The sequence below is a fragment of the Hemitrygon akajei genome, chromosome 3 (genome assembly GCF_048418815.1).
Source record: "Hemitrygon akajei chromosome 3, sHemAka1.3, whole genome shotgun sequence".
Lineage (NCBI taxonomy): Eukaryota > Metazoa > Chordata > Chondrichthyes > Myliobatiformes > Dasyatidae > Hemitrygon > Hemitrygon akajei.
In genome coordinates, this window is record NC_133126.1 from 150,562,347 (window position 1) to 150,808,329 (window position 245,983).

At 40.5% G+C, this 245,983-nt stretch overlaps 2 protein-coding genes across 6 annotated transcripts; both read right to left on the reverse strand.

Annotated features, from left to right (window-relative positions):
• Positions 1–7,459: 7,459 nt before the first annotated feature.
• LOC140725502 (transient receptor potential cation channel subfamily V member 6-like) lies at positions 7,460–53,489 on the reverse strand. 3 transcript variants are annotated; one of them, XM_073041035.1, is made up of 18 exons: positions 53,262–53,489; positions 51,525–51,658; positions 50,851–50,938; positions 49,980–50,018; positions 49,277–49,371; positions 42,055–42,177; positions 41,293–41,433; positions 40,325–40,423; positions 36,585–36,757; positions 36,017–36,163; positions 30,968–31,174; positions 29,206–29,292; positions 29,023–29,099; positions 25,283–25,448; positions 23,120–23,204; positions 22,216–22,484; positions 10,132–10,241; positions 7,460–10,042 (listed from the first exon to the last, which is right to left on the reverse strand). In XM_073041035.1, the coding sequence occupies exons 3-18, from the start codon at positions 50,880–50,882 to the stop codon at positions 9,901–9,903; spliced, it is 1,992 nt and encodes a 663-aa protein (XP_072897136.1). In that variant the 5' UTR covers positions 50,883–50,938; positions 51,525–51,658; positions 53,262–53,489; the 3' UTR covers positions 7,460–9,900. The 3 variants fall into 3 exon arrangements, with proteins under 3 accessions (XP_072897136.1, XP_072897137.1, XP_072897138.1); XM_073041036.1 differs by lacking the exon at positions 53,262–53,489 and having other exon boundaries at positions 23,120–23,186; positions 51,525–51,781; XM_073041037.1 differs by lacking the exons at positions 49,980–50,018; positions 53,262–53,489 and having other exon boundaries at positions 51,525–51,781.
• Positions 53,490–54,388: 899 nt separating this feature from the next.
• golim4a (golgi integral membrane protein 4a) lies at positions 54,389–155,117 on the reverse strand. 3 transcript variants are annotated; one of them, XM_073041039.1, is made up of 14 exons: positions 154,501–155,117; positions 137,670–137,744; positions 121,394–121,443; positions 119,228–119,278; positions 114,849–114,999; positions 109,232–109,314; positions 107,461–107,544; positions 101,741–101,899; positions 96,308–96,649; positions 89,675–89,871; positions 87,317–87,393; positions 83,507–83,604; positions 70,843–70,911; positions 54,389–60,190 (listed from the first exon to the last, which is right to left on the reverse strand). In XM_073041039.1, the coding sequence occupies exons 1-14, from the start codon at positions 154,685–154,687 to the stop codon at positions 60,026–60,028; spliced, it is 1,788 nt and encodes a 595-aa protein (XP_072897140.1). In that variant the 5' UTR covers positions 154,688–155,117; the 3' UTR covers positions 54,389–60,025. The 3 variants fall into 3 exon arrangements, with proteins under 3 accessions (XP_072897140.1, XP_072897139.1, XP_072897141.1); XM_073041038.1 differs by having other exon boundaries at positions 119,228–119,281; XM_073041040.1 differs by lacking the exons at positions 54,389–60,190; positions 70,843–70,911 and adding an exon at positions 81,787–83,393 and having other exon boundaries at positions 119,228–119,281.
• Positions 155,118–245,983: the final 90,866 nt, after the last annotated feature.

Consider the following 245,983-nt stretch of genomic DNA (forward strand, 5'->3'; position numbering starts at 1 on the left):
TGTTCCCCTAGCTATTGAATCCCCTATCACCACAGCTCTCCTCTTCACACCCCTACCCCTCTGAGTCACAGAGCCAGACTCAGTGCCAGAGTCTAGAGAAATAAAGCTCTACTGAGCTAGTACTCAGAAGTGCTTTTATAATAAACTGACAACAACAAAATGGATTAGATCCTGATGACGTTGTCTTATTTTACAGATGGGATGTTCATTTATTAATCAACACTTCACTTCAATAGAAATTTAGCCAGAATAAACAAATTAAACAGAAGATGAAATTGGTTTTCATTGAGGCACAAAATGGGTAAAAAAAAACCCTTGGCAACTTGTTTCATACCCTGTTCAATTCTCCTTATTAAAATCAATGGGCAGAAATTGAACTGGCCACAAATTCATTACCATTTAGTTTACTGTATCTCCAGATGTTTCCCCTGTAATACATTGTTCATGAACTTCAAAATAAGAACTTCAACGTCCCCATTGTAATCTTCACCTTTTTCTTCAGTAAAATATATTTAATTATATTTTTTTTAGAATCAGACTTCTGTGAGATAGCATATTAAAATTCTAAGGTGGAAGTTATTGCAATTGCCTTCAGAATGTTCCCAAGTGAACTGATGAGTCCTGGAGCCAAAATCTACCAGTTATTATAAAACACTTACGGTTAAAGACTTGAGAATCCAATGAACATTCTTCAAAATCACTTGTTATGCATTTTAAATCAATAAAATCTCCATGTAATAGGTCCACCACCTGAAGATCTGTTTTTCAAAGATGGAGGAAGACCAGCGAATAAGGAAAGGCAGAATGAAGATGCATCGAAACGAAAAGCATTTGAAAATTGGGAGAACTGCCTGGTGAGACTTAGCAATAAACAATCTTATTTGCATATTGAAGGAATCTGATAAATGGTTTGATAAGTCCCACATTCAAAGGCCAACTGATGGCAAAGGTATCCTAATGGTGGAGATTCCACTCAGAGTATTTCTTATCCGTGACTGATTTCTGAGTTGGTCGCCCACATGCAGCCAGTGGCCTGGACTGCCTCTGCACCACTGCAAGCGGATCAGAATTTAATGGGGGCCTCTTGGGTCCAAAACACATTGGCCAAGAATATCACAGCAACCAAAGCAAGGACCTAGGCAACCTGCTTCTATTTCTGCTGAAGTCACCTGGAACATATTATCTGAAAGCAAAACACAAAGAAAGACCTTGGCTTTGTAATTGCACAGGGGTAAATGGAAGGGTATTTAAGAGAATGTTTTTTTAAGCTTCAGTTAATTATTCAATCACAATGCTGCTCTTTTCTTCCATCTTGTTTTGTACATTCTTCATTGATTGGAGATTGATGATCTGTGGGTGGAGGTGAATTGATGGGAATGAGTGTAGAATGTTGAAGGGCTGGTTGGTTGCAGTCCTGCTGTGTACTGGGTCATTGTGAATGGAGGAGGAAAGGGTAGTTCTTTTGGAGTTTAATCCCAGAGTTGTACACCCAGGTGAACTTTTCATTAATATCATAATCACAGACAACAATGTGAACATTGACCTGATTACCCTCCTTTTTGTTGGATTAATTTGGGTGAAGAGGAGAAGAAATTAGAAACCTAAGAGATTTTGAGGACTTTGTCTTGTTCCTCCTTCAGGCCCAAGCCTCAATGTTGTGTGGAGCATAGCAAACCAGAACTATTCAGTTCACATTGGTCAGTGCCCATTCCTTTCCTCCTAATCCATGAAGTCTGGATCCTACACCAGGCCTTTTGTAGGTAAGCCTGATGAGGCAAATCTCCAATATAAACTCTGATGACTGGACTGTCAGTAGACTCTATACAAAATTCAGTGGTGCAGTAAACCAAAAGATTGTGTGGCACATGGATAAGGCATTGGTCTAGTGATCTCAAGGTTGCTAGTTTGAGTCTTAGCTGAGGCAGCGTGTTGTGTCCTTGAGCAAGACACTTAACCACACATTGCTCTGCGACAGCACCGGTGCCAAGTTGTATGGGTCCTAATACCTTTCCCTTGGACAATATCAGTGGCGTGGAGAGGGGAGACTTGCAGCATGGGCAACTGCAGGTCTTGCAAACAACCTTGCCCAGGACTCAGTCATCATCGAAAATCGATGGACAGCCGAAGAAGAAACCAAAAAATTTAGGACTCTGAACCTGTTATTTAGCTCTGACCTTTGCTATTTAACAGCACATACTGGATATCTCAGACCAGTCTTCATTAAAAAAAGGTAAATTCCAGTAGTCCTTTTGCATATAGAAAAACTACAGCTGAATTTAAAGCCTTAAATGTTTAAACCTGATTGGTTGCATGTTATAGATGAAAATGTGGAAGTTGATGGGTCAGAGTGGTTTAAAATACAAAGACAATTTCAACTTTAATAATCTGATATGCAGGAAGAGTCACATAATCTTCCACATAAAATTCAGGCAAGTCTGAGTTATTATCTGTTTAAAAGAAAATCATAGGCTAAGCAGTTGAAATGAATATCTTATTGCTGAATCAATGGCCTCCTGGAGGTCTTAACAGACGTTATAATAAAAGTAGTCAAAATCACTTTACAACAGTGCAATTGGATTGTATAATTGGATGTTTCTTGCTCCAAAGAGCAAAACAAATTGAAATAAAATTGTACTGCTGCAATTGTTTTAAGACAATTCACAAAATTACTTGAAGGAAAACCATTATATTTTACGTCTCTTTATCATCATTATATTTAATTCTCATCATATAGGAAGTAAACTTGTCCTATCAAGGTCTTGGTGATCCTTATCAGCTGGAAAATTTTTATAAGATTCTTCGCAGGTTGATTCGAGTGGAAAAGCTTCAACTGGTGGACAATTTTCTGACAGACCTTAGCTCTGTCAGGCTGCCAAGGTAAAGGGTTAATAACTAATATTCCACCCCGTAGATGCAGATTTTATTTTCATTAGTTCCGGCATTTATATAGAGCCATTTTAAAGTACTTGCTACATGTTTTACATATTCCTCAATCATGTAGGGTTGTCCTTTAATTTATCCACATTTTTGTTTCCTCTCTTTACTCTCCTGCTGCCCAGGCCAAGATAATCAGGTTCAAGCTCCTAGAGGTTCAATTCATGATGAGAAAGCAAAATCTTCCTTCGCAAACTCCACTCCTACTGTATCTTCTGGTCATAATGGTTGCCCAGATAGCTTGTGGAGTATGATCAACATGGCGATAACTAAATTGTTAATTTATCTTTTTATAATTTGTGCTTCTGACCTGTCCTTTTCTTCAGGTGAGGAGCATTTATGCTTATTCTAGGTTTTGGCCTGGATGAATTGGTACATGTCTCCCATTTCATTAATTTTGATGCCTCTGATTTAATCATATTAACTCTTTATTACTGCTGCCAAATGTGCAATTGTGCCTCACTTTTGAGAAAGGATATACAGATAGCCTATTCACTGTGGTACCTTTCAGTTGTTTAGTCTACACTCAGGACCACATTCTTCACAAATATTTTGTTTCCTTTCTGAATTGTTGTACTTTGTTCCTTAAGATTCTGACTGGGAAACCAGCCATTTTAGTTTTAGTAGAAAGAGCAAAATGAATTCTGACCTTAGATCTTAAAATTTAATTCTCTTTCCCCAGGTACCTGATTTCTGTTTCTCATTATTGAGAATTTTATGTAATTACTGCTTTGATTTTGTGATTTTACATAAAATCGGCTGTCTTGCAGATTCTAACATAATTTTTTTTGCAGATGTAAAGAACTGAACCTGAACAAAAATTATTTAACATCTTTTAAACAACTGCCGAAAATTCCCCAAATTCAGCACCTGTCATTATCTGAAAATAATATAAAGACTTTAAAAGGACTTCATGAACTTGGGCCATCTCCGATAGAATCACTTACATTAAGAAGGAATCCTTGCGAATTTCAGGATAAGTATCGATCCAGGTACGTGCATATTAATTTGCTGGGAAAATCTTTAATTATATGGGGAAAAGGGGTCATTTGAGGAGGCCAAGTTTAAGAGTATTGTGTGCACTTCTGGTCACTCCACCAACAAGAAGGATATTAATAAACTTGAAAGAGTGCAGAGAAAATTTACAGAGATGTTGAGGACCTGAGATATAGGAAAAAGTTGAATAGTTTAGGACTTTACTCCCCTAAGCACAGGACAATACAGGGAGATCTTACAGAGACAAACAAAAATAGAGGTGCATAGATAGCTTAAACATAAGCAGGTCTTTTCCCCTCAGGTTGGGTGTGACTAGAATTAGGAATCACAGGTCTAGGGTGAAAGATGAAATGAGGGAGACCATCTTCACCCAGAGGGCAGTATGATGTGAAACAAACTGCCAATAGAAGTGGTAGATACAGGCACAATTGTAAAATTTTAAGGGAAGTACGAATAGATACCTGGATTGGAGAGGTTTGGACGGATATGGCATGGGTGCAGGTAGATGGGACTAGGCAGAAGATCAGGTCAACCTGACCCAAATGGCCTCTTTCTTTGGTGGAGTACTCTATTTAACTGTTTAATGATTACGACTATAATTACTTCATAATTGATGGTAGAGTGACCATTAATGAGAATTGTTGAGAATTCTTACTTCTTAAAATCGACTTATCTGCGTAAAGCAAATTAAAATACCCTTTGACTGAAATTTTATTGACATAATACAATTTTTAAGAGCACAGAAAAGTCACTTGAATGTTAACTGCAAATTTATAGAGCTTCCAAAGACAATAAAATGTGTAGCTCTGAGATCTAGAAGCTGACAAGGTGGTCAGATCTCTGGAAGTACTATGATTTCATCCCAGGAGTTTGCAGTATTTTGAGCAAGCAGAAATGTATGGGAACAGCAGGAAGGAGTTCAAGAGTCCAAAGGACTTTGGAGAAGGTCTGGTAACGTTGGGGATAATTCTAGATTCTCAGATCTCAGGGAGGTCAGTGAATATTACATACTCACTGTTAGATATTACTGAAAATTGCTTTTTTAGTGTGAATGTGCATCAATCACAGCCAAGCTGCAGGCTGTGCACTATATAACAGAGGAAATAAATAATTTGCTAAGTATACAATTGTCATTGGCTACAACATAACGGAAGCCAAACATAAGAAAGCAATCAAAGCACTGTTTTGACATCATCACCGGGTGTATGTGCGTGTATTCAGTCATCCGTTCATTTTCAAAAGGGGTGCATTCCTGAAAAATGTCTCAGTAAGTAAATTTTCATTAATTGAAAAGACTGGACAGAGTGTGTGATGGGCATTCCTATGCATGGAGAATAGTGTGGTATCTGTTACAACAAAAAGTCAGATATATTGTGAAACTGACATAGTAAAAAAAACCATTGTGAATATTGATAAATCATAAAATACCTTACTGCAAGGGGCAGAACAAGTGAGAAAGTGGTTACAAAAACATAGGCTACAAAATCAACAATGATGATTAACCTTTATAAAATATCGGCTCTGTACAAATAGAATCTTGTGTCTATTCTGGATACATATAGAAATTTGTTGAATTTAGTAATCTAGAGTTGAAGGTGGATGGGAACCAAAGCACTAGAACAGATAGTGGTGTGATTGTGCAGCAAGACACAATCCTACATATGAGGACAGGGATCAAAAGGTTGAGCATGGTGGGATTAATGTTCTGAGCTGTGTATAGTTCAATGCAAGGAGTGTTATTGGAGAGGTGGATGAGCTTGGGGCATGGCATCGGAATTATGACATCGTAGCCATCAGTGAGACTTGGTTGCAGCAGAGGCAGGACTGGCAGCCTAATGTTCTGGGGTTCCATTGTTTTAGACATGATAGAGTGGGAGGGGTAGCATTATCAGTCAGGGAAAATGTCACATCAGTACTCTGTCAAGACAGACTGGAGACTTCATTTAGTGAGGCTTCATGGATAAAACTGAGGAATAAGAAAGGCATGACCACATTAATGGGATTATAGATCACCCAAAATGAATGTAGAGGAGCAAATTTGCAGAGAGATTGCTGACTGTAGCAAGAAACTTAAGTTGGTTATAGAAGGTGATTTTAAATTTACACATACTGATTTGGACTCCCATACTGTAAAAGGGCTAAGTAGGAAAGAGTTTGTCAAATGTTCAGAAAAGTTTTCTTAATCAGTACATAAAAGTCCCAACTACAGAGTGCAATACCATATCTCCTAATAGGGAATGAGAGAGGGCAGGTGACTGAAGTTTGTGTAGGGGAACACTTTGCATCAAGTGATTATAATGCCATTAGTTTCAAGGTAATTATGAAATCGCCATGTCCTAACAAGGTGTTTCATTGCACCCTGCGGGAGGTTAATGCAGAAATTGCAGGGAACCTAGCAGAGATATTTAAGACGTCCTTAGCCATGGTTGAGGTGCTGGAAAATTGGAAGATAGCTAATGTTGTTCTGTTGTTTAAGAAAGGCTCTAAGAATAAGCCCAATGAACCTGACCTCAATAGTGGGAAGGTTAGTGGAAGGTGTTCTCAGGGACCAGATTGTGTTTTTTTCATGGCGTTAGCAGGAAAGTTGATTCACCGCCTTGCTTTAAATTCGACCTTTGAAAGCAAGGCAGTGAATGCTGTCTACATGGACTTCAGCAAGGCCTTTGACGGGGTCCCGCATGGAAGATTGGTCAAGAATGTTCATTTGCTTAGCATTAGGTAGTAAATTGGATTAAAAGCTGGCTTCACAGAAGAAGCCAGAGAGTGGTTGTAGATGGTTGCCTCTCTGACTGGAGGTCTGTGACTAGTGGAGTGCCACAGGGATCAGTGCTGGGTCCATTTTTGTTTGTCATCTATATCAATGATCTGGATGATAATGTGGTAAATTGGATCAGCAAATTTGCAGATGACACTAAGATTGGGGTTGTATTCAACAGCAAGGAAGATTATCAAAGCTTGCAGCAGGATCTAGACCAGCTGGAAAAATAGACTGAAAAATGGAAGTTAGAATTCAATGCAAACAAGTGTGAGATAACATTCAAACTTGGGTCACAAACCATTTTCTGCTTTATACTCTTTCTATAAGTGTTTCACATTGAATCCTACAAGATTGGAAGTTGGGAACATGCTGGCCATTAGCGTTGGATAGCTGGCCTATGAGTAGCTGGTCGAAACCCTTAAGTATTACACTGAACCAATAACAAACTGGTTATTTTTAATTGTGTGGTTCTTTATTTTTAGAGTTTTCTCTTCATTGCCAAAACTGAAAACTTTAGATGGTATTCCTAAATTGCCAGCTGATGATGGTCCTACAGAAACTCCTGTGAACTCCAAAATGTGCATAATTTTGTGACTTCAAAAATATCAATCATTTAATTTTCTAATTGTAAGGCATTGTGACATTTTTAATACTAACACTGAGAAATAAGAGTTTTGAGTATTTTTGTATCACTTTATTATGTATTTTAACAAGCTACTTTTAACTTACATAAATATGCTATATCTACAAAATTACTAATGCATTATACAAGTGTTATTTGTGCATAACTTGTCTACAAAATAAATAATATTTATGTATAATGAAATTAAATTTGCAATACTTTATTCAAAAGTGCTTTGAAGGAAATACTTGACACAAGATTGTTAAGCAATATTGGTTGAGCAAAATCTTCTCAATCATCTTAGTTCATTCTCGTCTCCAATAAAGTCCTAAGGTCTCTTCATTTTTTAGTGCTCAACACCATCAAGATTGGGGCATAATGTATAAATACTATTTGATTACATGCTTCCAAACTACAGTAATTTTAAAGACTACTTTGTTACATACCTTTCAATGCAAGAAACCTAACATGTGACTCCTATTTTACTGGCATTCAGATTACAGAAATATGGCTTCAACAGAATTCACAAATCACTACGCAAAAATCTGAGATAAGGAATAAAATTCACTCTCACAGAATTTATGTGAAAAATGTAAATAAATAAACCATTTTATTTTCAACTTTCTTTCTTAATGCTTGTATAGATAATCCAGCTTCACATACAGAAAATTGGAAGGGGCCCCTTATAATGAGGGGATCTCATGTACTATGATACTGCTTGAGTCTATGCAGCCAGTCACTATCATGGATTAAAAGCAGAAGAGGTGGTAAATCTACATAGTCATATGTCGAGCATGAGAGTATTCATTTTGATATTTAAAATATGAATCAGTAAAACAAAAGTCATGCCGACAAATGTGAGAGCATTAGAAGTAAAAGTGGGAGTAGGCTATACACACCTTGGAGCTTCTTCTCTTATAACAGGCTCATAGCTGATCTCAGTGTTGGCCTCAGCTTTATTTTCCTGTACACTCATTGTGCCACTAATCCAAAAAAATTATCCTACTGAGTCTAAAGATTCAGCAATTGGAGTAGAGAGTTCCAAAGATTTACAACCCACAGAGATGAGAAATTCCTTCTCATCTTAGTCTGGTCATTGATCCTTCATCTTGAGAAAATGCCGAATACTCCGGGCACATCCACTGGTGGAAACATCTTCAAGGCCTCTGCCTGGTCAAATATCTTGTTTCAACTACATCAGTGCTTAGAGTCAAACACCATGAACCCATCTTGCTCCATTTTTCCTGATAAAACAACTCCATCATCACGAGAATCAATCAAGAATAACTGATCAGACATTTTCACGAAAGCACAGAACCTTGTGAATAAGTTTATAGGATAGGATTGAAACTTCAATTTAAGCACTGTAAATATTAACAAATCATATACTGTACATATATATTCTCAGAAACATTTACCGATCATTAGTTTGTGATCTCCTCTACATGAAATAGTGAAATACAACAAATTATCACAATAGCACAATGAGTATAGAAATTGCACAGATGATGTGTTATAATTAATCAACACAAATGTGTTTTTCTGAATTTTTTTGATCCTTCCTACCACATAAAAAGAATGATCCTTTATCACATAAAAAGAATGATCCTACAGCTTACTGATGACAAGACTCTGAAATTGCTCAAAAACAAATATAGCATAAGGTTAAAAGAATTTACAACTTGTTCTATTTATGCTGTTCATTTTTTAATCAATTATGTTTGGAAATTTAGTTAAATAAACAACTATACCAAACATTAAACTGCAAAATTACTGGTACATTTTCCTTGTTGGGTGTAAGCAATGAAATAAAGGATTTGTAATCGTTTCTCAAAAAGAAATTGATTAATTGTGTGTAAGGGTTACCATTAGGGTTAGCGTATTGCATGGATAACTGGTGGCATTATTAGTAACTAGTAAACTGGTCAAAGGTAGTGACAATTATAGAATCTAAAGGAATCCCTTTTGGCCCATTGTAGTGAAATTTATCATCTATTTCTCTAACCTCAATCCTGCTACTTTCCTGCACAGGTTCCTAATGACACAAGCAAAATAAGTTGATCGCAAAGAACAGTAAATTGCTACTTTAAGTCTTGACATCTGATCACATAGAAACATTGAAACTAAAAGTTCAAAGATAAAGAGTTGGAAGAAGATTGATAATCCCAATAATCCAAGCTTTATACATTAAACTTTAAGCAAAAATAAACTACTACAGGTACTCAGCAGATCAAGCTGCATCAGCGGAGGCAAAGTAACGGCTGATGTTTTGGGTTGAGGCCCTTCACCATGAGTGACACAGGGTCTTGATTTGGAATATTGACCATACCTTTTCTCCACAAATGCCCTGTGGTCTGCTGAGTTCCTCCAGTTTATATTTTGCTCCAGATTCAAGCATCTGCAGTCTTGTGTCACTGCTAAATTTAAAAATGGTCCAATGGAGATATAAGTAATGATGCAATATTTTCAGAAAAATAACCAGTATTGATTTTTTAAACTCTATATTCATTAAAAATAATTAACATAGATTTAGCAATTGTAAAGAAGGAACATAGTTCAAGAGATGCAACTACTTCAGCATTAAAGCTTCTTACAGTCTAGTAGATTCAGCAGAATCTTTCAGTCTGATGATTCTGCTAAGGTTTTTTCTTACTCTGTCCCATTTCATGTTTTTTGATATTTGGACATTCGCGCTGGACTGTTCTTCTGACTCCGGAAGTATCTCTTCAACCCTGCATTAGAAATGTTCAGATGTAAAACTTACTTGTAAAACTAATTTTGAATTGGAAAAAAAATTGTAGAAATATAATTTTCTATATACCCAATATACCACTTGTTATCATCAAAGCCTAGCAAAGCTCCTGGAACTCCGGAGCGAACCTTTAGAAATCCTGGCACTCGCTGCTCTAGAAGAAGTATGACAGCTGCAAACTAATAATGATAAACAATTAATGCATAAATCAGGAATTGGTCTTGATATATACAAAATCTAAGAAGCTGTATCAATAGCTAAGAAAATGAAGCAATCTACAAAGGATGCGAGATTGAGACACTTAAAATAATATGACTAAGGTAATGCAATGCGGATTTACAAAGGGAAAAAGTGTTTGGCTAATCTACTGGATTCCTTTGAGCTCTAACCAGAAGAGTAGACAAGAAGGAACCACTGCATGGATTCCATACTGCATTTGATTCTCAAAAGGCTTATGAAAAGATGCCACACAAGAGGATGGTGAAAAAGTTTGGAACCCATTGGCTTGAGGGAAATATATTAATGTTTGCAAGTTAGTTAATGAAAAGAAAATAAATGTGTCCTTCTCAGTGTTGGAACGTTGAGACTTAAGAGGGCTGTCACAGAGATAGGTTACTTGATGAGATAGAGATAGAGGAGAATTTTTCCTCGAGCTAAGGAATCTAGAAATAGGAATCACAAGCTCAAAGGCAAACCACTGAGAATTGAAATGTGGACAAAGTTCTTCACTCAATAGTGGATTGGAGAGGTTCAGTCATCGATGGCATTCAAAACAGATATCCATAAGTTTATTGATTTTCAAGGAATCATCTGATATGGGGGTAATACAGGAAAATAGTTGGGCTCAACAAGATCTTGTTGAACAGCCGTTCATGTTCAAAGGGGCCATTTGGCCCTATGATTTATACCTGTTCCTTACTTTTATGCTTTTTTGTACTGTGTGATATTCTCTGCTGACATGCACACAAACACATAGAATTATTGGAAACGAGTAAAAATCGGTTGTTCATTTTTCTATACTAGGCATGGGAAAAATAAAATATTCTGATTAATTTTGTATTTTGCTCTTTCTTTTTTGCATGGGATGTGGATGTTTCTGGCAATATATTGTTTATATCTGCTGGTATTTATTATCCATGCCTAAATGCAGATAAGGATCAACAATAGAACATAGAACAGTGCAGCACAGAAACACACACAAAATGCTGGTGGAACGCAGCTGGCCAGGCAGCATCTATAGGAAGAAGCACAGTCGACCTTTTGGGCCAAGACCATTCGTCAGGAAACCCTTTTGTTCACAATGTTATGTCAAACTAATTAAATTAATAATGAAATGGCCAACTAAAGTAATCCCCTCTGCTCTCCAATGTCCATATCCTTTTATTTTCCTCACATTCTTGAGCCTATCTAGACATCTCTAAAAGTCCCCAATATCTGTCTGTCCCACACCCCAGGCAGCACATTCCAGGCACCCACTACTCTCTATGTAAAAAAAACTTGCCCCTCACATCCCCTTTGAAATTACCCCCCCCCCCCCACCTTTAATACATCTCCTCTGGTACTAGATATTTCAATACTGGGAAAAAGATACTGGCTGTCTACTCTATCTATGTCCCTCATAATTTTATAAATCTCGATCAGATCTCTCCTCAGCCTCTGGCACTCCACGGTAAACAACCTAAGTTTGTCCAACATCTCATTATAGCACATGGCCTCTAATCAAGGAAGCATCCTAGTAAACCTCTTCTGCACCCTCTTCAAAGCCTCAACATCCTGCTTATAATGGGGCAACCAGAAATGTATGCAATACTCCAAATGCAGTCTAACTAGAGTGTAATAAAACTGCAACATAACTTCCCGACTGCTGAAACCAATGCCTTGTCTAACAAAGGAAAACATACCATAGGACGACTTAACTGCTCCATCAACCTTTGCATCACTTTCAGGGAGCTATGAACTTGGACCCTCTGCTCATCTACAATGTTAAGAACTTTGCTGTTAACAATGTACTGTCTCTTTGCATTTGATCTACCAAAGTCAATCTGCCATTTCTTCATCCATCTATATCCCATTGTAATCTTTACCAGCCTTCTATGTTATCCACAACACCGCCAATCTTCATATCATCTACAACCTTATTAACCTACCCATCTACATTTTCATCCAGGTCATTTATATACATCACAAACAGCAGAGGTCTCAGCATGGATCCCTGCAGAACACCACTAATGACAGACCCCCAGCTAGAATAAGAAGATCCTGTCTTCTATGGCAAGCCAGTCCTGAATCCAAATAGCAAATTCACCATGGTGTCTATGCATCTTAATCATCTGGTTGAGCCACCCATGAGGGATTTTAGCCTTCACATCCACAGCTCTACCTTCATCAATTACCCTCGACACCTCATCAAAAAACTCAATCATGTTAGTAAGACAGACTTCACCACCACTGACATGAGACACAATGGCCTGCAGTTTCCAGCATTATCCGTGGTTCCCTTTTTGGATAATGGAATAACATTTGCTACTCACCAGTCCTCTGGGACCCTGCCTGTATCTAGAGAGGACACGAAGATATTGGTCATGGCCTCAGAAATCTCTTCTCTTGCCTCTTTCAATAACTTGGGCCATATCCCATTAGGCCCTGGGGATTTATCTACCTTAATGCTTTTTAAGAGACTCAATACTACCCCCTCCTTTACTTTGAAATGACTTAGCATATTAATACTCTCAGCACTGATCTTCCTATTATCGATAAACACAGTGCTTCTCCTTGATAAACACTGATGTAAAGTACTTATTAAAAACGTCACCCACATCCACCATATCGAAGCAAATATTCCTCCCTTTATCCTTGAATGAACCTACCCGCTCCGTAGTTAACCATTTGGTCTCTATATAATTCCTTGGTATTCTCTTTAGTACCACTTGCCAAAGGTTTTTCATGGACCCTCTTGGCTTTCTTAATTCCCTTCTTGAGTTCTTTTCTGGCTTCTTTATAATCTTCAAGCGTTCTGCTTGATTCAGGGTTCCTAAGCTTTATATACTTTTCCTTTTCTTTCAAAAACTAAATTCATTACCTCTCTCGACATCCATCATCAAGGTCCCTACCATTCAAGCCAAGCTTTCTTCTCAGTGCTGCCATCAGGAAGGAGGTTCGGGACACTCAGGACCTTCTCCACAGGGTTCAGGAACAGGTGCTACCTCTCAACCATCAGGTTGCTGAACCAGAGTAGATAACTTCACTCACCCAAACACAGAACTGATTTCACAACCTATGAACTCACTTTCAATGCTTCTACAAATACTTCTGTCAATATTATTTATTACTTATTTAACTATTATAATTATGTTTTTAATTTTGTATTTGCACAATTTGCTGTCACATTGGTTGTTAGTCTGTCCTCGTTTGTGTTCATTGTGAATGCCTGCAAGAAAATGAATGTCAATGTAATATATGGTGACATATAGGTTTCTTATTGGCACTTCAGTGGACAAGCCCTCCAACATGTTCCCTTTGAGTGCTGCTGTGATATTGTCCCTGATTAGTAGTGCAGCTCTCCCACACCCCTTTTACTTCCCTCTCTATCTTTTTAAAATATCAAAATCCTAGAATATTAAGCACCCAATTCTGGCCCACTCTCAACCAAGTCTCTGAAATGGCTACAACTCTCAGTTTCATGTACCGATCCACGCTCTAATTCATCACCTTTACTCATAATACTCCTAGCATTAAAATACACACAAACTATCCAAACTACAAAGTAAAAAATAAATTTATTATCAAAGTATATACAGTGTCTATAAAAAGTATTCACCCCCTTTGGAAGTTTTCATATTTTTTGTTTTACAACATTGAATCACAATGAATTCAATTTGACTTTTAATTGATACAGATCAACAGAAAAAGACTCTTGTCAAAGTGAAATCAGATCTCTACAAAATGATCTAAATTAAGTACATATATAAACCACAAAATAATTGTTGCATAAGTATTCACCCCCTTAAATATGACACACCAAATCATCACTGGTACAGACAATTGGTTGTAGAAGACAGACAGTTAGTTAAATGGAGCTCAGTTTTTGGAGACCTGTGTGCAGTCATGGTGTTTCAATTGATTGTAGTAAAAACACACCAGTATCTGGAAAGTCCAACTGCTGGTGAGTCAGTATCCCGCCAAAAACTACACCATGAAGACAAAAGAACCCTCCAAGCAACTCTGCAAAAAGGTTATTGAAAAGCATAAGCCAGGAGGTGGATATAAGAAAGTTTCTAAGTCACTGAATATCGCTTGGAGTACAGTTAAGTCAATAATCAAGAATATGGCACAGCTGTAAATCTGCCTAGAGCAGGCCGTCCTCAAAAACTGAGTGACCATCCAAGAAGGAGATGAGTGAGGGAGGCCACCAAGAAACCTATGACAACTCTGGAGGAGTTATAAGCTTCAGTAGCTGAGATGGGAGGGACTGCACATACAATTGTTGCTCAGGTGTTTCGCCAGTCATAGCTTTATGGGAAAGTGGCAAAGTGAAAGCCACTGTTGAAAAAAACTTACATGAAATCTCAGCTAGAGTTTGCCAGAATGCATGTGGGAGAATCGGAAGTCAGCTAGAAGAAGGTTCTACAGTCTGATGAAATCAAAATTGAGCTTCCTGCCATCAGACTAAACGTTATACTTGATGCAAGCCAAAAACCGCACATCATCAAAAACACACCATCCTTATTGTGAAGCATGGTGGTGGCTGCATCATGCTGCAGGAATGCTTCATTGCAGTAGGTAGAGGGTAAAATGAATGCAGCAAAATACAGGGAAATCCTGGAGGAAAACCTGATGCCGTCTGTAAGAGAACTGTGACTTGGGAGAAGATTTGTTTTCTAGCAAGACAATTACCCCAAGCATAAAGCCAAAGCTACACAGAAATGGCTTAAAAACAACAGTTAATGTCCTGGAGTGGCCAAGTCAAAGTACAGACCACAATCCAAATGAGAATTAGTAGCTAGACCTGAAAAGGGCTGTTCCCTCACAATCCCCATGCAATCTGTCAGAGCTTGAGCAATTTTGTAAAGAAGAATGGGGAAAAATTGCAGTTCCCAGATGTGCAAAGCTGATAGAGACCTATCCATACAGACTCAAGGCTGTAACTGCTACCAAAAGTGCATCTACCAAATACTGATTTGAAGGGGGTGAGTAATTGTCCAATTAATTACTTTGTGTTTAATAATTACAATAAATTTAGACCAATTTTTAGAAATCTGTATTCACTTTGACATGAAAGAGTCTTCTCTGTTGATCAGTGTCAAAAAAGTCAAATTAAATCCACTGTGGTTCAATATCATAAAACAGAAAACATGAAGACTTCCACCATATCACCATATACAATCTTGAGTTTAGTTTACCTGTGGGCATATGCAGTAGTTACAAGAAATACAATGGAATCACCTAATAGGACAGACAAACAGCCAGTGGTCAAAAGACAACAAACTGTACAAATATAAAAGAAAAACAAAATGATAATAATATATAAATAATAAATATTGAGAATATGAGATGAAGAGTCCTTTAAAGTAAGTCCATAGGTCGTGTGTACAGTTTAGTGATGGGGTGAGTGAGATACAGTAAGTTAGCCCCTTTGGTTCAAGAGCATAATGGCTCTTCCCATCCATCCCACTGTATCAATTACTTTGCATATGCCTGTATTTACTGGCCCTGACATCTATCTTTCTTTCATCTTTCCACTTTCCAACCTGGTGTTCTGTTTCCATCCCCTTGCCAAACCAGTTTAAACCTTCCCAAGTAGTACTAGTGAATTTCCCAGCTAGAATATTGGTTTCCCTCCAGTTCTGCTGCAACCTGACCCTCTTACATAGCTCACCCCTCCCCCAGATGAGTTTCCAATGATCCAAGAATCTGAAAGGCTGCCCACTCCCCCAGTTCCTCGCCACTCATTGCAGAAGAGCAGAAGATGTAGGAGCAGAGTCAGGGCAGCAGCCCATTGAGTCTACTCTGTGATCCATCATGACTGATTCATCATCAGTCTCAACCACATTCTACTGCCTTCTCCCCATCACCTTTGACATCCAGACTAGTTAAGAGCCTATCAATCTCCACTTTAAGTATACTCAATAACTTGACCTGCATAGCCGCCTAAGGCAACGAATTCCACAGATTCACCAACCTCTGGCTAAAGAAACTACTTCTCAGTGCTGTTCTAAATGGACGTGCCAATATTCAGGTCCTGGACTCACTCACTAGAGGAAACATACTCTCCACATCATCCCTATCTCGGCCTTTTAAAATTTGATAGGTTTCAATGAGACCTCCTGTTACTCTTCTAAACTTCAACAAGTACAGGGCCAGAGCCATTGAACACTCCTCATGCTAACCCTCTCAGTCCAAGAATCGTTCTTATGAATTTCTTCTGGAACTTCTCCAGTGCTAGCACATCTTTTATTAGATGGGGGTCCAAAACTGCTCACAATATTCCAAGTGTAGTCTGACCAATGCCTTATAAAGCCTCAGCATTAAATCTTTACTCCAATATTCTAGTCTTCTCAAAATGAATGCCAACATTGCATTTGCCTCACTGACACAAACTGCAGGTTAACCTTTAGAGAATCTTGCACGAGGAACTCTAAGTCCCTTTGCACCTCTAATATTTGAATTTTCTCCCTGTTTAGAAAATCATCTATACCTTTATTCCTTGACCATACACTTCCTGACACTATATTTCATCCACAACTTCTTTATCATACTCCCAATCTGTCTACAAAACTCTTCTGCAGACTCCCTGCTTCCTCAACACTACCTGCCCCTCCACCTATCTTTATATTGTCTGCAAACTTGGCCACAAAAGCCATCCAAGTTCTGTCATGAAAAAAAGTGGTCCAAATACAGACCCTGTAGAACATCACTGGTTACTGGCAGCTAACCGGAATAGACCCACTTTATTCCCACTCTTTGCCTCCAGTCAGTCAGTCAATGTTCTATCCATGCTAGTATCCTTCCTGAAATACCATGGGTTCTTAACTTGTTAAGCAACCTCATGTGTGGCACCTTGTCAAAGGCCTTCTGAAAATCCAAGTACACAACATCCCACTGACTCTCCTTTGTCTATTGTCTATTCTGCCTGTTATTCCCTCAAAGAATTCTAACAGATTTGTCAGGCAAGGTTTCCCCTTAAGGAAACCATACAAACATTGGCCTATTTTATCATGTGCCTCCAAGTACCTTGAAACCTCACCCTTAATAATGGACTCCAAAATCTTCCGAACCACCGATTTCAGATATCTAGCCCATAATTTCCTATCTTCTGTCTCCTTCCCTTCTTAAAGAGTGAGATGAACCTCTGGAACCATTTCAGAATCTAGTGAATTATCAATACTCCACAATTACAACTACCTCCACAATCTCTTCAGCTACTTATTTTCAAAACCCTGGACCTGGTGTGTAGTTCACCTGGTCCAGTTGACTTATGTAGCTACCTTTCAGCTTCCCAAGTCCCCTCACTTATGTAACAACAATTACACTCACTTCTGCCCCCTGACAGTCTTGAATTTCTGATACATTGCTAATGTCTTTCACAGTGAAGACTGATCCAAAATACTTATTACGTTTGTATTTCATCCACCATTTCATTGTTCCCCATTAAAACCTCTCCAGCTTCATTTTCCCCAGGTCCAATATCCACTCTCGCCTCTCTTTTACTCTTTATATATTTGAAAAAAAACTCTTGATATCCTTTTTAATATTATTGGCTAGCTTACCTTCATATTTCATCTTTTCTTTCCCTATGGCTTTTTTAGTTGCCTTCTGTTGGTTTTAAAAGCTTCCCATTCCTCTAACTTCCCTCTCAGTTTTACTGTATTATATGGCCTCTTTCTTCCTTTTATGCTGCCTTTGACTTCCCTTGTCAGCCATGGTTGCTGCACCTTCCCTTTAGATACATCTTCATCTTCAGGATGTATCTATCCTGCACCTTCCAATTGCCCCTAGAAGCTCCAGCCATTGCTGTTCTGTCATCATCCCTGATGGTGTCCTCTTCCAATCAAATTTAGCCAGCTCCTCCCTCATGCCTCTGTAATTCCCTTTAATACTGTAATACTGATACATCTGACTTTAACTTCTCCCTCTCAAACTGGAGGGTAAATTCTGTCATATTATGATTACTGCCTCCAAAGGGCTCCTTTAGCTTAGGCTTACTAATCAAATCTAGTTCATTACATAACACCCAATCCAGAATTGCCTTTCCCCTAGTGAACTTAATCACAAGCTACTCTATAAAGCCATCATGTAGGCATTCTACAATTTCACTTTCTTGGGATCCATCATCAACCTGATTTTCCCGATCTACCTGCATACAGTATTCTGCAATGACTATCGTAACATTGCCCTTAATACATACGTTTACTATCCCATTGTAATTTATATCACAAATCCTTGCTAATGCAAGGAGGCCTGTATATAATTCCCAACAGCGAATTTTTCCCCTTACAGTTTCGTAACTCTGTCTGCAAGGATTCTATACCTTCTGATCTGGTGTTGCCTCTTTCTAAATTATTTGATTTCATTTTTACCAATAGAGCCAACACACCCCCTCTGCCTACCTGCCTGTCTTTTCAATATAAAGTGTTCCTTGAAAGTTAAGTTCCCAGCTATGATCTTCTTTTAGCCACAACTCAGTGATGCCTAGAACATCATACCTGCCAATCACTAACTGCGCTCCAAAATCATCTACCTTATTCTGTATACTGTGTGCATTCAAATACAACACCTTCAGTCATGTATTCATCACCCTTTTTGACTTTGTCGCATTGTTACATTTCTCTCATCCCACTGACTGCAATTCTTCCCTATCATCTGCCAGTCCTTCCCCAGAGTCTCACTAAAACACTGAATCAACTTGTGTATCAACTGTACCATCCTCACCCTACCACTGCGGTTCCCAACCCCCTACCAAATTTGTTTAAATCCTCCTCAACATCTCAAGCAAATCTGCCTGCAAGGATATTGGTCCCCCTTAGGTTCAAGTGTAATCTGTCCTTTTTATATAGGTCATATCTTCCCCAGAAGAGCTCCCAATGATCCAGAAATCTGAAGCCCATCTTCAGCCTCTTCCCTAACTCCCTACACTCACTGTGCAGGACCTCTCCTCTCTTTCTACCCATGTCATTGGTGCCAATGTGCATCATGACCTCTGGTTGCTAATCCTTCCTCTTGAGAATCTTCTGCAGCCACCCTGAGACATTCTGGACCCTATCACCTGGGAGGCAAAACATCATCTTGGCATCTCTTCCATGGCTACAGAATCTCCTGTCTGGCCCCCTAACTGTCGAGTCTCCTATCCCTATCACTCTGTCTGACTTACCCTTCCCAGCCGAGCCTGAGAGCTGGCCACAGTGCCACTGGCCTGGCTGCTGCTGCTGTGCCCTGATAGGTCACCCCTCAGCAGCATCCAACGCTGTATACTTGTTGCTGAAGGAAATGGCCATGGGGAACCCTGCACTGACTTTTTTCTCCCTTTCCTTCTCCTGATGGTCGCTCATCTACTGTTTGAATCCCGCACTCTGAGTGGGGCCACCTTGGTAAAAGTCTCATCTGCGAGGTTTTCAGTCTCCTGGGTGATCCTGAGTACATCCAGCTCAGCTCAGTTCCTTGATCTTCTCAGTTAGGAGCTGCAGTTGGATGCACTTCCCACAGATGTGTCATCAGGGAGACTGTCAGGTACCTTGAAATCCCACATCTCACAGCAGGAGCCTCACTACCTCCATGTACAGAGCTGGATCCTCACTTCCAAACCCAGTCAGTTTGAATTGGCAACAACATCTTCACAATCTCCATCAGCACAGGTGCACCGCAAGACTGTGCTTAACCTCTGCTCTAATCACTTTATACTTATGACTTATAAATACAGCTCCAATGCCATATCTAAAGTTTACTGATGAAACCACTGCTGTTGCCCGATCAAAGGTGGTGATGAATCAGCATATAGGAGGGAGGCTGAAAGTCTGGCTGAGTGGTGCCACAATAACCATCTCTCATTCAATATCAGCTGATTTTTGACTATAGCAGGAGGAACATGAGTCAGTCCTCACCAGGGGATCAAAGGTGGGGAGGATCAGCAACTTTAAATTCCTTAGCGTTATCATTTCAGAGGACCTGACTTGGGTTCAGCATGTAACTGTCACTGCAAAGAAGGCACAGCAGCACCTCTGCTTTCTTAGATACAACCAGTATCTTAGAAGTTTGCAAAGATTCAGCTTGTCACCTAAAAGTTTCTATAGATGCGCAGTGGAGAATATACTGACTGGTTGTATCATGGCCTTGTATGGAAACACCAATACCCTTGAAGGGAAAATCCTACATTAAGTTGTGATACAGTCCAGTGTATTACAGGTAAAGCCTACCATTGAGTACACCTGCAAGGAGCTCTGTTGCACGAAAGCTGCATCCATGAGCAAAGAACCCCACCACCCAGGATGTGCTCTCTCCTCACTGCTGCCATCAGGAAGGAGGTACAGGAGCCTCAGGTCCCACACCACCAGGTTCAGGAACGGTTATTATCCCCTCAGTCATCAGACTCTTGAACCAGAGTGGGGTAACTTCACTCAGCCACACTAACCCCAACACTGTACTGAATCTATGGGCCTACTCTCAAAGACTTCACCACTCCTGTTCTCACTATTTGCTGCTTATTTATTTATTTATTTATTATTATTATTTTGGAGTTTTTACTCTCTTACTATTTGCACAGTTTGTTATCTTTTTCACATTGGTTGTTTGTCCATCTTTGTTATGTGTGGTTTTTTTTTCCATTGATTTTGTTGTGTTTCTTGGCATTTACTGTGAATGAAAATGAATTTCAGGGTAGTATATGATGACATATATGTATTTTGGTAATAAATTTACTTTTAATTTTCAGCATTCCACCTCTCTAATCATGTTGCTTACACTGAACTAAAGACCAAGGACTTGTTCATACCTGTGCCTTCTCTCAGAAACCTTTGTGGTTTGCACTCATTAGCCTCTTCCTGCTGAGCTCGTTATCCCTTTGGTTCTAACTTCCAAAAGCCAAGCTCTACAATCACAATAAATGATTCCCAACAACTCAGAAGCAGCTTTAGCCTCCGCCTGTTCTTGCCAAGGCCTGTAGAGCCAAAGCCTTCCACTCCAACAACAGCCATTCCTACAATGGCCACTCTGCTTACACCTCACTGCTTTTTATTGGCTCAAATAAAGCTCACTCCCAATGAGTCTTCTTGTTTTCCAATAGCTCCCTCTCTGCAACGATCTTGTCTCTCACTCACTACTTCAAAGTTGTGCATAGGGATTTGTGTATGAGATAAGGGTAGCAGGTTTCTTCCCATGAAAAACATTGTTAACCAAATAGGTTTTTACAATAGATTTATTTCAGTTACTATTATTGAGATAATTGTTTTTTTTTAATTTCAGATTTATTTAAATTACTTGAACATAAATTCCCCTCGTCACTCTTCAAACTGGATCAACAAATTATTTTCTCTGAAACATTCCAGGAAACAGGAGTGTTTAAAATTATGAAAAGTATAGATAGGGTAGACACCTAGGGTGAAATGTTTAATACTAGAGGGCATAGATTTAAGGGGAAAGTTTTTAAGGGAGATTTGCAAGGAAAGTTCGCTTTTTTTTTAAACACATGGAGAGTGGTAGAAGGTTTGGACATACCGCCGGGGGAGGTGGTAGAAGCACGTACACTAGCAACATCTAAGTGGTACTCAGACAGAACCATATACAGACAGGGAATAAAGGGGTATGGACCATGTTTTGGCAGATGCAATTAGTTTAATTTGATATAATGGTCAACACAAATATGTTGGGCCAAAGAGACTGTTCCTGTGCTGCATTTTTCTATGTGTTGTCATTATATTGAAACTTATGTCAATGGTCCCGAACTGTGATTGCTAGCTCAGTAATATTTACATTATCTTGATATCAAATACCGTACTTCCTACCTCATCCAAATGGTAGAAGTTAATCTTAAAGATAGTTTATTTCAAAATTCAGGTGGCATTAGATCTTAGTATGGACGACTTAACTGCTGACTGATGAATTAACTTCTTGGCGATTGTTTTATGTTATTTGTTATATCCCAGAAAATACAGAAACATAGTTTACCTGCACTTTCCATAGTAAATCTGTTTCTGGAACTACTCTCCAGTATGTATCATCCATCATGGCGATCAACAAATTCAACAGCAGGAGATATACAAAGAGCATATACATGACATAGGCAATGTAGATATTGGTTGGTGTTGGTTTATCATAAGAAAGAGGAATGTCCAACAATCCCATCATGAGTTCAAACGTGGTACGTAATGTCATTGAAAAATTTCTAAAGTAAGGATAATTCGTCAAATCCAAAGTATGAAAGAGAATGTAAAAAGCTGTAAGAAAGAATAAAAACATGCATGAATTTGAGAAAATGCCGACATTTCAATGAAAACATAAATAATCTGCACGTTCTGTCATCTTATTTGATTTAAAAGAAAACAATTTAACATGTTAATGTAAAAGAAGGTGTAGAGAGGATGAGCACAAATTATAAGCAAATTTTTATCATGTCCATGTTACACATTGCATTTAAAACAGAGCTGAGTTCAGCAGAACTTGTTAATAATACTTTACAGGTAGATCAGAAAATATAGGCTTCAGTCCCTTAAGTACTACTAATAATAATTAACATTAAATCACATATATTTTATGTGAATAAATTGAGTTTAGACATAAAAATAATACAATAAATCATAAAACAGAATAGATAAAGAATACAAAGCTGTGAAATGCAGTAGATATACTACGAGGCATTAATTTCACCTGTCACTTTGGACTTAATGACTATACACGAGTACACCCATCAATTCCTGTAACCAGAATTATTTCTTAAAGAACAGAAGATTAATACGGAAATAATCTCACATCTGTTGTACTCTAAGGTGTTTTTTTTCCACTCTTTTCAGGGTACCATATTTTTTACAACTATTTCAAGCTTGCTATTTGTTTATTCAGATGAACTACATACCAAAGGTAAATCCCATGATGCAGATAAATACCAGACAGCACCAATGCATAAAATCTCCAAATATCAGCTGTGAGGAAATGAAAACCTATAAATGCAATGCTCGGGTATAAGTATACAACTAATATTCCACATTGAATATACTCAACAACTAAACAGCTACAGTCCTCTATGGTAGATAATTCTAAACTATTCTAGCTCTTAATATGAACGTAATTTCCCTTAGTTGCAAATGACCAATCCCTTGTTCTAAGTTCTAAACCCAGGCCTCATCCTCCCCTCCCTCCACTTCCTTACTCTGACTCCTCATCTTCTATTCCCAGTCCCGATGAAGGGTCTCAGCCTGAAATGTTGACTGTACTCTTTTCCATAGATACTCCCTGGCCTGCTGAGCTCCTCTAGCATTTTGTGTGTGGTTCTTATTTCATATACACAATTAACAATGAAAGAATTTCAATGAGACCACTTCCCATTCTCTTAAACTCTAGGGAATATATATCTACTCTATTTTAATCTCTCCTCATCATAGAATAACCTCCTTTTCCTCATAAGTGCACATTGCATTCCCTTTAAAGAAGGCTCATCCTTAGTCAAGATTAAAACTGTGTTTCTGCATACCTTGTAATAAAGGCTAACAGACTAATTACTTTCCTAATTGTTGTATTTCAAAATGTTAGCTTTCAATTCATTATGAAATTCCATACATTCTGACCACTCCTCCCAAAAGGCTATGGTACCAAAATCATTTTAATTAAACATACCTCATTACATAGACTAGATCTAAAACTACCAGTTCACTACTTGTTTTGGCAGTTTACTAATCTGGAAAATTATCATCTACTGACTGAAATACTTAATTACCTTAAGGTCTTTTTGAAATGAAGTAGTTAATAAGTGAAAGTTCTTCTGTGTTTAGCACTCACTGGTCAAAATGCTGTTCGGGATATCAAAAAGGAGGTCAGACTGGACCAGAATTTAAAGTGTCAATAAAGAATGGTTTGTACCTTTCCCAGATCTATCCCGACCACTTAATTTCCATTTGGGCTGAGCTTCAGGTTGTTACCAAATGGAATTGGAACAATCCCCTCTGCAGGGCACTTGAGACCTGTGTTTGTAGAGTTTAACTCCTTACCCAGTCAAATTAAGTACTGTATATTATTCACAGGATGAGCTAGTTATTATCAGTAAGAATAATAATGCAAAGTCAAGTCAGTAAAGAAAAGAGAAATAAAAGGATTGGAGAATGATAACTTAAAATCTTCTCATCAGCTTTCCAAAGGGGTAGCACATAAGTGCAACTGGTAGAGCCACTGCCTCACAGGATCCTGAAACATGGTCCAATCCCACCCTTGGGTGCTGCTGTCTGGAGTTTGCACATTCTTACTGTTCCAGTTTTCTCCCATAACCCGAAGACGCCCAGGTTGATAGGTTAATTGGCCAATGTAAATGCCCCTTCTGTACAGGTGAGTGGTAGATTGTGGGAGCAGTTGGCCATTAGTTTATCATTGTCAAGCGTACTGTGATACATTGGAAAACTTGGTTTTGCAAGCTGTCCAGATAGATAATAATCTCCACCGCCATCCACTACCTTGGAAACATTTGACCAACCAACATATTAAACTCATATCCCCGGCAGAATCTTAGTTATATCGGAAATTCTATAAAAAGAGAAAATCGTGCACGAGTTGGTACGGTAATTAGGATTTATGATACTTTTTAAAGAAAGGTACTCTAGATAGAAATAGACACAACTGAATAGTTTGCAAAAAGTCTAATCTGTCTACTGGTTATTATGGTACTTAGTGCATACAATTACTGAGTCAGAGAGAAGTACAGTTTTTAGGAACGAGTGAGAGACTGTTGCAATAATAAGCTCTTCATGTTCATACAAGCGTTCGCTCTCACCTAAAGTTGTGTAATTGGCAGATACTTAATGGTGAGAATCACTAATACTACACTGAAGGAATAACAGAATATGGGTTTAATATACATAAATAGCACTGAGATAAAAGATCAGCCATTTACTTATTGAATAGCAGAGCACTTATGAGGGGCTAAATGTCTTCTCATGCTTCTCTTTCTAATATTCTTTTATCTCTGCTATTCTGACAGTACATTCTAACAAATATATTCTCAATCCTGTCAAATATCAAATCAGTTTCTTACCTTTTGAATCAAAATAGAAAATTTCCCAAATGTCTTAAACCCCCTGGCAAAATAGATGGTATTGCACCACCCAATAATCAGGGCAAAGGAGATTGGAACTGCCTCTCCATCATCAGCACAGAGTCTCATGATAACTGCTGTAAAAATCAAAAGTGAGTAACAGATCCTGAAACAAAAAGAAAATAAATAAAGATCTGTTAAATATTAATTGTGTCCAGATAGTTTAATTACTAGTCATGCCACATAAATTGAATAAATATATGGAATCAGACAATACAGCAGAGCACATCAAAAAAATCTTATAACTTCAAGATTAAACTAATACTTGTATCCATTCTTCACTCATCATTTGTATTAGTGAGCTGATCAAAGGATTTATTCCTATGCAACCTTGAAAGAGTACTACATGGTTGAAGATGTCTGCATTGCTATTCTTCTCAGTTCAGCAACACTGCTTGCAGATAGGGTGGTGGGTGTAGAAGGTGATGGAGAGGCAGGGTTGGGTGGGGAGAGAATAAAGGATAAAATGCAATCATGGAACTTGTGGTGTCCTTGTCCAACACTGGACCACAAATATCTAGTTCTCACGGGAGTATTCAATATTGACAGCCCCTACAGATTTCCGCTGCAGTACTCTCTAACTAATCTATCAATAAACCTCCAATTTATTTTTGATAAGTGACTTGAAATGATCTAGAAGTAGTTACTATCGCGCTTCACTCCATGGTACATAATTTTTTTGATTTAGTTGCTTTCAAGTAAATAGCAATTTTGATTTAAGTTCCAAACGTGCATTTTGTCATATTTTAAACAGCTCCTGCCTGCCTGCCTCACTTATACTCCCTGGCTAGGTAAAGGGCCTCTGGTTTATTCTCAATAATAATGCCAAGTGTCTCAGATATCACCTGCATAATTTTGCAATCTGTTGACACCAGTATTTTTCCTGTCAGAATTTCAAGTCTACTGCCAAATTAAGCAGCAACCCTAAGTGAAAAGGAAAAATAATGGAAACTGACTGGTAGAGGCCCTGTAACTCTTGTCAAGCATATTTGGTCCTCCTTACACCATACTAACAAAAGTTAAAATTCTAAACTTCCCTTTTCTGGAAAATTACATGTACTCAGTACACTGAACATGCTAACTAGTTGTATCAAGATTTATTTAAGCCAATGCAATGAATTTTAGGTGCTTTGTTCACTAAAATTATCGCTTACCACATTTAACACAACTAATTAGACAGTAACCTATTCTTCAGTAGACGTGACAGAACCACTGGTTCAACAGACACTGACCTGCCAAGTTTGGTATCAGGATCCTGAAGGCTTTGTCTCCAATTAACATATTTGAACATAGCACATTACACCATAGTACAGGCCTTTCAGCCTACAATGCTGTGTTGACCTTTTAACTTACCTGAAGATCCCACCTTCCCTCCTACATTGCCCTCTTTTTTCTATCATCCACATATCTATCTAAGCATTTCTTATATGTCCTTAATATATCGGCCTCTTTCACCATCCCTGACAGAGCATTCCATGAAATCCCAACCATCTGTGATAAAAAAAAACCTTAATTCTGACACCCCCACTATACATTCCACCAATCGCCTTAAAATTATGCCCCCCACCCCACATATTAGCTAGTTCCACCCTGGGAAAACCTCTCTGGCTGTCCACTCAATCTATACCTCATCATCTTGTACATCTCTATCAAGTCACCTCTCATCCTTCTTCACTCTGAAGAGAAAAGTCCTAGCTCCTCATTAGACATACTCTCTATTCCAGACAAAATCCTGTCAAACCTCCTCTGCACTCCTCTGCACCCTCTCTAAAGCCTCCACATGCTTCCTTATAATGAGATTGGAACTGAACAATATATTCCTAGTGTGGTCTAATCAAGATTTTATAGAGCTGCAACATTACCTCATGGCTCTTGAACTCCATTCCTTGACTAATTATGGTCAGCACACCATATACAACAACCCGAGCAACTTCCATGGCAACTTTGTGGGATCCATGATGTTCAAATCCAACCTTCCAAAATAAATTACTTAACATTTTTCCAGGTTGAACTCCATCTGCCACTTCTCAGCTGAGCTCTGCATCCTGTCAATGTCTTGTTTTGACCTACAACAAGCTTTTCTACAATAGCCACAACTCCACCAACCTATGCGTCATTTGTATACTTACTAACCCACCAACGTCATTTATAAAATCACAAGCAGCATTAGTTTCAGAAGAGATCCCAGCAGAACACTACAGGTCATAACCTCCAGGCAGAATATGCCCCAACTACAACCACCCTCTGCCTTCTATGGGCTGAAACCAAGTTTTGCTGGATCTGATGTCTCCTGACTTCTTGCATAATCCTACCATGGGGAACCTTATCAAACCCCTTACTAAAATCCATATAAACTACATCCACTGCTTTACCTTCATCAATGTGCATTGTCACATCCTCAAGGAATTCAATTAGGCTTGTGAGGCATGACCTGTCCCTCGGGGCTGTGTCCTAAGCCCCCTCCTTTACCCTCTGTATACTCATGACTGTGTCACCACCCACAACTCCAATCTGCTACTTAAATTTGCTGACGATACTACATTGATTGGCCTTATCTGAGATAATAACGAGGCAGCCTACAGAGAAGAAGTCATCTCTTTGACACAGTGATGTCAAGAAAACAACCTCTCCCTCAATGTCACATAAACTAAAGGAGCTAGTCGTGGACTATAGGGGGAATGGAAACAGGCTAACCCCTATTGACATCAATGGATCTGGGCTTGAGAGAGTGAACAGCTTTAAGTTCCTCGGTATCCACATCTCCAAGAATCTCACGTGGTCTGTACATACTGGCTGTGTGATAAAAAAATGCATAACAGCTCCTCTTTCACCTCAGAATGTTGAAGAAGTTTGGCATGAGTCCCCAAATCCTAGAGGATTTTCTGTAGAGGCATAATGGAGAGCATCCTGACTGGCTGTATCACTGCCTGGCATGGGAATTGTACAGACAGTCCAGCACATCTGTAGATGTGAACTTCCCACTATTCAGGACAGTTGCAAAGACAGATGTTAAAAAAGGGCCTGAAGGATCACTGGGGACCCGAGTCACCCCAACCACAAACTCTTCCAGCTGCTACCATCCAGGAAACAGTAACACAGCATCAAAGCCAAGACCAACAGGCTCTGGGACAGCTTCTTCCACCAGGCCATCAGACTGATTAATTAATGCTGATACAACTGCATTTCTATGCTATATTGCCTGTCCTGTTGTACATACTATTTATTACAAATTACTATAAATTGCACATTGCACATTCAGACGGAGACATAATGTAAAGATTTTACTCATCCTGTATCTGAAGGATGTAAGAAATAAAGTCAATTCAATTCAATTCAATAAATTCAAAGTCATGCTGATTATTCCTAATCAGGCTATGGTTCTCCACATAAATACCATCTCTAAGAATCCTTTCCAATAGTTTGCTCCAAACTGATATAAACTCACTGGTTAATAATTCCCAGATATACCGCTATTACATTTCCTAACAAAGGAATAACATTTTCCACTCTCGAGTCATCTGGTACTACTCCTGTGGCAAGACAGCAGCTAATATTTGGTTTAGTCAAGCAGGGCCATGCAATTGAAAACTTAAATATTCCTAATTATTCATCATTGACATGATTTACCAATACAACTGCATAAACAAGAATAGGGACTAAAAGAATGGGTATGTTCTTACATTAGTAATGGAAAAGGTCCTCCAATTGATGTATGTCCAAAGTAACTTTTTGGTCCTATCTTGTATAAATGTGTCATCTGAAAGAGAGTTGATAGTAATAGCATAAGTATGTTCTTTGTATCTGCTGGAGCAGGTTCCAATTTTGGTTTTACAGTAGAGTTGTACAATGGCTTTTCAACTTACCTCACTGATGAGTATTATCACAGCTCCAATGACAGTTACTAGTTCACCCAGAAGTCTCAAGTAATCTTCCTTTGTTTGATAGGATTCCTAAAATTTTAACTTCTTTAGTAAATGATTTTGGTTATGAAAATATTTTCCAATAATATACAAACATAAAAGAACGACTCTTGAACATGAATTAGAACCTATGTAACAAATTTTGCAACAACAGATAAGCACTGTAAGAAATTGTGGCAATGCCTGTCTAAAATTAGGTGTATAAGATTATGAGAAGCATTGATTGTGTGGATAGTCAGAGGCTTTTTCCCAGGGCTGAAATGGCTAGCATGAGAGGGCATGGTCTTAAGTTGCTTGGAATTAGGTACAGAGGAGATGTCAGGGGTGCATCACTTACACAGAGAATGGTGGGTGTGTGAAATGGGCTGCCAGTGATGGTGGTGGAGGCAGATACAATAGGGTCTTTTAAGAGACTCCTGGACAGGTACATGGAGCTTAGAAAAATAGAGGGCAATGGGTAACCCAAGGTAATTTGTAAGGTAAGGACATGTTCGGCACAGCTTTGTAGGCTGAAGGCCCCGTATTGTGCTGTAGGCTTTCTATGTTTCTAAAATACTAACCCCACCATACCAAATACCAATACTTGCTAACTACACATAATTGATAAATTGACAAGAATATTTAGGCAATTTTATTTATAGTTTTGACCTGTTCAAATAGACATGTTTACATGCAAAATGCTTTTTATCTCTCTTTGTTTCATATGCATCCAATCAAGAGATCCTCGTGGTATGTTTAATGTTTTCAGTCTCTTAAAATTGTTTCTTGCAATTTCCATTATTCCTATTTTCATATTATCAGTAAAGAAAGTTTCAGTCTCTTTACTACTTAAACCATATAGTACCTGCACTGTTTTGTTTATATTTAAAAAATGGAAAAGATTTAAGAAGTTTAACCAATTGAAAAGAACTGCAGCTCAAATTGTGGACAAGGTGAAATGTAGGCTGTTAATGTCTAGTCTCAGTAGCATGCATTGGTTGTTGAACTCAAATCCTGGATTAACTTGATTGTGAAACCCAATTTGGACATTTAATTGGACAAATAGAGACAACTAAAATAATCATAATATTAGATATATCTCCAGTCAATAAAACATAAAATTAGTTGATAGGTCTGTTCATCACATCATTCTTAGTAAGATTACCTCTCACACAGACACTTATATTTTCACAATCATGTTTTTCCCTTTTTCTTATTGAAGAAAATCAACTGGTTTGACTTTAGAGCTGATCTATTTTCAGGTATGAGCAGCAATCATTTATTAGATTTGAAATGCTTTAGCACCATGATTGAGACCATTTTAAGAAGCAAGTACACATATCATTATTGTAATAAATGAGTATTTCTTATGATTAATGCTCCCCATCCCCATTCTGTTCTTTCACCTAGCTCTTTTTATCCACAACTCTACATGTAATCAAGTAGGCCTGGATTTAAATTTAAAGAGTTGTAACCCTCTTGGTCCTTCCATGCAAATTGTATTAACCAGACATAAAGTTATCCATTTCACACAGCATGCTTTATTCTTATTTTCAACTACATGTGTAGCTCAATAATAGATGTTTCAATAACACAACACCTGCAAAAATTCATTATATGATAATCAACATTTTCTCTGAACTGCACAGAAGAAGTATTTACCAATTCACACAGTTTTAAAATACTTTTACCACTAACATTTGGTTTTGGATATAATTATACTTACTGATAAAGTCTTTTGTATTTTAACAACATATTCACCAAACTGGCCAGGTGGAACTGGTTTCAATGGTCGGTATAGACTTGAGATAGTGAATACTGTGATATAAAGACTATAAGAAACCATCCACATTAGGAAATACTTGTATGCAAACAAAATCCATTTCTGCTGTATTAATTCTTTTACTGGTTTAGCATCAATGAATTTATGAACCTACAAAAACAAAAGATACCTGATCATTTCTAGAAGAAATTTAAATATCAAAATCTCAGAGGTTTCAAGGGCTTATAATGGCACACAAAGAAAAGATTTATATGTAATAAAAACAACTCTGGATAAAACTTGCATCTCTGCTACTCACTGATGGTTAAATCTGGTTTGCACACAAATTACAAACATATTCCATGCCTGATAGCACAGCTTTGTGGAAAAATGGAAGTTTGATCCATTAATTTTATTGCCACGTGTTCCTATTGAAAATAATCCATGCCCTTTCTCACATTATTGTAGCAGCTGAGCTCTTCAAACAAGTAACTGGAAATTCCGGTAATGCACAAGACTAAGATGATGAATACTCTTGATGTTCTTGGTATTTCATTAAACTAAATTTGAAGCCAACACAGACATTACTGGAATCATGGGTAGTGAAGAAGATTGTCAAAAGACACAGATGGATAAGTGGCAAATTGAGTTTAATCCAGGTGAGTATGAGGTGTTCCATTTTGGATGTCAAACATAAGGGGAATGGGCTCAACAAATGGCAAGGCCCTTAACAGCACTGATGTAAAGAAAGATCTTGGGGTCCAAGTCCATAGTTCCCTGAAAGTGGTAACTCAAAATGTTAGGGTGGTAAAGAAAAAGGAAATGCTTGTCTTAATCAGTTGTGGCATTGTAAATAAGAATCAAGAAATAATATTGCAACTATATAAAACTATGGTTTAGCTGCATTTGAAGCACTATGTTCATTTCTGATAGCCCCATTATAGGAAGGCTGTGGAGGATTCGGAGAGAGTGCAGAGGAAGTTCACAGGAACCTACGTGGATTAGAGCATCAGCTATAAAAGAGAGGGTGGAAAATGAGTGGCTGAAAGGGGATCTGATAAAAGTTCAAAAACTTATGAGACATATACATAAGGTAGAGAGTCAGAGTCACCTTCCTAGGGTAGAAACATCAAATACTAGAAGACCAAGAGGAATTGTTACAGTTTACAGGAGTTGTGTAGGGCAAGTTTTTTAACATAGAGTGGTAAGTGCCTGAAATGTGCTGTCAGGGGTAGCGGTGGATGCGGACGTGATAGGCCACATGAGAATCATTTGGACAGACACATGAGAGAAAGGTAGGGTATAGATCCTGTGCAGGCAGTTGGGCTGGCATCATGGTTGAAGAAGACTTTGTGGACCACAGGGTCTGTTCCTTGTTCTGTTCTATGTACAAACCCCATTGCCAGAAAAGTTGGGATATTTTCCAAAATGCAATAAAAACAAAAATCTGTGATATGTTAATTCACGTGAACCTTTATTTAACTGACAAAAGTACAAAGAAAAGATTTTCAATAGCTTTACTGGCCAACTTAATTGTATTTTATAAATATACACAAATTTAGAATTTGATGGCTGCAACACACACAACAAAAGTTGGGACAGAGGCATGTTTACCATTATGTTACATCACCTTTCCTTTTAATAACACTTTTTAATTGTTTTGGAACTGAGGATACTAATTGTAGTAGATTTGTAATTGGGAAATTTTGTCCATTCTTGCTTGATATAAGACCTCAGCTGCTCAACAGTCCGTGGTTTCCGTTGTCTGATTCTCCTCTTCATGATGCACCATACATTTTCAATAGGAGATAGATCTGGACTGGCAGCAGGCCAGTCAAGCACACGCACTCTGTGTCTACAAAGCCACACTGTCGTAGCCCGTGCAGAATGTGGTCTGGCATTGTCCTGCTGAAATAAGCACGGACGTCCCGGGAAGAGACGTTGCCCTGATGGCAACATATGTCTCTCTAAAATCCTAATATACACCTCAGAGTCAATGGTACCTTCACATACATGCAACTCACCCATGCTGTGGGCACTGATGCACCCCCATACCATCACAGATGCTGGCTTTTGCACCTTTCGCTGATAACAATCAGGATGGTCGTTTTCATCTTTGGTACGGAGAATTTGACGCCCGTTTTTTCCAAAAAACTAGCTGAAATGTGGACTCATCTGACCACAGCACAGGGTTCCACAGACTTTCGGTCCATCTGAGATGAGCTTGGGCCCAGAGAACTCATCGGCGTTTCTGCATAGAGTTGATGTATAGTTTCCTCCTTGCGTAATACAGTTTCAAAATGCATTTCTGGATGCAGCGACAGACTGTGTTAAGTGACAATGGTTTTCCAAAGTACCCCTGAGCCCAGGTGGCCATAATTGTCACAGTAGCGTGATGGTTTCTTAGGCAGTGCCACCTGAGGGCTCGAAGATCACGCACATTCAACAGTGGTTTCCGACCTTGCCCTTTACGCACTGAGATGTCTCTGAATTCTCTGAATCTTTTCACAATATTATGTACTGCAGATGTTGAAAGACCTAAATTCTCTGCAATCTTGCATTGAGAAATGTTCCTTTTGAACTGACTAACTGGGTGAGTTTGGAAATTAAATCGGTACCAGGTTATGCTCTGGGTTCTATTTTAGGGACTTCTCTCCCTTTTGCTCTTTCTAAATTGCCGAAACGAATTGACAACCCGATAGTTAAACATACTTTACGTATATGGTTTCAATTTCGGAAATTTTTCGGGTTGACTCAATTCATTTTAAATATTCCTATTGTATCTAATTGCTTTTTCCACCCTTCAATTATAGATCAAGCTTTTTCGGCTTGGAAAACTAAGGGATTACTAAGATTTTCTGATTTATTTTTGGACAATTGTTTTATATCTTTTGAGCAATTATCTAATAAATATAATTTGCCTAGATTTCATTTTTTTAGATATTTACAGATTAGGTATTTTTTAAGTACGGTACTTCCTACGTTTCCAAATTTTGTGTCTTCAGATATTTTGGAGAGTTTGTTTGAATTAAACCCTTTTCAAAAAGGGCTTATATCAAAACTTTATAATATAATTATGAAGCTACGTTCAGAGCCCCTTTATAAGACAAAAAATGATTGGGAAAGAGAGCTTAATCTTATTATTCCTATTGAGAATTGGGATAGAGTTCTTCAATTAGTTAATACATCATCTATATGTGCCAAACATTCATTAATACAATTTAAGGTCGTACATAGGGCCCATATGTCCAAGGATAAATTAGCTTATTTTTATTCTTATATAAATCCTATTTGTGATAGATGTCAATTTGAAACCGCGTCTTTAACTCATATGTTTTGGTCATGTCCGCTTTTGAAAAAATATTGGAAATATATTTTTGATATTATCTCTGCGGTTTTGAACATCGATTTACAACCCCATCCTATTACCGCAATTTTTGGTTTACCAATGATGGACTCACTTCATTTATCTTCTTCCGCCTGTCGAATGATTGCATTTCTCACTCTGATGGCCAGAAGATCTATTTTGTTGAATTGGAAGGAAATTAATCCTCCCACTGTATTTCATTGGTTTTCTCAAACTATGTTATGTTTAAATTTAGAAAAAATTAGAAGTGGTGTATTCGATACTTCTATTAAATTTGAAAAGACATGGAGACCATTTATTCAATATTTTCATATGATGTAATATAACCCTGTTCCAAGCTTATTTGATTTTCCAGCTTTAATCTTATTTATGTTGAGAGGATCGGAGTTGACGACACTGATGATTATGTATTCTTGTGAGATATTATAAACAGCCCTTTTTTTTCTTTTTCTAGTTTTTCTTTCTTTTTTTTCTTTTTTGCTTCTTTTTTCTTCTTTATTAGATATTAGATTAGTAGGTTAGTTAATATTGCAAACATTTTTTTCTTTTTTCTGTTTTTTTATATCATATATTATGAAATACCTAGATTTACCTTGTTCATACATATACTGTATGGTTCATGTTTTGGGAAAACTCATTTATACTGTAATCATTGCTTATGTATTCTTTCATGTGCAATGAGAATTTGTATGTTTGTAATCCCTTTATTAATATATCAATTGTATTTTGTTCATACTATTAATATTAATAAAAAGATTGAAAGAGAGAACTGACTAACAATTCTCTCACGAATTTTGGCACCAAGGGGTGAGCCTCGACCCATCCTTGCATGCAAAGACTGAGCCTTTGATGGATGCTACTTTTATACCCAGTCAAGCCTGCTTAATGTGGAGTCTTTCAACCCAGTGTTACTTGAATATTCTGTGCACTTTTCAATCTTATTTTAACTCTGTCCCAACTTTTGTTGAGTGTGTTGCAGCCATCAAATTCTAAATTTGTGTATATTTACAAAATACAATTAAGTTGGTCAGTAAAACTATTGAAAATCTTTTCTTTGTACTTTTGTCAGTTAAATAAAGGTTCATGTGAATTAACATATCACAGATTTTTGTTTTTATTGCATTTTGGAAAATATCCCAACTTTTCTGGAAATGGGGTTTGTAGTAAGTTTAACATTTAAATGAGTATTCTAGGTGTATAAAAGCAATTAAGCAGTGCTAACATGTGCAGAATATGAGTCATATTTCACAGCTGCTATTACAAGTGTCCAGACTAACTTTCTCAGAGTAGTTATTGCAAAGAAAATGGTTGATAATCACCACCTAACTGTGTTAAATGCTCCTCAGCCAACTTTCTAGACATTAAGTTTCCAAAGCTGAGAACCAACCCAAAAACTCCTGAAAAAATTTACATTATGTTTTGTGAAACCCATTTAAAATTCTATTCTTTGGATTAGAAGCAAAAATATTTTAAAAAACTGAGGAATGCTAAATTGGCTAGGCTGTTGAAATAGAGAATCAATACCATTAAGGGCTATATAGTACACATTAAGATTGTAACTGCTTGTTAAGAAAATATTATACATTGCCAGGGGATAATTTTCTATACAATTAGATATTTTAGCAATGACATGGCCTAATAGTTACCTCACTACTCCTGCTGTTCGTAATAATGTGCAGAACTGATTTTTGATCTCCCCATGTATCAATGTTGGTGAGGTCATAAGTACAATACGAAATTGTTCCCATGGTCCAGTACATCTTCTTCTGTTTTTGAACTAAATAGTTGAACATCTACGAATTACAGTTCAATCAATGTATTAAAACACATAATCATTAAAGAGAGATTTGATTTAAACATCCTTTAACAAATGTGCCTTAGAAATATTCAAAACTATTAATCGTGCTTATGAGCAGTGACTGAATATGAATGCATGTTACATTTGCTGTTAAAGAGTTGTAAGTGAGAAGTAAATACAACAGTAACAATAAAATTGCAGGCTGTTATTCTGAATATTATTAGGAGATGGCACCAAATAGCGCAGTAATATGCACGTTATACACCGAAAGGGACACCTTTCATTTTTACAGTAGAGTCAGGTTAATTTTTAATTGGCAGATACTGTATATCACAGAAAATAAAATTCAGAACATAATCATATAAGAGGATGATTTTGTTCACAAACAATGATGGTATATCAATGCAATTATTTACCTCTAAATGCCCCTCAGCTACTGCAAGCTTCAATGGAGTGTAACCATCATTGTTCGTTATCTCCTCAAGATTTGGCTGTTGTTTCTCAGTCATAAGAGATGTAATGAGATCATACATTGAATAAGACTGGCTTTTCTCCTCTTGTAGAACCAACATATGAAGTACTGTATTGCCTGTTCAAAAGAATTTCAGACCTAATCAAATAGAAACAACATGCTTGAAGAACAAACATGATGATTGTTTTTTTCCCCTTACATTTACTTGTATCTTTTGACAATAATTTCAAATCTGTGAAGTTTGGTTCTTGAAACCCCTCCTTCTAACTTCACGGATGGGACCAATCTCTGTCCAGCCTATCAGTACCCGAAAGAAGGTGTACAACACCATCAAACCTTCTCTCAACTAGAGAGAGCCAAATCACAAGTCCAAGAAAGGAAAATCCAAAATTTGAAAATAAATAATATTAAGCACTGTAAATGAACAGAGAATATTTCACCTCAATCACTAGGTCCACATTGTTTATCCTTATGCTAAAGTGTATTCATTTGTATTCAATTTTGTCACATGCCTGTCAACACCTGCCGACATCTTTTGAAATCCATTCTCCTTATCCTTTACCACATTTCCAAGGCTTATATCAATTACACATTTAGAATTTTAAGTTACCCCATTCATGTCTATGTTTCCTGGGGCATCGAGTGTCTGCTGTCACCCAGTCTGGTCCTGTTTCTAGTGTTATTCTGCATTCTATCCATAACATTACTTCTTATCCATGCTACCAATAACCTTTTTAGTCCATGGGCATCAAGCTTGCCTACCATTTACTTATGGTATCCTATAAATACCTTCAAGCATTCAGATGTCAATCCACTGCATTACCTTTATCAAACTGAAGAGGAGAATACAAATAAATAGAGATCACATTGTATACGCAAATTGATGGAATGGCTTTGAGGACAGATGGGGTGGTAATTCACAATTCATTTTTTATCCATTTAATACTTTCTCTTGTAGAGTGGAAAACAAATATCAGTCGCATTAGCTACAGAATCCTCAATGCATGGTTAGAAGCTAAAATAAAGCACCTTCTTGGGAGTGTTTGGAATGATATTGACTACAAACATTGGGGCGCACAGTAAACATCAGAAGGAACGCACCAATACACAAGCCACCCGCTTGATGGGACAAGCAAGAGAGACTCACTTGTCCTATCATGCACTTCTGTCACATCTGGGGAAAGAGTCTGTGCTTCCCACACTGGCTTCATCAATCTCTGAACCAAAAGAACTGCAAATAAATTATCCTAGAACCCAAGAAACTGTCAAAAAGGAAACACAGTCCTTTGCTTTAGAAGAGTGCAGCATTGAGTTCGTCCTTCTTTCAGTAAGCCCAGTTCGCTTCTGCAAATATCAGATTCAGGTTTATTATCACTGGCATGTGACGTGAAATTTGTTAAATTAGCAGCAGCAGTTCAATGCAATACATACTATAGAAGAAAAAAAATAATGATAATAATAATAAGTAAATCTTATTCAGTATACTTTACACAGTATACAGATATTGAATAGATTAAAAATTGTGCAAAAAACAGAAACACCATTTTTTTTTACAAAGTGAGGTAGTGCCCAAGGGATCAATGTCCATTTAGGAATTGGATGGCAGAGGGGAAGAAGCTGTTCCTGAATCGCTGAGTGTGTGTCTTCAGGCTTCTGTACCTCCTACCTGATGGTAACAGTGAGAAAAGAAACCGAAAGAGCTGCAGAAGGTTATAAATCTAGTCAGCTCCATCTTGGATACCAGCTTACTAAGTACCCAGGACATCTTCAAGGAGCGGTGTCTCAGAAAGGCAGCGTCCATTATTAAGGTCCTCCAGCACCCAGGGCATGCCTTTTTCTCACTGTTACCATCAGGTAGGAGGTACGGAAGCCTGAAGGCACACACTCAGTGATTCAGGAACAGCTTCTTCCCCTCTGCCATCCGATTCCTAAATGGACATTGAATCTTTGGACACTACCTCACTTTTTTAATACATACAGTATTTCTGTTTTTGCATGCTTTTTTAATTTATTCAATATATGTATACTGTAATTGATTTACTTGTTTATTTATTTATTTTTATTTTTTTTTCTCTCTCTACTAGATTATGTATTGCATTGAACTGCTACTGCTAAGTTAACAAATTTCACATCACATGCTGGTGATAATAAACCTGATTCTGATTCGGAGAAGCTGGATTCTGATTCTGGGTGCTGGAGGTCCATAGGAATGGACACTGCCTTTCTGAGACACCACTCCTTGAAGATGTCCTGGGTACTTTGTAGGTTAGTGCCCAAGAGGGTGCTGACTAAATTTATAACTCTCTGCAGCTTCTTTCAGTCCTGAGCAGTAGCCCCTCCCCCCATACCAGACAGTGATGTAGCCTGTCAGAATGCTCTCCACGGTACATCTATATTTAACTAAAGTGCTGAAACACTGTAAATGTACAAACTGGTATACATACCCCTCCTTCAGAAAGCTTTTCTTGTACATTATAAGCAGACAATTTTCTACCAAAGGACATGCAAGCAAATGTTAGAACTAAGATGTCCAGCATCCATTATGTTTTGTACTGGATAACAAAGATGGCCAAAATTAAGGATTATGCAATAAGATTATAAAATGCATATAAATTATAAATTCTAACCTCTTCTGAAAGATTGTGCTGTTGAACCGTGCGCAAAATAATATTGCTCTAAAAAGTGACAGAAACTGGATGCAATAAAATGTTCATCTCCAACCATCAACAAAATTTCCTGACAGATCTCGGCTAAATTCACTGAAACTAAATCAGAGTCGAATAATCATACAGGGCAACTAGTCTGAGTTAATCCGAGATTCCTCATGGAAATAAATCACATGCTTTCAGCATTAAGTAGTTTCTAAACCCAGCAGTGTTGTAAATTCCACTTTTATGTAACTGCTTTACTTTCTTCATCAGCACATGTGCTACTGCATTTATAATCCAGTTCATTTCAGGTATAATGTGATTGCTGTGGTAGATGTCAATCCTATTTCTGGATTTGCACATTCAAAACTTTCAGAAAGGTAAGGAAATCTGCACTGTTTTAAAGCATTTCTATCTGGACATTCAAACAAGTGTTCTATGAGTACAAAAAAGAATGATTTTTTTAAAATAAAATTTATCATTTTAATTCTATTATACAGAAGTTATAAAGTCACCAGAGTTGATCTTTTTACCAAAAAGCAAAAATTGTAAAACTTTGATAATCCACTATCTATTTGGAAATCCTAATGATTCGACACTTGGATCTCCAGGTGATGTTTGCCACCCTCCCCTTTCATTCACTGAGGCGCCACTTCCCATGCTTTCCTTAAACTCATCTGGTTTTGATTTCCCTTTGAATTTTATCTGCTTCTGTTTTCCACACTCCCTTTAAACTCAGTGGAAAATATATTATTCTACTGTTTAACATTTGAAGAAAATGATGCATTAATAAATAACATCCAATCGTTGTGAAAACCTGCCAGTTTGGCATCAAAGATATGGGCACACCAGGTTAACTAAACTTTGATGCAACTCTTTTAAAGCAAGTTAAACAGCTCAAGTCTTTTCTTAACTTCAGTCATAAATCACACCTGGTTCCAGATACTTTGAGAGGAAAGATTCTGTGAGAGGAATGATAATTGCACATGAATTTGAAAAGAATTACTTTGTGGTAAATGAACAATGGAGTATTTACCTTTGGAATCCTGTGCATCCAGTGGAGCATTGTGCTGAATAAGAGTTCTAACAATCTCCTCGTTACCAATGCATGCAGCAAATGACAACACAAATTCACCTGTCAGTAGCAAAAATATGGTAGCAACTCTTACTATCAATTTTAAAAATAGGCAGCAAAATCAATTCTAGTGCTGAGCCTTTTTAATCTAGTCGACATATCAGATACAAAATTGCTATATTTTACTAAAGATATACAATTTCAATCAACGTTTCTGTACAATGAGTGAGACATTTAATACAGATAAGTCGCATATGGCAATTGGAAAATCAGTTATGAATATTGAGTTAATAAATAACATGCAACTCTGCTATCTCATATCACTATATATATTTATTCTGCAATGCACACTTGTCAAGCATCTGTTAATCAACCATGCACTGGATTCTATTTTAATGTATCAAAAATAAAAATCAAGATTGTGTTCATAAAATTCACAAAATTGGAGCTTTCTAGAGCACTTTAAAACACTTAGGAACTTTTAACCCACTTTCGGTTCATCTAGATGTAATTCTACACATGGTGCAAAGCCAAACAATGAATTCAAATCTTGATCATTCTCAATTATCAATCTAATTAATAAGTTACACAGTGACTTTTATGAAAAAGCAACTGAGATCGTTCTCTGTCAGATTCACAGGGAAAAGTGAAGATGTAAGAGTAAACAGAGGAAGTCAAGGAGTTGACCACCCTGGAATTCTAAGAGGGAAAGGAAGGGGAAGATATATCTGCTAGAGAATCTTTTGGTCCGAGAATGCACCAATGACTTATGCAAGGTTCAGAACAGATTTAGTAGCAATAACTTAATGAGGATATATTAAAACACCCATTTTATAACTGGTGCAAAGACCCTTCATTTTACAGTGTTCCAGAATAATACCTCAATAATCCATGTCACTTGAATTCTCAGTATAAAAGCTAAACCTCACCATAGTAGCATTGACAATCGTCTCCCTGGACAAAGCAGGAACCAGTTGCACGTGAATTGAACAAATCAGCACCTCGATTCAGCAATTCCTTAACCATGTCTAAATCTTGTTTCAAAACAGCAACATGCATAGGTGTTTCCCCTGGATGTTGACAAAATGATATAAGAAGCAATTAATGCATATAAGCAGATTAAGAAAGGTCACTGCATCAATTAAGCTTCACACAGTGTAAAAAAAATCTGATCTTTAGGTTTAACAACAATATCCTCCCCTCCATTTTGTGTAGAATTTCAAACTAGTTCTTATGATTTGGAAATGTGGCTCAGTCCTATTTGGAGGGCTGGTCAAGAGCTAGCATTGCTAACTTTGGAATGATACATTGGAAGCTATCGTAACTCAAACTAAGAGAGCATCACCAAATTCGGTGTTCAAATAGTATACTTAGAGCTGAGAATTTAATACTCTGGATTCTGACTACCAGACTACAATTTCCTGGTAGTTCCACTTTGTTATTAAACTTTAAATGATTGATAATGTCATGTTACAATTATTGCTCAGTCATTCAAATCTTCACATTCAAACAAATACGGGATAATTGAGGAGACAAGGATAAATTCCAGAAAGAAATATTATCAAGACTGGCATTGGTTATCGACTCATGTGTAAACACACTACCCTGAAATCATGATCACTGGCAGAAGATTGAAAAATATGGTTTCTTTTATATCTGATGTTGCCTTGGTTGAAGTATTTCCTATTTACCTTTGTACATTTCAGATGTCATTGGTTCATTAATCAGTGATGGTATCCGATCCAGAATGAATCTTGCTATTTCGTTATTGCCACTGAACAGTGCTGAATGTAGGATTGTTTCTTCCAAGTCCCCTTTGAAGAATATTGTTGAATATTAGTTTCAAGGCAAATAGATAGAACATCAAATCAATTAAAGCCATCGATGCTTAGAGACCCCTTCAGAATCTCAGATGGTGACAAGAGGGCATAGAGGAGTGAGATATGCCAACTAGTGGAATGATGCCGCAGCAACAACTTGGCACTCCATATCAGTAAGACAAAAGAGCTGATTGTGGAATTCAGGAAGGGTAAGATGAAGGAGCACATACCAATCCTCATAGAGGGATCAGAAGTGGAGAGAGTGAGCAGCTTCAAGTTCCTGGGTGTCAAGATCTCTGAGGATCAAACCTGGTCCCAACATATTGATGTAGTCATAAAGAAAACAAGACATCCGCTATACTTTATTAGGAGTTTAAAGAGATTTGGCATGTCAACAAATACACTCAAAAACTTCTATAGTTGTACCATGGAGAGCATTCTGACAGGCTGCATCACTGTCTGGTATGGGGGGGGGGGGGGGGGGGCTACTGCACAGGACTGAAAGAAGCTGCAGAAGATTGTAAATCTAGTCAGCTCCATCTTGGGTACTAGCTTACAAAGTACCCAGGAAATCTTAAGGGAGCGGTGTCTCAGAAAGGCAGCGTCCATTATTAAGGACTCCCCTCACCCAGGGCATGCCCTTTTCTCACTGTTACCATCAGGTAGGAGGTACAGAAGCCTGAAGGCACACACACAGTGATTCAGGAACAGCTTCTTCCCCTCTGCCATCTGATTCCTAAATAGACATTAAAGCTTTGGACACTACCTCACTTTTTAAAATAAACAGTATGTATGTTTTTGCACATTTTATTATATCTATTCAATATACATAATTGAGTTACTTGTTTATTTATTATTATGTTGTATTTTTTTCTCTCTCTGCTAGATTATGTATTGCGTTGAACTGCTGCTGCTAAGTTAACAAATTTCATGTCATATGCCAGTGATAATAAACCTGATTCTGATTCTGACAGTTTCCCTCTTTTATAATCTAATATATTTCATTTGTTTGTTAAGTCCAGTCTATATCAAACATGGCAAAAAAGTACTTCATTTTAAAGGTTCAGACACTTCCGTCAATGATGTGGGAAAGCTGACTGTGCTCTGACAAATGTCTGCAAAAAGAGATGTTGCCAAATCTCCCTCCCTGATGAAAATTTCAGATTCTTTGTTCCATTGACATTGACTACAAAACATTTTCTAATATTAAAGCTATATTAAGTCTGAAAGGACATATGTTATGTACAGTACACTTGAATTTATGGAAACCAGTAATTAAATCATAGAAACATAGAAAGCCTACAGCACAATACAGGCTCTTTAGCCCACAATGCTGTGCCGAACATGTACTTACTTTAGAAATTACCTAGGGTTACCCATAGCCCTCTATTTCCCTAAGCGCCATGTACCTATCCAGATGTCTCTTAAAAAACCCTATGTATCTCCCTCCACCACTATCGCTGGCAGCCTATTCCATGCCCTCACCACCTTCTGCGTAAAAAAACTTGCCCCTGACATCTCCTCTGTACCTACCTCCAAGCAATTTAAAACTATGCCCTCTCGTGTTAGCCATTTCAGCCCTGGGAAAAAGCCTCTGACTATCCACACGATCAATGCCTCTCATCATCTTATACACCTCTATCAGGTCACCTCTCATCCTCCTGCAATCCAAGGAGAAAAGGCCGAGTTCACTCAACCTATTCTCATAAGGCATGCTTACCAATCCAGGCAACATCCTTGTAAATCTCCTCTGCACTTTTTCTATGTTTTCCACATCCTTCCTGTAGTGAGGTGACCAAAACTGAGCACAGTACTGCAAGTGCAGTCTCACCAGGGTCCGATATAGCTGTAACATTATCTCTTGGCTCTTAAACTCAGTCCCACCATTGATGAAGGCCAATGCACCATATGCCTTCGTAACCACAGAGTCAACCTGCGCAGCTGCTTTGAGTGTCTTATGGACTCGGACCCCAAGATCCCTCTGATCCTCCACACTGCCAAGAGTCTTTCCGTTAATATTATATTCTGCCATCATATTTCACCTACCAAAATGTACCACCTCACACTTATCTGGGTTGAACGCCATCTGCCACTTCTCAGCCCAGTTTTGCATCCTCTCAATGTCCCGTTGTAACCTCTGACAACCTTCCACACTATCCACAGCACCCCCCAACCTTTGTGTCATCAGCAAATTATTTCTAACCCATCCCTCCACTTCCTCATCCAGGTAATTTATAAAAATCTCGAAGAGTAAGGGTCCCAGAACAGATCCCTGAGGCACACCACTGGTCACTGACCTCCATGCAGAATATGACCCATCTACAACCACTCTTTGCCTTCTGTGGGTAAGCCAATTCTGGATCCACAAAGCAATGTCCCCTTGGATCCTATGCCTCCTTACTTTCTCAATAAACCTTGCATGGTGTACCTTATCAAATGCCTTGCTGAAATCCATATACACTACATCTACTGCTCTACCTTCATCAACATGTTTAGTCACATCCTCAAAAAATTCAATCAGGCTCATAAGGCACGACCAACCTTTGAGAAACCCGTGCTGACTATTCCTAATCATATTATGCCTCTCCAAATGTTCATAAATCCTGCCTCTCAGAATCTTCTTCATCAACTTACCAACCACTGAAGTAAGACATCCTGTCTATAATTTCCTGAGCTATCTCTACTCCCTTCCTTGAATAAGGGAACAATATCTGTAACCCTCCAATCCTCCGGAACCTCTACAGTCCCCATTGATGATGCAAAGATCATTGCCAGAAGCTCAGCAATCTCCTCCCTCGCCTCCCACAGTAGCCTGAGGTACACCTCATCCGGTCCCAGCGACTTATCCAACTTGAAGCTTTCCAAAAGCTCCAGCACATCCTCTTTAGTAATGCTTATATGCTCATGCTTTTCAGTCCACTGTAAGTCATCCCTACAATCACCAAGGTCCTTTTCTGTAGTGAATACCGAAGCAAAGTATTCATTAAATACCTCTGCTATCTCCTCTGGTTCCAATCACACTTTTCCACTGTCACACTTGATTGGTCCGATTCTCTCAAATCTTATCCTCTTGATCTTCACATACTTGTAGAATGCATTGGGGTTTTCCTTAATCCTGCCCGCTAAGGCCTTCTCATGGCCCCTTCTGGCTCTCCTAATTTCAGTCTTAAGCTCCTTCCTGCTAGCCTTGCAATCTTCTAGATCTCTATCATTACCTACTTTTTCAAACCTTGCATAAGCTTTTCATTCCTTTTTGACTAAATTTTCAACAGCATTTGTGCACCACGGTTCCTATACCCTACAATCCTTTCTCTGAATCATTGGAACATACCTACTCAGAACCCCACACAAATATCCCCTGAACATTTGCCACATTTCTACCATACATTTCCCTGACAACATCTGTTCCCAATTTATGTTTCCAAGTTCCTGCCTGATAGCTTCATATTTCCCCTAACTCCAATTAACTACTTCCCTAACTTGACTGTTCCTATCTCACTGCAATGCTATGGTAAAGGAGATAGAATTGTGATCACAATCTCCAAAATGCTCTCCCACTGAGAGATCTGACACCTGACCAGGTTCATTTCCCAATACCAGATCAAGTATAGCCCTTCCTCTTGTAGGCTTATCTACATATTGTGTCAGGAAACCTTCCTGAACACACCTAACAAACTCCACCCTATCTAAACCCTTTGCTCTAGGGAGGTGTCAATCAATGTTTGGGAAATTAAAATCTCCCACCATGTCAACCCTATTATTATTACACCTTCCCAGAATCTGTCTCCCTATCTGCTCCTCAATGTCCCTGTTACTATTGGGTGGTCTATAAAAAACACCCAGCAGAGTTATTGACCCCTTCCTGTTTCTAACTTCCACCCACAGAGAATCAGTAGATAATCCCTCCATGACTTCCTCCTTTTCTGTAGCCGTCACACTATCACTGATCAGCAGTGCCATGCACTCACCTCTTCTGCCTCCCTCCCTGTCCCTCCTGAAACATCGAAAGCCTGGCACTCTAAGTAACCATTCCTGTCCCTGAACTATCCAAGTCTCTGTAATGACCACAACATCATAGCTCCAAGTACTGATCCACGCTCTAAGCTTATCCGCTTTGTTCATGATACTCCTTGCATTAAAATAGACACATCTCAAACCATCAGTCTAAGCGCATCCCTTCTCTATCACCTGCCTATCCTCCCTCTCACACTGTCTCCAAGCTTTCTCTATTTGAGAGCCAACTGTCCCTTCCTCTGTCTCTTCAGTTCGGTTCCCACTCCCCAGCAATTCTAGTTTAAACTCTCCCCAGTAGCCTTAGCAAACCTCCCCGCCAGGATATTGGTCCCACTGGGATTCAAGTGCAACCTGTCCATTTTGTATAGGTCACGCCTGCTCCAAAAGAGTCCCAATGATCCAGAAATCCGAATCCCTGCCCCCTGCTCCAATCCCTCAACCACGCATTTATCCTCCACCTCATTCTATTCCTATACTCACTGTCACATGGCACAGGCAGTAATCTCAAGATTACTACCTTTTGAGTTCCTGCTTCCTAACTCCCTGTAGTCTGTTTTCAGGACCTCCTCCCTTTTCCTACCCATGTCATTGATCAGAAACATTCTGGACCCTGGCACCTGGGAGACAAACTACCATCCGTGTTTCTTTCCTGCGCCCATAGAGTCACCTGTCTGACCCCCCCTAACTATAGAGTCCCCTATCACTGCTGCCATCCTCTTCCTTTCCCTATCTTTCTGAGCCACAGGGCCAAACTCTATGCCAGAGGCACAGCCACTGTTGCTTCCCCCAGGTAGGTCGTTCCCCCCAACAGTACTCAAGCAGGAGTATTTATTGTCAAGGGGTACTCTCTGGTATCTGACTCCTGCCCTTCCCTCTCATGACTGTTACCCACTTATCTGTCTCCCGATGCCCCGGTGTGACTACTTGCCTGTAGCTCCTCTCTCTCACTTTCCCTGACCAGACGAAGGTCACTGAACTGCATCTCCAGTTCCCTAACCCAGTCCCTAAGGAGCTGCAGCTCAATGCACCTGGCGCAGATGTGGCCGTCCAGGAGGCTGGGAGTCTCCCAGACATCCCATATCTGACACCCAGTACAGAACACCAGTCTCACAGACATACCTCCTGTTTCTACTCTTCACAAGTAACCTACCTCACTTCGACCCATTATCGCTGAAGCCCTGTTGAGCCAAAGCCCTCCTACTCTGTTACCCGCTCTATAAAACTCTCTTCTTTTTAAATCCTTCCTGCCAGTCTAACTCACTGACATCCACACACTTGCGCAGTTGTGCCTCGATCAAACCACTGAAGAAAAAACTGTCTCCTTTTAAACTCTTCCTGCCAGTCTCACTCACTGACCTCCACGTGCTTGTGCCATTGTGCTTAGATTGTTGCACAGTTCTGCCAAGTTATTACAGTTGCTTTCAAGAACTTATTCTCAAAATCTGGACATCCCTGGCAGGGTTAGTATTCATTACTTCTCTTTTCATACCCTTGAAAAGAAGGAGAGATACTTCCTTCATGAACTGTAAAATATCTACCTCTGTGACTTTTTTCACTCTCTGTGGAAGCAATCTGAATGCAAACACCAGGAGAAGATTGTCTGGATGAATTTTTTGGAGCTTAGAGAGTTCATATTTTACTGTCGGTGGACTTCCATCATTTCCCCTTTAAATATTGCAACCTCGGAGATTATCACTTTCACATATTAAAGATGTATCATTGGGACAATGTTGTCATCTTTCTCTTGTTCGGGGTACTAAAGATAGAATTCAAATTAAGGCATTTCTACGAGGAAGCAAAGTTGATTACAGTCCACTGGGCCTATTAAATATAAAATATAAAATATAAATATAAAAGAGTCTGCACTAGAAGCAAGTAAATGTAAGGGAGAACGAGGAGATTGAACTGCTAAACTTATGAGCTAATGTGATATGATTGACTTTCCTTTTGCTTCTTTATCCAATGAAACTAATCTCCATTTTTTCATTTTTCAATCTTTTTTATTGATTTCCAAATAAAGAATATACAAATCGGAAGAGGTTTAACAAGTAGATAATATAAAAGACATATAAACAGCAACAGTAAAAACAAAAAGTATATAATATCAAAATCAAATAAGTAAAATATTATGCTGTTATATATGCAATGGTCAAAAAAAACTACAACTCCTCATAACAATCATAAAAAAAAGATTGGAAATGTTATTGATAAGGAAAAAAAACCCACTAACTAGACTGAAACAAAAAACAAAAAAAAAAGAAAGAGAAAAAAAAGAAAGAAAAAGAAAAGAAAAAAAAAGATTGGGCAGTCCAATTGAGGATAAAATTAGAGAAAACAGAGAGAGAGAGAGAGAAAACAAACACATCCTTCCAGTCATCTCCGAACCTTTCTGGATAAGGATTTTCCCCAAAGAGAATAAAGAAAAATAAATAAATAAAAATAAATTAAATCATGTGAAAATATTGAATAAAAGGTTGTCAGATTTGTTCAAAATTAAAGATGCTTCAAATGTCCGGCTTCTAATTTTCTCCAAGCTTAAACATGACATAATGGAGGAGAGCCAATAGAAAACAGTAGGTGGGTTAGATTCTTTCCAATGTAGCAAACTAGCTCTCCTGGCCAGTAAAGTTGAAAGAGCTATCACATGTTGGGCGGAAGCAGACACTTTGCTTGCTTCCTCTGGAATAATCCCAAAAATTGCTGTAAGTGGATTAGGTTGAACATCCATATCTATAACTTTAGATAATATTCCAAACACATCCCTCCAAAAATTATTTAAACTTACACATGACCAAAACATATGAGTTAGAGTAGCCATTTCTGCGTTACATCTGTCACAAATAGGGCTTATATTATGAAACTAATCTCAATTGAAACAAAGCTGAAGTATCAGAACTGAGGGATCTTGGGGTGCAGAAATAAACAGTTATTCAAGACCATGTAACCTGCATATTTATTTGAGAGTTCTGAGGCAATACTGGGATGCTAGTGATAGATATCGAGATTAATAAATGGTCGGAGAAAAATTAATGTTAAAAGCAAAGTGAAACACAACTACAAATCTTTACGGCATAAATACCTCGAACGTAAGGGTCAAAATCTTGACTCATCAGTAAGGCTTTCATGCTGCTGGTGTCATTTGAATGAGCTGCCTTGAAAAACTCACTCCCAGGTCTGTAAAAATCACAGTGTTTCATTTACTGTATTCAAAAGTTAAAGCTATTTTAACATTTTTAAACTCTTTAAACTTTTGTGGCTTTGTGGCAATAATAATGCAAGAACGTCCACACCATTCCCCTTCCCAAGCTACATTGCTTTAGAGTTGGACAATCAGGTTGTGATCATGTCTAAAACTCAATCTATCTCCTGATCAAAATTTCAGAGATTTTAGGTAGGGTTTATGATTTCTATGCCATTGGATTTAAATTGCACTGAATATCACAAATTAATGATTTTGTCGGTAGGCAAACACCAACTGCTGTCCACATTCCCTCATATTATAAAAGGCAGTAGTGCTCATGAATACTGAGCACATACAATCTATTTTCTTTATTAAAGGCCGATCAAAATGAAGGGTGCAAATTTACAGAGAGTTTATACATCTCCCTTTCTAAGATGACAGTGGGGCTGCACCTCCCACCATTTTTGTTTCTGCTTTTCAATGTCTGTTAAGTCCAGAACCAAAAAATGATCTGGAAAGTTCAAAGGCTGTTATGTTCCTTAGCATATTAAATAGTTCAGATCATTAAAAGCAGTGAGAGGTAATGGATAATGAATCTTACTGTATCCTTCCTTGGCACCTTCTTGAGGGTGTACATCTTCTGAAAATGAGTCGCATAAACAAATTCCCAATTTTAAACCAGCTTAACAAGAACATTTCTTTTTGGATCAGACATTATTTTACTCCTCACCCTATTTTCTGCTCCAATTAAATCAACTGAGCTGCAAAACAGCATCAGACTTGAAACCACACTACCATTGCTGCAGCAAGGTTAAAATCAAGGCTCAGATTAATGTGATAGTTACTTAGACTTGCTCTACACTGTTTAATATATGCTTCAATCTTGTTTTACACTTTTCCCATTTACTCATATTGTGCAATGGAGATGGTCAAATATCTGCTTCCATTCAATACGTGGACTAAAATCTGGACGTATTACAGCTACTCCGAAGTATTAAGTATCTAACAAAGAATGTTAGTGCCCATAAAAGTGGCGATTTAGTAGTGTTGCTGTGAGTGTATTCTGATTCTCTGTTTGATTTAAGCATTAAAAGGTAAATTGTTCACAATTCTCTCATCACAATAAATTGCTGGAAATTTTTGGTTTATGGGGATCCACATTCCTGGCAATACATATTCTTTGCTAGGAAACAAGCTTGAAAATTACACCATTGAGTAAATATTGGATACTTGGATGAGATCTGGCAAAAAGAAATTTTAAGCTATAGATCTTATCCAAAAGAAATAAAACACCTGGGTCTAAAACACAGTAAAACATTTTCAGATCCCACATTACTACTCAATTCCTCACTTCTTCCCTCAGTGCTAATCAGTCTAATCAGTGCTGATTTTGCAGGCTGAAAAAAATCCTTTAAAAATATTATGTAATGAATTGTCTCTATAATTAATTTAATTCTTATTTACTAAGTTACCTGGTTTCATTCATATCCATTATGCAATGCATGTGGACTGAGTCAAATGGTTTAAGCGATTGGAATTCCAATGAAATCCTTTAAAAAACTGAAAATACAGATATACCGGTAAGTATGTTTGAAGGCTAAAAAAATTGTTAAAAATTTGATGGTACTCGTACTGCATTTGATGCCAACATATGATCTAGCATTAGGGTAACATTAGCAGTAAGTTCATTTTTAAAGCTTTAACTTTGTAATAGATTATCTATACCGCATAAACATAGAAATCTTGCTCGATACTTTTGTATTTTGAAATCCATTCTCTGCACTTTAATCCATTAGGCTATGCACAACAGTGCTTTGTCTCTTAAATCATTCCACTGAATGAAACGAGCCCAGTTGTTAGGTTAGTGGAACAAAAGAATTCACTACTCGGCAGCTAATACTAGCCTAATATTGAGAAAAACGAATCTTGCATTTTCTCTGAGAAGTCAAAAAATAATTGCAAGGAAAAAAACAAATTGCAAGCTCTTACATTCATCCTTTTCTTCAAACAATATTTGGCCTGTATTTTTCATCCCTCCTTTTATGGAAATACCATCCAATTCAAAATATATCACAAAGAACAGAAAAATCTTTTGGCCATTAGTTACTATTTGTTTAATTGGTACGTAAGAATGAAAAACTCTTACCTTGCTCTCCCATTTATTATTTCTGTAAAAGCTCCTACAGCACTGGGCAGCAGCGAGTCAGGCCTGTTCTGGATGGCAGATTATATGCAACAAATTGTTTTGGCAACATACCGGCCATTTCTTTACCATGGTTCCTGTGTTATGGGAAATGTGCAGATTGTTTCAGTAATTAACATGAAATTGTTCTACCATGAGAAATCCCTGACATTTAAATTGAATCCATAAAATATTAATCAGCAGATCAAAACAGAACAGTTTACCTTTTAGTTTAAACTTTATGCTTGGTGATCCCCTATTTTTGCATTATCCAATTAAGAACAGTAGTGCTTAACTGATATTTTACAGCTAGTAAATGCTTAGCTAGTAGAAAATTGACTAAACTTTGGGTCATATTTTAATCTTTGCAGCTATATTTAGCAATAGGTTAGGACGCAGCTGAAATCTGTGTTTTGTGTCTTTGTTGAGCAACAAGACTTGCAGTTTTTTTAAAGAATTCTGCATATCTAAATGTTAAAATGAAAAATGTGCATATCATCAGCATAAGCTGTAAAGTTAACACAAACTGAAATCAAAGAGAAAACATTTTACCATAGAGGACTGAATTTGAGCAGATAGTTTCCAATATCAGATGGAGCTGGGTTTGTTGTGGGTTTTTCATTCTGTTGTAATGGATGACTGAGGTCAAACTCTACTACCCCCAACAATTTACGTGTATATATATCCAATCATTCTCGTGCTAGCATCCACAACAAAAGAAATAGAACTCACTCTTCAAATGTATAAATAGGATCAAAAACTGAAGTAGACTGCATCCATATTCAATTTATCCTCAATGAAGTATTGCAAATCGTGCTTCCTGTCTGCAGGAGAAACTAGATCAAGGAAATGCAACAGGAGAATCTTGCAATCTATTGTGCCAGTGAAATAAATCTCAGAATCAGACTGGCTGTGTTAATTGTTCACTCTGGAGTTTCAAAGAGTGAGAGGGGACTGCATTGAATTCTGTAAGGTCTCTTCATGGAGTAGTAATAGAGAGGACATTTCCTTTTGTGTGTAAACAGAGTAAAATACTTGTTTTAAATGGAAGACTGAAAATGCGGAGTCATCCATCTAAAACAGGTATTTCAGTTTACTTACACACAAGTAATGTAAACACGAGGAAATCTGCAGATGCTGGAAATTCAAGCAACACACACAAAATGCTGGTGGAACACAGCAGGCCAGGCAGCATCTACAAGGAGAAGCACTGTCGACATTTCGGGCCGTGAGACTCCCTTTCATAAGGGATAATAGTTGCTGAGTTATTGAATGCAAGGGAGGTCAGGAACTGGTGAGAGTTGAAGTTACAATTAGATCCCCCATGATCTCTTCAAATATCAACACGGCCTGAAAGAAGTGGATGAGCTATTCCTGCACCTAAGGTGACAGTTTTGCGCTGTCAATAGAAATTGACTATTTACCTTTTAAACTCAATAGGAGAGCTGATCTTTGCATCTGTTTCCAGTAATAAGGACTGTCTTCCAACTTACCAGGTGAAAAATAGACTTTACTGGACAGAGTTAGCACCCACAGTTAAATTACATAGGGATATTAAAAATAGAAATGGGGTAGACCATTCCACCCTTGTGTCTACTGTATATGGCATTTAATGAAATCATGGCTGATCTTTTACCTCTGTGACACTTCTCTGAACTAACCTCAAATCCCATAAATTCCTACCTATCTAAAAATCTTCACCTTGAATATACTCAGCACTGAGTTTCCACAACTTGCTTGAACACCGATTTCCATACATTAATTGCCTTCAAGTGATGAAACTTCTTCACATCTCAGTATTAAATAGCCAAATCCTCACTGTCACAATGATCCGAAAAGTGGTAACATTAGTTCTGCATATACCCTATCAAGTGTTGTAAAAATGTCACATGCAACTCATCAAATCAAACTAATCATTGATGATTGAAGAAAAAATTGCCTTTTATAGGATTCCATAACAATTTTGTCACACAGATTATATTTGTCAAAATTTATACAAGAAAATGGACTGCACAAGGGTAAATGAATCAAAGATTTATGCTTCAATTACAAAATATGCAGATAATACAGAGCATAGCTCACTCATCCAGTTTAATGATGACAAGAAAATTCACATCATCTATTAATTTTTAGAAATCTTAGGATTTTACCATATACACTTCCATTTTTGTTGATCAGCATAAGTATTTACATAATATACTGTACATTTTACACTGATATAAAATTCAGGAAGCAGGTGCTCTTCCATGTACCTGGCTACAAGAAAATTGCTATCAATAAAAATACAAATCCTAGCAAAAATCTATATGAAAAGTTCTTGGCATAAATGCCTCTAGCTGCACTCTAACCCCAACCCCCAATTTCCCGAAGTACAAAATATAAAAAGCGATAAATGAACAAACGTCTATGCCTCCATTTGGTTAGAAATGTTTGCATATATTTTATAACAGCAATACAACTTTGGTATTATACTAAAATGGCAAATTATTACGTAGCACATGAGTATCGGGCTAGATCTATTGTTATTAATAAAAATTGGGCTGTTAATATTGAAATTAAGAGCCAACCTACTAAAGCAAAAAATATAAAGGAAAATAATGATAAATATCATCAACAATAGAACAATAACTGTCCTATTGTGCACTTAATTCATATTTTAAATGAATGGTGTTTCATTTGGTTATTCCAACTTACCATAAATTATCAAATGTATCTTACTATCAAAAAGCTTGCCATTGGTGGCTGGAAGTTAATGACTCAAAAATGTAAGAAACATCATGCAATTTAATACGCAATGGAATAACCCACACACATTTCAAAAGGGTAGGTCATGTTTAAGAAAATCATTTTATTATTTGGAGATGATTAAATAGTAATATACATATTTGAGATTCCAAAAGGGCCTTTGTTAAGGCATCACACAATAGATTCATCAGTAAGTCAAAAGATGTGGAATTGAGGGATATGTTACTGAAATGATGTCACAGAACAGAAGCAGAGGTTAAAGATGATTATTAGAGCCTGCCAAGTATTCACAGCATTCCTTGCTTTAATAAAATGCAATACAACCCAGGGAAGTGGGCAGCATGGTAGCTTCGGAGTGCAGCTGCTCTGGGTTCAATTCCAGCCACTGCCTGTAAGGAGTTTCTGCATGGGTTTCCTCCGGGTGCTCTGGTTTCTTCCCACAGTCCAAAGATGTACTGGTTGTTAGGTTAATTAACCATTATAAATTGTCCCATGGTTAGGTGAGGACTTAATTGGGGTTTGCTGGGCAGTGCAGCTTGAATGGCTAGAAATGCCTATTCTGCACTGTATATCAATAAAAAAAAGTAGGTTTCTAAAGAGAGAAGACTAATGACCTTTCCAATTATGAAAGACTTTGAAAGTAGAGGCAGAGAAGATGGACCAGATCTTTCTTCCACATTTGATGAGTTGATGTAAAAAGCGCAACACATATCGATTTGTACATGTTGTATAGCAGAGACTGTTTACTTGCGAATAGAGGGGTTAACAGCCTGGCTGAATTTGTTTGTGATAGAACGGACAAGAGTATAAAGAAGAGCATTGGGCCAAGGGATGTATAGAGAGTGGGATGGAGTGGTTGAGGAATCAGGCTGCAGTCACTTATGTTTGGGCTGGGTTCAGAGATTAGTCAAACAGGCAACCGGGTGTCAGTGGTCAATCAAGAAGGCATGGAGGGCAGAAATGTTTTCAGTGAAAACAGGGGCGGTCTTACCTGAAAGAACCTTTGTTTCCTCTTCAGTCAATTAAATAAAATTGGACCATCTTTAGAAAGCTGAATTCAATCTTCCAGCTAAGGCCTTCTTCAGGAAGGTCTCATATGTGCAAACCAATATTTAGTGATATCAAAACATTTCAGGTGACTAAGCCTATTATGTGTCCTCCATGCAGGTACGCACTGTACATATATATGTAGGAACAGCCTCTGATTTAAAGACATTCCCTAATGCTGCACTTTGTATGAAGAGCTTGTGAAAACAATATGCTGTAAAGAGCACATAACTAGTGTGCTACAAGATAGCATCTGGGCTGATAGTTCCACGATGGGGTGAGCAGAGTCAGAGGTCAAGGATAAAAGTTCGCCACTGAATAAAATAAATAATATTATTTTTATGAATAATTTTAAAAATTCTAAGGGTAGAAAGACCCTAATGGGAGTTATCTACAGGCCCCCAAACAGCAGTCTGGATGTAGGGTGTAAGTTGAATGAAGAGTTAAAATTGGCATGTCGCAAAGGTAATGATACAGTTGTCATGGGGGATTTCAACATGCAGGTAGACTGGGAGAATCAGAATGGTACTGGACCCCAAGAAAGGGAGTTTGTGGAGTGCCTCCGAGATGGATTCTTAGAACAGCTTGTACTGGAGCCTATCAGGGAGAAGGCAATTCTAGATTTAGTGTTGTGCAATGAACCGGATTTGATCAGGGACCTCGAGGTAAAGGAACCATTAGGAGGTAGTGACCATAATATGATATGTTTTAACCTACAATTTGAGAAGGAGAAGGGAAAATCGGATGTGTCAGTATTACAGTTGAATAAAGGGAACTATGGAGCTATGAGGGAGGAGCTGGCCAAAGTTCAATGGAACAATACCCTAGCAGGGAAAACAGTGGAACAAAAATCGCAGGTATTTCTGGGAATAATGCAGAAGGTGCAGGATCGGTTCATTCCAAAGAGGAAGAAAGATCCTAAGGGGAGTAAGGGGCGGCCGTGGCTGACGTGGGAAGTAAAGGGCAGTATAAAAATAAAAGAGAAGAAGTATAACATAGCAAAGATGAGTGGGAAACTGGAGGACTGGGAAGCTTTTAAAGAGCAACAGAAGATAACAAAAAAGGCAATATGCCAAGAAAAAATGAGGTACGAAAGTAAACTAGCCAAGAATATAAAGGAGGATAGTAAAAGCTTCTTCAGGTATGTGAATAGCAAAAAAAATAGTTAAGACCAAAATTGGGCCATTGAAGACAGAAACAGGTGAATTTATTATGGGGAACAAGGAAATGGCAGATGAGTTGAACAGGTACTTTGGATCGATCTTCACTAGGGAAGGCACAATCTCCCAGATGTAATAGTGGCAAAGGAAGTAGGGTAAAGGACGAACTGAAGGAAAGTTATATTAGGCAAGAAATGGTGTTGGATAGACTGTTGAGTCTGAAGGCTGATAAGTCCCCGGGACCTGATGGTCTGCATCCCAGGGTACTTAAAGAGGTGGCTCTAGAAATCATGGATGCATTGGTAATCATTTTCCAATGTTCTATAGATTCAGGAACAGTTCCTGCTAATTAGAGGGTGGCTAATGTTGTCCCACTTTTCAAGAAAGGAGGGAGAGAGAAAACAGGGAATTATAGATCGGTTAGCCTGATGTCAGTGGTGGGAAAGATGCTGGAGTCAATTATAAAAGAGGAAATTACGACACATTTGGATAGCAGTAGAAGGATCAGTCCGAGTCAGCATGGATTTATGAAGGTAAAATCATGCTTGACTAATCTTTTGGAGTTTTTTGAGGATGTAACTATGAAAATGGACAAGGGAGAGCCAGTGGATGTAGTGTACCTGGACTTCCAGAAAGCTTTTGATAAAATCCCACATAGGAGATTAGTGGACAAAATTAGGGCACATGGTATTGAGGGCAGAGTACTGACATGGATTGAAAATTGGCTGGCTGACAGGAAACAAAGAGTAGTGATTAACGGGTCCCTTTCGGAATGGCAGGCTGTGACCAGTGGGGTACCGCAAGGTTCGGTGCTGGGACCGCAGCTGTTTACAATATACATTAATGATTTAGATGAAGAGATTAAAAGTAACATTAGCAAATTTGCTGATGACACAAAGCTGGGTGGCAGTGTGAAATGTCAGGAGGATGTTATGAGAATGCAGGGTGACTTGGACAGGTTGGGTGAGTGGGCAAATGTATGGTAGATGCAGTTTAATGTGGATAAATGTGAGGTTAACAACTTTGGTGGCAAGAACAAAGGCAGATTACTATATAAATGGAGTCAAGTTAGGAAAAGGGGAAGTACAATGAGATCTAGGTGTTCTTGTACATCAGTCAATGAAAGCAAGCATGCAGGTACAGCAGGCAGTGAAGAAAGCTAATGGCATGCTGGCTTTTATAACAAGAGGAATCGAGTATAGGAGTAAAGAGGTCCTTCTGCAGCTGTACAGGGCCCTGGTGAGACCCCACCTGGAGTATTGTGTGCAGTTTTGGTCTCCAAATTTGAGGAAGGACATTCTTGCTATTGAGGGAGTGCAGCGTAGGTTCACAAGGTTAATTCCCGGAATGGCGGGACTGTCATATGTTGAAAGATTGGAGCGACTGGGCTTGTATACACTGGAATTTCGAAGGATGAGAGGGGATCTGATTGAAACATATAAGATTATTAAGGGATTGGACACGCCGGAGGCAGGAAGCATGTTCCCGCTGATGGGTGAGTCCAGAACTAGAGGCCACAGTTTAAGAATAAGGGGTAGGCCATTTAGAACAGAGATGCGGAAAAACTTTTTCACCCAGAGAGCGGTGGATATGTGGAATGCTCTGCTCCAGAAGGCGGTGGAGGCCAAGTCTCTGGATGCATTCAAGAGAGAGTTAGATAGAGCTCTTATAGATAGCGGGGTCAAGGGATATGGGGAGAGGGTAGGAACGGGGTACTGATTGTGTATGATCAGCCATGATCACAGTGAATGGCGGTGCTAGCTAGAAGGGCTGAATGGCCTACTCCTGCACCTACTGTCTATTGTCTGTCTAATATGGATATTAGAAGGAATCTTTACTATGGAAAGTAGTTAGAATGTGGAATTTGCAAGGAGAAAAATTATTTGAGGTGGCTGTCATTGATGCATTTCAGGGAAGAGGCTTATATGAAATGTAACACAGGCACCGGCCTGCTTGTTCATTTGGCCATTTTCTATGTTGTAAATATCATGGAACTGTGACTTTGTTCTTACAACACTCACATTGAAAATATCCATTGCTTTGTTTCAATGACACAAACAAGTATTTGTTGATTCAATACAAATATGAGTGCTTCTCAAAGCTTATTGAAAACCATAAGGAAAAGCAAACCCTCTGCATTTATTGACATTTCTGCCATCTAGGTATTGAGAAGCATAACTTTGCAGCTTAATTTTAAAAGCTTCAAATTGCAACTTGGCATAATTCATGGTTTAGTTTTAAATAATCCTATTCTCCTATCTTACAAACTCCCTTACTACCATATTTGTAATATTAAAGCTTATTGATTGATTGTCAAGTTAGTGTCATTAATTTTCAAAATACTTCTATAAATGCTACATACTTCCTTTTAGAAAATATGTGAAAGATATACAGGGTAATTCATTGAATATAAGTCGTAATGAAGACTGTTGACTGTTTACTCCCCTCTCTAGACACTGTGGAACTTGCTGAATTCCTGTAGTATTTACTGTGTGTTCTTGAAGTCTTTGTGCATGAGTTTCTTAATACTTAATACAGGTGTCCCCTGCTTTATGAATGTTCACTTTACTCCACTTTGCTTTTACAAAAGACCTACATTATTAACCTGTTTTCGCATTACAAAGAGGATTTTCGCTTTTACAAAAAATTTTCCCATATAAATTAATGGTTCTTCGCTTTATGCCATTTCGGCTTAAGAAAGGTTTCATAGGAACGCTCTACCTTTGTAAAGGGGAGGACACCTGTAAATATTTATTGATTGGAAAGTCACTTTCCGACAGAATAATATGGACAAACTAAGATTATGATTCATACAAGGAATGGACCTGTATTTTTGTACTGTGGCTTATAAAGAGTTAAATAGTCAATGTTAACTTTAACCAACCATTCTAAATACAGTGACATACATTTTATTTTCTGTGAAAGGGTAAAATGTTTTATCATGTATCTACTTCCCATTTAATATCTTTCTTGTTTATTAACTGACTATTGGATTAGGCATCAGAAGAATAAAATAATATCACCAATTTTATACTATTGCACATAATCATCACCTACCCACTATGCCTTTTCATCTCCAATGTATAACAATTAACAAATACCATAAGGTTGCTAAACATCATATCTGGTGAAAATAAGATGGGTTAACCAGAAGTTTTCAATTGTTGCTTAAGTATAATTGGCTTTGCTTCAAAATAATTATCTCATGTAGAGCACACACAATAAAAAACCTCACATATGATCCACATTTCAATACTTGAAAAAGCTTACCATGAACTTGTTATGGACCATCCATTCAAATTGAAGCTTTTATAAATTATATATAATCTGAATGCCATGTCTTTATTACATTAAAAGGCTTTAATACATCACCTTTAAATATCTCCAAATTTAAATTAACCTGAAAGAACACCATATTAAATATATTTATGTGAAAATATATATAAAGGACTGGCTTGTTTGACTTAAATTGGGTAATGAAATAAAAACAATAGAAAATCAATTGTAACGAAGTCACATTTCTGCCCGCTGATTTGTCTTTGCCGCAAGTGCTTCTCCGTCCTCCTCTTCTTCCTCTTCTTCTTCATAATTTTCATCCTCTCTCTCCTCTCCATGGTTGGTATCTTCAACAATTGACTCTTCTTCCTGTTCATTTGCCTCCCCTTCCTTCTCATCTGCCTGTATTAGAGCCAAAACAAGTAGTATATGGTATAATGCAACTTGAAAAATGCTTACTATAGATGTCTGTGACAATCTTTTTACATGAGTGGAGATATTAATAAGTATGCATCTTAAAACCAACAATAATCCCACTGTTAGAATTTTGGATTCATAGTTTCTTAATTTTACAGGAAATTGATATTACAAGAAAGATTCTAGTACGGATAAAGTAGTGGGTGATTGGCAGGAGGCAAAGAGTGGGAATAAAGGGAGCCTTTTCTGCTTGGCTGCCGGTAACTAGTGGTGTTCCAAAGAGGTCTGTGTTGAGAATGATTCTTGTTACATTATATGTCAATGATTTGGATGATGGAATTGATGGCTTTGTTGCAAAGTTTGAAGGTGAGTGGAGAGGAAGGTAGTCTTGAGGAAATAGAGAGGCTACGGAAGGACTTAGACAGATTAGAAGGGAGGGCAAAGAAATGGCAGATGGAATACAGTGATGGGAACTGTATAGTCACGCACTTTGGTAGAAGAATTGAAAGGATTAACTATTTTCTAAATGGAGAGAAAACACGAAAAGAAAGGGACTTGAGAGTCTTTGTGCAGGATTCCCTAAAGGTTAATTTGCAGATTGAGTCTGTGGTGACGAATGCAAATGCAATGACAGCATACACTTCAAGAGGACCAGAATATAAAACCAAGGATGTAATGTTGAGGCTTTATAAAGCATTGGTGAGGCTTCACTTGAGGTTTTGTGAGCAGTTTTGGGAGCCGTATCTTAGAAAGGATGTGCTGAAACTGAAGAGGGTACATAGGAGGTTCACAAAAATGATTCGAGGATTGAATGGCTTGTCATATCAAGACCTTTCACCTTATCGCATGGTGAAAGGCCTCGATACTGTGGATGTGGAGAGGATGGTGGGAGAGTCTAAGATCAAAGGACCCAGCCTCAGAATAGAGAGGCATCCTTTTAGAACGGAGATTAGGGGAAATTTCTTCAGCCAAAGAGTGGTGAATCTGTGCAATTCATCGCCAAAGGCTCCTGTGGAGGCCAAGTCATAGGGTGATAGATTCTTGATTGGTCAGGGCAAGAAGGGATATGGGGAGAAAGCAGGAGATTGGGGCTGGGAGGGAAAATGGGTCAGCCATAATGAAATGGCAGAGCAGATTTGATGGGCCAAATGACCTAATTCTGCTCCTATATCTTGTGGACTCACAACCTGAATTTGTTCATAAGGTAGGGCAATATTCAAAGCTACTTAATTTATACTTTGACAATATTTGTCCCAATGTTTAAGTGTCCCAGATCCTTCTCCAAATAATCAAAATATTTCCTTCCTTGGTGTCCAGTAAATTTAGTTTAATATTTTTTGAAAAGTTTTCAGGTATTTCCTAACAACTGAGGATTAGTGTTTAAACCCTAAGCTGCTGTTATTGTATAACATTGCTTAGTTTCTACAAAAATCACACACTCAGAAATCAGATTGCAACAAATGAAAAATTACTGCTCATGGAATGAAATGCAATAACAATACAGTACTTTTAGAACACTTTGCAGCACTTCCAGATGTGAATATAGCTTGCAAAACTGTAGCATCAATTTATACTCGAAAGAACAGGTGAATCAGTTTACCTCATCCCAAGATGATCATTGAACACTCTCAGGAGAATATGGTCTTGCTATGGCAATGCCTCATGGGACGTAATTTAACTATGCTGCAGTCCCACCAATGATCTTGACATGCTCCTCAGCCTGAGCTCTCTCCACAAATTATCTGGTCAACTCAAGAACAATGGGTTATGAGGGACGATGCCTGAGTCCCTCCTAATTCACTCAAATCCCTCCCTCTCCATCCAATCATCCTAAACCTGCATCAGAGGTCCGGATCGCCACTCTACTGCACCGATCAATTACTTGATCACTGATTTCCTTATGTGGCTCCAGTTACTTCCCTAGCACCTCACAGAATATAAATGAAGGTTAAAAGAAAATTAAAAGCAAGAAATAAAATCAGAGATTGCTGCAAACACACAGCAGGTCAAATTCTGACAAAGGCTATGCAACTTGAAGTATTAACTCTTTTCCATTTCCACCTATGCCGCTTGATCCGGTGATTGTTTCCAGAACTTTCTGTCTTTTACGCAAGTGAAGAGCTGAATGGTCTCTTTCTGTAATGTAACCAACCATTCTATTCATATAACCAACCATTCTATTAATCTATTTTAAATCTAACAGATTTTGTTAATGCCTGCTCTGAACGAGAAGCAGGGTGGACGCAGAGGGTTAATTTCAATGTTTCCCTTGCCACAGGATGATATTCTAGCTGTGTAGATCATCTTCAGGTCACCAACTGCGATTTCATCGGGGGAACTAATGGAATACTGCTGCTTCATGACAGTGGGCCATGGCTTCAACTGATCAGATTTTGTAAAGGATGACTTGGTGTTTTGAGTCTATTTACTCTGTCAATTTTTTCAGGCCGACATCTCCTTTTGCATGTATTAGCAGTGAGCATGGTTTCTCTCCCAATATTAATTCCATTTATACCAATGACTCTGAAAGGTCAGGAGAGGGCTGTATCCAGCAGCTGAAATAATACTACAGTAAAAAGTCAAACCATTTTTAGAGTCTGAGTGTGACATAAACAATTTGGCAAGCTGAGAGATTCATATGCTGTCAGGAGTGTGGAAAGAAGCTAACTGAAATAAAAATCAAACATGATTCGGAGGAGCAAAATTTTATGACACCCAAGCTGAAAGGTTTTCATTGATGAATAGTCTGAAGTAACGAAGCCAGGAAAAATTACTTCATAATTGAAAAAAACAACCAACATTTGGGGCAGGATACATGCATAATGTTTAGCTTCTGTCAGCTGACAATTTATTTTGCAAAAGAGATTACACAGTAATAAATTATTCTCAAAGTCAACCCTCTCTGATGTCACTTTTATCTAAAAAGTATGGGCATTAATGATGCAGTTTTTAAAAGTACAATTGAACACTTTAAAAATGGATGTTGAACAGAACATTCATCAGGGAAAAAACCCACATGAAACCAACATGATGGGAATGAATGCATTCGATGTAGAATTTAAAATGGCAACATCTGGGGTGTTCACTTTCAGATATATGACTGAAACATGGATAGATGAAAAGGTTGTATGTATGATACATAAACAGGTTTGAAGACAAACAGATTTAAGATAGAGACAGATGAATTAAAACCACAAGAAAGACTGGGAAACTAACAATGACAATGGAAGATGCTCAGAGTTTCAATGGAATAAAGACAACAGCAATAATGTAGATTACACTTTATCTCCAACAGAGAATCCTGGTCATATTTAAAAGGCTACCACAACATGCACGACATCTGCTGTACTAAAACTAAGAGTTACAATAAATGTCAAACCTATTCCACAGAATTACTGATTAGGCCATGATCATGGCATCAATAAATTCAGTTGTGCACTAAAGAGACAAGCGGCTAATCTCAAATGAAAAGTTTCGAACTGTCACCCATAGGAAATTCCATAAAAGCAAGTCACATTGATTTTTTTTAAGTTGACATTGATTTTATAATAAAAACACAGGCAGTGCTTAATGTAAATTCATACAAGGATTTATAATAACAAAGATGGGTGCTGCAACAAAAACAGTTGTGTTTTTTTAGAATAAGAAACTAAAAGAAATGGAGAAATAAAACCTTTCTACATCATATAGCATAAAGTATCCCTTTTCTACCCTAAGAAATAGCTGTATCTTATTTCCAATATTAATTGTGCATTTCACCAGAACATTCATCCTTTATCATCTCAGTTCCTCATAATTGAATGAGGACAGGCCAGCTGAGTCCCCAATCCCTGCCACTCCAGGTCATTTTGCTTTACAGTCTGTTACCAAGTCTGGTTCCCAATGGAATGCAGTGGAAGAAAACTGTTCAGTTATATCGTCAGAATATTCCCAACAGGTATTTTTTCACATTCTTTGTTGTACTCAATTTATTCAACATTTAAACCTCGTCTTCTACCTTCCAAAAAAAAAATTCCCAACCTTCCGCTCAGGGAATCACTTATAATCCTAAAACCAGAATGTCCAATTATGCTCTGGAGAGACAAATGACAACATTTCAGGCCAGTGACCTTTTATCAGAACAAGGAAATTAACTACATTTTAGATTGAAGGGGGAGGCTTCAATCATACCAGTGCCCAAGAAAAACGTAGTAATCTGTCTCAAAGATTATTGCCCAGTAGCACTTACAACCATTGTGATGAAGTGCTTTGAGACGTTGGTCATGAAGCATATCAACTCCTGCAGTAGATACCAGTTTATTGGTTCTCCATTCAGTTCTGCAACATTTGGACAGTGAAGATGCATACATCAGGATGCTCTTCATTGACTACAGCTCAACATTCAACACTTTCATCCCCTCAAAACTAATCAGTGAGCTAGTTTCAAGACCTAGGTCCAGTACCTCCTTGAGCAACTGGATCCTTGATTTCCTCACTTGCAGACCCTGGTCAGTTTGGATTGGCAACAACATCTTCTCCATAATTACCATCAGCACAGATATAGTACAAGGCATATGCATAACCCCCTGCTCTACTTGATTTATACTTCTTACTGTGAGGCTAAGTACAGCTCCAATAGCATTTTTAAGTTTGCCGATGACACCACTGTTGTTGGCCAAATCAAAAATGCAGACGAATTAGCATGTTGAAGGGAGACTGAAAATCTGGCTGAATGGTGCCACAAAAAGATGCTCTCACTCACTGTCAGCAAAACCAAAGAGCTGATTATCGGCCAGTTCATGAGCCAGATCTCATGAACTGTTAAAATTGTAATTGTAATGTAATGTAATGGATGTAATGTTAAAATTGTACAAGGCACTGGTGAGGCCAAATTTGGAGTATTGTGTACAGTTCTGGTCACTGAATTATAGGAAAGATGTCAACAAAATAGAGAGAGTACAGAGGAGATTTACTAGAATGCTACCTGGGTTTCAGCACCTAAGTTACAGAGAAAGGTTGAATAAGTTAGGTCTTTATTCTTTGGAGGGGGGACTTGATAGAGGTGTTTAAAATTATGAGGGGGATAGATCGAGTTGACGTGGATAAGCTTTTTCCATTGAGAGTAGGGGAGATTCAAACAAGAGGACATGAGTTGAGAGTTAAGGGGCAAAAATTTAGGGGTAACATGAGGGGAAACTTCTTTACTCAGAGGGTGATAGCTGTGTGGAATGAGCTTCCAGTAGAAGTGGTAGAGGCAGGTTCGGTATTGTCACTTAAAAAAAAAAATTGGATAGGTATATGGACAGGAAAGGAATGGAGGGTTATGGGCTGAGTGCAGGTAGGTGGGACTAGGTGAGAGTAAGCGTTCAGCACGGACTAGAAGGGCCAAGATGGCCTGTTTCCGTGCTGTAATTGTTATATGGTTATATCTCATAAGGGAGTCAGAGGTGGGGAGGATCAGTAACTTGGAATTCCATGGTGTTATCATATCAGAGAATCTATCCTGGGACCAGCGCGCAAGCACCATTTCAAAGAAGGCACAGCAGATCCTCTACTTTCATATAAGATTGTGTAGATTCACTATGCTATTTAAAACTGTGACACACTTCTACAGATGCACAGTGGATAGTATCCTAACTGATTTCATCACAGCCTGGTGTGGAAACATCTACGCCGAAGAGCAGAAAAAAGCCTACAAAAAGTGGGGATACAGCCCAGAACAACACAGGAAAAGCCCTTCACACCACTGAGCACATCTGTAAGGAGCCCTTTCACCAGAAAGTAGCATCCATCATCAAGAACCCCCGCTGTGTTCTCTCTCACTGCTGCCATCGGGAAGGAGGTACAGGAACCTTAGGTCGCACGCCACAGGTTCAGGAACAGTTAGTAGCCTTCAATGATCAGGCTCCTGAACCAGTGTGGATAACTGCACTCACCTCAGCACTGACTTGATTATGGGCTCACTTTCAATGACTCTACAACTGATGTTTTCAGTATTATTTATTGATTTATTACTTATTATTTGCTCTTTTGTATTTAACACAGTTTGTCTACCTTTGTGCATTGGTTGCTTGTTAGTCTTTTTGCTTATGTGTAGATTTTCATTGATTCTACTGTATTTCTTTGTTTTCCTGTGAATGCCTACCAGAATAAGAATCTCAGTGTAGTATACAGTGACATATATGTAGTTTGATCATAAATTTACTTTGAACTTTGAGGTTTTGACTGTTTGAGAGACAAAAAAGGAGTGTTTATGGTTAAGCAGAACTTAGGCAATGTAATCATAATAATCTTAAATTATCTGACATAATATATTTCACAAGGTATAATTTTATCAATGCACTTCACCCACCATTGTACTTCACAATCTGTATTAGGTAAAATGCAATTAAACTGAAATCATAGAACCATAGAACCATAGAACACTACAGCACAGTACAGGCCCTTCAGCCCTCCATGTTGTACTGACCCATATAATCCTTAAGAAAAAATACTAAACCCACACTACCCCATAACCCTCCATTTTTCTTTCATCCATGTGCCTGTCCAAGAGGCTCTTAAATACCCCTAATGTTTCAGCCTCCACCACCATCCCTGGCAAGTCATTCCAGGCACTCACAACCCTCTGTGTAAAAAACTTACCCCTGATGTCTCCCCTAAACTTCCCTCCCTTAATTTTGTACATATGCCCTCTGGTGTTTGCTACTGGTGCCCTGGGAAACAGGTACTAACTATCCACCCTATCTATGCCTCTCATAATCTTGTAGACCTCTATCAAGTCCCCTCTCATTCTTCTACGCTCCAAAGAGAAAAGTCCTAGCTCTGCTAACCTTGCTTCATATGACTTGTTCTCCAATCCAGGCAACATCCTGGTAAATCTCCTCTGCACCCTCTCCATAGCTTCCACATCCTTCCTATAATGAGGTGACCAGAATTGAACACAATACTCTAAGTGCAGTCTCACCAGAGATTTGTAGAGTTGCAACATGATCTCTCTACACTTGAACTCAATCCCGCTGTTAATGAAGCCTAGCATCCCATAGGCCTTCTTAACTACCCTATCAACCTGTGCAGCGACCTTGAGGGATGTAGGGATTTGAACCCCAAGGTCCCCTTGTTCATCCACACTCTTAAGTAACTGACCATTAATCCTGTACTCAGTCTTCTGGTTTGTCCTTCCAAACTGCATCACCTCACACTTGTCCGGATTGAAATCCATCTGCCATTTTTCTGCCCAACTCTGCAGCCTGTCTATATCCTCTTGTAACCTTCAACAACCTACAGCTCCATCTACAACTCCTCCAATCTTCGTGTCATCCGCAAACTTACTCACCCATCCTTCCACCCATCCAGGTCATTTATAAAAATCACAAAGAGCAGGGGTCCCAGGACAGATCCCTGCAGCACTCCACTAGTCACCAACCTCCAGGCAGAATACTTTACTTCCACAACTACCCTCTGCTTTCTTCCCTTAAGCCAATTTTTTATCCAAACAGCCAAGGTTCCACTTATCCCATGCCTCATGACTTTCTGGATGAGTCTCTCATGAGGGACCTTGTCAAATGCTTTGCTAAAGTCCATGTAGACCATATCCACTGACCTACCCTCATCAATTTCTTTTGTTACCTCTTTTAAAAACTCAATCAGGCTTATGAGGCTCAATCTTCCCTTCACAAAGCCATGTTGACTATCCTTGAGTAGACTGTACTTCTCCAAATGCTCATAGATCCTATCCTTAAGAATCCTTTCCAGTAGTTTGCAGACCACCGACATAAGACTCACCAGTCTATAGTTCCCAGGTTTCTCCCTATTACCTTTTTTAAACAAGGGAACTACATTTGCCATTCTCCAGTCCTCCGGTACTTCCCCTGCAGCCAAAGAGGATTCAAAGATCATGGCTAATGCTCCTGCGATCTCTTCTCTCAATTCCCACAACAACCTAGGGTGTATCATATCCGGCCCTGGAGATTTATCAATCTTAATGTTTTTAAGAAGATCTAGCACTCCTTCTTCCCTAATCTCCACATTGTCCAGCACACAGGCCCGCTCTACTTCAACCTCATCCTGATCAAGATCCTTTCCACTTGTGAATACTGAAGCAAAGTATTCATTTAGGACCTCCCCAACCTCCTCCGCCTCCAGGCACATGTTGCCCTCTTTATTCTTTAGCGGTCCCACCTTCGTTCTCATCGTCATCCTATTCTTCACATACGCGTAGAACGCCTTGGGGTTCTCCTTAATCCTACATTCCAAGGCCTTCTCATGCCCCCTTTGAGCTCTCCTAAGTCCTTTCTTTAACTCCTTCCTGGCTACCCTATATTTCTCATAAGCCCTATTTCCTGCTTCTTATATCTAACATATGCTTCCTTCTTCCTCTTGATGAGTTGCCTCACATGTTTCATCAGCCACGGTTCCCTTTTCCTACCATTTTTTCCTTGCCTCAGTAGGACAAACCTATCCTGAACCCAGCTCAAGTGATCCCTAAACTTCTCCCACATTACTTCTGTGCTTTCCCCTTTGAACATCTGTTTCCAATTTACTCTCACTAGTTTCTGCCTCATCCCTTCAAAGTTAGCCCTTTCCTAGTTAAACACTTTACCATTTTGTCTGATTTTATCCCTTTCCATAGCTATGCTGAAGCTAAGGGAGTTGTGGTCACTCTCACCAAAATGCTCCCCCACCAAGAGGTCTGTCACCTGTCCAGGTTCATTACCCAGAACTAGATCCAGTATAGCCACTCCTCTCATCGGCCGGTCCACATACTATGTCAGGAATCCTTCTTGAACACACCTGACAAATTCAGCCCCATCTATCCCCCTTGCACTCAGGAGGTGCCAGTCAATATGAGGGAAGTTGAAATCACCCATAACTACTACCCTGTATTTCCTGCTCCATTCTAAAATCTGCCTGCGTATCTGCTCCTCGGTGTCCCGAGGGCTATTTGAGGGCCTATAGACTACTCCCAGCACAGTGATTGATCCCTTCCTATTTCTGACTTCCACCCAGACTGACTCTGTGGACACTCCCTCTGCAGCGTCCTCCCTTTCTATAGCCATGATACTATCCCTGACCAGCAATGCCACTCCCCCCCCCCTGCCTTTTCTACCTCCCATCCTATTCCTTTTAAAACACCTGAACCCCAGGACCTGCATCATCCAATCCTGCCCTTCCTCCAACCAAGTTTCAGTAACGGCCACAACATCGTAGTTCCATGTACTAATCCATGCTCTAAGTTCATTCTCCTTGTTCCTAATACTCCTAGCATTGAAATAGACACATTTCAACCCCTTTAACTGGCTACAATTCTGTCCCCTGCCTGTCCTTCCTCATCAACTACGAACACTTAGCATCATGCCCTTGTGCTTCTACCTTAATCCCTGCACTCACATTCTGATTCCCACCCCCCCTGCCAAACTAGTTTAAACCCTCCCCAACAGCTCTATCAAACCTGCCCGCCAGAATGTTGGTCCCCCTGGGATTCAAGTGCAACCCATCCTTTTTGTACAGGTCACACCCGCCCCAAAAAAGGTCCCAATGATCCAGAAATCTGAATCCCTGCCCCCTGCTCCAATCCCTCAGCCACACATTTATCCTTCACCTCATTCTATTCCTATTCTCACTGTCGCGTGGCACAGGCAGTAATCCCGAGACTACTACCTTCGTGGTCCTGCTTTTCAACTTCCTTCCTAACTCCCTGTAGTCTTTTTTCAGGACCTCTTCCCTTTTCCTACCTATGTCATTGGTACCAATATGTACCACGACCTCTGGCTGTTCTCCCTCCCACCGCAGGATATTACAATATTATATTACTGTGTGCATACATCTACTGATGCTTCTGGACACATCATCAGTGATGAAACTTCTATGGCTATGAAGGTAATGATAAGACTCTTATAAAGATAATCGCAGGTACGTATAAAGTGAAATAAAAGGAAAAAATGGGGGAAGCATCTTGTTGGACAGCATTTATGGCCAGAGGTGGTAGCACAGATGCTTCATGTAGATAATCTTTAACCAAAGGCAGGGGTATTACGTAAATGTCGTGTAACATCAACAACTTCACCAGCATGTCTCGATCAACCAATATACACTAAGACTCCGACAATCTGCTATCCGACTGGAAATCCTGCAGGTAGCACTCCTGGTTTAGCAGGTAATGTTTACCATGTTCTTCTTCCACAGCCAAAGATTCGGGTTCGTGTAATTTTAATCCACTGAGCTGAGCCCTGACTCTGGCCCTCCCATACAACTTCCTGTCCATTCATTGCGGTCCCCAGTGCTCACGCTCCTGGTTCACTGATTCACACTGTGTAACATCTTAAAAGTGAATGAAGGGTGTTGAGATTTTAATAAAGTAATTTACAATAATCCAGAACATGTGTCAATCTGGCAACTTCAAAGTCTGGAACATGCAGGATTATGGGAGTTTTACTGTATTTTAAATTAGCTCATTCCCTTGCAAAAATGTAGCCCATTAAAAGGGGTGCACAACAAAAAGTGATATTAACTGATATTCTCAGCCTAACTTTACAAGGGAGTAGCTTTTTTTCAAGCTTTTTGAAGAAAAATTAGCTGTCAAACAAAAAAAGAGGCTGACTTTCAATAAATAGTTAAAGCAATATTACCATGCCAACCAATGCTACCATGCATTTGCCTACCTCTTCCTCTCCCTCATCCTGGTACTGTTCATCCTGATTATCCTCCTGCTGATCAGGATTTCGATCAATCTGTAAACATCAAAATGTAGTGTTTATTCTGGCTGTTCCAAAAATAAATTGACAAAAACCAAAATGTTTCTGTTAAAATCAAAATCCTACAAAAAATTAGCTCACACAACCTACTGCAATTTTGTCATTTACATTTCAAGGTAGATTCTTCCTTCCCTTTTAACCACACATATCCACTCTCTGAATAATATTTAGCTTGCAGAGTGCAAGTTTAGTCTGTGACTTGCAGCATATTCGTGCAAGCTGGCAATGAAGTCTGTAAATAAAAGTAACTTTGATTTAAAACAGATAGATCGCCTGACATCAAAAGGTGTTATCTCCATCTTGAAAATCTCTTCGTAATTTACTGGTTTTAAAGACCGTCATTGTGTGGTGATGACGAATCTGGATGAAACATGTCACAGAAGGAAATGAAGCACAATAAAGATTAAAGCCCCAGTCATTCTATGCTGATCTCATTAACTTCTGAATCGCTTTCATAAATCCAGCATTTCGAGATGACAGAGAATAGGTTGTAAATCCACTCACTCAACTAGGTCATTAGAAAGTGGAAGTAGGAATATGGAAGTTTATTGGGGAAGATCATCAGCTCCAGTGGGAGTGCCGGTTGCCTGAGCCCTTGTCTTCACAATTTTGCAAGTGCAGTCAAGAGCACGGCCCTCTGAAAGAAGACATCTTCCATTTCCAGAATCAGAATAGGAATTAGGTCTGATGTAACATGAACATTGTTGATTTGCAGCCATAGTACAGTGCAGAGACATAACATTACTCTAAATTACAAAATATATAAATAGTGCAAAGAAAAGGAATGTGACGACAGAGTGAAGAAGCTATTCTTGAATCACTGAGTGTGGGTCTTCGTACCTTGTCCTTGATGATAATAAAGTGAAGAGGACATGTCCTTAAAATCTGACAGCACCTGATGAACCTGAGATCTCTGTCTCAGAGGATAATGCCAGAACATCCTTCAAGAGGGTGAACCTTCACGAATCATCAGGCCGCAACAGTGTACTGACCCACTGACTTCAACCTCTCACTGCTGCGGTCCAACGTTCCCACCTGCTTTAAGAGGGCATTAAGAATACCGATACTCAAGAAGAGCAAGGTGAGCTGCTTCAACAACTATCACATAGCAGCACTCAGATCTACTGTAATGAAGTGGTGGTAATGGCTACAATTAACTCGTGCCCTAGCAAGCACCTGGACCCACGGCACTGGAGCACCTAGACAACAGTAAAAACGTACATCTGGCTGCTGTTTATCGAATAGAGCTGAGTGTTCAATACTATCAACCCCTCAACAGGACGTATGGCTAGACACTGCTCAGACGTTACCTATACATTCACAGCTGACATAATTGTAGCTGTTAAAATTTCTAATGGCAACAAGGAGACATACAAGAGTGAGACAGACTGCCTGCTGAGTGGCGCTGCAATAACAACCTTGCACTCAGTGTCAGGAAGACCAAGGAACTGACTGAAGTCACATAAATCACATCTACCACTGTGCTTTCACCATCTTGATCACCTCATCAAAAAAAAACAATTAAAGTTTGTAAGACAAGATCTCCCATGCACAAAGCCATGCTGACTATTCCCAATCCAGATATATGTACTATATTTCAATCTCTCAGAATCCTCTCCGGTAACTTACCTACTACAGCCTAGAGTTCCCAGGTTTTCTATCACTGCCATCCTTAAATAAACATTCACTACCCTCCAGTCTATCACAGCTCAACAATGTTAACAATGATGCAAAGATATCAGCCGAGGTTCCTGCAGTTTTGTTATTTCCACTATTATATATTCCCTTGTACCCAACAATATGGGACCAATATTTGCCTTCGGATACAAAGTATCACAAAGCAAGATACATACGTCAGGCTACTAGTGCTTATTGAATACAATGCAATCATACCCTCGGTTTTAATCAACAAGCTCCAAAATCTGGGCCTCGGTACCCCCTCTACAACCAGAACCTTGACTTCCTCACCAGGAAACCACTGCCAGTGTGGATCAGAAATAACATCTCCCCACTACAATCAACACTGGCGTACCACAAGGATGTGTGCTTAGCCTTCTGCTCTGCTCTCTCTACGCTCCGGACTGTGCGGCTAGGCACAGCTCAAACGCCATCTATAAATTTCCCGATGACACTACTATTGCTGGCAGAAATTCAGGTGGTGATCAGGGAGGCACACAAGAACGAGATAGATCGGCTAGTTGAGTGGTGTCACAACAACAACCTTGCACTCAACATCAGTAATACCATGAAACTGATTGTGGTCTTTGTGAGGGGATTGTGGGATATTGAGGGAACACACAGCAGTCATCCTCAAGAGATCAGTAGTGGAAAGGATGAGCAGCTTCAAATTCCTGAGTGTCGACATCTCTGAAGATCTATCTTGGGTCCAACATATCAATGCAATTACAAAAAGGCATGATAGCGGCTCTATTTTATTATAGTTTGAGGAGAAATGGTGTAAGACAATAAGATCATAAGATACAGGATCAGAATTAGGCCTTTTGGCCCATTGAGTCTGCTCCACCATTTCATCAAGGCTGATCTAATTTTTCCTCTCAGCTTGAATCTCCTGCCTTCTCCTTGTATCCCTACTTGCCCTGACCAATCAAGAATCAGCCTCTGCCTTAAACATACATAAAGTATGTCACCAAAGAGTCTAGCAAATTTTGATCAGTGTACAATGGAAAGTGCATCACCGACTGGTATGGAGGGGCCACTGCACAGGATCAGGAAAAGATGCAGAAAGTTGTAAACTCAGCCAGCTCCATCATCGGCACGAGCACCCCCAGTATCCAGGACACCTTCTAAAGGCAACACCTCAAAAAGGCGGCATCCATCGTTAAGAACACTCATCACCCAGGACATAACTACTATCAAGGAGAAGGTACAGAAGTATTTTGACCCTCCGCCTTCAGATTTCTGAATGAACTATGAACCCATCTACCTCACAATGTTTTTTGCTCTCTTTTTGCACTACTGTACTTACTTTATATATATATAGATATATATCTTATTGTAATTCATAGTCTTTTTAATTAGGTCATGCAATATACTGCTGCTGCAAAGCAACAAATATCATGACATATGCCATTGATATTAAACCTGATTCTGATACTCCTTTTCTAGACCAATGTCATGCATGACCTGCATGTGACCATGATGATCCAACACCTCCCCGCCCCCCCCCCCCCCCCCGCCAAGCTTCGTTACACTGGACTTATCTTATGCATTTAGAACACTTATTACTGGACAGAGTATAAATATCTCACAGCAACTGTCAGAAACAGACAATATTCCTCACTTCCTGCAACAGATGGTTCAGATGAACACTGCCCACTTCTGAACTGTCAAACATTTCATCAGTTCAGATATTAGTCCCATTGTTCTTTTTCAAATTACAGCATCGACAATGATCTGCATCTTGGCTTAACAATTTTTCCTGGGAAGGGTATATCACAGAGGACTATTTAAAGAACATTTTACATTCAACAAGAACCCTCTATTCTCCATTTATTTTTGCAAGATCAGAACATGTGTTTAGAGCTTATATCTTTATCTTCTTGCTGCTTCAGGCTGTGGTTCCCTCCTGCTTTAAAAAGACCACATCATCCTGCTACCCAAGAAAAACAAGACAACATGCCTTTATAACTAGCGCCCAGTTGCTTGAATATCCACCATCCTTAAGTGCTTCAACAGGCTGGTAATGGTAACATCATCTCCTTCTTTTGAAAGAAGCATGACCCACTAACAGGTCTGACTACAGTGGATGCTCTCTCCCTTGTCCTACACTCATCTCTGGAGCATCTGGACAATAAAGGTACCTACATCAGACTAATGTTCATTACCTACAGTTTTTCCTTCAATACTATTATTCCAATCAAACTCACCATCAAACTCCAGACCCTGGGAGTCAATGGCTCTCTGCAACCGGTTTGGATCAGATGGCACTGAGCTGCATTGTCCGTCGATGTCTTGGCTGAGACTTACTTGATTTTAGGTTCATGGGGATGGTTTGGGGGGCTGCATGGGGAGTTATGGATAAGCTTACAGTTTAGGGGCAGGGACAAGGGAAATGAAGGCAAGAGTCTGTGTTCAGAGACCAGTTGGGAATGCTCTGCAGCGGAAGGTCAGCGATCCGGAGGTCGGGTCGGGTTGAAAGGCACAGAGGACACCAGTGATTGCCAAGTTGGTGAATCCACCAATCGGATGTCTGTACAGGTGGGAGACATCACCCCACCTCCCTATATTGTGCAAGTCTGGAATTCAAAGCCTGAAGCCCTCCATGGTTAAAGATCAATAATCCCGGATGCTGGGTAGGTCAAGGCCTGAATGTCAAGCCCATAAGTCCCGTAGTCTATTCCAAGAGGTTGGCAAAGTTCAGAGAGCAAATCTGAAGGTCAAAGTCCAGAGCTTGGCAAGTCTGAAGGTAAAAACCTGAAAGATCAAAGGCTAAAGTTGGTGAATCCAGTGGTAGAGGCCTGAAGGTCGAGTCTCTGAGTCCAGGCCAGAGACTGTAGGGTGAGGGCCCAATGTCTACAAGTCTGAGAGTCCTCTGGAGGCTAGAGGTGGCCCGGGGGCCTCTGGTTGGAGGCCTGACTGTGTGGGTGGAAAAGGGGCTTGTTTTGCTGAAGTTGTCTGGTATTTTTCTGTTGTTGCTGCTGCTGCTTGTGTAGTTCTGTGTTGTGACTTGTGTTGCTGTTGTGCTGAAAATTGTAGGCATGATTTGTTGTTGCCGGAGTGTGTGACAACACTTGAGGGCTGCCCCTGGCACATCCTTGTGTGTGCTGGTCGTTAACACAAATGACACATTTTACTGCATGTTTCGATGTACACGTGATTACTAAATCTGAAACCTCGACCTTCTGACCAACAGACTGCAATCAGTAAGGATAGGCAGCAACAGCTCCACCATGATTATTCTGAACACTGATGTTCATCAGGGTTATGCCCTCAGCCCCCTACTCTACTCTCTGTACACTCATGACTGTGTGGCCACATTCTGCTTTAACTCCATCTACAACTTTGCAGATGATACCTCCACATGATGGGTCGGAATAGAGGAAGACAGACAGGGGGGGGGGGGGGGGGGGGAGGTGTTGCAATGCAAATGTTCCTGATTGGTACTTCACTCTCTGGTATGGAGGGGCCACAGCACAGACTCAGAAAAAGCTGCAGAAAGTTGAAAACTCAGCCTGCTCCATCATGGGCACTAGCGTTCCCCAGTATCTGGCACCTTCAAAAGGTGAAACCTCAAAGAAATGCAGCATCTATCATTAAGGACTCCCATTACCCAGGACGTGCCCTCTTCTCATTGCTACAGGGGTACAGGAGCCTGAAGGCACACACTCAAAGTTTCATGAACAGCTTCTTCCCCTCTGCCATCAGATTTCTGAATGGACAATGAATTCACAAAGAAGTCCTGAAGAAGTGTCTCAGCCTGAAATGTCGACTGTTTACTGTTTTCCATAGATCCTGCCCGCCTTGCTGAGTTCCTCCAGCATTTTTCTCTGTTGCTGTTGAAAGAGTGGATTTGTCAGCGACGCAGCGTCGCAGCGTCGCATATGCTGATCATGAAACAAGCAAAGATCTATCACGACAAACTGAAAATTGAAGGTAATTGTGAATATTCAGCAGGCTGGTTGCAGAAATTTAAGAGAAGGTACGGCATTAAATGTTTACAGATTCGTAGTGATAAAGCATCTACTGATCACAAAGCAGCAGAAAAATTCATTGATGAATTTGCCAAGATCATCGCTGATGAAAATCTAACATGCTGAATGGTTGCATCAGTAATATATATGATGAACAAGTGTAAGACAAAGATTACTTACCAGTATCACGCACAGACAGAGTTGGGAATGATGCTGATGCCAAACAGCCATGGACTGTCCAACTGGGTGGCCAAGGTGGAGATAGCTTATCTTTCTGATGGTTCTATGTACACATTATTGTTTCATGCACAAAATTATTAAAACTATAATATGAAACTACCTTCAGGGTATAAGCTGTATATGTAATGTAAATGGATTTCCAGCTTAGACTTGGGTTCCATCACCAAGGTATTGCATTATATAGATGCAAATATTCCAAAAAACCTTACATCTGAAATACTTCCGGCCCCAACCATTTCAAATAAGTAGTGCTCAAGTGTATTATGTACTGCTGCTGCAGATCAACAAATTTCATGACATATGCCAGTGAGATTAAACCTGATCCTGATTGCACCAACATTGTTGAGGTTGAGGTGGTTCAGAGCTTCAAGTTCCGAGGTGTGGACATCACCAGTAGCTTGTCCTCGCCTCTACTTCCTCAAGAGGCTAAAGAAAGTTGGCAAGTTCCTGTCAACTTTCACCAATTTTTACTGATCCATCATTAAAATCATTTTGTCTGGATGCGTAACAGCTTGGTATGGCTACTGCTCTGCATGCAACCACAAGAAACTGCAGAGATTGATGGACATGGCTCCACACGTCACAGGAATTAATCTTCCCTCTGTGGACCCTTTCTACACTCCTCCCTAACTCAGTAAAGCAGCCAGCATAATCAAACACCCCACCACCCTGGTCACCACTTCTTCTCCCTCTCCTATCAGGCAGAAGGTACAAAAGCCTAAAAGCACCACCAGGTTCGAGGACAGCTTCTGTCCCACTGCTTTCAGACTATCGAACAGACCTCTTATATGATAAAATGAATTCTTGGCCTCACAATCTATCTCGTTATGATCATGCACTTCATCATTTACCTGCACTGTACTTTTTCCAGTAGCTGTTACATTTTATTCTGCATTCTTATTGTTTGACCCTATTCCAGCTCAATACACTGTGTAATGATTTGATCTGAATAAACAGTATGCAAGCCAAGCTTCTCATGATATCTTGGTACATTTGACAATAATAAACCAATATGGATACTAAAGTAGTTTCAGTTGATTTTCTTAAATTAATAAATTTTAACACACTGTATCTAATTGTTTTCTTTTTCATCTTCCTTTGAACGTCTGTTGCTTTCATAGACATTTCATAGGCATCAAAAAATCTTGGAATGACCATGGCAGATAGCCACGTTGGAGTTGAAACTTTCCAGCTGTCCAGGATTCCAAAGTTTAATGAACTAAGCACACTTGGATCCACACAGGTTACTCAGGATAGTAAGCTCTTGCCACAGCTTAGTCCTGGGTTTCTGAATTTGGCTCAGTTCAGATATTTAGCAGATGGCACCAAGTATCAAAACAAGAATGGCCCCTCTACTCCAGGCACCCAATCCATTTTGGGCCACCGCTATAACAAAACCAAACCCTGTAACTTGGCTGCAATGGAAGTAAGCCTTCCTGAACGATATCAAACATGCACCAATTTTAAGATCAGTGGCAAAGCAAGATGAAGCAGTGAAACTCAAGCAAGCACCTGGGAGAACTTTGAAGCTCTGCACCTACAGAACGGACAGATCCAGTGGAAAACCTTTTGATGCTTGCAATTAGACCATTGTGTCAGGAAACGTAGAGAAGTCTTGACACAAAACCAGAGCAGTGGAGATGATCTGGCAGTAAACAATATTTTACTAATAAACTGCACAATAATATGCCATGAGGGACTACCAAACAAGATAGAACAGATACTTAACATGACAAGGCAACAAGGACTGTGGGTGAGAGCTGGGTTTAAATAGGCTGCAGGTGATGAGTTGGAAACGAGTGACAGGTGACTCCTGTTCACTGGGTGGAGACAGAGAGGTGCCTACCTGTGCAGACCAAGCACATTGGGCATGATGTTCACCACAGTGACAGCATCTCTGTGGAGGCTGACGTGATTTCTGTGGAGACTGTAGGCTGTGGATTGTTATCTGCTAGTAAACATTGAGATTTTCAGGAGGGGTCTCCAGTTCCAGTACTGCCTCAATTGTGGTGATATGGGGGGGGGGGGGGTGGCAGAAACAGTGTAAGATCTCTCTTGACCTCCCCCCTATGGTGAGCTGTGGAGCATGCATTGCCCCAGTACAAGTCGGGTGGCAGATTCTTCTGTGTCCTTGCAGCAATCTTGGACTCCAACAATCAATGCTTGGATAAGCATTGCTTCTTTGAATTTGCTCAGAGGAATGCCTTTGCACTTGCATTCCTGCACCACCTGGGTCAATCTTGCGACTAATTCATCTACGTTCTCATAGGGGGTCTGCCAGATGTGAGAACCGTATGTGTGTCGTAAAGACGCTGTCCTGCGTCCCCCAATACGTTGTCCAAAGCCTGGAAAGCTGGCTCTGTTGATCACGTTGTGTCCCAGCAGTTGAATAAATGGACGCTTCATCAAGAGCTGAGGAGAGTCACAGCCTTCTACCGTCGACATCAGCTAACCAGGAAGGCAGAGAGAGAAAGGTTGCCCTTCCCAACCCGTGGTAGTCCATGAGGGTGCACTGGCATGTTAACTGTTACCAAGTAGGAAATATATTTCCTCATTTTACCTCACGTATTCCCTTCCTCTGCGGTTCCCATTTACAGGGGGAGAGATGAACTCTATCAGATTGATTGCGAGAATGTGGCAAGTGCACGAGATGCTGATAGATCGCACAGTGAATGGACTGGGCCTCCGACACGCAGGAGGAACTCTCTTTTGGACACCAGCTTTCCAGTGTGGATCCTTTTCATCTTGGCGGGCCCACTTCGTAGCTCCCGCACTGTAAGTTGCCCAGCAAGTACAATGGCTAAGGTGACTCGGTAAAAACATTTAACCCCGCTACTCCATTGTTGTTATTGCTCCGCGCACATGTAACAGACCCCACCTAAGCAGTTGCCATAATCAACGACACCATCCTCCCCCACCCCCCACCCTCACCCCCAACCCCACCTGGACATTCGCTCTTCTCCCCTCTCCCATTGGGTAGAAGATACAAAAGCCTGAAGGTACATACCACCTGGCTCCAGGACAGCTTCTATCCCACTGTTATCAGACTCTTGAATCGACTTCTTATACGACAAGATGGGCTCCTGACCTCACAATCTACCTTGGTATGATCTTGCACTTTATTGTTAACCTGCACTGCAATTGAAATATAAGTAAAATATAAAGGGAGGGGCCATCAAAGGGAACTGCCAAAATCTATGAGATAAAGATATCCAAAGTTTAAGGCTCAAAAGGAATTTATCTGATTACCAGTTTTTGCCAAGGCTGAAGAGAGGTGGGACTATGATGTATTAGATGGAGGGTAAACATGTGGTTTGTAAATTCTGCACATAATCTTTTCACCCATGCCGCTGAACCATGCTCTCTTCAAAACCGCTCCGACAGAACTGCAGAGTGGCGTTGCAGCAGAACTAATAAGGAGGTTGAAACAAACGGATGCAACTCGATAAATGGGCATCACTGTTCCATTCCATTCCCTGACACTGGTGCAAATACGCATGCAATTTTGTCCATAGCATCTTGGTGACTGCTGCCAGTTCTACTGAGCTATTGCCCAGCTGTACCTTTTTTGTTCACGTTTTAAAAATTTAGATTGATCTTTAAGCCCCACAACTAACAGTGCCCTTCATCCCACCCAGCTTAATCTGGTCAGCATATCATTCTATCTCCACCCTAATCGTGCACTTTTCGAGCTTTCTCCTAAATGTGTCTCCATATGTATTCTCTGCATTTACTCCTCTTTCCAAGTTACTGGAAATTGCAGTGAAAACAACTGATGACATTTGCCACCCCTGTCCAGAGGTTACGGAGGAAAATATAGCAATGATTAATGAATTGTAGAGTCACAGAACAGAAACAGGCCCTTTGGCCCATCTAGTCCATGCTGCACTATTAATCTGCTGTGTCCCATCAACCTGCACCCGGGCCATAGGCTTCCATACCCCTCACATCCAAGTACCTATCCAAATTTCTCTTAAATGTTGAAATCGAATCCATATCTACTACTTATGCTGGCAGCTTATTCCACACTGAGTGAAGAAGCTCTCCCATCATGTTCCCCTCAAACATTTCACCAACATATGCAAAAGCACAAGTAGTTGAACTAAGTTAAAAACTTGTTTCATTTATTAGAACAATCCTGAAATTAATTGATATAGCAAGTGCTCGTGGACTTCGTCCTTTTTCAAAGATAATTAAACAGCAGTTCACCTGCGCATCTTCAATCTGTAATATATCAACGTAAGTAAGTATTGAGGTTCCAACACTCATTAACCTCATGTAAGGCCTCAGTTAGATGGGAGTGACTGGCACAGGGACAGTGGACCTGGTTGCAAAGCATCAAGAGATCACAGCGACATTGCCTGATTACAGAGCTTCCAGTCATCTATTAAAATCAATACAAAGTAAGTAACACATAATGGGAATGAACTAAGAATAAAGATAGACAAAGATGGACAAAGACACAGTTAGAATGAAAGATTTACATTTTCAGTGCTCTTCCCAGCTTCAGTTAGTCTCAAAGCTTTAAGTACATATGAAATGTAATAGTTACTGGTCTAACAATGGAGCAGTCAGTTTGTGAATAGGAAGCTCGCACAAAAGCAGTTTGAGAATAACTAAATATTTTGTTAATATGACCATGATTGAGGGGTAAATATTGGAGAGTACGCCAGGAAAAACACACTTGCTTTTCTTTGAAATTGTGCCAAAGAGCATTTTAAAAGGCAGATAGTGCTTTGGTTTAATGTCTCATCCAAAAGGTGGCACTCCTAACCAAGTAGCACTTCCTCCGTACTGCACCAAAGCGTCACCGCAGACTTCTCTGCTTGAATGTGTGGAGACAGACTTAGACATGTAGGCTCAGTAGCTGAGTCTTACCCACAGACACGCAAGACAAAGCCCATCAGGACGAAAGAGAAAAATAAACAGTAGACACAGTAAACAAGCATGAAAGACAAACTAAATGTGCAATTAGCTTTATTTTAATTGATGACGGAACAAGCAGCAGAAGCGTGAAGCTTGCGGTAATGGCTAAGATCGCTGCTAAAGGCAAGCTTTGAAGGCTAAGCACCAGCTTGGAGAACACAAGGTAACATAAATATTTGTGCTTTATCTCAATGGAAAATACAATGTTGCAGCTTAGGATATTAAAAAATCATTAACGCAAAATTGATGGCATAGTATTTTAACATACAATCAGAAACAGGAGAGGAGCCTACATTAAAACGATAAAAGAATGATACTACCCATTAATCATGAAGGATCAATTGTTAGAATTAAAGCCTTCTTAATCAATAATCAACAACTCTTGTCTGCAAACTCATTGCAGTCCTCCATGTTACTTTAAGCTGTATCAATGACCCATCCCCTCAAAAATCCAGTTCAACACTGGCCTGAGCTCCAAACCTCACATCCAAACAACCTCAAAACACTTAGATCTACATTCCCTCTGCCCCAACTTCACCTGCAGAAGCACATCGTAGGAACAACCTCTCTTCTAGGGACTGTGTACATTTCTCCCTGTCTTAGTAAAGCAGCCAGTATAATCAAAACTCAACCCACCCCAGACATTCTGTCTTCTGCCCTTCTCAACTGGGCAGCAGATACAAAAGCCTGTAAGCACATGCCACCAGGCTCAGGGCAGCTTTTATGCCCACTGTTGTCAGACTCTTGAATGGACTTCTTGTACAATAAGATGGACTCCTGACCTCACAATCTATCTCGCTATGATCTTGCTCTTTATCATTTATCTTCACTGTACCTTTTTAGCAGCTTTTACACTTTATTCTGCATTGTTATTGATTTACCTTATTCCAGCTCAATATACTGTGTACTGATTTGATCAAGGCAGGCTTTTCACTGTATCTTTGTTCATGTGACAATAATAAACCAGTGACTGGCACTCAAATTATTGCTAACTCCATTTTTAGTTTCTCCAACATGTTTTTTTGCCGGTGCTAGTCCCTAACTCCAGTAGTATGACCAAGGCTGCCTTAGTCTCACGTACTGGAGCACTCTCACTAAATTGTTCCATCTTGTCACCTTCACTCCATGAATTGCTTCTTCTCCCAATCATTTCACTACATAGCATCCATTTCTCCTCTGTGAATGTCATTGGATGACTAAAGGAGCTATGCAAAAGAAAGCTCCTACTAGTAACATGGGTGCACAGGAGTAGAAACGCCCACTTGACTATTCAGCAGTGAGCTGGCATAAGTATCTTGTACTCCTCCTAGAGTTTAGTTTAGATCTTGAAAACTGAGTGCAAGGAACAAATGCAAAAACATTGCTCACTTAGCCCATGCCACAGAGGGTGAATGACTACAATGGCCCATTTTTGGCAGCACGAAGAATAACTTCTACTTGATGCAGAAACTTAAAAAATTCAGATTATGTACAATCACAGTAAATATCTATAGTCTTCTGACAATGATCATATACAGCAGTAAACCAACATTACAGCAGATCTGTCACTTTACAATTCAAGCCATTTGCAGTTGCTGCACTCAGCTACTGCTTATTAATTAGACTCTTGTAACGGCCATGTACAGTATATCATGCTGTCACCTGTGAAGCAGAAATGCAAACCATTAAACCTGCTGGTGAATAAATTGAATATATGGAATTGAATAATCACACTTCTTGAAACAAATCATAAATCACTTTGTAGAGGTCTTCACCTGCTGATTGAGAGCTTTGCGTTCTGCTTGACGTTGGTCATTTACAATTTCTGGGTCCCGATCTTCAGTTTCCTCATGTGGATTGTTCTCATCATCAGCTAACATGCAAACGATGCAAAACTTTGTTACTTAATTCATTGAATTCACAACAGTGACAATCTAAACTATCTTTTAGTAGTTTTGCAATCAACGCTGTTTATGAGCTCAGTTTGGAAATATGCCCAAGTCTTAATTTACCAGCTATGATGCCAAATTTCAGTCACACACTCGAACAATGCATAACTTGAAGGCATACCAAAAATATTAAAAGACAATTTTAATTTTCTACTTTATCTGTGTGCTTGTATACATAGATAACAACTTTATACGGACACAAAATTTGGATGGGCGGCAATTAACTACACTTCCACATGAAAATCCCATGTATTGAGTACAAAAACTTTCATGAAGTGAGTTGTTGCAAAGACACATGATAACCAAATAGGTAGATAAGCCTGCTGGAGAGGAGCAGCCAGAACATCATTTGGATAACTTGTAACTATTGTTGCCATTTTGGAGTTCAACTCTCAGCAGCTGATACAGGAGATATCTGCCCACACTCTTCCACCATTGCCAGTGCTACTTAATGAGAACAACTACTCAAGGGTAGCTGCTGATTGATTTCCAGGTAGGCCCATTGTTTCTGCCCCACTGAACTCTTGTCCTCATACCTCAACTCCATTTTAAGCCCTTGGTTCAGTCCTTTCCCATCTATATCTGCGACACTTCACGTGCTCTTGACCTCCTCAACAACTTTCAATTCCACAACCCTCCATGGATGTCCAGTCCCTACGCGCTTCTATCCCTCATTAAGAAGGACTTAGAGCTCTCCGCTTCTTTCTTGACAACAGATCCAACTGTTTCCCTCCTCCATCTGATAGAACTGGTCTTCGCCCTCAACAATTTCTCTTTTAGCTCCTCCCACTTTATCCAAACCCAATGTGTCACCATAGACACCTGCATGGGCTCAGCTCTGCCTGCCTTTTCATTGGATATGTGAAACAGTCCATGTTTCAAGTCCTCTCCAGTAATACTCCCTAACTTTTTCTGCACTAAACTAACAGCTGCATTGGTGCAACTTCTTGCACCCATGCTGAGCTTGTCAATTTCATCAAATTTGACACTAACTTCCACCCTGCCCTTAAATTCATTTGGTTCATTCCGACACCACCCTCCCCTTTCTCAATCCCTCTGTCTCCATCACTGGAGACAAACTGTCGACTGATTATCTTTTATAAACTCACTGATTCCCACAGCTATCTTGACTATACCCCTTCCCTCCCGGTCTCCTGTAAAATCTCATTCCCTTCTCTCAATTCCTTCGTCTCTGCCGCATCTGTTCCCAGGATGCAGCTTTTCTTCCCAGGCCATCAGAGATGTCCTCCTTCTTCAAAGAATGAGGTTTTGCTTCCTCCACTATTGATGCTGCCTTCACCCACATCTACTCTATATCCCGACATCCATGCTCATCACATCTTCCCATTGCCTCATAGAGTTCCTCTTGTCCTCATCTACTACTCCATGAGTTTTTGCATCCAAAACATCATTTTCTGCAAATTCTGTCATCTTCAACAGCACCCTACCATAAAGCCCATTTTACACACCCCCCCCTTCCCACTCTCCTTCCACAGGGATCACTCCCTCAGTGATTCCCTTGTCCATCTGTCCCTCTCCACTAATCTACCTCCTGGCACTTACCCCTGCAAGCGGCAGAAGTGCTACACCTGTCCATTCGCCACCTCCATTCAAGGCCCGAAACAGTCCTTCATATGCCAATCTGTTGGGGCCATTTACTGCATTTGGTGCTCTTAGTGCAGCCTCCTTACATTGGTGAGATCTGATGTAGACTGGGGAGAACCGCTTTGTCGAGCACTCCAGCTCCATCCACAGAAAGCGTTATTTCCTGGTGACCAATCATCTCAATTCCTATCTCCAGTCCCATTCTGACATGTCGGCCAATGGCCTCCTCTTCTGCCCAGATGAGCCCACTCTCAGGGTAGAGGAGCGACAGCTCGTATTCCGTCCAGATAACCTCCAACCTGATGGCATGAATATCAATTTCTCCAACTACCGTTTGTTTTTTCCCTCACCTTTCCCTCTTCCTCATTACCCCACTCTGAACTCTTATCTCTTATTCTCACCTACCTATCACTTCCCTCTGGTGCCCCTCCTCCTCCCCATTCTCCCATAATCCACTCTCCTCTCCTATCAGATTCCTCCTTCTCCAGCCCTTTGCCTTTTCCAATGCTTCCAGCATCTTACTTCATCCCCACCTCCCCAACCCACATGGCTTCACCTATCACCTTCTCGTTTGTCCTCCTACCCCTCCCACCACCTTCTTTTTCTGCCTTCTTCCCTTCCTTTCCAGTCCTAATGAAGGGTCTCAACCTGAAATGTCAACTGTTTATTCATTTCCATTAATGCTGCCTGACCTGCGATTTCTGCTGCTTGCTGTTAAGCTTGTGAAGGGTTTGCTACTTTCTGTGAAGCATCTGTTCTGAACAACAGGGACAGTTCTAAAGGGGTTTCTGCTAACATCAAGCAAGCTCCTACATATACTCAAGGTTGCCCTGAGACACGAGTGCACCAGTAGAACTGCCCCTTGGTGCTCAGCCCTGACTGGGAGAATAAGCTGATGGCACAGAGAGTTTGGCAAGCTGCTGGATGTGAGGAAGTCCCTAACTTGTGTGTGCCCACACTGGTGCCTCCATCCACACTTGAGAAAACCACAGTGTGAGGTATTTCAACGATGACATCTTCAATGAAATCAGCGTTCAAAGAAAACTTTTTCAAAGAACCACATCATCCCTCTGGGAGGCTCTTCCATCTCTACTGATACCCACCTTTACCATGCAACATTGGAGATGCCAGTCCAGGACCCCAAACACTCCATCAATTTACCTGTACTTTTTCAAGGTTAGTCCACTGCACACAGAGTTCACAGTGTGGCCTGTTCTACATTGTTGATGTGGAATGTAAATCAAGTGACTGCATTACAGGTCACCACCATTCAGTCCACATTCAGGACACCGAGCTCCTAGTTGCTTGTTACTTTATCTTTCATCTCTTTCCCAGTCTGACCTCTCCACCCCAGATACGCCTTTTTGTCAATTTAAAGATTTATCTAAACTATCGTGGCCTGCACTTCCAAGACTATTTCACCACTACATATCTAAATTGTTCCACTCTCCGCCAGAGGAGGATTCTGACTGGTACACAAGAACCAGAAGAGGAACTGATTTCCAAATAAAAAAAATTAAAACTTAAGTAACTCAGGTAAAGTTCAAGAGACCATGGCAATTATGTAGATTGGCATGGTAGTTTAGTGGCTAGTGTAATGTAATCAAAGTTAAATTTCTGCCCTGTCAGTAAGTAACTTATACACTCTCCCTGTGACCGTGTGCGTTTCTTTCCACACTCCAAAGCATGCTGGTTGGTAAGACCTGGGCGTGCTATACTGGTGCCAGCAGCATGGTGGTACTTGTCGCCTGCCCCAGCACACCCCCAGACTGTTCATGCAAGTGACACATTTCACTGTATGATTCGATGTTCTGATGCACATTTGGCAAATAAAGCTGATCTATTCTTCAATTAAAGTTTTAAGCACTGTTTTCTACTTCAGCTCTGGACATGCACTTTTGAGACATTCTTTAGCCACTTAAGTTCACACCTGCAAATGAAATGTTTTTCCGTTCTTATCAGTTACGCACAGTCAAATCTGCACTTTATCCAAGTCTTAACATATAGGGCTATTATTAGATTCAACCTCACCCTCTTCCTCTTCTTGCACATCCTGCTCATCTTCGGCTTCAGTAGCAGCATTATCGTCACGGAAATCCGACTGCCGCCTGTTACATCAAACATTCACAGTTAGTAATGAATGACAACAATCAAGGACAAGGTCTAAGATGTCACAGGCAGGAAAACAGATGAGATTCTGAAGATGAATTTTAACAATGTAGTAACAAGCCAAGGTGAAATTCTCTGGATTACTATCTATACCAGGTATCTGTGAATACTGTAATCACAGATAAAGACTGATTGAAAAGATGGTGCAGGGTGGAGGACTCTAGATAGATGGGATTCTCTGACTGGTTCTAGGGTAGGTGGATCAGGACAGGTGAGATACCTGCGGCTGATCCTGGAAATCCTTTCTGCAATCCTCACTAAAGCAGGATTTATCCTCTAGCTTGACAGCCATAGTGGTGGCGTAATGCGATGGTGGTGTACGTTTATGCAGGTGATGATAGTTCAGAGAGACTCACGGATGCCAAATGTTGATTTAGCATATCTGCAATGAAAATATCGCATTTATCAGGTTGGTTGAACCACACAACACGTTGAGAGATTTCATCAGTGTGAAGACAGGAACCTGTCTCCACAAGGTATGTGTGGTGGTCACTTAAAACAAAGTTATCAAGAACAGATGCATCTACTACTGTAGATTGACAGGGTTATCAAATATGTTCACTCACTATCTTCAAACAAGAGAAAATCTGCAGATGCTGGAAATGAAAGTGATGCACACAACGCTGTGAGTCAGCAGGCCAGGCAGCATCTATGGAAAAGAGTAAACAGTCGATGCTAGGGCCGAGACCCATCATCAGGACGGGAAAGAAGAGATGAGAAGTCAGAGTAAGAATGTGCGGGAAGGAGAGGAAAAAGTGCAAGGTGGTAGGTGATAGGTGAAATCGGGAGAGGGGGCGGGATGAAGTAAAGAGCTGGGAAGTCGATTGGTGAAAGAGATACAGGGCTGGAGAAGCAGGTATCTGACAGGAGAGAACAGAAGGCCATGGAAGACAGGGAAGTGAGAGGAGCACCAGAGGGAGGTGATGGGTATGTAAGGAGATAAAGGTGAGAGAGGGAAATGGGAAAGGGGAATGGTGAAGGAATAATAATAACAATGAGCAATAACAATCAACTTTTTAAGGAAAAAGGATGAGCCCTATTGCTTATTTACATGTATTTATTGTTTAACAAATAATAAAGTATGACAGAGAGATTGAAATAACATGCATTTTACAAAATATGCTCAAAAATTAAATAATCTCTTAAAAAGACAATTGAAAAAATAACATCATTGCTAAATAGCATTGTTTGTGTAAACATTTTCTACTTCACCAGGCCTGCAAGGATTTCAAACTGTATCATCCAATATGACGTGTCATGAGAACTGTTTAAGAGGCACCAAACCGGCATGAGATACTTCCTGTGAAAACATCTCACTGCTCTTGAGTTGGAAAAAATCACGGGCTGTTTCATTTGGCAGTAGAGATAATCATTATGCATCTTTTTATTATGGGTGAAGTTTAATGACTAAAGGGGTGGCACTGCATGCGACGCGCCAACAAAATTTTAGCATGTGCCATCTTGGCCGTGCGTACCATAGGTCCATCACCCCGGTCTGGAATATTACTGCGTAACATTTTCAAGCTTGTAAATGGCAGGCACAACAATAAGATTTAATGAGTCTTCTTTATTATTTCAACTTCCATTATGTGTCATTTGAGCTCTAAAATTAATGGGTTGGAAGCCTCACAGCACTTGATTTGTAGGAAAGAGGAACGCATCAGTCTCCTAGGGTTGGCCTGGAGGTATTCAAGTAAAACTGAAGCTTAACCAGCATCTGTTTTGAACTACCGTCGCCCGAAATGGATAGGTGGGAACTGATCTGCTTTGCTGCAAATTTTTTGGATGGCTATTATAGCCTAAGTAGTAGTTGCCAGCAAACAATCCAGTCTTTTTAAAGTAAAAGTTAAATATATTTCATTGAGGAGCTAAGAGAATCAAAAGGAGTACTCTGTTAGATTGACCATATTCTACACATCTTTTTCTGTTACCATGGCACCTCTTGTCCCACAGAATCTGCTCTCATTTGTTGGCAGCAAGTAGCCGAAAATCTGGCTTCATGAAATGGGAGCCTTCCTCTAAAGGAGACACACATCCTGTACTGAACGAGTACTTCCAGCCTGCTCATCACTAGGGATGAGTGAGAACTTTTAGTCAGATCTACATTACAGAGCTAAGAGCTGCAGTCATTAAAACTAAATGGGAGATATGTCCCTTTACTTTTAAGTACACGTACACAAGGGAAAATTAAAGCAAGGGCAGTGCCAATTGATATTTCACCTTAAGTGTTCTTGGCGCAACAATTCTTCCTTGTGTTCTGCTTCTTGCTGGAGCCGTTGCTGCCGATCCATGTACTCCTGCAGTCTCTGCTGGTGCAACGCATCCTGCCTCTCCTTCAGTCTACGTGCTTCTTCTTCCCGCAGCTCTCCAAGACGCTGCTGTTCCAACTGTTCCTCATACAGGGATCTGTATTTCTTCTATTCCAAACAAAACCCAAAGCAATTTAACGTGAAGATAGAGGCAATCAAATTAATATTTTTAAATTGTGCACGAATTTTATTCAAAACATATTGGCATTAAAAAGATAAGCATTATCCTCAAAACACTTTTAACAAACTATGTATGATACAGTAAAGTATATAGAAAAGGGATGTAAAAGGGACAATGGTCATACGGGATTTCAATGTGCAAGTAGATTTGCAAAGTTGGGTTGGCAGTGGATCCCAAGAGACAGAATTTGTAGAATGACTACAGCTTGGCTATTTAGAGTAGCTTGTGGTTGAGCTCACCTGAGAAAGGACAATTATGGATTGGGTGCTTTGTAATGAACTAAATTTGATTAGGGAGCATAAGATAAAGGAACACTTAAGAGTAAGTGATTATATTATGATAGAATTCACCCTGCAGTTGGAGAGGGAGAGGCTAAAGTCAGATGTATCAGTGCTACAGTGGACTACAGGGAACGAAAGCTGCATGAGAGAGGATCTAGGGGATACTAGCAGGGACCATGGTAGGACAGCAATGGCTGGAGTTTCTGGCAGCAATTCGGGATGCACAAGATAGATATATCCCCAAAGAAGAAGTATTCTAAAGGATAGATGAAGCAACAGTGGCTGACAAGGGGAGTCAAAGACAGTATTGAAGCAAAAGAGAAAGTACATAATGTAACAAAATTAGTGGAAAGATAGAGGTTTGGGAAGCACTGAAAAACCAACACAAGGTAACTAATAAAACCATAAGGAGAGAAAAGGTTAAATATGAAGGTAAGCTAGATAATAATATCAAAGAGCTACCAGAAGTTTTCTCATATATATGAGTGAAAGAGAGGTAAGAGTGGATACTGGACCACTGGAAAATGAAGCTGAGGAGGTAATTATGGTGGACAAAGGAACAGTGAATGAACTTAATAGGTCGTAATCAGCATGGTTTTCTCAATGGAAAATCTTGCCTGACAAATCTTTTTGAATTCTTTGAAGAAGTAACAAGCAGGATAGACAAAGAAGAATCAGTTGATGTTATGTACTTGGATTTTCAGAGGCCTTTGCCAAGGTGCCACACATGAGGCTGCTCAACAAGTACGACTGCATGGTATTACAGGAAAGATTTGTGCAAGGATAAAGCAGTGGCTGACTGGCAGGAGGCAAAGAGTGGGAATAAAGGGAGCCTTTTCTGGCTGGCTGCCGATGACTACCTGATTGGACCAATTCTTTTTGCATTATATGTCAATGACTTGGATGATGGAATTGATGGCTTTGTTGCAAAGTTTCCAGACAAAATGAAGAAGGGTAGGTAGTTTTGAGGAGGTAGAGAGGCTACAGAAGGACTTATATCGATTAGGGGAATGGGCAAAGAAATGGTAGATGGAATACAGGGTCAGGAAGTGCACAATCATGCACTTTGGTGGAAGAAATAAAAAGGTTTACTATGTTCTAAATGGAGAGAAAATACAAAACAACTGAGTTGCAAAGGGACTTGGGAGTCCTTGTGCAGGATTCTCTAAAGGTTAATTTGTAGTTTGAGTCTGTCGTGATGAAGGCAAATGCAATGTTAGCATTAATTTCAAGAGGTCTAGAATATAAAAGCAAGGATAAAGCACTGGTGAGGCCTCATTTGGAGTATTGTGAGATAGTTTTGGGCCCCCTATCTTAGAAAGGATGTGCTGAAACTGGAGAGGGTTCAAAGGAAGTTCATGAAAATGATTCCAGAATTGAATGACTTGTTATATGAAGTGTGTTTGATAGCTCTGGGCCTGTATTTCCTAGAATTCAGAAGAATGAGGGGTGGCCTCATTGAAACCTACTGAATGATGAAAGGCCTTGATAGAGTGGATGTGGAGAGGCTAGGTCTTATGGTGGGAGAGTGTAGGGCCAGAGGACACAGCCTCAGAATAGAGAGGCATCTTTTTAAAAGTGAGATGAGAAGGTATTTCTTTAGCCAGAGCGAGTGAATCTATGGAACTCTTTGCCACAAGCAGCTGTGGAGGCCAAGCCTTCATGTATATTTAAAGTAGAGGTTAATGGATTCCTGATTGGTCAGGGCATGAAGCGATACAGGGAGAAGGCTGGAGATTGGGCTGAGATGAAAACTGGATCAGCTTGATGAAATGGCTGAGCAGACTCGATAGGCCAAATAGCATACTGCTGCTCTATATCTTTAGATCTTATGATCTAAAGTATTTTGTGTTAGACTTTACCGTGGATGGTACTAGCAATATGCCAGAAATTTGATGGTATCAGTAAGCAGAAAAGAGTGTTGCTGCTATTACTAAGGAGAAGGTTCTTGGGAAACTGAAAGGTCTGAAGATAGATAAGTCACCTGGGCCAGATGGTCTACACCCCAGGGTTCTGAAAGAGATAACTGAAGAGATTGTGGAAGCATTAGTGGTAATTTTTCAAGAATCACTAGCTCTTGAATATTTCCAAAGGTCAGGAAAATTACAAATGTCACACCCACTCTTTAAAAATGGAGGGAGGCAGATAGGCCAGTTAGCCTGACTTCAGTGGTTGGGAAGATGCTGGAATTTAATATTAAGGGTGAGAATTCAGTTTATTTGGAGGAACATGGTAAAATATGCCAAGGTTAGCATGGTTTCCTTAAGGGCAATCTTGCTTGGAAAATCGTTGGAATTTTTTGACGAAGTAACAGGTAGGAAGGACAAAGGAGAATCAGTGAATGTCGTTTACTTGGATTTAAGTAGACCTATGATAAGGTGTTGCATATGAAGCTGCTTAACAAGATAAGAGCCCATGGCATTACAGGAAAGGTACTAGCATGGCTGACTGGTCTTTTCTGGTTGGATGCTGGTGACTAGTGGTTTTCAATATGAGTTGGTGTTGGGAACACTTCTTTTCACGTTATATGTCAACGTTTTAAATGACAGAATTGATGGCTTTGTGGCCAAGTTTGCAGATGATACGAAGAAAAATGGAGGGGCACTTAGTGTTAAGGAAGCAGGGAAACAGCAGAAGGACTTACACAGATTAGAAGAATGGGCAAAGAATTGGCAAACACGAGGAAATCTGCAGATGCTGGAAATTCAAACAACAACACACACAAAATGCTGGTGGAACACAGCAGGCCAGGCAGCATCTATAGGGAGAAGCGCTGTCGACGTTTCGGGCCGAGACCCTTTGTCAAGAATTGGCAGATGGAATAGACTGTTGAGAAATCTATGGTCATGCTCTATGATAGAAGGAATAAAGACATAGGCTATTTTCTAGACAGGGAGGAAATTCAAAACTCTGAGTTGCAAAGGGACTTGGATGATTCCCTGACGGTTACCTTGTCGGTTGGCTCAGAGGTAAGGAAGCCAAATGCAACAATAGCATTCATTTTGAGAAGACTAGAACATAAAGCCAAGGATGTAATGCTGAGACTTGATAAGACATTGGTCAGACTGCAATTGGAGTATTATGAGCAGATCTGAGCCCCTTATCTAAGAAAAGATGTGCTGGCATTGGAGAAGATACATAGCACGTTCAGAAGAATGATTCCAGGAACAAAAGGGTTAACATATGAGGAGTGTTTGATGGTACTGGGCTGTACCTGCTGGAGTTTAGAAGAATAAGGGGAGATCTCACTGAAACCTATCAATATTGAAAATCTAAGATACAGTAGATGTAGAAAGGATGCTTCCTATAGTGGGGCAGTCTAGGACCAGAGGGCACAGCTTCAGAGTTGAGGGACATCCTTTTAGAACAGAGATGAGCAGGAATTCATTTAGCTAGAGGGTGGTGAATCTGTGGAATTCATTGCCACAGATGGCTGTGAAGACCAAATCATTGAGTATATTTAAAGCAGAGGTTTATAAGTTCTCTATTATTCAGAGCATTTAAGGTTATGGGGATATGGCAAGAGAATAGCATTGAGATAGATAATAAATCAGCAATGAGTCAGCAGAGCAGACCAGATAGACCGAATGGCCTAATTCTGCTCCTATGTCTTAGGGCCTTATGGTCTTTGTCTTAAGGGATCCATATTTATTTGTGAACATCTTTATCTTTTAGCATGGTTGTAGATATTCTCAGATTCATGCTAATACAGTCTTCTGAATTAACTTCTCCCTCTATCAGATATTTTGCTCATTCTTAAGTGTTTTCCTATCTTATTCCCCATAAACTTAATAAGGAAATTATTAAGTTCCTCACAATAAGGAAAATGTAAGCCACAACTTTTGATCTATTAGTATTCCTGGCCTCCTTATTTAACCACTGATTGATCACTATTTATGTACAATTTCTGAATTATTTATTGAAATGCTTGCCATTGCTTATCTTCTGGCAAATATTTTAATTTAATTTCCCAACTTTTTGTAGCCAGTGCACTTTCCATATTAAAAAACTGAATTATGTTCAAGATTCTAGTTGCTTGATGAACTTTCTCTTTTATTTTAAATATACAACTTATTTTGTTATCACTTTTACCTGGGACTCCCGAAAGATGTAATTAAACCTGTCTTATCAGACAAGAAGAGATTTAAAACAGCTTGTTCTTTAGTTGATTTCATAATGTATTGTTCCAGGAAACTGTCCTAAATACATTTCATAGGCTCATCCACAATCTTGCATTTACATTGGCTGTTCGACCTGAAACATTAACTCTTTTCCACTCTTCACAGGTAATGCTGGCCTGCTAATTAGAGCTCTTTTAAAAAAATATTTTCAACATCCACAGAGATTTTTATTTTCTTATTACATATATGATCAAGAGTTAGGCATAAGCGCAAATGATGATTATGCTCACGTAGGGGAATGCACATTTAACTCTGCTCTCATCCAAATTGTTTTAGCCAATCCCAAAGTAGAGGGCTGAGGTTATTTGGTTTGATCAAAATCACAATACTCATAAAAATCCTCAGTGTTCAGGAAGAAGATAGGAATAAAACATCCAAACATATGAAAAAACTACAAAGTTCCATTAATTACTGCATTACTGAGAGCCTACGTTTGAAACAAGGTAACTATTATAATCAAAAGGACATAATTATTTCTAAATTTTCTTTCAGAGTATGTGGAAAATCAGGTTTGACTGATTTATTAGAGCTCTTTGAAGGAGTGTGCCTTGGATAAAGGGCAAACAGTGGATATATTATATATGGATTCCCTTAAGAAATACAATTTAAAATTATTGCAGAAAACAGAAACCAGCGGTTGAGGTGGTTACATAATAGTGTTGATGGAAGGTTAGTGGGCTATCAGGAGGCACAGGGCATAAAATGAGTCATTTTCTGCTTGAAGAGCTGCAGTGAATGATGTGCCACAGAAATTAGTGCCAGGTCCCAATATTTTACAATTGTAGTTTGTTCAGGGTTTGGTGAGGTTGAGGTAGGGGGTGGGTATACAGTTAAACCCTCCTCATGTTATTACAGATTTGCAAGCAAAACAGAAATAATGCCGTATTTTCTGATCTTCCAACTGAACATTTTTTTTAAGAACAAATCTAAACCTCACCTTGACCTGGTCTCCATTATGTTTCCTATATTACATTTTCACACACATGTCTATCGCTGATTAGAACGTTAAAAAGTTTCTCCATTTTTAAGCCATAACATGCTGTGAATGATGAAGATTATATCAATTGAATTTATATTTTCACACTCAACAATATTGCATGCATATGTTGACTTGTTTTTTTCCAGCAGGCTTTAATTGCATGCATTGATTTACATTTATTACAAAGGCTGAGCCTGAGGCGTCTGAGTTTTTGTAGTTTTGAACGGAGAGTTAAAGATGCATCCGGGTGTGTGGTAATCAAACCAGCTGAAAAGTTGGATGGTGCAGTCAACAATGACAAAAGGTTACAGAAAGGTTGAGAAGCTTAATTAGAGAGATTACCTGTTCCGGTCACACTGGAGTTCATTACCAACACAAAACTATGGCAATGGCAGAAAATAGTTTGGAGAAAGTTGAACAAAAAATGCTTGAGAAGATAGATATGAATTTGATACACATCGTGAACTTTAGAGACAATAGGGAAGTCGCAGATTGAGTGGTCATTTGTGAGGACATAAGATCAAAGGGTCTGTATTTTTGAGCGCAGGAGACATGGTATCTGATTGCTAACTCAGGGGCCAGGAAGGGAAGTTATATGGTCAGCAGTTTAGCGGGGACAGGGCCAATGGAGCAGTAGGTGGAACTGAAGGAGAAAAAGAGTTTGGGAAGGTTAGGGACAGGCGGCGGTGAACTGGAAACAAAATGGGAGTATGCATTCACATAGGAATGAAGTAGACATGGGAAGAAACAGAAGAAAGACAGGTAGTAAATGGTGTCAGACTCAGAGAAATTTATGAGTACACATTTACTATTGGAGATGGGAGTGTAGAAACAAAGAGCAGGTCAACAAGATAAGAAAAATTGGGTTATTTTTGCATTCATGTTCTTGAAACTTAATAAATAAAATAAAGTTAATTATTACCTCCTTAGGACTGTTTGTGGAGAGATTTTGTTCTTCTCCGTGGTCATTTCCATTTTCATGATCCTCATTCAGATGATTTTCAGTTTCTTCTTCCTCTTGATGTTGTCCATTTGCTTTTGCCTGATCCACTATGTGACCTTCTCTCTCCTGATCCCACTCATGACGATGCTCCTGTCCTTCGTTTTCATCCGGGTCCACATCTAAATGCCCTGGCTGTGGATTCCTGTGCCAGTTTTCATGTTGAGGATATCGCTTCTCCAGTTCTTCTTCATTATCTTCTCTTGTTTTAGTGATCTCATTCTCCTCTATCATTGGCTTAACATGTGACAGGCCACCTTCTCTCTGAAAGACGTACATGTGTAACTTTATTTAATCATTGCACTGGCTCTGGTCTATACTCACCCTGCTTACAAACCTAGCATAATCTGTTGAAGTTCACAATCACAGCAGCATAGATCACCAAATCAAACCCCATTTGTCCATTAAATCTGCACTGGCTATCAGGTATCTGTTTACAGTAAACTTTTCTCCATCACCGGCAGAGTGTGAAAACTCCACACAGAAATTACCCAATGTCAGAACTAAACACCAGTCTCCAGTGCTGTAAGGCAGCAACTTTACTAACTGTGCCACTCTGCTTCTCTTCATTGTCAGCAGCTTTCCTACTTCTAAACCCCAGGGAGTACACATCTAATTTCCTAAGTTGCTTAGGATAATGCTCTCATCTCCAAATTAGACTGCAAAACCTCTTTTTGACTACCACTATGGCAGTACCGTATATTCTTTCCTAAATAAGAACTCAAAACTATGCCCAGTAATCCAGGCCTCCAATATGAAGCACAACAGTCACAGTACTTCCTTACTTTCAAACCTCAACTGTCTTTGCAATAAAGACAAATATGCTATCTGCCTTCCTGCCAGATAATTTCATGCAACTCATGCACCAAGAAAACCAAAATGTCTCTATAATTAGGTCATCTGAATTTTGAAAAATAATTTTTATAGTAGTTTGCCTTTAGATTCCTCTTACTGAAGTATATTATCTTACACTTTTCCACTTTAAACACCATGTGCCAAGTTTACACCCACATAAACATCCTAACTATTCTGTTACAGAGTCCAAAGATCCTGACAGCTGCAACCCTCCCTTTGTGTCATCGCCAAATGTGGATCCCGTATCCTCTGACCCTCCTCCACGTCAATATTTGGAATAGTCAATAATTGAGGGTCAAAAACTAACCCTTAGAACTTCATATTTTCAGATTCAGAATCAGGTTTAATATCACTGGTATATGAAATCTGTTGTTTTGCGGCAGCAGTACGTTGCTATACATAATAATAAAGAGAGGGAGAGAGAGAAAGAGAGAGGGAGAAAGAGAGAAAGAAAAAAAAGAAATAGAAGTAGGGATCTATCACACCAGACAAGACCCAAGATGCACACTGTGCAAAGAATCTGCCGAAACCATCCCAGCACATAGAAGCAGGGTGCAAGATGCAGAAAGGGACAGCATAGAGTGAACAGCACAACTCAGTTGCAGGAATTGTGTATGGGAAAGTCTGTGCTGCGTACGTATTGTTTAGATCTGCATATGCTAAATCCAAATGGGAAACACTTGAGACAGTAGTGGAGAATGACAGCTAAGATCCTGTGGGACTTCCAGATACAGACTGATAAGCAGGTACTGGCCAACCAACCAGACATAGTAACACTGGACAAGGAACAGAAGAAACCAATAGTAATAGATGTGGCAATCCCAATTGGCAGTAACAGCAGGAAGAAAGAATATGAGAAGCTGGAGAAATACCAGGGCTCAAAAGAGCAGCGAGAAAGAATGTGGAAGGTTAAAACCAGCGTAAATCGGTGGTGATAGGAGCACTTGGAGCTGTGACAGGTGGACTGGGAGAGTGGCTCCAACAAGTCTCAGGAACAAATCCTGTATCTCAGTCCACAAATCTCATGGCTTAGGGGAAGAAACTGCTCCAGAAAAACTCAGTGCGTGTCTTCGGGCTCCCGTACCTCTTCCTTAATGGTAGCAATGAGAAGAGGGCATGTCCTCGTTGATGGCGCTCCATCATGGCGGATGCCAGCTTGTTGAGGCAACACCTTCTGAAGGTGTCCTCAATGCTGGGGAAGCCGATGCCATGAGAGTGCAGGCTGAGTTGACAACCTTCTGCAGTTTATTCTAATCCAGTACAGAGGCCCCTCTTACCACACGGTGATGCAACTAGTTAGAATGCTCTCCACGGTACATCTTTAAAAATTTGTGAGTGTCTCCGGTGACATAGCAATTCTCCTCAAACTCCTAATGAAATATAGTCAGTGTTGTGCCTTCATTGTAATTGCAACAATATGCTGGGCCCAGGATGGGTCTTCACAGAGGTTGGCACCCAGGAACTTGAAACTGCTCATCATTCCCACTGCTGATTCTTTGATGAGGACTGGTGTGTGTTCCCTTGACCTCCCCTTCCTGAAGTCCACAGTCAATTTCCTGGTCTTACTGACGTTGAGTGAAAAGTTGTTTCTGCAACACCACTCAACCAGCTGATCTATCTTGCTCCTGTATGCCTTCTCACCACTGTCTGAAATTCTGCCCACTGTGTCATAAGTAAATTTAAAGATGGCATTTGAGCTGTGCCCAGCCATACAATGAAGGCTGTAGAGAAAGCAGAACAGTGGGCATCTTTGAGGTGTACTAGTCTTGACTGGCAGAGAGGTGATACTATTTCTGATCTGCTCAGACTGTGGTCTCCCAGTGAGGAGGCCAAGGGAGTTGCAGAGGGAGGTACAGAGGACCAGGTTTTGGAGCTTGTTGATTAGTACTGAGGGTATGATGGTGTGGAACGTTGAGCTGTAATCAAATAACAGCAGAGTGAAATAGTTATTACTATTGTCCAAGTGATTCAAGGCCAAGTGGAAAACCGGTGAGATCGCATCCACTGTACACCTATTGTGCCGATAGTCAAATTGCAGTGGGTCCAGGTTTTTGCTTAGACAGAAGTTGATTCTGGCCATGACCAGTCTCTCAAAGCACTTCATTACAGTAGATGTGAGTCCCACAATCATTGAGGCAGCTCACCCTGATCTTCTTGTGCATTGGTATGGCTGTCACCCTTATGAAGCAGATGGGAAACTCTGACTGCAGCAGTCAGAGATTGAAGATATCCTTGAACACTCCCACCATTTGTTTGGCACAGGGTTTCAATATCCTACCAGGTACACCATCAGGGCCTGATGCTTTGTGAGGGTTCACCCTCTTAAAAGATGCTCTGACGTCAGACAGAGCTCACAGGGTCACTGGATGCCGCAGGTGCAGTTTTATTCTCCGTTTCAAAGTGAGCATAAAAGGCATTGAGCTCATCTGGGAGTCAAGCACCGCAGCCATTCATGATGTTAACTTTCACTTTGTAGGAAGCAATGACCGGTAAACCCAGCCAGTGCTGACTTTTTTTTCGCACTTAAAATAACCTTCTGTAGGTTGTACCCGGATTTCTTGTATAGTTGAAGGAATCTGATAGAAGAGGAGTGTGGACCAGAGGAAAAAGGGAAGGAAGAGGGGACCCTGGGGGAGGTGATAGGCAGGTTCAAAATCAAAGTAAAACTTTTTATCAAAGTACGTATATGTCACCGTATACAACCTCGAGATTTATTTTCTTGTGAGCATACGCAACAGATCTATAGAATAATAACTTTAATAAAGTCAATGAAAGAGCACCCAACTAAGAGTGCAGAAGGCAACAAACTGTGTAAATGGAAAAAGAAGAAACAATAATAATTAATACATAAGCAATAAATATTGAGAACATGAGATGAAGAGTCCTTGAAAGTGAGTCCATAGGTTGTGGGAACATTTCAATGATGGGGCAAGTAAAGTTGGGTGAAGTTATCCACCTTGGTCAAGAGCCTGATGGTTGCGGGGTAACAACTGTTCCTGAACCCGGCAGTGTGGGTCCTGAGGCTCATGTACCTTCTTCTTGATGGCAGCAGTGAGAAGAGAGGTTGTCCTGAGTGGTGGGGTCCCCAATGATGGTGAGAAGAGGTCAGAGGCCGGAGTGGGAAATAGGAAAAGAGGGGAGGAAGGAGAAGAAATTGATATTCATGCCATCAGGTTAGAGGCCACCCAGACGGAATATAAGGTGTTGCTCCTCCACCCTGAGGGTGGCATCATCTTGGCACAACAGAAAGTTGTGGACTGACAAGTCAGAATGGGAACAGGAATCGGAGTTAAAATGCTTGGCCACCAAGGAATTCTGCTTGTGGTGTATGGAGCAAAAGTACTCAACAAAGCATTGCCCCAATTCACGATGGGTCTCAAAAATGTAAAGGAAGTTGCACTGGGAGCATCGGACACAATAGACGACCCCAGCAGATTCACAGGTGAAGCGTATGGGGCCCTGAATGAAGGTGAGGGATGAGGTGAATAGGCAAGTGTAGCACTTTGGCTACTAGTATGAATAACTGCCGGGAGGGAGATTAATAGGGAGTGACAATTGGACAAGGGAATCACGGAGGGAGTGATCCCTGTGTAAAGCGAAGGGTGGGAGAGGTGGTAAGATCCCTTTGCAGGTGACAGAGGTACCTCAGATCCTACAAGGGGTCATTGAAGGATGTTGGCATAACACGACTCTTCAGGTCCCTAAGAATTTCTTTTTCCTGACATCTTAATCTGATCTTAATAAATTTATCACCTTACTGCACAATGGCTAAATGAAAGAACATGCGGAAGTTTCTTAGATTTGTTTAGGTTATGAAAGATGAACATGGAACATTGTTCTTGGCATTTTTGACAAATAGAATTCCTACATAACGTGCCTGATCAATGGGTTAAAAACATTCAGAAGTCTCTGAGATAGGCACAAGGATGTAAGTTTATATAAGGGAAGGATTATGCTGATGGGGGAAGTATGCTTAAGATACGGTAAGTCAGCGCAGGAGTCCAGCAGTCAGTGCAACACTTTACAGTACCAGCAACCGGATTCAATTCCCACTGCTCTCCATGAGGAGTTTGGATGTTCCCTCTGAGTCCTTCCACATTCCAGAGGCATACATGGTTGTGGACTGCTTGAACACATGGATGTGACTGGGCAGCATGGGCTCATTGGACCAGAAGTGTCTGCTACTGTGCTGCATCTCTAAAAGCAGAGGAAGACCCATACTCTGCCGTACCATTCTGTGTTCTACATTCTAATGCTTCAGAGACATAATCCTGGTACAGGCTCACAAAATAAATGAGACGTGAAATACAGAAAATCCCCATCACCCCGTGAAAGAGAATCACACAAAAGTTTCTATTCAAAATATTACAGGACTGTCTGTCAACCTTCTATTGCTTGTTTAATATACTTTAACAGATTTTCTTCCCTGGCATCAGGATTTAACATCTAACAGTAATCACAGATAAATGTACTCACCACCTTGGTTACACTTTGACATACCTCATCATGTTGTTCCTCTTCAGCCCTATATGGACCCTGGTCCTGGTCTCCCGGGTGTGATTTCTCTGCATTGAGAGAAGGCAGCCCTTCCTCAGTTTGCCTCAGGCTGGGCATTTTGTTTAGTGTTTCTCGTAGTTGCTTGTATTCTTCTACTTGAGCCTATAATTCAGAAAAGCATATTATAATGTGGCAATTGCTTATAAAAGCAGTACATTAACAAATCAGTGGGATTTCCTCCATTCCTGCAGCCTATAGCTGCAAAAAAGGAGCAATTTTCTCTGATACTTCAATTCAATTCAGTAAACTGCATTTACTTCTCCCAAAATGGCCTCTTCCACTCTGGACTAGGAAAGACCAAACACAAAGTCGGTGTTGGCATTATGGCCCATCTCCATTTGGCTTTTAAGAATCAGCAGAAGATTCTGGCCACATACATTTTCATTCAGCATCTCACTTTCACTCTGATTTCCACTGGTTTCCTACACTGTTCCAATGAAACCCGACATTAGCTTGAGAAACAGTATCCCACCATTCTGCTGCACAGATTAAAGACTTTCACGCTGAATACTACGTCTATTACAAACAAATATTTTACTAAAGATTAGAGTTTATGTAGCTTTGTCACACACACATTGAAGCATACAGTGGAATATGTCCTTTATGTCAAAGCAAGTCAACGAGGATTGTGTTGGGCAGCCCACAAGTGTGCATGCCCACTGCTCACTAATCCTCACGGTGCATCTTTGGAATGTGGGAGGAAACCTGAGCACTTGGAGGAAAGCCTACAGCAGCAGGAACTGAACCCCAATTCACTATTGCCACTTGTACCTCAGCTTTACTTTTCTTCTTGTTTCATTATCGTCCCATACTTGCACTTTTCATTCTACAGGTAGTCGCCGAGTTATGAACGTCCGACTTACGGACAACTCGTACTTACGAACCGAGGAAGGAGCACGCCGTCTGCCATTTTAAGTCAGAACGCGACGTCATCCGCCATTTTAAGTCAGATCGCAACGCCGTCTGCCATTTTAAGTCCTTGCCGTTGACACTGTGTTGAGTGTTTAACTTTGAATTTGGCTTAAATTTTTCTTAGTAAGATTCACCCTGACCCCACCCCTCCCCCGTTCCGGTCAGCAGGTGGCGCAGTGAGATCAGCGCCAGGCGCAAGTTCGATCCAGTGACAGACCGGTCCCGTGCCGGGTTGATGTCGATCCAGTGATTCCCGTACCATCCGTGCTGGGTTGATGTCAAGCTCGAAACTTGACCGTGTAAATAAAAAACACTGCCACCTCCAGTTTAAATTCCCACGCGGAATATTGTGGAGGATCAAATACCCAAACCCAGCACAGCCCCATTTAGCCTGACTTAGTGCGGTGGTCCTTAGGACCCAGTGGACCTCGAGAGCCGGCGCAGCTCAGGACCCATTGCCCGCAGTGTTTTTGTTCCATTGATGGGAAGCGATCGCGACTGAAAATAAAGTGGAAATAATAAAGCATTTGGAAAGAGGTGAAATGCCATCGGTCATTGGAAAAGCGTTAGGCTACAGTCGGTCAACGACCGGAACAATTTTAAAGGATAACGGATAAAGTGAGAATAATGGAGCTCGTGAAAGGCCCTGCCCCGATGAAATCTACAATTATTATTAAGCAACGCAGTGGCTTAATTATTGGAATACATTCGTTTCTTAAATGTTTTATATGCATAGAAAGGTAAAATATATACTATATACTAAGACAAACGTTTGAATAACTGTCGCTAAATGATACCAGATGTACTTGTTCCGACTTACGTACAAATCCGACTTAAAGACGGACTCAGGAACGGAACTCGTACGTGACCCGGGAACTGCCTGTATATCATTGTACATACTATCTTACCACTCACTCCTCCTTCCTTTTGCTCATGCCTCCACACATCTAATGCATCATTAATCCACTTATGTATTACTTCTCCCTTGGCAGCCCATGAATGCTTATAAGAATTTGTTGAGAGGCCCTGAGGGTAGAATTTGCTGCAGACTGCTTAATGTATTAATTCTTAAGTCCTGGCCTTGTAAGTACATTCTTCACTCCGTAGCCTCTAATCATGACAAACTGCAGATTGCCAAAAACATGATGACCAGGTCTTTTGAGAGACCGAGGGGAAATGACAGCGTTGCGGCTACTCGAACAAATCAATGCCGCTGCTAGAGACCAGACACTTGGAGTTATCCTGTATGGCATGCCCTCTGATCAATCCAATAATAATCCTGAAAAGGTCGAAGAACTGTATTCGATCCTTTATTAGCAACTAGAAAATAATACAATCTTGAAGTGATGAAACTTACAAAAGTAAAACTAGCAATATTAAACGTACTTAAGTGGACTTAAATGAAGTTAAGTAGAGTTCAGTGAATTCAAATGTAATTAAGCGAATAACCAAAGATGTGACAGCCAACAGTCCCCAGATTCAAACTGCCCAGAACAAGCATGAATATGCAACTTAACCCTTCACTTTACTTGCCCCGCCCACGTGACTAGCTACCATAACAAACACACAGATAGAAAAGGCAGATAGAAAACAGATGCTTCACTTCACTCCTACAGATAGCTTCACTACTGGACTCTTCAACAAGTTAGCGAAGGACCTAACCTTTGAATGTCATATGAAGAGTGCTTGATGCCTCCAGGCTTGTATCCACTGGGATTCAGAAGAATGAGGGGTGACCTCATTGAAATCTATCAACTGGTGAAAGGCCTTGATAGAATGGATGTGGAAAGGATATTTCCTATTGTGGGAGAGCCTAAGACCAGAGGATACCCCTTCAGAATAGAGGGGCATCCCTTTAGAATGGAGAGGAGGAGGAATTTCTTTAGCTAGAGAGTGATAAATCTGTGGAATTCACTGCCATGGGCAGCTGTGGAGGCCAAAGTTGTATGTGCAGTATATTTAAGGCAGAGATGAATAAGATTCTTGATTGGTAAAGGTATGAAAGGATACAGGGAGAAGGCAGGAGTTTGGGGCTGAGAGGAAAAATCAGCTAATTTGAAATGGGCCAAATGGTCTAATTCTGCTCCTATATCTGATATACGAAGTTAAGCAAGATCATGACAATCGTGTGCTGCAGAGCAAGTGATAACTCTGCATGTCCAGCTAACTCCATGGATATTCGGGCCTGTGTGATACACCATCAATAACTCACTCTGAGACGTAAAAGCGAGATATCGGCTTTTATTGACTGGAAGAAGGAACGAGCAGTGAGTGACCACCTTACTACATCCTTGAGACTGAGAGGCCGGGCTTAGACCTCCATCACCTTTATACCGGGGTCTGTGGGAGGAGCCACAGGAGCAGTCATCAGGGGGCGTGTCCAGACAGGTGTATGTAGTTCACCACACTGCGGTACCAGTTTGAACTTGATGATCAAACAGCAGATAAAATATTATTAAGTAACAATAAAAGAATTGCTCTTTAATATAGAATTTCTCTCTTAATTATTTTTAAATTAAAGATTAATTATTGACATGAAGTATTAACTGACACTGACCATAAATGCTGTCTGATTTATTAAGCGTATTATGTTTATATTTGACTTATCTTCAAAGTATGTTCACAGAACCATACTGTGTAGATAACCATTCAAAGTAGCACTGCTTTTCTCATTAAACCCAACAGCTTTCATGAATAGTACGACTTAGCGTATTTACTTGATCTGTCCAGCATCATGGGGCTTTTGAATGCCTTTGTCTGCCTTGCCCAATGAACCATTCTTCATGTTACTTTGTTATGTTCCTGGGAACATAGATAATAAAATTTGCCAGAGGATGGGAGAGGCAAGAGAAGTAAAGTAGGATAATTCCCAGGCAAACTTTGGCCTTGACTGCTTCTGCTAGCAAACCAGTCAGGGAACTGAAAATGAATGGTAGGGCACAGACGAGTACAGTAGAACAGCAGGAAATGGCAGTACAGATCCATAATTCTTTGAAAGTGGTATCACAGGCAAAAAGAGCTTTAGGCGCATTGGCCTACGTAAATCAAAGTACTAAGTACAGGAGTTGCTATGTTAAAATTGTATAAGATGTTGGTGAGAACAAATTTGCAGTATTGTGTGCAGTTCTGGTCACCTACCTACAGGAAGAATATCAATAAGATTGAAAGAGTACAGAGAAAATTTACAAGGATGTTGTCAGGACTTGAAGACCTGAGATTTTGGGAAAGTCTGAATATGCTACGACTTTATTTCCTGGAGTGTGGGAGAATGAGTGGAGATTTGATAGAGGTGTACATAATTTTGAGAGGTATAGATAAAATCATAGAGAAGTACAGCACAGAAACAGACCCTTCAGCCCATCGTCCATGCCAAAACCATTTAGACTGCTTAATCCTATCAATCTGCACCAGAACCATAGCCCTCCATAACCCTACTATTCATGGCCCTATCCAAATTTCTCAAACTCTGAAATCGAGCTTGCATGCACAACTTCTGCTGGCAGCTCATTCCACATTCTCATGACTCTCTGAGTGAAGAAGTTTCCCCTCACATTCCCCTTAAACTTCTCACCTTTCAGCCTTAACCCATGACCTCTGGTTGTATTCCCACCTAACCTCAGTGGAAAAAGCTTGCTTACATTTACCCTATCTATACCCCTCATAATTTTGTATACCTTTATCAAATCACCTCTACGTTCCAAAGAGTACAGTCCTAACATGTTCAATCTCTCCTTATAACTTGGGTCATCCAAACCCAGCAACATCCTTGTAAATTCCCTCTACACTCTTTCAACCTTGTTTACATCTTTTCTGCAGGTAGGTGACCAAAACTGTACATTGTACTCCAAAAGGGTTAATGCAAACAGGTTTTTTCTACTGAGTTGGGATGAAATGAGAACTAGAAGTCACAGGTTAAGACTGGAGCCTGAGGGGGAAATTCTTCACTCAGAGGGTGATGTGGTGTAGAACAGGCTGTCAGGGGAAATGGTGAATGCAGGTTCGATATCAACATTCAGAAAAATGTGGAGAAGTACATGGATGGGAAAGGTATGATGGCTGCAGTGCACGTGCATGTCGATGGGACTAGGCAGAATAGCAGTTTAGCATGGACCAAATGGGCCAAAGGGCTTGGTTCTTTGCTGTGGTACTCTATGACCCAATGTGTGGCTTACAGAAAGGTCTTAGAGTGGGGTCCAGGAGATGAATGTGGATCATCAGGCCCTTTCAAAACTTCAACTAACTGAACATCAGCTCCAAGGAGCAACTCTCCCTGTACACGTTTGGCACAAACTTTAGAAAATTGGCGCACTCGATGAAGGATTTCTGAATCATCTCTCTGCACCATTAGGTGTACTTGCCGGGAGCTCAAGAACAATAATAAATCAAATTCAGCAATGTTTCCAAAAGGAACTACTGCAAATAAAAAGAAATGACATAATATTATAATATTAACTGAAATTCTGGCAGCAATTCCCTATGAAGCACAAAAAGATTTCACTCATTTCCAATCAGCAAGCAGGCAACTGCAAAATCAATTACTTCATTACAAGAACACAGAACATACTGTCATCCTGTCTAGATGTATGGATCTTCAAATAGTTTCTCCAAGTAATTTCATCTGGCTACATATAGGTAATCTTCAAATTACATTTTACATTTTGTAGCCAGTAAAATATACAGAACTGAATGGAATCCAATTTTCCATTTATGCTTTCATTTCACTGAAATGGTAATATTTAATGAATTCACACCTGGGCAACTGAGAGGGAATTCTTGTGGTCTTCTAAAGTCACCTGGAGCTGATCATGTTGCAACAGTAAGTTCTTGTGTAATTGCTGCAATAATAACAATAGTTAAAAGTTATCAAGAATAACTGTAAGAATTTGTCTTATCTTTTTCTTACATTTTTGACTATATTTAGTATAAGGTACAGGGTAATTCAGAGCTAGAAACATTTTATTTCTTATCTAAGCAACAGAATGGAGTCTCTTCTGATGGCTTCACAATACTAGTTCTAAATTTAAAACAAGAAACTGAAGTTTCTATTTTTCTCACAAGGTTGTAATTTTGCAGTTAAGTTGTCGGTCAGGTGGAAGACATATAGTTTAATTTCACTGCTTAATAGAGGATAACCTTCAGATGCCTAAGTATTTTCTCAGTAAAATATTTTAAATTTTATAAGAATGTTTTCCATTTATAGAAGATAGGAGTGTCGCCAGGTGATCCTCTTTAAAGGAAGAGGCATGGAGTGGGCACTTTGTTGAAAAAGAAATCAACCTAATATTGATATCATATCCCCAACTTTTATACACACTCAATAACTTTGTTTACAGCATTTTTTTTTGCCTAACAACTGAAATTAGATCCAAGAGCCTAGACTTGTTATCATTGCTACTTGTAATAATTTTATCTTGTTACAGTTTGCCATTGAAGTATAATGCAGACAATATGAAGAGTTTAGTCTTGCAGTGAAGGCTGACGTGCTTACTGAAGGGCACAACGGGTACAAGAACAAAGAGGTCGAAGGCTATATCCAGATAGCTCACCTAAAATGACAGGGCAGGCTGAAAAAGTGATTTAAAACATTTTTGAGGTTCTTGACTTAATAAAATGAAAAAACATGAATATCAAAATCATTGTGAACCTTTATAAATTACTACTTTGGCCACAGGTAGAGTGTCTTTGACCAGTACTGGACACTGCGCTTACATAAACTGTAAAGGAACAGATAGAATTTGGAAGTGATTTACTGAAAAAGAACACACAACATAGAATACTGCAGCACCCTATAGGCCCTTTGGGCCACAATGCTGTGCCAATTTGTCAGCCTATTTGAAGATCAATCGAACTCTTCCCACCTACATAGCCCGGCAGTTTTCGATAGTCCATGTGCCTATCTAAGACAGATCATAGAACAAGATTCCAGAGATGAACCTTGTGCTCTGTAAATATACATGGAGTCTATAATCGAGCTGCAGCTGCTCTCCTTGGAATTGACAGGGTTGGGAGGGAATTTGATGGAGGCGTTTAAAATCATGAGAAGTATAGGTAAATTCGAACGGAAGTGATGGCTCTCACTGGGAGAAAATAAACTTGATGAGTAATAGAAAGAAATGTGACTTGGTTAAATAATGAAATGGCAGAGCAGGCTTGATGGGCCAAATGGCCTAATTCTGCTCCTATGTTTCATGGTCTTAAGCAGTAGGTGGCTTGGTTCTGGGTGTGCTGCCCGAATATTAGTGGAGACAGATTCAACCACAGCTTTCAAAATGAAGCTGGATAAATACCTCAATGGAAAGAATTTGCAGGGCTACAGCGAGAGGGCAGGGAAGCAGGGCTAGATGGAATGTCTTACATAGACCTAGTATATACTCAATGGGCCATAAGGCCTCTTCTGTGCTGTAATCATTCTGTAATTCTGGTGATCACTTTATAAATCCACTTGGCTTGTTAGTGTTCAAACGGTATCAAAAGAAGCACGTATATAATTAGAAAAACTATTTAACAAAAGCTTGATCTTACCCTCACATCCTGAAGCTGAACATGAACGTCTTGATGGGCCTTCCTCAACTTTTTGTTCTCGTCGAGTAGATTGTAGATATTCTCTGTGAACAAAAGTACTGTAAGTTCCAGTTTACTAATCCAACCAAGTAAACATAACAAAGCTGAATGTAGCTTTCAATTTTTCTGGAAATTTGTTTATTTCAAACCTTGCTCTCCGAACTAAGTAACAAAGAGCATAATGAGTTGAACAATACCTGATCCTGCTTTTATTTAATCAAAAGGGCTTTAGCAAGACGCCTTGGCAAGTACCTGTGGGATTATTCAAGTCATCCATTTGGTGAATTTTAACTGAATATTTCAATGAAACGACAATTTGAAAAATATTCAAGTCAAATGTCTTGAATTATTGAGCATAATTCCAAAGATTGTGAGCACTTTGTGACCTGCAGCCACAAAGTACACTGCAGATGCTGTGGTCAAATCAACACATACAAACAAGCTGGAGGAACTCAGCAGGTCAGGCAGCATCCGTGGAAACGAGCAGTCAACGTTTCGGGCCGAGACCCTTCGTCAGGATTGAAGAGGGAGGGGGGCAGGGGCCCTATAAAGAAGGAGGGGGGAGGGTGGGAAGGAGAAGGCTGGTAGGTGCCAGGTGAAAAACCAATCAGAGGAAAGATCAAGGGGTGGGGGAGGGGAAGCAGGGAGGGGATAGGCAGGAGAGGTGAAGAAGGAATGTAAGGGGAAAGCACTACGGGTAGTAGAAGAAGGCAGAATCGTGAGAGAGGTGATAGGCAGCTGGAAGAGGAGACACAGTGAAAGTGGAATGGGGGAAGGGAGAGGGAGGGAATCACCGGAAGTTGGAGAATTCGATGAACATGTTCGTGTTGTGACCTGCAGCCATTGGGCTCCTGGACCACTGCAACACTGAACAGGTTCCATGGCTGTGGACTCACTTTTGGAACTGTGGTTCATGTCCTATATGTCATTTGTTCACTCGTTTATGATTTGTTCTTATTTTTGGCATACTGGGTGTTTGTTGTGTGGGCTTTTCCGTGGTTTCTGCAGTGTTTCTTTGTTTTCTGGCTGCCTGCAAGAAAACAAATCTCAAGGTTGAGGACAGTATACATATTTCGATAATAAATGTACTTTGAACTTTGAATGAGCAATTTACCCTACCCAGACAGTATACATCAAAATGCTCTTCCTCAATGGGTACTTCATCAAAAAAACACAGGAAGCCTAAACTACAATATAACCTTGTCAATTACATTAATAATTTTTAATTATTAAAGAATATATATATTATATACATATGAATTTAGGCAGTGTCCAGAGAGAAGAGGTTGATATTTAAGATACCATTGACTGAGTAGGTGGTAGGTGGTCAGTGTTGGCCAAAGCTACAGTACAGCTGCAATTAGGCAGAGAGGCCAAAGTTCAAAGCAAATTTATTATAGAAGTACATATATGTAACCATATACTAACCTGAGATTTATTTTCTTGTGGGCATTCACAGTAACTATATAGAAACACAATATAGTCCGTGAAAAACCACTGAGACAAACAACCAATGTGCAAAAGACAACAAACTGTGCAAATATAAAACGAGAGAACAAAAAATGAAATAATAATAATAAATAAGCAATAGGTATCCAGAACCTGTGTTGTAAAATCCCTGAAATTGAGTCCAATGATTGCAGAATCATTTCAGTTTTGGGATGAGTGAAGTTATCCCCTCTGCTTCAACAGTCTTATGGTCGAGTGGAAATAAATGTTTCTGAATCTTGAGATGCATGGCCTGAGGCTCCTCCACCTCCTTCCTGATGGCAGAAATGAGAAGAAAGTATGGCCTGGATGGTGGGAGTCCTTGATGATGGATGCTACTTTCCTGTAACACTGATCCTTGCATATCGGCTCAGTGGTGGGGAGGCCTTTACCCGTGATGGACTTGGTTGTATCCACTATTTTTTGCAGCTTTTCCATTCAAGGGCATTGGTGTTTCAATCCCAGGCTGTGATGCAACCTATCAGTATGCTCTCCACCATGTATCTACAGAAGTTTGTCAAAGTTTTAAATGACATGCCGAATCTTCGCAGACTTCTAAGAAAGTGGAAGTACTGCTGTGTATTCTTTGTAATTGCATTAATGTGCTGAACCGAGGACAGAGCCTAAAGTTGCTAATCGTCTCCCAGTCTGATCCCCTAATTAGTGCTGGCTCCTGAACCTCCCATTTTGTTTTGCTGACATTGAGTGAGAAGTTGTTGTTTTAGCACCATTCAGTCAGACTTTCAGTCTTCCTCCTCTATGCTGATTCATTACCATCTTTAATTTGGCCGACAACTGTGATGTCATCACCAAGCTTAAATTTGACACTGGAGCTGTACTTCGCCTCATAGTCGTAAGTCAAGTCAAGTCACTTTTTATTGTCATTTCAACCATAACTGCAGGTACAGTACACAGTAAAAACGAGACAATGTTTTTCAGGACCATGGTGCTACATGAAACAGTACAAAAACTACACTGAACTATGTAAAAACAACACAGACAAAAAAAACTACACTGGACTACAGACCTACTCAGGACTGCATAAAGTGCACAAAACAGTGCAGGCATTACAATAAATAATAAACAAGACAATAGCGCAGTAAGTTGATGTCAGTCCAGGCTCTGGGTATTGAGAAGTCTGATGGCTTGGGGGAAGAAACTGTTACATAGTCTGGTCGTGAGAGCCCGAATGCTTCGGAGCCTTTTCCCAGACGGCAGGAGGGAGAAGAGTTTGTATGAGGGGTGCGTGGGGTCCTTCATAATGCTGTTACCTTTGCGGATGCAGTGTGTGGTATAAATGTCTGTAATGGCGGGAAGCAAGACCCCAATGATCTTCTCAGCTGACCTCACTATCCGCTGTAGGGTCTTGCATTCCGAGATGGTGCAATTTCCGAACCAGGCAGTGATGCAGCTGCTCAGGATGTTCTCAATAGAATGTGAATGTGGAATGTGTAGAATGCAGAGTGTGCTGAGGATGGGGGCAGGAGATGGACTTTTCTCAGCCTTCACAGAAAGTAGAGACGCTGCTGGGCTTTCTTTGCTATGGAGCTGGTGTTGAGGGACCAGGTGAGATTCTCCGCCAGGTGAACACCAAGAAATTTGGTGTTCTTTACGATCTCTACCGAGGAGCCGTCGATGTTTAGCGGGGAGTGGTCGCTCCATGCCCTCCTGAAGTCAACAACCATCTCTTTTGTTTTGTTCACATTCAGGGACAGGTTGCTGGCTCTGCACCAGTCTGTTAGCCACCATACCTCCTCTCTGTAAGCTGACTCATCGTTCTTGCTGATGAGACCCACCACGGTCATGTCATCGGCGAACTTGATGATGTGGTTCGAGCTGTGTGTTGCAGACCAGTCGTGGGTCAGCAGAGTGAACAGCAGTGGACTGAGCACGCAACCCTGGGGAGCCCCCGTGCTCAGTGTGATGGTGTTGGAGATGCTGCTTCCGATCCGGACTGACTGAGGTCTCCCAGTCAGGAAGTCTAGGATCCAGTTGCAGAGGGAGGTGTTCAGGCCCAGTAGGCTCAGCTTTCTAATCAGTTTCTGAGGGGTGATTGTAACATAAAGAAAGAGAAGGGGACAAAGGACATCATTGTGGCACACCTGGGCTGATGGTGATTGTGGAGAGGATGTTGTTGCCAATCCAAACAGACTAGGATCTACAAGTGAGGAAATCGAGAATCCACACAAAATGCTGGAGGAACTCAGTGAGCCAGGCAGCACCTACGGAAAAAAGTACAGTCGACGTTTCCGGTCCAAACCCTTCTGCAGCTTTTGAAGCCAAGGACTAATTGAGTAGTTTTGAGGGGGATGGTAGTGTTGAATGAAGAGCTGCAATCAATGAAGAGCATCCTGATGAATGCATCTTCACTCTCCAGTTGCTCCAGGATTGAGTGAAGAGCCAATGAAATGGCATCTGCTGTTGACCTGTTGCGACGATAGACAAATAGGAGTGGATCCAACTATGCCACGTGTAAGGCAGATGGGTCAAACAAGAGCTCAAGGCCTTGATCCAGCCCCATACCACAAGTACCCAATGTTTTTATTAAATTGAAGCTCAGCTGAGGATGCTTTAAGTTACACTAGTTTCTGAACTTTTAGCATGATGTTAAACTGTTTACAATATGGTTAATAAATATTGATTATTGGTCCAATTTCTATTGTTAGGCAAACATAACGCAATGGACTCGCTATCATTAAGTGTGCAAAGTACAAGGCATATGCAGTCAGAGGCCACTTCATTGTTAGTATCACCCGTACATAATAAGGAGGCCAGTGAATGTACATTCGCGGTCTTCTGCTGCTGTAGGCCATTGACTTTAAATTTCCACAAGTGCTCTTCTGTATGCAACTTTTGTAATGAGTGGCTGAGTTACTGTCACCTTCCCGTTGCCTTGAACCTGTCTGGCCGTTCTCCTCTGACCTCCCACATTTACAAGGCATATGCAGATTTTTTTTTTGGTTTTTTTTTGCACCATTCTCTGTAAGCTCTAGAGACGGTTGTGCATGAAAATAACAGGAGATCAGCTGTTTCTGAGATCCTCAAACCACTCCATCTGCACCAACAATCATTCCACAGTCAAAGTCACTGATAACGCATTTCCTCCCCATTCTGTTGTTTAGTCTGAAAAGCAAATGAACCTTTTGACTATGTCTGCATGCTTTTATGCATTGAGTTGCTACCACATGATTGGCTGATTGGATATTTGCATTAATGAGCAGGTGTACAGGTATACCTGAAAACATGGCCACTGAGTGTAGGTAATAAGTATCGGTTATTTGCTCCAGTTCCTGTTGTTAGGCAAATAAGCTGCACTGGACACACTATCATTAAGTGTGCAAAGTGTTAGTGACTTCTAAAAATCAGGCACAAATTGAGTAACAGAGTGGAGCAATAGAGGATCAGGTTAAGCAACATCTGTGTGGGGAATGGAATTATCTCTTTCTGGTTTGAAACACTATTTTAGAATTCTGATGCAAGGTTGTGACCCAAATCGGTGGCTGCTCCTTTTCCCATGAAGGCTGCTCAATCTATTGAGTGGCTCCAGTAGTTAATTTTTGCTTCATACTCCAATAAATAGTTTGTTGTATCTCCATGCACGAATGTTTTTTTTCTAATCCAATTTCTAGACACATTATTGTTTCAAAATTAAGACTTAGATATGAATAATCACCGATGAAGGCAGGAAATAGGTGAGTGAACAACTGGAATGAAGGAAAAATAAGCAAATAACTCAAACTGAAGAAGCTTAGATTACAAACATTGGGATTCAAATTAACCTATCATGGGCTCAGCCTAAGAATTTCAGTCACCCTTGGAAGGCCAAGATTTCATTGCTCTGGATGATTGCAAGAAAAAGCATTTCAGAATGTATATTGTATATATTTCTCTGACATTAAATGTACCTTTGAAACTTTGAATCCTTTGAATGGTACTACTAGTGTAACATTTGACTTTGTTGGAGCTGGGTACCCCCATGTCATAATAGGAGTGAACTTTGATGGCATCTATAATAAATTAAAAATCTTTCTATCACATGACTTCCCATGTGATGCAGGCAAAGTTTACTCCACTAAATCCCCATTATTACCTTTCAGTTTAGCAATTTCCTGTTCCTTTGATTGCTGCAGATTCAAATATCGTCGATTGTGCTCATTCATTGCTTGACCATGGTCCTCTCCAAGCCTTATATGTTCCCCATGTAGTTCAGCAAACTGTTTCCTCAGATCTTCATGCTGACTCTGTACATGCAAATTAAGCAAATTGTTGAGAAAGACAAACACAGAAGCTCAGCAGATCTGGTAAAATTCTGCGAATGTCTAGCTGGAAAATGGCAGTGACTCATTTGAGCCTAGAGCACTCTGGAAAATAAGACCATCTAAAAGGCCTATAAATGAGACAGACCCCTCAGCTTTCCTTATACAAAGAATCTTCCCTTACGTTAAAATCCTCACTTCACTAGGCCTTTGGGGCCTGCAAGTACTGGAATCCAGTGTATGATATGCAAAGTGGGATTAAGGGATCTGAAGGCCTTATGCCTTCCTAATTACTGCCAATAAGACTGGATTTCAGAAATTTATTTTAAATATTAGCTCCAACATTATTATTATCAGTGTAAAAAGCATGCATTCTCTACCTCTACATTAAAATAATTTACAGGCCGGCTGGGAAACTTTTGATGACCTGCGTTCAAACCACTTAGCTTTACCTCAGAATCTTCAATTTTTATATTTGTCAAGTCTGTCACCTGACAGATTCAGACTTTCATTGTCGATTACAACAAGGAAATTCAACTGCAATTGTACCTCTTTCTCGATAGAGCTTGGAAAGGTTCATTCCCTTAAAACTCAGTTAAATGCAACATTTAAAAAAAAAATTGGATAGGTATATAGACAGGAAAGGAATGGAGGGTTATGGGCTGGGGTGTAGGTCGGTGGGACTAGGTGAGAGTAAGCGTCTGGCACGGACTAGAAGGGCCGAGATGGACTGTTTCCATGCTGTAATTGGTATATGGTTATTTTATTTTGTTGTGTACAGTTCAATAATAGTTCTACCATCTAGACTATGGCAGCACTTTCCTCTATCAGACTTCCACATCGCAGGATGCTTGCAAAACTATTATAAACTTCTGTACTTCCGAAATCATGGATATAAATTCTTATCCAGGAATTTGCGGTCTACAGAAATATTTCTAACTACATCCATGCAACTACAGTAACAGCTTTACTATCCAGCATCTATTGGAAATGGGTGCATGCCAGTTATTCAAGAGCAAAATATCTTGTCATGTACTCTATAATACTAAAGGTCGTATAATAAGGAGAATGACGTACAGTTTTCTTCAGCGCTCTCTAGATTTGTAACCCTTTATTGCAGTGCAGCAGCTGTGAGGTGCAATACAAAAAAACCAGCAATTTAAATTTAAATTTTCACTTATCATTATCTTATCACGATTGTAGAATATAAAATCTTATCGGCACATTTTCTTCTCCTCTAAATTGTCAAGTCTTTGGGCACCATGCCAAAATTTGAAGCATGACAATCTATCATCCAAAAATTTGTAGGGTTCTGTAAGTTCCATCTTCTTGTAAAACTCCTTCATCCTTTCAATCATTATGGGTCCCGAAATCAGCTTCCAAGCATTTCAAAGCACACCACCTGCACAAAACCTTGTCTAACTGGGCTAGTTTCCATTTTGAAGAGCAGGTTTTGATAGCCTGGCTCTAGTGAAGCTACAAAACTCAGCAACTGAGCCATTGTCATTTTCATCCTTGCCCTATCATTTTATTATCTCCAACAACTACTTGTGTTTCTGTCAGCATCCTCTTGTGTATCCATGTTGTCAAATGGGTGGTTCATGCTGCACAGAAGTGGTAATTTTCCTTGTATAGTGAAGAATACCTTGATGAAGAACGACTAATGGGGGAAAATGCATTTACAGTGGTATACTGGCTAGCTGGATGATGGATGGTAAAGCTTTTACTGTAGTTTTATTTCACTCAGATTATATATTGTGCAGAGATATTTTAGAAATATGGACACAGAAATTCTTTGGTACCTAAGAAGACACATAGATTCAGCAATGCCTCATATGACAGTATCCTTTAAAGGCCCTGCTGAAAATGGAAGATCCACTCATTTTGCCTAGTGATTTTCATATTTTGACCGAAGTATGAAAGCAGGTATTTTTTAACTTTTGGATTAAAACATACTGTGTAGAATAGGACTATTAATGAAAACTGAGGGGTTAAATAAATACCATACACAAATTATTCATATACCTCCCATCTGTCTATTAGTCTGACTGATGGCTGTCAAAGCTTTTAGCTGGGGTCATTTATTTCGAGATCCAGCTATATATTTGGTCTACGCTTAGTGCATCAGGAATTCTGTCTAGGATGAGCAGGGATTATTTCAGATGCCTCTGTCACTGTGAGCCAGGCCAAAATTTTGAGTTTGTTATTTCATCAGTACCCAATTGTAGCTAAGGTATCTGCCAATTTCCATTGGCAAAACTGTGAGAGCTAATAATCAGGATACCACTGAATGGTTTGCTAGAAGTTTCTTACTGGACACATGGTACATTTTGAGACTACAAGTGCAGAGCCCCAATTGCCTTTCCTTCAGTTCTGCATTTTGGCTACAACCTCAGACACTCCCTCTCTGTACTCCTTAGTAAAACGCAGTTTATAGCCATGCTAAAAATACAGCTTCCTCATCCACTGCATCACTTTCTTTGACAAATTAACACTCCCTCTTTGCAGTCAATTAGGAGAGTTCTAGAAAGTTCAAGGAAACACGAAGGAGTCTACCAAGCAGGAACAGTGGTAAGTGAAAAATACACAAAAACACCGCCAGTGCGGGAACCTGAAATAAAAACAGAAAATGCTGGGAAACTCCACAGATCTAACAACACCTGCGGAAAGAGGAACGGTAAATGTTTCAGGTCTGGGACCCTTCAACAGAAAGATTGGAAAAATTAGCACAACATCAGCTAATGCTAAGTTTGATCATTGGATCCATTAAACTAATTTGACATGCTGAGAATAACTGGAAAATCATCACTGGATCTTTAGATGGTACCTGATTCGGTTTTACAGGGTTTGTTAATAATTACAAAAGTGCACAAGAAGAGACACTTTTCGTTTAGAATGCACAAAAATATTTTATTACATGTCCCAACTCATCAATAAATGAAATGAAGTCCTGACAAAGGGTCTCAGCCCAAAACGTTGACTGCTCAGGTACTTCTCCCTATAGATGCTGCCTGGCCTGCTGTGTTCCACCAGCACTTTGTGTGTGTTTCATCAATGAAATTCCCAGTTTTAATTCATTTCCTCCATCTGTAACGTTCATAATTTCATTGATCCATAACTATATTAAACTGGTATTTTAAGATCAAATGTGGTGAACAAAATTGACATATCACTTGGCAATGTTTATGTCATATGACTGTACGTCAGCTATTTTTAATCACTTATCCTGTTACTCCATGGTGGTACAGATCAAATGTATTTCTTGAATGGAAAGCATTCTCAGTATGAGATGAGCTGCATATGTTTAAACAAAATTCAATGGGGATTGCTGACATTCATCGTGGCTCAATTGCAGCAGCCTTGCCTATATACGAGGTCAAAGATTCACGTCCCAAGACAGAAATGCATACAAATTGATCGTTCCAACTGGAGGCTGCTTTTCACTTAGAAAATATGATAGTAGCCAATGATCTTAATGGAACTGATATCATCTTTGATTTATTTTCTCCCCCATGTTAAGTTTAAGGTTGTTACTTTCATCTTTAATTCTGCAGGGGGCTTCATCATACCCTACCCATGATAGTTATGCTCCTCAGCTAGTATCCCTAGGCTGGGATTAATTATTTTCTATTCATTGTGTAGTAATATCATTCATAAGATCAGTATATACTTCCCATAACACAAACTGATGGCGGAACTCAGCAGGCCAGGCAGCATCCATGGAAAAGAGTATAGTCAACGTTTCGGGCTGAGACCGTTCAGCAGAATTTCCGGCATCTGCAGATTTTCTCTTGCTTGTGATCGGATATACTTCCCATCTCTATTTGTCCTTGAGAAGCAGCAGTGAGCCAGTTTATTGAGCCAAGGCAGTTCTTAGCTTCCTAACCCTTGACTTCACAGAGTACTCTTTCAGATTAATAGAGATTCTATTCATTATTGATTACTGAGAGCACGAATCTGGAATATTCCAATTTGTAATGTTGAATAATAAGTTCAAGTCCACAAAGAGCCTATAAACATAAAAGGTCCTCTTAAATGCTCTGTACAGGAAGTGCAACAGAGTATTCTCAGTAGCAATTTACTGCAGATCAGAAATTATGCTATAACTTATTGGGACTTCAGTGGCAAAAGGAAAGCAGAGAGATTGTTGCAACCTCTGCAAAGGCTTATTTTCCTGCATGGCCAATTGATATAAAAAGGCATATACACCTACCTTCAGCATTTTGTGCTGTATGCTGAGTGCACTGTACCGATTATTGGAATCCTGCTGCAAAACAGACACTGGTAAGAAGCAGCTTGGATTGTCATGAAGATTTCAGTACACATTCTTAATTTCATTACAACAAGAAACACACACAGACAAAGAGAGGGACAAAATCAAAGCAAAGCAACAGGAAAAGGTTACTTATTTATTAACAGGTTGTCCGATTCAGATATTAATGGTTGCCAGGGCAGCCTGTGGCCTTGAACAATGACAAGAATGATGGGAATTTTTCTACTGCCGATCATTGGGATGCAGGGAAGATAATCTGACAGGAAACTGAATCCTAGCAGTGACACATAAAGACCAGCTGTAACTAGATTAAAAAGGCGAGTTGAAAATTAAATACAGATTAGCACAAGAAACAAAGGTTCTAGGAATTTACAAAGGTTACCCCAAGACATGCCTGTTATTTCAATAAATGCCATAGTTCTGGATCAAATCCCCACACAAAGATTATCCACTCACTGTTGAACAGCAGCCCTGACTGGCTAGCCACTGTATGTCATAGAAAACACACTCAGTGGCCACTTTATTAGGTACCTCCAGTACATATTAAAGTGGACACAGAGTATATGTTGGGGTCTTCTGCTGCTGTAGCCCATCCACTTCAAGGTTTGACATGTTGACATGCTGTGCATTCAGAGATGCTCTACGGCACACTGCTGTTGTAACACATGGTGACTTGAGTTACTCTCACCTTCCTGTCAGCTATAACCAGCCTGGCCATTCTCATCTGACCTCTCTCATTAACAAGGCATTTTCACTCACAGAACTGCTGCTCACTGGATTTTTTTTTGTTTTTCACACCATTCTCTATAAACTTTAGAGACTGTTGTGCGCGAAAATTACAGGAACTCAGTGGTTGCTGATATACTCAAACCAACTCATCCGGCACCAACGGTCAAAGTCACTGAAATCACATTTCTTCCCCATTTTGATGTTTGGTTTGAACAACATCTGAACCTCTTAATCATGTTTGCAAGCTTTAGGCACTGATTTGCTGCCACGTGATTGGCTGATTATGTATTTGCATTAACGAGGTGTACCTAATAAAGGTGCCATTGAGTATAGGTCAAAGATGTGAAAGGCCTGTGAAAGTTGGACTGCATTGTGGAATTGATGACCTTAAGATGAGTTCCCAGTTTAAACTACGTTAGTTACCGATGAAGGCACAACAGAACTTACTTTACAGAATGTACCTCGAAAAAGCAAGGACTTAAGATGAAATTTGATTCAAATGTTTAAAAGAACAGAGTTTTTTTTTAATCTTAGAAATAGAATGAAGGCCTTCAGCTCATTGAGTCTGCTCAGCCTCTCATGCACCCATCTACATTAATCCTACTTTACTCCCACACTCCACTAAGTTCCCTGAACCTACAGAGTGACTATGTACAGTAGCCAGTTCCCAACCACCAGCACGTCTGTGGGACGCAAGTGAAAACTGGAATATCTGGAGGAAGCCCGCACAGTCACCCAGAGAACTTGCAGACTCCACACTAACAGCATCTAAGATCAAGATCAAACCCAGGTGCAGCAGCAGGACTAACCGGAATCAGAATCAGTTTTATCATCACTGGAAATGCGTCGTGTAATTTGTTAATTCCACAACACATGTGCCACTGTGCCGTTGGTAGTCAATGGCGATGGAGAGGAATTTTCCAAACACACGACGCCAAACCACCCCCTCTCCACAATCACTGCTAGCATTCATTTTTTACTCCTCCTCCAGGAAACTATCTGGTTGAGTAAGTGTGGCTCTGTAATGCATTAGGCATCACAATTGCATTAAAAAATCTATCATATTTATATACGCTCTGAAATACTGTAATTTTGCACTAATACTATTTTTTCCTAAACTTGTAAAAATAAACAAAACGTGGTGCTGATAACTTAAGTAAAGCCAGACTAGTGTGCCTCCTCGTGATGTGGCAAGAAAGCCCGTATCGGGTTTGACAAGCTAAATGTAAGTTTCTGTTTAAATTGTACATGAAAAACCTATTTAAATTAGTAAACACTAATGGTTATATATGGAAAAGTTTCTTTTACTGTACAAAGCAGGTGGATTTTGCATTCATGAATATTATACCTCCTGTTCTTCAGCAACACACTCCTCACCTTTTCTTTGTTCAAGGCTTCTTGTGCTTCTAACTTATAAACCAAATAATCTAAAAGGAGAAAGAAAAAAAGTTAATGCTCAGTCTGATTGAATTGGGAAATTTCTAAATCAACAGTCAGAATAATGATAGATTAACAACACTGGAGAGCATAGAACAATGAATGTTAAATTTAGGCCTTTATTAAAGTCCTGACTCAATAACGAAGGTATGTGGAGGCCAGAAATCTCTAAGCAACAAGGAGGAAATAAAAGTAGTTTTATGTGTATTCACATAAAGCCCTTTCTAAGCATCATGTAGCAATAGACTGGAACTGGTCAAACTAGACAGGCTTTGAAGTTTGAGATACCGTACTCTAATGAAATGTGCAATCACAGAAAATAAAAGGTTGCAAATTTTATAAGGACTAACCAGCCACACCTTGTAGGCCTTCGTAAGCTCAGTGTATCATCCACCAAAAGCCCACACTTGGGAGAACAGCAGCATATTTAATTGCTGCCTAGCTGGTCAAACATCATTTCAGAACACTAGAGGAGGGTTTTGTCAAGCTTAATTCCAGCATTCCTTTCATCTCATTATTAGAGCAACTCTTAGATAATGTATCTCCCTCTCTCCCAGACAAGTCAGCTGCAATTACTCTTCACAAGACTTTCTATGTAATTGTAACATCATCTGTTTCTCATGGTCTCATTCTTATCACACATTCCTCCTTGGTTCTCTCTAGTCATCTACTTCTCCGCAGGTTAAACCGTGCATGCTTACTATCCTTTTTTTTTGATTCTGATGAAAGACCTTCAACCTAAAGCCTTACTTCCGTATTCTCTACAGAGATACTGCCTGATTTGCAAAGTAATCACAGCATTTTTGGTTTGGTTTTGTAAGTCAAGTTTTTTACTGTTGTGTCAGTGAAGAAAGGAATGTCGGCTTTTGGAAACCAAGTGCAGGAGGCACGGTAGTGAAAGAAAAATCTGTCCTTGAGTTTAGCAGCAACCAAATAGACAGTGTTAATCAGCAATTTATCCAACTAACAAGAGCAATGTGAAGTGCTTCACTATTTCCAATGTTAAAAAGAATAAAATTCATTGTAAAGATCAAAATGTTCATTTATATATGTTCTTTGTAAATTAAATCAGTCTAGGAATTTGTAATTAAAATTTACACACAAGAATATTTATATATCTTCCTGAAAATGAAAGGGATGTATAGAAGAAGTCCACACCATTTTAGGGTGTAATTGGATGGCAAGGCCACAATGGGCTGGAAGGGCCAGTTACCATGGTACATCTCTAAATGAAAAAAAATACAAATTACTAGATATAGTTAAGTGAGAGTATTGTTCTGATTACAAAGAATAAAAATTTGCTTCTGAGTAAGACCAGTGATGCTAACCCACAAGAACAGAGCAGACTCAAAATTTATAGCAACTACAAACATGAATGGCAAAATCAAAATATTCTCAGCTGGTAATCCCTGGCCTATTTAGTGCAACTTGTATGAATGACTCAGGGCAAGACAAAATAAATGAAGAGCTAACGACTGCTCAATGGGAAATACTTATGAAAAAAAATAGTCTCCCTTACTATATTGAAAGGATCAAAAAGAACTGCTTTCTTTCCTAGGAATGAAAGAGTTAATGAATGAAGAGTGTCTGGTGGCTCGGGGCCTGTACTTGCTGGAGTTTAGGAGAATGCGAAGGGATCTCATTGAAACCTATCAAATATTGAACAGGATGTAAAATGAATGTTTCCTATAGTAGGAGAATCCAGGACCAGAGGGCACAGCCTCAGAATAAGAAGATCCTTTAAAACAGAGGAGAAGGTATTTCTTTAGCTAGCTGGTGGTGAATTATAGAAATCATTGCCGGTGACTGTGGAGACCAAGTCACTGGATGTATTAAAAGTAGAGGTTGACAGGCTCTTGATCAGTAATGGTATCAAAGGTTACAAGGAAAAACCAGGAGAATGGAGTTGAGAGAGATGACTCAAAAGGTCAAATGGCCTAATTTTGCACCTATATCTTATGGTCTTAAAGTGCTTCAGGTCTTCAAAGAAAGATTTTATATCCTACAAACTAGAGGACCTTTCTTCTGTTCGATGCCCTCTACCTCCCGACCAAATCATGTAAGTTTTCTTTCACCAGTCCACCTATATTTGCTGTGTGGAATAATATTGTGCCTTAGAATAGTACTGGATACAAAGGGGAGGCTTGTAACATTAATAGGGAAAACAGGGGAAGATTGGGAGCAGTGGAGAATTCAATAAATAAAGGGCCAAGATTTTGGTTAAGAGTAGAAACCTGAAGTTATGAGAGTATATTTCAGAGGACACAAAGGCAGACTGTAAAAGTTTCTACGTGCAAAGAGAAAAAACATAGTGAAGTTAAATGTGGGTCTCTTTACAGTCAGAAAGGGGAGAATTTATACTGGGAAACAGAAACAACAGTACAATTTTAAAAAATGATTCCCACTTCATGGAAGAGGGCATGATTAACTCTCAGAAATACCAGAGATTGGTGATGAGAAGGAATTAAAGAAAATTTAAAGCTGGAAATAAAAATAGCACTTGAGGAATTACTGGCAGTGGAAGTGAATAAAGCATCCTCAGGCTTGATAATCTGCCTCTAGAATACTAAAAGACAAGTGTAGTTCTGCCACTTATTGAAGGAGCGAGAGAGAAAATATTGACCTACAGAATGATCTGCCTCATCTTGGTTCCAGGGAAAATACTCAATCCAATGAAGTGAAAACTTCGAAAGTACCAAAAGAATTTGACACTGTTAACCTGGATGTTTATGTTTGACAAAGATACTAGGTAGAACCTTTGAGGATGTTGCTTGTAATGTAACAGCAGGTGTGGTTTTTATTGGGCTTTCTGAAAGGACTTTCAGCAAGTGCGGTATGGTACTGTAGCAATCAATGTAACACTATTACAGTGCTAGTAAAAAATCAGAGCTCAATTCTTGCTGCTGCCTATAAGGAGTTGGTACATTAAGTCCATTAATGTATGGGTTAGGGGTTAGTGAGTTGTGAGAATGCTATGTTGGTGCCTGAAGTATGGCAACATCTGTGGGCTGCCCATTGCAGTCCTCGCTGACTTGATTTGATGCAAACTGGGCCTTTCTCTATATGTACATGAGACAAATAAAGCTAATCTCTATAATCTCTCATTTGATAAAGTTCCCCCCAGAGATTAGTGCCTTAGAATAGTACTGGATACAAAGGGGAGGCTTGTAACATTAATAGGGAAAACAGGGGAAGATTGGGAGCAGTGGAGAATTCAATAAGTAATGTCCACAAGCCTGGATTTATAGGGAGCAGAAACAGAACAAAAGAAAGAGCTTTCTCAGGTTCGTAAGAGTGGCTAGTGGAGGTCAATTTGGATGAGGGAACCAAATGCAATGTTTCTAAGTTTGCCAACAACGCAAGACTGGATGAGGTTGTGAGGAGGATACAGAGGCTTCAAAGCAGGGTTGACAAGTTGAACGAGTGGGTGAAACCACGGCAGATGCACATAATGTGAAATTATCCACTTTAATCAAACCAACAGCAAGGACCAGAGTAATTTAACTGGGTAGAGACTGAAACATTGGTGTACAAAGGAATCGGACACCAGTCACTGAAGCAACCATATAAAACACCAAACACTGATCACAGCCATTGTAAGAGTTTGTGAGGACAGGATTCCTTACTGCAGTTACAGAGACCACACCGGAGTACTGTGGACAGCTGTTGTCTCCTTTGTTACGTACACGTGACACATGACTGGGGTTGAAGCTATACTGGACTTGAGGTAATGGTCTTGTGATGGTGGAGTGACATCATTTTCCTGCCAGTAGAGGTCATGTGACAGGTTTTTTTTTACAGGGTATAAAAGGAGGACCCCTCCCTGTGAGGAGGGGCAGTTCGTGGCTGGATTTGCCATGTTGACTTCATGCCACTGCGTGATTTAATGTTATGACGCAGTTTAGTTGAAAGATGAAGTTTTATCTAATGCCTAAAGTTTAAAAGGTCATTGCCAGCAGTTTCTTTATAACACTGCTAGTTGAGAATCAGTGGAGAGTGAAGATCGGAGTTCGGGAGTTAAAGATCGAGGAGAATCGATTTCGACGGTGAAACAGGTTCGACCTTGTTTGATCCTTATTCGGAAGGAATTTGTTGACTGTTCTCGTGTTAATCCCTGTGAAATAGCAGAAAGGATTGGGAACAGTTCTGTAAAGGAAAGGTCAGTGCCTTTAAGCCGTTTCATTTGTTCATCCCCGTAAATTCATCGTGGGAAAAGTTCGATTTGGGAACCAAAGCAACACGACGTGAAAGAGGATTTAAATCGTCTTAAAAAGTCTCTCCCTTAAATGGACTGTGAGCATTTTGAACTTTTGCACTACTTTGAAGAACTGTTTTTGCAACATCGCTTTAAGAACTGTTTAAGCTTCATTGCTTTAAGAACTGTTTAAGCTGCCGCACAGCAGCTGACTTCCGGTTACGTTAGTGATTTGTTTACTTTTGGGGGGGTTTGTTTTCAGTATTTAATAAACGTGTTGTTTGTTATAAAAACCCTTGCCTAACTCATCTATTTATTGTTGCTTGAATCCGTAACACCTTACACAAGGACGAGCGCACTTACCATACAAGGAGTGCAGCAGAGGCTCCCGGCCTGATCCCTGCCATGACAGGACTGTCGGATAAAAGGGTCCAATAGGCCCGTACTCACTTGGGGAGGAGAGCTCACCAAGAGTTTCAAAATCCTGAGAGGACCCACCTAGCTGATGGTCTGTGTGGCACTTGGATAAATGGTGCAGTCTATGAAAGTTTGAGATTGAGCAGAGAACTTTCTTCATTCAGAGGATAGGAAATCTGCAGAACTCTTGACCACAGCAGGCTGGGAAGGCTGATAAATTTAAGAAGTAGATAGATGTCTGGACTCGTAAGGTATCGGGGAGGATGGGGAGAGGGGAGAGTGGGAATCTGGTAGTGTGATTATTTTATTAACTGCTAGACAAGTCTGGCAGGGCTGATCGGTCTCCTGGACTGATTTCTTGAAGACTCCTTAGACACAAGACCCTATTGTTAAATATGTGCCTTGGTTCCTGGAATAAAGGTTCTTAAGTAATCACTGGTATGTGTTGTAAAAACTGTTGTGGGAAAAATGGATTTGAATTTGTGAGACATAGGTGCCATTATTGGGGAAGGAGAGAGCTGTTCCAATGGGACTGGCTCCACTGAACCAGACACATAGTGAATTGCAGAAACAGAGTTGTGGATAGAGCTTTAAACTAAAGTGTGGGTGTGGGTTTAACAGCTTGGAAAAGTAAGGATGAAGTAAACGGGAAGGACAGTGCAGGAGAGGTTGCAGAAGCTTCCAGAATAAAGTATAAAACAATAAGTTTAAAGGATAAGAATTTAATTTCCAGTAACATAGAAGGAAAATGGAAAAGAATGATAAACATTGGACTGAAAGTGTTATATTTAAATCCACACAGTACACGGAATTAGGTATGTAGACGATCTCGCAGCACAGTTAGAAATTAACATATCTGATGGTGTGGGCATCTCTGAGTCATAGCTGAAAGAAGATCATAGTTGGGAGCTTAAAATCTAAGGATACATATTATATCAAAAGGATAGGCAGGTGGGCAGAGAGGGAGGTGTGGCTTTGTTGGTAAAAAATGACTTCAAATCCTTAGAAACAATTGACGTGGAATCAGATGACATAGAACCCCTGTGGGTAAAGTTAAGAAGCTGAAAGGGTAATAAGATCCTGATGGGAGTTATATTCAGGCCTTCAAGCTGCAGCCAGGATGTTGGGTGCAAATTATAATAGGAGATAACAAAAAGTAATAGGAAGCTAGAAGATTGGGCATCTTTTAAAAGACAACAGAAGGCAACTAAGACACAATAAGGAGAGATGAAATATGAAGGTAAGCATGGTAATAATATAAAAGAGGATACCGAAACCTTTTTCAGATATATAAAGTGTAAAATAGGTGAGAGTGGGTATCAGACTGTGGGAAAATGACGCTGGAGAGGTAGAAATGGAGGTCAAAGAAATGGCAGATGAACCTATTAAGTATTTTGCATCAGTCTTCATTGTGGAAGACACCAGCAACATGCCAGAAATACGAGAGTGTTAGGGAGGAGAAGTGATTACAGTCACTATATTAAGGAGAAGGTGCACTGGAAGCTGAAAGGTCTGAAGGTAGATAAGTCAAAGGTCCAGATGGACTACACCCCAGGGTTCTAAAAGAGGTGGCTGAAGAGACTGTGGAGGCATTAGTAATAATCTTTCAAGAGTCACTAGATTCTGGAATGGTTCTAAGGATTAGAAAATTGCAAATGTCACTCCACTCATTAAGAAGGGAGGGAGGCAAAAGAGAAGAAATTATAGCCCAATTAGCTCGACTTCAGAGGTTGGCAGACGTCCCTTATTAAGCTTGACATTTCAGATGCTTGGGGAAACATGATAAAATAAGCTGAAGGTTTTCTTAATGGAAAATCTCCCGACATACCTGTTGGAATAGGCATGATAGACAAAGAAGAGTCCGTGGCTGTTGTTTGCATGTATTTTGAAAAAACCTTTGACAAGGTCCAATAGACCAATATTCACTTGGGGTTAGAATAATGTGAAATCTCACTGAGCTTTTTAAAATCACTGAGAGGCTGCTAAACAAGAGCCAAAAGTATTACATGCGATATACTAGTGTAACTCTCAGGTTCTGTCAGCTGTGTAAGTCTAGAGAAGACAATCTCTGGCCCTGCCAAACAGGTGAGATCAAGATGCGAGTCCACCCCAAAACCCCGTTTGTGTGGATGCTGTGTGGTTCGTTACCCTGTTGCAAATCAGTACCACAAAATAACAGACAGTACACCACATACAATTAAACAATTTAGTTTTATCATTCTTAATTTGACTGCAGGGTTAGTGAAGAAAAAGCAAAAAGAAAAGGGCCCATTTTAATGTGCATGAGTTGGAGCTCATGGTTTCCCTTCGCTGACCTTCCTTCGGTCTTTCGGCCTTTGTCGGGTCATGGACACGCCTCAGCGTCTTCTCTCTTCATCTCGCTCCGAACAAAAGACCCAGATCACCCTGGTGTCAGGCACACAGCCCAAAAACACCCTCCCGTCATTAGATGGCTCACATTCCAAAGCCCCGGTTATCTCTAACCATAACCCAGACACTGCTTCAACAGAAAGACCATTACATTAGCAGTGAAACCTTTCCTAGGGTGTTACACTAGCATGGACAGAGGATTGGCAGTCTGGTAGGTGCCAAAGAATGGACATAAAGGGGGCCTTTATTGCTGCTAATATCTAATGGTGTTCCACACGTTTCAGTGCTGGATCCGCTATTTTTCATGTTATACACCAATGATTTGGATGATGGATTGACGGCTTTTGGGCCAAGTTTACAGACGATAGATGGAGGATCAGGTAGTGTTGAGGAAGCAGGGAGTCTACAGAAGAACTTGGAAGGATTAGGAGAATGGACAAAGAAGTGGCAGATGGAATACAGTGCAGGGATGTGTATGGTCATGCACTTTGGTTGAAGGAATAAGGACATAGACTGTTTTCTAAATGGGGCATGAAATTAGAAATTCGAAGTCCAAAGGGACTTGGGAGTTCTCAGCCTTAACTTGTAAGTTGATTCGGTAGTAAGAAAGGCAAAGGTAATGTTAGCATTCTTTTTGAGAAAACAAGAATGGGATACAATGTTGAGTTTTTATAAGGCTTGGTCAGACAATATTTGGAATATTATGAGCAATTTTGGGCCCCATATCTAAAAACGGATGTGCCAGCATTGGAGAAGGTCCAGAGAGGATTCATGATTGATCCCAGGAATGAAAGGGTTAACATATTAGGAATCTTTGATAACTCTGGGTCTGTACTTACTGGAGTTCAGAAGAATGAAGCAGGATCTCATTAAAACCTACTGACTATTGAAAAGCCTAGACACAATGGATGTGGAGAAGATAATTCCATTCACCACCCTCTGGCTACAGAAATTCCTCTTCACCTCAATTCTGAAGGGACATTCTTATGAGGCTCTGCCCTCTGATCCTAAAGGAGGAATTTCTTTATTCAGAGAATGACGAATCTGTAGAATTCATTTCCATAGACAGCTGTGTAGCTAAGTCATTGGTACATTTAAAGCAGAGGTTGATAGTTTCCTGATTAGTAAGGGTGTCAAAGGTTATGGGAAGAAGGCAGGAGAATGGGGTTGAGAGGGATAATAAATCAGCCATTACTGAATAGCAGAGCAGGCTTGAAGGGGCATATGGCCTAATTCTGCTACTAAGTTTTGTGGTTTTATGATCTATATCTATTGTCTTGCACCTAATTCAGAACCTCTATCATCCAGGTCATTGTTTAGTAAATGGTTAATGTTTGTGCTTATCGAACGCCTCACCACCACTGTAGCCTTGAGTGCAAAGGAACTGACTGCAGGAGCTTTGATCACTACCATGGGCAGACACCCAAGGGTGGGTGCTGACACAGCAGTGAATTGTCCAGTATCCAGCAGGTGAGGCCAAGGAGAAGGCTGGTGGACTCCTGGGAGCGAATCCGAAGAGGTATGGGAAGGGGTTGGGGGGGCGGGCCAGATTTGGCAAGTGGACAACTTAAACTCCGAACCTGCAGGGACCGAAAGAGGGACCCCAATGTCCTGACATTTGGCAGCATCCGACCCCTCAAGAATAGAAGAGGTGGAAATGGAAGAGGAGGTGGAGAAAATATGGGTTCAGCAACTAACCAGGCTGCCAGAGAGAGGCAAGATTGTGTCTCAGCAGTCAGGCAATACATGGTGGGTGGAGCTTCCAGAAGAACAGGGAATGGTGTGTCTGAATGCTCAATGAATAATGAAAAGGGAGTGGAAGTGATCTTCCCTCGATTGCAGAAATGGCCATTGCTGCTGCTCCTCACGACAGCGACAGTGATCTCAACTAATACCTTCCTCAGAAAGTCGTACAGAAATTGCCATCGTCCGATCATACTGAAGTGCTGGGTGTGCTCCCAGATTCCATTGACCTCAGGCATGCGAACACCGATCCCCATCCCTCTGAATGACACCAAACCCTGGGCACAGAATCAGCTAAGACTAATGATGGGCTTGTAAAATGGGGTCCATTTAACGGATGGTATGTACCAAAGCTGAATGTAATACCATCATCTGGGAATAATTGCTGTTGCCGTAGTGATGGGCAGATTCCTTTAAGGATTACTCATGTACCTGTAGGCACATTAATGGAACAGAGCAATGCAGTACTACTGCAGGGGGAATATACTATTTGGAAATATAATGTGTCCCCACAGTGAATGGCATATAATGGGTGTGTGAATCCCGGGCTTATTTTTGGTTGCCAATAGGCTGGTCCGCCTGCTGTGATCAGAGTATATTGTACTGTATGTGTCTTACATTGATGATCTGGCCAGTCGCCCAACCCACAAGGTGAAATGTCAGAGAAGGGGTCGGCTTTGCCTGATAGCTTTTCTCCCATAGGGTACAGCCTACTTATGAAGGGAGATCACCCTGATGAACTCAGCCACCAAGTCCATCCGGATGATCTGACTGGCTTTGACAAGGTGCCGCACATGAGGCTGCTTAGCAAGACAAGAACCCATGGAATTATAGGGGACTTACTAGCATGGGTGGAGCATTGGCTGACTGGCAGTAAACAGAGAGTGGGAATAAAGGGATCCTATTCTGTCTGGCTGCCAGTTACCAGTGGAGTTCCACAGGGGTCTGTGTTGGGACCGCTGCTTTTTACAATGCATATCAATGATTTGGACTATGGGATTCATGAATTTGTGGCTAACTTTGCCGATGATACAAAGATAGGTGGAGGAGCAAGTAGTGTTGAGGAAACAGAGAGCTTGCAGAGAGACTCGGATCGGTTAGAGGAATGGGCAAAGAGGTGGCAAATGAAATACAATGTTGGAAAGTGTATGGTCATGCACTTTGGTGGAAGAAATAAATGGATAGACTATTATTTAGATTGGGAAAGAACTCAAAATGCAGAGATGCAAAGGGACTTGGGAGTCCTTCTGCAGGATACCCTAAAGGTTAACCTCCAGGTTGAGTCGGTGGTGAAGGCGGCAAATGCAATGTTGGCATTCATTTCTAGAGGTGTAGAATATAAGAGCAGGGATGTGATATTGAGGTTCTATAAGGCACTCATTGAGACCACACCTGGAGTATTGTGTGCAGTTTTGGGCTCCTTATTTTCGAAAGGATATACTGACATTGGAGAGGGTTTAGAGAAGATTCACATGAATGATTCCAGGAATGAGAAGGTTACCGTATGAGGAACGTCTGGCAGCTTTTGGGCTGTATCTCCTGGATTCAGGAGAATGAGGAGGGAATCGCATAGAAACATTCCAAATGTTAAAACGCCTGATATGGCAGTTACTTCCCATGGTAGGGGAGTCTAGGACAGGAGGGTATAACTTCAGGATTGAAGGACATCCATTTAGAACAGAGCTGTGGAGAAATTACTTTAGTCAGAGGGTGGTAAATCTGTGGAATTTGTTGCCACAAGCAGCTGTGGAGGCCAAGTCACTGGGTGCATTTAAGGCAGAGATAGATAGGTTCTTGATTAGCCAGGACATCAAAGGGTATGGAGAGAGGGCAGGGGAATGGAGATGACTGGAATAATTGGATCAGCCCATGACTGAATGGCAGAGCAGACTCGATGGGCCAAATGGCTTCCTTCTGCTCCTATATCTTATGGTCTTATGACTTTGGAACAAACAAAGTAGGCGCTGACGTGGCTTTCAACCGAGATGGCAGCCATGAGGACAGCGAATCTACAGAACAGAATGGCATTGGATGACATCCTGGCAAAGGAGGAACCTGTGCCATAACATGCCAGGAGTGTTGTACGTACCGTACATCCCGGATGAGTCGAATCTGGCTACCACATCAATGGTCAGTAGGTAAGAGACAGAATGTAGGCTATCAATCCCGTTACTATGACACCCCTTGTTTCGCCAGGATGCTACAGCAGTGCTCTGGGATGTTACTGAAGTCATTTTGCTTTTATCCTTGGCAGTTTTGTGATTTGTTTGTAATATGGTGGAGGCTGTATAAAGCCTGCTGGCTCGACGTAACGGGGTTGCAACATTCGAGTGGTGTACTTGAATTCTAAAGGGGTCATCTTTGTGCTTGTTGAACGTCTCGCCACCACTGTGGCAACGGAAGTGGTTGTAGGAGCTTTGATCGTGACGATGGGAAAGCATTCTGAGAATGCAGTACTGCGGGAGCATCTATGGGAACATGGAAGTAAGTAGAACACAGGTGGAATTCCTGAAGAGTGGTGACATGTAATGACTGTTTCTAATTCAGTGGTTTGAGACGGCACGATGTATTCATCCACCTACTGCAGCATTTCACATCAGCATAAAGGGTATAAAAGTAGAGTGGTCGGGTGGGGTGGCTCTGGGAGTAATTCCTCGGAGCTTCACCGACAGGCTGGTCACGAACGGTGCCGCAGATCGACGGGAGCCGTGCTGCAGTGAGAAGGGTCTGTGCATGCTTAGTTGTGTATTTTAATGCTTGCTCTGTTTTGTCTTAATAGATGGTCAGTAGTTTTGTAATTCGAAGCAGATAACTGGAATTTGTGTCTTTCTGTTTCATTGAGTTAGATCCGAGAAACTATTGCTTTAACGAAACAGCCACTGCTGGCATCAGGCAGGAGGTACAGCAGCCGGGATAGCCACTCCCCACAGTTCAACAACAGCTTCTTCCCTCCTTCCCTACTGCCATCAGGTTCTTAAATTAACCTGAAAAGTCCTCATTCTATCTCAGAGTATATTATCCTCAACTTGAACTGATGTTGTTATGTCTATTTTGGTTTATTTTGTCATGTAAGTTATGTATAATTTATGTTAATTCAAGCTTATCTGTTTTATATTTATAATGTACATAATGTACGGCAAATAAGCAAATTTTCATGGTCTTTATACCCTAGGTATGTATGCTCATGACAATAAACTTGAACTTGAATCAAAATAAGCTGTGATTTTGCTACCAGCCATTCCTCCTTGTAAGTTTATCTACTGCCTTCCCATATTATTTTATAAATATTGGCATAATACATACCAATTTCCACCTTGATCTTCATGTACTGCTCAAATAAATCTTGCTGCAAAAGAACAATGAATCTGGAATATCCCTATTTCTGTACTGTTTGCTTATAAAATGCTGCATATTTTCTATGTCCAAATATAACAGGTAAATACTACCTGCTACAGAAATCACTGAGAACTGAAAGTGTAGGAACTCTACTGATTTTCTCAGGCCTAAAGATACCCCTTACAGTTATCAAATGTAGATAATTTATAAGCTGCAGTTCGCAGGATCCTAACTGCATCTGTGAAAAGTAAGGTGCTTTGAGGGTTTAAAAAAGTGAAACTGCTGGTTTGGTAAGTTTGCTGAGTATGTGTGGTTAAATAGCTGCTGGTGACTAGAAATTCCACAGGCTTTGAACCATTGTTAAGTTACTTGTAAAAGGAAAATATGGCATTGCAAGGCAAAAATATGTCCACAAAACCACAGCACTCACATGAAACTTCTGCTTACCCATGTTGTGCCTTCTCTGCTTAAAATATCCAAAAAACAAAGTTGATATTTTGAAGCAGACCTACATGACATTGTTTTATTGTGAAAGTAATTGGTTCAAAGTTCAAAGTAAATTTATTATCAAAGTACATATATGTCACCATATACAATCCTATGATTCTTTTTCTTGTGGGCATGCTCAGTAAATCTAAGAAACATAATATAATCAAAGAAAGACCACACCCAACAGGACAGACTGACAACCAATTTGCAAAGGTCAACAAACTGTGCAAGTATTAAAGAAAATAAGAAATAAAAATAATAGATAAAAAACAATAAACATTGAGAACATGAGATGAAAGTGAGTCCTTGAAAGTGAGTCCATAGGCTGTAGGAACAGTTCAGTTATGTGGTAAGTGGAGTTGAGTAAAGTTATCCCCACTAGTTCAAAAGCCTAATGGTTGAGAGATAATAACTGTTCCTGAACCTGGTGGTATGAGTTCTGAGGCTCCTCTACCTTCTTACTGATGGCAGAAATGAGAAGAGAGCATGGCCAGGATGGTGGGTCCTTGATAATGGATGCCGCTTCCCTGAAACAGCACTTATTGGAGTATAAAAGTTGCATTGTTTGCTGTGCAACCAAAACTATGTAGTCAGCTTTGAACTTGCTATTTGCTATGCATGTATCCAATTTAGTAGGAGAATGAAATCTTAAGAATGTAGAAGACAATGGTGTGTTAATGAGAGGTAGCTAAGAGATGTAGATTAGAACATGATTAAGTCAATGGGTAGAAACAATAGTGGCGGATGTTACGCAACTGGTGATACGCAACTGTCGACCGATTGGATATGCTAATGCAACTAAACCAGGAGATTGCTATAAAAAATGCTATGTACAAGGATCGGTGGGCAATCAGCGACTAGCTCAATGATTGTCTCAGCTTTGATTTGCAAATTAAAGTTTAACCCTTCTTGAAGAATCTTCTGCATCTCCTGGTCGTTTGTGGGGCGCGAGAAACCACGACACACTATGTGTAGATCCGCTCCATGGTGGGGATGGTTTTACCCATGGCGGACTGGGCCATATCCACTACTTTTGAAGGATTCTCCTCTCCAAGCATGTTGGTGTTTCCATACCAGGCCATGATGTAACCTGTTAATATACTGTCCATCACACATCTATAGAAGTTTGTCAAAGTTTTAGATGTCATGTCAAATCTTTGCAAACTTCTAAGGAAGTAGAGGTGCTGCCATGCTTTCTTCATCATTGCATTTACGTGCTTGGTGTACGTGAAACTGGCACTGAGAAGTTCCTCTGATGGACAGGTGACAGTTCACACTACTCATCATGGAAGGCACTGAAAGCACTATCAATTGATGGTGGTTTTCAACATAGCAAGGTGAGCCCAATGCCCCAAGCACTAAGCAGCCAATGTAGCAGATTAGTTCTCTGCTGAATCTGCTATGACATTTAAATTCAGTGCCAGGATAAATAAGGATTCGTCAACATGCAGATTGCCAATAGACTTGGGAATGATTTGTTTGTTTATTTATCGAGATACAATAAATAAAGTGTGGAATTAGCCCTTCCTGCCCTTCAAGCCGTGAAGCCCAGTAAACCCTGATTTAACCGTAGCCTAATCACAGGACAATTTACTATGACCAATTAACCTACTAGCCAGTAAGCCTTTGGAATGTGGGAGGAAACCGGAGCACCCGGAGAAAACCTACACATTCCACAGGGAGGACATACAGACTCCTTATTGATCCATGCAGGAGAAATGGGCCTAAATGTGAGACAAGGTCACCAACCACTTTTACTATGCTAACATAAAATTGGTTGAGGAATCATCCCCCAGCTCAGTCACAGCAAGCAATACTGAATGACTGTTTATGCACAGAGCTAGAGGCTCAATGCTGAAGACAAGCCTCTTCAGTCAACAAAACTAAGGATGTCATGAATGAACATAATTCCTACGGAAGGCAAGTTATAACCATACAGTATTTCAAACAGCTTCACAGTGCTCATGTCCTGATCAGATGGAACTATCAGATCAATAGTCATTGCTGCTTTGTTATATTCCGTCGTGTGACCACATACTTAGCTGCTACACTACCGTCACAACTCAAGAAAGATCTGCAAAAGGAAGTGAAGATAGAAAGGAACCATGCATTAGATAGTCTTGCTGATTAATCAAGTTTTAATTTGGTATGAATACAACTATTGAGTGTAACTTAATAGTTTCATGAATTTGCTTCAAGTTGGGACGTGCAAAACTGAAACCAGCAAAACAAAATTAGAACTTAACAGGACAGCCATTAAGGAGGCAGTGATTAAAATGAATGAATATTTGAAAAAAAATTCCAGTTTTGATGTACACCATAATTTCAGTAATGCCATTGTAATTCCAAAAAAGAGCATCTTAATCAACACTCAAACCAACTTGTTGATTGTCGATAACGAGTGGATTTAATGTTTCTTGCTCAGGGGCTAGTCAAATAGACTGGAGGGAGATCAAAGTGAGATACTGAAGGAGTGTTTTTCTCATAGAACTTCAGATCCTAAAACAATAATTTTCCATCAGACAGCAGATTACTGGGTGAATAACTTGCATATATTGCAGTTACTTAGGCAGTTTCTTCAATACTCATTGAAATTTTGTGAAATAATAGGGTACATTCATAATAAGTACAGAGATAGCTAAGGCATTCAAGAAGCAAATTCAGCCTCCGTACACATTAAATGTCTACAAATGTCCAAAAATGAATTTACTTACTATTGGTCGCTTGTTTTTTTTCTACCAAAAAAAAAGGGATTTTAGAGGCCAAGTAAAATATAGACAGTAAACTGCAAAACCTATGCCTGGAAAAAAAGCTTGTCAATAGAAAATGTATCCAAAAAAAAAGAGTTTCAATGTTCACTTACAGAGAGGAGTGCAAAACTAGACACTGAGGATTTTTTCTTTCATTTTCCTAATGATGTGGCTTAGCTTGTTTTAACTATCACACGGAATTTGAGAAATAGATTTCATGTCTTCAGTTATGTCCCTGCAAAATAGTTTAGGCCAATTCAGTTCATTACAGAATTATACTGCTGGTGTCCATGGGAAAGCCAAAGACATTGGTGATCTTGCTGTTTTTTTGTCCACTGTCAACAGATGGAAGGCCACAATTGCAGAGTAGGTGAACTTATAAAATCTCTGACCAGCCCCAGTCTTCCCAACCTGGCACAGCCAAAGAGCAAGCTTCCAATTTTCTTCTTCTGCACCTCCTGGATCTCACTATCCTCTTCCAGCTCCTATACTCTTTTGGTCAGAACATTCTGGCATTACTTGCTACTCTCCTACCACTGAATTTTATATATATATAAAATCACAAAGACACAGAACTAATTTCTCCATATGTCCATTGTTCCTGTACTTTGGTAGCTCAAAAACCCTTTGCCCTTGACAACAGTACTGATGAAGGCAACAATGTTTTACATTTATTTGGAGCCTTTAGGGTAAAAGTAAACTGAAACAATTCATAATTACACCCACAAATTATGAAATTAGGAGACAAGGGTTATAGAAAAATCCAAGATCAGAAGAGCAGAGTGGAAACACCAAAGGAAAGATCCTGCTTTCAGTGATGGCCTGTGCTACAAGCATGTTGGGAGGGTACATGAACAAGTAAGAAGTACTTAAAGTAATTTTAAAAACAGACAAAGTTACTGTATGTTAATTTTACCTTCTTTAGCCTTTTTGTGTTCATTTCTTTCTTTCTGTAATGATTTTTCTAATCTCGATCTATGTTCATAAACAACTGTAAGAAATAACAAACAGTTTGTCAGCTGATATAATGAAGTATTCATTTTGCACTTATATTTCACATTTTTATCAATTCAGACATCATTCAGAACAAAATGTATATTTCTGTATTAACAGAAATGTCCAAATGGAGCATCATTTTTAACCAAAATTCAAAAATCACATTGTTAGATTCATTACAATTATAAAATATCAAATATGTTATTAAATCAGCATGCAAGAAATGCTCTGTAGGTTAAGCAGCATTTGTGAAAAAAAGATTTCAAGTTTCATGTTTTAATCACTTATTGAAAGCAGAACTAAGAAAAAAAATAAGAGATAAAACATACAGGTGGTATTGCTGTTGCTCGGCAAACCAACCCTTGCCTTTAACACAGGCCAAAGTTTTGACAGCTATTCATAATTTTACCAGACTGGGAGCTTTTTATTAAACTCCAGTTCCTGTTTCCCAGACCTGCTGAAATCACTCTGCCCACCATGGTCTGCAAACTCAATCCCCAGATCACGCACAGCCTAATTCTACCCCCTCCTTGATATCCACAAGCTGGACTCTCCCGCTGTTCCCATCATTTCAGCATGTGTTTGCCTTATGGTAATTAGTTCTTACCCTGTCATTGCTTTGCATCCCTTGTCCAGATTCTTCCCATGAAATCTAAAATTCCTCCTTTGCCCTCCATTTCTCTCTCATTTTCACCGTGGATTACTTTCAGCATTTCCTCAGTGTCTCCTTCCCTTCCCAGGGTGGCAGGAAGCCCAGAGCTTCCCTTATCATCTCCTTCACTGAACTTCTCGTTACACTGAAATAATTCTCTGTTGATTCAACTCTTCTCCTTTCATTTTGTCATGGGAAAATCTATGGGTAGTAGCAATGCCTGACTTTTCTTAGATATTAGATATACCAAACGTTTCTTTACAATTCCTGTTTTTGTTCCTTCCTCCCTTTACTTCTAAAACACACTTAGCTGTTTCAGTGCTGTTTCATGCTTTCACTAATCTTTCATTCAACCCTTAACCTTCTCTCACATCCTCAAGTGAAAGCAAAGCAGTGGATGTAGTGTAAATGGACTTTAGTAAGGCGTTTGACAATAACCCCCACGGTAGGCTTATTCAGAAAGTCAGGAGGCATGGGATTCATGAAAACTTGGCTGGATAGATTCAGAATTGGCTTACCCACAGAAGGCAGAAGGTAGTACTAGATGGAGTGTATTCTGCATGGAGGTCCATGACTAGTGGGGTTCTGCCAGGATGAATTCTGTGACCTCTACTCTTTGTGGAGTTGAGTGCAGAAATGGAGTTCAATTCAAAAAAGTGTGAAGTGATACACTTTGGAAGATCAGAATTGATGGCAGAGTACAAGGTGAATGGCATGATTCTTAGCAATGTGAAGGGACAGAGGGATCTGTTGTGTAATGCCACAGATCCCTCAAAGTTGTCATACAAGTTGATGAGATGATTAATAAAACCTATGATGTATTGTCCTTCATACTTCGGCGGATTGAAATCAAGAGCCAACAGTTTATAAACCTCAGGTTGCCTCATTATAGAAAGGATGTGCAAACTTTAGAAAGGGTGCAGAGATTTTCCAGCATACTGGCTAGATTAGAGATCATGTCTTACGAGGAAACGCTGAGTGAAAAGGGACTTTTCTCTTTGAAGTGAAGGGGGATGTGGAGCAATATAACAGAGGTGTATAAGATTATGAGAGGCATAGATAGAGTGGACACCTAGCACCTTTTTCCCAGGGCACCAATGGTCAATACCAGAGACATCTGTTTAAGGTGAATGAATGAATGTGCAGGGGAGATGAGAAAGATAGGTCTTTACAAAGAGAGTAGTAGGTGCCTGGAACACATTGTTAGAGGAGGTAGTAGAGGCTGATACAACACGGTCATTTAAGAGACTCTTAAATAGATGGCATATAGGTGGAAGAAGAATAGTGAGCCGTGGGTGGTATAGGAAGGAAGGTTTATACAGGTCAGCACAAAATCAGGAGCTGAAGGATCCATGCCATGCTATATGTTCTATGTTCCCTCCCCTTTCTCATCCCTGTTGACAAACCATCAGTCAACAGCTTCTAGAACGGTACTGCCAAGGCTATACCGATTGTGTTTCCTTTATTCCATCCCCATTTTGAAGTAATCATTCCCATTCTCCCAGCTTCACCTGTTCTAACCAATGCCAACTTGCCCACTTAATCTCTTCATTCACTGGAGATTCCCTTTTGCCACAGTGTACGGAGTCCCTGGCCTTATCTATTCCAGTTCTCATAAATCTGTTCTCATGTTCTAAGGTGTCACGGAAAGGCCAGGATGTGCTGGTAATGATTCTGGAATGGATGAGGGTGGGACAGAGAAAACAGTTATAACAGAATTCTAATCGAGGAAGGGAGGACATGTTTGGTTCTGACCTGTTGCTGTCAGAAATGGTAGAGGATGAAATTTTGAACATTGAGTTTAGTCAAAAGGAAGATGAAGAAAAGGAGACCCCCACCAGAGTTCTGGGAGGGATATAAAGTGATAACATTGGTAGTGTAGGAAATGGAATAGATGTGGTCACTGACTACAAAATAAGGAAATCCTCAATTGAGATAAAAGGTTGGTTTCTCAATAACAGTGGTAGAGTAGATGGTATTATTGGATTGAATATGTCCCTTAAAATTTATTTGATTGTGAGTTTCATTATTTGCCCAATTATCAATGTCATTTTTGGTTAGTATTTCAACCCTCAGGATGTATTACTATGTTAATATCCTTAATTTAATGCAAACTGCTGTTATTGTTCATAGTGTTACTGGACTTACTTTCTTAAAAGGAACAACTACAACCTTGAGTTATCCAGTAATCTACACCAAGCTGATTCCAAGGATAATTTTAGACATTGCTCACCTGAGTGCCACCACACGTGCGCGTGTGTGAGATATATATATATATATTACTCAATAAATGTGGCCTGATCCTCATCTGAGACACAATCATAGACAAACACAATCTGACTAAACAAGTAACACACAAACAATTGGACTTTTCATGTCTTTCTTTAACACATTGTTTAATCATTCACAGCCCAGGTTGGAAAAAGTATGTGAAGCCTTGTACTTAATATCTGGGAGAACCTCCTTTAGCAGCAATAACCTCCACCAAAGGTTTTCTGCAGGTGCTGATCAGACCCACACAATGGCAAGGAGGAATTTTAGACTATTCCTCCATACAAAACTATTTCAGTTTTCAATATTTCTGGGATACCTTGCATAAACAGCCCTCTTCAGGGCATGCCACAGCATCTCAATTGGGTTAAGGTCTGGACTCTGACTTGGCCATCCCCAAACATGAATTTTGTTCTTTTTAGCCATTTTGTTGTTGATTTACTCTTGTGTTTCAGATCGCTGTCTGTTGAATCATTCAACTTCTATTAAGCTTCAGATGACAGACCACGACCCTGACAATCTCCTGTAAAATGTCTTGATACAATTTTGATTTCATTGTTCCCTCAGCGATTGCAAAGCAGTCACAAACCATGATCCGCTTCCACCATGCTTCACAATTGGAATGAGGTTTTGGTGTTGGTGTGCAGTGCCCTTTTTCCTCCAAATATAGCAGTGTGCATTTGTGCCAAAAATTTCAACTTTTGTCTCCTCTGTCCACAGAATATTGAACCAGCAGAACTGTAGAACATCCAGGTGGTCATTTGCAAACTTGAGAATTACAGCAATATTTTTTTTTCTGGAGAGCAGTTGTTTCCTCTGTGGTGTCTTTTCATGAACACCATTCTTGTTCAGTGTTTTTCTTATAGAGGACACGTGAACAGAGACTTTATGAAGTTCTAGAGATTTCTGCAGATATTTTGTTGTTACCCTGGCTTCTTTATCACCTTCTTCAGCATTGCACGTGGTGCTCTTGGTGTGATCTTTGTAGGACACCTGCTCCTAAGCAGATTAACAACTACTGAATTTCAGAATCAGGTTTATTATCACTGGCATGTGAAGTGAAATTTGTTAATTTAGCAGCAGCAATTCAGTGCAATACATAATCTAGCAGTGAGACAAAAATAATAATAGTAAATAAACAAGTAAATCAATTACATATATTGAATAGATTATTAAAAAAATGTGCAAAAATAGAAATACTGTATATTTAAAAAGTGAGGTAGTGTCCAAACCTTCAATGTCCATTTAGGAATCAGATGGCAGAGGGGAAGAAGCTGTTCCTGAATCGCTGAGTGTGTGCCTTCAGGCTTCTGTACCTCCCACCTGATGGTAACAATGAGAAAAGAGCATGCCCTGGGTGCTGGAGGTCTTTAATAATGGACGCTGCCTTTCTGAGACACCACTCCCTAAAGATATCCCGGGTACTTTGTAGGCTAGTACCCAAGCTGGAGCTGACTAGATTTACAACCTTCTGCAGCTTCTTTCGGTCCTGTGCAGTCATCCCTCCATACCCGACAGTGATGCAGCCTGTCAGAATGCTCTCCATGGTACAACTGTAGAAATTTTTGAGTGTATTTGTTGACATGCCAAATCGCTTCAAACTCCTAATAAAGTATAGCCTCTGTCTTGCTTTCTTCATGACTACATCAATATGCTAGACCAGGTTAGAGCCTCAGAGATCTTGAAACCCAGGAACTTGAAGCTGCTCACTCTCTCCACTTCTGATCCCTCTATGAGGATTGGTATGTGCTCCTTCATCTTATCCTTCCTGAAGCCCACAATCAGCACTTTTGTCTTACTGATGTTGACAGCCAGGTTGTTGCTGTGGCACCATTCCACCGGTTGGCATGTCTCACTCCTGTACGCCCTCCCATCACCACCTGAGATTCAACCAACAGTGACTGTATCGTCAGCAATTTTATAGATGGTATTTGAGCTATGCCTAGCCACACAGTCATGTGTATACAGAGAGTAGAGCAGTGGGCTAAGCACACAACCCGGTGGTTCACCAGTGTTGATCGTCAGCAAGGAGGATATGTTATCACCAATCCGCACAGATTGTGGTCTTCTCGTTAGGAAGTCAAGGATCCAATTGCAGAGGGAGGTACAGATGCCCAGGTTCTGCAACTTCTCAATCAGGATTGTGGGAATGATGGTATTAAATGCTGAGCTATAGTCGATGAACAGCATCCTGATGTAGGTGTTTGTATCGTCTAGGTGGTCTAAAGCTGTGTGTTGGGCCATTGAGACATCTGCCGTTGACTTACTGTGGCAATAGGCAAATTGCAATGGGTCCAGGTCCTTGCTGAGGCAGGAGTTCAGTCTAGTCATAACCAGCCTCTCAAAGCATTTCATCACTGTCAATCTGAGTACTACCGGGCGATAGTCGTTAAGGCAGCCCGTATTATTCTTCTCAGGCACTGGGTAGACAATTTCCTCCATTTGTAGACAATTTCTCTTACTGTGACTGTGACCTGACTTTGTGTATCTTTTTTATAGGGCAGGGCAGCTCTACAACCCACACGTCTAGTCTCATCTCATTGATTGGAATACCTGTCTCCAAATAGCTTTCTCAGAAGGCAACACACACAAAATGCTTGTGGAACACAGCAGGCCAGGCAGCATCTATAGAGAGAAGTGCTGTCGACGTTTCAGGCTGAGACCCTTCATCAGGACTAACTGAAAGGAAAGATAGTAAGAGAATTGAAAGTAGGAGGGGGAGGGGAAAATACAAAATGATAGGAGAAGACTGAAGGGGGTGGGGTGAAGCTGAGAGCCAGAAAGGTGATTGGCAAAAGGAATACAGAGCTAGTGAAGGGAAAGGATCATGGGACGGGAGGCCGAGGGAGAAAGAAAGGGGGAGGGGACCACCAGAGGGGGATGGAGAACAGGCAGAGTGATGGGCAGAGAGAGAAAGAAAAAAAAAATCAAGGATGGGGTAAGAAGGGGAGGAGGGGCATTAATGGAAGTTAGAGAAGTCAATGTTCATGCCATCAGGTTGGAGGCTACCCAGCCAATATATAAGGTGTTGTTCCTCCAACCTGAGTGTGGCTTCATAATCTATGTGTCCCATGATCCTTTCCCTTCTCTAGCTCTGTATCCCTTTTGCCAATCACCTTTCTGGCTCTCAGCTTCACCCTACCCCCTCCGGTCTTCTCCTATCATTTTGCAATTTCCCCTCCCCCTCCTACTTTCAAATCTCTTACTATCTTTCCTTTCAGTTAGTCCTGACGAAGGGTCTCGGCCCGAAACGTCGACAGTGCTTCTCCCTATAGATGCTGCCTGGCCTGCTGTGTTCCACCAGCAATTTGTGTGTGTTGCTTGAATTTCCAGCATCTGCAGATTTCCTCGTGTTTGCCATTTCTTAGAAGGCGTTGCCCCGGAGGTTCACATACTTCTTTGAACCTAGACTGTTCTTATTTAAATGGTGTACTCAGTATTGTTGAGAAGAAATACAGTTCTTTGTGTGTTATTAGGTCAGGCAGATTGTGTTTGTTATTATTATGACAGATGAAGATCAGACCACATTTTATGAATAATTAATACAGAAAACCAGGTAATTGCAAAGGGTTGACAAACTTTTTCTTGCCACAGTATATAACTATTGCAATCATGGATTTTATATGCACAGATTGCAGGAATCAGGTCTACAATTTATTTCAAAACTGTAAACAGTGGCCTGGGTCTGAATGTCGGGGACTGTTCCCAAGGTTTCTCTGAGGGAAATGGTTAATAAACAGCTCTACAAACAGACATTTTTGCCAACTTGACAACTTTCCTGTTCTCTTGTCATACCCTTGTTTTAGCTCATGTATCCAAAGCCTTATTATACAGACTCAGAACCAACTTCAGAACAATTACAGCAATTAGTGAAGAATCACATTCCACTACCTTTCAAGGAAATGATTACATGATCTAGAATATAATGCACCAACAATTTTGCTACTTAATTTATATTTTCCTTATTGTAGATGCAGATTGTAAATTAGGATCTAAATTTTATAGGACACTGGAGTTACATTTGTCCATTAATTGAACAGTAAGAATGCCTTGAGAAGGTTTATGACACTTCCAGCAAATTACCACCACAATTATTCTTTTTGACTGCCACAATAAGAGTTATCGTCATCACTCCTATGCATGGTAAGTCAATGAAAACTCTTGCAGACGTGTGCAATATTCAGAGCACAGTAATTTCTTTCAGAGACAATCAGCGTCTCTTAAGTTGCTTCTAATTTTAAATGCCAATAAATATACAAATGGTGCTTACGAATGTCAGCAAGGCATCATTCCACTATGATACCGAATTTTGATTTTAATACAAGAAGTCCACAATTCCAGGATAAATAACGTTCATGAAAAATCACTACAATGATTATGCTTAATCTACCTTTGTTGTGGCTTAATGCCACTGGATGTACAACTCTTTGTGGATCCACACCTGCAGTCCCCCCCCCCACCCCAAAACATTATTTGACTCAAGCTGCCATATTATCCTGAGGCAGTTAGGATAATAACTGGATAATATTATTATCCTAATCAATCCCTACCATCAATCTTTGCGTTTAATACTACAAAGAATCTTAAAGACATCAGTTTTTAAAAAACTATCATTCCAGTGCCTCCACAATAAAAACAACCAAGACTGTAATACCTATTCATTAAGCTAACACCCAAAATCCATACATCCATGCAACAGCAACTTTTTGATAGCATGATGATTGTTTATGGAACTTGTGTTAATAGGACTGTACTGCCACACAAGTGTTAGCTGATGAGTCATCAGACAAAAAAGACCTTTCTGAATCATCCTTATGCGAAAGTATGGCTTTTTCTGACAAATACCTAACCTACAGATTAATAGCCATTTAATTATTTACCATAATACTGCTTTACCACCATTTTTTTTGAAATCAATCAACAAATGAATAGTCTACTGGCTGATAAAAGTTGTAACAAAATTTTGATCATTAAGTTTAAAACAGAAAAATATTAAAACCAAAGATGATTTGATAAATCTGACAGTCTTCAGTGATGTTTGATATAATGAAATAATGAAAATCTGAAGCAATTTGTAAACAAAAAAGGCATTTCAGTAGTTACTAAAATCTCTGTTAATAAGATCACAGACAAATACTGTATTGTACACAAGCAGAGAGGCTACAGAAGGACTAAGACAGGTTAGGAGAATAGGCAAAAATGTAGCAGATGGAATGTATGACCATGAACTTTGGTAGAAGAAATAAAAGCATAGACTACTTTCTAACTGGAGAGAAAATTCAAAAATCTGAGGTGCAAAGGGACTTGGAAGTCCTCATGCAGGATTCTCTAAAGGTTAATTTGCAGGTTGAGTCAGTGATGAGGAAGGCAAATGCAATATAAGCATTGATTTCAAGAGGACTACAATACAAAAGCAAGGATGTAATGTTGAGGCTTTCTAGGCACTGGTGAGGCCTCACTTGGAGTATTCTGAGCAGTTTTGGGCCCACTATCTAAGAAAGTATGCGCTGACATTGGAGAGGGTTCAAAGGAAGTTCATGAAAATGATTCTGGGATTAAAAGGTGTATCATATGAGGAGCATTTGATGGCTCTGGGCGTGTACTTACTGGAATTCAGAAGAATGAGGGGGAGCTCTCATTGAAACCTATCCTAAGTTAAAAGGCTTACAATATGGAGGGTGGATATGGAGAGGATGCTTCTCACTGTGAGGGTGTCTAAGACCAGAGGACACAGCTTCAGAATAGAGGGATATCCATTTAGAACAGAGATGAGGAGGAATTTCGTTAACCAGAGAGAGATGAATCCGTGGAATTCGTTGCCACAGGTGGCTGGGGAGGCCATGTCACTGGGTATATTAAAAGCAGTAGTTAGTACCTTCTTAATTAATCAGAACATGAAGGGATACAAGGAGAAGGCAGCAGATTGGGGCTAAGAAGGAAAAGGATCCGCCATGATAAACTGGTGGAGCAGTTGATGGACCAAATGGCCTAATTCTGCTCCTATATCTTATGATCTTATGGCCCTATAAATACTTGTACAGTATAATCCAATATCCACATTGTTTTTAAAGGCAGGTAAACACATCAGGCCTCAAAATATGCTGACATAATGAGAACAGCTCAGGGTACGATGAAGATTTATGCCCTTATATAGAGTCAGAATGATGGCAGTGAAAAATAAAACATTATCCTGTAGGCAGCACACACACAATGCTGGAGAAACTCAGCAGGCCAGGCAAGCTTCTATGCAAAAGAGTACAGTCGACATCTCGGGGCGAGACCCTTCATGAGAACTCATTCTGTTATGTTCCGAAATGTCAAGTGTGTTGCTTGAATTTCCAGCATCTGCAGATAATCTCTTGTTCGTGATTATCCTGTAGGCCTAAGGTAACCTCAAATATTGGGTGGTGAGATAGACAGTCCATGTGCTGATCTGGGGGGATATTGTTGATATGAACTGACAGTCTACTTTAATGACAGAAATCACACACACACACACACACTATATATATATCGTCAAAGACCTTTTATCAGAACCAGTCAATCATCAACCAGAGATGTTGACTGTTTTTCCCTTCATGGAATCTGCTTTACCTGCTGAGTATCTTTCCTTTTAATTTCAGATATACAATGTCTGCAGTGCTTTGTTTTCAGACATGTTCTCAGACTGAGAAGTACAGATCTGCATTGCCAGAGCAGAATCCAAAAGGTAGTATGGCATTTACAAACTTTAACAAATAGTACTCTTTCATTACTGAGGAAATGAAGGAACTAAACCAGGCATAACAAAATTATGATATCCGCTTGCCCCCCCCCCCCACCCCCCACCAACCAAAGGGAAATGGAGATTGCTTTTCTATACTGAAATTGGGCAGATTGTTAAACCACCAGGGTTAACCTGATGCTTTGGAACAGAAGTGTTCATTCATAAACCAGGCAGGTTGCAGAAAGCCCATCCCAAATTAAAAATAAAAACTGAAAATCTCAAATAAAAGCATAAAATACTGGAAGGACTCAGCAGGTCAAGCAAGATTTGTGGAAAGAGAAGCAGCTAATGTTTCAGAAGTTTCATCAGGTTCTTTGGCTCATCTGAAAGCCATTCTGTTACTTAGAGTCAAAGAGCACAGAAACAGACTCTACAGCTCATCTAGCTTATGCCAAAATGTTATTCTGCTTCATCCCATCGACTGGTACCTGGACCGTTGCCCTCCTAACCACTCCCATCCATGCACCTATCCAATCATCTCTTAAATTTTCAATAAAACTCATATCCACCACTTCTGCTGGCAGCTCGCTCCACACTCTCACCATCTCCGAGTGAAGATGCTCCTCCTCAAGTTCCCCTTAAGAATCTCACTTTTAACCCTAAACTTAGATCCCAAGGTCTGGTTTCACCCAACCTCAGTGGGTTTGCATTTCCCCTATTGATATTCCACCTAATTTTGTATGCCTCTATCAAATCTCCCTTCATTGTCTCAAGCTCTGGGGAATAAAGTCTTAACCTATTCATATACAGTATACACACAGTACTGTGCAAAAATCTTAGGCACATGGAAAAAAACATTTCTGTAAAGTGAAGATGCTTTCAAAAATACTGTAAAGTTTCTAAATATCAAAAAGTTTACTATAAAGAACAATAAACAGTAAAAAAAAACTATATCAAATCACTATCAAGACCATTTGCCTTTAAAACTACATCAGTTCTCACAGGTACACTGTCTTGCAGTTTTATAAGAAAATCGGCTTGGTAAGTTGTTCCAAGCATCTTGACGAACTTGGTTCTGCAGACCTCCACGATTCTTGGCTGTGTCGCTTGCTTCTGCCCCTCCAGGCTAATCCCACACAGACTGGATGATGTTGAAATCAGGGCTCTGTAGAAGCTATACCATCCATTGCAGAATATCTTGTTCTTCTTTTTGCTGAAGATAGTTCTTTATGACCTTGGTCGTGTGTTTGGGGTCATTGTCCTGCTGAAATTGGGACCGATCAGATGCCTCCTTGATGGTATTGCATGATGGATGAAAACCTGCTTGTACTTCTTAACGTTGTGGATTCCATTAATTCCAATCAGATCACCAAATCCATTTGTAGAAATGCAGCCCCAAACCGGAAGGGAACCTCTGCCGTGATTCACTGTTGGCTGAGGTCATTCATCCATGTAGCATTTCCAGCTCTTCTGCAAATGAACTGCCAAGCTGCCTGTTTGAGCAAAACGTCAAACTCTGACCAGTCCAGAGCACTTGCTGCCATTGTTCTGCACCCCAATCCTTGTGTTTCTGTGCAGAGGTGAGTCCCTTGTCTTTGTTTCCACTTCAGAGGAATGGCTTTTTGGCAGCAATGAAGACCAGTTCTGACTTCTCCGGACTGTAAAGGGGCGCACATGGGTTCCTGTGGTTTCTGTGAGTTCACAGCTGATAACAGCACTGGACTTCTTCTGATTTAGGAGTGTCAATCTGATGGAACTTGTCTGCTGCACTCAGTTTCTGTGGCTGACCACTGCATTTCTGGTCCTCAAGCTTGGACAGCAAATCTTGAAACTTCTGACTGCTGTGAAATTTCTGCTTGCAAGAAACCTTGCTGATGAAAGATAACCACTCTGTGTTTTGTTGCTATGCTCACTCTTGCCACGGTTCAGGAAGTGATGACTTAAAGGTAAAAATCCTCACCTTTTAGTTTGGCTGTCCTATGCCAGTTTGATTCCTTCTACACCAATTTCTGCTTTACTTCATTTAACTCATTATATTATTAATCATTAGCATCTTGTTTGATAGCTTTATTTCATCATGCTCTGGGCTATATACCTACAAAGTAATCAAGTTTTTATTTGAAAAGTGGTCTTTTACTTAATATGGTACTTTTTAATGAAATACAAAAAAATTCTCTGTAACATTTAATTTTTTTGGAAAAAGAATGTTTGGAAATCTAACCTTTGTTCCTTTTTGCTAATGCACTGTGCTCAGTACCCTGATTTATGAAGGCTACTGTTCCAAAGTTCTCTTTACAACCCTGTCTAGCTGTGATACCACTTTCAAGAAATTTGAATCTGTACTCCTAGATCCTTTTGTTCTACCACATTCCTCAGTGCCCTTCTATTCACTACATGAGTCTTACCCTGGTCTGTCCTCCCAAAGTGCAATACCTCCCACTTGTCTGAATTAAATTCCATCTGCATTTTTCAGCATATTTTTCCAGCTGGTCCAGATCCCACCACAAGCTTTGATAGCCACCAACCTTGATGTCATCCACAAATTTTCAAACAAGTTTACCATTTATCACCCTAACCGTTGATATAAATGACAAACAACAACTGACCCAGCACCAACTCTTTGGCATATCATTAGTCACAGGGTTTGACAAGAGTGGATTGGGATATTGTATATTATTTTCTGAAAAGTTGATACTTGGTAAGTGGGAAGTCTTCAAACATGAAATTTTGAGAGTACAGAGTTTGTATGTTCTTGTTAGAATAAAAGGCAAGGCTAACAGGTTTACTGAACCTTGGTTTTCAAAGGATATTGAGACCCTAGTTAAGAGGAAGAAGAAAGGGGTGTGTTGCAGATATAGGAAGCAAGATACAAATGAGGAAGAAGTATAATAATAAAAAGGTTAACAAAGAGCTATAAAAAGTTAAATAGGATACCCAGAAATAATTTAAATAAAAGTAGACAACTGTATTGTAGAAGGGCTAGTGATGCATTGTAATTATAGTATGTACCCGGTAATAGTTTGTAGGTACCAAAGAAACTCAAGCAATTTGATCTGCTGTGTGCTTAGAGGATGACACAGTGGCACATGTAGCAGAGCTGCTGCCTTGCACCTCTGGTAAACCAAATACAATCCTGACCTCCAGTGCTATCGATACAGAACTTGCACATTCTTCCTATGACCACATGGGTTTTCCCAGCTGTTCCACTTTCCCCATACGCTCAATTCACCACTGTGAATTACTGTATCTTTGTGCAGTGAGTGGCTCACAGGAATGTGGCACAACAAGAAGGGGTTAGAGTGGGATTGGGATAAATAGGTGCTGACACAGTGTGCTGAACGGCCTGATTCCATGCAGTATGAGTATGACTCTGTAAGCAGGAACTTCAACTCGGAGTCCATAAGCTGAAGTCCACTTTTCACACTGCATCACAGCAGTCACCTTTAAATTTATTTCTGAAGGCAACCAAGCTCCTGAGAGTTTTTAAGTTGCCCAGGACAAGAAAGACAAAAGTTTACAGAAATGGGGACTCTGAAGGTGGTGTTGACAGAACATCAGGCCAAGAGACTTCCAACATACAAGGCTGCTCCAAACTGTACAGCGAGGTAAAACAAACTGATCACTGCACAGGGGAACAGGGGGATATTTAAGAGACCACAGTAAAAGAAGAGAAGACAATGTAGGCAAGGAGGAAGGGGGTGTGTCAGAGAGTAGACAGATGCTGTTCTCTGTGGTCCCTAAGGCCATATTGGTAATTTTGTACCAAACTTAAGGTTGAATCCATAGGATTAGAACAAAACTGAGTGGGAAGACAAAGATCTAATTGCTGTGATCCACACAGGAACTAACGAAAAGGTAGAACTGAGAAAGAGGTGCTCAGAACAATTCCCCCAAGTACTTCCCTGAAGTCCATTCTGTCTCACGTACCCATTCACATACCATCCCACCTCAAAACAAAATTCTCCCTTCAGCCATCTGCATGAGTGCTGATTTACAGCACTTAATTGAATTGAATTGACTTTTATTTCTTACATCCTTCAAATACATGAGGAGTAAAATTCTTTTCATTACATCTCCATCTAAATGTGCAATGTGCAATTTATAGTAATTTATAATAAATAATACGTACAATAGGACAGTCAATATAATATAGAAATATAATTGTATCAGCATGAATTGATCAGTCTGACAGCCTGGTGGAAGAAGCTGTCCTGGAGCCTGTTGGTCCTGGCTTTTATGCTGTGGTACCATTTCCCAGATGGTAGCAGCTGCAACAGTTTGTGGTCGGGATGACTCGGGTCCCCAATGATCCTTCGAGCCCTTTTTACACACCTGCCTTTGTAAATGTCCTGAATAGTGGGAAGTTTGCATCCTCAGCTACACTGGGCTGTCCACACCACTCTCTGCAGAGTCCTGTGACTGAGGGAAGTACAGTTGCCATACCAGGCAGTGATGTAGCCAGTCAGGATGCTCTCAACTGTGCCCCTGTAGAAAATGACCAACTAACACATCTTTGGTATGTGGAAGAAAACCAGAGCACGGATGGGGAAGGCATATGTGAACTCCACACAGGTAGCACTGGAGATCAGGAGGAAGCAATGTCACTAGAGTAGTTGTTTTACCAGAATTACAATGCACTCCAATTCAGTTCCTACAGAAGGTCATCTTTCTCTTAAATTGTCTTAGGGATGTGAACATGCCTACACTTACTGTCCATTGCCTAGAAGGATGGTGACAAACCCCACAGAAGTTGGTGGTCAAGATCCTAATTGACTGGTACTTCCAGTAATGAGACCTAACAGTGATGGAGGAACCAGGAGTGGAATATGTAAGTCATGCTAATCTGTGCCGATTACAGATGACTAGGAACAGCTAGCTTCCATCCATAAAATATTGAACCAGTTGGGATGTTTGGATGATCCTCTAAGTTCACTGTCAGCTTTTTGCTACCACAATAATTCCATGTTTAAAACTAAATTCAGGTTTGAAACATCATAGGATTTCAAGTTAGGTCTCAGAATGGCTAGGAAAGAAACATATCCTTTACACTAGTGTCCGATCATCTAGTGCACCCTGCTTTTCAGAAAAAAATAAGGCAATTGATTGATGATTTCTACTTAATGTAGCTATTTTTAGAGTGTTAAATACCTGTTAAGACTTAGAACATATCAATACAGACGACAGAATGGAATTGATCCGTGCCTTTTGTGTTTTGGCAAAATATCAATGGAAACTGGACAACCTGCATATTAGAGCTTTAATTGGTTTTGAGATTGCCTGTGTCCCTTCCCCTTGGTCTCCCTAATTCTTGTGGCCCTTTCACCCTTTCTCTTCCCCACCCCCAAACCTTATGACCTTTCCATTATTACGCTCTGGTTCCCAACTCCTTCCCTTTACCCTGTGGTCTACTGTCCTCTCCTATCAGATTTATTCTTCATCAGTCCCGTGTCTCTTACATCTATCACCTCCCAGTTTCTCACATCAATCCTCTTTCCCTCCCCCATCCATCTACCTTCCCACTCTCACCTGGCACCTTTTATTCCGGCTTCTGCCTCCTCCGTTTTTCCCCAGTACTGAGGAACAGTCTTAGCCTGAAACACCAACTGTTTATTTCCCTGCACAGATGCTGCCTGATCCACTGAGTTCTTCCAGCATTTTGATTGTGTAGCTCAAGATTTCCAGCATCTGTGGAATTTTCTGCGTCTCCCAAATTTTCTGTAGTATTTCAGATTTCCAGCTTCTGCAACAAGTTGGCGGGATAGTGAATTGTTCTAAGGAGTATTTGCAGACTTCAAGAGGTTGGTGAAATACCCAAGTAGTTTGTCGTGAAGATAACTGGTGTCCCTAAATGTGGGGTGTACAGTTTGATGACAAGAAGCAAGATACATTAAAGGGCTACAAGAACAGAGTATCAGAGTGAGCTTCATTGAAAGTGGTAGGACAGGTCAACAAACAAATGGGATCCTGGGCTTTACAAATGGACGCATGGAGTACAAGAGCAAGGAAGTCGAAATGAAACTTTATAAAACGCTGACTTAGACAAGAACAAGCAAATAAGCAGCAGACCAGGCCAGCGGGCTCCTTAGCACTCAGTCTGATCATATCTGAACAATTGGTCTCATGTCACTGGAGTCAACTCAATTCCTCAGACCATATCTGTGTGCCACAATTTAGCACTGAAATAAAGACTATCCTGAAGATGCAGAGTGTTTCCCTAAAACGATTTCATGGATGAGAGAGAGCATTTAATTGTGCAGATAGAATGGAGGAGCTGAGATTGATGTCTTGTGATCCGGAGGAGGATTAACAGAGGACATAAAAAAAGTTATTAAAATCATAAAGTGTAAAGAAGGCTTGGATAACGAGTTATTTCCATCTGTGGAGTTGTTAGGAATTAGTGGACATTGTATGGAGTGATTGGCAAAATAAAACTAACATGCAGAAAAACTTGCTTCAGAACGAGCAACTAGGATCGGGAGCTGCACTGGTGACAGGCTCAAACCTCAAACCCCAAACACAGCCCTCTTCCACGTCTGTACAAGAGCGTCTAACCGCGCGTTTTTATTCTCTAGGTACTACCGAGAACAGAAAAATGATGTGAATAGGTGGTGGTGGTTGGGGTGGGGGGTGGTGAATAGAGTGTTCCAACAATTGTGGGTGCTGTTCCTGACTTCGATCACATTTCCTTGCACAGCCAATGTTTATTCTGGAAATTCAGCCTCGGCAAACTGCGTCCGGGCTTTATATTATGTTGCTTTTACTGCTCATTCGGACTTGAATCCGTACAAAGCAGGGGCTGTGGGCTCAATAGGTATACACTACAAATGAATCGCCCGGAAAGGAAACGGCTCCGCTCTACAGGACTGTTAGTGAAGTGTTGGGAAGCCGAGGAACGGTCGCCGCAGTTAGACCTTCCCAGCTCTGGGGCGAAGAGTGGCTGCGCCAATCCTGTTTTTCATAGATAAAAAACAGACTTTCCTGGAATTTACCAGCGCCATATCTTTTTATTTATTAACCTGAAATAAAATCGACACGATTAAGAAATAAGGCGCTATACTGCAAGTCTGGGCATCTGGAGACATCATAACAGACCCGAAAGACGCTGGAGCTGTAAGAGTTTACCTTGCAATTGTGCAGATAAAGCCTCCTGGTGCTGCTGGTACTTTAACGACAGATTCTCCGCCTTCTTTAACTGATTGTGCATTTCATAATATAGTAAGAGACCATAGAGAAACCCAAAAACTATTGTAAGGAAGAACAAAGTTTGAAAAATCTTTTTCTGTCTCCTGGAACACATGCTATTCCCCATTTTTCCTTTCTCGTTTTTCTCCAAAACGAGCACTTTTGGAAGAGTTCCGGGGGGCTTCCCCGCAAACACACACGCACACAATCCAGTTCACAGTTTATTTTCAATGACAGAGAATGTTGGGGCTCAGTAATCAGATGTTGAGAGGCATTCCTGTAACTTTAGCTCTTTCCTGACGCTGAGAATCCGTCCCAGTTTACAAGTGGCAAAGCCCAACAAAAAGAGTCTCTGATCCAATTTTGGCAATGAAGAGGTTGTTGGAAATCGTGCACGACTTGGTATTTCTTCGGGTTCCAGCAAAACGCTGCTTTCATAACCAAAACTATCATTCGCGTTTTATTCTGCACGGCAGAAAAAGTTGCAGGGCCTTTTCCAATCTCCCCTCTTACGTGTCACTTCAACTCCGCTACAGCTGCACATCGGACAGGAAATCCCACCCCATCCCACGGCGATTGGTCGCATTCCCACTCTTCCACTTATTATTGGCGGATTCCTGAGCCCAGCTCTTTCTCTGAGTAGGTGGTGAGTAACAGAGAGTGTCTCGGAATGTAACTATTACATTACACTTGGAGACGCTCCATTCACAGTAGGGAGAGGATGATCGAACAACAGGATCCCCCGAAGGTAAAAGCCTTCACTGGCAGTTTCCATTTGGCCCTGATGATTCTTTAGTTAAGGGCTGCCAAGTAGCGGAGCAAAAACTCAGTTTACGTAATGAAATCATAGGGTGACTGGATGACGAGTCGTCTTTCTAAGGAGTGTTAAAAGATTACCAAACGGGACTGTTGCAAGCAATGCCGGAGGGTGGAAGGAGTACTTGCCGCAAAGTGTTCTCTAATGCTGAAGAAAACAAAGGCTTGCCTTCCACCAATACGGCATCTTTCGTGTTAAGAAAGACTGTCTATATCTCCTTTTCTGTCCATTTCAGAATTAATGACAAAGAAAGATAGAAAGGCCTCAAGTAAATCTACGTTACACACGCCCCTCATTCCTGCTGTTTCAAATTGAAATATTGGTTCAAGATCCATTAGTGCTTCCTTAACAATCTGACTTTGAAAATGAGGATATGATGATGCAGCATTTAACTATCTTTTAGGGAAAAAAACTAATGTTCAGAAGGAAAGTGTATTTCTATGTATGGTGGAATGTATCAGCAATATAAACTTCACTTTACTAATTTGTGGAAACAGTGACAAGTTTTTTCAATTAATTTTATATGCATGTACATTTTTTTAAAAAAAGATCAACAGTAATATGAACCAACCCTTTCATGTTCTTGTTTCCTTAAAATTGTTAGTGCTCATCTCTTATCAATTCCACGCAGTGACCTCAGTATCAAGTGCAGGTACCTCCTGTGCTGTACCTAATAAAGTGGCGATTGAATGTAGCTTTCCGTTCTCCTCCCCAACAACTCTGATGGCCATGAGAGGATAACCTCACAGTGAATGAAAGAAGGTCAGGAGAGAGGGGTGGGAGGGAGAGGGAGGGAGAGAGAATGTGACTGTAGGTAACAGTAATGTAAATCACAATAATAAATACCTTGATCATCACTACATTTCTGTTTCTGGTCTTTCATCAGTCATGTTGTATGGCAGCAATTTTGATGTTACCAGTTTCTGGAATTCTGCCCAATTTCAAATATTACAATGAGTCTTATAATAAAACACTTTGACATGCCATCATATAAAAGTCTAGAATTGGGAAAGTGAAAATTTGTAGATGACACTAAAATATAAACAGGACTAGTTTGTAAGAAGACAGTTCAAGCAATTGAAGACAAGTTAAATATTTTAAGTCTTTAACAAATGGGCAGACATGTTGAAAAAGATGTAAAAACATGAAGATCCTAGGTTTTCTAAATGGGAATAAGCACAAAGCAAAGAAGGAACATAAAGCCTATAAAGATCATTAGCTTGTTTAGGACAGAACATTATATTCAGTTTTAGCATCCTGCTTGAAGAAAGACATGGAGTCTTGAGCAAGGATAGAGAGAAGAATTGTCAAGATCATACTTGCCAAAAGAGTGGCTACAAAAGTTATGGCTTTGTTCATTAAAACATGTCCTAACAGTTCTAAGAACATTAGCAATAGAATAGTGATTTTATGAATCTAATCCACAGATCAGTAAGGTAGTAATTAAAGGTGTGAAATGTAAGATCAGTGAAAGGACAAGGGGAGCGGTTAGGAGATTTTCTCTCCATGGAGGATTATAAGGAGCTGAGTTAATGAAAGTGCTGGAAGAGGAGAGGAATATAATGACAGAAAATGAAAGTTTATTGTGGAAAACTATTGGAAAATTGGCATAGGAAGGGATGATTGAATAACTGCTAGTTTTACTATTTGACGGATGAAGAATGATCTATAAAGGATGAACCTGAAGTTCACTTCAAGGAAAAAATGCAGTTCAATAAAACTTTCTGACAGTAGCAGATGAGCTTAAAGGTCAATTAGTCCCAGGGACTGGATGGGATTGATTCTCAGATGCTGGTAGGCAAGTGAAGAGATTGCCAGGGTCTATATATTCATCTCAAGAGGTCTAGAATATAAGAACAGGGATGTGATGCTGAGGCTTTATAAGGCACAGGTGAGGCCTCACGTTGAGTATTGTGAACAGCTTGGGCTCCTCATCTAAGAAAAGATGTGCTGGCATTGGAGAGAGTTCAGAGGAGATGCACAAGGATGATTCTGGGAATGAAAGGGTTATCAAACCAGGAACGTTTGAGTCTGTACTTACTGGAATTCAGAAGGATGGGTGGGGGGGGGGGGGGGGGATCTCATTGAAACCTTTCGAATGTTGAAAGGCCTAGACAGAGTAGATGTGGAAGGGATGTTTCCCATGGTAGCGGAGTCTAGGTCAAGAGGGCACAGCCTCAGGATAGAGGGGTGTCCATTTAAAACAGAGATGCAGAGAAATTTCTTTAGCCGGAGGGTGATGAATTTGTGGATTTTTATTACCACTGGCAGCTGTAGAGGCCAGGTTGTTGGTTGTATTTAAGGCAGAGATTGATAGGTTCTCGATTGGACACAGCATCAAAGGTTACGAGAGAAGGCTGGGGAGTGGGTCTGAGGAGGGGTAAAAAGGATCAGCCATGATTGAATGGCAGAGCAGACTCGATGGGCCAAATGGCCTAATTCTGCACCTATGTCTTATGGTCTTATATGAAATCTTTAAATCATCACTGTAAATGAGGTACCAGATGACTGGAGGACAGCAAATGTGATCCTCCTTTTCAATAAAGGAGGACCTGGTAAAGCTTACAAACTATGGACCACTGGGTTACAAATTAATGGTAGAGAAGCTACTTAAAAACTCTGAGTGAGCAGAATAACAAAAGTAACAAAATATATTAATGAGGACAACGCAGTAGATGTAATTTATGTGGAGTTTAGTAAGGCCTTTGACAATATCCCATATATGGTAGACTGGTTCAAAAGATTAGGGCCCATGGGATGCAGGGAAAATTAGCAACTGGATCCAAAACTGACTTGGCAACGGGTGACAGAAGCTGATATTAAAGGCTGTTTTATGATTGGATGTCTGTGAATATTGGTGTTCCACAGGCTCCATACTTAGAGGCTTGCTGTTTACAATACGGTGCTGGATGTGGGAGACGAGGTCTGTAAGTTTGCAGCTGACCTGAAGACTGGCAGAGTTGTTGCAAATGCAGAGGCAGTGTTAGGTGGCAAAGAGATACCGATGTCTTGGTAAAATCAGCTGAAAATGACAGATGGAGATGAATAAAGTCATATGTGTTTTGGGAGTACTAATGAGGGCAGGATATATGCCAGAGATGGTAGGGCCTTAAGGGGGATTGAGAAACAGGGATCTTGGATTACTAATTTCTAACTCCTTGAAGGTAGCGGCACAAATAGGCCCATGGGAGAAAGGAAAGGAGGAGAGACACCAGAGGAAGGTGATGGGCAGGAAAAGAGAAAAGGTGAGAGGGCAGCCAGAATGGGGAATGGGAATAAAAGAATAGAGAAGGGGGACAGGGAAGAATTACTGGAAGTTAGAGAAATCAATGGTCCATTCTGCCATTGTCCACTCTCTTCTATCGGTTTCCTTCTTCTTCAGCTCTTTACCTTTTCCACTTCTCACCTCCCAACTTTCCACTTCACTGCTCTCGCCAACCCACCTACCTTGCCCCTCACGTGGCTTCATTTACCTCCTACTAGCTTGTACTCCTTCCCCTACCCCCACCTTCTTACTCTGGCTTCCTTCCCCATTCTTTCCCATTCCGATGAAGGGACTCAGCCCAAAACATCAAATGTTTATTCTTTTCCATAGATGCTGCCGGACCTGCTGAGTTACTCCATCATTTTGAGTTTGTTACTCTGGATTTACAGCATCTGCAGAATCTTTTGTGTTTATGATTTGCTTCACCCAGAGTGGTATGTACGTAGACGCAGAAAATGGTCAAAACTGGGTCACTGAGCGTATTTAAGGAGCATCTAGATTAGCACTTGAATCACCTAGGCACAGAGGCAATGAGCAAATGCTGGAAAATGTAATTAATACAGACAAATACCCTCTGGTCAGCGTTAACCAATTAGGCTAAATGAGTGTTTCCCTGCTGAAAAATCTTGACTCAATGAAACTAGTAAATAATTTGGGTGAGAATTATCCCATTTTTAGACTTTAGTGAGACACTTTGTAGTATGCTTTACCTCAAGCTTGAATTATGAATTATCCTATTAAGACAAGCAAATTAGTTGACTAATGACATTGTAACATTATAGTATAGAATTCTTTGCACCTTTCAACAAGAGAGTAATTCATACCAGGATTCACAATGGCTTCGTGTAAGAGGAGCTTACACCAATGATAATAAAACTTCTAATTGAGGAAAGGGGAGCCATAGAAACGTAGTGTGAGAATTATTTTTCAATCTCATAATAAATATTTTACTCCATCCATTGATAAAATTGAAACTAGAATAATTTGTGGGATACCTCAGTGAAGTAGCTCCTGTAAAATAATGAAGGTAGAGTAGCTAGAAAATGAAGAGTTAAAGCAGAATGAAGGGTCTGTTTGAGATCAAGATACTACTTTGAGACCCTTTCTAGAAATATAACTTTGTTTAGGGATGTGCCGATATCGCCTTAAAGGTCACTGACTAATCCAAAGGCAGTCTTCATGACTCAAGAGAAATATCTCAGTCTTTCAAAAATTTCCATGTATGCAGGTATGTTACTTTTCAAAGGGCACACTTCCATCGACGCAATATCAAGGAGAAATTGTTAAGCTTTTTTAATCCAGCGGAAGCACAGCTGAAAAATGTAGTACAATGTGCATATATTATTGCATTGCAAATTTGTGTATTCATCCATTTTGCTCCAGCAGTAAAACGAAGACCCTATATCAGGACAGGTACACTCAACAACTTCTCTCGCATTTCCTCCTACTTCATACAAATCAAAGGTGTAGCCACAGGCACACCTGTCTTTTTGTTAGGTACCTGGAACAGTCCTTGCTCCCAGACTACTCTGTCACCCCTCCCGAACACGTACTAAACTCTTATCAATAACTACACCGATTCTGCAGCTCTGATGCAGGTTTCAACCCGCTGAGTTCCTTCAGCAGGTTTTATGTTGTTCCAGATTCCAGCATCGGCAGTCTTCTGTCTCCAGCACCTTTTAACAATATTTCTGTATTCTAATTTACTGTCGAGGTAAATTTTAATTCCACATGCTGTACTTGGACTTTAAAGTCCTTTCAGTGAGTGTTTTTGTTTTGTTTTGACGTCACTCTAATCATAATTTAAGAATAAGGCCTACAGCAGGCATTGCTACTTATAACAGTGTCTGAATCTTATGGGTTTGTTGAACACTAATTCAAGAAGACCATTTGATTTTTGTTCCCATATTTTGGAGAAACCTGCAATGGTGTAGCGATAACTATCGGTCGTTTTTCATTACAGAATTAATAGAAAATATATTCTAAGTAGTTCTTTAAAAACCAATCATTTTCATTTTTCTAAATATTTTTTATTGAAAAAAAGGCTACAAATCACAAATGAAATGTTTCACAAAGCACTAAGGCAGTTTAACAAATATCCTGGAAACTAAGAAAACAAAACAGTATGTAAAGATCATAAGGAACTTTGCAAGAATGAATTAACATTGAGTAAACCACAAACTGGAGAGGTGAGCGAAAGCAAGGCTGAGTCAAGGGTCAAAGTGTGCAGGTGCGAGGCGAGGTTGAGGTTTGTTCAAGGTAAAGTTGGAGTGAGTGGAGCGAAGCAAAGTCAGAGCTGAAGAGAGGCAGATTCGAGGCCCATCCATCTAAACCAAGAGCAAGGTTTGATCAATCTAAGTGCCAGGCTAATTTAGAAAGGTCGGGTAAGGGCTGAAACGTGGCAGCGGAGTCCAAGCCCAGAGTGTTTCAATGGGACAGGGCCCGGGTCCCAGTGCGAGAAACAACCCGATACCTGGATGATTTAAACGCCTAGCTAGATGGATTGAAAAGGCAGGGCATCGGGACAAGAGGCAAGTGTCAGGCTGGTTCTGTTCACTGCTCTGCACTGAACTGAGGCTGTGACTGTGGCCTGCTCTGGGCTTCTTGTCTATAAACTTACTTTCATTCTGAATGCTATTGGCTTACTTTTATTGTTTGCACAATTTGTTTTGTTTTCATCTGCACATTGGGTGTTTGACAATCTTTTTTTGTAGGTTCTTTTGGGCTTCTTTGTTTTGTTGCTGCCTGTAATGAGATAATTCTCAAGGATGAATAATGTATACATAGTTTGATAATAAATGAACTTTGAAATTTGAACTTAAAAAGAGTTACAAGATCAAGCAACAGAATTTAAAGTTAAATTTGGAGGGTTATTTTCGCACATATCTTTAACATCATAGGGTGAACACATGCACACAGCTGCCCATGAACTTGCATTAGTGTATGCAAGGCATTTTCAAATAAAAGTTGTGCAATATTGCAAGCAGGCTGTGGCTGATTTTCTATTTTGAGATAAAACAGAAGAACTGAGTAATATTCTATGGACTCAATATTCAAAAAGAAAGAATCAAAAGTCACATAGTCACCCTCCAGTAGTGTTATGAAAATCAAATATAGTCCATATCAGGAGCACTTTATTACATTTCTTTTAATGCTAAAGTACCAAAATTACAAATTAATACCAGAGTATTATCCAGATAGTAGTACGCGTTAACTGAGAAGACACAGAAATTATTGATCAAATGTAAAACACTGATATCAAAATTGCTGGTTAACATTAACTGCTAGCTTAACAAATAATTTTACATTTTTCTCAGATTATGGATATGCATTAAAGCTCATCTATTAATAACATTCAAGTATGTACCAATTTATTACAACTTACTGTATTCCACATCTCAGATCATCAGATGGAAATATTAAGCAATGCAAGTTGCTCCTTAATGGATCGCATACAAAGTGTGATCATCAAGTCTTTGCAATTTAGCAAAATTTGCTGTAGGTGTCTGAAGTGAACTGATTATTAAATGTAGGATAGATTGCAGATGAGGAATGCTTCAACTTATCTCAAAATCAAACAGAAACCCTGGGGTTTGTAGGCAGGCACCTATTTTCAGCAGATGTCAGGAAACAAAATTATGATATTCTCTATCACTTCCAAGGTCAAGGTGTTTGTTGTAAAGAGGCTTACTGGCTCAAAATAACAGAGTAGAAAGGCTAAAATGATAGATCAGAGAAAACGTAAAAGGGAAATATCTTTTATTAGGGTAAATGTCCCATTTTCTTAACTGGCTCTAGTCCAACGTAGGATAAGAGAATGTTGAGTTAAAATGGACACTAATATTCATTAAACACGTTCCCAATGTAAATTTATCCAGGATCATGGAGCTTCAAAGGCAAGTGGATGCAAGCAGCGCTGCCAATTTGAAACCTTCCATCATTTTATTTTCACCTCAAATTAGAACACATTTTGGGCTGGTTTTAAAGATCAAGTTGATTAAGGATACATAATCCAGGCACCTCAAGTCACATCCCACAAACACCAGATGGAAAATTTAAATTAATTTAATTAAATAGTTACAGAATAAAAAGTGAATATCAGTAATTTTTGCTCTCAAACTACTGAATTGTAGTTTGAAAAAACTATGTTGGTCAATGTCCCTCAGGAAAGGAAATTTGCCATCCTTACGTAATCTGGTCGATAAGCACATCAGGAGCCACAGAAATGTATTGAACGGATACTCAAATGACATGGGAAGCCATAGTATTTGAATTAAACTATGAAAATGACAGACCATCCACACCCAGCCAAGCCTCAGGCACACAAAAGTACTCCCTGCAAGGTTGTCTATATTTACATACTACAGATGCCCCAAGCAACAACCAGATACAGTCACACTGATGGCTAAAAGACTTGATACCAATCTCTAAGCTTGCTTCATTACCAAGCATATTATGTCTCATAGCAACGCTATTACAGTTCAGTTCTGATACCGTCTGTAAGAAGTTAGTATGTCCTTCCCGTCAGTGCATAGGTTTCCTCCCACATTCCAAAGTTGTACCAGTTAGTAGGTCAATCGGTCATTGTAAATTGTCTTGTGATTAGGCTCGGGTTAAATAGGTGGTTGGCTCATTGGGTCAGAATGGTCTGTTCCGCACCCCAACCAAATAAAAGTAAGTAAAAGAAACACTGCAACTTTGAGTCGACATATTAATTCTCCTTGCTTAATGTCTAAAACACCGTCATTAATGTCAAAAATATTAACTTAGGTGACATTTTAAAACATATATTCAAACAAGGTCTAAAAAATGCATATATGATAAAATTATTCAGCAAATATGCAGCAATTTGATCAGTATCTGGAAACTAAAAATAGTATTTTGCTGTGAGTAGCTTACTTGAGCAAAGTGGAGCTAAACACATAGTCTGCTTAAGGAGCTTGAAGAGCACACAGAATCCGACACTGGGCTTATGAGCCAGTATGGGAGGCAGAGACGGTTATCTCCCATCTTAATCCAATACTTTTGGATTTAAGTTAGTGTGTTTAAAAGAAGCGCGTAACTGTTAGGAAGCAAAGGCATAGAATTTCTGTTAAGCCTTATTCGCACAGAAATACATATGCTACATAAAAACAACATCAATTTCAAAGGAATGGAAGGTTCACATTAAGAACCAGAATTGAAAGAAAGACGAAGTGAGGGCAACAGAGCAATCTGGCCAATAATGCTGTGGATGGAGTTCCAGAAATAATATATATTGTGAGAAGAGGCTCAAAAACTATCTGAATAATGGGAGACACAGAAGGGATTCTAAAAAGGTTCATGAGAGCTTGTAAGGTGGAAAGGATGATACGAGTGTGTTGAAGATGGTTTCTAGAAACATAGAAAACATACAGCACAATACAGGCCCTTTGGCCCACAAAGCTGTGCCAAACATGTCCTTACTTTAGAAATTACCTAGGGTTACCCATCGCCCACTATTTTTCTAAGCTCCATGTGCCTATCCAGGAGTATCTTAAAAGACCCTATCGTATCCGCCTCCACCACCATTGCCAGCAGCCCATTCCACGCACTCACCACTCTCTGTGTAAAAAACTTACCCCTTAAATCTCCTCTGTACCTTCTTCCAAGCACCTTAAAGCTATGCCCTCTCATGATAGCTATTTCAGCCCTGGGGAAAAGTCTTTGACTATCCACATGATCAGTGCCTCTTATCATCTAATACACCTCTATCAGGTCACCTCTCATTGTCCATCGCTCCAAGGAGAAAAGGTCGAGTTCACTCAACCTATTCTCATAAGACATGCTCCCCAATCCAGGCAACATCCTTGTAAATCTCCTCTGCACCCTTTCAATGGTTTAGGTGTAACCTTGCATCCTTAAAAGGAATGACTATTATTCAAAAGCAAGAAGAGGATGAATGAGGTAAAAAAGTCTTTAATTTGCTTATGATTCCTGCTCCTGGGTAGGAGAGCTGAGTCATTCATTAGAGAGATGAGTGAGATGCAGGATGCAGTGTTACAAAGAACTGCTGTACCTTTATATTCCCCCATTCCCCACTTCATCTTCCCTCTATCCAGATTCACAATATTTAGTACTGAACCAGTTCCACAAATCCAAGTTTTTCTAAATTTATGCAATAATTCAAATATGTAGGTTTATTTTGTGCTCATCGCTATTTACTATTGGTCTAAGTTTGTAGCGAGCTGCAAAATCTCTGAGAGGTGGTCACAAAGGAATTAAATCATTGCCACACAGAATGACAGTGGTAACTTTGGCAACCTGAGCTACAGAAGCGTAAAGGATTTCTGACTGGGATTGGTCAATGAGAGAAGGTCATAACAAGTACCTTCTTAAAGTCATACAAGCAAGTTTGTCTTTATTGTTGACCATATGCTACTTTAAGTCTAGGAAGGTGAAAGAGGAAAAGAAAGTTTATTGCTTTGCAAAATATTTCATGCTTCAAATTATCATAGGCACTTCTACAATATCCAAGTTACTCTTTAAAATTATAAAGTTATTTTGATTTCTCAGTTTTACTGCGTTCTTATTATTTCCACATTATATTTGAAAGTAAAATTAGACAGCAAGTGTAAAGCGTCATTAATGTCCAAAGGAGAAATTGGAACTAGGTAAAAAAATAAATATTAGGCTGTTTTCGACAAAAAATTGAAGTGCTCGATAGGCTGAACAAGGCAGAGCTATGGTTGAAAAACTCTTGACAAGAAATTACAAATTTAAAATCACCACTGTCAAGTTGTCATAAGAAAAATATCTTTAAGGCTCAAAATATGAAAATACAGAACACTTTGTGATGAGGATGTGTAGAAACAAGGGCCTGTTAAACTTGCATTAGAAATGCAGTAAGTTTTTAAAGCCAGGGAGAAATGAGGAATATCAGTGATCAGTGTAGTGACTCTAGATTACTCCAGGAAAAGAAGTTCAAGTACAATATAATGACAAAAATCCTAGCTGTAAGTTTATATGGTTCAATTTCAAAAAGTAAACAATCTTACAAATTAATTATTGACTTTTAAATATACAATGCTTAGAGTAGGTACACATAATAAATAAATTTCCACAATGACAAAAGCTCCATGCTTTATAATAATCATTTATGTAGATAGTAGGTGCAATAAAAAGTGAGACTTCTAGTAATTTCAGTGATATGAGTAGTCTTCATATATCCCGGTTACTTTTTATCCATTATGATATTGAGTACTACCATTTCTGATTTCCATTTTTTCCCCCAGTGGTAAATATACAATAGTTTTTTTCCCTTTGGAGTAAAGGTACTGCTCACTTCCTTACTCTGTTTTTAGAAAAAGCATGTTAGATTGAATTGAACAAAGAGCAGAAGTAGAAACAAAGTAGAAACTGGAAAGTGCTTCTGTGCAAAGGGATCTGGGGGTCCTGGTGCAGGAAACACAAAAAGTTAGTATGCAAGTGCAGCAGGTGGTCAAGAAGGCCAATGGAATGCTGGCTTTTATTGCTAGGGGGATGGAACATAAGAACAGGGAGGTCTTACTGCAGTTGTACCGGGTATTGGTGAGACCACACCTGGAGTACTGCGTGCAGTTCTGGTGTCCATATTTAAGAAAGGACATACTGGCTCTCGAGGCAGTGCAGAGAAGGTTCACTAGGTTAATTCCGGGGATGGGTGGGTTGATGTATGATGAGAGGTTGAGTAGATTGGGACTCTACTCATTGGAGTTCCGAAGAATGAGAGGCGATCTTATTGAAACATATAAGATTGTGAAGGGGCTTGATCGGGTGGATGCGGGGAGAATGTTCCCAATAATGGGTGAAACTAGGACTAGGGGGCATAATCTTAAAATAAGGGGATGCCGTTCCAGGACTGAGATGCGGAGAAATTTCTTCACTCAGAGGGTAGTGGGGCTGTGGAATTTACTGCCCCAGAGAGCTGTGGAAGCTACTACACTCAATAAATTCAAAACGGAGATAGACATTTTCCTGGATAAAAATGGCATTAGGGGATACGGTGAGCGAGCAGGTAAGTGGACATGAGGCTAGGTTTAGATCAGCCATGTGATCTCCTGGACCAGTTTTCGATAGCCTGGATGGGTCGGAGAGGAATTTTCCAGATTTTTTCTCCTCAATTGGCAACTCGGTTTTTTTTCCCCGGGTGATCACATGGGTTTGGGCGGGATGAACAATAAAATAAAAAGGGCGGCATGGTGCCCTGTTGGTTGGCACTGTTGCCTTGTGGGATTCGGTGAAAACTAGAGTTAAGATTGGATCATCCATGATCTTGTTGAATGGCAGAGCAGGCTTGAGGGGCCGATTGGCCTACTCCTGCTCCTATCTCTTATGTTCTTATGTTCTTATGAATTACTGATTCACCTGGAAAGAGCTTGCCAAATTCGAAGATAAATCCCTGCATAAGTCCAGTCCACTGATTCAAAGCAGTCCTGTAAGAGCTCCTGTGATTCTCTTGTCCATACCTTCTGAATTAAGTTAATAAGACCATAAAACACTGGAGCAGAATTGGGCCATTCAGCCCATCAAGTCTGCTCCACCATTTCATCATGGCCGATCCATTTTCCTCTCAACCACATTCTCCTGCCTTCTCCCCATAACTTTTCACACCCCGGCTTTTCAAGAATCTATCAACCTCCACTTTAAATACACACAATCACCTGTCCTACACAAATTCCACAAATGGCAACAAATTCCATAGATTCACCACCAACAAGCTAAGAAATTCCTTCTCATCTCTGTTCTAAATGGACGTCCCTCCATACTGAAGTTGTGCCCTCTGGTCCTAGTCTCCTCCACTTTTGGAAACATCCTTTTCACATCCACTCTATCTAGGCCTTTCAACATTCAACAGGTCTCAATGTATCCTCCCTCAGTTTTCTAAATTCCAGCGATTACAGGCCCAAAGCCATCAAACACTGCTTATATGATAAGCATTTCAATCCTGGAATAATTTTCATGAACCTCCTTTGAACTTTCTCCAATGTCAGCACATCTTCTATCTACTTTACCCTAGCATTGGAGAGGGATAGGAACAGATAAGTTAAGAAAGCATTTAATTGGAGTAAGGGGAAATATGAGGCTATCAGGCAGGAACTTGGAAGCATAAATTGGAAACAGATATTCTCAGGGAAACGTATGGAAGAAATGTGGCAAATGTTCAAGGAATATTTCCATGGAGTTCTGCATAGGTACATTCCAATGAGACAGGGAAAGGATGGTAAGGTACAGGAACAGTGGTGTACAAAGGCTGTTATAAAGCTAGTGAAGAAGAAAAGAAGAGCTCACAAAAGTTTGAAAGAACTAGATAATGATATGAATCTAGAAGATTATAAGGCTAGAGGGAAGGAACTTAAGAGTGAAATTAGGAGAGCCAGAAGGGGCCATGAGAAGGCCTTGATGGACAGGATTAAGGAAAACCCCAAGGCATTCTACAAGTATGTGAAGAGCAAGAGGGTAAGACATGAGAGAATAGGACCAAATCAAGTGTGACAGTGGAAAAGTGTGTATGGAACCAGAGGTACTTAAAGAATACTTTGCTTCAGTATTCACTACAGAAAAGGATCTTGGCGATTGTAGGAATGACTTACAGTGGACTGAAAAGCTTGAGCATATAGACATTAAGAAAGAGGATGTGCTGGAGCTTTTGGAAAGCATCAAGTTAGATAAATTACCGGGACCAAACGAGATGTACCCCAGGCTATTGGAGGAGGCAAGGGAGGAGATTGCTGAGCCTCTGGCAATGATCTTTGCATCATCAATGGATATGGGAGTGGTTCCGGAGGCTTGGAGGGTTGCGTATGCTGTTCCCTTATTCAAGAAAGGGAGTAGAGATATCCCCGGAAATTATAGGCCAGTGAGTCTTACTTCAGTGGTTGATAAGTTGATGGAGAAGAGGCAGGATTTATGAATATTTGGAGATGCATAACATGATTAGGAATAGACAGCATGGCTTTGTCAAGCCTGATTGAATTTTTTGAATATGTGACTAAACACATTGATGAAGGAAGAGCAGTAGATGTAGTATATATGGATTTCAGCAACGCATTTGATAAGGTACCCCATGCAAGACTTATTGGGAAATTAAGGAGGCATGGGATCAAAGGGGACATTGCTTTGTGGATCCAAAACTGGCTTGCTACAGAAGGCAAAGAGTTGTTGTAGACATGTCATATTCTGCATAGAGGCTGGTGACCAGTTGTGTGCCTCAAGGATCTGTTCTGGGACCCCTACTCTTTGTGATTTTTATAAATGGCCTGGATGAGGAAGTGGAGGGATGGGTTAGTAAATTTGCTGATGACACAAAGGTTGGGGGTGTTGAGGATAGTGTGGAGGGCTGTCAGAGGTTACAGAGGGACATTGATAGGATGCAAAACTGGGCTGAGAAGTGGCAGATGGAGTTCAACTCAGATAAGTGTGACGTGGTTCATTTTGGTAGGTCAAATATGATGGCAGAATATAGTACTAATGGTAAGACTCTTGGCAGTGTGGAGGATCAGAGGGATCTTGGGGTCTGAGTCCATAGGACACTCAAAGCTGCTACGCAGGTTGACTCTGTGGTTAAGAAGGCATATGGTGCATTGGCCTTGTGTTTAAGAACTGAGAGTTAATGTTGCAGCCATATAGGACCCTGGTCAGACCCCACTTGGAGTACTGTGCTCAGTTCTGGTTGCCTCACTACAGGAAGGATGTGGAAACCATAGAAAGGGTGCAGAAGAGATTACAAGGATGTTGCCTGGATTGGGGAGTATGCCTTATGAGAATAGGTTGAGTGAACTCAGCCTTTTCTCCTTGAAGTGATGGAGGATGAGAGGTGACCTGATAGAGATGTATAAGATGATAAGAGACATTGATCATGTGGATAGACAGAGGCTTTTTCCCGGGACTGAAATGGCTAGCATGAGAGGGCACAGTTTTAAGGTGCCTGGCAATAGGTATAGAGGAGATGTAAGGGGTAAGTTTTTTACTCAGAGAGTGGTGAGTGCGTGGAATGGGCTACTGGCAATGGTGGTGGAGGCGGATACAATAGGGTCTTTTAAGATACTCCTGGATGGGTACATGGAGCTTAGAAAAATAAAGGGCTATGGGTACCCTAGGTAATTTTGGCACATGTTGGGCACAACTTTGTGGGCCGAAGGGCCTGTACAGTATTGTGCTGTAGGCTTTCTATGTTTCCGTCCTTTGTGGTAAGGGGCCAGACACTGCTTACAATACTCCGAGGCCTATCCAGTGTCAGCATTACATCCTTGTTATTATGTTCTCGACCTCTTGAAATAATTGCTGACTTCACAATTGCCTTCCTCACCACCCCCTCAACCTATAAATTAACCTTTAGGGAATAGAAACATAGAAAATAGGTGCGGGAGTAGGCCATTCGGCCCTTCGAGCCTGTACCGCCATTCAGTATGATCATGGCTGATCATCCAAATCAGAACCCTGTACCTGCTTTCTCTCCATACCCCCTGATCCCTTTAGCCACAAGGGCCATATCTAACTTCCTCTTAAATATAGCCAATGAACTGGCCTCAACTGTTTCCTGTGGCAGAGAATTCCACAGATTCACCACTCTCTGTGTGAAGAAGTTTTTCCTCATCTTGGTCCTAAAAGTCTTCCCCTTTATCCTTAAACTGTGACCCCTCATTCTGGACTTCCCCAACATCGGAAACAATCTTCCTGCATCTAGCCTGTCCAATCCCTTTAGAATTTTATACGTTTCAATAAGATCCCCCCTCAATCTTCTAAATTCCAGTGAGTATAAGCCTAGTCGATCCAGTCTTTCTTCATATGAAAGTTCTGCCATCCCAGGAATCAATCTGGTGAACCTTCTCTGTACTCCCTCTATGGCAAGAATGTCTTTCCTCAGATTAGGGGACCAAAACTGCACACAATTATGTAATTAGTTTTGCTACAACAAGTGTATGGGACATTGGAAAAAAGTTGAATTTCCCCATGGGGATGAATAAAGTATCTATCTATCTATCTATCTATCTATCTATCAATACTCTAGGTGCGTTCTCACCAAGGCCTTGTACAACTGCAGTAGAACCTCCCTGCTCCTGTACTCAAATCCTTTTGCTATGAATGCCAACATACCATTTGCCTTTTTCACCGCCTGCTGTACCTGCATGCCCACCTTCAATGACTGGTGTACAATGACACCCAGGTCTCGTTGCACCTCCCCTTTTCCTAATCAGCCACCGTTCAGATAATAATCTGTTTTCCTGTTCTTGCAATCAAAGTGGATAACCTCACATTTATCCACATTAAATTGCATCTGCCATGAATTTGCCCACTCACCTAACCTATCCAAGTCACCCTGCATCCTCTTAGCATCCTCTTCACAGCTAACACCGCCACCCAGCTTCGTGTCATCCGCAAACTTGGAGATGCTGCATTTAATTCCCTCGTCTAAATCATGAATATATATTGTAAACAACTGGGGTCCCAGCACTGAGCCTTGCGGTACCCCACTAGTCACTGCCTGCCATTCTGAAAAGGTCCCGTTTACTCCCACTCTTTGCTTCCTGTCTACCAACCAATTCTCTATCCACATCAATACCATACCCCCAATACCGTGTGCTTTAAGTTTGCACACTAATCTCCTGTGTGAGACCTTGTCAAAAGCCTTTTGAATATCTAAATATACCACATCCACTGGCTCTCCCCTATCCACTCTACTAGTTACATCTTCAAAAAATTCTATAAGATTCGTCAGACATGATTTTCCTTTCACAAATCCATGCTGACTTTGTCCGATGATTTCACCTCTTTCCAAATGTGCTGTTATCACATCTTTGATAACTGACTCCAGCATTTTCCCCACCACCAATGTCAGACTAACAGACTAACCGGTCTATAATTCCCCGGTTTCTCTCTCCCTCCTTTTTTAAAAAGTGGGGTTACATTAGCCACCCTCCAATCCTCAGGAACTAATCCAGAATCTAAGGAGTTTTGAAAAATTATCACTAATGCATCCACTATTTCTTGGGCTACTTCCTTAAGCACTCTGGGATGCAGACCATCTGGCCCTGAGGATTTATCTGCCTTTAATCCCTTCAATTTACCTAACACCACTTCCCTACTAACATGTATTTCCCTCAGTTCCTCCATCTCACTAGACCCTCGGTCCCTTACTATTTCCGGAATCATACATGAGGACTCCCAAGTCCCTTTGCACCTCAGATTTTTGAATTTTCTCCCCATTTAGAAAATAGTCTACTCTTTTATTCCTTTTACCAAAGTGCATGACCATAAATTGTATTCCATCTGCCACCCCTTTGCCCATTCTCCTAATTTGTCTAAGTCTTTCTGCACCCACCCTGCCTCCTCAACACTACCTGCCCCTCCAGCTATCTTAGTGTAGTCCACAAACTTGGCCACAAAGACATCAATTCCATCAGTGAAATCTTTGACATACAACGTAAAAAGAAGTAATCCCAACACTGACTCCTGCAGAACACCACTAGTCACTGGCGGCCAATCAGAAAAGGCTCCCTTTATTCTCACTTATTGCTTCTTGCCAATTAGGCCAATGCTCTGTTTGTGCTGGTAACTTTACTGTAATACCCCAGTCTCCTGTCTTGCTGAGCAGCTTCGTGTGTGATACCTTGTCAAAGGCCTTTTGACAATCCAAGTACACAACACCAACTGATTCCCCTTTGTCTATCCTGCTTGCTATTTCCTCAAAGAATTCCAACAGATTTGTCGGGCAATATTTTCCCTTAAGGAAACAGTGCTGACTTTGGCCTATTTTATCATCTGCCTCCAAGTACCCCAAAACCCCATCCTTAACAATCGACTCCAACATCTTCCCAACCACTGAGATTGAGCTAACTGGCCCATAATTTATTTTTTTCTGTCTCTCTCCCTTCTTGAATAGTAGAGGAACATTTGCAATTTTCCAGTCCTCTGGAACCCTGCTAGAATCTAGTGATTCTTGAAGGATCATTACTAATGTTTTCACAATCTCTTCAGCTACCTCTTTCAGAACCCTGGGGTGTAGACCATCTAGACCAAGTTACTTATCTACCTTCAGACTTCTCTGTTTCCCAAGCACCTTCTCCCTAGTAATAGCAACTGCACACATTTCTGTCCCCTGACTCTCTCAACATCAGCATACTGCTGGTATCTTCTCCAGAGAAGACTGATGCAAAATACTTACTTGGTTCATCTGTCATTTCCTGTCCCCCACTTCTACCTCTCCAGTGTCATTTTCCAACAGTCCGATATCTAGTCTCACCTCTCTTTTTATATATCTGAAAAAAAACCTTTGGTATCCTCTTTGAGGCTAGCTTACCTTCATATTTAATCTCTTCTCTCCTTATGGCTTTTTAATTGCCTTCTGTTGGTTTTTAAAAGAGTCCCAATCCTCTGACTTTCCACTAATTTTGCCCTATTATATGCTCTCTCTTATGCCTTTACATTAGATCTGACTTCGCTTGTCAGCCACGGTTGTGTCATCCTGCCTTCAGAATACTTCTGTTTTGGGATGTATCTATCCTGCACCTTCTGAATCACTGCTCTGCTGTCATCCCTGCTAGTGTCCCCCTGCTTTGGCCATCTCCTCCCTCATACCTCTGTCAAAGGAATAATCGGCAATCCTGGCCTGTATCACATTTGGCTAGTTCTGCTGACAGTGCGTCATCTTCAACATTAATTTCCTTTTTCATTCTCCACAGGTGTTGCCTGACTCGTTGAGTGTTCGCAGCAACGTATCTTATAGTTCCAGCATTGTTCTTTCTTCTATCCCTGTACATCTACTTATATCTCCTCCAGAAAGATCATCTGTAACTATCAAACCTTCAGCATGTTTTCTCAGCTGGCACCAATGCTTTTGAGCCTCCCATTTCCTTTTCTCTATTTCTGTCTGCACAGATTCTGTCTGATTAGTTGAATAGTTCCAGCCATTTCAGTTTTATTTCAAATTCCCAGCGTCTACAGTTTCTTGCTTTATATTCCTCGCTGAACTAACCATATTTGCAGAAATAGTGACCAGTTGTAAAACCACTGTAGCCAGGTGGAACAGAAAATTGCGCCGGTTGTTGCAGGCGGGGGTGGGGGGGGGGAATAGCGTGGGACCCACATGAGGTGCGTAGTTATGCAGCTCCTTTCGTCCACTGCAGGATGGTGGAGGTCTTGGTGTGAGACACTACTTGAGCCTTTTATTTAATGCATTTTGCTTAACTTGAATTTGTGGTATTTGTACGGCTAGTCCTAAGTCTGCATGTGAACCTGAGGCACTAATCTGCTCTATTATACGTACTGTGTAGTAACTCTACCTAACACACTTTCTTCAGTCAGATGATAACTCAGGAGCTGTACTTTATTTGAAATCTGACTTGACTCGCGATGTACAATGTTTTTAACAAAACTTCTGTTAATAAAGTTTACTATAACTTTAAACTACCTTGTCAGACTGCCTGCCTTAGAGAGGTCCAGAGCCTGCCCAGATTACTAGCTCAGTAGTTACAGATTGGCGCTGTGACCAAGGTCTTAATTGGAGAAAGAGAGTCTAAGGGAGACAGGTCAATCTTCACAGTGCTTCCAGGTGTGGTGCTGAAGTACTAGTTTGGCTAAAGCCGTGGCCACACAGAAGTCGAGTGAGTGGGACCATTGGAGGAGAGCGGCCATATCATCATTTCAGTGCCATTCTGCTTATTAGACCGCGTGGGGTTGCTGAAATGACTTTGATACGTTTTGTTTTGTTCATCTTGTTGATTTGTTTGCTACACACATGGAAAATGTCAAACGCTGATGTGTTGGTAGAATTACAAGCTCTTGGAGCAAGGGTACAGGCAGGTGAGGAAGCCATGATGCGGTTGAAAGAGATGAATGAGTCTCTGTTGGTGCCGTTACAGGAGCAGCAACAGGCAACGTGTTGAACAAGTAGCCTCTTCCTTGCCTACTCCCTCTGCTGACAGGCCTACTAGCAGGCCAGATGAGTCGGGTAAATCCCCTCAGGCCAGGGAATGTGCTGTATACTTGCCAAAAGAGAGAAAATGTAGGATTTTCCTGGGGGGATGGTTCCAGTGCTGCATTTTACGAGTGGCTAGGTGACCCGATTTCAGCATTAAGCCTTCACCCCTTTTCTAGTGCTGAATAGGCAGCCTATATTTATGAATATGTAGGAGGGGAGGCAAGGCAAGAATTTAAACTTCATCTGAACAGTTAGACCCTGAACACATTTTGGAGATGCTTGGAGGGATGTATGAGCAGCCCAGTTCACCAAGCAGGCTACAAAAGCAGTGCGAAGAAGAGCCTGTGCCTGAGTACTCCCACGCCTTGTCGTCCATAAGGGAAGAAATTCATAATTGCAAGGTGAAGACAGCAATTCTGCTCAGCGCCACCAATTTTCAGAGGATATCCATGACATCAGCCTCAGCAGAGAGCTCAGAAAGATGAGACAAAGCTTGACAATTTCATTTTTTTTTTGCTTTTCGCAAAGAAGCTCTTGAGCGGTGGGAGGAAGCAGAGGCTGGTGTGGAGCGAACTAGACGGGTGGGGGGTGGGCGGTGGGCTAGCTCCTGTGAGATGGAAACCACCGTAGTGGAGGCTAATCTGATTTCTTCAGACACTAATGTCAAACCTGACCCAATCCTTTATAAAAGCTAGGGTAACATGTAAGGGCTGGGTTCCAGGCATTCTGGTAAGCACCAACGTAGATTTGATTTGTCAGGTCAGCCGATCTGTCTTAAATGCTGAACTGTGAGCCCTGGTGCACAATACTCCGTCATCCCAGTCAACTCATCGGCAAAGCGGTGATTCTGCACCGGTGGCACAGGAGGGTGAAAGGGCAGCCAGCGCATGTATCAGAGCAACAGTGAAGGGCCAAGCTACATGTGGGGTACAGTCTGGCCCAGGGGTAGCACGTAGTGCTGGCCAGGACTTGTTTGAATGTCTTGTGGGAGAGGTCTCTATGTTTCCACTGTTACTGGGAGTTTTTTAGAGAGCAGTTGTGGCCAAGATGGGGTGGGGCTTTGGCAGACTGTGTCTGGCTTTCTTTGAGTGGAGCTAACAGTTTAGATAACCCCTACCTCGGTTACTTCAATGTTGATGTTGAGGCAGTGGCGTTGGGCCAGAACACACCTAACGGACCCTGCTGGCTAGGCAGCAAGAGAGCGTTATGAGCTGTGTCGGGTTTAATGGGGATGAATGTTATTAAGACGTGTTTGAGCTTTTGAGTCCTAGTGACATACCAGCTTTACAGGCATCTACTGAAACTGATCAGAACTGGAAGATCGCATTTGCTGTCTACTAGAATGAGCAGGGTGCCTCAGTAGATGGTAAGATTTTTGCCATTACTATTGCCCCTATACTGTTCTTCCCTGTAAGCTGAGCCATTGGGGCAGCATTAGGGCACCTTGCCTGGGGGTCTAGTGGTTTGCAGTGCGTGTGTAGGGGTAAGCAATGGGCACCTAGTGATCAATGTGGGCTCCTCTGACGTTCGACTGGCAACCCAAACACGTCTCGCGGCACTTTCTGTAGCTGAAATAGTTGCTCTAGAGGAGTCTGATGTCTGCTTCGGGTGCATAGGTCCTCAAGAGGAACAAGTGACCTTTAGGGAACGGACGGTAACAGTAGGGATCACATAATGCCTCCAGCCATAGCGCAGCTCCAGTTCCCTGGGCTCACACTTCATTAAATGAAGCAGGTTAGGCAGTTGCTGTGCAAATTTGCTCATGTTTTTGTGAAGTTTGAAGAGGATCTGGGGTGCACGAACATCATTCACCATGAAATACCTGTAGATGATGAATTTCCTATGCGTCAGAGGTATAGGGGGACTCCCCCAGCCAGTATGAGGAGGTTAAAGACCACGTTAAGAAACTTCTAGAGCAGGGTGTGATCAGAGAGAGTAGCAGCCCCTACTTGTCCCGTTTGGTGATTGTTAGAAAGAAGCAGGGTCAATGTGGATGTGTGCTGACTATAGGAGGTTGAACACCACAACCAGGAAGGATGCCTACCCTCACCCCGGTATTGCAGAATCACTAGATGCCTTAAGTGGTGCAGGATGGTTGTCCACTGTCGACTTAGCCAGTGGTTATAACCAAATGGAAATGGTGGAGACCTAAAACTCCATTTTCTATTTCATTTGGCCTGGACGAACTCAACCGCATGGCCTTCAGTCTGTGTAATGCTCCAGGGACGTTTCAAAGGTTAATGGAGTGCATCCTGGGTGACCAGCGGTTCCGGTCACTGTTGCTTTATCTTGATAATGCGGTCTTTTTCTCCTCCACCTTCGAAGAGCACCTTTTGCATCTTGAACTGGCTTTATCACGCTTGGAGCATTTCAGCCTCAAATTTAAGCTCAGTAAGTGTTCCTCCTGTGAGTCTGAAGAATCGTACCTGGGCCATGTCATCTCTTCGAAAGGCTTGTCAATGGATCCCGGGTAGATTCAAGCCATGGCTGATGGAGAAAGTCCAAGACTCTTTCAGAGCTGCAGTCCGTCCTGGGCTTAGCCAGCTCTTACAGGGGGATCATAAGGACCTTTGCCCGTATAGCTGCCCCTCTCCATGCTCTTTCAGCTTTGACCTCTGCAAAGAAGGACAGACATTGTCTGCCAGCCCACTTGTTTCCCCAGCAGTGGAATCCAGAATGTGATATTGCTTCCCAGACCCTGAAAGAGAAGCTTGTCACAGCTCCAGTATTGGCATATGCAGATTTCTCAGATCCATTCGTTCTTGAAATTAATGCAAGCCACCAGGCTCTTGGGGCAGTACTTTCTCAGGAAGTGGACTTGCAGAGGAGACTGGTCCCCTAGGCCACCAGGCTCTTGGGGCAGTACTTTCTCAGGAAGTGGACTTGCAGAGGAGTCTGGTCCCCTAGGCCACCAGGCTCTTGGGGCAGTACTTTCTCAGGAAGTGGACTTGCAGAGGAGACTGGTCCCCTAGGCCACCAGGCTCTTGGGGCAGTACTTTCTCAGGAAGTGGACTTGCAGAGGAGACTGGTCCCCTAGGCCACCAGGCTCTTGGGGCAGTACTTTCTCAGGAAGTGGACTTGCAGAGGAGTCTGGTCCCCTAGGCCACCAGGCTCTTGGGGCAGTACTTTCTCAGGAAGTGGACTTGCAGAGGAGACTGGTCCCCTAGGCCATCAGGCTCTTGGGGCAGTACTTTCTCAGGAAGTGGACTTGCAGAGGAGACTGGTCCCCTAGGCCACCAGGGGACTTTGGGCATCGGAAGGAAATATGGAAAATGATAGTGCCATGCAACTTGAACTGCTATGTCTTAAGTTGGCAGTCACTGATAAGTTCAGTCATTACTAGCTCAGCAATAAGTTTGTGGTCCTGGCAGACAACAACCCTTTGAGCCACCTGCAGACCACAAGATTGGGGGTATAGAGCAGTGCTGGGTTGCAGAGCTCACCCGATTTGACTTCCAGATTATTTCCTGTCATGGCCGTCAGAATGCAGCCGCAGATGCCCTATCAAAGCAGCACTTGGGACGCCTCTTCTGAAGGTTTGGCCATGGAACAACTTTCTGAGGCTTATGGTGCCCCCTTAGCCCATAATCACCAAAGCCACCAGTAGTTTCCCATCTACAGCAAAGATGGGCTGATCCAGTTATCTCGGCCCTCCTGAAGTACTGGGCCAGGGGAGAGCAACAAGGCGGGTGCAGCGGCTGATGGAGGAGACGCGAATGCTGGAACTGCAGAGGCCGTAGAATTGGGAAGTCGTCTGTGAAGGGGTTTTGTATCGTTAATGGGAGAACCAAGGACAGGTCAGCCAGGGGCAACTCGTCCCTCCAGCCTCCCCACAGGAGCAAGTGATGACCCAACTGCATGGGGCCATGGACAGCAGGGGTGGAGAGAACGTTCAGGTTGGTGAGTAGGCGATGTTACTGGCCAGGCATGTACTGTAATGTGGAGGAGCTCTGTCAGCCCTGCGAGAGATGCACTGTGTCTAAGGCCCCGCAACCCAAAGTAGTAACATCTATGGGCACCTTGTTTTATCCAGGTCATTGGAAATAGACTTCACACTGCCTGAGCCATCGTCAAATGGGTGGGGAATGTGCTGGTTTTAACAGATGTATTCTCCAAGTTTACTGTTGCCATGCCAACACGTGATCAACGGACTGCCTCTGTAGCCAGGTGCTTGGTGAGGAACTGGATTTAACATATGGGGTGCCAGCTCAGATACACTTGGACCAAGGGAGGTGTTTTGAAGCTGAGCTGGTCCAGTCCCTGTGTAAACTCCGTGGCAACTGGAAGAGCAGAGCAACTCCATATCAGCCCAGGGCAACGGGCAATGTGAACGGTGTAACCAGAGGCTTCACCACCTCCTTCACACCCTTTGCCCACAGATGAAGAAGAAATGGGTGGAGTAGGTACCTGAATGTCTTTGCCTATAACACTATGGAGTCAAGTCAAGTCAAGTGACTTTTTATTGTCATTTTGACCATAACTGCTGGTACAGTACACAGTAAAAATGAGACAACGTTTTACAGGACCATGGTGCTACATGAACAATACAAAAACTACACTGAACTATGTAAACCAACACAAAAACTACACTAGACTACAGACCTACCCAGGACTGCATAAAGTACACAGAATAGTGCATGCATTACAATAAATAATAAACAAGACAATAGGCACAGCAGAGGGCAGTAGGTTGGTAGTCTGATGGCTTGGGGGGATCAGCTGAATGGCGGCATCTGGGATCCCGTCCGTTTCTGTACTCCCGCCAAGTATTTCGTTGCCACAGATGTTGTCCAATTTAATGTCCATTGGAGAGCAGAATGGATGGGAGAGCTGGCCGGCTAGGGCTTGCTTTTTTCCTGGCACGGACTCCTGCCCACTTGCCTCGCTTCCGCTTTCTTGCACGCCGCTTACGCCGTCCCCACCTCCGGCCACCAGCATGAGGCGACTCCGAGGACTGCAGGCCTGATTCCCTCAGCAAGCCGAGGTCGCGCAATCTACCCAGCAGATTTTCATGAAGGGTTGTTTTTGGGCGATCTCTGTATTGCAACTGTATCTGGCGATGGTAGATAGTCGCTCTGTTATCCATTGTCCTAAACCCTAATTGTGCCTTAAAATTAAATTAAAAAACTAAATTAAAGTAGCACCAGATCCAAAAGGCTGCAGCTGCCGTGTGCCACGCCGCCTACAGGAGTAAAAAAACAGGAGTTAATACAGGAGCATCAAAGCACTGGGTATTCTCCATATTTTCTCCTCCTTGGACAGATGCCCAACATATGCCTAGACATCATATTGCGATGACTTTGTGGGAGGGGTGGAGGAATAGATTCAGCAGAACCAGGACAGCTGGAAAAGGCAGAGAGTCCTGGTGTCAGTACTCCAGGTATCCCACATCAGGTGCAGAGCTGTGCCCAGAACAGTTAGTACAGGTGCGGAATCATTGCTGCCACCACAAGATTCAGGATCTCTGGCTTTCCATCCCGTACCGTATAGTTACACAGCTGAGCCCTGGTAAGCCAGTGTATACAGTAGCACTAGTGGATTCCTCACGATCCACTAGAAATCTCCATCGCTCTGAACTTTGACCACGCGGCCCTGGATTTCAGAACAAAGGGTAACCAGAGGATCTTGCTCCTGAGCGGGTCGCTACTGAGTCAAAGAGCAATGAAGAGGAGATGGACTCTGAGAATGTGGTGGGTCTCCAGGTTCCCTATGGGCCAGAAGAATGTATGGCAGGTAACTGAAAGAGTATGAGAGCTCGGGTCGGGTGAAGCAGGACTCAGGGTCCAAAGAGGAGGGAGGCAGAGAAGGCTCCCCAGTGACTGCCCCGGAGATCAACGCAGACCACTACTGGTGTCCATTCCAACCCACTCAACTTACTGAGGTCTGTCATCCGTCTCCAAAATGGAGAGTGCATGGAGTCTTTGTAGAACCTATAGGGAGGGCTTCATAATAAGATCTGCAGTCAGTAGTGTAAATGAACATAAGTGGGACACTGATCACTTCTCGGGAGGGGGGGTGTGAATGTAGCCAGGTGGAACAGAGAATTTTGCCTGTTGTTTCCAGTAGGAGGGAAAATGGCGTGGGACTTTCCTTCCCAGGTGGCCTTAAAATCATGCCCCCACTCGTGCTTAGCCCATTGTCCAGTCCACAAGGGGAGGTGAGTGGTAGTATTGCTGATTGATTTTAGTGACCGTGTGTATCCATGTGAGGTGTGTTACTTATGCAACGCAGGATGGTTTAGGTCTTTGTGTGAGTCACTGCTCTGGCCTTTTATTTAATGCATTTTGCTGAACTTGAGTTTGTGATATTTGTATGGTTAGTCTTAAATCTCCATGTGAACCTGAGGAATTGATGCACTTTATTACTCTGTGTAGTATCTTTACCTAACACACTTTAGTGCACTTTATTTGGTCTGATGATAACTCAGCAGCTGTATTTTATTTGAAATCTAGCTTGCCTCTCTATGTCCAACATGTTTAACAAAACTTCTGCTTGTTAATAAAATTTGTTGTAACGTTGGACTGCCTGACTTAAAGAGGCCTGGAATACTGACTCAGTAGTTGCACTACGTATGAAATGTGTCAACTTGATGACTGCTTTAACCATACAATTTGTTCCTGAGGATCCCAACCATACTTTTCCAGATCAGAAAAAATGGAAGGCATTTAGTGATTATTTGTATGGGTAGGGACTACAGTATCATGTGAAGCATTCATTGGACTGACTTTGCAAGTACAACAGGCCTAAAAATCATATACAGGACAGCTGAAAGGATTATTTGCCCAAATTCAGGTAGCAGCTGGAGATAGGGCCAGGTTTCAACAAAGGGTCTAGTTTTCGTGTCAACAATTTTGTTCTTTTATCAGGGGTCAGAATGCTCATCAAAATAAAGAAAAAACAAACCAAACAGTATGGCCTAAAGCTTTAAAAGTAAAGCAGTAACTTGCAGAACCATGCCTTACAAGTAATTTATGCCTCATCAATAGTTCATTAGAATGCGATTAAACCAAATACTTGTTAGAGGCAGAGACAATTACAGGAACTTCACATTTTCAAACAAATATGATACCTTATAAAGACAAAACAACCTGAATTGTCCAAGAAAATTTTCAGACAATTTTAAAATGTCTTGTTGAATTGTTTTAATTGTCTAAAATTGTTCAGCTATTCTTCTTCATCAGAAGATACTGCTTCTGGAACTGAATGTGAAGAGAACTTGCTTGGTTTGTGATAAATTACTGTGCTGTAATCTGCAGAACAACTGAAAATAATCTTTCAATCAATGATTCATAAAACTACCTATGAATTTAAGAAAAAGATTATATAAAGTGATCAAAAATCTAACGATGATGTTCTGGCCATACCCGATCCCTTAACCCCCAACCTATTGCCACCAGAACATTGAACAACAGATATGCAGAGAGAATAGGATTGTTGTAGTACAGGTGTTCCCAACTTTTTTAAAGCCAACGACCCCTAACATTAACCAAGGGGTCTGTGGATCCCAGGTTGGGAACCCCTTTTGCAGGAGTAACTTCAGCTTCCCTCATATCGACTGGACCTCCTTAGTGCAAGAGGTTTAGTTATGGTAGAATTTGTTCGGTGTGTACAGGAGGGTTTTCTTAAATCAATAATTTATCATATAGCCTACAGTATAATAAGAGACTACTTTATCTTTTAGTAACATGTCGTTGAATGAGCTATTAGGTGCATATTGAGTGTGCGTTATTAGGCGCTTATTGATCTGCACGTGTGTGTTAAAGTTAGGATTCTGCCGGTAAAGAACCATGAAACATGGCTCCCATCTCCAGTGTTTTTATTAATAGCATTGTTGTGTAGCCATACCACATACACAACAAATTGGCAACAAGGTTAATGAACCTACATCTTATCGGTACGTTGATAAGATACGTTATCAGTTTTAATTGATAATGACACTCGGAGGAAGAGTGCAACAAACGAGCCAAGGAGTGGGAGAAGGAGGCAGAGCGAGTCTGCGATTCTGAAAGGAAGTGGGAGCACAGCTGAGTCGGGAACGTCGGGAGACCAAGGGACACAGTCAGAGCCGCAGCACGTCCAGGTGAGACCGCAGCTGGCTCTGACCGCCAGGGGCTGAGGGTCTGCCTGCCCCAGAAAGGAGATAAAAAGGAGCGACACACACATCTAGATGGAGTGCGCTCGTGGCACTAGCAAAAAGGTCACGCGAATCAAAAAGAAAACAAGGGGAAAATGGGGTTAAATTAACATAACAAAGATGGCAATGATTGGAACCATTACAGCATTTGATAGTAGAATTGAAGAGTGGGAAACTTACATTGAAAGAGTGGAGTTATATTGTGAGGCTAATGGTGTTTATGGTGAAATGAAAGCCAGCGTCTTACTCAGCGTAAAAACATACGGGCTGCTACGGAGCTTGTTAACCCCTGAAAAGCCGGCTGACAAAACATTCAAGCAAATAGTAGACACTCTCCAACAGCATTTAAACCCCAAACTGCTGGTCATTGCTGAAAGATTTAAATTTCACAATTGGAATTAGGGCGAAAATGAAAGCATTTCTGAATATTGTGCTGAATTGCGCAAATTATCAGAACATTGTCAATTTGGAGCTGGTCTATCGGACGCATTGAGGGACAGGTTAGTGAGTGGCATGTACTGTGAAAACACACAGAAGAAGCTCCTGGGTGAAAAAGACCTTGCATTAGAGAAGGCGCTGAACATTACAACATCAATGGAAACAGTAGCACGGGGTGCTTCAGAGATGCAACAAAAATCTCTGGAATATGCTACGAATAAAATGTCACTGAACAGAAATGAAGGAAAGAAATGTTACCATTGTGGGAACATGTCACATGACCCTGATGACTGTTGGTTTAAAGACAAAGAAAGCAGAAACTATGGCAAACAGGGCCACACTGGCAGAGTATGCAAAGCTAGTAAAAAGCAGGAAAAGGTCAAAATACAGAGAAACAAGAAACCCCAGAAAGGAAAACACTACAATGTACACAAACTGGAAGAAAGCAGTTCTGATGAAAACTGGTCAGACAGAAGTCAATTGTCTTGTCTGCAACTCCACAGCGTGAAAGACACAGATGATCGAAGAGTAATATGGATCACTCCACAAGTGGCAGGTGTGAGACTGAAAATGGAGTCGGACGCAGGCTCAACTATAACAGTGATGTCTGTACACAACTACAATCGACTGTTTTCTCACATACCTCTGAAACGAACTAAACTACTGCTAAAGACTTACACAGGACAGAGAGTGCGTCCCAAAGGTAAAATTAATGTGACAGTGACCCATGGAGATAAAACACAGCAGCTAAACCTCTATGTACTGAAAAATGGAGGACCACCATTGCTGGGACGTGAATGGCTCAGGAAAATCCAGATGGATTGGCACACCATCAAGGCGCTAGATGTGTCAACAAAGGAGGGTAGCTCGGCAGGGAAGATGTCCGCAGCTCTCCTCTCACACATTGTCGACTATTACAACGACGAGAAGGAGCTAGACAGCATTGACGATGAGGGCAATCGCAGTATCCATGGCTGCGACTCGGATGAAGATACAGAGGATGCAAGGGAGACAGATATTGCCAATAAGCAGGATGAAGAAGACTACCTGGAAGTAAAAGAGCAGATGTACCAGGAGAAATTGACATCTGTTAAATGATGAAGAAACTAGATCCACAATATAAGGAAAGAATATGAAATGCAGAGCTTTTGCTGCAACTGGAGACAGAACAAGTGGAAAGGAATTATATTAAAGAGAAGAAAGCAGTAGTGAAGGAATTTGAAGATAAAAAGATTTGAGTTAGAAGGAAAGAAAAAGATGATTGAGAATGAAAGACTAACAATGGAACACACATGAGATTCTATGGAGGTAAAGCCAATAATGACTAGGAAACTAAGGAGGAGACCTAATGACTCTGTTCCAATACAGACAAAAGACGAAAACCTGCGCCTGCTCAGTTAAATTACTTGTTAATAGATGAACAGATAATGGAATAAGCTTAAATCTCCGAAAAGACCAGCATCTCCTGAGCATCTTCCCAGCACTTCTGCTGAATCATCAGCACAAAGATATGAAGCACGAATAGAAGATGGAAAATTATATTACGATAAGAGATAGTATCATAAAGGTCAGGCTATCTATTTGGAATCTAAGGAGAATACGAACATTGGCTGTGTAATTAGCTCAGTTGGATCAAATGAGATATGGGTAAGGAAGACAAGTGATAGCACAAAGATGTGTATATATCTAGGACAGCTGCACAGAGGAGTCTTCATTATACAGAGGCGATCTGCTGCCTAGAACTCTTAGCAAGTTGAAGGCACATATCTTCTTTACTTCCTATGCCCAGAGGTCAACTTTTCATGACTTTTATATGGAAATCTGTATTAAAAGAAACAAGTTATTGACAGATATTACCTGGAGAGGCAGAGTAGCCCCCCCCCCCCCAGAGACTTGAGTTATAAATGGGTCTTAGACCAAAAGTTTTAAAAAAGTCTTGTTATAATTTGATGTTATTACATTACTTTGTTATAATTTGATATTATTAAGTTACTAAGTAAATAAATGGTTGGTGTTAGCATGTTAAGGGTAAACATATTTGTTTAGCATAGTGCCCCAATTTAAAAAAAAATTTGATATACTATTACCTACAGTATAATAAGGGACTACTTTGTTTTAGTAACACATCGTTGAATGTGTTATTGGGCGCAAATTGATCTGCATGTGTGTGTTAAAGTTCGGATTCTGCCGGTAAAGAACCATGAGCCTTAGCACCCATCTCCAGTGTTTTCATTAATAGCATTGGTGTGTAGCCAGGCCACATACACAACAAATAAGAAGATAGTCTACCAAAGGGAAGGGCCATTCTAAGCCTGATCTTGGGTAATGATCCAGGTCATCTGACCTTTCAATGGGAGAACAATTAGGAAACTGATTACAACTCCTTATGTTTTAAGATAGCTATAGTTAGGTTTACTAGAGATTGTGGAAGAGTATTTAATTGTAACAGGGTAAAGTATGAGAATATTAGGCAGGAACAAGGAAGAATTCATTAGAAACAGGAGCTTGTTGGCAAGTCCACTTATGACATATGGAGCATGTTTAAATACTCACTGCACCAAGTTAGGACAGGTATATTCAGGGAAGAAGGAAGGACAAGGACGTCAGGAGGTAGTGAATTTAGGCAAGTTGAAAAAGCCAGCATACTTAAGGTTAAGGAAGCTGAAATCAAACAGGGCCCTTGAGAACTAAAAAGAACTTTAGAAAGGAATTAGGAGAGATTGGCTTGTTTTCTCTGGAGTAACGGAGGATGAGCAGAGATCTAATGCAGGTTTATAACAGAGATAGAGTAGATAGCCAGTATCTTTTTCCTAGGTTTGAAATGTCTAGCAGCAAGGGGCATACATTTAAGGTAAAAGAGGCAAGTTCAAAGGAGATGTGTGGGGTGTGTTTTGTTTTTACACAGATTAGTGGGTGCCTGGAACATGCTGCCAGGGGTCATAGTGAAGGTAAATACAATGGAGGTAAATTTGAGAGGCTTTGACAGAGGTGCAGGAAAAGGAAGGATATGGACATTGTGTCGGCAGTAGGGATCAGTTTAGTTGGGAATTTGATCGCCAATTGTATTAGTTTACCACAACATTGTGGGCCAAAAGGCCAGTTCCTGAGCAGTACTGTTCTGTTCTTTGTTTTTTAAAAAAAAAAAAAATTCATGGATGAACAAAATATCTACAGAATAGGATGGAAAGCAGAGACTTGACATTAACACACTAAACATGGATGAAAATTGAATAATGCAGTACAAGCTTATTTAAACCAACTTCATTAGAGACAGTATTTTGGTTATACATTTCCTTCAGTAAAATAGTCCTTACAAACATCAATACACATCACTATCATGATAATGCACATCACTCAAGCAGTTTCAGCACATTATGACACTTGCCTAGTCAAGAATTTTCATTTTCCTGTGCAGAACATGTTCTATATACGCTTCATTTGACCTGGCCAATTACTCCGTCAGATTCTTCCCCAACAGCAGTAAAGTGATGAAAGAAGCTATCAGTGACATCAGTTAATTTCAACTCCTGTTTACTCATCTCAGTTCAGATCCCACCAAACTTTCTCACAGTTTTACTACAATACTGACACAAATGATGGATGCCACAACGTGTGACAACAGCTGCCAAAACAGGAAAATGGCCATGGAATGAAGATGGCATAAAGAAGCCTCAGCAAACTTGGGGGTGGGGGAGGTGACACAGCAGGGGTTAAAGAGTTGAAAGCATAACTAACAGTAAGGAAGCTGATTTATCATTCCTGGTGAACAATACCTGCAATCCCAGCACAGCAAGAAGGTTTTATGGAACTATCATTGGCCCAACTAGTTGTTAAACTAACTACTCTTTTCATCTACAGAGCAGATTATCAGGAAGAGAGTTGCTCAGTCACAATATCACCAATAATTCAACAAGCCCTTCTAGACTACAGCAGAGACCTGGACAATTTCCAGGCTTGGGCTGAAAGTGACAAGTAATTGCTGCCAGGGGTAATTTGATATGGAGAAAGTCAAGTCTGACATAACAGTATTTCGGTGGACTAAAGGAAATTAAGCGGTATGAGAGAGGAATTGGCCAAAGTAAATTGGAAGGCGATGCTGGCATGGAAGACAGCAGAGCAGAAATGGTGTGAGTTTCTGGAAAAAATGAGGAAGGTGCAGGGCAGATCTATTCCAAAAATGAAGAAATACACAAATGGCAAAATGGTACAACCGTGGCTGACAAGGGAAGTCAAAGCTGATGTAAAAGCAAAAGAAAGGGCATACAACAAAGCAAAAATTAATGGGAAGATGGAGGATTGGGAGGCTTTTTAAAAACTTACAGAAAGCAACTAAAGGAATCATTAGGAGGGAAAAGATTAATGATGAAAGCAAGCTGGCAAATAATATCAAAGTGCAACAGCTTTTTCAAGTATGTTTTTTTAAAAAAAGAGATGAGGGGATATAGGACCACTAGAAAATGAGGCCAGAGAAATAATAACGAGGGACAAGGAGATGGCAGATGAACTAAATGAGTATTTTGCATCAGTCTTCACTGTGGAAAACACTAGCAGTGTGCCAGATGTTGTAGTGTGTGAAGGAAGAGAAGTGGATACAGTTACTGTTACAAGAGAGAAGGTGCTCAAAAAGCTGAAAGACCTAAAGGTACATAAATCACCTGGACCAGATGAACTGCACCCTAAGGTTCTGAAAGAGGCAGCGGTAGAGATTGTGGAGGCATTTGTAATGATATTTCAAAATTTATTGGACCCTGATATGATTCTGGAGGACTGGAAAATTTCAAATGTCCCTCCACTCTTTAAGAAAGGAGGAAGGCTGCAGAAAGGAAATTTTAGAACAGTTAACCTGACATCAGAGGTTGGGAAGATGGTGGAGTCAATTATTGAGGATAAGGTGATGGAGTACTTGGTGACACAGGACAAGATAGTGCAAGGTCAACATGATTTCCTTGGGGGGACGTCACGTGATGACGTAGGATCGAGACGTGGAAATCCAGCTCTCCCGTAAAAAACCAGTAAATTAATGTTTAAGTGAAGAAAAGTTAGTAAATACTTTCTAAAAGTTACTTATAAACTACCCAGGATTGTTCCAAAATATGTCTCGTAAGCAGAAGCAGAAGAAAACTACTACCTTGAAGACAACACAAGTTGGAAAAGTATCAAGGCCGGCCGCCATGAAAGAGCCTCGAGCTCAAGTGCATTTTACCTCCGGCAATACAGAACAGGAAACTGCGGCAACATCAACCGTCTCCAAAGAAAAAGAGCAACAAGAATTGCGCATGCATGAAGGAAGGGGCATGCGCAAACACGAGCAACCCAAACTACAAATCCCAGCTACGATCGGAACTGAAAGTGAAAGTGAATCTGAGGTAGATTCAGATTCTCTGGATAAATCAGACGAAGATGAAGGTAAAAGTTTTTCTGGAGACATAGGAAAAACTTTGGTGCAAATAATGCATGAATTAAAAGCATTAAAAGTAATAAAAAGATATTAAAAATATGAAGATTATGTTTGACAAAATGATGAAAAGACAGGACAAAATGGATAAGAACATTAAAAACTTGGAAGAAACAACGGGAGACATCGTTGATAGAATGAATAAAATGGAAGATAATGTTTCTGACTGGACATCAGAAAGAAAACAGTTGTTGGAAAAAGTGGATGTGCTTGAAAATTTTAGCAGATGAAATAATATTAAGATTGTTGGACTTAAAGAAGGTATAGAGGGAGAGGATCCAATAAATTTTTTTCAAAAATGGATCCCAGAAAATCTGGAAATGGAAGAAGGAACTCAGTTAAATGAAATTGAAAGGGCTCACTGAGCCTTAAGATCAAAAGCTGATCAAAACCCACAATCAATCTTGATAAAATGCTTAAGATATCAAGATAAAGAAAAGATCCTGAAGGCGGCTGCCCAACGTGCCAAAAAGAGAAATGGGCCATTGATGATAGAAGGGAAAACAGTTCTTTTCTATCCTGATATAATTTATGGTCTTTTGAAGAGAAAGAAGGAATTTAACCCAGTGAAAAATGTTTTATGGGAAAAGGGTTATAAATTTATAATGTGTCACCTGGCAACCCTGATCATTTTTTTGGATGACAGAAAAAGAAGATTTTTTACTGATTATCGGGATGCGGAAGAGTTTGCACAAAAACTCCCAAATATTCACTAACCACAGCCAAAGATTTAAAAGTGAAACAGATTAAAGATGAAGACAGGGTCAGTGAATGGAATTGATGGACATTTAAGGACAGAAGAATATTTAAATATATTCTTAATTATATGATACAAGGGGAGAAAGGTAAAAATTTGAGAAATATTAATTGAGAGTAGTGATATTATTTTTTCTTCTCGTATATGTACTTTTATATGTTACGGGGGAGCTGGGGGAACTTTGGATCGATTACTATGGGATTCACATGTGTAATCATGGTGATTGCCATGACCCGTACAACGGAGGGGGGTAATGTTGTGTTTTTTTTTATCCACAACATTAGCGGGGGGGTATTTTGTTATTTTTTTTCTTTATAATTATTTTTCTTCTATCTTTCTTTCTTTGCCTGGATGATCGGGGGGGGGGGGGGGGAGACACATAGCAACATGAAGAATTTTAAAAAGATTCCCCAAGGTGCTACGAAAGTTAAAAGATTAGGTATTATTATAGATTGGAGTAACCCTATTAAAAATAATGACTAATTTACTGAATTTTTAAAGTTTTAATGTTAATGGGCTTAATGAACTGGTGAAAAGAAAAAGAATTTTACCATACATTAAGAAAATGAAAATAGATATAGCTTTTTTACAAGAAACACACTTAACAGAGATAGAACATCAGAAATTAAAGAGGGATTGGGTCGGAAATGTTATTGCAGCCTCATTTAATTCAAAGGCGAGGGGAGTTGCAATTTTGGTTAATAAAACTTTACCAATTAAAATACAAAATGTATTAATTGATTCTGCGGGGAAATATGTAATTATACATCATCAAATTTTTTCAGAACTATGGACTCTTATGAATATTTATGCACCAAATGAAAATTATGTAAAATTTATACAAGAGGCCTTTTTGAATTTGGCTGACGCACATGACAAAATATTAATAGGTGGCAATTTTAACTTTTGTCTAGACCCAGTTTTAGATAGATCAACAAAGGTTGTTACAAAATCAAAAGTAGCAAAATTAACTTTATCATTGATGAAAGATTTAAATTTGATTGATATATGGAGAAGAATTAATCCAAAAGAAAGAGATTATTCATTTTATTCAAATAGACACAGAACGTATTCAAGGATAGATTTTTTCTTATTATCAACAAATATTCAAGACAGAGTGAAAAATATGGAATATAAAGCAAGAATATTGTCAGATCATTCCCCCTTGATAATGACAATGATAATGATGGATAAAGAGGAATCAATTTACAGATGGAGATTTAATTCAATATTATTAAAACGTCAAGATTTTTGTGATTTTATGAAAAAGCAGATTCAGGTTTTTTTTTAGATACAAATTCACATTCAGTTGATGATAAATCTATATTATGGGAAGCAATGAAGGCATATTTGAGAGGCCAGATAATAAATTATACTTCTAAAATTAAGAAGGAATATATGGTAGAAATAGATCAATTGGAAAAAGAGATTACAAAATTAGAAAAAGAATCTCAAAGATATATGACAGAAGAAAAACGAAGACAACTTGTTAACAAGAAATTACAATATAATACACTTCAGACATATCGAACAGAAAAAGCAATTATGAGAACTAAACAGAGATATTATGAACTAGGTGAAAGATCACACAAGATTCTTGCTTGGCAGTTAAAAACAGACCAGACTTCCAAAACGATAAATGCAATTAGAGCAAGTGTAAATAAAATTACTTATAAACCTTTAGAAATTAATGAAACTTTTAACAATTTTTGTTCTGAGCTGTATCAATCAGAATCACAAAATGATAATGTTGAGATAGAAAGATTTTTATCACAAATAACTCTTCCAAAATTGAATTCGAAAGAACAGAAGGGATTAGATATGCCTTTTACATTAAAAGAGGTCGAAGAAGCTCTAGGATCACTTCAGAGTAATAAATCCCCAGGAGAAGATGGTTTTCCGCCCGAATTTTACAGAAAGTTTAAAGATTTACTAATTCCTCCTTTTATGGAGTTAATACACCAAGTGGAAAGAACTCATAAACTTACAGAATCTTTTTCTTCAGCTATTTTAATAGTACTGCCAAAAAAAGATAGAGATCTTTTAAAGCCAGCATCATATAGACCTATTTCTTTGTTAAACACCGATTATAAAATAATAGCAAAAATTTTATCTAGTAGATTATCTAAATACTTACCAAAATTAATACACATGGATCAAACAGGATTTATCAAAAATAGACAATCGGCAGATAATGTAACCCGGTTACTTAGCATAATTCATTTGGCACAAAAGAGGGAGGAAATGAGTGTGGCAGTTGCTTTAGATGCAGATAAAGCATTTGATAGATTGGAATGGGATTTTTTATTTAAGGTATTGGAAAAATATGGATTAGGAGTATTCTTTATAAAATGGATTAAAACCTTAAATACTAATCCCAAAGCTAAAGTAGTGACAAATGGTCAAATTTCAACATCATTTCAGTTAAGAAGGTCAACTAGACAAGGTCGTCCATTATCACCTACTTTATTTGTGTTGGTGATAGAACCATTAGCTGAATTAATTAGAATGGACCCAGGTATTAAGGGTTTCAGAGTTAACCAGGAGGAATACAAGATTAACTTATTTGCTGATGATGTTCTGCTTTATTTAACAAACCCATTGTATTCGCTGCGTAAATTATCTTCTAGATTGGAAGAATATGGGAAAATATCAGGCTACAAAATAAATTGGGATAAAAGTGAAATTCTACCCCTTACTAAAGGAGATTATAGTCAATGTCGATTAATAACTCAATTTAGATAGCAGATAAATGGTATAAAATATTTAGGTATAAGAGTTGATAATGATATAAAGAATTTATATAAATTAAATTATTTACCATTATTGAAAAAAATTCAAGAAGATCTTGATAAATGGATGACGTTACCAATAACATTAGTAGGCAGAGTAAATGCTGTAAAAATGAATATATTCCCTAGATTACAATATTTATTCCAAACGCTACCAATACAATTACCGCAGAAGTTTTTTCAAGAGTTAAATAAATGTGTGAGGAAGTTCCTTTGGAAAGGTAAGATGTCAAGAATATCGTTGGAAAAATTGACATGGAAATTTGATCTAGGAGGGTTACAACTTCCAAACTTAAGAATTATTATAAAGCAAATCAACTTAGATTTATTGCATCTTTTTTTGATGAAGATAAGCCGGCATGGATTAGAATAGAACTAGATAAAATAGGAGAAAATATACCAGAAGATTTTATATATAAGTGGGAATCTAAATGGATACGGGAAAAGAAAGAATCTCCTATATTAAAACATTTGATTGATCTATGGAATAAGATAAATGTTGACGATGAGATAAGAAAATCTTTATTAACAAAGAGACCTTTAATTCAAAATAAACTTATTCCTTTTACAATGGATAACCAACTTTTATACAACTGATTTCAGAAAGGGATTAGATATATAGGAGACTGTTTTGAAGGAGGTATATTAATGTCATTTGATCAATTAAAGAATAAATACAAAATATCAAACAACACTCTTTTTTGTTATTTCCGATTAAGGGCTTATTTAAGAGATAAACTGGGTCAAACAATGTTATTGCCGAAACCTAATGAAATAGAAATTTTAATTCAAAAAGGAAAAATTAAAAAATTTATTTCTTGTATGTATAGTTTGATTCAAAACAGGCAATTAAACAAGGAATTCATAAGTCAAGACAAAAATGGGAAACTGATTTGAATATTAAAATTGAAGAAACAAGTTGCTCAAGACTATGTCTTGACAGTATGACAAATACAACAAATGTCCGGTTAAGATTAGTGCAATATAATTTTTTACATCAATTATATATTACACCACAAAAAATAAATAAATTAAACCCAAATTTATCTGATCAATGCTTTCAATGTAATCAAGAAATTGGTACTTTTTTACATTCTACTTGGTCTTGTTTTAAAATTCAACCTTTTTGGACAAATTTAAGAGTTTTACTGGAACAAATTATTGGAACACAACTTCCACATAACCCAATATTATTTTTACTAGGCGATATTGAAGGGATAAAACCGAAACCTAAATTGAATAAATATCAGAAAGAATTCATAAAAATTGCATTGGCAGTAGCCAAAAAGTCTATTGCAGTTACTTGGAAATCGGATTCATACTCAAGTATAGATCGTTGAAAGAACAAAATCTTCAGCTGTATTCCACTTGAAAAAATTACTTATAATTTAAGAGATAAATATGAAAAATTTTTGAAAATTTGGCGCCCTTATTTACAAAAGATAGGATTAAATATATAGGTGCTCTGAAGATAAAATTACTGGTTATTTGGGGAAAGAAATAAATATATATACTAAAGCTATTATGAACTCCATGGAGCATGTGGGGATCTTCCGGTATCCAGGCATTCTTTCTTTCTTTCTTTTTTCTTCTTTTTTTTTCTCTTTCTACAGGGATATGTTAGGGGGGAGGGTTTAAGGGGAGGGGGGAAGGGTTGATAATTTTTTTTCTTTCCATAACCTATTTGAAAATTCAATAAAAAAATTTATTAAGAAAAATAATGCTTCTCAATTATATTCACAATATAATGCAAGTATTGTACAGACATTCAGATTCAGTTTATTGTCATTTAGAAACCACAAAAGCAATGCAGTTAAAAAATGAGACAACGTTCCTCCAGAATGATCACAGATATCACAAAAACACATTGCAAAATAGACTACACCAGAAAATCCACATAATGTTTGGCAATCCCCAATCCAGAGTCTGGAGAGGCTGCTGCGTATTAATATTGCGCTACTGTCTTAGTGCGTTCCCCGGAAAGGAGCTCCAATCCCACCAGACAAACAAGACCAAAAACTAAAGCTACAAGACCTGCACAAAACCACATAGTTACAACATATAGTTACAACAGTGCAAGCAATAGTATGATTGATAAAAAACAGACCATGGGCACAGTAAAAATAGTCCAAAGATGTAAAAAGACTAGAAGTTCGAAAGAAACCACCACATAGTTTCCACAAGTCCTCAGGGTCCCAATAGACTCGTCATCTCACGCCGGTGGCAGAAGGGAATACCCCCGCTATGGACTTCCACTGCATGGAGCATGTGGGGATCTTCCAATATCCAGGCATTCTTTTTTTCTCTTTTTTTCTTTTTTTTTTCTCTTTCTATAGGGATATGTTAGGGGGGAGGGGTTAAGGGGAGGGGGAAGGGTTAATATTTTTTTCTTTCTTTTTGTAATCATTTGAAAACTCAATTAAAAATTTTATTTAAAACATGATTTCCTTGAGAGAAAATCCTGCCTGACGATCCTGTTGGAATTCTTTGAAGAGATTACAAGTAGGATAAATAAAGGGAATGCAATGGATGTTGTATATTTGGACTTCCAGAAGGCCTTTGACAAGGTGCCACACATGAGGCTGCTTACCAAGTTAAGAGCCCATGGTATTACAGGAAAGTTACTGGCATGGTTAGAGCATTGGCTGATTGGTAGAAGGCATCGAGTGGGAATAAAAGGATCCTAGTCTGATTGGCTGCCTCAGGATAGAGGAGAATCCATTTAAAACCGATACAGAGAAATTTCTTTAGTGTTGTGTATTTAAAGTTGTGTATTTATGGAATTTGTTACCATAGGCAACTGTGGAGGCCAGGTCATTGGGTGTCTTTACAGCAGAGCTTTCTTGATTGGACACAGCATCAAAGTTTATGGGGGGGGGAGGCAGGGAGTGAGGCTCAGGAGGGGAGAATAGGATCAGTCATGATTGAATAGTGGAGAAGACTCAATGGGCCAAATGGCCTAATTCTGCTCCTATGTCTTATGGTCTTATGGCAATAACTAGCCACGCAAGACACCAGTGATGACCAACATGAGAAAGGAGGTCATGTTAATGTTGCTTGACTGGCAACAAAATTATTATCACTAACCATTCCTCCACCTCCTGCTCCCCAGGCCCAGCCAACACCATACACATACACACCAATTATGTGGAAGACAGAGCAGATCATACCTTTAACTTACCTGGCTTTATTGGTGAAAAGAATAAGGCAGAAGCTGGGCAGAATATTGCAGGTCACCACTATCTGTAACAGCGGCCAGGACATTGGAGTACTCACCACACGCTTGGATAGGTGAAGCTGGAACATTCGAAATTCAGAACGATAGCCACCTCTGTCATTGTTAGCACTCTGTGGCTGCTTGCTGTGAAATCCACAGGACCAGGGGTTAAGCTCCAAGCTGTGCTAAATCATGCTGAGAAAGACAGTTTGGGGTGGAAATAACCAGAACTGGGTGAGCTTTCAAAAAGCACAATGAAGCCTTACTTGGGGACCATGTGTATAAATGTATGAATTGTATTTGTATGATTGGTGAACTTTACACCCAAAAACAGTTTTTAGAAACATAATACAATGGTTGTAACAGAATGCTGGTACAAAACAGGGAAAACTCGGGTTCCTGATATTCCATCCTTTAACAATAGGAAAGGAAAGGTTGTTGATGGACAGTCATTTTGAGAGGATCAGAGTTGGTGACACTGATAATTCTTTGTCTTTTCTTGGATACTATAAACAGCCCATGTTTTTTTTTCCTTTTTTTTATTAGTTAGTGGTTAGTGTGTTTGTTTTTTGGGGTAATAATTTTTTTTATTTTTTCTGTTCTTTTTTCATATGGATATACCTAGTTTATTTTTTTGTCTTGTCTATATTATATTTGTATCATGTATAACTTGGGAAGACTTAACTATATTGTACTTATTGCTTATGTATCCTTTTATGCTCATTTTAATTTTGCAATATTTTGTAATCCCAATAATTATGGATCAGTCTTACCATGTTGATATCAATAAAAAGATTGAAAAAGACAGTCATTTTGAATATATTTTGGGCAGCAGAGTACTGTAGTACAGTGGTTAGCACATTGCTTTCCGGTACCAGCAACCAGAGTTCAATTCCCACTGCAGCCTCCACATGTTCCCACCATGACTGCATGGGTTTCCTCCATAGTCTAAACATGTACCAGATGGTAATTGGTTAATTGGTCTTTATAAATTGTTCCGTGATTAGGCTTGGATTAATTTGGGGGACTGCTGGGTGGCATGGCTCAAGGGCCGGAAGGGCCTATTGCACACTCTTCTTCTTCTTGTGCCTTGCACGTTACACGCTTGGGCGATCATGGCTCTCCACATCGAACAATCCCTCACAGCGTCAATGATATCTCACACATTTAGATCTGTTAGTTCTTTTGCAGTGTCCATACATTTTCTTCTTTGCCTTCCTCTTCCGTGTTTCCCAGGCATACGGCCTTGTAATGTAAGGCTTTGTATTTCTCCCTTTCTGATGACGTGGCCCAGGAAATAAAGTTTCCTCTCATTTAATGTTCTCATTAAAGATCTTTTTGCATGGGCACGTTGGAGTATTGTCTCATTAGTTACCCTATCTCTATATGATATTTTCAGCATTCTTCTAATAAACCACATTTCTGTTGCTTCTAAGTTTCTTTGGAGTTCTGGTGTTATAGTCCCTGTTTTGGAAGCATACAGAAAGATTGACCAGATGTAACATTTTAGTAGCCAAAGCCTTGTTGTCATAGAAATATGTCTGTTGGTAAAAATGGGTTTCATTTTGGAAGCTGGTTTTGGCAAATGCAATTCTTTTTATTTCTACTTTATTGTAGCATCTTGTGATATAAAGCTACCAAGGTAATTAAAGCTGGTCTTTTGTTCAATCTTTTGGTTACTGATGTACAATTGGCAGTTGGGAGTATCCTGCTGTTTTGATATTACTATACATTCGGTTTTTTTACAGTTCATGGTTAGACCAAATACTGCACCTGTTTGTACAACTTTGTCTAGAAGGATTTGTAGGTCTTCTGCAGCACCTGCTATTAGGGTGGTATCATCTGCATATCTTACATTGTTGCTGTTAACACCTCCAATTTTTATCCCATCTAGGTCTTCTATTTCTCTGAGAATCATTTCACTATAGATATTAAATAATTCCGGTGAGGCAATGCATCCCTGTCTAACTCCTCTTTGAAACTTAGTCCAACTGCTCATGTTATCATCAATTTTTACTGCCGCCGTTTGATTCCAATATAAATCTTGAAGTAGTTGTTGGTCCCTTCCGTCAATGTTTAGTTTAGCGAGAATTTGAAATAATTTTTCATGTTGCACTTTCTTGAATGCTTTAGTGAAATCAATAAAACATAAAAAGACATCACTTTTATATTCAATTGCCCTTTCTGAAAGCATTCGTAGTATGAAAATTGCATTCCTAGTTCCTCTATCCTCATATTACAGTTTCGAAGTTTCCGGCCTCAACTTGCCTCGCCCTGCATGGACTGTTTGGGGCCCTGTATGGAGGTAATGGAGGAGGTGAATGGGCAGGTGTAACACTTTGGCTGCATGCTAGGTTAAGTGCTGGGAGGGAAATTTGTGGGAAGTCACAAATGGACAAGGGAATCATGGAGGGAATGATCTCTGCAGAAAACAGTTAGGGGAGCAGGGGGTTTAAAGATGCGTTTGATGGTAGGGTGCCTTTGGAGATGGAGAAACTTGCAGAGGATGATGTGTTGGATGTGGAGGCTCATGGAGTGGTAGGTAAGGACAAGAACAACTGTATCACTTATGGCAGTGGGAAGATGGGATGAGTGAAATAGGGGAGATGTGGTTGAGGGCAGCATCAATGGTGGGGGAATGGAAACCATGTCGCAGAAAGGAAAGCCACATCCCAGGAACAGATGGGGCAAAGATAAAGGAACTGAGAAAGGGGAATAGCAGTTTTATAAGAGACAAGGTAGGAAAAGGTATAGTCAAGATGATCGTGGGACTCAGTAGATTAATAAAAGATATCGGTCGACAGTTTTTCTCCAGAGATGCAGACAGAGTGATCAAGAAGGTGGAGGGTGGTGTCAGAAATGGACCAAGTGAATTTAAGGGCCGGGTGGAAGTGGAGGAAAAGTTGGGGAGCATTACTGGGGAAGGCTGGGAACGTGAACTGTTCTACATAAATCAACAAAAAGGTAGGCGTAGCTAGGACCCACATGGATACCCATGGCAACCCCTTGAATGTGGAGAAAGTGAGAGGAGCTGAAGGAGAATCGTTGAGGGCAAGGACCAGTTCTGCCAGACGGAGGAGGATGGTGGCTTTCTGTTATTGAGCGAGAAGTAGAGAGCTTTAAGACCTTGATGTGAATATGGTCTGGACATCCATGGGAAAAATAGGGCAGTCAGGGTTAGGAAACTGAAAGCTACTGAGGAGATGGAGAGCATGAGAAGTGTCCTGGATATAGGTGGGAAAGGACTGAACCAAGGGGAATAGAATGGAATCAAGGTATGAGGACACAATGGGGTAGGAGCAGGCAGAGACAATAGACCTAACCGAGCAGTCAGATTTGTGGATCATGGGTGGGAAGTAGAAGCTTGCAAGGTAAGAGAACTAAGTTTGGTGGAGTGGATGGGCATTCTACGGAGCTGAGGTCAATGATGATGTTGGAGACAGTTTTCCAATGGTCCAGAGTGGGGTCCTGTGCAAGAAGGTAAGAGGAGGTGTCTGAGAGTTGCCTCTTGGCCTCAGCAAGGTAGAGTCAGTCTCATCAGTAATTGGAGATGATAGATAGATAGATACTTTATTCATCCCCATGGGGAAATTCAACATTTTTCCAATGTCCCATACACTTATTGTATCAAAAACTAATTACATACAATACTTAACTCAGTATAAATATGATATGCATCTAAAATCACCCTCTCAAAAAAAGCATTAATAAATAGCTTTTAAAAAGTTCTTAAATAGTTTACTAAAATACATTGAATGGTAATTTAAGCTCAGTCATAACCCCGGCACTTTAACATATCTTTCCCCTGGCGGTTGAATTGTAAAGCCGAATGGCATTGGGGAGTAATGATCTCTTCATCCTGTCTGAGGAGCATTGCATTGATAGTAACCTGCCGCTGAAGCTGCTTCTCTGTCTCTGAATGGTGCTATGTAGAGGATGTTCAGAGTTATCCATGATTGACCGTAGCCTACTCAACGCCCTTCGCTCTGCTACCGATGTCATACTCTCCAGTTCTGTGCCCACGACAGAGCCCGCCTTCCTTACCAGCTTATTAAGACGTGAGGCATCCCTCTTCTTAATGCTGCCTCCCCAACACGCCACCACAAAGAAGAGGGCGCTCTCCACAACTGACCTATAGAACATCTTCAGCATCTCACGACAAACATTGAATGAAGCCAACCTTCTAAGGAAGTACATTTGACTCTGTGCCTTCCTGCACAAGGCATCTGTGTTGGCAGTCCAGTCTAGCTTCTCGTCTAACTGCATTCCCAGATACTTGTAGGTCTTAACCTGCTCCACACATTCTCCATTAATGATCACTGGCTCCATATGAGGCCTAGATCTCCTAAAGTCCACCACCATCTCCTTGGTCTTGGTGATATTGAGACGCAGGTAGTTTGAGTTGCACCATATCACAAAGTCCTGTATCAGTTTCCTATACTCTTCCTCCTGTCCATTCCTGACACACCCCACTATGGCCGTGTCATCAGCAAACTTCTGCACATGGCAGGACTCCGAGTTATATTGGAAGTCCTTTATATTGGAAGTTATATTGGAGATGTCCTGTCGGAAATTAGAGACAGAATAGTCGGGAGCTGAAAAATAAAAGCAGAGCTATTATGCTTATTATGTTACTTGCAAATTTAATCAACCTGCTGCTATTTTGTGACTTTAATGAATGCTATATTTGGAACGGAGTACTGATAATGATAGACTTCAACCAACAGCATTTTAATCAGAGCAATGATAAAAAGAAACTTCTAAAATGTTTCCCCTCCATTGAGGAAAATTGTGGTGGACCAACCCAGGAAACCTATTGGGTCAAATGAAGAAATACATCATTGTTGTCATGCATCTTGGCAACCTATCTACAGCATCACAGGATTTATTACTAGGACATGGGTTACAGGTAACAATAAGAAGAAATACAGATGCCGCTAAGTTTGGATGCAGAGCAAATGTGAAGGAAATGGAAAAAGGCTTCAAAAAGACTGACAGAATTTTGGACTAGGAAAACACATGGTATGTAAAACTCAACAGATAAGTGTGATACAGGTGCATTTTGATGGGAAGCATAAGGAGAGAGGGGGAAAAAAACAAAAGTAATTTTACAAGGATCGTTGTCGTGGCTATTCCTCGAGGTCGAGGATGATGGTCTTCATTTCATTGACCTATTTATGGACTCTCAAATGACTTATGAGTCCAAGCATGGCTTTGAAAATTCTTCCACTCTCAGGACAGGTGGTTCCAGATGGCAGATCGGTCTTTGGTTGTTGCTGCCTCTCTTTCCATTTTCTTCTAACTCTGCACATCTGTTGGCTTCGAAAGTTGCTGTTCCTTCTCGGATGATGGTTTGCCAGAGTTTCCCGTCCTTGGCATTGGTTTCCCAATTGTTGATGTCGATGTTACATTTCTTCATGTTGGCTTTTAAGACGTCTTTGAGTCTCTTCTGTTGTCTGCCTCCTTTACGTTTGCCCTCTTTAAGCTGGGAGTAGAAGATTTGTTTCGGCAAACTTTCGTCTTTCATCCAAACAACATGACCACTCCATCTTAGTTGGTTCTTGATGACATAGGCTTCAATGCTCATTGTTTTTGCTTCATTTAGCACGCTGATATTGGTTCTTCTATCTTCCCAGCTGATATTTAAGATGTTTCGAAGACAGCGTTGATAGAACTTTTCAGTTGCCTTCAGATGTTGTCGGTATGTTGTCCAGGTTTCTGATGCATACAGGAGCGTTGGGATCACCACTGCTTTGTACACTAACATTTTGGTGTCTGTTCGGATGTCACGATCATGAAAGACTTGTTCGGAGACGTCCAAAAGCTGTTCCAGCGCATTTAAGACAATGTTGGATCTCGTCATTAAGGTCGACATTGGAGGAGAGATGACTTCCAAGATACGGAAAGTAGTCCACGTTTTCCAGGGTGGTTTCGCCAAGTTGAATTGATGGTTCAATCTGATTTGTCTCAGTTGCTGATGCTGATGATCTGAGTCATCTTGGAATTGATGGTAAGTCCAAGTTTTGTGTATGCATGGTTGAAGGCAGTCAGAATCTGTTGTAGGTGGTTTTCTGAGAGAGCTGCAACACAGTTGTCATACAAGTGAAATGAGTAATGAAAAAGTATTCTGCAGATGCTGGTGTTGCTTGGATTTCCAGCATCTGCAGATTTTCTTGTGTCTAGAAACCTTGAAGTCTTGTTGCTCAGTTGAAGAGACCTGGGAGGACTTGGGAACAAATTGTTAAAGTGACACGACATTTTAAGAAACCAGTTTATTAAATGGCATTTCACACTTCATTCACAAAGTCATAGATTACTTGCACTAAACTTCATTAAGCAATACAGTTTTACTGATTTTCTCAGTCAAGTATATTCCAAATTGACCCTAATGAGAATATAATAATTAATATAACTATCTCTTAAATGTTTTATTACAGAAAAGAATACAAAGAAAATCTACTAAAAGTACTCCAAAATTACCAATTAACCAAGCCAGATGATGGAAGGTGTATTTTTTGGCAGATGCTTTGAATTCGGGCTCATGGCATAGCCCAACATTACTAGAAAAGCAATGGACATACTTCGGAGCTACAATAATCAAATCATGTATGCTGATTTTGCTTAATGCAACAGGCTATTGGTCTAGCCATTTGCAAGCAATTATGGACTCCAGTTATATTCAACTTTTTTTTAAAAAAAAAAGATCATGTTAATTACCCAAAATTGCAAGAATACAAAGTTACATATACATGGTGAGTAATGTAATTGAACTGCAACAAAGAAACAAATTGGCGGAGGAGTCAGGGAGCATCTGTGGAGCCAAAGGTATGGTTAAGACTCTGCATTGAAACACTAAAAATAGATTCAAACTTTCATCTGATGAGAGGAACACTAGTTTCAATGCACTGTCTATAAATGAAAACACGTTTATACTACATGGAGTCCATATATTCTACTGTCAAAATGAATCCAAACTCAGGTTGGACGAACAACAGCTTATATACCGGCTGGGTAGCCTCCGACCAGATGGCATGAACATTGACTTCTCTAACTTCCGTTAATGCCCCTCCTCCCCTTCTTACCCCATCTCTGACATATTTAGTTGTTTGCCTGTTCTCCATCTCCCTCTGGTGCTTTCTCCCCCCCCCCCCCTCCCGAGGCCTCCCGTCCCATGATCCTTTCCCTTCTCCAGCTCTGTATCACTTTCGCCAATCACCTTTCCAGCCCTTAGCTTCATCCCACCCCCTCCGGTCTTCTCCTATCATTTCGTATTTCCCCCTCCCCCCACTACTTTCAAATCTCTTACTATCTTTCCTTTCAGTTAGTCCTGACGAAGGGTCTCAGCCTGAAACGTCGACAGTGCTTCTCCTTATAGATGCTGCCTGGCCTGCTGTGTTCCACCAGCATTTTGTGTGTGTTGTTTGAATTTCCAGCATCTGCAGATTTCCTCGTGTTTGCTCCATATAGATAATGTCTTTTTTTTTGCATTGGGGAATTCTAACATACAAACTGAGTTCTTGTGCTTCTCATGACAAGCATGAGGTAAAATTACATGTATTGCATTCCCAAATGCTCAACCAACAGTACAAAGAAAGCATAAAATAAGATAGGAGGTTGTATCTGGTGAAACCTTTATACTAGGGAGAGAACAGAATTAATGTTTGCAAACCAGATAGTAATTACTTTTTTACACAGCTGAGGAAAGTGAAAGCCAAAATAAAACGTACAGTTCATTAGCCATATAAATATTCCATGAATTCAACATTGTCATAGGTACTTGAAAGATAGCCAAACAAAATTTAGAAATTCTAGGATAAAACAATACAAGTAAATGACAAAAAAGCATTTATAGTTTTTTAAATGTTCAGAAAATATAACAAAAGACATGCAAGATTTCATCATGCTGAAAACTTTTCTCAAAGATCTTATAATTTAAGGTAAACAATTTATGCCACAAGCATATTCAAATATGAAAGTTAAAGCAAAACAAAATGATCACAAGCCATTTGTTTTGGGGACTCGCACTGTGGTGATGTTCTGTAGATAAAAATAATCCAGCCATTGTTGTCGCACACTCAGGTAATACACAGCCATATCAAGAGTAAATTTACTGAAAAGCAAAAGCATAACGAGGTTTACTCAAGTTAAAAATAAAAATCTCCATTGACCATATGACATAGGAGCAAAATTAGGCCATTCAGCCCATTGAGTCTTCTCCACCATTCCAATTCTCCTGCATCCTCCCTGTAACTTTTGACACCCTAACTAATCAAAAACCTATCAACTGCCACTTTAAATATACCCAATAAACTGGCCTTCACAGCAGTATGTGGCAAAGAATTTCACAGATTCACTACTCTCTGGCTAAGGAAATTCCATTCAACAAATTAAGACAGCATATTTTAATAAACACCCATAGGGAAAATAGTAATATCAATCTTAATTTGTTAGATACCATTCAGTTACTGCTGCTGTCTGTAAGGAGTTTGTACATTCACCCCATGACCATGTGGGTTTCATCTGGGAGTTCCAGTCAGAAGATGTACTGGTTTGTCGTTGTAAATCGTCCTGTGATTTCGCTAGAGTTGAATTGGGGGTTGCTGGCAGCGTGGGTTGAAGGGCCCAAAGGGCCCATTCTGTGCTGTATCTCAATACATGGATAAATAAAATTGATTTTCAGCTTAATCCTGCCTGATTGGTTCTGATGTCACCCTTACAAATATTTTCTAACCTTATAGCTCAAATTCCTTGTTCGAGCTAAGTGGGTATTAATCAGAGCATTCTACGTCAGCCTATTATTACTTTGCTTTTGTGTTGGAACATAAGAAGCTTATAAATCTACCGGAGAAAGCAGTAAGCCCAAAGACTGGTGTTTTAGAATTCAGTAATGGATGACAAAGGGAATATTGATGAGCAGAGGCAGGAGAGCTGCTGCCTCTTGATGCACCTGAGCCAGGCTCATTCCGGATCTCCAGTGCTTTCCGTGGGGAGTTTGCACACTCTTCCTGTGACTACAGTTTTCTAGTTTCCTCCCTAATCACATCTTTCTGGGATCAGCAGCTGTTACTGGGTGCAGAAAGAGCCGAAAAATAAGATTTGTGCCATTACTATGAATGGATGCATGGGGATTGACATAGCTTCAGTCAGACTCTAACAAAATCTACAATGTAGATTTATGAAAGTAAAATCAAATTTGAGTAACCTTTTTGGAGATCTTTGAAACTATATCTCTTTAGGATAGAAAAGGGGGAAACCATGATTTTCTAAAGATTTCAAAAGATGCCTACAACATGGTAAACAAGGTTAAAGCATGTTCGGGTAAAGTTACTGGTGTAGAATTTGTTGAAAGATTGAAAAAAGAGTAGGAATAATAAATAGCTCTTTCTCACTATGATGAGGGCATCAGTGCTTGATGACCCAAATCATTCAGAATCTGTATTGTCTCTGTCAAGAATTATCAAATTCATCCCAGTACCCCATTGCACTGAAAATATTTCCTTTCAACTTGAAGGTCACTATTGAATCTGCTCAAACAACCTTCCTGCAATCCAGATTAGAACTACTCAGTTTTAGTATAAAAACCTATTATACTCGGGTAGTTATGATTCATTGAGATCACTAACTCATTTGTAATGCTGTATAAAAATCTACTGGTCAATGATTTCTACAGATTTGTCTATCTAAATTGGATAAAGACATCTGAGAATACAGATACACAATCCAGCAAAAGTAGCGACACAATTTGATTAAATTATGGACAGCATCTATAAATTTGGCATTTATAAGGACACAAAAAATAGGAGCAGAAATGGGTCATTTGGCCTCCAAGAGTACTCAGCCATTCAATATGGCTGATCTTCTGTCTCAATTTTGGACTAAAAGCCATTAAATATATCAGTTTCATAATCAGCAAACTTGCAAATAAATGGGGAATGTAGTGACAGTGTTGCAGAGAGGTGTCACAAGGATATACACAATCAAAATGTCTTGGCAAAAACTGTACTAACTCTTGAAGTACAGTTTGGAAAATAGAAACACAGAAAACCTGCAGCACAATACAAGCCCTTCAGCCCACAAAACTGTGCAGAACATGTCCTTACCTTAGGAATTACCAAGGGTTGCACATAGCCCTCAATTTTTCTAAGCACCATGTACCTATCCAGCAGTTTCTTAAAAGATCCTATTGTATCTGCCTCCACCACTGTCACTGGCAGCCCATTACACCTCTATCAGGTCACCTCTCATCAAAGGCTGAGTCCTTTCTGAGGTATTGCCAAGCAAACTTTAGTGCAACCAGTTTCCGTGAGGCCTTCCGGCCCAGATGCGAGAGGCCATGTATGGAATCGAAAACAGGCTGTCTCCAGTTTGCAGGCACGTTGGGGCAAGGGCGACTGGTTGAAACGCCGCACAGGAGAGAAATCCCAGCTTCCACAAACTTAATGTCAGCCAACTGCTGTTCTGTAAGCCTGGACTTCTGGGTCAGTAAGTTGGTTAGCTGCCATGCTGGCATAATCAGTTTCTGTGTGTATGGCCTTGGTGGCTGGCTGTGAGAGACAATTGGCCACAGAATCATTTTCCCCCTTTAATATGTTGTACATCAGTTGTGAATTTGGATGCATAGGCCAGGCAATGTTGCTGCCGTGCAGACCAAGGAACTGATATTTTGGCTATCATGTAACGAGGGGTTTGTGGTCAATGAACGCTATAAAACTGCAACCCTCTAGGAAAATGAAAATGGCGGTCAGCCTGATTGAGACCGAGTGGCTCACGGTCAAACATGTTGTATTTCCTTTTGGGGGGGATGGGGCTGCCAGCTGAAGAAGGCAAGTGGCTGCTACACGCCTCTGTCCAGCTGTTCGTGCACAGCACCCATGGCATAGTCTGAGAGTCATAATGGCTATGGGTATGCCAGTAGGGTCACATTAGACAGAGCTCGTTTGGTATCATCAAATGCCCTAGTCACATCCGCTGACCAGTCAAGCATGTGATTGGGGTATTGCCATTAAGCACACTATATGGGGGGGCATGAGTTCAGCAGCTTGCAGAATGATGCAATGATAGAAATTCACCATGCCTAAACACTCCTGTATGTTTTGTAGCGCAGGGCAGTGGGAACTCCATAACCGCAGCTACCTTTGACAGGACAGTTTTCGCACCTTCTGCGGAGATGTGATGGCTGAGAAAAATCAATGGCTGACAACCCAAACTGGCATTTGTCAGGGTTAATAATCAACACATCTTGGCTTAAGCGCTCAAAAGATGTGCGGAGGTGAGATACGTGTTTAGATATGGACGCACTGGCGATATGTATGTCATCCAGGTAAGCTAAAAGAAAATCTAAGCCTTTTAATGCAGAGTCCATCGGACGTTGGAAAGCCTGTGCTGCATTTTTCAGCCCAAACAGCATGGGCAGAAACTCAAAAAGGCCAAACGGGGTTATCACGGCTGCTCTGGGAATGCTCTCTGAGTACACAGGCACCGGATGGTAGCCTCAAACTAGATTGACTTTGGAAAAAAATCAACTTTCTGGCTAAACGTGCTAAAAAGTCTTGAATGTGTGGGTCCGGGTAACAATCGGCAGTGGTGGCCTTGTTAAAACACTGGTTAACACCACATGGCAGGAACCACCATCGGACTTGAGGACCACATGGAGGGGTGCAGTCCAGGGGCAATTCGACTGGCGTACAATTCCAAGTCTTTCCATGTTGGCAAACTCAGCCTTCACGGTTGCCAGCTTTCCTGAGTCCATTCTATGCCTGCGGGCATAGACTGGTAGGCCAGTTATGGGAGTGTGGTGTTTGACCCCATCTCTTGCGATTATAGTGGAAAATGTGAGCTTGGTGAGGTCTGGGAATTCGCCTGGCAGTCGAGTAAACTCTCAAGAGTTGGTTCATGCGTTTGAGAGAGTCGTTGTGGGGAACTTACTGGGGGAGCAAGGTAATGACCCAAAGTCCTTGACATCCACAAGATGGCAGTTCTTAAGATTGACCAACAGTCCTTGGGCACACAGGAAAACTACACCAAGCAGAGGTCCAATTACTTTAGCCAGGACAATGTCCCACGTGTAACGTCACCCACTGAAGCAAAGCATTACCCGTCATGTCCAGTAAGTCTGGATCTTGCTGCCTCATCAATAGGTGATGCTGGCAACACACTCACTTGAGCACCTGAGTCACACAGGAAGCTTTGCTTCAAAAGGGTGTCCATAATGGACAACAGATGACCCTGGCAGCTCGAATCCACCATGTTGACAGACCACTGATGTGCCGATACACTGGCACTGTCGAAGCTGCAAGGCAGTCAGAAATTCCTAGCATTTGTATCAAAGCAAGCATGGTAAAAGCACAGGCATGACGTTGTCCCTTTCACAGCCGTGAACATCCTAATGTTGGGGGGCTTTCTGACCGGGTTTATTGAGGTAGAGAAAGGGGAAGGAATGATGCAGTGTAGACGATCAGCTATTTTAGAAAGCTCCCTATAGTCCTTCACGTGTGCATTAGCGAGGGCTATGCGAACTTGATCAGGCATTCACTGCACGAAAAGGTCTTTAAAAATAAAACAAGGATGCTGATTCCCCAGGAGAGACAGCATGTGGTCCATTAGCTCTGAAGGTCTGGCATCGCCAAGACTGGACAAGGAGAGCAACTGTTTGGCGTGCACAGACTCCGATAGCCCGAAAGTCTGTAAAAGGTGACTTTTCAGGCGGGTGAGTACTTACCATACTCAGGCTGGTGTTCAAGCAGACTCACCACTCTTGCCACCATGGAATTGCTGAGTAACGCTACCACATGGTAGAATTTGATATCTCGCAGAGCAAAGTGGGTCTCAGTTTGTACGAACCAAGCAATGGCATTTTGCTCCCAAATCTCTGGGAGTTTCAAAGCAACTGTGTTGGCCAAGATGTTCAATAACTCCTGAATCATCCCAGGGTATCGGGTCTCCAATGTACATTTATGAAAATAAAACAAAGTGAAGTGTTTCATGTTTAATGAAACCTGTAAAACTTTTTATTGAATTTCAAAACCTATACTACCAAAATGCAGTAAAAATCCTTGGGTAACAACGTCATCACATCAGACAAGCCTCTTAAAGTGAAACCCAAACTCAATGTCAGTTGTTATGATTTTGGTACATTTCTCCCAGTTATATTACCCTGCACCCCAGTTTCTTCCCACAGTCCAAAGATGGTTGGGAGGTTAATTGGTCATTGTAAGTAGTCCCATAATTAGGCTAGGGTTAAATTGGGGGTTGCTGGGTGGTGCAGATCAAAGGGCTGGAAGGGCCCACTCTGAGCTGTATCTCAATAAATAAGTAAAATTAAAAAATAAAGAAGATTTTTCAATAATGTCCATATTTATAGCAAAGTCAGTTTCAAACAGTTAAGTTCAAGATGATCGATTTCCACAGCTGCAATACAACCTCTCTGAAGATCTCTTAAATTTCACACAGCTTCAGCTCAATGGTCAAAAGATTTCTGCATTAAAGTGCAAAAGCATCCTTTATGCAATATCATCAGCCACTACAGTAACATGAAATATTAATTTATTTTAGTTACTTTTCTGGGTCCTCAAGATTAAAATCTATGCTTAATATCAGCCTAATATTATAAACCCATCCATCAATGAAATGGAATTAGACTATGTAAATTGTTTTACTCGCATCATAATGTCTCAGCAAAATATAAACCAATGTACCAGTACCAAAAACGTCTCAGAGGGAGGGAGAATCTCAACAGAATTAGAGACTATATCTAATGCAGAAAAAAAATCCCAATATCGTCATCATTTTTACCAAGAATAGTTACCGTTACAATAAATAACAACAAATCAAACAACTTAAATCCAGTACTTGCACCAGATAAATCACTGTCTGCATCCTCCATTCCAATTCTTCAGACTATAATAGATGAATTGCAAGGTCAGCACACCGTCAAGAGTTCATATTAAAAAAATAGCCGCAGCAGTCAAGAAGAAAAAATAATATCCTAGATGTTTCCAATTGCAAACACAATGAGAAGACAGTACATTTATGCTATATATAATTTCTCTCATTACTGAGGTAGTATTATAGGTAACTACAAACATTTTTGGCTTAATTTTTAAATTTGTGAATGATATGTTGCATAATGAGAAAAACCAAGTTTAAGGAATTTTATAGTTTTGTTTATGCATTATCAATGGATATTGTATCTTTCAAAGGCAAATGAGCATGACTCTGGTTTGCTCACTTAGTAATATAATTGCAGATGACACAAAGGTTGTTGGTGTTATGGATGGTTGTCATAGGTTACAACAGAATACTAACAGGATAGAGAACTGGGCTGAGAAGTGGCAGATGGAATTTAATCCAAAAAAGTGTGAAGTGATTCACTTTGAAAACTCAAACTAGAAAGCAGAGTACAGGGTCAATGGCATGATTCTTGGCAGTGTTCAAGAACAGAGGGAGCTTGAGTCCACCTCCATAGATCCCTCAGAGTTGCAGCACAAGCTGATAGGATGGTTAAGAAAACATATGGTGTTTTGGCATTCTTTAGTCAGGGATTGAATTCAAGCATCGTGAGGTAATGTTGCAGCTCTATAAAATTCTGATTAGACCACACTTGGAGTGTAGTGTTCAGTTCTGGTTGCCTCGTTATAGGAAACACATGGAAGCTTTAGCGGGTACATTAGAGATTTACTAGGATGTTGCCTGGATTACAGAATAAATTGTATTATGAAAATAAGTTGAGTGAGCTAGGGATTATCTCTTTGGATCGAAGGAGTATGAGAGATGACTTGATAGATATACAGTATAAAGAGATACGAGGCATAGACAGAATGGATAGTCAGAGACCTTTTGCAGAGTGGTAAAAGGACATAATTTTAGAGGAAAGTATAGGGGGTGATGTCAGAGGTAGGTTTTTTTTACACGGAGAGCAGTGGCTGTGTGGACTGCACAGCCAAGGGTGGTGGTAGTGGCAGATACATTAGAAGCGTGGAAGGAACTCTTCAGTAGGCACATGGATGGTAGAAAAATGGAGGACTATATAGGAAGAAAGGGCTGGATTGATCTTGGAACAGATTAAAATGTCAGCACAACATCCTCAGCCGAAGGGCCTGTACGATGCTGTACTGTTCCATGTTCTGTATTCTCTGTTCTATAACAGTTGTGCACCATTCATCCATTACATTGAGCTGTTATGAAATAAAAAGCTGCTGAGAACATGTCTTACATCCTATTGCCAGAAAGGAATTTGATCAATTATTAAGTTTACTAAAAATCCAATTTGAACACTATTATAAAATAGTGACAGAAATTTGAACACATTGCAAATGTCTTTAAAGGAAAGATGTTTGATCGTAAATTGTAAAAATAATGCCTTGCATTTGTATCTACACTTGGTTTATGTAAAGTTACATTCACTTGCTCAATAGGATTTTAAAAATGAACAAATGAGAATATTAAACTGTTTGGTATAGATTCAGTGCAATAAATTGTGGAATAGGAAATGCATAACCTTCAATTTAATGGGATTGATTCCCCAAATTTTAATTGAATGTAACATTTGATATAATCTGATTCCAGGGATCAAAATGAGCATCTTTCCAACATCATAATGAAGGAAATGATAATAGAAAGTGAAACACAAGAGATTGCAGTTGCTGGAATCAGAAGCAAAAAAATGAAATGTGGGGGAACTTGGCGAATGAAACAAAATCTGTGGAGACATAAGGTACTTGAAACACCTATTTTATCTAAAACTTTAGAATAAGCCTCTCACATATGTAGGTAGAGGGGATTTTGCGCAACATCGCCTAAATCTGTAATAGATATTGAGACTGTTTCAGGTTAATGTACAAAAGTCAAAGCTGTAATCTGCATATTCCTCTAGCACTGCATTAATCAGAATCCAAATTCTAACAGAATGCTGCAGTTTGAGGAAAATGCCCTTTGTACTCTGGTCATTTAATAACTAAACTAAAGTTAGTTTTCCAAGAGTAATGCAAAAAAAAACCCACAGATACCGTAAATCAGAAAAGAACTTGGAAAACGCTAGGACATTCTGCAGGTCAAGCATCATCTCAGGACCGAGAAATGATTTACATTTCAGGCCCTGGACCCCTTGTTAGGTCATCAAGACTGCTGAATATCTCCAGCACTTTGTTTTCATTGTATTTGTTTCCAGTATGGAGTTTCAAGGTGAACCAAGCAATTTTAGCAACATTTGGTGGAGCAAATTTTAAAGCAGTCTAAGGTTATACCATTTATAGCATAAAGCCTGCCTGATATTCATGAAGATTCAAAGCACGTTTATTATCAAAGAAAGTATAAATTATACAACCTTGAAATTTGTCTACTTACAGACAGCCACAAAGCAAGAAACCCAAATAATCCTATTTTTAAAAAAGACCAAAAATCACTGCACAGAGAAAGTGGGGGGGGGGGGGGGGGGAAACAAAATATCTTGCAAACAATAGAAGGAAGCCAATAGCATCCCAAACCAACCAGAGTCCCGGATCCATCCCAGAGCAGCTGGAGTAGGCCCAAGCCTCAGTCCCAAGTTCATCACACCAGCGGGCCAGAAACACACAGCAGTTAGCGCTACGTAGAGAGGAATAAACATTCGCAGGAGATTGAGCAAAATCAGTCTGACCCTTGCCTCTGTACCCTACATTTGGGCTTTCAGCCTATCTGGGCTAACATTTAAATTGTCCAGGCACTGGATAGTGCCACACTCTAGGGCCCGGATCCAGGTGCAGCAACACATGCAGGCCCCCCCCCCCCCCCCCCACCCAGCCTGAAGCCGTTCTTGATCTCCTAAATCCATTCAGCACATGAAGCAATCCAACGTCACACCCGGATTAGGTGAATGGACGTTTAAACTCTTCCCATCAACTCCTCTCCAAATCGCTCACTCCATCTCCAACAGTGATACGAAACCCATCTGTGACCCCGGCATAACGCAATGCTCTAGCATGGTTCATACCCCAAGCCAACCTCACCTCCACCTACCTCCTCACTCTCTACAGCAATAGTTCACCACAATTTGCTTCAGAAAGGATGCTATAAGTAATGTTTTAATTGAATCTCTTGCCTTATCTTCTACCAGTAGGCTGTCACACATCTTCAGTAGTGCTGCCTTAAAAAGTGACAAGTCAGTAGGGCCAGCAGTAATATTCTCAGTTTTCTCTACATGATTTGCTCTTCTCCATCTACAAGTTTGTTTAAACTCCAATTACGTGTTTGCAGATGATGCCACAGTAATGAGTTGTATCTCAAATAATGACGAGTCAGAGGCCAGGAAGGAGATACAGATGGTGCTATTTCAATAACCTTTCCTCCAATGTCACTAAAACAAGAGCTGATCGTTAACTTCCAGCAGAGGAGTGATGCACATGCTCCTGTCTATCGCAACAGTGTTGAGGTCCAGAGGGTTGAAAGCTTCAAGTTCCTTGGAGAGAACATCACCCCAAATAGCCTGTACTGGTCCTACCACGTAGACACCATGGTCAAGACAGCTCACAAATACTTGTACTTCTTCAGGAGGCTAAAGGATCTTGGCATGTCCTTATCGACTCTTACCAATTTTTATTGATGCACCACAAAAAGCATCCTATCCGGATGCATGATACCTTGAATAAAGTGTAACAGATAGAGAGAAAATGCAGAGCCTTGTTGTTTATATCTGTGTTTCTTGTATTTGTGATTTTAGCTACCTGTTACGGTTTGTGCAGCACTTTGGTCAACATGGGTTGTTTTTAAATGTGCTTTATAAATAAATTTGACTTGACTTGGACTCAGCAAAGCAGCCAGCATAATCAAAGTTCTCACCCACCCCAAGCATTTCTCTTCTCCCCTCTTCTGTCAGGTAGAATATATCAAAGCTGGAAGCACATGCCACCAGGCTTAAGGGCAGGTTCTACAACACCATCTTAAATGTCTTCCTAGTACAATCAGATGGACTGTTGACCTCACATTCTACCTCGTTATGATCTTCCAATTTATTGTTTACCTGCACAGCATTTTCTCTCTATCTGTTACACTTTATTCAGCATTATTGTTTTACCTTGTACTACCTCAATGCTCTGTGTAATAATTTGATCTGTATGAACAGTTTGCAGGCTTTTCACTGTATTGTAGTGATGTGCTACGCACAGCGCTGAAATAATGACGCGCAGTCGGTAAGTCATTTTGAGACTAGTTTATTCAATCTTCGCGGCGCTGGCATTTAATCCCTAGCGCCTGCCCTCTCCAGGCGGAAATGACATCAGAGGTGCATTACCAAAGTCTCCCCCCGCACGCTGGCTATTTGTGAGCCGGTTCGCCTGTGCAGAAAGTAGGTCGCCACATAACCCCACCCCCTTCCCAGAACCGGCGATACACCCCCCAATGTCCACAGTCTGGATCAGCCTCTGTTTGGGAGGTCTGCCTCTGCGCCGCGGTGTCTGAACCTCGACCAGCTGCGCCAAGTCCACATGGGCTGGTTTGAGTCGGTCCACCGTGTAAACCTCCTCTCTCCCCCCAATGTGCAGAACGTACGTGGACCCGTTGTTGTTGATCACCTTGAATGGCCCCTCGTACGGCCACTGTAGCGGTGCCCGGTGTCCGCCCCTTCGTACAAACACAAACTTACAGTTCTGCAGGTCTTTGGGTACATGGGTCGGGGTCCGTCCGTGCTGTGAAGTCGGTACGGGGGCCAGGTTGCCGAGCCTTTCGCGTAGCCTGTCCAGGACTGCTGCGGGTTCTTCCTCTTGCCCCCTTGGGGCTGGTATGAACTCTCCCGGGACGGCCAGGAGTGCGCCGTACACCAACTCGGCCGACGAGGCGTGCAGATCCTCTTTGGGTGCTGTACGAATTCCAAGCAGGACCCAGGGAAGCTCGTCCACCCAGTTAGGTCCTCTCAGACGGGCCATGAGAGCCGACTTCAAGTGACGGTGGAAGCGTTCCACTAGTCCGTTCGACTGTGGGTGGTAGGCAGTAGTGTGGTGTAGCTGCGTTCCCAACAGGCTGGCCACAGCCGACCACAGGCTGGAGGTGAACTGGGCGCCTCTGTCGGAGGTAATGTGGGCCGGTACCCCGAAGCGTGCTACCCAGGTTGCGATCAGTGCTCGGGCGCAGGAATCGGCAGATGTGTCGGTGAGTGGGACCGCCTCTAGTCACCTCGTGATCCGGTCTACCATAGTTAGGAGGTACCGCGCTCCTCGGGACATGGTAGGGGGCCCACGATATCCACATGAATGTGGTCGAACCTCCGGTGGGTGGGTTCGAACTGCTGCGGCGGGGCTTTAGTGTGCCGCTGCACCTTGGCTGTTTGGCACTGCGCGCACGTTCTGGCCCATTCACTGACCTGCTTGTGAAGTCCGTGCCACGCGAACTTGCTGGAGACCAGCTGGACAGTTGTCCTGATAGATGGGTGTGCCAAACCGTGTATGGAGTCGAAAACTCTCCGCCTCCAGGCTGCCGGGTCGATGGGGCGATGTTGGCCTGTAGCCACGTCGCACAGGAGGGTACTCTCACCTGGGCCTATGAGAAAGTCCTGCAGCTGCAAACCCGAGACTGCGGTCCTGTAGCTGGGCATCTCGTCGTCTGCCTGCTGCGCCTCCGCCAGTGCTGTATAGCCCACCCCCAGGGACAGGGCCTGGATAGCCGGTCTGGAGAGTGCGTCCGCCACAACGTTGTCCTTCCCCGAGACATGCTGGATGTCCGTCGTGTACTCGGAGATGTAGGACAGATGTCGCTGCTGGCGAGCCGACCAGGGATCAGACACCTTCGTGAACGTGAAGGTCAACGGTTTGTGGTCCGTGAATGCGGTGAACGGCCTGCCTTCTAAGAAGTACCTGAAATGCCGGATTGCCAGATACAGTGCCAAAAGCTCCCAGTCGAAAGCGCTGTACTTGAGTTCGGGTGGTCATAGGTGCTTGCTGAAGAACGCCAGGGGTTGCCAGCGCCCCTCGATGAGCTGCACCAGCACCCCACCGACTGCTGTGTTGGATGCGTCCACCTTGAGGGTGGTCGGAACGTCCGTTCTGGGGTGCACCAGCATCGTGGCATCTGCCAAGGCTTCCTTGGCTTTAACGAAAGCGGCCGCGGCCTCCTCGTCCCAAGTAATGTCCTTGCCTTTACCCGACATCAGGGTGTACAAAGGGTGCATGATACGGGCTGCTGAGGGGAGGAAACGGTGGTAGAAGTTCACCATGCCAACAAACTCCTACAGACTTTTGACCGTGTTGGGCCAGGCAAAGTGACGGATCACGTCTACCTTGGCGGGCAGAGGTGTTGCCCCGTCTTTGGTAATCCTGTGGCCCAGGAAGTCGATGATATCGAGACCAAACTGGCATTTGGCCAGGTTGATCGTGAGGCCGAAATCACTCAGACGGGAGTAGAGCTGGCGGAGGTGGGACAGATGCTCCTGACGACAACTGCTGGCTATAAGGATGTCGTCCAAATAGATGAATGCAAAGTCCAGGTCATGTCCCACCGTGTCCATTAGCCGCTGGAACGTCTGTGCGGCATTCTTCAGGCCGAACGGCATTCGGAGGAACTCGAACAGGCCGAACGGGGTGATAAGTGCTGTTTTGGGGATGTCTTCAGGGTGCACCGGGATTTGATGGTATCCCCGGACAAGGTCTACTTTGGAAATGATTCTTGCCCCGTGCAGGTTTGCTGCAAAGTCCTGTATGTGTGGCACGGGGTAGCGGTCTGGAGTGGTAGCCTCGTTCAGTCTGCGGTAGTCGCCACATGGTCTCCAACCCCCGGCTGCTTTGGGCACCATGTGCAGGGGTGAGGCCCATGGGCTGTCGGACCTCCGTACAATCCCCAATTCCTCCATCCTCTTGAACTCCTCCTTCGCCAGGCGGAACTTGTCCGGGGGAAGCCTTCGTGCACGGGCATGGAGGGGTGGTCCCTGGGTCAGAATGTGGTTTTGTACCCTGTGTCTGGGCATGGCTGTCGTGAACTGTGGTGCCAGAATCGATGGAAAGTCTGCCAGGATTCTGGTGAATTTGTTGTCCAACAGCGTGATGGAGTCCAGGTGTGGGGCCAGCAACTTGGCTTCACCCAGGGAGAACGTCTGGAAAGTCTCGGCATGTACCAGTCTTTTCCCTTGCAGGTCGACCAGCAGGCTGTGAGCTCGCAAAAAGTCCACCCTCAGGAGTGGTTGGGCCACGGCGGCCAGTGTGAAGTCCCACGTGAACCGGCTGGCGCCGAACTGCAGCTGCACTGTGTGGGTGCTGTAGGTCTATATCGTGCTGCCGTTTGCAGCCCTCAGGGTGGGTCCTGGCTTCCTGTTGCGGGTGTCGTACCCCGTCGGGGGCAAGACGCTGATCTCCGCTCCGGTGTCGACTAAGAAGCGGCGTCCCGACTGTTTGTCCCAGATGTACAAGAGGCTGTCCTGGTGGCCAGCCGCCATAGTCATTAGCGGTAGCTGGCCCTGGCCCTGGCCCTTGCAGGGCGGGCGACAACGACGGGCTTTTGTGCCCCACCGCTGGTGGTAGAAACCCGCTGTTCACTGACCTCCTCACTCCTGCCTCTGTGTTGTTTGCGCCCCCCTGCCAGGCCTGGTCTGGTCCACTGTTGGGCGTGTGGCCTGGTAATCTGACCAACGGACGCCACGCTCTCCCTCTTGGCTTTCCACAGCACGTCTGCCCGGGCCGCCACCTTCCGGGGGTCGCTGAAATCTGCGTTGGCCAGCTGCAGATGTATGTCCTCAGGCAGTTGCTCTAGGAACGCTTGCTCGAACATGAGGCAGGGCTTGTGTCCGTCACCCAGGGCCAGCATCTCGTTCATCAATGCTGATGGCAGTCTGTCTCCCAAACCGTCCAGCTGAAGCAGGCGGGCACCTCGCTCATGCCATGAGAGGCCAAAGGTCCCAATGAGCAGCGCTTTGAATGCTTCATATTTGCCTTCTTCCGGGGGCGAATGTATGAAATCCGCAACCTGGGCGGCCGTCTCCTGGTCAAGGGCGCTCACCACGTGATAGTAACGCGTGGAATCAGAGGATATCTGCCGAATCTGGAACTGGGCTTCTGCTTGGCTAAACCACACACGGGGTCGCAGCGTCCAGAAAGTCAGCAGTTTTAGCGAAACTGCGTGAACAGATGAAGAGTCGGTCATCTTTGGTCCAAATCCTGTTTGGACCGTCAGGGTCACCAATGTAGCGATGTGCTACACACAGCGCTGAGATAATGACACGCAGTCGGTAAGTCGTTTGGAGACTAGTTTATTCAAACTTTGCGGCGCTGGCATTTAATCCCTAGCGCCCGCCCTCTCCGGGCGGAAATGACATCAGAGGTGCATTACCAGAGTCTCCCCCCGCGCGCTGGCTATTTGTGAGCCGGTTCACCCGTGCAGAAAGTGAGTCGCCACAGTATGTCATGCTACAATAATACAACAATTCCAATAAACCCACTCCAATTCAATTTGCTTATTTTTTTAATCTAAATGGAGATTCTAATTATTAAGATATTTGGAAATTGGACTAGTAAAAGCACAACAAATGTAAGTAATTAGCCAGCATCAATTTCATATCCTGTGTCAGGCTTTAATTGCACTATAATTAATTTCCACTTTAGAAAGTAGATAACACAGGATGCAGATTATTTCAATGCTCATGAGCAACACTACTGAGAGTTGGTTTGTTCTCTCTGTTAAGAAACCAAGTCTTCCAGTCTGCTTTATGGTCCCAGAACAAATTCCAGACGCTCAGCAACTCCTCTATGTTCTGAGGAGGCTGACGAGAGCTGGGTTATGTCCATCTATACTCACGCCATTCTACAGATGTGCAGTAAAGACTATCCTGACATGCTGCATCACTGCATGGTATGGAAGCAGCCTAGCAGTGGACAGGAAGGCTCTACAACGGATAATCAAATCTGCCCATCACTTCACCGGCACCAGTCTAAATGCCATCAAGGACATATATACAGGAAGGTGCCAGAAAAGGTCCAGTAACATCATGAAGGATCCCACCCACCCTGCTCATGGACTACTTGTCCCACTCCCTTCAGGGAGGAGGTGATGTAGCAACCACGCCAGGACCACCAGACTTAAAAAGTAACTTTCCCAAAGCAGTAAGGCTGATCAACACCTCCATCCTTCCATCCCCCCCCCCCACTACCACTACTTTATCATTTCCTGTTTGAGTCACATTATGTCCAGACACTCCTGTGCCTAGCTTCACTTTACGTATATGAGCTACCTTGTGTGTTTGCTATATTTATTGTATTATTTTATGATTGTGTTTTTATCTCATTGTGTTTTTCTGTCTTGCATTGGATCCAGAGTGACACCTTCTTCATGCTCCTTTACACTTGCGTATAGGAAATGACATTAAACAGTCTGGAGTCTTGAATAAACACAACTTGGCGGTTAGACACTTGTCCCAGGAGAGGAATTGACAAAATAAAAGGCAGGTTTATTTTCACTTGGTTGCTCTGAGCAGGAAAGAAAAAGTGTCTTGGACAGACACACAGATAGGCAACTTGCCTATTGCTTATCAGCAGTGGTGTGTGCAGGGCTGCAGAACATCTTGATGGGAAATGAGTATGATTGTAATGCACACAAAAGAATTATTGAAAAGTAACATTCCTTTGCTGTTAGATATACACTTTCACAACATTCTTGCTGATATTTGAAACCTGGTGTTTCATAAAATGGATGATCTGAAAACATTTGAAAAAGTTGAGATTAAATAATTTTCATCTGTATTGAGAAAATTGCTGAAGTATTTTCAATCACCATTTAACTGGAATATTAAATCAATTCCATCAGAAAATTATGCTCAGCATTTGCTGTATGCATTTGCTGAAATGTTCATAATTCAAATTGAATATAAAAATAAAATGAATTGAAGTTCATTCTTAAAATGCAAATAGCTAAAGAAATTTTCTTAATAATGAAAGTAAAGCTAAGCTAAATACATAACCTATATGAGATAGGAAAATATTTGCTTAACTGGGAGAAGCAGCTGATTGAATTGGTCAAGTGGACAACTGCTTTCTATTTACCTTAAGAACTGAAGACTGGTTCCTGTTTTTGACCAGAAGCTAATCAGAGGATATTAGTCAAAAGTTTAACTTACAGTTGTTTGATCGTTATAAGTGGCATCTGCTGTGTTTAGAAATCCAAGCTTGGAATATCGAAGAGACTCACCAGCCCAGGAAGCAAATATCCATCACCCCCCATCCCCCAGATTTCTAATAGAGTTTTTTAACCCAGCTTCTTCTTATGGATATCAACTTCAAGGTCAAGACTCCTGCCATCATTCCACCAACTGTTGCGATAGATTGCCTGTGCTTGAAAAGCTCTCTTTGATCCGATGCTCAAAGAACTCATTGAGTATGTCCCAATGTAGGGGTTTGTGTGTGAGTTCCTCTTTAGAGTATTCACTTCCTCAATCTCAGCTGCACACATTTTCCAAATCTCAAAGGAATATCGCCATTATAATTTGCATAAATGAAAGAAAAACAGCACATCAGTGTTCATATTATGTCCATATTAGTCCACCTTTAAAATCATCTTCCCCACAAACGGTTCTTGCCATTTCTTCGATGCCAGTTTGAATCACTGTCTCTGTTACCATTCATTCATCAGGTCAGCTGGCAACGTCTTTCAATAAGCCAAGGATAGTTCACTTCATTCACTGGGGTGTCCATGTCACTCTCGATGTGGTGCATGAGTTTACTTAGGTTTTCTGAAAACAGGTTACTGATTGTGTACTGCTGTCTTCTTTTGTCTGAAGATTAGTAATCTCACATTTATTTACAGAAAGTAATATTCATCAGTAACATGGTCTCACAATATAATATACACAGAAAATCAAACATTTATAAGATCAACCTGTCTCTATTTGTGTAATCCAATAAGGGAAGGAACAAGCACCTCTTGAAAATTTATCTGTATTTTTAATTCTGAACTCCAGGAAAAAAGGTATTAAAACATTGGGGTTGGTAATGTCCTTCCCATGGATGTCAACATCAATTGGTGTGCTGGATCTTAGCATTCTGATACCAATAATACCATCTGCATAAGTCTCTTCCCACTTTAGTGATTCAGGACTTTGTGTATAACTGTTCAAGTCTTCCCCTTGCACTACTCACTTGACTGAGTATAACAGAGAAGAAATGACACATCTTCTCAACTTGTATGTTTTCCCAGAAAACTTCAACTGAACAGGGCTACCCAGTCTGTTCTGTCAAACCATGGGATTTTATCAACCAAATATACAAATGATTTTTGTAGCATTAAGTACAACACAAATAGTAGTATTGGTAGACTTAGTGGTCCCACTTGTTGCATTGTTGAAGAACCACATAAGCAATAAATGTTTATGCCCAATAGTAAGTGAAACACATTCAAACAGTTCTACCTTGTAAACCTCGGAGGCCCTAAGATTATAAAGAAATCACAACAGTACAGGTAAAAAGTTTATCAGAAGTACAGCATTCCTATGGGGTAGCTATCCTTCTCCTCCTGGTAAGGTGAGAGACATGCATACCCATAGACAACGTTAGTGATAAGGACTAGGATAACACGATTAGGGTGGTCTCTGCTCTTCAGTCTCCCAGGGTTAAGGACGCACCAGAGGAATAGGTAAAGAGGCGCATATGAGGCAGTGTATAGTAAAGCAGACACATGAAAAATAATCCATACTAGTGCAGTTTAGGTATGGGAGTTGGCAGAGTTTTCGGAGCGGACCTGTACACATAAAGCAGAGGCCACTAAAATGGCGTACTTGCAGGCTTCAACATAACAACAGAAGGAACAGTATAAAAACAATAATTGCAATGGCTAGCGGAACTGTCCATTGGAAAACTGCATAAGAATCTGCAACCCAATTTAAAATAGTGCCAATCCACCCAGAAACTTTATTCGCTACTTGCAACAGCTGGACAGGTCTTAGCTATTGTTTCAGCTGGAGGGTTAAGCAGGTCAGGAGTTTAGTATGGGTCTGCAAAGGAAACTTGTGAAAGGAGGTAGCTCACTCATCTGACTGTGTCAGTTCAGTGACTCTCAAAATCTATAGCAAAATAGTCTTTAGATTGGACTGGGTTTCTTCTCGCCATTGCAGATAAATATCAAGTCTTTCTAGACCATTCTTGGCTGCATCCATCATAAATCATTCCTTAAAACTGGACTCGGGTTTCTGTCTTGAGATATGCAACATAGATTAAATCATCTGATTACTCCAAGAATAATTTTGCTACTTATCTTAAAATGTGGGTGATCCTCTGACTGCAGTGTGTCTGAACAACTTTGGTCATCAGAAATTTCTACCTTCTGTGTGAACCAATGCATCACATAAGGGCTATTATGAGAGTGAGCACTGTCAAGGCATGGCTGTACAGGCAGTTTTAATCTTTTTTTTTCACTCAAGACAATTGTTAAGGGCCAAATTGGTTTCCCACTTGTGGTCAGGAGGTATTTGCTTTTTACTTTTTTTTAGGGCCACATACCCAAATTTTACCTTCACCATCAGCTTCAGGTTTGTATCCTGTTGGAAATCCTTTGGGATTGGGTTCAGTAGTACTTGGAAGAAATCTTAAAACATCATCCTGGTAATTTTTTATTTGTTACTTAGTTACTACCAAACCTCCCTTACCACAGTAATCCATCCTGACAGCTTGTTTTACTTGTTTATTAACTAGTTTATTACCAAAGATGAGCAATCGACCTGCAATATGTCCCAGGATGTGTCACACCTGCACTGATGGTTGAATCGATAATTATTCATAAATATTTTTCCATGCAGACAAATGCGGAAGCAGTTTACCTCTGTGTGTTCTGCATCCAGTGGATGACCACATGGGAATATCTCAGTCCACCCACATTCCTAACATAATTAGAGTCTGTATGCATTAAGACTGGTTCTGATGTACTTAGTTGTTTTACACACAATTTTAGGGCTTCAGCCTCTGCAAATTGAGCTGTATGATTCCCTAAAGGATGTGCTTGCAATTCATGTGGTTCAATTTCAGTTTCTAGTAAAAGAAATTCCTTTAATAATCAGGAGCAGAGATTATAATTGAGCAGGTCCATCTGTCTGGACTTTCAATGTTGATCTATCACTGTGCCATTTTTGAGAATAGTGCTTTAAAGATTATCGTATTATGTTGGGTCGTGGAGAAAATCATTTTTCTCCTTTCATGAAAGCTAAGGATTGCAAGTCATAGCTCAGGAGCATATTCCCTCTTTAAGGTGTTGTATTGTAAAATTATTTGCCATTTCCTATATCTAGATATGGAACCACTCTGTACTTCTGTTGGTAATTTGCTATCATTTTACAAAGCCACAAACTCTGGTTTATCCCCTTGCAGTAACCTTACTGCAAAATGTGTTTAGAATATCATGACAAAATACTGTCCTAAAGCAGTAAATTTCTGTTCTGTCGGGGTGAAATTCTATGAGGCACGGTGTATGGGAGCTTGTGTTTCTTCTCCCCTGTTATCAGAACAAGAGATTTTGTTGAGTTTCTGATCTGGAGTCCTATTTGAACTGCATTCATCAATTTCTCTAATGCCTTATAATCTTCTGGGGTTAAAAAAAGGCTTTTCATTTTCCAGTTTACATCTGTTGTATAGCAATTTTGGCAATTGAGCATCATCAGGTATGAAAGCTCTAGCAGAACTCAATTGCTATAGAGTTGGTTGTAAAGCATTTATGGTCTTCGGAGATCCTACTCGAGCAATGTTTTGTCTAAATTTAAAATCTAAATTTGTCTAAAATTGACTCAAGGAATGAGCTTGGTTTTATGACTTTGTTACTGACCCAATATTCCCTTTAGAGAGAAAAGGGGAGGACCCTGTGCCAGCAGCTCATTGCCGTTGTGTGGGAATCCTGTAACCACCACATGGGATCTCTTCAACAACTTGAAATCATTCATGTATGGGTGTTGATTAAGGGCTATTCTGCCCAAGGTGGGAAGTCTCCACTGGGATAAAGGAGCAACATAGTATGATCTAGGCCCCAGTCTGCCCTCGCCACTTGTTCTCCAATCTCATAAGCTGTTACTAAGCTCTGGCTTTTGACTATTTTACTCATGACAGCACTAAGTCCTCTGTGTACATCTGCACCATTTATGTGTGAATAAGCCGCATATATATCTGATGTGGATTTCCACAGTCATGTGGAGGTGGTACCAAGGCTATGGCAAATAACATTAATAAGAATTGCTGAATATGTTGGGCAAGAAGGCCTATAACCGCTTGACATTCTGAAGTAGCCACTCCAGAATTCTTTCAGCATTAGCTGGAGGCATGGCATGTACTTCCTGCAAACTCTGACTGGACTAAGGTCCAATCACAGTACGGGAAGTTTGTACTGGGGAAGCTGCACCAGCTCCCTGTACATGGACCTATCCCTGTATTCTTCTTTTACTAGCTGTAGTCAATCTTTTTAGAAATTCTAGCGTATGTTCCAAAGCTTCTGTTCTCCAGGCTTCATTAGTGCCTCTAGGGTTTGCTGGTGTGGGCTCTACTGCATGTGAGTCTGGAAGGAGTACACAATATCCCCATGAGCTGGGAATAAGGGCCACCAGGTTCCATCACTTAAGTATGTGGCCCCCACCTGGGTGCTTGGTTTCCATATATAAAGGGGACAATTTGCTGTCCCCAGGTGTGAATTATTGCTACATTGTTGTGATCTGGTGCAATTTGTGATGGTCTGAGTTCAGCAGGTCATACAGTGGGGTTTGGTTTGTCTAATCTGCATGCTACTCTGTGTTTTATCCCTCCGTCATTCCAGTCTCGGACTTGAAAACAAAATATTCATCATACTTAAATTGAAGAGCAGTTTGGGTGTTTTCCTATATTTCCGCTATACTATAAACACATTCATAATATTGACCAATATTAATAGATATGTTATTGATATACTAAGTGATTGTTCTTCATCTGGTCTGCAAGCTTTCTTGAACTAAGCAATTTAGTAGCCAGAGTTGTCTGTTTTGAAACAAGCCAAATTAAATAACCCATTGTCTTATACTGCACCTCTTGAGCAGCAATAAACCAAGTGCAGTAACCCAACATTCTGCTTTCTACAAACAAGGTATCTGTTATATAGAGCTTGTTTCCAAAGCTGTGTTTTCAAACTCCAAGCTGATTACTGCTTCCGTTTACATAAAGAACTGAAGACTAGCTCCCTTTGTGACCAGAGGCTAAACAAAGGATATTAGTTGAAAGTTTAACTTACAACTGTTTGATCTTTACAAGTGGCAGCTGCTGAGTTTAGAAAGCCATACTTGGCAAAAAGAAGAGGCCCAGGACACAAATATCCATGACAACCAAAAAGAGACTCCAAGATTATTAATTTTTAATAAGTTGTGCAATATTTTTTCAATAAAATTTGTCCAAATTTCTTATTTATTACAGAGTTTAAGTACAATTATTAGTTTATGTAAATTAAGTATGCTATATTCCTAAATGATTGTGCATTTTTTTCACTTCTGGTTAGTTTTGAATACTATTCGAATCCTAACCTTGAAAGCAGTGTTAAATCAGAATGTGCAGATCAATGCTTTTTGTGATTCTATAACAGTCAAATTTTTTAAAAAAAGAGAATATGGGCATCACAGTGTCTTTATGGTGTTTTAATGTAAAATTCAAGCAAAATGTTATGGAATTAATAGATTTTTTCCTCTCATTTGCATGATTTACTTTTCTCTTTTGGAATTTGTAGACTGTTAATCAATAAATATCTGCAGGTATTGGAAACAGAAAGGACTGCAGAATCTACAATATGGGTCAAAAGACAAACTGCTGAGAAGCTCAGCAGGTAAGTCAGCATCTATGTAAGCAGAAGCTAGTCAACATTTTAGCTCAACTATCCATTGACAGTCCTTCTGCCTCCACAGATGCTGCTTGACTCACTAAGATCCTCCGGTACTTCATTACCAATACATGTTTCCTACTTTCTCAAAGAAGTACCTTTTGAAACTTAAATCATCTAAATACAAAGATGCAATTATTTTTCGTGTCCTATTGTAGATTTCAACTGAAGGTAAAAAAAACCAAAATGAAAAATATTGTACGGACGATAAAAATGGAGAAAATAAAGTCATTAACATCAGAAAAATAATAGCAGAAAAAAATGAAGCACATGTTCATTTTAACTAAAGAAAATAATGAAATAACTATTATTAGAGGATGATGTTAAAAGGTTAACTCAGTGAGGATTTTTTCAGAAGAGTTAGGTTATATTAATCTAGATAGAATACTTTGAAGTAGAAATAGAAAATATAAGTTAGTATAATGATACACATACATATTATATACTTGAGTTTTATAAAAGTTCCATGGTAAATACAATATGCAAACACTTATCTCGAAAATTAGAAACTGTGAAGTCAGGAAAGTAAAGAGGTGAATAAAGAGTAAAATTAGCTACAGAAGTGTAGAGAATCGGAGTAAAATGAATTGGGCGGGCCAGAAGTGGTGTCAAGGTTCACTGCCTTTCACCTTCCAAACCAGACAATGACAGAAAATTAAGTGATAGAACATGTTGCAATAAGGTCATCAGAAGTCTGCAACAGGAGATAGATAGAATGAAAAAAAAATTCAATGTGGGGAAGTGTAAGGTTATGCACATTGGCAAGAGAAATCCAACCAAACTATTAACTAAATGGAAAAATATTGCAAATGTATTAAGTACAGTGTAAGTTGTATCTTTTTGCATGAATCCTAAAGTCAGCAGGCAGATGGGGCCACTATTTAGGAAGATAAATAGCTCTTATTGCAAGGGGTTTGGAGATAAAAAGAGAAAAGCTTTGATACATTTGTACCCAGTGATGATGAGATTGCACCTGGAGTACTATGCACAGATTTGGTTCCCTTATACAAGAAAGGATATATGAGGATTCAAGGTAGTCCGATGGAGATTCATGGATGAAAAAGTAAATCAAGCAGCCAAAGAATTTGGTTCTGGAACTTAGGAGAATGGAGAAGGTGATCTTATTGAAAGATATAATGTTTTAAGGGAACTTGAGAAAAGTTCAAAATTCAAAGTAAATTTTATTATCAAAATACATTTAGGTATGTGAGAATGTATATATTTGAGAAGGTAGATAATGAGATACTTTCACAAGTGGAAGAGGCTGAAGTAAAGCAATTTAATGACAAGTTAATGAGATTTGGGTGCATAGAATTTCTTCTCACAAAGAGTAAAGAATCTCTACCCCAGAGGTTTCGAGGCTACTTCATTGGAAGTATTTTAAGAAGAGGCAGATATATTTTTGATAGACAGGAGAACTTGGGACTTCTAATTGAAATAAAGCTTGTCTCAACCACTTTATAACTAAAGAGGTACTTTTGGAATTGTAATGAGGGAAATTCAGCAGCCCCTGCTCAGAAATAGCACAGTGATAATGACTGATATAAAACATTTCCCCAAAAGAGATGTACATTCAATACTAAGTGGCAGAGCTGTACAAAAACATGCTCTAAGACTTGAAGTTGAGAACAAAAGTTGTAGAAAGTTGAAGAACTAGTGAAAAGTACAAAATTTGACCTTAAAACTTTTATAAAACTTGGTTTTAGAAAAAAATATTAAAATGCCTTAGAATCATGTAATCACCAGCAAATCAGTTACTCCCCTTTTCACTGTTCTCAATAAAGATAAGGCAATCTCTGCAGAGATACTTCTCTCCTTGTCTATCACAATCAAAACAATTCACTGAGTTAATTATTGTGTAGCGGTTATGATGCCGTCAGGCTAAGTGACTAGCCAATCATATATAAAATTCTCCCAGAAAGGAACTATTTTTAATTAACTACTTAATAATATGCAGACTGCTGAAAGTGTTTATAACATGGACATAAGACTAAAGCAAATCTGATAAAATAACAAAAAAACTTTTAAAATTTTAATATAAATCTTATATATTGAAATTAAAATACAAATAGATAAAACATTTTACTTTTAACCATACAATTATAGTTTAGTAAATTACAAAAATTTCAGAGTGTCCTCGTGCAATTAAGGTAAGACTTTCAAGGTATATTAGAGTGGGATATATGACAGTAACTTAAATTTAGTGTAAACGATTTCAGTGATTATGGTGGAAGATGCTCCAATTCAATCAGCTAAAAACTACAGATACAGCTGTTTCAATAAAGTCATGATTCTCGTTATAACTACAAAATAGACACCAACACATAAATGACTAGAATACATGGTAAATGATTAAACAAGTGATATGGCCATTCAATCATATATTAACAATCATCTGACTGATGATTGAAACTGATAGCAAAGGACTCTAGTTCACTTACAAACAAGCTGCATGAACTCAGCAGGTACATGTTGATTTGACCACAGCATCTGCAGTGTACTTTGTGTTGACTAGTTCACTGCCAGCACAAGGACACAAAATGTAGACAGGGAGGGAATGACCCGAGTCACATGCGATATTTATTTAACATTTTTTTCAGGTGGCATATGTACAGTATGTGTATGTGAAACATTAAGTAAAATACTTTATATGATTCTACTATGGGTGCTTTTCTTAATTGTTATGAACTGTACTTTGATATGTTTGTTTTGCACTGTATAAACCTCTTTTTTATTGTTTCTTTGTTATTGTTGCATTGTAAAAACTCATTAAAAAATTAATTTAAAAGAAATACAGAGTTTACACTGACAGCCAAGATAGGAGTTGAGTCTTTCAAAAGCAAGGGTGGTGGACTATGTTTCACGATCAACTCCGCATGGTGCGAAAGCGTGGTGGTGCTGTCCCAGTCCTGCTCACCAGCCTGGGACACCTCACAATCAAGTGCTGTCCCAGTCCTGTTCACCAGCCTGGGACACCTCACAATCAAGTGCTGTCCCAGTCCTGCTCACCAGCCTGGGACACCTCACAATCAAGTGCTGTCCCAGTCCTGTTCACCAGCCTGGGACACCTCACAATCAAGTGCTGTCAGTTTTACTTGCCAGGGCAGATTTCAGCGATCACTTGCAGTGTACATCTCATCACAGGCCAATGTCAAGCAGGCTCTAAATGAACTCTGTGATGTGATTGACAGGCATGAAACAGCATATCCTGGTGTCTTCCCCATCATTTTGGGGGATTTTAACCAGGCCAGCTTGAAAAAGTCAATCATTATCTCCAATGAATCACTTGTAGTACCAGAGGAACCAACACACAGGACCACTGTTACACCACCATCAAGAGCTATGACTATGCTGTCCCATGCCCACATTTTGGAAAGCCTGATCACCTGGCTGTACTTCTACTCCCTGAGTATAGGCAGAGACTGAATACTGCAACAGCAGTAGTGAGGATCAGGAAGGTTTGGATAAGGGAGGCACAGGAGTGCTTACAGGACTGGACTGTATTCAGGGATTCAGCTTCAAGTCTGGATGAGTACGCCACAGTTGTGATTGACTTCATTAAAATCTGTCTAAAAGAACTTACTGTACATACCCAAATCAAAAGCCATGAATGAACCAGGAAGTTTGTCGTCTGCAGGGGGCTAGATCTGTGGCATTCAAATCTGGTGACCCAACTCTGTACAAGAAAACTTGTGGAGGGCTAGTTCAAGAACTAAGGAACAATTCCAAGCAAGGTTGGAGGCAACGTTGCATGCAAGTCAACTCTAGCAGGGTTTGCAGGCCATTACTTCCAACAAAGCAAAACCCAACATCATGGATGGCAGAGATGCTTCACTCCCAGACAAGCTCAATGCCTTTTGTGCTCACTTTGATAGGGAGAATAAAACTACAGCAATGAGAATCCCTGCAGCACCCGGTGACCCTGTGATCTCTGCCTCAGTGGGCAACATCAGGTTGTCTTTCCAGAGGGTGAACCCTCACAAGGTGGCAGGCCCTGGTGGAGTACTTGGTAAGGCTCAGAAAACTTGTGCCAACCAACTGGCATGGGTACTTAAATACATTTTCAATCTCTCATTGCTACTGTCAGAAGTTCCCACCTGCTTTTGACTTCAATTATACCAATGCCCAAAAAGAATAGTGTGAGCTGCCTTAATAATTCACCCAGAAGCCTTCACTTCTATGGCAATGAAGTGCTTTGAGAGGTTGGTTATGGCGAAAATCAACTCCTGCCTCAGCAAGGACCTGGACCACATCAATTTGCCTCATGCGATCTCATTGGCTCTCCACCCGGTCTTGGCTCACCTGGTCAATATTAATACCTATGTCAGGGTGCTGTTTATTGATTACAGCTCTGCATTTAATACCATCATTTCTATAGTCCTGAACGAAAAGCTACAGAACCTGGGCCTCCATGCCTCCCTCTGGAACTAGCTCCACGACTTCCTAACCGGAATCAGTAACAATCAGTACGGATTGAAAATAACATCACTACCTCGTTGACAATCAACACTGAAGCACTTCTGGGGTGTGTGCTTAGCCCACTGCTCTATTCTGTCTACACACGTGGCTGTGTGGCTAGGCACAACTCAAATGCCACCTATAAATTTGCTGATGATACAACCATTTATGGCAGAATCTCAGATGGTGACGAGAGGGCCATACAGGAGTGAGATATACCAGTTAGTTGAGTGGTGTCACAGCAACAACCTTGCACTCGATGTCAGTAAGACCAAAGAGTGATTGTGGACTTCAGAAAGTGTAACACACACCAGTCCTCATAGAGGGGTCAGACGTAGAAAGAGTGAGCAATTTCAAGTTCCTGGGTGTTAATATTTCAGAGGACCTAACCAAGTTCCAACATGCTGATACAGCTATAAAGAAGGCAAGAAAGCAGCCAGATTTCATTAGGAATTTGAGGAGATTTGCTGATGTTTGTTTTCCATTCCTGATCCTATGTGCCAGTTTGACTTCATATAACTTCAGCTTCCATTCCTTCAGCAGTCTCTCCAACCCATTACTAAATGCTACAGTAATAGTAAATACAAACATCGACACTGGGAGATTAAAGGGTGACACAATGTTCCTTTCCTAAATTTCCTTGATTTAGTTTATTTTGATATCTTCCAGTTCAGGAGTTCTCTCAAACAATCTATAAATTCACCTACCCTTCTGGTAACCACACCATTCCGTCCCCTGCCTTTTGTTTTCTGTTTCCCAATAATCTCTTTATCCCTTCTCTTTCCCTTTCCTTGCCCCCTTCATCCACCATGGGTCACATACATTCCACTCTCTGATTCCCCTCCTCACATCTTGTCCTCTCCTAGAAAATCTATCTTCTTCAGCCCTTTGTCACTTTCAGCTATGACCTCCCAGCTTCTCACACCATCCACACACCTCTGCCCCCCCCCCAACTTGGAGTCACTTATCAGCTGCCAGCTAATGTTATACCCCCTCCCCTCACCCTTTCATACTGGCATCTCCCCTCTTTCTTGCCAGTCCCAACAGAGGGTTTCCATCTGAAATGTTCTCCAGTATTCTGTGTGTCACTTTCTGTCCTATTCCTTCATAGCCCACAATAACCTGCACTCTGCCGGAAAGACCATCATTCTTTTTATTTTATTTATCAATTTAGTCAGTGTCATGTTAATTGTAAGGTGGAGGAAGTGACATAAATAAGTAACCAGTTCCATCTTCAGGCTGCTGATAGGAGAACCCAGTTTGAAATGCTCATATTTTGATAGCACTGCCTCCAAGCCTGACAGCCATACCCTTGCCCAAACAAAGAGACGGTAAATGGTTACTGTTAATGGGTACACTGCATCAGTTTGGTTTCATCTGGTTTCACTCAAAAATTACAGGACTTCCAGCAAAGCTTTCTGCTTCCTACTTGCTTCTCAAGTTATTACAAATGCAGCCATAGTCCACCTCTTCTTCTGAATCTGCACACTGCCCTCTACAATGTCACCTGTCATGATGGGAAGCAATCTTCTTCATCCAATATCATAAACATTGTTCAATTCTCTATTGTGTCAGTCTGAAATTAGTCATTTGATCTGCTAAGAGGAACCGCCATTTCCTGACTGTAGACTGAAACATAATCTTCCACTCATCTGAGCAACAGCCTGAGCCACCTCCACTTCACTCCAGACTCCAGGAAGCATCCATAGGCATGGCAGCAACCTCTGCAGGTATCCCTGAATGAGAACTGCCTGCTATGCTCACATCAGCTGAGGCCCAGCCTAACTACATAACAACGAATGGGAGAACATTCAGGCAGAGACTTTCACTAGATTTAATTAAGTTAAAATGTTAGTAACAGTGCGCATTTTAGTCTCATTGTTTTTATTAACCATACTATTTTGGCACTCTGATTTTACTCAGACAGTCCCAAGTTATTTCAGATTTTTCATACACAAGAGATTCTGCAGATGCTGGAAATGCAAAGCAATACACACAGGTTGCTGGAGGAACTCCACAGGTCAGACAGCATCTATGGAGGGGAATAAACAGCCGTAATGAAGAGGGCAGTTTTGACTGTTGTCTCCCTTTGTATGTATATCTGCCAACATCAAACAATCCCAATGAGAGGCAAAACAGGTAGCACTGATGTCTCCCCAGCTTCCTTTCCAGTGACCAGAGACTATTCCTGATCACTGGTGCTGTCTGCAAGATATCTGCACACTCTCTGTGCTTAAGTGCTCCAATTTCCTCCCACATCAGAACGACAGTCATTTGCTGAAAATTATCCCGTGGTGCAGGTAAGTGAGAAAAAGTATCAGACTAGAGGTGATTGACATTTGATAGAGACCATGTCCTCCAGTGAGTCCTAAGGCTCCGGGGGGTGGGGGGGAATAAGATGTGAAATGAAATGGATGGGATTTGTCCTGATGGAAACCTGCTCGGTCAGCATGAATGAAATGGCTTCCTTCTGTGGCATATTTATTGTCAATGTTGACATCTGTGTATTGGGGCTATTCGGCTGTCAAAGCCATTCTGTCAATGCAGCCACTCCAAGGGAGATCCCTAACTGCACTGGAGCGCTCTGATGTATTGGAAGATGAACTCCCTGCAGAGGACTGTGCTCAGGGGGAGGGAGACGTCATCTGAATGTATGTTAACAGATGATTAACACTAACAGTCTCCACGTCCATTGAATCTCCCTACAAGACGATTGATTCTCCTCACCTTTATTACAATTGCAGGGCATCAAAGTGCAGGGAATCTGGATAACACACTGTGGAATTATCGAAAACTCAGAGGATTGAAGAAGGCCACTCAGCCCACCACAATTGGAATGATCAAGAAACATCCATCCAGCACTGAGTTTGTAGCCCTGCAGATCACAACTCTTCAAGTGCACAATCAACTACTCTTTAGAAATGAAGGTTCTGCTTCTGCCTTTCCTTGTGTTTCTAAATCTCAAAACCCTCTGGTTTAAAAAAAAATCCTCATTGTCCAGCTAATCATTCTTTCATTTGGTTTAAATCTATACTCCCTCCTGACTTTTGCCTTTTCTGCTAAGATTAAAGAGGAGGAGGTGCTTGATGTCTTGAGGCAAATCAGAGTAGATAAATCCCCAGGACCTGACAGGGCATTCCCTCGGACCTTGAAGGAGACTAGTGTTGAAATTGCAGGGGCCCTGGCAGAAATATTAAAATGGTGATATCCACAGGTCAGGTGCCGGAGGATTGGAGGATAGCTCATGTAGTTCTGTTGTTCAAAAAAGGCTCAAAAAGTAAGCCGGGAAATTATAGGCCAGTAAGTTTAACATTGGTAGTAGGTAAACTATTAGAAGAAATACTAAGAGATAGAATCTACAAGTATTTGAATAGACAGGGACTTATTAGAAAAAGTCAGCATGGCTTTGTGCATGGTAGGTCATGTTTAACCAATCTGTTAGAGTTTTTCGAGGAAGTTACCAGGAAAGTGGATGAAGGGAAGGCAGTGGATGTTGTATACATGGACTTCAGTAAGGCCTTTGACAAGGTCCCGCATGGGAGGTTAGTTAGGAAGATTCAGTCGCTAGGTATACATGGAGAGGCAGTAAATTGGATTAGACATTGGCTCAATGGGAGAAGTCAGAGAGTGGTAGTGGAGGATTGCTTCTCTGAGTGGAGGCCTGTGACTAGTGGTGTGCCACAGGGATCAGTGCTGGGTTCATTGTTATTTGTCATCTATATCAATGATCTGGATGATAATGTGGCAAATTGGATCAGCTAATTTGCTGATGACACAAAGATTGGAGGTGTAGTGGACAGTGATGAAGGTTTTCAAAGCTTGCAGAGGGATTTGGACCAGTTGGAGAAATGGGCTGAAAAATGGCAGATGGAGTTTAATGCGGACAAGTGTGAGGTATTGCACTTTGGAAGGTCAAACCAAGGTAGAACATACAAGGTAAATGGTAGGACACTGAGGAGTGCAGTAGAACAGAGGGATCTGGGAGTACAGATACATAATTCCCTAAAAGTGGCTTCAGAAGTAGATAGGGTTGTAAAGAAAGCTTTTTATAAATCGAAGTATTGAGTATAAGAGTTGGAATGTAATGGTGAGTTTGTATAAGACATTGGTGAGACCGAATTTGGAGTATTGTGTGCAGTTTTGGTCACCTAATTACAGGAAGGATATTAATAAGGTTGAAAGAGTGCAGAGTAAGTTTACAAGGATGTTGCTGGGACTTGAGAAACTGAGTTACAGAGAAAGGTTGAATAGGTTAGGACTTTATTTCCTGGAGCGTAGGAGAATGAGGGGTGATTTGATAGAGGTGTATAAATTTATGATGGGTATAGATAGAGTGAATGCAAGCAGGCTTTTTCCACTGAGGCCAGGGGAGAAAAAAAAAACAGAGGTCATGGGTTAAGGGTGAAGAGGGAAAAGTTTAAACGAAACATTGGGGGAGGGGGGCTTCTTCACACAGAGAGTGGTGGGAATGTGGAATGAGTTGCCAGATGAAGTGGTGAATGCGGGCTCACTTTTGACATTTAAGAAAAACTTGGACAGGTAAATGGATGAGAGGGGTTTGGAGGGATATGGCCCAGGTGCAGGTCAGTGGGACTAGGCAGAAAAATAGTTCGGCACAGCTAAGAAGGGCCAAAAGGCCTGTTTCTGTGCTGTAATGTTCTATGGTTCTATGGAAACTTATCCCTTTTTACCTGATCTAGGTCCCATAATTTTATATACCTTAATTAAATTTCTCCTCAGCCTCTTCCGCTTCCAAAAAAAAGCAACTTTTCTATTCTAACCCTGCTTGCAGCTGGAGGATGACAGAATTATATTGGCCTCATGGTTCAGGAAACCTAGAAACAATGCCAGCAGTATTCAACAAGGTTGATGAATTGAATTCACTAATGGTTAAGTATTCACTTGACTAGTTTTGTATCTGAAAGCAAGCTCATTTGCACTGGTATCCATGCAACTCAATTCCAGCAAGAACCATTTGATCCCTTCAAGCCAGAATGAATGGTGATAATTGTCACAAAGTTAATACAGGTACACGCCAAAATATTTTTTTCCAAAACTGTTTTAGTATTTTTATCATTTCATTTAACCAGATACTTCCAACAATCAAGAGTAGCTGTGCAACTTAAATTAAATAAGTTTAAAATTACTTTATGATGATCAAACATCTTTCTTTTGTTTGTAAAATGTTAGCATTATTGATTACAAGGTTATTTACAAATGCACTCAACTTATTTTAAGCAAAAACAGCAGTCCAAGGGCGCAGATCTATTGGTGGATCTTATTTCATGAACAATACAGTATTCATGAAATTTAACATGTGGCCTGCAGCTAAACATAATGTTTACTTCCTTCTATATGGCTTTGTGATTCTAAACAACACAATAGTCGCATTCATTTTGTCCTCTTTAAGAAAACTGCAAAAAAAGTCTACTTTAAAAGCAACAACTCATTTAAACTGTCACTGATCTGAACTCACTTCAGGAACACTTCATCAAGAATACTTACCGGTAATTTCATTATCATTGTACTACAGGAAGAATGTGGGGGCTTTGGAGAGAATGCAGAAGAGGTTCACCAACATGTTGCCTGGTCTGGAGTGTTTCAGTTATAAGGAGATATTGAGTAAACCTGTACTGTTCGTTTTTTGACTCAAGAATCAGAGGCTGAGGGGCAACCTTGATGGAAGTATGTACAGTTATGAGAGACATGGATATAGAGGTAGAGTCTTTTTCCCAGAGGGCATAGATTGAAGGTGAAAGGGGAAAGTTTAAAGGAGATTTGAGGCAAGTGTTTTTAATATATAAACTAAGAGCTGTTAGAAAGCTGTAACACACTGACAGGGGAGGTGGTAAAAGCAGCTATGATATCAATATTAAAGAGGCATTTAGCAGACACTAAAAGTGCAACTGACTACTCGCAGTCTAAGGGATAAGTTTAGACTGGCAGCATGGTTGATGCAGGCATGCTGGGCTGAAGGACCTTTTTCTGTCCTTGATGAAATAATGCTGGTCTAGCTCAATAAATTAAAAATTATAATCATAAATCATCATGTCTAATGAAAGATTGCCATAAGGGCAATAAAATATTGAGTGAAAAGGATACAAGGCGTAGATGTCACTTTAATTGATGTTTAATACTATATTGCTCCAGCTTATTTACCTGTCATCTAGGAAAATTGATTATTGAATGACTTGTAAATATTGCATAAAAATGTCTGCTTGTTTCCTCCTTAGGTCAACCAGGAAATTACTATATTTTAATTTCAATCACTGATAAACAGCTCCAATAAAACAACAGGGAAAAGTGTATCATAAACAAGAGAAAATCTGCAGATGCTGGAAATCCGAGCAACACTCACAAAAATGCTGGAGGAACTCAGGAGGTCTGACAGCATTTATGGAAAAAAGTACAGCTGACATTTCGGGCTGAAACCCTTCATCAGGACTGGAGAAAAAGAGCTGAGGAGTAGATTTGAGAGGTGGGGAGAGGGGAGAGAGAAACACCAGGTGACAGGTGAAATCTGGAGGTGGGGGGGATGAAGTAAAGAGGTAGGAAGTTGGAGAAAAAGACAGAAGGCCATGGAAAAAAGGAAAAGGGGTGGAGCACCAGAGGGAGGTGATGAGCAGGCAAGGAGATAAAGTGAGGGAGGGAAAAGGGGATGGGGAATGGTGAGGGAGGGGGAGGGGTGTGCATTACCGGAAGTTTGAGAAATCGATGTTCATGCCTTCAGGTTGGAGGCTACCCAAACGGAATATAAGGTGTTGTTCCTCCAAACTAAATGTGGCCTCATCATGACATTGGAGGAGGCCATGGATGGACATATTGGAATGGGAATGGGAAGTTGAATTAAAATGGGTGGCCACTGGGAGATCCTGCTTGTTCTGGCAGACGGAGCGTAGATGCTCGGTGAAGCAGTCTCACTGCTATGTCGGTTAAGTGTACCATGTGTTTCTTTTGGAAAATCTCCAGTACGGCATTAGTAATCATTCCAAAGAAGCAGCCAACATGACAATCTCTTCCTTGGGTTGTCGCTCAGCATGCATTGACAATTTAAACAGCACAGAATACATTGAAGGTGGAGAGCAGCACCATCCCATGAGACTAAATCCCCACTCCTTTTTGCAAATGGTGTGCAGTTCTAGAGAGCAAACAATGTTATGAAACAGGCAGACATTTGCAAATGACAGAACAACAGCAAAGAAATAATGCAGTTGCAGCATTTTCCAGTCTAAGTATTGCATACACTGTTTATCCTATCTATCCCTGTAAAAGGAAGTCTGGAGTGCTAGATGTCAAGCTATTTGAAACAAAAGGAATCCTCTACGTTTCAGAAAGCCTGCCATAAACCTATCTGCCAATTTCTTCTTTTGCTTCCTGCACCAAGGTAGTCTGAGTGAGTTCTCTGCAAAGAATCTTCTTCTGATGAACAACCAATGTTATAGTGTCAGAGTCATAGAGACCTACAGGAAACAGGACCTTCAGCCTGCCAAGTCTCTGCTAACCATCACACACCAATTTTCACACTAATACTACCTGAGCCCATTTTATTCTCCACACATTACCATCAGCTTCCTTCACCTTCCCACATTTTACAATTCTCCAAAGGGCAATCATAGTGACCAGTTAAGCTACCAACCCGCAAGCCTTTGGGATGTGGGAACAAACCAGAGCACCGACAAGAAAACCAGGTACTCAAAGGAAAAATGAGTGCCCTCCACACAGATTGTACTCGGGGTCAGAGTGTGCCTTGCTGGATCTGTAAACGAGCGTTCACATCCGTGCCTCCCGCAGCTTGAGTCAGGTTCCTCAAGAGCTGCTTTTGTTCATCTCCATAGAGGAAAATATACTTTAATTTAAGAGCTTTAATTTATACTTACAGTACTTCTCTGCTTTTGATTTTTTTTTCTCCCTCAAGTATTTACTAATTCCTTAAATTAAATTTATAAGTGAGACTGCTTTCATCACAAATGGCCGTAGAATAGGATTGTGATTCATAATCAACTTTCAGATTTACACCCTTAAGCCAAAACTAAGTATAAATTAAAGCTCTTAACAAGCAAATAGATTCTAGAACCAGAGGTGATAACCATTGCTAGTAGTCAGCAACTTCATTGGTCTGGTGCAATCTTTGGGGCAATGAGAATGTGAAGAGGGTAAGGGGTACGTGTAGAGGGGGTGGGCGAGGGGTAAGTGTAGCAAAATATGTAGACAGGACAAGAGAGAGGTACGTCATTGGGGAAATAAGGAGAGGTAGCTAAAATAAGGTGCCAGGCCAGACGTGGAGACCACAAGGAAAAGGGAACCTGCGACCACAAGACAATGTGCTTGGCAAAGTATTCTGAGTCAGTATTAATTCTAGGTATTACGCTTTAACCTTTGCTAAATTCTGAGTATTTCGCATGCTTAGCTATGCAATAGCCAATCAATTGATGAATTTGAATCGGTAACCATATTTGTGAATGTAGTACCCTGCTTTTGGGTATAAGTATGACCTTTGTAAACCGACAAATTGGGAGTTGGCTACCTTACGCCCGAAGTGCATGGGGCTGCAAACTCCTCTGTGAATAAAAACCGTTTCAGAGCTAATTTTGTGTCTCTGGTGTTTTTCCTCAACTGAGTAGGTAACAGTTACAGGCTGACAGCAAGGTGACATGATCCAAGGTCAATCACACTGAGGATAACCCTCTTTGTAAGCACCTTTAGTGCATTTCCCTCATCTCATTCAGGTTCAGGAATCCCTATTGGTCACCTGCAGAATGACTGGACCCCATCTTCCAAGAACTTGCTAGCTTCAAGGTCAGTGACATCATTGGGAGTCTGCTCTTTCTTAACAGTGTGCCCTAGGCCACAATCTCTAGGGTACAGTGGATCGACTGAATAAATACTAACTTTCATGTAACGGCTGCATTTGGTTGAAATTACTCACAAATTAATTAAGTACAAACGTACAATGTTGTGATGCCTCTATTCTCCACTAAAACCAGACTGTGCCCCTGTGAATATCAAAACTCTGACTGGAATTAACTCTTTAAGTGCTTTATAAATGGCAGGTAGATTTGTCTAGAAATGACCATTAAATGCTGGAAATATCCAAACCATTCATAATTTTCCATGGCAGAATTATGAAACTACCCGGCCTAGCAGCATTGGATTTAACTACCGTATTTGTTTATTTTTGTAACTTGTATGTCTTGTATTGTATGACTGCAGCAAAACAACAAATTTCATGACATGTCAGTGATAATAAACCTGGTTTATGTGCTGAAATGTCATTCCAAGTACATAGTGTAGAAATAGGACCAGCTGACGCACATTTTTATGTTCTTTTTTAAATGCCTAGTGTCTGTTACATAGGCAATGGTATCATCGGACATGCAGTGCAGGTTTCTCCATTGCCAGTAGAAATCAACAGTTTTATTATTAATTCTGAATTAATTGCTTCCGTATTAAGAGCCAGCTCTTCCTGCAGAGGGAATGCAAACCTGAGGTGTTGAGTACCAAAGAGGTTTAACCTTTGCAGCTGTAAAGACAATGATAGAGTACATTCACAATCTTTAGAAAATAGGCAGTCATACCTGAAAGATTTATATGTGTAAATGGAACAAAGAACAGAAGCAGGAAGGACAATGTAACTTCCCTCTTAGGGCCCAAGAAGGAAGGATTCAGAGACAGTCAGACATAAATAGGAAGACAATTAAAATAAAGAATATACTGGGAATTAGTCCTATGATAGCATGGAAGAGGATTAAGATTGTAAATGTTCCACTTTTACATAATAGCTCATACCTTTGTACTCACTTATGAATAATCTTTTGCTTGTTACAAAAATAATATATTCCAAATGAGGGGCCAGATATAATTATATTAGCACTGTGTGATCCAGGCAGAATTAGCAAAGTGGTTTTATTTTGGAGAAGAATTTGAAGACTGACTCAAAGACTGCACAACTATATACTCTCTGCTCTGATTTTCAGGAAAATTATCTGGGATATCATCAGTCGTTGAAACCATAAGTGGAAGTGAATTCTCCACTAATTTTCAAAAAATGTCTTATTAAATGCTTCTTTGTTTTAAGAAAATTGTTATGGAAATGGCTATTAAATTCTCAAATATATTATTTTCAGTTTTAAACTATCTTCTGCACATTGCTTAGCACCAGTAAACCAATAAACCGTGAAGCAGATCGCTGGTGACACAATGAGATCAAGAAGTTTACAGCCGTCCAACGTTTACTGGAAATAAGCACCACAAGAAAACAATTTCTACTTCTCCCCTACATCTCTTCTGAAGTATGCTACTTTGTGCTGGGATTCAATTCCAAATGATCAACGTCCGCTCCTCGTGTCTCTGCCAAAACAGGTAGCGTGGTCATGTCCTTGAATGACAGGCAAACTGGCTGAAGATCTGTGTACCTGCATCTTTTCCCTGGAGATTTAGGTCATTAGATTCACTTTCCATTGACGTATCCTGGCTACACCATCAAAGGAAGTGAATTTTGTTGCTTTTTGGAAGGTCATAAGATTATTTCAATAATGCGGATAGAAATTAAAAGGAAGTAGAATATATCTTCCCAAGACTTTACTCTATATAAGATATTTATGTTAACTTAAACTTCAATGTAAAACTGTAAGGAACTTTTAGTTTCCCAAATGAGGGGCCAGATATAATTTAGTTTCCCCTTAATGAAAATTAACCTATGCTAATTCTACCCCGTAACAGGACAACAGGAAGTCCTTAGCAACAGATTGAAAATTTTACTTCCTGCTTCAGAAACAATTGGCCTGCAGTTGCTTCCTTCTTCACCAGCATAAACAAGATAACATAGGACAACACTAACTCCTGTAAACCTTCAAATTAACACTGCTGAAGTTTCACCTCTTCTGCTTGTTGGAACAAGAATTCTTATACAGCTGGAAGGGTGCAGTTCTTCAGACATGCTCATTCTTATTTTGCCATTGAAATGTACAGTATTCTATCGTTCCAAGGGTTTCATGCACATTAATTGTAGTAAAATGTTAAGTTCCAGTATCTATTTTAGTTATGCTAATAATATGCAGATTAATGAGATACGGGAAAAAATACGATTTGAAATGCTCTGTAAGTGATCTCAAAATTCATAAAATAGCATGGTTATTTTAATCTATATAACGTAGGATACATTAATTGTCTACTTTGTACTTGATTGATGGTGAAGTATTCAACTGTCTTATTAATGTGCCAGTGTAAATGTATGTAAAATTCATATCATCTTACTACATTCTGAATGGATTCAAATTTATCTCTAACTGTCTGCCTGGAAAATCATTCCCAGCTCCAATCACTCAATTTATAAAGCTAACTTCATGCATATTTTGCCTTTAGCAATGGGGATTATAGATATACTTCATCTGACTCATTTAATATCTTGTATCTATTTTGAAAGTTCCTTTCAATCTTACAAAGCTCTAAAGTGCCAGCTCATTGACTTTTTTCTAATATCTCAATATTTCAATGTCAGTGGTTCATCCAGTGCCCTCTCCTCACATTGTATCTATGAGCCTTAAAGATCTGAATACCAAAATTCCTTAAGTTTACCATATTAAATAATTGAGTAATCCACAATGCTATCATAACAGCTCTGACTTACATGTGACTGATCTAAATTTCTAGAATTAGGTTTAGCCAAATTTTGTAAAATTACAGTACACAAAGGTGTCAAGAATGTACAATATTTTGTATGAAGGATTGATGGGCCATGAAAGGTTTAGATAGGCCTGACTTCACCTTTTAGGATATTTGAAACAGCTGAAGATACAAAGCAAAGTTCGAAGTAATTTTATTATCAAAGTACGTGTAGGTCACCATATTCAACCCTGAGATTCATTTTCTTCAGATTCAGATTCAGATTCAGTTTATTGTCATTTAGAAACCACAAATGCAAGGCAGTTAAAAAATGAGACAACATTCCTCCAGAATGATATCACAAAAGCATATGACAAAACAGACTACACTAGAAAATCCACATAACATTTGGCAATCCCCAATCCAGAGTCCAGAGAGGCTGCTGCGTATTACTATTGCGCTACCGTCTTAGTGCATTCCCCGGAAGGGAACTCCAAATCCACCAGACAAACAAGACCAAAAACTAAAGCTAAAGCTACAAGACCTGCACAAAACCACATAGTTACAACATATAGTTACAACAGTGCAAACAAAAGCATAATTGATAAAAAAAAAACAGACCATGGGCACAGTAAAAGTAGTCCAAAAATGTTAAAGGAATATAAGTTCAAAAGAAATCGCCACACAGTTTCCACAAGTCCCTAGGGTCCCGACAGACTCGCCATCCCACGCTGGCGGCAGAAGGGAATACCCCTGCTATGGACTTCCATGGCGCCGCCCGACTCAGCCTTGCAGATGTAGCACACAATGAAAGCTCCGTCGAACCCAGCCTCGCAGACGCAGCACACACCGAAAGCGACCTGACCGTAGTGGACTCCGAGTCCGTCGAACCTCCGAGCCGACAACCATCCCCTTTTGCACAGCTTCTCCGAGCACCATCCTCTGCCGAGCGTATTAAGACGGCCCCGCCAATGGCCATCGGCAACACGACCCCGAGGACTGTTTTTCCCAGCAGAGTCCCGGACCTCACAGCAGCAGCTGCAACGAAGAAGGTCTTCCTGGAGATTTCCCGATGTTCCTCCATGCTCCCATGTCTGTTTTCAATCGATTATGATTGCGCATGGCACCCCGCTTCACAAATAACAGATAATCAGCTCCAGAGTGGCTGCTGCAAGTTGCGTTGCGCCGCCACCTTGGAAATGTTCCCGCCATCTTGGAAATGGGCTCACTCAATAAATCCAGTAATGATAATAGAATAAATGGAAGATCGCACTAATAGCCAGTGTGCAAAAGGCAACAAACTAGAGAAAGACAGAAAGAAAGAGGAAAAGGAAGGGAAAGGAAAAGGAAAGAACAAAGGCAGTAGATAAATCAATAAGCAAGCAATAAATATTGAAAACATGACAAGAAGAGTCCTTGAAAGTGAATCCATGGGAACAATTCAGTGATGGGCCGGCCAGATTGGGTAAAGTTATTCCCCACTGGTTCAACAACCTGATGGTTAAGGGGAAACAACTGTTCCTGAACCTGGTTGGTGATGTGAGTCCTGAGGCTCCTATACCTTCTTCCTGATGGCAAGTGAGGAGAGAGCATGACCTGGCTGATGGGCGTCCCAGATGATGGATACTGCTTTGTTGTAACAACGCTTCATTTGGATGTGCTCAATGGTGGGGAGGGCTTTACCCGTGATGGACTGGGTCAGATCCATTGCTTTTTGTTGGCTTTTCCATTCAAGGGCATTGACGTTTCCAGACCAGGCTGTGACACTGCCGATCAATATACTCTCCACCACGTATCTATAGAAGTTTGTCAAAGCTTTAGATGTTATGCAAATCTTTGCAAACTCCAAAGGAAGTAGGGGTGCTGTTGTGTTTTCTTCGTAATTGCACTTATGTGCTGGGCCCAGGAAAAGTCGTCTGAAATGATAACTGAGGAATTTGAAGTTGCCACCCTCTCCACCTCTGAGCTCCCGTTGATTTCTGGTTTCCTTGTCCTGAAGTCAATAATCAGCTCCTTTATCTTGCTGACATTGAGTAAGAGTTTTGTTATGGCACCAATCAGCCAGATTTTCAATCTCCCTCCTATATTCAGGGCCTGGAAAGGTCTTCCCTCAGACATTGTGGGATGCAAGTTCAGGAATTGCGGAGCTCTAGCAGACATTTTTAATTCATTATTAGGAACAGGAGAGGTACCAGAGGACTGGAGGATAACCAACGTTGTTCAACTGTTTTTAAAAGGCTCTGAACATAAACCAGGAAATTATAGGCTGGTAAATCTGAGTCAGTTGTGGGAAAGTTATAGGAAGGTATTCTAAGGGACCAGATCTTTAAGTATTTGGAGAGACATGGACTGATTAAGGACAGTCAGCACAGCTTCGTGTATGGTCATGTGTAACCAATCTTATAGAGTTTTTTGAGGAAGTTACCAGGAAAGTGGATGAAGGCAATGCAGTGGATGTTGTGTACATGGACTTTAGTAAGGCATTTGACAAGGTCCCACATGGGAGGCTGGTCAAGAAGGTTCAGTTGCTTGGCATTCAGGATGAGGTAGGAAATTGGATTAGACAATAGTTTTGTGGGAGAAGCCAGAGAGTGGTAATAGATGGTGGCCTCTCTGTGAGTAGTGTTCTGCTGCAGGAATCGGTGATGGGTCCTTTGTTGTTGGTGAGGCTTCATTTGGAGTATTGTGTGCAGTTTTGGTTATATACCTACCAGGAACGATGTAAACAAGGTTGAAAGGGTACAAAGAAAATTTACTAGGATGTTGCCAGGTCTGGAGGAATGATTGAATAGGTTAGGACAGTATTCTTTAGAATGTAGAAGGTTGGGAGGAGATTTGATAGAGATATACAAATTTATGAAGGGTACAGATAGTGTAAACATAAGCAAGTTTTTTTTCACTGAGGTTGGGTGGGACTACAACCAAAGGTCATTGGTTAAGAGTGAAAGGTGAGAAGTTTAAGGGAAACATGAGGGGAAACTGCCTCACTCAGAGGCCGTGAGGTGGTGCATGTGGGCTCAATTTCAACATGGAAGTGGTTTGGCTAGGTACATGGATAATAGGGATATGGAGGCCTGTGGTCCCAGTGCATGTTGATGGGAGTAGGCAATCTAAGTGGTTTCGGTATGGACTAGATGAACTAAAGGGCCTGTTTCTGTGCTGTACTTTTTTCTTTGACTCTACGACTCTATATGCTGATTTGTCACCACATTTGATCTGGCCCACAACTGTGGTGTCATCAATGAACTTGAGTATGGAATTGAAGCTGTGATTAGTCACACAATCATAGACATAAAACGAGTAAGGTTAAGCACACAGCCTTGTGATGCACCTGTGCTGATGGAGGAGATGTTGTTGCCAATCCAAACTGACTGGGGTCCGAGGAAACTGAGGATCCAATTGCACAAGGAGGTATTGAAGCTTGTTAAGTAATTTTGAGGGGATGATAGTATTGAATGCCACACTGTTGACAGAGAGCATTCTGATGCATGCACCTTTGCAGTCCAGAGGTTCCAGGGTTGAGTGGAGAGCCAATGAGATGGCATCTACTGTGGATCTGTTGAGGCAAATTGGAGAAAAACAGGACAATAGCCTGAGTATTCACTTATACTGGCAAACAACTGCAGATTTGATGCATCAAACCGGTCACAGCATTTTATTTATTTTTTTCCAATCTGTTTGCTTCATAATGGTGTCTGTAGTTTTCCAAATGTGCCAGGACATTTTCTGGAAAACTTAATTGGTGAAAAATTACTTGTCATAAGCCAGAAAGTTGTACATATCCTGCTGTGGGCTACTTCATAATTGGATCACGAATAAAGCTGAGTTGTGATAAGTAACAGACTTTAATGTAATCATTTTTATGCACCTCACAACTATCAAATTAAATCCATATTTTAAATAACATCAATGTCTACAAACTCCATAGAAAACAAACATTGGCAAAATTATTCCAAATCTCTGCCCCAGAACATTGGATCCTCTGTTTAACCTGTTCTGCTGTGACCACCTTTAAATGTTAAATCCTATTGTGTTTTCTTCCAGTACTTTGGCATTACAGCTCGAATTCCTTCAATCACTGATCTTCCAGCTCTCAGAATAACTACAACTCTACAATTTCACTTCAGCATAAAGTCTCCCTGGTCATTATTAGTAGGAGCAAGGTTAAGGTCAAGGTAACTATTTCAGGAAAGAATAAAAGGACAAATGTATTTGAGGAAGATACTGATTATCTGTTTTCCCAGAGTGTGTGAGCACATTATCTCAACCGTGAGGGTAGTACAGGCTGCAATAGTATGAGCAGCAGTCACTCAGTGGATGGAAGCCATTTGATTTTAGAAACCTGAGTGCTCCAGCTTTCCCTAGTTGTTCAGAGAGAAAGCAAACATTTAAAAGTGAGGTTAGCACATGCACTAAGGAGATTTTCAAGAATTCTATCAAACAGTTGAAAGCTAAACTTGGCAACGCTTGGTTACCTACGTGTCATGTAGTAATTTGTGATTAAGAAGACAGTCTAATACACCACTATAAAAGTTTCTGCAATGATGTGGAAATATTTCAATTATACATCATGTAAATCATATAAGAGCAGAATATGGCCATTCAGCCCACTGAGTCTGGCAAAGTCCCTTCATTCATCAAATATTTATATTATTTCTACAGGATTTTTATCTTCCCTGAAAAAACTGATTGGTTAGAAGTGTTTTTCAATAAGACAAGGACCTTGCAAATCTTAATTTTTATGTAAGGTCGTGGACAGACATTTCAGAAT

Bases quoted from the DNA above. Each gene is read 5' to 3' on its own strand.
- golim4a (XM_073041038.1), bottom strand. From the start codon at position 154,687: ATGGGGAATAGCATGTGTTCCAGGAGACAGAAAAAGATTTTTCAAACT. The intron at 107,545-109,231 runs GTAAGATCAAGC...TTATTATTGCAG, and splicing joins TTCAGCTTCAGGATGTGAGG to CAATTACACAAGAACTTACT. The intron at 96,650-101,740 runs GTATGTCAAAGT...TACGTCTTTCAG, and splicing joins AAGAGGAACAACATGATGAG to AGAGAAGGTGGCCTGTCACA.
- LOC140725502 (XM_073041035.1), bottom strand. From the start codon at position 50,882: ATGCATTGCATAATGGATATGAATGAAACCAG. The intron at 29,100-29,205 runs GTAAGTTGAAAA...ACTCTCTTTCAG, and splicing joins TGATAATACTCATCAGTGAG to ATGACACATTTATACAAGAT. The intron at 10,242-22,215 runs GTAAACTATGTT...TATCATTATTAG, and splicing joins ATTTACTATGGAAAGTGCAG to TTTGCAGCTGTCATACTTCT.